The 243,793-nt window shown below is 40.6% G+C and overlaps 2 protein-coding genes and 1 long non-coding RNA gene across 7 annotated transcripts; 2 read left to right on the top strand and 1 right to left on the bottom strand.

Annotated features, from left to right (window-relative positions):
• The first annotated feature begins 448 nt into the window (after positions 1–448).
• Positions 449–173,484, top strand: CEP112 (centrosomal protein 112). Of its 3 annotated transcripts, none has more exons than XM_062591590.1 (27): positions 449–545; positions 1,573–1,693; positions 3,429–3,619; positions 4,429–4,595; positions 9,242–9,338; positions 11,658–11,732; positions 21,065–21,112; positions 21,261–21,338; positions 32,965–33,051; positions 35,571–35,670; positions 36,882–37,000; positions 39,405–39,548; positions 41,409–41,563; positions 41,885–42,014; positions 42,946–43,038; positions 43,770–43,829; positions 47,965–48,044; positions 66,191–66,326; positions 70,970–71,077; positions 82,663–82,845; positions 109,535–109,762; positions 125,012–125,074; positions 128,815–128,964; positions 154,446–154,535; positions 169,261–169,362; positions 171,755–171,819; positions 173,085–173,484. In XM_062591590.1, exons 2-27 carry the CDS (start codon positions 1,594–1,596, stop codon positions 173,086–173,088), a joined length of 2,853 nt encoding a protein of 950 aa, XP_062447574.1. In that variant the 5' UTR covers positions 449–545; positions 1,573–1,593; the 3' UTR covers positions 173,089–173,484. The 3 variants fall into 3 exon arrangements, with proteins under 3 accessions (XP_062447574.1, XP_062447576.1, XP_062447575.1); XM_062591591.1 differs by lacking the exon at positions 449–545 and adding an exon at positions 1,968–2,011 and having other exon boundaries at positions 1,616–1,693; XM_062591592.1 differs by lacking the exon at positions 449–545 and having other exon boundaries at positions 1,608–1,688.
• Positions 173,485–183,700: 10,216 nt separating this feature from the next.
• On the bottom strand, positions 183,701–188,845 carry LOC134148953 (uncharacterized). 2 transcript variants are annotated; one of them, XR_009960316.1, is made up of 3 exons: positions 188,653–188,845; positions 185,710–186,756; positions 183,701–183,908 (listed from the first exon to the last, which is right to left on the bottom strand). It is a non-coding gene; the product is annotated as an uncharacterized LOC134148953 (long non-coding RNA). The 2 variants fall into 2 exon arrangements; XR_009960315.1 differs by lacking the exon at positions 183,701–183,908 and having other exon boundaries at positions 184,506–186,756.
• Positions 188,846–199,801: 10,956 nt separating this feature from the next.
• On the top strand, positions 199,802–224,658 carry AXIN2 (axin 2). Of its 2 annotated transcripts, none has more exons than XM_062591787.1 (11): positions 199,802–199,876; positions 200,984–201,889; positions 207,897–208,037; positions 213,065–213,167; positions 215,150–215,290; positions 215,502–216,001; positions 216,184–216,363; positions 216,648–216,878; positions 217,737–217,832; positions 219,084–219,251; positions 222,876–224,658. In XM_062591787.1, exons 2-11 carry the CDS (start codon positions 201,066–201,068, stop codon positions 223,000–223,002), a joined length of 2,511 nt encoding a protein of 836 aa, XP_062447771.1. In that variant the 5' UTR covers positions 199,802–199,876; positions 200,984–201,065; the 3' UTR covers positions 223,003–224,658. The 2 variants fall into 2 exon arrangements, with proteins under 2 accessions (XP_062447771.1, XP_062447770.1); XM_062591786.1 differs by having other exon boundaries at positions 216,181–216,363.
• Positions 224,659–243,793: the final 19,135 nt, after the last annotated feature.

Below are 243,793 nucleotides of genomic sequence, written 5' to 3'. Positions count from 1 at the left end.
AATTAAGTAACGCTGAGCATCCCAAGTATTTAAAGCGAATCCAAAAACGGATCTATTATCTACAAGGATATACCTGAACCTATTTTACTTAGAAACATTCAGAAATTGCGGTTAAAATTAGCTCTGAAAATATGCCGTCTGCACTACCAGTTTCTGTCTGTCTCTGCTCCCGTTTCCGGCATCCCCGAGGAGCCGGCAGCAACACTGCCGTGCTCCCTGCAGGGCTAACGCTGCTCTCGCCGCCCCTCCCTTTCTCACTGGCAAATGCGGTTCGCTAAGTTGGGGCCGGGCCTGGGTGTGGGGCCGGGTGTGGAGCCGGGGCCGGGCCGGGCCGGGGCCGGGCCTGGGGCCGGGCCTGGCAGGTGGGCCTCCCGCGTCGCCTAGCAACGGGCGCGGCGCGGCGGGAGGAAGCGGAAGCGGAAGCGGAAGCGCGCGCGGGGCCGCCGGGAGCCGGGTGGGGCCGGTTTGAACCGTTGGCCGCTCGGCGCGGGGCAGCGGCTGAGCGGGGCCGGCGCGGCCTCGCCGCCTCCGCCGAGGAGAGCGAGGTAACGGGGGCGGCCTCCCCCGGCCGCGGGGTGTATGTGTGCGTGCGCAAAAACGCTGTGAACTTCCCATAGCTGCGCGTTGTTGGGGGGGGGGGCAAGGGGAGCGGCAAGTTAGACAGCTGCGTAGTAAAACCGCGCGGAAGCACCTGAAGGAAAAGAAATTAGAAAACACTTGTTTCCGTCGTGCAGGAAGTGTTACTGATCGTCAGAACTGGGAGGCGGTACTGCGTGATGCTCTGGCTGGCTTCTGGCCTCTCGGGGGGAGGTGCTGGAGGCAAACGGTAGCACTGAGTGGCCTCTGTTTGGGAAAGATGTGTGCAGGGCTTCCTTGGCTTCGTTAATTTAGTTAACTTTTGCGTTGTTTGTTGACCTAAAATGGTTGCGCTTTGTTATCTGTTGTGTTGAAGTGTACGAGTGTTCGTAGGGCTGGTGCTTCTCGCAAAAGAACGTGCTAGTTGCAAGCTAAAGTACATCAAAAAAGTGCGTCTTCTGAATAGCAAGCTAATGACTTGATTTCGGAGAAACAGCTCTTGTTTGACTCTGTTTTCAAAACACTTTGGTTTAAAAAATGATGATGACACTATTTGTCTTGTTTGTGCCACTTTTTAACTCAGAATTGCATCTGATATTTTTCTTCCTTTATTTCCCTTGTGTAAAAGAAAAAAAAATTAATTCTGGACTAATTCTAAGGGAGAAGAACTATTGTTTTGAATGAATGCAGATACTCAAGATGGGATACATTCGTGTAGGTGTCTTCATGTGCAAGTTGTGTGTAGCTGAATGCCTTTTTGTGCGTTTTATTTAATTTTTCCCGCTCCCTGGAACAAATGTTTCAAATCTAAACAGGCACACTGTCACAGAAAATCTATATTGAAATGCAAAAATATACTATTTTTGTGTAATTAATCATAATGAGGTACCTGTTTCTATATAATTCCAAAGCATGTTTTTGCATGGTCAAGGTGAAAAGAGACTAATGTTTACAGGTCTTCTATCTTTTCTGCTTCAAATATGAATATTTTTGCAGGTTACTTCTTGAGCTTTCAAAATGAGTGGTGAAGAGGAAGTATGGGAAAAACTAGATGCAGAGTTTGATCACTGTGTTGTAGACATGAAGCCACATGTTCTAAAACTGCAGCATAGGTCAGGTAAATATGCCAAAATATGCATGCAAATAAAAGCTAATAATATTCTAAGTTATGGTCTAGACTAATAGTTATCATCAATACTTGTAACACTTCTGTTAAACTAGGTGCTTAATGTTACTAGGCATAGTTCTGAAGGGGGTTCTGTACAACTTCTAAAATTGATTTTTGTGGGGTTTTTTTAGGTTCTTCTGTTGGTATTTGAGCTTATCTGTCTTATGGTGATGTACCTGTGCTTTGCGTAAATCTATTAATTCCTGTTTTTTCATTAATTCAGCTTCTAAAAGGCACTGTTTTTGAGATTGGACCCTTTACAAAATTGTAAGTTTTACTTAGGGACAAAGTTTTGCTCTGGAACTTGCAATAACATAAACGTTAATAAATGCTGTTTTGTAAGTCTAAGGATTAGAAACAAGCTGCATGATATTAAAGGCATGTAATTTACAAATTAAGGACCTTATTCTGTAAACATTTAATCGTGTAAATAGTGTCATCTAAAATAGTGATGCTTGTATACAAAGGTTTTTCAGGAATGAACAAAAGATTTATTATGTGATTAAAATATTAAGGGTCATGCAAACTGTATCTTGTAGTTGAAGACATCATCTTGCAGTGAGCTGACAGTGTTCAGCTCCTAATGACTTATAGGAGTTCAGAATTCTTGGTGACTTGTGGGTTCTGTAATGATTAGAAAGAGATTTTCATATAATTTCAGATCAGAACCTATAATCGGATTACTTCTAATGTAACAGTTACTTTTAAGCTTGGAAGATGAAATACAGAAATATATTCTTTGGAGGTGAATATAAGAAGAATGTTTTATTTCTATATTATTTAACTCATGTTTACATCTGGTGAATGTGAATTTATGGAAAATATTTCTGGATCACTGCAATTTGAAGTATCTAGTCTAGATATTTAACCATTTCTTTACATTGGTTCAGTCATTTAGTGTTTCTTAACACTCGTCAGCAAACATTTACTCTTTTTTAATAGACTTAGAAATCATTTTTCATAAATAGACTTTATTAATAATAACCTTAGCATATATAAGCCTTGCCATAGGTTATTGCCAATATTCTTGGGTTAGTTGCACATCTAACACCTTGTCTGGCCTCCTTGAAAGCACTGGAGATGCTTCACTTTTCTGGGAATGGATCTAGTGGCTATCTTCCCTTTACACCAGGCATACATAGAAAACATGAAGGCTGCTTTATTTCAGGGCTTCTCTCCCTTCCCCTCTTTTCTGCCAGACCTAAGTTTTGTGAAACCTGCAGATGCTATTTCCTAGAAGGCCAAACTTTCAGAAACCAGTTAGCTGTGTTGGAGTCTTTCCTTAATCACTGATTACTGGTTTTGACTTCTCAAGAAAAAATAATTCTTCTACTAAGCTACAAAGTGTCGCATAATGAAGTATGTGTTACCCTATTTGTAAGTTTACTGCAAAAGTTTTTTCAAAAAAATGACATGAGGAATTCTATATTGTATACATATAATACTTTGTTTCTATATTATCATAATTATCACAGGCAGATATTCCAAAATAATTTATTTGTTTTATACATATTTAATTATGTTGAATTAAATATGTATTTTTGTTTTTAAAAAACACCTCATCACAAAAAAAAAGAACCCAAAAAGTAATATTTTTCCCTTAAACTTCTTGGTAGAAGGGAAACATTATCTACAGAAATGATTACTTGTAGTGACTTTTTTTTGGTTTTGTTTTTTGTTTTAGAACGTCAGAGATGTGCACTGTGGATTAAAAAACTATGTGAACCTTCAGGAGCTGGTACAGGAATTGTGGGTAGGAAGAATCGGAACTTATATGCAAAACTTCTGCTGCATATGCTGAAACGAGGTGTACTGGAAGGTCCTTTTACTCATAAACCAGAACCAGGAATACTGAAAACCTTACCTTCGTACATGGTGAGTGTAACTCCTTTATAGGACAAGCTTGCTTAAATATATTCTGGAAGTACGTTTGAGTGTTTGAGATGGCATAAATGTGCGAAATTCAATTCTGAGTGAATTGAGTAGAACTGCATATGGTAAGTACTAGTGTTTACCAGTTACAAGATACATAAAACAAGATATTGGAAAACTTCTTTGCTCAAAATCTTCCATGTGAGACTGGTCTTTTTCCTCTCTTTCGAAGTTGAGATTCCAAGATGATTTATAAAATCAGGTGTTCTGTAGGAGAAAAGTAGTAGTTTTTGTCTAAATCTTTGAAAGAATATAATAAAAGAATCTTGAGGCTAAACTTTGTCTTAATCAGCAGATTATTCATATGAAAGTAAAAACAATTCACATCAGCTAAATATGTTTTAGTAGTCTGCCATTCTGGCTTTTACTACAAGCTCCAGCTATTTAAAATTCAGGAAGGAAAAGATAACAGTGTTAATCTTGTAGTTTGTTTTCTTTGTGAAATAATGTCTGAAGCTCTGAATGTGCTGTGGCAAACACACACACCAGCTTTAGTGAAATAGTACAGGGCCAGTTCTAATTTTCGCTAAGATTACCAGTGTTGAAAGAAGTAGAGGAAAACAGTTACCCTTTTGCTTGTTGTACATATTTCCATGTGTAGGCAAGGCCATATTTGCACACTTCCATTAACTTGATTGGAAAACGGACTGCAGTCATTATACTGTTGATATGCCAGGAACAAATGACACTTAATAGTATAAAGAATATATTAGTGTAAATATACTTTAGTGTTGATTCTGTATTTATTATAGTCAATTTATTTTGATGAACCAAATTCAACAAGAGTACGGAGTAGCAGCCCAGACTGTTTACCTGACTGGGTAATGGGAGAACTAGGAAAAAGTGAGTCTAAGCATGAGGAATCATGGAGGATATCTTCTAAAGAGGAATCATCTTTAGCAGCACCACTTACATATGGGTAAGATCATGTGTTTGACTTCATTTGGTTTTTGTTCTGTATTTGATTTGTTTGATAAACTATCTGTATGTTTGAGTTTGTATGTATTAGTTTATTATGCTCTTCTATGGACTCATCTTGAGTATAATATTTTTACTTTGTGTACAGAAACTTTGGTAATAGCTTCTAACTTAATAATGACTTTTTAACACAGGAATCAAGTAAGAACAGAAAAGTTATGTCTTGTCATCCTTCTTACATGTCCCATAGTTCTTTTTTCTTCCCTTTCCTCTTGCTCTCCTTCCTCTTTCAGTTAGACAGATGCTGAGCATGAAAACTTGCTAGGGCAATCTGATAGTTTGATATATGTAACAGCAGCTGAAAAGAAGGTTTAAAATGATTTGAGCTGATGATTACCATGGGGATATTCATGATTTGCACAGACTCCCTTTGCTAATAGAAGATTACTATCTGCGTTTTTAACCTCATGCTTGTCTCTCTTCGTGGTAATGCTATATCTTCTCTATACCTCAAAAGTAGATAATAGTTATTGTTCTGATACTCTAAATATCAAATAAACTGAAATACTCTTGTTATGTTCTTCAGACATTAGATGTTTATGGTGGCAAAGCACAATGGTCATAAGGCAAGAGACAATTCGTACAAAATTGCTTTGAATGGGAGAGGGAAGCACAGACGGATGCGGACAGGCAGGCAGGAAGAGATGTGGTAAAAGATTGTGTAGGTGCAGAAGGTTCTCAGGCCAGATTTTTTTTTAAAAATAGATTAAAACTGTTTAGATGTAACTGTCCTCATCGAGCTGTTGAGCAGACCTCTCTTCCCTATGCTGATGGATGGAAGCTGGAAAGTGAAACTAGCCAGTGAACCTGAGGTGGATTAGTCCTCACTGTTTCTACATGGCTCAAAATAAATTGGGTACAAAGTAAGGCAATGACAAAAACTACAGAGAGAGCAAATATATAATATGAAAAAAGTTGTAACTTTATAAAACTCTCTGTTCCATCTCTTAGTATGTGAAACACATTTTGCAACATTTTAGGTTATGTATCCAGTGTCCCAAGATACAAAAGCATGGTACCATATCTAGTCTTAGATATTTTCTGCTATTGGAACAATTGAAGGATGCCTTTGCAATGTCAGCAGAAGTAGCTGAAAATTGAAACTTGAGTGAACTCCTGTTTTTGTTCGGTTCTGTTGGGAGTTTTGATCAGACAGTGTTGGTTCCTGGGAGTAGCATCATCATGTTAAAGCGACAACCTGGGACTAATAGCAGAGAGTTGTGCTGCTACAATTTTATTGCTTCTAATACCCAGTCTAGCCTATTGAGATCTCTGCATTAAAATATACCTAATTCTTCTGAATGTACTGTCGACTGGGATGTTATTTGAATAGAACGTGAGGCAGTATTCTTTTCCCTATGTATCTGACTTGTCCTTGTCTCCTTGCATGGAGTTCAACCCATACCTGTCTTGTATTCTTTACCACTTTTTTTCTTCTCTACCTGAAATATAGTAGAGTATTGGAAACTGGACTCTTCATCGCAATTCAGGTTGGTCTGGAAAGGTTCTCTAAAGTGGCAGTGTGGGATGGAGAAACTTTATTTCATTATATTTTTGGCCCTGTGGGACTGTAGCACGTCACTGACACCAATAGGTGTTTCCCAGGGTTGTGGTAAGTTCTTCACAGACCCATGTTGCCTATACTGTCATACCAGGAGAAGCAAGTGAATGTGATAGAATGTGTTATTGGCTTAAAGAACCCTGGAAGCGAAACCTCTGAGTATGGACATGCATCTGCTAACGGGTACTCAGAGAACATAGCTATGTCTAAGCAATTTGGAATTTGTGTTTGTGATCAGAAATTCTGATAGCTCTGTGGATTGTATAAATCTGAACAGCTGGAATACTTACATTAAGTAAATTCCTGCATAATTTACAAATTTAACAGTTTTTTATTTCTGTGATGTTTCATAAATAGGTTATTAAACACATTTAAAAATGTGTCTATATTAAAGTGTTAGCTATAGTCATTAGAGAATCATAAGTTTATATTTACATTTTTGAACAAATTGTCAGTGCTTAGTAAATGTTAAAATTGAGACTTTCTGTAATTTGCAGTTTGCAGAGAGAGCCAGCAGATGGTGATATTGTTACATTATACTTGTCTATGTGCTTGAGAATGTGAACTGAGAAAGCTGCAACCGTAGACATATGATATATTTTAGTTTGAGAATTTTGAATTCTATCCATGGTTTAATCATTATGGATAGACTACAGCCTTTTCTCAAGGCAAAACAGATAATGTCAGTGAGATGTTTGAGTAATTTTTTGATGTTTATTTAACTTAAGATTTTCTTTTTAAAAAGAAACAAGCTAATGAAGAACTTTTCGCAGTTATTTTATCTTGCCATATGCATATTGCTATGTATGAAGATTTTTTTTTTCTCTCTTTCATGAGAAGATTTTTTTCCCTGGCTAAATAAAAAGCAAATATTCAAATCTTATTTACAATCTAGTTTGCAAATAAGACTGAGCAAGCTTGGTACTAGAAAAGTACATCTTTATTTTAAAACATGAGAATGGATTTTAATAGCATAGATCTGAACAGAAATCTGGCCTTTCTGTCTCTAAAGGAAAATTTGGCTGTATATTTATAGTGGTAAAGATTATGCTGTAAAAATGTTATAAAAGATTAGTGTGTGGTTGTGTTGTTCCGGGAGGAACTAGGGAGTTTCCCTTGCTTTGTTCCTAGTAGGAAATTATTTACTAATCTCCTTTATTAGCATCAAATTGCTTCCTTCTCCCATGGTAGTTTACTATTTTGTCTGAAGTAGGAGGTCATGAGCACCAGGGCTAATGTGAAGACTCTGACCATTCTCTGCACAGCTGTCATGGGATAAAATGAAATCTTATATAACGTGTGATTTCTGAGGCCTGACTCATGTTAGTGGAAGACTGGAAGAGGGAGTAAATGGGCAGTATGTGGCAACAGGAACAAGGTTGTGGCCCATTCTTAGCAGTATTTTCAGAATCTCTGTCTTCAGAATTGAATATGAGTTTCTTTTTAAAATCCTCTTCAAAATAGGAAATGTGGAACTGAAAATATGCCTGGGCTTTTCTTCCCCTCTTTTCCAACTTAAAGATGTTATTGATAACTTCTGTGGATTGAGTTTAGAGTTTACCAATATTCCTTAGACCCTTAACGATAGCACGATAGCAGCATGAATTCGGTATTTTCTTTCTTTTTTTTTTTTTTTTAGCTTGTAAAGAACTGGAACTTCATTTAGTTGTTTGATAACCTGAATGTTGTTCAGTCTGTGATGAAGTGCAGATTTGCCAGCAGGTTATAAAAGGTTAATAAAAGGAGTTGTCTCCTTTTACTAAGAATAATTTTGTGCAAAATAAAATCTTGCTGAGATATGCTCGATATGGAATGCTAGAGGCAGTCATTGAAATATTTTATTTCTTTTGATCTTTTTACCCTTTAGTTTTTGCTTATTTAAACCTTTTACTGCTTTGTAATCATTATTGTATGTCCACAGATATTGTTGCTATTTATAGGTGCTAGTATGAAAGGGATGTTCGCAGGTGGTGTGTTTCACTGTCCCCTGTGGTTTCGATGAAAGCTGGGGCAGAATGCTTCATGAAAAGTTTGTCTGTGTTTGTCTTCCTAGAAGTGACTAGTTTATATTGTACATCCAACAGTTGTCTTTCTCTTCATAAACAGTTACTTTGTCTTAGTGTCTTTTGGCTTAACTTACAGTTTAATTTTTTTGCTGAGTGGAAAGAATGCAAAGAATTTTAGTAGTCTGACTTGACTTTAATAACACACAAGTATTTTTAGGAAGGTGAATTGACCAATGAGAGATTTAATTGTGAATATGACACTGGAGAATATACTGAAGGATGTTTTGCTTCCTTTTTGTGTGTTTTGCCATATCCACCTATGTAATAAACTTTATTTTTTTGTTTTGTTTTGCTCCAGGCTGTTTTTTTTTTTTTGCTGTTTTATAGTTGAGAGGTCTGCTGACATGCAACTAATATAACCTCTATGGCTTGTTGCTTTGACATGTTTTTTTTTTTTTTTTTTTTTTTTTTTTTTTTTTGCCTTTGTCTTCAGGTTTGTATGTTACATACTCCTCTTCATCTAGCCTCACCTTTTTTTGATACTTCCCAAACTCTTTTCTCCTGTATTCTTTCCTGTATGCATATGCTTTTTTACTTTGAATCACCAGGCATTATCCTGTACTGTCTCATTAGCAATTATGCTTCAAAAATGTTCTCCCAAATCAGCCCTCTCACTTAATTAGATCTCTTCTAAATCTCTTGGGAGTTGTTGGATGATGTAGTAACAGAGAGGCAAAGGACACCTGTTGATATACTGTGATGTACATGACTTTTTGACTTTTTTTTTTTTAACAAGGCATTTAAGACTTCTATTCTCCTTTTACTAACATGCTTTAATAATAAATTTGCAGAAGCATAGTTTTTCCATTTTTCTTATTCCTGTTATTTTTGACCTTTAAAAGATCCTTTATAAAGATTCAAAAAAAAGTAATTGTCAAGATCAATTGTTTAAGATTCAATATATGCTGTAAGCTACTGAAAAATAATTTTTCTTTCTGCTTACTCTCTTTGTAATAACAGGGAAAGATTCAAGCACAATGGGACGCTAACATTAAGGTCGCATTCTATGAGTCCTCCTCACCAGAAAGATGAAGATAACCCATCCACACCACTGTCTGTAAGATGGTTCTCCTTTTTGAAATAAAATTTGTTCTAATTTCAATGAATTGTTTTCATATATCCCTGTAAAACTGTTATTTTTGATTGCATGAGTCATGATCCCTGTGTATGAATGTAGACATTTAGGAAAAAGTAATAGGAAGGACTGAAGCTCATCAAAATCTGCCCTCTGCAGATGCAGGGGAAAAGAATTTCACATAAGACACTCTCAGTTCATCTTAATGGTTGACCTTCATTTAGCGCATAGCAAAGTTAGTCTGACACATTGTTTTGCCCAGAGCTGGCAAACTGACTGTGTCGACATCATCTTGTATTTTGCAATATTTGATTAAAGAAAGCTGCATAGCTGTTTTTGGCTCTGTTTAGTGACAGTTGACTGCTGAAAGAATGAGTTTTGGGCAGTTTATCTTCTATCAAACTTTACACGATTAGGATTATGGCTGATTGAAGGAGGCCAAATAGGCTTCATATAAAACCCTTTTAGTCCAAAATGTTTAATGTTGTTGTATGTATAACTACAAGCATTTAAAACTAAAAATTATTCCCCCAAAATGTGTTACCAGCAAGGATGCTGTTTCCCTTCATGAATGTGTCTTCTAGTCTTACAGAGTACAGTCTTCAGTGCTGGAAACGCCTGTCTCCTGTAGTCCCTTCACCGTAGTTCATGCATCTGTGCTAGGTTTCACTCCTTTATGAAGCACTGAGTTTTCTGTTGTGTATGTTGCAGTTCTGCCCATCCTGTGTGTGTTGATTGCATCGGAGGAATGATTTAGAGTGCAGCTGGGAGTGGGCTGTTGACACCAGAGCGATTCACACAGACTGTTCTTACTCTTCTTTACTGGGCACAATTGAGAACTCGCCAGGAAATGAAGTGCAGATGCTTGTGCTTGGAAGCCTGTTTCTGGCCTCCAGCTTTTTGAGGAAACTTGTGTCCTGCTATACACTGGGGTAGAGAACTGCCAAGGGCAGATGATATATCATGGGAGGCTACAAATGGCCTGTGGGCAAAAGTTGAATGTTTCTGCTCTAGGGTCAAGTTGTTATACTTGTATATGATTGTACTTAAACAAATGAGATACCATAATTATAAGAAGAGGCAGACAGGCCAGCCGTATTTCTTATCTTTGCTGACTTCATTTGTTTTTTCTTAAATGTAAAGAAATATTTCATATAGAACAGTTACTGTGGAAAAAAAGGGTGTGAGTTGAAATCTGGAATTGTATCTTTATAGATTTTCTGTTTGCTTTTTTTATTTTATTTATTTATTCCTGGCTCTGCCATAGGTTTTCAGGGCAATGTTAGACAATTCATTGCACTTCACTGTTCTTCAGTTCTGTGTAGTTTATTTTACTGTGATTACAGCTTTAAAAGGGACTTGAAGTGAAACAATATTCTTCTGCTTTGCTAAACACTTTGTTGAACGCTTGGCTGGCTGAAACAAATAGTATCTTGTTCTGTTGTTAGTGACATGCAGATGTTTTGGCATAATTGAGGACCAGGTAGAGGAACAGGGAGACTTTTAAGAAACATTAAGAAGTGCCTCAACCAAGTGTTGATTAAGTGAAGTCAAAGCTCCGTTCGCTGTATATTTGTAATGAACGATCATATTAAAAAAACTAAGAGGTGCCTGTGTGCCAACACACACATTTCTTGCTAATGAAACTTAGTGGGAGAAAATAATTGATTCTTCTATGTGCTATTTTTCTAACTAATGTAGTATTTCAGTTAAATATATTAAAGAAAAATTTCTATGTCAGTTCTTGTATTTGATAGGTTAAATACAACCAGTAGCTAACGTTATACTACGAGAAATTTTTTTTGTGAAAGACGCAACACTATGCACCAGTTTTTATTGAATGTTGGAAATCTTTGATTTTGCAAAGAAACATGCTGTAAACTCTGCACTGTAATTCTCTGCCATGCTGCAGTGTATTGGCTGGTGAATTCTGGATTAGACCCCCGAGCTGCACTGCAGAGATGGCTAGGCATTACTCACTTCTGGGATAAGTACTGTCCCTGAAGAATGGTGTATTTTGATCTTGTGTGGTGAGCTTGCCCTTTTTAAAGGAGGCAACTGCTTTGATAAACTAGAAAAAGAGAAAGTGAGGTGGTGAAGTAATTTATCCTCCTCTTGCCTCCTTCCTAGCACTGTCCTAACCTAGACAGAGTTATCTAAGTAAAGGATAGCTCAGGTATCATGATGCTATTAGGAAGTGCAGTGTAAGCACAGCCCAGTTCTACAGAAAAGCTTTTTTGCACTATGCCTCTGTCAGCTCTTCTGATATTTTGTTTGACTTTTTTTTTTTTTATATTCCAGGAACATCATCATAAAAAACACATTTCTTTGGATGATAGTGACCTCGAAGCTCGTCTCAATAGTTGGAATCTTGGGGTAAAATAAACAGATGATATTTATTGACTTGAAATGAAAACTGTTTAGTAATGTAGTTTGCATTTCTGAATTTAGTCGACAATGTTTTGTGCAGGAGTCAATCTTTTAGAAATGAAATGATGAATCTTGGAAAGGTTAATTGTAAATACATGTCATCTAAAGAAGAAAATGTTAAAATGCCTGATTTTTAAGCAATAACTTTTCATGTGTTTAATACAATTACTGATAATAAAAATACCTGAAGGTCGAAATCTAGTATCTTGCTCTGGTAAAAATCCAGACTCTTTCTAATAAAATTGATAACATTACTCTGAATTTATGCAAGTATAAATGAAAGCAGTTTGGCTTACTGTATTTCGTTAGGAGTATGAAATTTGTAACCTCCCAGTGAAACTCAGCATTTTTTGCCAGACTTTGCCTCCTTTTGGAAGTGTTCAAAAGGCTTTTCAGTATGTTAACCTCTACCCTTCCCTTATAGAAGAGTGGAACCCAAGCCCCTTAGAATCTGAGAACTAAGACTAGAATCCTTAGACCAGATCTCAGCCTCTTCCATATGGAAGGAATATGATATCTTTGCAGATTGCGTGTACTGAGGAAAGAATATTCATTTGTGGAAGATTCTGTGGTGCTTTGGTGTATGTTCTTGTTTGAACTTGGCTTTAGAATATGTTTGTGAGTATACTTTTGCTATGATGCTGGATGAGGCTGAGATTTGTCCTGACCTGGATGTATCATAATTAAAATATCTGAAAGACAACCTGTGACGGGAATGGAATCTGAGGTGTTACTTTTTGGACAGTTCTACAGTTTCAAAGCTAGTATTTATTGGATCTCAGCAATAATGTGTAAGAGGCTTTCCCAGAGTTTCCTATGTTTATTGTTAGGACTTCAGTGTGTTTTAAAAATTTTAGACACTTTAACACTTTTGTAAATTCCAATCTCTATTTTTAAGCTGTCATCAATCCTTAGGGTATGAACGTATCCTCTATAGCTTTGGCATGGTGTAATGTACAGAAAGTCAGTGAATGTACTTTTGTAAGGAGAAATGAAGCTTTGCTTCCTAAGATTGACTCAAATTTGAGTCATTTTTTTCTGATGTTTGTGTGCACAAATTTAATGTGTGAGCTGTGAATTTTGTTACTTCTGAGCAATTAATCAATATTTTGGACCTATACAATTTAAATTTGATTTTAATTTAAGGCTGCTTTCACAATGAAACTACTTCCATAGTTGTATTTTCTGTGGTATTAGTCCATGGTAATTCTAAGGTTCTAGTGAAGTTGCTTCTCTTTATAGACATAGTCTACCATATTTTTCTGTTGCATTGTTGTGTTTTTTACCCTATCACCTGTGCCACCAAATCCTTATGCTATTTGATTAGGATTATTACCCTCATAAATATTCAATGTTACTACTTTTTTTTTCTCCTTATTTTGCATTTATTCTTATGAAGTCAAGCTCACTCAGCTATGTGTTTCAGAGAAAAGGGAAAAGCTCATTAGGTATATTGTAACTGTCATTAATATTTTGAAGGAAATTCTAGGCTTTGTTTGGCTTACAATGTTTTAGATTTAATACAGAAATCCATATTGTTAGCCTTATTGAAGAGTCATTTATAATTACATCCACTACTTACATGGTCAGGATTTTAGGTGACTAACCACTTTGGCAAAATTGCTAACTTTTTAAATTTTTTGTGAAGGGCCGTGGGCCCGCTCTCTGAAAATGAAGCCATTTTAAATGATCCCATACTAGGAATGGAGGAAAAGTGATATGTTGCAGATCAGTAGGGCAGTTGGAGTAAGGGATGAGAGCTAGTTTTCAATGAAATAGTTCCAGCTTTGCTTTTAAAAATTGCATATTTTCAAACAGAATTAGGAAAATGTTCTTTTAATCAGTGATCAAATAGTCCTTATTATTCCTGTACTTTAGCTAGCACAGTATTTACATATAACAGTATTTAATAGTCTTGGTTATAGCACTCAGTGTTTTGCATTGATGGCCTAGTTCCCTTCAGTAAAAACTTAAATAGGAGTGTGCGTTAACGTTTCGTGTCCTACTTGGTGTTTCTCTCAATGCTTTGGTGTTTGTTAGCATTCTTAGTGCAAATCTGCACACTTGTTTTTCTTCTGAGAGAGGAGTTGTCTTGACCTTGGGACAATTCAGAAGCTGCCTGACTGCTTTCTGCAAACCGGAAGCAGAGTTCAGTGAAAATACTAGTCTCAATGTATTTGAGCACTTCTCGGAGCTGTTTATACAGTAATTTCTCACCCTTTCAGACTTTAAGAATAATGTGTTTTTCAGGATTTTTGATTTTGTTAACTGAAGAAAACGTACTAACAAAGTTTTTGAGGGACAGTCAACTGCAGTTCATGAAAGTTGTGCAAGTGACTAATAGGTGTATAAGCAGTCATTTGCAGATTTTGGATATTTGGGTTGTGTGAATACCTAGATTGTATGAGCAGATAGCTATAACACGTTGAACCTTTAAAGCTTTACTTCAAGGGGAAACTTGCTTATGGCCATTTTACAAATTGTTCCAATTGATGTTGACAAAGAATCTCTTTATATCCAGGATTTTTATATCAATATTGATCTACCTTCTTCCTTTTCTCTTTAATTTTATTTGCGTTTTATTTGTTTTTCTAGTTGAAATTCCAGATTGCAATCATGTTGGGTTAATAATGGAGGGTTGTTATACTACGGTGATTCTCTACTGATATGGGAGTTCTCTTCGATAACAAATTGGTTACTGTGACAAGTAAATCAGTTCTTCGAGTCTCCTCTCCAGAACGGTAATTAACCAAGTCACTGGTGAGAGACTTTGATCATCTGATAAGGCCTGTTAGGGGTTACCTGACAAAGAGGATTTGAAGTTGTAAAAAAGAAGTTTTCAAATGCTTTGCTGTTGAACAGTGTTTCCCTGCTATGGTTTGTGGCCTTCAATGGGTTCTTATTTTTTTTTATTCAAAAATTTTACTGACTAAATGGTGGCAGCACTTCGTACTCTATAAGGCTGGAGTGTGAAATGTGACTGCTGTTGTAAGTATTTACATTAGCATAGGAACATCTAACTATCTTTAATTACTGTCCACATTTGCAGGCAGTTTGAGAAGCTTTATTTACATGAGATCCCACCTCAGGAGTCAGGGGAGACTTTATCTTTGAAAGGAGATGGTACATTTGAGAAGGAGGTGAGGCAGAAGATCCTTAGCTAAAAAAAAATACTTCAGTAGTGGTGGAAAGTTAGGAAAGGAAATACACAATGTCTTATGCACTTTGAACTGCCTAATATAAAGAATAGTTGTTTATAAATGCTTTTCAGATCTTTCTTCTTGAGTTGTGACTGCTGTCTCAAGGAGTAAATGGTGACTCAGAGTTGGTGGTCTGGCAAAGAATGTGTGCTTCTGCAGGTTTATCTTGCTGGGATGGGTACAGAATGAGTCCTGGGAATTTAGGATGTGTGTATTGTGGGATCCTACATCCCTGCAGGAGAAATAGGTTCTATGCAAATCTACTAATGGAAGGGGACATAGACTTTATTAATAGAGATTATGGAGACTGAGAAAAAAATATTACTGGTGTGCAGGATAAGGTCTTCTGTTGGAAAATACATTGTGCCAGCAAATAGGAGGAAGAAAAAAAGCTTGAAAATCACTGGGGTGGGAGTCAGATGTAGTTCCAGAATATTTTATGTAGACTTTAGAGTAATTTAAAAACTATCCTTGATTAAGTGCTCATGCCTTGAAGTTGCATTTGTAATGTAGAAAAGAACAAATCCTTTTATACAGCTTTTTGAAGGGAAGTGTTTCCCAGTCATGAGTTTAGACAAATTCAAATAGTCTTTGGTTATGTTGTAGTTAGTTTGAACTTTGTCATTCTTTAGCTATTTTAGAATATGTTCTAAATCTTTCAGTTATCTTTTTTTAACAACTGTCAATAACCTTCTGTATGTTGTTGCAGATTTAGTACACTTTGTGAATGGGACACCCTCTAGTAGCTGCTTAACACACATAAATTTTCAGATATGAAATTGAAGTTATGTGGAGGAGTAACAGTGAATTAATCCTCTGCATCTTTTTACTTGAACTGCCTGTATTATTTCCATAGTGCTTCTGATGGGCTATTTTATGTGTCACTGAATTGTAGCCAATTTCATTTGTAACAGAGAAACTCTTTTAAGATCTCAGGAAGTTCAGCACTACAGTTTAGGTACAAAGCATACAAAAATTAGGAAATGGAAGAGGGTTTTTTAATCAGGGAGAATGTAACTTTTCTGTATCGGAATCGAGCCAGGATGAGAGAGTTACTCCTTCAAGTTTTACCGGAAGTGATGTGGTATCGTCATTACTGAAGAACTTGGACATTTCATATCTTACCCAGAAAAATTTATCATGGGAAAGGTTATCCCCTAAAGAAAAGACTTGAGAAGACTTATGCCAAAGAAATTCTCTGGTCTTATATTGAATTTCCCTTATTTGGAGAAATTATATATAATACAGAGTTAAAGTAGATGGAAGTGCAGACAACTCTTGGGTGGCTGCAGCAGCAGCGTTCCATATGCTTGTTTGGTGTACTTGGCTCACCTCTTCCTGTGTATTTCCAGCCTTGTTAAGCTCAATCATTCTGTACAAACCATTTGATTATCTTTTGTCTACTTTCTTAGTCTGTCTGCTTACTGTAAACATACCTACTGTATATGTTGTGGTGTTGAAGGGCAGCAGCACTGTAAAAACTTTCCCACAGTGAAATCCAAGTGGTGTTGTGAGTTCAAAAAAATAAATTCAACTTCCATACTGACAAACAATATTCCTCTGCTTTCAAGTTCTTCCACTCAAGACTGCAGAAGCAGCATTAAAGTGAACTTCCCTACAAATTATAATGTTAGATAAGAATGTCCTTACTCAAATTTCCTGAAGCTACTCAGCAGTTATTTCTGCAGGGAACATGCTGGCTGGCTGGTTTGTTAGATTAAAGTAAGAACTTAGGGCAAGGTTCAGTTTAATTGTTTACCATTTCAAAATCTTAAGTGGTCTTAACTCTTTCATGTGTGTTTTTCCATCCTTGTTTTGAAAACAATCACGTTTTGTCTTTGAAGAAGCTTACAGGGGGAATGTGCGAAAAGCCTGCTGATCCAAATGTTTTTTTCCTGAGTCTTAGTATATACAACATACCTTCTGACTCAGTTTCTGAACTGTTGTAAGCTACAGTTGCGTATTATTGAAGTGAAGTCTACCTTGATAAACCTCTTCTGAAGAATAAAACGTGACTTTGGAAGGAGTAGAACGAGATCACGACACTAACATAGCTATTGTTGTGATATCTACTGTGTCGGAAGAGTAGAACCTTTGGTCTAATGTTCTGCTTTGTAGCTGATGTAAAGCCTGTATACTGGTTTCAGCCTGTGGGTGAAAGATAGCTGACATACTGAGGATGAGTCTTGTGGAAGTATTCAGTGCTCAAAATTGCACTTTTATTGCATTGTCCTGGCTTTTGGGGGAAAACATTTCAGAGCAGGTTTCCTGTAATGCCTGGTGTATGACTTACTGTCATACTTGCATAAGGAGAAAACCCAGGCGCTTCTCGCATTCATGGTAGCATCGAATGTGTGTTGCATCGGTTAAAGATTTGCCTTACAGCCCAGGTTTTAATAGCTTCCTGTTGTGCTTAGGGGAGATCTTCTGATAAAGAAATAGGCTTGTAGGTAGTATAATCTAGTGTATTAAGATCTGTAGAAATATTTTTATATGTGATGGTGCATGAGTTACTTGTGTGTAGCAAATATGAGGTGTTTTCTATGGATTGTAGACAAACAGGCTGTACATACTTTCTTACTGATTGACAAAGGCTACCCATATTATGTAATTTCTGGGATCAAAATGTTCATTTCGATGCTTTTCTCATTGCTTGCGGTAGCTGTTTTGTATACCCAATTTTGTCCATTGTAAGTGGTGGTAAAGCAAATAGATATGAAAATGTTAAAATTATGGCTAATTTAACTCAAATGAAGATTTCGTGTGTGCTGTATTTTCATACTTGATTTTTGTCTTCCCTTTTTGAGTTCATGAGAAATAGGCGTATTTTTCATAAAGAAGATTATTTCTATTCAGTATTTATTTTCCCTTTGTGGGGATCTGATTCTCCATAGCTTTCCCACCACCAAGATTTATTAGTTTATGAGGACTCAAGTGATAGAAGGTGACTGTGACAGCCCTCACAAATCAAAACATGATTTGTTGTCTGTTTGACTAACAAGTAGAACAGGAGACTCCAAAATCTTTTCTATAAAAATCTGAAATGTCATTTTTATTAAGAAGTGGTATTTATAAATTAGAGTTCAATTCTAGCTTAAATAAAGATGTCTTTTTCATGATGACATTTATTTGGTTCATAGTCTTAAAAAAACATCATGTGACTTGCTGTTCTTGTGGCACTACTTCAGTTTCATACATATGTATTTTGATTCATCTTTGACCTTTTGCTTATTATTTTTAAATTTGCATGTTTCTCATAAATAAAGCTTTTTTCTTTTTTGGGGCATACTTTACTGTGATATTGCATCTTTAATGTGGTATAATTTTGAGAACAAGAAGTTTTGCAGAAGACCAGCATGAAAAGAATGAATGTTGAGACATTAAATGTTTACAGATCAGTTTAAGTGGATCTAATCCACAACAAGTAACAAAGTGGGAACATTTAACTTCAAAGCACATATGGCTGCTGTTACAAAATCAAAAAATGCAAGACTTAGTAGACCATACAAACTATTAGAGCCACATTTTGCTGCTTTTTTTTCCTGAACAAGAAGGATATACCTTAGCTATTTAGATCAGTTTTGAAATGAAGACTGTAAACAGCAAAAGTATTTGAATTGTAAATATTCAGAATAATTTTTCTTTAAAAAGCAACAGTTAAAAGATTTAATTTTGAATGAGAGAGAAGGATTTTGGAAAATAATTTTGCCTTTGAAATTTGGTCCTGCAGCTTTAGCTTTCTCGAAATTCCACTTGGTATTGATGAAAGCCAAAAATTCCAGTATTTGAGGTTCGTTTGCTGTTCAGTATTGTAGGGAGCCAGGTTATAGATTTAACCTACAACTAGACTTTTGGAAAACCATTCCTTTCAATGCTGGATGTCTGTTTAGGTGATGGTTTGGTGTGTGTGTAGGGATGGGAAAGTAAGCAAAGTAAATCAGAAGAAAGAATGGCATACTACTAAAGGTAGAGAATTTCAGATATAAAATACTATGATAGGTATGAATATTTGACAGGCAAAACCTAATTTTCCTAAGTTTTCTGTTTTAGAATTTCTGTACTTATTTCCATCTCTCCCTTGATTCTTTCACTGTTCACTTTCTTCTGTGGAATTTGCACTTCATGATGTTCTCAGTTTTGTATGTCTCATTCTTCACCAATTTCTTCTTGTTTTCTGTGTCCAGAATATCTCTCTTTCTCTCTTTTTTTTTTTTTTTTTTTTTTTTTTACAGCAGGGGCATATGTGATTCCTTTATTGATGTGTCTCCAGTCATCCAACTAGGATGCTTTATATGGAAGAAAGTTTAATGTGTCTACTTCAGTAAATTTGTTGAGGATGAATGGAAATAGCTTATTCCTGAAATCAATGTTCATCTTGGCCATTTAACTACACTGTTAAAAATATTAGATAATACCATTCATTCTAACTGCATTTATGTGTTTAAACACATAATGGTAATATCTATGACCACTTTTGGGTGAAGTAGATGACTCTTCAAGAGCACATAGAAATCTTATATGACCTTTTAGGACAGGAAATGAATATACTGTATCAAATTGAAATTTCAGAGAGATTAGACCTTGCTTTCAAAACACACGTGTGCGTGCATGCACACACATTGTAAGATGTGTGTTGCAATTTTGTTCTTATTCTAAATCTCACTGCCACATTTTAGATACCCTTGAAAGCTTTTCTTGGGTATTATGCATTCTGAGTAATGTGATGTTCAAATCACATAGTCCGAGAAAATTAAAATGATGTAGCTGCCTGATAGAGGAAGTGGGTTATGAACAATGTTTTGCATTCAGCTCTTAAAAACAGAGACTGAAAGAGCTGCTTTAATTATACAGTGCTGTTTAATAAATTATTTTCTTATGCATTTTCTCTGAGTTACAAATGTGGATATAATTTCAGTACACTCACACACAACTTTTCAAAAACAGTTGGTGAGAACCATTGTAATCAATAAATTTATTATTTTAGCTTTACACTGATTTAAATTAAATAATTCTGGTATTTTTTGTATAAGCTATACACTTACCTGCTTGATTCTTATAAAACATACATAGTTTGAATTTGTGCAACCATAAAGGTTGGAAAAACCTGCAAATGTTTTGTCTGTAATTTGCACCACACTGCGGGTAGTTTAAAAAAAAAAAAAAATCAATGAAGTGAATTCTACCTTAACTGCTGTTTTGTAGACAATAGTTTGAGCAATCTGAAAGTCATTGTTATATTTTGATAATAAGATAAACCATTTAAAAATATCAGGACTTCAGCTAAAAATGTTGGCTTTTTTCCGGCCTTAAAATATTTATTGCAAAATTTTAACACATTCTTTGAGGGAAGAAAGTTCAAGAGTTTTTCTTGAACTTGTTATTTTGAATTTCATTTTGAAGTTGCTTCTGAAGGCTGTGATTTTTTTTTTAGTTTTGAAGTTTATTTCCAGGGTTCAGGTATTTTCTGTACAAGTACGTTTTTTTGATGCATTTATATCAAAAATAGCTTTCATAATTTTGTACCTTGCTGAGTAGGTCATATCCAACAAAATCTATTTTAAAGATTTTCTATTCTTATAACTTGTAAAAGATTGCAGTATGTTACTAGAGTTTGAATTCTGACAAATATTTCTGTTAATGATCATTGAAATATTTTAAAGGAGAGAGAATTACGTCCATGGAAATTCATTGGCTTTTTTTCTTCTAGGCTAGAGCCATGGTAGACTTCGTATCTAGAGACAGTACTGTGTTGATTACTTGCAGATTAAGTATGTTTAATAGACTATCAAATTTTCTAGCGAGAAGCAGTTGTAGAACTGGGGTGTGCATCTGAATGCATATTAAGTCTGTTCTACTGTTGTCCTTTTTAATCTGTTTCAGGGAGGGTGTATTAACATAAACACTGCATCATGTGCATCATAAACACATGCCACACGTGTTCACACCCAAAATCATTATTGCAAACACTTTTAAATATTTGGAGATAGACACTTTTTTTAACAAAAAATAAAAGCTACTGATGTCATGATTATTGATACCATGATTATTGATGTTTTCTTGTAACATCTTATTTTTCAGCTAGAAAATCCAAGATATTTGCGGGAAAAACCTGTGCCAGTGTCTTTGGTAGGTATTTGTATTCCCTTGATATCTTAGAAGGGCAAACAATGTGATTCATTTGTGCATGCGTATATATATGTGTGTGTTTGTTTAAGAATGGTTTTACTTAAAGATGCTGCTTTGAACTTAAAATCTGTTTTTTCTCATTCAACAGACGACGCCCAAAATGGGCTTAGGAAAAAATAGCAGTTTTCGTGATGAGCAGACATTATTTCGAATGCATGAAAAAGAGGTAAGATGTTACTCAGTGCTTTAAAGAAGAAACAATTTACAGCCAAGATATTAAATTAGGGTGGTTATAAGAGGCAGTTGGTTATTCACAAAACAAATTGTTGTAGCAGAAAATCTCATGTAAGAGAATTTTCCCTGAAGTGATAGTTTTTTCCATTAAATACTTTAATGTCTTTCCAATTAATTAGGAAATAAAAAAAGATATTCTGAATGTATTGACTGTTCTTTTGTAGGAATATTTAGTGTAGAAGAGTTTGAAATCAAATAATATTCCAAACTACCTTTTAATAGGAACAATGGAACCCTTGATTTAGCAAGGGTTTTGTTTACTTTCTTAAATATCCTTTAAAAAATGCAAATTTAGATTTTATTTTTATTAATACTAACAGTATTTCTAACATGTTTGTCTTATCCACCTCCAATTCTTTTATTCATTTGTGTTTTTGTATTATTTATCAACATTAATATGTGAGATTATCACCAAAGCTTGCTGAACTCTCTTTTAACACATTCAAAACAGATTAACATGGTAAAACTATGATACTTTCATTAAATGTGCTGTTTCTTTAAATATTATTAAATTTTATACCTATATGATACTTCTGTGATAAACTTTTCATTTAAAACATCAATCATGAAATAAAGTTGAAATATATTACTGTCTGACATTCATAGACCCTTCTGAAATCACATAGGCTTTACATAATTTTTGGTAAGTCAATGAATTGCGAGTCTGGTGGACTAGACTTCAGGAAAGCAAACTCTACTTATATTGTGGTGGATGGATTGAGGTATTGAAAAAATACCAGCAAAAAGCCCAGACCCTTCCTTTCCCTCTTTTCCCGTCAAAACTGTTTTTGATCCTATGCTCTTGTAAAATCAAAATGTACGTAGGTAATTTGCTAATCTACCAATACTTAGATCTATATGGAACTTCAAATATATTACAGTTGGACCATCATCTGCAGACTGTGAAATTGTGCATCCTTTTATATGGTGTGTCATAAGGACACTTACAATAATAAATAGACGTGTCCTAAAGTTACTTTCAAAGATGCTTCTGAAGACATCTTTAATTGAGATAGAAGGATGGATAGATTTGGTTTGCGGATAGTTTTAATGAGGGAATGCTTTATGTTGATAACTGGCAGTGTAACTTGATACTTAAGCAGCAGTTGCACAATACATGTGCATTTTACTTTTTCTGCCTTGTTCTAGTATTGACTGTTTCTTTGTATTGTCTATACTCAAACCACCAATGCCTCGGGATGAGGCGAGGCAGTGTTTCATGAGATGTGAAAATAGACCAAAAACAAATAAATTACAAACACAATGTTGTCATTTAAATAATATTTTGAAATTAAACAAACAGGAATGCATGCCAAGGAGCAACATAAAATGGTTCTCTAGTTCTGTGGAAAAATCCTGTAAACCACACAGTAAAAGTTCAGTGCTTTTTGCTCATGGTACTGTACTGTGGACTAGTTTAAACTTGAAAAGTTATAGAAAATATTTCACAATCACCATGTGCGTGCTATTAACTGGAAAAATTAAATGCATTTTCATCTTTTTGTGTGTGAAGCTCAGTTAAGAGTAAGGTCTTATACATTTTCATTCTATAAATAAAAAGTGAGAAGTAGTGCTGTGCAGAAGAGGTTTTTCTGAATACTTAACTGTTTTCAGCTTCTTTGTAGTAAAACAGGAATAACATAAAATAGGATAACTGTGGTTTTTTTGCTTTTAACCTTTAGCCTTTTGTTCATGAACCATTCCTGCACCTGTTTTGCCTCTGTAATGCTAAACACGTGGCCATTTGCAATGCATCTCAGATTTATGAAAATGTGAGTATCATCAGGCAGTGGCTTTTTGTCATATTTTCCCCAAATTCATCTGACCTGGATTAAACCATTTGGGAAACTGTCATTACCAAAATATTCTGGGCTCAAATAAGAACATTGCAACAAACAGGAATATATCTGTTTTCAGCGTTACAGAAAAACAGGACAGATGGCAGAAATGGCATATCTGGGTAAACAGAAAAAAGCCTCCCTTTGAACTTCACCTTGGGTCGTTTGGAGTGCCACCAATATGCTATGGAGTGGAGAAGAGGGGAAAGGTGAAGTTCTTATTTGTAATTTTTCAAAAACAAACAAACCAACACTACTGCTAAGATATGTTTTTCAATTTTTTTGAGTAGAAAACAAATTTAGCTATTAAATGTCAGTAATACGTGTGTGTCTATTTTAGACAACTAGTTTACATGATACGTCACTTTAGAAGTTTTGATATTTAAGGGATCTGTTTTTTAAATTTTCATTTTGCAATTCTTTGTAAAGATTTTTTTTTAGAATGGTTATCAATTTTAGGTTCCTAGGATTTTTATCAATTTTCCCTTTAGTTTTATTTCTGTAAATAAAGATACTACTGTATCTAGACTCGAAGTATAAATCTGAAGCAAGAATATATGAAGATGTTCTCTGTATCTTTGAATTTAAAGGTTATAATAGCGCCAAGAGTAAATCAGTTCTGATCTAGATACCAACTTTATATGTTTGTACCGACTATATACTGAAAAGGATATTGAAGTGCCGGTGTCTTTCTAGCCTCTTCTGTGCTAAAGCAGTCTGGCCGAAACTCTCATCTGTCTTAAATCAACTGGAGTAGTATTTAGTGCAGTGTAACTAGGCGGAGAGAGGTAATCCTGGAGAATGCAATGGATGATGTTCAAGAGGATATAGAATACCTGCAGGAAGATCTGTCCGGTGGAATCACAACTGATGATGACAAAGTAGATGCTGAGGGAAGAAGAGAGATAAGCTGAATAGTGGAAGATTGCTTAGAATATAGACAATTGAAAAAAAGACATCTTTTTTTTTTTCTTGTTTCTCTCCCTTTTTAAACCTATTTGGAGCATTTATCTTCATAATCATCTTTTTGTTGTTGAATGGTCACTCCCATTTGTTGCATGACACAAATCTTGTTTGTAAGCTCACTAAGCCATGTGTATAGTTTTACTGCACTAAAATGTGTTGGAATCTAGTGATATGTTTGCATCCAGATAAAATCAGCATACTGCAGTGATAGTGTTACCATTATGTCTTGGGCTGGCTACAAGTGCCTTGAATTTGAGGTGTTGAAAGCAGCAGATTTATGTGGTGGAAGATTATGACTTGGTAATGGAGAGAATTGCATGAGGGTTGTGATACAGATCTCTAGTATGGCCTATGCATAGGATGTAGAGCAAAGAATGGAGAGAGAGAGAGAGAGAGAGAGAGAGAGAAAAGAAAGTTGCAGACACTGGGAGCTTGAGTGAATAATGTTGGTTATCACAGAAAAGAGGGGTTTTAGAAAGGAAGAAACGAGAGAACATTTGAAGATAAAACATGTAAAGCTGCAATTAGGAGACAGACATACTGAGCAGGAATGGAGCAAAATGGATCAGATTATGGAAGGTGGTTAATTTAATGGCAGTGAGACTGTGGCTGTAATCTCAACAGCAGTCTAACTTCATTTTCTATTTTCAGTAGGTTTATGAAGAGGTCGATGAGCACCATCTTTTTTTTATGCTTTTGTTTTTTTTTTTTTTCCCTCGTAATTCCTTTCTTCTATGGGAAAGTATTTAACTATATGAATTAGGCACTTAATGCATACCAGATTAAGAACAATAAATAAAACTAATATGGAGAGAGTATTCTAAAAGAAAGACTTTTGCAATTATCTTTGACTTTTGACAATATAAAATTAACGTTATTGTACTTTGAGCCACATCATGGATTTGATATTTTCTGCTCATTGAAAACAGATACTTTGGTCATTTTTTCCACGAATGGTAACAAAATCTATCAGTATTGTTTTTCTGAATATTGTAAAGAAACAAAGGGTGTGAATGTGTTCATGTGCATATGTGTCACTAGATTTTAAATATACACAGTAGATAGGTATAGATATGTATGTATGTGGTGTTGAGGGAATACAGCTGAAGAAGGAACCTGAAATGTACTGAGTCTATCAGAATGTTTGGGATGAATATCGTTAAATAATTGATTTTGGTAATAAAACTAAGCCTCAGAAAGGGTTGAACTTCTGTAATATGTTTGAGGGTAGATTTTTGGAAAAGTATCAACTATGTGATATGCAAGATCTACTACTGTTCAAAAGTTGAAAGAAACGATGGATTGGAGATCATAGTCCCAGTCATAGTTTTATTCAAGATATTTCCATTAACATTTTCCTCCAAGAAAGTCAATAAGACTTGCCACTTAAACTGGTGTGAAGACTGAGCTTTCATCATAAATTAGAGGAGTTTATTATGAGTTCATGTTAATGTGCATTTGTTTCTAAAGAAACCTCGCTAATATCAAAGGTCAGTGCAGAGGATTAAATTAGGTAGGTGTATGTAAGTAGTACAAAGAACTGTATCACACAATGCAGGACAATTATAATCATGTATCATCATGACTGATTCCAAAAAAATAGACTTAAGCAGTGAACTTATCTGCTTTTCTTGTAAGTGCTTGCAGTGCTAAGCATTTCTTACTCAAATAGTTCCACTGATACAGCTTTCATTTTTTTTTTTATTTGCAAGTTGCTTTAAATTTTTTCATTGATACTTATACTGACTTGAATAAAAATGAAGATTTCTGAGTTTTTTTTCTGTCTAACAAACAAACAGTGAAAATTCAAAGATCTATTCTGACTAAGTAGTTCAGATTGGTTCAGTAGAGTAGCTTAACTAAAAGGGTATACATTTTGCAAGGAGGAGGCCCAAACTGCAATCGGAGTTTATGGATAATTGCACTGGAGGCCCTGAAAAGGAACAGAGAAACAGTTTGGACTTGGACCAAGGTTTGTAGATGGTCATCCTTTTTAGCATTTCTGTAGTTTGTTCCCCTTCAGGCTGTTATGGACAAGTGATCCTAGTTATGCTTTTCAAACGCAGTGATGTTTACTAATAGTAGGAAGCAGCTGTTTTTATGGACTCTCTGAACACTTCTGAGTTGCAAAGGTATCCATAGGCAACCTTGAATGTTACAGTAATTGGAGGTTCGTGGAGGTCCATAGTCAGTCAGAGTATCACGTGAAGAAATTATCTTTTCTTGTTCCCTGTGCTTTTTACTTGCATTTCTCTTGCTTTAATGTTCCCCTTCTTTCATCTTAGGCATTCCTGTTCATCCAGAACTGTCCAAGTTCCGTTGCTGTTCATAAGCTGCTTGCTGTTTTCAAAGTGATAAGTCGTTAGTTTTTAATTCTGGTGGATATTCTTCTTAAAATTTAAGAATGCATGTTGACTTCTGTTCACACAAGTGAAGGCCATAAGATCATAATAAATCTGACCTGTGATTTATCTAATATTCTATCTCCCATAGTGACTGGCTTCAGAGGAAAATGCAGAAAGGCAGATGTTAAAGATGTAATGAAAAAGGCATAATTATACCCTTCATCCTGTTTTTCATTTTTTCTGTAACTTTTGGCTGTTCTTATGATACCTAGGTTCTGAAAATACTATTTTCCATAAAGATACTGCAACCAGTGAGTGTTCTGATTTTTGGATTTTTTTTTCTGGTTCATGTGATTTTTCTTCATTATTCACAAACTTGATGTGTCTATTTTGAATGCATTTTCTGATTTATACTGGGAATTCAGTTTTAAACTGTGACTCTCACCAGCTAGTTATCCATTCTGAATACTGATTTGTTAGTTCATGTTTAAAAATGCAGCAGTCCTGACTTCTGTTAACATGATTCCTGACTGATTAAAGTCCTGTTCCTGAGAACATATGCAAGTTGTCCATTGTCCTCAGTATGAGGAAATCTCATCCTGTCGTCTTTGATAACCATTCAGGATGTAATGTGATAAAACCAAACCCTTACTTTACTGGTAGACTGATGTGAGACCGTGTGTGTGCCAGGACAAACCATGTTTTCAAACTGACTTGTGACTTATAATTGCTGATACTAATTGTTCTAGTCATGAGGTATATGTATATATGTATATTTATTTTTTTAACCAATAGTTTGTGACCTATGTCTTTAATTATTGCACATATGTGCTGGAGACACTGAGCAAGATCAAAGAGGTAGGTTAGCAATTCAGACTGCTATTTTAACCAACAGAATGTCCAGATGGTTGTCAAGCAGCTGGGAATTAATCTTTTGCAGCATGATTAATCTGTACCTCAAAGTGTGTGTGCGTGCGTGTGTCTCTTGTTGTTATTTCTTTAATTTTATTTTATGTATATAGATTCTGCTCTTAATGGAGAAAAAACATTGAACAGAAAAAGGTATTATGCACTATTATTGTCACATTTTATAATTGTGAAATAAAAGTAGAGGTAGTTTTAATGACTATTTTAGATACTGAAATTAATAAATTAATAAAATATTGGCTTGGGAGCTGACAATGTGTAACGTACTAGAAAAATAAGTAGTAACACTGGAAAAAAAAACTAAGTTTTGTCTGCCTTTGTTTCAGTGTATACTGACTTATTTCACTGGTCTCAGCACTATGCAAATCAAACTAAGAACTTTTCAGGAAGTGTATAGTATTTTATTATGCTCTGCTCTTTACTAACTCCCTTTGAAATCAGTATGATTCCACTTGTTCACAGGGTTCAACTGGGTTCAGTTTCCAGTGCTGGCAATTGAAGATGGTTTGTTGCATTTGTTGGTCTCTTTTATGTAACTATGTCTAATAAGTTAAGTTACTACTATATATGACCTTTGACAATTTCTAGTAAGCCTTTAAGCTTTTTTGGTACTTTACTAATGTCAGCGAGTCTCTATTGCAAGTGGCAGATTGATGAATGGAAGTGGGACAGTTACCGCTCCAAATAAAGCTGTTAAGTAGAATGATGTGCTGTGAGGCTGATATGCATGTTATATTAGCTATATAAAAAATACCAATTAGAATAAAAACATCGTTTCAAGTTTGATTGAGATACAAAACTCCATGCTATTTTTTGCGTGCCTACTACTTTCAGCTTAGAAATCTGTGAAAAACATGTTCTCTTTTGAAAGAGGCTAATGATAATTACAAGTAAGAACAATTACCCATTCAATTATTTTTCTATATACAAAAAATATGGGTTAATATTTGGTGCTATCTAAAAACATGTCAGATGCTTTCTTGGGGGAAAGACAGACATGCTTTGATTTAGGAAAAAGCCTTTCATTTTTAGTGGCTGTCAAAGTGTGGCAATTTACTTAAGTGGATATCTAGGTTCTCTCTTAAAAATGCCCTGTAAAAATACTATAAATGGATGTAGTTGTGGTAGGTTTTCTTAGTATAAAGATATGGACCAGGTTAGGTTTTAAATGTACAGGTGTGTGTGTATTATATTTGTTTATAAGTATATATACTTAAGCCTATTAAAAATATTTGTGATGATTAGAAAAAAGGATTTTTTTTTTTAACAGGAGTACTTCAATAGAAATTTCTCCCCCCCCACCTTTGCCCCCAAATAATAACAGTCTTTTCCTGTAGAATCATGAAAAAAGGTTTTCCGTAATATCTGAAATACAAGTGCTTCTGGAATGCATGTACTTTTCAACCTACAAAGCTTTAAAACTTTTTAAACTGTGACATAATAGAAAGCTAGGAGAGTCTGATTCCTGGTCGGACTTTCTGGAGAGAGGATTCAGACACAGTTTTAATTTATCCATAGTTTAAAGCCATACTTCCCAGTTATTTATAACCATAATGATGTGTTGGGTAGAAAAATGGAATTTTCAAATGCCCTGAATCATAACAATGTTAATATGTTATAGCTAATCTTAAAAATATTTGAGGGTATAATATAAGGTACAAAAATTACGTAGTAAAAAAAGAGGTATTGTGCTAGTTACAATGCGAGATACATGATTACAAATTACTTCTGTCTGAAGTTGGCAAGGCTGTCTATAATAAATCCTGAATGTTTTACAAGTACAGTATCTCCTACCTTGGCCTAAGAAATATATAGATTAAAGCATCACAAAGTATTCATATGTATGTTTTTAACCCCTATGGTAGAAAGAGTAAACATGATTCAGTAAAAAGGTTTAGGGGTTTTTTGTTTTTTGCTTTTTTTTTTTAAGAAATATTTTTCTTCCATGAAAATACAAAGCACAGTGAACTGATTTTTTTGGCAGCTGCATAACACCAAGACAAATAAGTTTTGTCGTGCATTATAAGATGTACAAGTTATTGTTCTACATTGTTAGTTCTTACTTTGAAGTTCTCGTTTATTGTTTACATCCTTTTCCCTCCTTCCTCCTTCCCTCCCCCATATATTCATAGACTTAAAAAAAAATCTGGCAAGCAAACGTGTACCATGTTGTCAATATCCAAATAAAAAAAAAAATATCTTGGACAGATGTTGAACCTTCAGGATGGCACCCCTGGCCTGAGGGGGATCACTGAAATGAAGGCAAGTGAGCAGTGCTCAGTGGTTCAAAGTTACCTCTGAACTACAGCCTCAGATTACTAGTGTGAGTTTGCTTACTGATTTACTTTTAAATCAAGTATGTAAATAGATCAAATAGCTGGTACTCTTTCTTCAAATTTCTGTAGTGACAAAATGAATAGTTGTTTTTTTGAGGGGAAGAAATGTACTACCACCTTTGGTTTTATTTTGACAGTTATTTAAATTTTGTACCAAACATGTGCTATTAAAGTATAGGACAGTGGTATGATGAAAATCTATTTTTGAGGTAACAGTTGTCCCCTCGCCCTTTCCTTTTTTAATTAGGAAGAAAGTGTGACCAGGCAGTTAAGCTGCTCTATTGATACCACCCTCCATGGCTTTAAATAACAGGGACAGCACAGATGTTTGACATCAGTAATGTTTACATGGCCTTAGGGTTTAATTGCCTCATATTCTTTGTAAGGAGGATAAACAATGACAGAAATCCAAAGGAATGATGGTCAGGCTACAGCAATGGCTGCATTTCATGCATAGTTGCAAACTTTTTAGCTATAGCTAAATATCTTTTTTTTGTTTGTTTTGTTTTGATGACATGACAGACTTTCTCAGCTGCTTGGTAATAAAAGGCATATTGATCATAAAAAGATACAAAGGTACTGATAATAAAGTATTACAATTAATGAGCATCAGGACAATTAATTGCTGCTTCTAACAAGTTGAATGAGTACTTTAGGATTTTGTCATATCGGAGAAGTTTTTTAGCATTAAAAAAATCTGTCTTGTTATTACAGTGCTGCTTTAAGAAATGACTTAAGTATCTTGGACACAATTTTCAAATTTTATTTTGTTTACAACTAATTCTCCTGAGACAAAGCTGACAATCCTTTTTGGAATGTAGTCCCCAAATCTGTGAAATTTTGAAGGAGATTGTATTGGGACCAATGCAATGACTATAAAGTGAACTAAAATTGATGGAACCTAGTACAAGTGGAAGAATGTTTTTAAGTGAAAGATTAATGACAAGAAGTGGGAGCCAACTCAAACTACAGAGACTTCTGCTGTCAACCAGTGAGAAAACAGCTGTGTGGCTGAGAACAACCAACATCCCTTTAAAAATCTGTGTCCAAATTTAATACAAGACAAGTTTGAGTTTGATTTATTTTCCTGTTCTTTCAACCTACAGAATAATAAAAGCCTAGCCTAGATCTCAGTTGATGCAAAATGCCAGGGATTAATTTACATCAGCTTAGACTTCCTCACTTAGTTAATGACTAAACTGTAATATGTTTGTATGGATCTAATGGCTATGCTATACAATGGCTGTGCATCAGTGATTCATCCACTTTTAATGCAATTCAAGTAGATAGGAGTCTCTTTCATGTTTGGTTTCTAGTAATTGCGTTTCTGTAAGAACTTCGTATTTACTTAGAAAGTGTTCGGAGACTGTCTATCTAGAAGTGGATTACTGTGCTGTTTTTAAATCTGCATTTTTTTTTTTATTACATGGTAGTAAGATTTTCTTCTCTAATGTCACTTTGCTGGATGGACATAAGCGTATATTTTCTTATATACATTTGCATATATTTTATGTACAGAACGTGCATTTTTATCATTATGCTTATTTTAAAACTGTGGAAGAGCTGTAAGATGAGAACATGTTCCTTTTCCTTTGGATTAATCACAAGTCTAACTGGTTTTTTGCATGGTTGTTTACAGGAGGCTGTATGCCTTCCCTAATCTGGAGAAGTAGCTAGCCTCTTTATAAGTGGTATAATGAAGAGGCATATTTTAGGGGTATCGGTGGATATGGAGGCCAGAAGTTGAAAGCATATGCTGCTCTTGCTTCTTGTCTTCATAGCTGTTGAGTCTTCTAAACTTACTGCACTGAGTTTTGTGTTATACTTGTTCTGTTTTTGTAGCTCATGTTTTTAAAAGTTGTATAATTCTGCAAGTTACAGTGAACTGATATATAGCATAAATTAATCATGCAATAGAATTAATCACTTGACATGTTTATTCTTTATTTTAGTTAAATATTAGTGTTTGACTGCATTTGATAAATCAAAAGAGTAAAAATAAATATGCAATGAATAATGCTTTTTAGTTCATTTAAAATTCATCTATTAAAGATGAGAAGTCAGGTTTTAGTTGAGGTAAAATTTGGAAAACTGAAAATAGCTGAATGATGCCTGGTGTTGACTGTCCAGCTACGAGGAGATGGATCTCAGCACCACTGGCTCTTAGAACATCCTGAAAGCAAATTTTCCCTCCTTTTCCCAATCAGCAACAGAACACTGAAGGACATCTTCTGTTGGGATGTTGGTACTCTGGCTTGAATGATTTTGGCCTGTCCTCTCTATAGTAAAGGGGGAGTGTTATTAAGATCAGTCATTAAGATGTTTGGGAAGCTTTTTTGTCTACTTTGCTTTCTGAACAGGAGAAATGTAAGAAGTGCAGTAGCCTAAGTCTGAAGGCAACATCTTTGCTTTTCAGAAAACTGGGAAACAGAAAATACCTTTTGTATTTGGAGAGTCTTGAAAACACTCTTTAAAGGTATAATAAAACTATAGAAGAGATTTAAAAACACTTTCAAGATGACAAATGGGACTGTGAGTAAGAAATGGCAATGTGTTGCTGTGTTAAGGAAATGTGTTTTAAGTTCACTACCTTCAACAAAAACAGGCAGAAGCAGGAAATGTATTTCAGCAATATAATTCAGCAGTTATGTCCTTAATCCCATTATAAGGAACCTTCAAAAGAAAATATGCTTATTATGTGAAATCTCTGAATAACAGAAAACAAAAATAAACACTGATGTGGACTACAGGATGTTCTTTGTATAAATGTAACACCTGCCTAATGAATAAAAGCATGCTTACCATTCTTGGTATATTAACATAAATATTAACAATTTAATTTGTAAGTGTTTATTTAAATAAGAGTATATATATTTTTTCTGCGCAGTAGCAGTTCTTTTTATTGACAGCTAATGCCCCTTACTAATTTATTTTCTGACTAAATATTTTAGATTGAGGTCTTTTGTAATGGTTTTATCAACTAAATATTAAAACACTGAGAAACAGGATATGGTTTTTTTAATAGAAATTATGTGTTAGTGGCTTCCCATTGCCTTCTCAAAGACGTAAACGAAAACTTATTTAAAGAACACTATTGTAACTTAGTCTTTAACTTACATGTTGGTTTGATTTTTTTGCTTTTAAAGCTGGACATGAAAATAAAAATAGTGGAAGCTAAATTTCATGAGGAAAAGCTTAAATTACAACAGAAGCATGATACTGATGTTCAAAAGGTAAGAACTGTTGTAATTTTTTCCCTCTAAGGGAAAGACAGTATATAAAATGAAATAATAGAGAATTAGATTATAACAAATACAACTTTGAATTATTTAATACTTTAAAGAAACATTAATTTAAAATTGTGAAGTTGAAGTAAGATTAGAGGTAACATTTTGCATTAGCAAATAAGAATGTGGAATTTAGTGATTACATGAATTTAGGAAGGGGAAAAATGTTTGGAAAATCTAGTGAAAATACAAGATGATTTCTGCTTGTGTTCTAACAAGACCACCTATTTTGCAGCCTAAATACTTAAATGAATTCATTTGATAATGGAATTGTATATCTGTTTTTTCAACTGTTACTCTTTGCATTTTCTCCATAAAAAGTTTATTATTTTTGTGCACATTTATCTATAATTGTCTTTAAAAGAGTCCGTGAGTTAATCACATGCTTTTTTACTAATACACCAATAATACTTGTTCTCCTGCCCCTCTTTTTGACCCTGTAGCTTAAAGCATAGTCTGTTTTTTTTAAGCAGTTGTTATTGTATTTTTAAAGCTTTATATTACTTGTAATTCTTCACAGCAATAAAATGACATCAGATATACTTGCTTTGGGCTAAGTTGCGTTTGTTCTTACTGTATTGCAAAACATCATTTTTGTGAAGATTACAAAAAGACTGTTGAAGACCATACTATTTCTTGTAATACTGGATTTAAAAATGTGGGATCAAATTCTGTAAGGTACTAAGTCTTATGAAATGTCCTAACTGGCTTTAATTTCCATTAATATAATGGAGGTTAAATGCTCAGTGCTGGGGTCGTGGTGATTTAGCCTACTATAAGCTTTACATTGCTGAATGTCTTGGTTTTGTTTCTTAAAACTGAGTCAGAGACCTGGAGGAAGTTAGTTGATACAACACCATGACACATCAAAGCCTCCCAGAGAGGATGTTGGTATTTGGTCAGGTGCGTATTTGGCTCATCTGTTCTCACAGCCTGCAAACAAAGCTAGTGAGCAAAGATGAGTCTAACGGAAACAGCTTTATGAGAATAAGGAATAGTTTAAATGCTTTCTCATCTCTTTAGGCGTCATCCTTTTCTAACTGATGGTAGACGTCCATCTTTTGAAGTCGTTTTATGACGTGAGATATTTTAGAAAAGGTTAAACGGTGTCATATTAATCTTTAAAGACAAAAACCATTTAATGCAAACAGAGTAGTATTGTTTTAGAAGCTTCTGTTTGAGAGATTTGGGTCATTGCCATAAAATTTCTGTGAACTTAATGTTTATCTTAATAAAATTTTAATTAATGTCTCAGTGTGGAACTATTCAAATGTTTGATTTTTTTTCCAAAATCATTGTGTACAGTTATGTAAATGTAGTTATACCTACTATTTCAACCAATCGTTTCCTGGAATACCTACAAAGAATTGTAACTGGTGGAGTAAATGAAAGTGAAATGAAACTCACCAAGGATTTAAGCATTTCTTAATTTTCCTAAAAATTTAGATGATTTTAAATGACATTAGGCAGTGTAAATATGATGAGAGTGTAAATACGTATAAAATATCAGTATGAAAATCACTATCATTTGCAGTATTCTAGGGGACTAGCTTAACTTTTTGGTGTTGGGCAGAGCCTTTGCTGCGTTAACAAGTTTAAAAGAAAACAAAAATAACCCCTCTCCCCTAAGCTGAAATTCCATTTCAATCTTTTAAAAAGATCTAAGGCTAACAGTGTAAGTAACATCACTCAATTGGGGGAATGTGAAAGGGAGAAAAGAGTATTGTTCTAGTTTCATGGATTTTTATTAACAATCTCATGATTTGAATAGACAAAGTGCAATTAAATTCCTTTATTCTGTAATAGCTGCTGTGGCTATGCTTTGGCACCATTTTATGTCTTCCATTCCCAAATATTAATTGGAAGAGTATTACTATTATTGAAAGAGAGGACCAGAATCAAAATCTAGACTATTGGTTCTGTCTGAGTTGCACAGAAGATTCTTGGCAGGGATATTCAGAATGCTTTTTTGTGGAAGGTATACTTCCTAAGTACTTGCATTTGAAAGTGTGGGTTTCATGTGTGTCTCAGCAAAGAAACTGTAAATTTCCTTCGCCCTTTTAGTAGACTTTCCTCTTTTGTTTTCTGAAATCCCACGAGATTAACTGAACATTTAACATCTAGATCATCTTTCAAAAATTTTGCATATCTAAATACTGTTACCAGTAAAGAAATATTGAGGGCTTCTGAAGATTGTTCTTCAGATTCACTTTTTTTTCTGTTGTAATAAGAATGTTGCATTAAACTGACTCTGAATGGTAGAAATTCCATATACTACTACCTACTTTGGTTTATTTGCTACTATCTTCTCTTTGGCTGTGAAACTTTTATATTTCATCATTTAGTCCTGTGAGATCTAAGTACTTCTTGAAGGCAGCTCCTTTGAGAGATACCAGTTTGTATTTTATGCACTTGTAGTTTTTTTTGGGGGGGGTTTGTTAAAGTATTTTGAATTTTCACTACAGATTTTAGATAGAAAGAATAATGAAATAGAAGTATTGAAGACCCTCTACAAAACCAAGCAAAATGAAGCTGAGGAAACTATTAGAAAACTGGAGAAAAAAGGTGAATTTTATCTTCATGATTGTTTTTTCTGCATGGTAATATTGTAGTACATCATGCTTGTGACTGAGCTGTTTTTTTTTTTTTTTTTTTTTTTTTTTTTCCTCTAGGTGCGTGTGTACCTTTTCTTGTGTTTTCAAGTTGCATCTAATGTCTTGCCCCTAACTTCCTATAGATATTAGAGGCTTATCTGGTTGTCTTTGCTCTCTGATGTCTAAACCAAATTTTCCAAGAGAGGGTACAATCTTATAAAATTTAATACTAATATTTTTTGAGAGCCACAAAAAAATTATTGGTGTCAAAGTGTTTTAACCACTTCAAAGTTTTTTGGAATCTCTGTTTCAGATTTAATTTATTTATACATTCAGTACATTTTGATTAAATCTTAATGTATTATTTATTTAGGGCTGTTGGGGCAAGAGATTTCAAACATGAGTAGTAGTCTTGAAAGCATAAGTACAAAACTAGGCATATCTGGGTGTGGCTTGTCAGTAGCTTTTGAACATTAATTTCTTTCAGAATTTCTTGGATTGTATTTACTCCACAGACGGAACCACAAGCTTGGTAACATGGATACTAAAAAAGAGAGAGTTGCAGTTAAAGTAATGTTTCCAGCTCCTTGGTGAAGTAAATTATCCTGTAAGGAATGCCATGCTTCTGTTGGTAGGCTGGTGGCTGGGCTCACCTGTAGCAGATAGATTTTGTAGAAAACAAAGCAAGAATATATTCACTTTTCAAAAGTGACTGATGATTTCCAGCATCTGCTGGCCGTGACAGTGACCAGAATACAAAGCTATCAGCCTCAATTCTTGATACTTTCAGTTGTAATTCAAATTGGGGCATTTAATTTTCTTGAATATTTGAGGGTATTGAGCCCTAAGGAGAACTTTCAGAGATGCACACCAAATCATGTTAAAAATGCCTATTTTCTTTAGGCTTTGTGTAATTCTGCAGGTATGTACTTATTGTGAAAATAAAACCATGAAACATTATAGAAATTAGAGAGAGAATGCCTTGTGCTAGCTTAATGGCACAGAATTTAAGCATTAATTTTTAAAGAAGTGTTTACACTAGGTATTTTTGAGAGTGGTAAAACATGCCAAAACAGAGCCATTCGAAAAAACCTAATGTAATCGAATTGCATCTGTTGCCAACGCTGAAAAACCCCCGGTACTGCCTCTGGAATAAATGTTTGTTTTCCCATTTTATGACAGTTCAGACCCTTGTTCGTGAGTCACAAGTTGTCAGAGAAGCAAAGGAAAAGCAGATTGTGGAGTTAAAGAAGATGTGTGAGCAAAGCGCTGATTCTTTGAACAACGAGTGGGAGAAAAGGGTAATGAATAGTACTTGTTTGAAAGGCTACTATAGTGTGTATCTAGGATAATGCATTTTGTCATTTAAAAAAAAAATAAAAGGAATGTTACTTTAATGCTATTTTTTTGTATTGGTTTTACTTATTTCTAGAGTAATCCTGCCAGGTTCCTTTTGCTAACTGTTGTGTACACAGACACCACTGTTCACTCGAGAAGCTATTCCTAGGGTTCATCTGATCCTCTTGGCAAGTCTCTCCATTTATTAGGGAAGTGTTTATTTCTGGTTGACCTGACATGGAATTTTAATCTAAGTAAACCTGGTGCTACCTGCTGCCACAGTGTTTTCTTTGAACTAGTATTTTTGGATTGGCCCGGAAATTTTTCAGTGTATTTTTATTCATTGTTAGACTCAAGGCAGCATCAGAGTAGAGTGGAGCACGTTTCTTGCAATATAGCTTTGGCTTTGCCCAGCGTGTTGGTCAGTATTTGCACCTTTACTGCTCGGGAGATGGAGGGTCATAAAAAGGGCAAAACACTCATGTCAAAGTATGCTGTTTAGATTTTTTTATTATTATTTAATTTATTTTAATTTTTGCTGTGCTGCATCTAGAAGTGATGTTATGCTTCCTCCTTTTCTTATAAGGAGAGAAATCATAAATCTCTTTGTACAGAAGACCTTGCGGCTTTAGGGATAGCTTTTTGATTAGAAAAGCGTTATTTTCAGTGAGGTCCTCCCACTTGTTCTGCGTAGTTACGTAGCAAGTGCTGTTCCTACAGCTGTTGTTATTGGTGATGCCAGTATGCAAACAAGAAGACAAATAAAGATACTAATATTAATTTAAATTTAGTGAAATTAGAACTTTATTTTATGGAAAAAAGAAGGATAGTCAGAAGTATAAAGGAAATATAAGTTGACAGTAAAATACTTTTATGATTTTGTATATCATTTTCTTTTGAGTGTTTTTTTTCTTTAAATAGTTGTTGATTTGTTTTAATAGATACTGCTAATGGTCATGCTAATATTATTATAGTCTGTGGTGAAGGTGGAGACATTCACAGAATTTCCAGTTTATTTTGATGTACAATGCGAGATACTGTCACCTAAGTGGTCTGAATCCAAGCAGTTGTGTGATATGAGTTGCAATGAGATTTTAAAATATGAAACACTTAGGTTTTCTTTTATGACTCTTTCCCCCTGTCTATACCTATAGAAACAGAAATTATTTTCTCTTTTTTTGTTTTTAATTGGGAAAGCCTCCAGACTGCTATGTAATTATTCTCTAATTTACCTCTAGTAATGAAACTTGAGTGAGTGATAATATATTAGCAGCCTTCAGCACTATGGCATTCCATGCATTTAGATATTAAGCTTTTGATAAGTACTACAAAGACCATTGTATAATAGTTATCCATAGATCATGTGTACTTGCAGATTAAAAAAAAAAATCCAGATTATTTTTTAAATACACCTCAAATTCAGCAAAGCTTCCAAATTTAGAAGTATATACACAATACTTAAATTTTGTTTTCATTCTTGCAGTTCTGATGAAAACTCTTACATTAAGTTGCTGTATGCTGCTGAATTCTATGAAATAATTGTCCAGATTCACAGACAGCTCCATATATTTGTATTATAGAAAATATTTGGTCAGGCAGTAGGCAGAGTAAGTAGTAACTTTCTCCTAATCTTAAGGTGGAGAGAGAATCTGTATTTGCCTAAATTAGCCTATTTTAACAGTATGCTTGGAATGATGCTTTCAATTTGTCCATTGCAGCCTTCTCCCTCAGCTGTTACTCTAAACAAAATGCATTTGTTTGAAATTTGAGCGATAGGCGAGAGCTGTTGTGTAGCTAACACACCATGCAAGTTTAGTATGCTAGTTTAATGTAACACTAGTGTGTGTGTATTGTGTAAAGCCTAGATTTGTATCTACTTAACTAGGAGGTGATACCACTGCTGTTGAGAATTGAAATAAAGGGCTAGTAATGAGGCAAACAATCCTCTAATTATCTAATTAGATAAATAGATAGTCAAGGTTCTCCAGCATTTTATAAATTGAGATGCTGGTGAGCTGGTAACATAGGTGTCTTGAGAGTGTTAGTGTTTCTATAATAGAAATTCATTAATTTTTATATGATAATCATTGATGGTCAGTTTAAATATATAAACAATATCAGAGAATGGCAAAAATTGACTTTGTTAGCCTGCGGTTAGGTAGAAGGATAAGTAATGCTCTCTGTTTCTGAAATTTACACTTTTTATAGTCGGAGCAAACTTATTGAATAAGAAAATGGTATGTTTTTGTTCTAGAGCACAGAACATGGCCTGCATTTGTCAGTTATTTTAGGTAAAATATGTATTAAAAATACTTATAAATGCTAGTTTTATGCTATTTAGTATTTTGTAATATTTTTGTGATGCAGCTTCACAATGCTGTGGCTGAAATGGAAAAGGAGAAGTTTAATATTCAGAAGAAACACACAGAAAATATTCAAGAACTGCTTGAGGACACCAATGTTCGTCTTAACAAAATGGAGGAAGAATATCTGGAGCAGATAAAGTCAACTGTATGTTTTTTTGATGACCATTTAATTCCCTTTATCTCTTAGATTCCCTTTCTAGTGTTTCAGTATGTTGAACGTCAAATTGAAGTTGGGTGTACCTAAACTCCTAATGTTTTTTCATTCCCACTCTTTGTCCTGTGTTTGAGTGATGGTCTCATAAGCAAAACTCACTTGTGATGGCACTGATTTGACAAACAAAAACAAATTCTTCACTGATCAGAATTGCGTGGAAAGCCTCACATCAAGTAGAAGCCATTGTGTTGCAAAGAGGCACAAAATCTCAGGAGTAGGTATAGTGTTAGAGATGAAGTAGTTTATTGTGTAAATTGTAAAAAAGCAAATAAGTGTTAGTAAAAATGAAAAAGTCTCCTCAATAAAACATTCCATTCTTTTTATCAGTGTGAGACATGAAGAGAACTGAATGAGTGAAAGGACAATGTCAAACAAACTTTATTCTCTTATTAACGAATATTGAATTTAAAAATTAGCATTCTGATCATGTCATAGGTACCGGTAAATACAGAGAAAAATGGACACACTCTGTCAGCAAGATTGAATTTAAGAACCATCAAAACTAGACAGATCTTGCTGAGCAGCTTCTGATTTAATAATTAAACAAGGTAGAGTTCAAGACAGGGCTTAAGATAAAAGACTAGGCTGTCACTGAAAATTAGGTTTTTTTTCTTCCTTTCTCTCTCTCTCTCTCTCTCTCTCTCTCCTCCTCCCTCCCTCCCTCCTTTTTTTGTTGTTGTTTTTGGTATTTCAGAGTTCTTTCCTTGCTCAAAGTTTTGCACTGTCAAGAGTGCCATTGTTGTTAGCAAATAAAATTCACTGAATGATTTAATTAGCATTGTAGAACTGATAAGTAGAGAGGGAAAAATTGGGATATGTAGGGCTAGTTACGAAACTGGCATGATTTGCCATTAATACTTACAAAATGTGAAAGCAACAGTGTATTGCTAAATTGAAAAACATGCTGTAATATATTAAAGCATTGTGAGATCTCAGTAGTAAGTAGCATTAGAAGCATAGTCCATCTGTCCTCTCCCATGTTCAGCCATCTCTGATCTCTGTCCCAGTAGCATTTCAGCTTCAGGTGAAAGAGTATCCAAGGGCAGAGATAGGAGGGGGTGTGGATCCTCTGTCCTAACGATTGCTTGGATTTGAACTATTGGCTCCTACTTTGGTTAGACAAATTATTCCAAGTGTAGATGAGGTCTACTAAGAGCAGTGTACAGTAGGTAGTATGAGTTTATCAGATATTGTAAAATTATCCCGAAGTCCTGCAAAGCAACTCTCAAAATGGCTTTTTCAATGAAACCCCTCATCTCAAAGTTAACCATCATCTTACTTTCTTCCTACCCAGTTCCCTTGCAGAATTTTCCTGTTGTATGTTTTGCAAGACTGACTGACTACAGTAAAACATATTTTCATGTTTTTGATATTTTGGAATTTTTGATGGTTTTGGAATTTTGATGTTACCAAAAAAAAAAAAAAAAAAAGTGTTCTACATCCGAACAGCATTTTCTGTATTTTATTTGTCTGTATTTTATGATACTGATGCTTCATAGCTATCCTTCCTACTTTAAAAGATTTATACTTTAGAAATCAGTTGCAAATACTGTTTCACTTGTGGAGAAGGCATGCTGCTTCTTGGAAGGGGAGGTTTAGATACGCATATTCTGAAGGGTTTTTTTTTATATACAACATAGAATCTACTGTCATGACTGATCACAGCTTTGCTATTGTAACTCTTGTATCTCCAGACCGCCAAAGAGCCTTACTGCTCTAGGCTACTGAATAGCTACAGAGGTGTATACTAATTTATTCTGGTGGTTTCTTAACAATGACCTATTCTTTTAGAACCAGATGGTCAAAGAACTGGAGGCTCGTGTCCAGCAGTTGACTGTTGAGGCTGAAAATAGTAATTTACAGCGTCAAAAGTTATCTCAAGAAAAGATTGATGCAGAACAGTGTTACCAGGCAGTATGCTCTGAACTTCAGGAAGTGAAAGCAAGGTAATTAAGTAGTGTTTGCTGCTTTTAACTTTGAAGAATATGGAATTCCCAAAACCAAACACTAGTCATTTTATTTTAAGAACCCAGGGGATGGTAATTGGCATTAGCAAATTGTCATGAGAATAAGTTAAATGCAAAAACTGATTTTGGAACTGACCAATATGTTGTAAGCATGCTATCTTTCCTTTGTTTAAATACATTTCATTCCATTACAATGAGCACATGGAACAGATCGACTTGCCCACTATAGAATTGATACAAAACAGGTAAAATGCCAAATATGAAAGCAATTTCTGCATTCTGTTTGCTTACTACTTGTAGGCACAGCTCACTTCAGAAAGACAGGGACCGTATTATGCAAGAATATGAAGAGAACATTCAGCAACTACAAAATAAATATGATGTTGATATAAATTTTATAAAACAAGAACATGCTCTCTCTGCCGCTAAGGTATGTTTCTATGTATAATAAGCATAAAAATGCTTGCTTGTTAGTTGTTTATTTCTGAACTAATCTCTTTGATGTTATCAATGTAATACATCTGAATAAATCCAGGGAATTATTCAGTTGCCTAAATTGTTTGTGTGCATAACTTTAAAAAAATTGTGATTTAAGTTTTCATTTCCAAAGTTGACTGAAAAATTGACTGAAGTTGACTGAGAGTTTAGGGGAGAGATTATTATATATGTACATACAGATGGTATTTTCATGGCTAGTTCAGCTAAGGCTCAATTAATTTTGGATTAACAATGTTTGTGTTGCTGTAGAAGTTCAAGATGCAGAGGAACCTCAGCATGCTTAAAGACTTATTGCTTTCATAAGACATCCTCAACAGATTATTTCTGGAAAAAATATCTTCCATTATGCGTTTGAAGATGAATTTTCTTGTCCGTCTTTCGTATGGTACACTGTGTCAAATATTTATATATTTATAGAATTTAAAATAACTGTTTAAATACAAGTTTCCCCAAAATACAGTAGATCCATTTTTCTGTACAAATATCTGTGTTGATATGTTGTGCGTGCTTTGGCAGATACATCTATGTTACATATCTCGTATCTTTTTCAAGTTAACTAACTGTAGAAAACGTTCATGTTTTAAATACTCTGCTAAACCTTAGAGCCCTGAATAAATGGAACCTTTTGCATTTATTTAGTGAAATTCTGGGAGCTATTGTTTTGTTTGCATCTTTAAGTTGAACAAAGTAACAGAAGTAGAATAGCTAGAGCTGGGGACTCATCAATTTTCTTTCCCAAATTGATTATTTTTTCCAATTTCTAGTCAACTTTGGAAGGTAAACTTAAGAAGTTAATGTTATAACTGTAGAAGTAATGCAGAGGATGTAAGACAAAAATTCCTCCTCCTATTAAAACCCTACAGGCATCTAATGTGATTGAAGAATTAGAACATAATGTGTCTCTGTTAAAACAACAGTTACAAGAATCAGAACATCAAAGGCAGCAGCAGCTGAGGGTAAGTTCTATTTTTTAAAAAAACTTTTTCCAATGTTTAGGTAGCCAAACTTGTGTACACTTAGATACATATTGTATCTAAGGTTGAAAAAAGGAGTATGATCAAAAGAGGTCACTTTATGGATAAGAACAGAATTTTTACAAGAACTTTTTGACCGTTTATCTTAAATGATACGTTAAATCAGGAGAAGCATGTTTCAATGGGTTATAGAGAATCACATTAAAGAATTGAAAAGGTCATTTTACTTTCTTAAGGCAGCATATAATTTTAAGTAAGCTTCAATATTGTATTTATTTCTGTTACTTTTTAACAGTTCAGTATTTCATCTTCTCATAGACATGTAGGTTAATCATTCTGTCTTGGGATAATGACTTCCATTTCTTCATGTATCAATCCTGTTTGAGTTTTAGCATCCGCTTGTCCTCCCTTCTCTTTCAATATACAGTTTACATAGTATAGAATTGCACTTTAATAGCTCAGGAAAGCTAGTGCTCTTACTTTTTAGAAGTGTTGAACAATGCAATTTGGGCTGTTTTTTGTTATGCGTGGATATTTTTCTTTTGGTTGATTTTTTTCAATATAAAAATAATTGCTTAATGATGACACAAAGTGGATTTTTAACTTTTATGGACTGTGTGTTACGGCAAAACAAGTGGATGCATTTAATGACTGCTTTGAAATGAAAAGAGAAATGTGATTTGTCTGTTTAAAATATACATCTCTATTTGCAGGATCAAGACTACAAGTTTCAACAGGACAAATTTCACTTGGAGCGTGTGTATGAAAAACAGGTACTGTTTTAATGTAAAATGTTATTCACATTTCCAAATTTGTTGTATGCAGCCACTAGGTTGTTTAAGTTCTGAAGCAGTTACCCCTTCCCCTCTTGCCTCCAATAATTTTCAAGAAGGCTGAGAATATGCAAATAATGAAACCTAATACCACTATGAAAATAATCAGCTTTTAAACAAGGATAAAGATGTTAAAATGTTTAACGTAAGTGTAGTATCAGTGGCTTGAAATGTGGTAATGCGTGCTCTTTAACCCACGTTGAGTGGGATTTGTTCCAGCTACGAAGATGCGGTACTTCCAATGCTCTTACTGTATTTTTTTTTTCCATTATTTTGGCTCTTTTTTAGGCAGCTATTGAGGTTGTAAAAGAAAAACTGCAGTGACAAAGGCTGGATGTGGAACAACTGTTCATTGTTTGTCAGTGTGAGAAGTGGGAGGTCTTAAGTGAAACTCTAGCAGGTGGCAGTTTCAAAATAAACTTTTTCACACAATATATAGTGAATCTGTGGAGGTCTGCCATAGGATACTGTGAAATCTAAACATTTCACATGGGTTAGAAAAATAATTGGACAAATTCAAGGAAAATTGGCTTAGACTATCTCTATACTTAGACCAAATATAGAGATAATGCCTCTGATTTCTAGGTAATTACAGTTCCAAATTGTGGAGGTTGGGAGAGCGTAACAACGAGGCATTGCTGTGTGCTTGTCCTCTTTTGCTGGCATCTGATATTAACTGCTATTACAGTAAAGATACTGTTGAAAAAGATAAATTGAACTTAGCCTAGACCTGTTGCCACAGTTCATATGTTCTTCCATACTTCTTTTTCCCAATATATCTTTATTCTATGCTCTTCTGGGATTTGAATATATGTTCTCTATATATTGCTGGCATGCATTGTTTTCACATCAGAAACTTAAATTAAAAAATGTAGTTCTTAGCAAAAGCAGTTTATTGTAGAGCACTTATCAAATACTGCCTATTCCTTTAAACCTTATGCATCAATAGGTTTCAAATAAAAGTTAATTTTTAATGGCATATGTTCAGCTCAGGCAATATTTAATAAGAGTATGTGCTACTTAATGGAAAGAATGTGTTTTTCAAACATATCGTTTTCAAATATGGCAACTTTATAACATAAAGTGATGAACTGCAATCATAGCTACTAGTCATTTACTAGAACATGAATTTTAGTGGGTTTTTTATTTTAGTTAGTTCCTTCTGCTGACTTGAGTTTAAATACATTTTTATTTATTTTTACAAGATATGTTTTGGTCTAAACCTAGATTTCATTTGTGTTTTTGCCAGACTGAGTTAGTTTCTGTGAATGTTGTCCTCAAGAAAGACTGGAATTGGAATAGTACTGCAGATCAGAATAAAAACATATTAGCAAAATTTGAATGTCTTCTGGCTACTGAGCTGCAGTGAATGGAACGCTGTTGGAACAAAATAACTCTTCTGAGAGCCAGTTTGCCCAAATGTGTCTGGTAATGATCCCAGGCACTAAGTCAGAATGGTGTGGAATGGCCCACATCTGCACTGGCAGAATTTCTTATTCTGCCTAGCAAGGGGCTTGTATCCATGTTGCCTTCTTGAAGGGGTGCCCGTCCTGTGCTAATCTTGAACAACTTTTGAGAAATGCTGCTTTGCCTTGGCTAAAGGATGTCAGCAATCACTCTACATAGCATACATAGACATTTGAGTTCCAGTGCTCAGAAACTAATCTGGATGTCTGAACAGAAGAAAGCTCTAAAAGTATATTACCTTTATATAAATAGCTCAAGATGAGTAATTATGTTTGAGTAGACTGCAAAACTGACCTAAAAAGCCAAACAGGTTGCAAAAACCTTAGAACATCTTTGAGAGAGGAACTGCTGAGTACCTTTCTGATCTTCTCTGCGTAGTTTAGATCTACTTTAGTTCAATGATTCTGTTACTCTAAAGACATGGCAAAGAGCTTAGAAAGATGATAATGTTGCATATTGTATAGTGAAAATTGATCGTCTCAAGTGAGAGGAGACTCCAGAGGGCTGTTAGTTCTTTGGCCAAGCGTGATGTTGGATCTGTAGTGTGGATTGTCTGCAGACTGGGGAGAAATTGTGCTGTGTGAAGAACTATTTTCTCCAAGTAAAACTCTTCTGCATAAATATTTTATGTTCTACACAATGCTATTCAAAAATTTTGGAAGTAATTTATGACCTCTGTCTTGTTGACAATGCCTAATGATAGTTTAATTTCAGAGAGTGGTTTTCTGATGTCTTGCGTTGCCTCTGGTTTTAGTTTAGAGATTTTGTTAAAGGGATGAGTTTGGCATACTCCATAAAATTCTGCATGGATGTTTTGGACTACATCACGTCTCTCCTTTTTACAAGGGGTAAAACTTTTTTTAAATTAACAGTACAATTCAGATCTTAAGTGATGCAGAAGATGATCAACAAATGTGTTTAAGTTCTTTACTGTAATAATTTGATTTTAACAGTGCATCTATTTGGAATCACTATTATGCTGTTCAAATTTTTAACTCTCATTTTTTCTGATATTTCAAGATTTTGTCACTACAACATCAAGCTAAAAAGAGAGAATGCAATTATTGAGAGAATGTCATTTGACTCCTATATTAGATAACATGAAGCTTATTTTGGCAGGCATGTAACTGTGTATCAGTTCAAAAAGAAAAACTTATTTTTGATAGATAACTAGCAATTTGCACATTCAGAAATTTTGATTTAACTATGTGCTTTGAAAATAAAACCTTTGAGGGCAGAGGAGTAAATACATGTGAATGATCTATTGCTATAAATCCATAAAGTAGTAGGATTGGCCCATAAAATACTAAAAACGAGCTTGCCTTCAAGTGAGGGAATAATAAATTCTGTGGTGCAATCTGTTCACTTAAGTACCTTCCCATTATCTAATAATCTTTATTGGTCTACAGTGGCTATACCCTACTAGGATATTTAAACATCAAACAAACAATAGGTAGTAACCCTAAATGTCACTACTTGATTAAATGTGCTTATCTGCTGAATCAGGAACCAGTTAGGCTAAATGATTTTACAAGCAAAGGAAACACCTGCTTTTTACAAATAATCTACTGCTTGTTTTCCAAACATTTCAGCTAAGCCTAAGAACAGTGACGGTTTATTACTGAGAGCTGTTTCTGAGCCAGCTGCTAAATACATTTTACTTTATCAGGATTGGTAATACCATCTTTATATGCTGATGGACAGTCCTTCAGTTCTGAGGCTCTTTCAAACTAACTCGTTAATCATGCTACCATATAGTTAGCAGCTATATGGAACTGTTTACACATGAGAATCTCTGAATTGCTTTTTCATTGGAGATATAAATATCTTGTGCTGTATTTGGTTAGTTATAAAATAACCAAGATGCTGTTTCATTTTAGACCTCTGAGTGTTCTTTTTCTGACTGTAAGTTAGTTGTACACATGTTCAAGGGTGTCATACCCTAACTTTTACAAACAATGTGTTTAATATCTACATGCAAAATGGAAAAATGAAAGGCTTTCGTATAATGATTCAACCACTTTATTTTTATCTGAGTAGGCAGAGAGTTCTTTGGTTGTAATTCACTTTTTCTCAGAAAATCTGCTTTTCTTAGGAGTATTCACCCTCAGTTGGTTAATGTCTGAGTATGTATTATTCTCAAGTAATCTTATTCATTATCATTATATTTGGTAATTTTTTTGTTAAGTGATAAAAAGTAGTTATCTCTGAATTTGTATTCACAGATTGTTAAGTAGGAATTCTGCATCATAAAACAATAAGTGCCATTATTTTAAGCATATTTCTGTATTTGTCCTTATTCTAGAGAAAAATGTAGTTCCTTTTAATGTAATTGTTCTCTGCAATAAAGAAATATCAATAATATTCATTTTGAGAAGAAGCAAATAGCTCTATTGACCATATTTGCGTACTTCATCTTTCCATTAATGTTTGTTCATGCATTTTTTTTCTTACATTCTGTATGGCTTTAGAAACATCATATACGTTGTTGTTTGTATTAATGCAAAATAAATACTTTAAATAGCCTTTATAATTCAAAATAACAGTAATTCGTTCCATTAGACTTTGTTTTAGCTATAATGTAGTATTTTTTTCCTTCAAATGGTAGATTCATGGCATCCGGAATGATCTTGATAAAGAAAGAGGGGATGCTCAAAAGAAAATTCGCAAACTGGAAGAGACTTTGAAGTAAGTGCAAATGCAGTAGTTGTTGAAGCATCCCCAGGTTTTTAGCCAAACTTATTAAGTGTTGTCTAGCAATGCTCCTATAGATTGTCTGGGTAACCTTTCAGTTATGAAGACATTTTCAGGGGTTTATTCAGCCAAAAAACTGAAAAAACAAAGCAAAAACCACGCTACCAAAGTTGATCAGCTTTTAAGTGACAGGAATTTAAGGGAATGGAAGCTAGTGATTTTTCAAGTGGTGGTTTTTTTTCTTTCTTTTTTTTTTTTTTTTTTAATACTGTTAAGTAAACTAAGCCAGCTCCAGTTTGGAGTGGATATGTAGTACACAAATAGTCAAGACTAGTTGCTTTGGAGTATTTAAAGCAACAGATAAAACTGAAAGATCTAATCTAAGGATCTAATACAGTGGTATGTTGTGCTATATACTGTACAAACTCCTGTTCTGTACTTAGGATATTAATTTAGGATTCAGGAGAAGCCAGGAGAGAGGCAAGTCTTATTTTAAAAATAAATAATTTTACCTTTCAAGCTTGATTTTGGTCTCAGAAATTGTTTGAATTGATTTAGTCTATCATATGATGTTTGTGAATTTGTTAAATCTCTTGTCCATAAATTAAGGTGGACTTTTTCCTTCTTTGCTATCCTACTTTCTTTTACGCATATTTTCCATGGTGTAAGTGGCTAAAACAGCTGTAAGCCTTTGCAGTACAAAGGAGGGAAAGCATATAGGTGTGCTATGAAAATTCAGTATCATGCAAATATTTCAGTGCATTTTTGGGAGTAAATGATGATATTATGCTCTTGGATAGAAATTCTGGAATTTCATTTCTCAGAACTGTGTCCCATTAAGAGCTCTTCTTAGTCACTAACTGGACCCTTACATCAGTGTCTGAAGAACATAAACTGTGTTTTATTTTGACAGTAAAGTTGGTTAATGCATAGATACAGTATACTTGGAGGAAATAAATTATTGGGAGGGTACTTCTCTCCCTCACTGCTTATGCAGTTCTGTTCAGGAACTGAAAGGGAGTCATGTAGGACTTCACTGAGTCTTGATGAGCAGCATCTGTTTACTTGAGGGTATTGCTGCTGATTTAGAATGCTTTCTTTTCTTAGAATTCTGCTTTCCAGAAGACTTTGGGATTTAAACGGAAGAAATGGACAATAGGGAATGATATATTCCCCGAGAATCTCATCTCCAAACACTTGGTTCTGCAAAGTAGTGCTTTTATAAATTTCAGCAGCAGGACTGCTTTGTTAGACCATACCGGTGACAGATACTTAACAATACAAAGTAAATTTATCTTATATGAAGTGTGCAGAGACTGGTTAATTTTATGACATATTATGAGCCATTATTAAAGCGTCTTAAACTGTTTCCCGTTGCTGGTTAACCTCATTAATAGCTGTCTTAGTGATATAAGCAGGAGACGGATAAATCTGACTACTTATTAAATTGGGCGCCTAAAACCCCTTAAGTTTTGTAAAAGTGCAATTTTTCCAATATAGGTGGAGTTCAGAGAATTGGTATGCAGCAGATATGAGACACTTAATTAATTTGAAACAACTTTTTTTTTTTTACCAAGCTTGTACTTGAAAAAAATAATCAAGATGCATCAAGTTTGATACTTTCTGAGCAAAGAGGTTTACATGCAGCAGATACACATGTGACAAGATCAACTCTCTCCTTTTGTTTTCTGCCTTCCATTTTTGATTATGTTAAATATTTCCATATGTTTACCCAGTTTAAATTCAAAGCTATAGAAATAATTTCCAAGAAAAACAGATTATTCTGAAACAAACCAGAAGTTATTTGCTAAAACGACTCAGTTAAATGTTACAATATATATTATCTGAACTGAGAGAGGCATTGTGAAGGTGCTTTTAGTTAATAAAAATCACAGGACTGGAGTCTGTATTCCTTTATTTCTAAAATCTCCTAGGTGTTTGGCATCAACAGAGGCTGTTTTATATCACTACAGGTATTAATAAGCTATAGCTTTTAGTCTTCAGATTTTTTTTTATGCTGTATAACTTTTTGTACTTTTAGAGAGATTGCATTCCCTAAGTATTATCAGCTGAACTTAATCTTTTAGTACTGTAACATCTAATTCACTGGCAGTGTAGTTCCTTTATCTTCCATGACTTTCAAATGAGGTGTCAGTTTGCGATTACTTTACGTTAAGGATGCTTCATAAAATAAGTCTGAATTTATTTCAGATATTCCCTGGCTGGAATTATACATAAGTTTAATGTTAGGGTGCAGTAAGGGTTTGAAAGATAAATTTCAAGAGCCTACTTTTATTGCTAGGTGCTTCAGGGCCTACAAAGCTAAGATGATGTTGGAAGAGGCCAATGCCAGCCTTCTGTTTTGGATGAATAGGTCCTTTGGCTTAAACTGAAGATGGGTCAACCTCTGGGGATCGAGGAGCCCTGTAGATTATTTATTACTGATTCCACAAGCTTAAGGAGTTGTTCATAAAGGCTAACAGTAACTGAGGATTTTTATTTTATTTTTATTTTAAGAATAGTCTCTATTTAATATAGTTAAATTAGACTTGACATTTGAGAGTCTAAAGATTTGGGAATCTGATTCGAGCCCCTCATTGTTTGCTGGATGCTGCAGGTTTAGGGCAAGGCTAGCACTGATGGAGGCAAGTGCGCGCTTAATCTTATACTGCTGGGCCTGGACAGACAGTTGTAATTAGGGTTGGCATTAGGGTTAGTGCATGACAATTTAAAGGTTTGTGTAGACCATTTCCACTACAGGAAGTGATTTATACTTATTCCATGTTTTGCAAAGTGTCTTAAATTGGGGCTTGTCTTCTGATGCAAGCTGTTCATATTGCAAAGTACTTTTCCCAGGTCACCTTTATATGTGTCCTATGTCACATTGAGTGTCTAGGCAATTTTGGGGGGGAAGGGGAATTGTGGGTTTTATTTGGGGTGTCTGAAATAACATGGAGACTGTGCTAAAGACACAAAGAATGAGACATCGTAACATAATAGAGATACATAGTGCATGTCCTTGACTATTCATGACGTGAGGATATTTGGGAGACTGTCTGGCCAGGTGTTGCAGGATTGCATAGGATGGAGGAAGCCACCCTTTCTTATGATTTCCATCATAGTACCTGTGTGGTAGTGCTGTGGGGTGCCCTATTTGCATAACTGCACCCAATTTTTTTCAAGAAGAGCTTGCGGGTTCTCAGAAGGAAACATGGGAGCAAATTAATTTACATATAATACTGAATTAGACCTTGCAAATCTGTAGTATAGATTCATCTTTACTGTTGAATCAACATGAAGCAAGTCACTTAATTCTCAGTCAAATGTTAGCACAGAGTACTTAGCATGTTGTAAATTCTTTGTTAACTTTGAAATTGATGTCTTTTGAGAAGCTGTACTCATAAATTAAAACTTTGTCATAGCTATTTATAATATTAATTCATTTGCACACTGCTACAGATAATGGCATTTCATACACTACTAATTTAAAATGAAAAATATATTTTAATTTTTGAAATTATTTACTATTTAATAATGGTTATGTACTGCAGTACTTTCAGTTGTTTTATAGCTGTGATTTGGGTTTAATTTTAAGATGTACAGTAATTATTTTGTCATTCAATAGAAATAGAAATTGACTTTCATTCTTATTCTTGTCTGAATGGATGCAGAAATGCTTCTATAGATTCAGAAATACTTTACTGGCAGAAATATAGTACCCTAGTCAAAGACTAGTATATATTCTGCAGACCTGTTCTTTCAGATTTCAATGCTGGTACAAAACCTCTGATCTGTTAACTCACATGACTGACTGTCCATAAGCTTTGTCCTTTGAAAGTGAATAAACCTCTAAAAATCATTCATAAGAACATATTTTCGATATGAGAAGAAGTAATGTTCCTGATGATCATCAGCCTTTATTAAAAGAGGAAGTGATAGCAGATACAGAACATACAAATTGGAGATCTAAATGGCTTATTACATATATTGTGGCAGATTCACGGCTTTGGCATCAGTATATTTCTGATCAAAAATGTGTCAGTGCATAGGAGTGATAAGAGCAGACTCACTGCATAGCCAGTATAGAAGAACTGCTAATCCTGCAAGGCTTACTTTCTGGAAGCCAAGCTGTTTACTCACTGCCAGTGTATCTGGACAGTATTAAGATTTTTATATGTATGTGTTTGTATATATGTTTGTGTGCAAACAGTAAGGAAAAAGCAGTAACAGTTCAGTACGTTTTGGAGAAATGGATGTCTTCCTTCTGTTTGTTTTCCATTATTGCAAAAATGAGCCCTTTGGCAGTTTCTGGTTATTGATAGGAATTAGCCACCTTTTATGTGAAATGCTTTATTTTTGTCACATTTCTTTGACTTTTTGCAGAATAAAATTAAGTAACTACAAGCTAAGCCAGGCAGACGCAGTAAATCTTTTTAAAACAACCTTATTTTCCTTGACATGGCTGAAAATGCAGTTCACCAACTTCAGATAAAAACTATGCCTTGTGGAATTGTAGCTCAGAACTCAGTAGGAACATCAGTGATTTCTCGTAAACCACTTTGATCTGAATGCACTTTGATTCTGCAATGGCCACAGGATTATGTCTTGAGTAGCGAGTCAGCTGCAAACACATAGGAAGGGAAGTGGTTAGGCATTTCAGTGATTTCCTCCCCCCCCTCCACCCCCGCAGGGGTGTGACAGAACCCTGTTATTGCCGTTTCAGACATACCCACATAGATGCATAATAAAATGGATTTGAGACAGCATGTGGAATGGTAAAATGCACATTTCTAAAAGTGTAATTCACTTCAAATAAATAGATACTATTGCTGGACTTTCAACACTGAGTAGAAGTTTATATAGCAAGTTCCTTTTTTCTGAAGTTTATGATGGAAATCTTTTTCAGAAATAAATCTTTTGAAAAAGAATTGCTGTAATATTCATGACTATTGTTAGTGACTTGTACATAAAAAAAAATTATATTTAGCTTAGGCAATACATGTCACAGCTATTGTGTAATATCAAAAAAAAGACTGCAAGAAGTGCTTGAAGGATTTTTCTAGAACATCGTTTACTGCATTTGTAAAACAGCAATCTACTCTGTAAAAGCTTCTGTGTAATTACTTGGGGGAAGGGTTGTTTCTGTAATCCCTGTAGTTCGCATTAAATATATCATGAGAGTGGGTTACATACAGACTATCTCTGTGTTTCTTACTCCTTTTATTTTAAGTAGAAGAGTAGGAAATAAAGAGGTGTAGTTATCATATGATTTGTCGTATTCCAGAGTCACTTGAATAGAACAAAGGGGGGGGGGGGAGAGAAAAAAAAACTCTATATCCACTTGTTGCTAAAGAAATTATTTGGGGGGGGGGGAGAAGGTCTTATGCTCTGCGAAATATGGACACCTATTTATTAATAGTGATGAAATAGTCAGATGTTAATGTACCAGCAGAGGCAAGGTAAGTATTTTTACTTATTAGACTATGGGGAGGTATTGCCCATTTTATTGAAGAATGGGAGTGAGCAAGCCTAGAGAAATTTAGAGGTGAAAACGACATGATCTTGATGTGATTCAGAAATAAAACCAGAACTTAGATGTTAAAGGCTAGTAGCCTATCTTTTTCTCTATTTACTCTTATTTCTAGTCTAGTGATTGTCTTTAAAGCAACTTTACTTAGTTGACCTGCATTTGAATAATATTCCCAGTAGTAATACTGCAGGTAGGAGACTTATGAACTTTTCTGAAGACTTAACTTTTTCCACCCATGATAAATAATTGTATAAATTTTTTTTTAAATTACAATGAAAATGTTCAGATTGGGCTGTACTATTTATCATTTGCAGATAATTATATCAAGTTTGAAGTGTTAAATATTTATGCTCCCTTCAGTTTGAAGCTGCTGTGCACATTCTCTGGCTGTGAAGACTCTTGCTGTGTCTTAAGTAGCAGATAATAGTAAATAGCTGTCTCAGTTAGTAAACAAAAACCCTGAAGTTATATCCAATTTGCTTGTATAAAAAGATGTAGCATTCTGAACTGTTAATGCTTTTGTCTGATGCATCAATCATAAGTATTAAATTATTTCTTTTCAACGGAAGGTATAGTAAATCATGACCTCTGACATTGGCTGTCAAAATTAAGAACAAGATGAGCTCTAGCCTTCTGTAAAATTATTTGAGCACATATTGAAGGTAGTTGTGTCTTAAAAATATATCTTTTCATTTTATTGTTTCTCTTGATTCTGAAATAGCATTGTAACTACAGACAACTACCATCCTAGCCATTGCAGATATTTCCGAAATAATTATGGCAGTAATTTCACGAAGCAGTAGGGGAAGTATTTTCCAGTATGGGTATTGCAGGCAATAAGAATATATTACATTAATGTCTTAAATATTTTTCAATTTAATGTTAGAGCAGTAGTTTTAGCAATGATCTTGAAGGCTTCATGTAAGTAGTATTTTATTTATGTACTTGTTATTATTTACAGTCGGTCGAAGTGTATATAGTCTAAGATTGTCATCAGTTATTTACTCATAAACAGGAACTTAGACCGTTGTTGCTTAAGACCAGGGATAAGTCCAATAGAAAGAGTAGAACAGCCATGTGCATTATTATTGGTATCTATATACTCCATCAGTGTAGGAGGTATAACTGCCAGCTCAGTCTTTGTCAAGGTGGGTATCAGGTGTATAATGGGGAACGTCTGCTTTTACAAAATTTACCTTGAAGCCCATTTATATATAATTAGTAATAATATATTTTTAAGTAAAAATGGCAGTAAATAATAGGGTAGGTTTGACTGCTTAAGTAAATGGAATTGTTTTCAGATACAGTTTTTTAAAAATGTGAACACAGCATATACTTAGACCATCTCAATGTTAATGTAATCTTTGGTTTTGCCACTTTTGTTCTGGAATCTATAATACCTTTATGTCTGGAATCCATAATACCTTTATGTCTGCATAGATATGTAAAGTTTGTCCATCTTGGGAAGGTGTTTGTTTATAAATTATAAGCATATGTAAGAGAGGAGATTGTTAGCTTTTTTTCATCTTTCTTCCTAACTTCTCAGTATCTGTCACCTGCATGGAAATGTGAAACTTCTTGCTGCTGATAGTTTCCCAGAGTGATGATGATGATTCTTGTATATTGGAAATAATTATGGGATCTCATTTAAAGCTTTTCAGTTGTGCAGTCTCATGCACGAATTAATATTTTCATTGTGCTACTAAAACACGGTTTTCCTGAATTCTTACTCATCTAACTTGTAGTATGACTGAAGAAAACAAGTTTACTTAAGAAATGGAATGAAATGTTACAATTACAGGTGCAGGCAGACATGGTAATTTAACATTGAACTGTCAAGGAATACGTGCACAAAAGCTGCAGTTAAATGCTTCATAATATTTTTCTTCTCAATCTTTGACATTTTTTTTAAACTGCTTAGGAGGCCAAATCTCAGCACTTTGCAAGTGGTGATGATACAGAGCAAATGTTTAGCAGCTGGTTTATTGAAATTCACTCAATAAAATTGTTTGTTTACATAAGAAACTAGCATCACCTCTTTTCCCCATTGCTTCTCTACTTCTCATTTGAACTTGTTTAAAACTATTCTGGGAAGGAGAATGGCATTCAAGTTTCCAGAAACTAACAAAGCCATTCCTATCTATTAGTAGATCTATATTTTTACAATAATTTCTAAAACACATGCATACAGCTTTCACAATATTTTGTAATCTGTTTTTAGATGGTAGACTAAAATTTTTCAGGCAAAATCTTTTCAGACGAAGACATGGTATGAAGAAGGAGCACCGGTATATAAGTTGAATAAAAATTGCCAATGTTGAAAGCTCAAAAACTTTTCCAATCAAATAGTTCCAGGACTTTGCTATCTTCACTGTTAGAAAAGCTTTTTTTTAATGTAAATCTGCAGATTTTGTACTCCAATTTATTACTTTCTGTTCTGCAGATTGTGGAAAACTGTGTTCCTTCCTTTCTTGAGCAACTTTTAAAGTATTTTAAGATTACTTTACTTTACTTTACCAAATCCTCTCTCAGTGCGTTTTCTTTGTGGACCAACCAACCTGATTTGTTCGGCTTTTCATTGTAGGTTATGTTTGGTAGACCAGAGAAAGCCTAGAAGTCTACGTTTTCTTTTTGTAAAGATGTACTCAAATTTGGACGCAGTATTTCAGCTAGGGCTTCATCTGTCTTGAGTTAGAAGGATTATTTCAACTGTTCTGAAGGTTACATGTCCCACTGCAGCATATGTATTTTCATATGGTGGATCTGATTCATTTAAATTGTAGCACAAATTCTCAGTTTTTCTCTGAGCGAAAAGGAGTGAGCACAGTCTGATCACATTCCTCTTGATCACATTTGTCTTGATTTCCTTATCTTTTTTATGCATTTTACTCACTCTTTGTTGATCCAAAATCTGATTAAGAAGAGTGACCGTAATACGGGTATAATTTCAAAGGGTTGCTCTCACCATTGATGGATGGTATTTCTATGCAGACCTCCATCCAGTGACATTGGAGTCCTTCTCTATGCAAGCTCCTGCTGTCCTGGAGATGGCAAGCTTTCTGCAGGATGTTTTATCACATGATGATAACTCTGTTCTGATATGTTTATGAAGAGCAAATTATTCTTCCGAAGTCTTAAAGTTAGTTTGCACATGTATTTACAAAGCAGATGGGGGGTAGGGGGAAGCTCTTTTGGAAAGGAAATAATTTTCCTATAGCCTGAAATTTCCATTTTTTCCCCCTATGCTTGCAATTGTGGTCATTTCTTCTATTCACAAGGATTTTAGTTGTCATCCCAAGTATTGTTTTTCAGTCATTTGGTAACTGAATTCCATGTCTGACATTGTCACAAGGTGTGTGTAGGAGTGGAGTTGGTGGTCGTCTCAGGCATGTCCTGAGGTGAGATATAGAGTATTAGTACTGATACTTGAAAAGGCTTGAGTGAATGGCCTTTATGCCACTGTTTCTCAAAAGTGTAACTTTGTTTCCTATAGGAAGAGAAGTCCAACATGTTCTTTGGTTTGAAAGTTTCCTTTTGCTTTGATCAGGATACACAAAAGTGTATCACCTTTTAATACCAGAAGTTTTATGTATGGGTCTCTTAGCCCTTGAGATTACTGAACTCCTGCAAAACTCCACTGTGTTTACACATTTTTTCTTCTTTTTGGACTATCCTAACAGGGACATTGTCAAAGAAATAAAGGTACGTAAATCTTAGAGAAATAGATGGCATACATAATGCTTCTAAGCTAAAAAAAAAAGGAGGAGGCAGATGAAAGCAAGGATAAATTAAAACATGTGAAGACAAATGACAGAAGAAAATAGAATAAATATCAGTGAATATAATTTCATCTGGTTATGTAGGCTGCAGTTGAATAATTTTGCATGTACTGTGATGTTGAAGCCTAGCATTTAAAAAAAAGTTAAAATTGAACTTTCAAAATATACACAGATTATAATTTAATTATGAACGACTGTGGATGTTGAGAATTTGATGACACCAACAACTTTGAGAACTTTATTTCTGAATAGTTTCTTTTTCAAAACACTCTTATATAGGTATTTCATCTCCTGTAGTGGTGAAAGCCATTTCATACAGAAAAATACAACCTCATTATAATCATCAATAAGTTGATAAATAAGTACATGGAGCTGTAACTTTAACCTCAAGTTGTTGTTTTTCTTCCTGTTGCTGTAAGTTGAATCCAGATTCAGAATAATTACTTATTTTTAGGATAGTTGCCTAAGTGTAGCTGCTTTCCTGTAGTTAATTCCATTTTCCCTTGAAAATGAAGTATTTGTGTTTGTTTAGAGGAGTTCTTGTAGGAATGGAAAAGCTATTACTATTTTTAAAGTAGGAAATAATTAAAGAAATATGAGAAGGCATTGTCTATAATTCCAAATGTTGCAATAAAGAACATTGTTAAGAGTCAATACTCATGTTTGTTGTGTTCATTGTTCCCTTTTAATATTTAGTTTTGTCTTCTTGCTACAGTTGCAATATGATGGAATAAAAGAAAACCTTTTGATTTAAAGCAGTGGTAATGTTAAGTGGCTGAAGAGTTTGGATATAATTTTACTCCGTAAGATTTTTTTTTTTTCTTTTTTCCCCTTTAAGAATTGGTGGAAAACCAGCCAGCTGCTCTCCACTTGGTGCTCTGTTTGAGCATCTGAAACCTTTTAGAGCAGAAGCAGTCAAAGTTTCCAGCATATTGTAAACATTCCTTTAACTCTAGTGATCATGCTGACATAACCCTCGCTCTAGGGGGCACAATGTAAGGTATGAACAGAGGCCAAAAAAATGTGGTAGCTTTATTTAATGGTCTCACTTTAAAATAAAAAATAAAGTGTTCTATTAACTATTTACAGCCTTTCATTTTCTTTCACCAGTTTCTCTGGAGACCTACTGACAATAATTAAGTATGTATTTAAAGAAAAGCTTCAGTTGTACCAAAAACAAATTAACTGTCGATGTTTAGTCCTTATCTATATACAGCAGTTTGTCTCTAAACATGGTTATAGGTCTATTATGTGGCAGCTTTTTAATGATATTAATTACAAAATTATATCAATATTTACTGATATGAAATGAAAAGCATTGCCTTGTGATGGGAACGGTTTCAGTGTATGATATGCTATAACACTTATTAACTGCTGCTGCAATAATTAAGGTGGTTAAGTGCTATAGATTCTGACCTCACTTAATGAAAATACAAATAATTAACACAAATATCAGAATCATTCCCTTAATGTTCGGAAAGGCTTACCTCTGTATTAACATATCTTTTAAATTTTAAAGATTTTGAAAATCTTTAAAGTTGTAAGACCACAACAAAAGAGCATCCAGAACATTGGAATGAGAAGAGCCTTCAGTTGGCCAAAGAAAAGTCTTCCGTAGGATTTAATGCCATTACTGATTTTTAATAAGCATAAAATGCTTCAGGCTATCGCTTTTTGGGGTCACTAAAAAACAAAAGTAGTGCAGAGAAGACTTTGGCTCCTTGTCTTTTTGTTGGTGTTGTCACTATGTGATGGTTAGACTTTAATGACACAAAGAAGGAAGAATCTGAACTAGATAAGACACTTACCATTGCTTAGTATTGAAGTATCCATTACAATACCAATATTATTATTTCAAATCCTCAAGTACAGTGATTTTAACCACAAAAATAATTTCCAAAAATGTGTAATGAATGAATACTGTATTCTTGCACTTCCTTGTGCATGTGCTTGCATTTTGGATTCTTTTTTTCTTCATTCAAAACTAGTATTTGGTGGTGTAGCCATGATTGATTGTCTAAGGGTATAAAAGAAACAAGATTTACGGGAAATGTTAATTAGGTCAAGTAGCATGTAAGGGAGAAGGGGAAAAAAGAATTTTTGATCGAGGGCATTTTTGTCAGTGCAGACGCCTTTGAAATGGTAAACCTGGCATACTTTAAGCTGAAAGGAGTTGGTTTAGATGTTTCATTTAGAATTGTGTATTGGAAAAATAATGTTTCAAAAAAAAGGAAAAATGAAGCTATCACTAACATCTTTGACTTGCCAGCCACCCTTGGCACTGTCACTCATTACACCTTGGACTTTTTTATATGTTAATGACTCCATTTGCCTGGTTCTCCTCCTCAGTAGTTTCTTCTATAGTTGGTCATTCAGAGGATTTATTTCATTCACTCCCCAAGTTTCTGCAGCACACCACTCTTCTTTATTTCCTCTCTTTTCCTTCTCCATGCATTTTTCTAGGTAATTTCTTGAATCTATTTACTATCTGTGCTGCTGACTCTGTTCCACCTTTTAATTCCTGCCTTATCTCCTTTCATCTGAACCATTATTAACACCTGTTTCTCTAATTCTGCACTCCCTCTTTTCCCTCTTGAAGTTTAGAGGTCACCTCAGCATGTAAAAGCTATGACCATTTATCTGTGTTCTTATTCTTTTTTTTTTTTTGATAACTGAGTGTTGACTGTCATCTATGTGATATAGCTAAAACTTGTAGATAATTTTTTGCAAAATTTAGCTAAATTATTCTTCTGCATTTTCCTTTCCTATCACATTTACACTTATCCAGGATTTAACTAACATCTTGCCCATCACGTTATGGTTGCTCTTCTTACTCTGTTTGCATAGCACCTAGCACAACAGTACCATGAGATTATAATAATGAGAAATAGTCATAATACTTATTATTGTGTTTAACCAATGTCTGGTTAATTTGTGAGCCATTCGTATTGAATATAATGTGTTGTTACTCTTACTTAAGTGTGAGATTACGCACATGGAATATTCACTCCAAATTCATTAATGCCTTAAGTAAAGGTTTAGTTTGTTAATGTTATCTCATGATTTATTTAAAACATAAGGATATAGTTTAACATAATAGTTGTATTGTAAATATCGTTCATTCTAGCAGCTTGCTTGAAGGAATGCAGACCGGCTTTTTGATGTTAACATCTCAAATTATGCAAACTGTAAACAATTAAGTGGATTCCTGCTTTTTCTCATACAGACAAGCTCATCTTTTACTTAAAATCAGGGAATAAAAGATAAAATTGTTCTCTACTTTATATTTTTGGGTTTATTTCTGTGAAATGATGAAACAAGTTAGAATGCTTTCTAACAACTTCGAAATATTAAAGTGCCCAGGGACAGCATAGGGATGATGTTTTGAAGGCAATAAATATTTCAGCTTCACATTTCAGTCTTTCTTCTTCATTCCTTTGATCTGGCTTTGGTTTAGTTATCATTCCGCTTGAATGACTTCACACTGTCTTTCTTCCTCTCTGCACCAAAAAGAAGTGTTCTGCACATATTCCATATGTTGGGCTCACTCATTGTAAGGGGAGCCGTAGTTTTTCCTCATTGTTTGCTAGTAATAACTGCCTTTCAGTAAAATACTTTAACCACAGCTAAGCTAGATGCATTTAGGCCTGATATGTAATTTTCACAAAAAGCTGTAAAGTAACTATCATGTTTATTTAAAATAGTAGAGCATGAGAAGTAAAATTGCTTTTGTATATTTCAGAGAAATGTAGCATTTTTTTCCTTAAAATAAACTGTAAAATGGTAACACCTTCTTTCTACAAATATATGGTTCTTCAGGCCTTAATGTTTATGTAGCTGAAAAAGTGTTCATTCTAAAAATGAAATTAGGAAGACTGGTCTGTAGAGTATTTTTCGTGGTTTCCCACCCAACTGTGAAATAGTGACAATCGTAGACCTTGCTGTTGACTATAAATCAATAAACTGCCGTGTCCGTATGGAGCCCTATTAATGCCAAAGGAATTCCACAGGAGATGCTCTCTCTCAGAGACTGGGCATTAAGATCATGGATTCAAATGTAATATGAAAGATTTATATATGAAAATATAAATATCCTTATACTGGGTGCATACTCGTTATATCTTGTAGACAAGATATCGAGGCAGATTTTCCCTGAGGTTTTTCTTTTGAATGAGATGATTGCATATGCTTTTTGTTGAAGGTAACCTTTTAGCTATGTAGTACGCTTTGTTTTATGTTGTCTAGCTGATTGTCTTTTGTGAACTTGTTTTAACACCGTTCTTTATTTTTTTAATCTAAATGCACTTTATGAGCCATAATAGCTGATCTTGTTTTAACACAGACTGATAAAATACTAGGCTTTTTATTTCTTGTTTCAACACAAAAAGCAAAGTTGTTAGAAACAAATCTAGCAGGACCCTTCTTCAGTCACCTCCGTGAAAGTGTAGTGATTACCAATTTGGTGGATAGTGAAACAATTTTTCTTCCTAAGAATTAATATTTTGGGGGTGAGGGAGAAGGAACGGGAAAAGAGGTATGTGCAAGATGTACACAGAATTTAAATACCTAGGGACAGTGTATATGTCACGCAGGATCATCAGGATAATGAGTTGGAGGAGAGACTGCCTTTTCAGAGCAGATCACCGTGCCAAAAGATGTCAGCTTCGGCAGGGAACCTGAATGCCCTACCATTACTCTGCTTTTCCATGTCTCAGCCTTGACTGACCTGACTGGTTTGGATTCAGTGAGGAAAATGATGACAGTGATGAAAAGGTAATTCTTAAAAAGGAGCAGTATCCCAAAGCCCTGCCATTTAGATAACCTTTTAATGCTTTTCAGTGCTAGATGAGAAATAGTGAAATTGAAACAAAACAAGAGGTTGATTCCAAACTATTTTTGCTGTAGGAAAGCTCTAGGAATGAGGCATGTTTTATATGCAGCTTTTTAAATATTCTTAAGTGTGAACTGTTAAATATTTAATTGTGAAATATAGTTGTTAAATATTTACCATGAAACTGAAGTTTACTTTAGTCTTTTAATAGGAGAGATACTTTAAACTTGCAAGATTAATTGTAACAAAGAGAACAGCATGTTGTTGTGTGACTTTGTTGTGATTCTGTAGTGTTATAAATTATATTTTTCTCCTGGGTGAGTCTTGCTTTAATTTTTTTTTTTTTTTAACTTCTCTTAAAACTTCAATTTAATGCTGGCATGTGAAACTTATATTATCTTTCCTCCACCCCAAGAAACAACCAGTGGTGGAGTGTGCCTGTCAGCAGATAATGTGTAGCTGTGTAGTAGCTGGTGTTTGAGAACTAGTTTGTAGGTTTTAACACAGTGTGAAGAAGGGCATAATGCCTATGATTCTCTGCCCCAGATGTAGTGCCTCCAAAATGTTACTCAGAGGCATGATAAAAGAGTTGTAGTGCCTCACCAAATCTTCCTATTTCCTGGGAAAACTAATTAGTGATGTCGGATGTCGTCATACCATCAGTAATTGTTACACCAAGAATTCTCTGGGCCATTTTAACCATGGATTAGATGTTCCCTTTCTAATCTCCAACTATTCTGCTCCAAAGTCATGGGAAATAGGTAAGTACCATTGTGTTGCTTTTTTCTGTTTGTTTTTTTTTTTTGTTTTGTTTTTTGTTTTTTTTTTGTTTTGTTTTTTTATCCACGGCATAAACCTAGAATCATGTTAACTTTTGCTGGATTTAGTTCATCAGAATCAAACCTCAGGGTGCTGCTATAGCAGGCATGATACAGCACATAGAGAAATGTGCTTGTCGCTTTCTGGAAAGCAGAGAAAGAACATTTAGCCCTAATATAAAACCATCTTAATATTGATATTTTCTGTTCTTTGTTATACTTGCCACTAAGTTTCAGAAACTTGCTTGGTGATAAAAGTGCATCCTTATCAAAGAAATTCCTTGCTGCCCTTCTCAGGCTTCACTGAACTGTAGCAACACTGATCTGTTTGGATACTGTAAGTGGATTTTCACTGCTGCCAGAAGCATTTGAAAACCTGGCAAAGAATTTGCATGTTAATAAAGACTGGTATTATTTTTATAAGAAAACAATCAGGATTTTCATGATCTAGTAATTTTCCATATTGCTAAAAACCCCTCTAAACGATGCACAGCGTGCTTGTGTTGGGATATGGTAACGGGGTGTGAAACTAATTGTTTGCAGAAGCCGAACATGTGTACCTCCTGGAGGTACATGCTTTGTGCACGTGCGTGTTAATACATGTTCTAAAATGTTCAATTTTTGAAGAGTCTGTGTGCCAAGCTGGGTGCATTTCCCAGTCTTGCTTGCGGTTAGTCACCTGTTGCTTTCCCCCAAAGTGTGGGGAGAACCTTCTGGCCTTGAGAGCCCTACGAAAAATATGCTACTTCATTCTACATTTGGGGGAACATCTTGAGTTTATTTAACCTCTTCTGTAAATCACTTTGTTGCCCTGTGTTTCATTAACTTGACTAGCAATGCTGTAGCGTCTTGCTGTGTTTAGTTCTTACCTCTTGGAAGATGTTTTGGGCTGTAAGGAAAATATTTATGATTAAGCATGGAGAAGAAATATTTAAGATGTTTGTATTTTTCCATTTATCAGTACACTTCAGAGTGCTGCTTTCTGAAATTGCAATTCTGGACTTCACAGTCAACTATCCCTGAGATGGTTTGTGCTGTGCAAGATTGTTAATTCTCTGGCTGTATCCTTTAGAAACTGAAACAAGAGGAATTTGCAGCTTTTTAAATTGGGACTAAAGAGTAAATTCACCCTATTTTTATATTCATGCCGGCTCAGCTTTAGGGGATTTAAGTGATGTAATTGTATTGTATTCGGCCCCACAACTAGTCCGACTGAAAAAAAATAATCTTCAAAGTGAATATTTTAGTGTTTCATGCAAGGCACATTACTCAGTGTCTTGGGGGGGAAAAAAAGGAAAGCTTTTCTTATATTTGTGAACCACAGTCCATTGTTGTACGTGTTTTCTAAGCTTCTGTATAAATCTCAAATGCATAAAAAGTAGCCGGAGCCAGCTCCCACATCCACACATGAAGTCTTATTCCTGGTATAATGAGATGTTGTATCTATTCATAGGATTAAGTCTTTTAAAGACTTAAAGATGCATAAAATCAGATTCCTGAAAGTCTGCCTCGTAATATTCCTCCCCCCCCCAAAAAAAAAACCCCAAAAAATAACAAAAAAAACCCAACAACCCGCGGGAAGAAGGATGTGTCCGTTGGGAAGGTCCGTCGCAGCCCTCGGACTGCCCTCGTGTCCTCTTCGTTGTGTTGCGATTTGTTGTGTTTCCATCTGACTAGACAGAAAATGGTGTTCAGGGCCCCCTGACGCTTCTCAGCGCGGATACGTTGGGATGAGCTTTGGGTTTCGCTTTAGTTTATAATCCGGAGTGGAAGTATGAAATCTCTCCTGCGGGGAGGGAGAATCGTCACCGCGCGCCCAGGGCTGGACGAGGGCCGCTGGGGGCCGAGGCTCCTCGGAGGCCGGCGCGAGCGGAGGTCCGAGTTACCGCAGGAGATGTGCGTAGGGTACTAAAATCGAATAGTGCTTTTTTTTTTTCTAAATATCCATGAAGAGAAAAATGTAAAAGTAAACAGCAGCGTTGCTTAGTTGGGCCCGTGGCGTCTCTTCGCTGTCTTTGCTGTCAGAAACGCCCTTTCCTCAGCGGCCGCGTTGCGGTGGTGCCAAACCTGCCGGAGAGGACGCGGCGTGCGGTGGCTGCAGGAGGTGGCCTCTTCCATCTCCTGCGTGTCAGACGTTGGTTTATATGGAAAAACTTTCCGTCAAAATGGAAAGTTTACCGTGAGGTGCTTCCTCTGCCTATAGGACAAAAGCGTCGGCCGCGGGTCCGTGTAAATCTGCGCCTTCCGTGACAGCTGGAGCCAACTTTGCCTGTTGATGTTGCCGTCGTGTTCCCTCGGGTTTTAACGCGAAGTCACGTAACTCCGCTTCTGCAAACTGACCCCCCGATAACAGAAACGTGGAGTAGAGAGTTTATAGCATTTTCTAATTGTCTTCTGTGCGAAAAATGGCATCAGAATTTCTTAAATATTTACAAGTTATCAGAACTTTTGTCTGATTTTTGTCAATAAGGTTTCAGTTCTTCCGTCTGTGTGTGTGAATGCATGTACGTGTTATTTATGTATTCCTAGTGATACTATGATGTGTTAAGAAACCAAAAGCAATTTTGATGGACTTCAATATGTCACAAGTTACAGGTTTTTAACGTGCGCTGTTTTTTTGCATAGACGCTTGAAAACTTAACGTACGCCATTACTTTAAAGGCTGAAAGGATATTACAGCATTACGGGTTTCTAACAGATGAGGAAGGTACCACATGTCACGCATTACGCTACTTTGCGTTGAAATGTACGTTAAGTGGTGAATAATTCTGCTTCTTGTCTGAGTAAAGATGGCACTGGGATAATTTTTGTGTTTTAATGGAACAGTATCATTGTAATAAAGAGAATTCTTCATTTAAATTTTAGTGGGACAATATGCTTTTATAGGTGAGATTAAAAAAGGGGATTAAAAGTCATTGCAGACTTTGAAGATGGAGCTTTTGCCGCAAGATGTGGATACTATGTTTAGGCTTGCTGAATTCAATAAGAGAAAGTGAAAATAAGTCGAGACTTCTATTCCCCTCTTCAAAGTATTGCTAAGGGAAGTTTGGCAGAAGCTGGGACAGGAAATTGAAATCTGAATACTATTTTAAACTGATAGGGTTAAAGGCCTTTCTTTTACGCTGGCACACTTGTTCTTTTATTTGATACTTGAACTCTGAAAATTTTCTGTGACTTTCTAGGGAGAAGGAGGAGCAGCTGACACGGGTGACAGAGGTACAGAGGCTGCAGGCCCAGCAGGCAGATGCTGCCCTGGAGGAGTTTAAGCGGCAGGTGGAGCTGAACTCAGAAAAAGTCTATGCTGAAATGAAACAGCAGGTGAGAAGGTCACAATGCCAGCCTTTCGCAGACTCTGTCGCAGTGGGGTAGCATATTCTGATCTTATAATGCCAGAAACATGCTTCACTTGCCAGTGCTACATCAAAATCTTTCACAATGTAGTGTCTTTTGCTCGCAAGTCAAAAAGGGATGTTAGCGGCTGTTTCATCTTTCTAACAAAGGCAGGATTGTCATTGTTATAGAGATCTGCAGTTATCTTCCTGATTAGGGATTTTTCAGGAGTGAGAGTCTAAAGTGTTAGTTTATACGCCCCAATGGAACAATGTTGATAATTTTCCACTTCGATGTGTGTCTCCCTACTCTTTTTGGAACAACTCTGCCTCCCGCTAATGAGGTTGGTAATCAGTGTGAGCGTAAACAGGGGCAGACCGTTGTGGCTGCTGCCGTTCATGTTCCAGTGACAGTAAAGTCCATTTTTCTTCCCCTGAAAATTAGTAACAATAATTAGGAATAAAGATTTTAGTGTGTTATACTCCTTATGGAAGAAACAATAGTTAAAACATTGTCCAAGGGGTTTTACAAATACAGCCTGATGACTGAAATGAGGAACACGAGGCAGACATGATCAAAAAGAAGGATAGAGAAGGGAATATTTTCTTAACTTGTTCATGAGGTCAAAATCTCTATCCCAAGCTAGTAATTCTACCTGACAATTCACTCAGTTTTATACTCGCCTTTTGTAACCAAATCTAGTTGTTGCCAGTAGGATGCTATAATCTGATATTGTAATGAACATCTAGTGATGCTGATAATATGGTGCTATTAAAAAAAAAAAAGAAAAAACCTGCAGTCACAAAGCTTCTCTCTACCCCTTACTGAAGGGTTGGGAGTGGAAAAAACAGCAGATGTGGTCTTGTCCCATTTGCTACTACTGAACATCAATAGAGTTCTCTGAAACAGTGTTTGTGTTTTAATATCCTTTGGAATGAAAAAGGTTGTGTCATATGGAGGATATATTTTATGGGCACAATAGCGGAAAATGAATTTAATAATTTAAAATACTGACAGGTATTTGGAATGCAAACATGAGATGGTTAAAACAGTTTTTCTTTTGAAATTATTAACTTTAAGTTTGTATTAGTGATGAAACACAAACCAGAAGTTAGTGGGAAACAAAGCTATTGTGCTTGAAATAATTTTAGAAGAATAAAATATGTTCATAATTAACCAAATTCTTTTTTCTTTCTTGAAGTTTTGCTTTTTTCCAAATTCTTCAGCAAAATGAGGAATGTAGGGCATTGCTGATATTTTTAAGACCTGTGCATACAGCAAATAATAGAATTTGGAAATAACAAAGCAAGAACAAGCTTGCAAAGCAACATTTGTCTTGCAAACTAGACCCATGAGGATAATAGAATAAATTCTACTAGTTTAGAATCATTTTCCTACATCCTATACTGTGAGACTCTTCTCCAGGTTCCTCAAGTTGACTTAAAATAATATTTTATTTCTGTTCCAAAAGGCATATGATCTTGCTCTTGGAAGATTGACAAAAAAATGCACAAAGGAATTTGGAAAAATTATAAGCTCAATTGTCATTTAAAAATTACTGTAAACTTCATTTGAGAATATTACTGTGTTCTGGGAAATTCTGAAGATAAATTTTGCTGTACTCTGCTTGAGGACAAGGTGGAGCAGAAGGCCAAGGGTGGCCTTACAGGACATATCAAGGGCATCTTTGGATTGAACAACATGAAGTTGTTTTGTATGGAGTTGTACGCTAAAAAATCAAAATAGTAAATAATATGTGATTGAACATTGTTCATGCTTCATACTTTATTGATCTCTCAATGCAGTTTAATACTGCATATGAGGATGGAAGTGACATTAAACAATGAGAAAAGAGATTGCTTTGTGACTATTAAAAAAAAAAAAAAAAAAACCCAAAACATATCTCAAGGAACAAAATAGATGGTATAACAGAATTTCTGTTAATATGTAACTTAACTCTGATTTTCCTGATAATACTTTGGGAATGCACGTCTGTGATCTGATCATTCTTTGTTGATAGTTGATCCCTCTTGCCTTGTTGTTTTCCTGGGGGCTTTTGGAATTAGAAGCTTTGATGCTAGGAGATGCCCCGAGCTCCTGAAGAACTGGGTGTGGAGAAGGGTTGAAAATAGCTCATAGGCTCCTCTTATGTAAGATCTGGCACATGGACCTCTGTGGTCCCTTGGAGAGAATAATGCCTCCTCACAAAGGACTGACAAATAATTCCCCTCTCCTGGCACTTTGTGTGTAGTAGTAGTACTTAATCTATTATCATGCAAAAGCAATCTACCTGTGAAAATCTAGTAGAATTTTACCTGTGACTCATATCAAATCTACTTATAGTGATGAATAGTTTTCAATATAGCTAGTCTGAGTATAGTACTATCTAATATAAGTCTAAAAATTAGATCTTTAAAAGATCTAATTAAAAAATTTAAAAGACTGAGTGAAGTAAAACTGTGTCAAACTGACTCATACCTTTGCTAATATTAAGAATATTTCACAATTTAAACTATAAAGATAATTTTGATATTATCAGCTAAGGTACTCTGAATCCATGGAAAATGTTTAGCCTGTAGTTTTTAACCCATGAGTTCCAAGTGCTCCTATGGAGAAATTCAGAACAGAAGTCTTAGTCCCACATGGTATTGCCACTTTTGATGCCTTCTGATTTCTGGCAGCTGTGTCGCATCAAAAAAAAAAAAAAAAAAAAAAAAAATTTTGTAGGACATAGCAGGCTACTGTTCTACAGTAAACAAATTTCAAGGAAGCGCATCAAAGGAATGACACTGAAACAGTTTTCATTGCTTTGTCTTTTTTCATTCTTCTTTATACACATAGTCTTTTTAGGTAATTTACTTATTACATAAGATAATAAAGTACTGGAAAATTCTGTGTTTTTTTGTAGTTAGAGGGAATGTTCTATTTATAATGCAGAATACTGTAGTAGCTTTAGCAACACTGTGTTCTGAACTACACTATAAATACTAGGCTTCTGGAACCATCTCTTTGTGATTAACGTAATTATGGAAATAAATAGAATGGAATTTTGTGTTTTCAGTTCTTGTAATCAATATTTGATTCATCAGTTTGGCTCTGTGATATTTTGTGCTATCTGCTTCTTATGTTGTCAGACTTCTTATTAAAAGTCACCTGATGCCCATTGATGGATAACTAGTACATTTTCAACTGTAAGAGCTGTTTAATTTTGCAATAGTAACTAGCAAAAAGAGAAATAATAAGTAGAAAATATCATGGTACTTAGGCTGTAGTGTTTCTTGGTCTGACAAATAATAACCAGGAACCTTCATTGCATTTATAGGAAAAATATGAATTTGATCTAATGATTAAAGCACTAAACCTGTGGAGTTAAAGCATATTTGCGTGTTTTTTCCATTCCACTTTTTAGAATGCTTTCATTCTCTTAAAAAAGAAAAGTTTAATAAATAATAAAATCTTTTATTGTGCTTTGAGCTAAGAAAAATGCGGCTATGGAGCTGCAACTAACATAGGCTTGGAGCTGGGAGAAATTATTCATAAAAAACATTCATAGAATTCTGTTTTTTTTAACAGATAGTAAACATGAAGTTCATGATCTACTGGAAGGTCATTGACTTGTTGCCCTCTGTCCTCCAATTTTCCCCTCTTTCTCCCTGGATAATAACTTCTAGTCTTGCATCTTTCTCTCTTCCTGCAGCATTTTCCAATAAAATGCTTTTCCCACCGTGAGTACTGTCTTTTCTCCTTGTTATCTGGCTTGGAAGTGAAGTCCAGGCCAATTGGCAGAGACATCTGTAGAAGAGAGCACTCCCTTAGGCCAAATAGAATTTTGGCTTGTGGTTCAGGAATTGATTGTTTCTTCTTTTGGTACAGCAGATGGACTTGCAGCAGCAATGATGCTCTGGACAGCTACATCCTTTTTCCTCTTCTATCTTTTCAGTGGTAGTTTATTTGCTACTTGTTTTGGGACCTAGATCGATGAGTCAGTTGTCGATGAGTGTGCAGTGCAGCCCAGTACTGCATATACCTTCTTCTGCAAACACTCCTCGTGCAGCTAACAGTTGTGCTTTTGATACAAAAGCCTTTGTTAATTGGGTTATGAAATTGCTTCCTTGGTGGTGTATACTGGAATCTGTGGGATTCATTATTCATGGGCAATGACTGTTTTCAGAGAACTTTACTTACAGCCAAATAATTTTCTTTTCAGTTATTTTACTGATTGAATGTAAACTTATTTTAAATGTGTTGTTTGTGCATTGATTCATGCATTGCTTTCTTCAAATTTCCACAGGAAATGTGTTTTTAAATAAAATAGATTTGAGTCTTTAAGTATGTCTAGAAAAAAACGATCAGTTAATTTTGATGCTCACTGCTGTCAAGTGAAAATCTAAGCCAATGCTTTGTAATGAGCAGGATGAGAGAGGTGATAAGTATATCTGTAAGTAACTAATGATCTTGCATTTACTGAATATTCATTTTCAAACCATATAAATAATAGTTAATGATTATTATTCTTGGTGAGTTCATGTTCAGGTCTTTGATGGTTAGCAAACAACTGTAAAAATGTCAGCATGTTTGAAGCTATGCATTTTTTTAAAAAAAATTAAGTATTCTCTTTCTTTTACCGGTAGATGGAAAAGGTAGAAGCAGATCTAAGCAGATCAAAATCTCTCCGGGAAAAGCAATCCAAAGAGTTCTCCTGGCAATTGGAAGAGCTCAAGCAAAGATATGAGCAACAGGTCAGTTTGCTGTTTTGGGTTGAAAGGAGGAGTGACCTTTTTTCGTGCAGATGTAGGTCATTTCCTGTAGCATTTTTAATCCTGTTCTCCTTCTATGTATTACTGCTTTTCTCTTTCTGTAAAGACCAAGTTTATAGATACAAAATTATATGCATAGTTGGGGACCAAGATAGGAGGTGGGGGTCCAAAAAGGAAATGTTTTTGTTTTCTTCCCTGCAATCTGTTGTACGTCTGACTCTTTCAAATTGTTTCCCAGGCTTACAGGTGACAACACCTATTTTTACAATGACTAGATAAAAACATTTAGCGACATTATTATTATTTTTTTTTTTTGTTAAGAGACAGTGTTTTATTCTTTTTATCATTTTTAAACACGGGGAGTGTTTCTATGTATGCTTGTTTTGGCCCACTGATACTGATTTTTTTTTTTTTTTAATTGCAGTTGCAGGCTTGGGAAATGTTCAGGAAACATTTGGGTGGAAACGAGACTTTAATTCGGTAGTGTTGCTAAGTGTATGTGTGGGGAGGAACAGAAATAGAAGTAGGCAAATTATTGCATGATATAGGCAGGAGAGCTGTGCAGCTGAAACAGCCCATCAAATCCTTGCCTTATGGTACTGCTTTCTTGTGGAAACTTAAAACAGTGTCTTTTTGGTAACACTTGTTAAAGGGTTGAAAATTTTTCTTGATCACTTTCTGAAGGACAGCAATGATATGGTTAGTTTGTAAGCTTAAAGTTAACTCTTGTCAGTGTTTTTGAGTCTGATAAAGTTTACATTTCCATGAGGGAAATGTGATTTCATTTCCTGTCCAAGTTTATCTTCCATGCTGGTAAGAAGATGAAATGCTGCAGACATTTTATGGTACAAGACATGCACTTTGCTCTGTATGGAAGCATCTTTCTAAGTAATTAAGGAACGGGATCACAAGATGCTGAGAGAGATCGTATCCTGTGCTTAGGAGGAACAACAGTGTGTTTTGTGCATGGAGCTCAAGTTAAGTTGGGGTTGAAGATTATATTGGTTCAGATCAGCATTATCCTTATCCTCCCTCAGAATTGTCCCCATAGCTAGTTGCGATGTCACCTGACAATCTGTGGAAAGCTGTCCCATGTAGTAGTGAGGTACATCTACATGGGCACTCTGTTCTCTTGGGGGATGGTTTGTTCTTGTGATGATTCAGGAACAGTCCAAGTTGCAAAGTTGTGGGGGATTTTGTTTTGTGCTGCATATAAACTAATTTCTCAAAAGAACAGGAAAAACTCTACTACTTTGCCGTAACTTAGTAGAATCTCTGGAATAAAAGGTAGAAATTACAAATACTCACTGCTGTAGAATCATGGGAATGTGTTTTCTTCAAATTATTTATTCATGTAAAAGGCATTGCAATAATTCCTTGTGCATTAAAGACCAGAATCCTGGATGTGTCAATGTAAGGACATACAAGAAGAAGGAAGGAAGGAAAATAAATGTCAGGATTAGTTGGGTGTCTACATTAATGTGGAACTTTTTAATGTAATCTTATATTCACATCACTGTAGTGTTAAAGTTTTTTCACTTTTTTTCTTTACAGTTCTTATGATATGTGATTATCTTTAAAGTCTCAAGTAAGCAAGCATTTATTCAAAGATTTTGTTCCTAGTTCTAGGAACATGATCTGTAGTGATAAAAACTAATCTGCAGTTTGTCAGAAATTAAATGGATGTTATAACACTTCTTTTTCTGGCTACAAATCATTTTTTTTTCCAATGTAACCTGGTAAGAAATATAAAGGCATAAATATACTCTTGGCCAAATGGCCATCTTATTTTGTGCATTAAAAAAAAATGATGATGATTAATGGTATAATGATTTGTGTTTTATTTTTATTGTTTTTCCCCAGTATCATTATGCCTCTTCAACAGAAATATCCTGTTTGTCTTATTATCTTATTGTTATTTCTGTTTGTATTTCATTTAGACTGTTCTTTAAAAGCTTGCAAACACGAAAAATCTGTGACCCTTACTACAGACTTTAATGGATTATCATTGGAAACTATTCTTTTTTGCATTGTCCTTCCTGCAGTGTAAGGCTACCTCAGTACAACCACGAAGTGGAGTGGTCTCTGTTCTTCCACTCTCACAATTTCCCTTTAATTGGAACAGAATTTTCAGCTTGTGTGTGTCTGTGTTATGTTGTTTTTGCTTCAGAAATTTTACACTATTTTTAAGGGAGACTTTTCCTTGCCTTGTTTTACCATGTGTTTTTTTGGTTAATACATTGGGATTAATAGGCTGATTTAAACAAACTGTTCAACTAAGCAGTAAATTAGAAGAGGTGGTGTGTTTCAGCACAGGCCTGGCAGACTTCTAGTTGGGAAAGACGCATGCAGCTCTAAGTGGATACTGTGGTTAGCTTAGAAGTGTAATAATTGCTTTGCAATGTTCTGTCTCCATGTGTCTGGATGTTATTATGAAATGGAATTCATATATGAAGAGAAGAAAAATTGATCTTCAAATATGTTTGCATGGATGGGAGTGATGAGTGGCTGAGGTATCACTGACAACCTACTGGAGACTTTGGTCGTCCATAGATTTAGTCAAGTTGAAAATGAAGAGCCAGACAAAGTGGTATGTTACCTGGTCTGAACTCCAGGAGCATTTTGAAGGCATAGGAACTTGAGGGCTATGGGCTTATACATGTGCTTTGTATGAATGGTTGTCTGTGCTTCGCAGGTGTTCTCAGAGATGGCTAATGTGAGCACTGGTTATAGGTCTGAAAGACTGATGTGCCTGTAGATTAGGTACAGTGATACAATCTGACATTGTCATATTTTGTGTTTCCTTTAAAAAGATATAACCCCCTCCCAAAACCATGGCAGTTCCTATTATGTTAACTTTTCAACTTCATTTGAACTTATTAGTAAAGCAAAAAAGAAATTTTGTGATCTTGCAGTATTTGGTTTCATCTGTCACATGTCACTCTGGATTTCAGCTTCATCTGATTCAGTGTCACTTTCTTTTGAAGTATCCACTGAGAACACTCTTAGAAACTCGTGCTTTTTTTTCCTTTAAAAATACTTTAACTCAACTTTGTTCTACTTGCAGCTGTTAGATTTGAAAGTATATTTTGAAGGGAAAAAAAATAACTCCAACAGCCCCACAGTCCCTATCTGCTGGGAGCAGCTGCTTTCGGCACTTCAAAGCCGGTGGACACCACAGTGAAGGCCTCAGCCTTTCCTGCCTTTGAAATGGTCGCAGGATCTATAGGCAGGCTTTATGGCACCATCAGCACAGGAAAAAATGTTTGGCTTTTTTGTTCCCTTCTCTTTCCCCCTCCTTTATTTATTTTTTTTAACATTCCAATTATATTCTCTGTTTAGTTCAAAATACCTGGAAAGTGTTTCTGCTGAAATCATTTTCCATAAGCCCCCAATATTTGAAAGGATGCATGCCCGAACTTTACAGTAACAGATTTCAGGCAGGCATCCTTTAAGCAAAGTTAATGAATTTGCTTTTTCTCCATATCCAAATTGATTGAGTGCTTTCTGAGAAGATACTACGCTGGAAAACATGCTGCAGTGTTGAAACTCTCCAAACTGGCTGTGGCACAAAGGAGGCTTCGAGACAGCAAAGGGCTTCGGACAAGGGGGTTTCACAGTGGAGGGCATGAGAAAGCCCTTCAGAGCCTGGGCAAGTAATTTCAGCCTCCTGTTATTTAGACGATCTTTGGAGTTTTGCATAGAAACCTGTTTCCATCCATTTCATATGTACATATTTATTTAGATTCAAGACTAGTAAGAGAGTCAGTCTATGACCTTTCTGCTGTGAAAACGTTGGTGCAGGATGGTGTTATTTGTGGAGTTACAGACATGCTTTTTAATTTATAAATCTTTTGTTTTTTTTCTTTTAACTGTGTTTGTCCCATTCTAAATAATGATTATTCATGCTTACCTAGCAAAATGCAAAGCTAGGAAAAGTATTACCTGATAGCTGAAGAATCTCCCCATACCTCAGGAAATCCTTTCATGCGACATTTATTGTTAGGTCTTGACTTCTGCAGAACTTGTGAAGGAATAATTAGGGTTGTCGTCCTGTTGTGTTTAGTCAAACAGGAAAGAAACAGGACACCTTCAGCATGTTTTACTGGATATTTAACAAGAAAGTCACTTTGAAATTATGTTAAAGATGATAGAAATAGTCCAGACTTTCAAGTCTGGAGCAAGGCAAAAGTATGGCTGATCTTAAATTGTGTCTTTCATTTAAACAAAATGTAGGCAGATAAGTACAGAATCAGTTGGGTAAAAGTGGAAAAAAGGCATGGCTGTAGTCTTACCTGCTGGTAGTAAGGGCAGTTATTTAAGGTAGTGTAGGGAAATTATTTTTATTTCAGTAGCATGCTGGAGGAGAGACACATTGTTAGGAGGGAAGGAAAAAGAATGTTCTTTTATGTCTTTCTGTATACATTTTAATTTATAACTTTTTAGTGAGATTAAAGAAAAACGTAGAGTTACGGCAAAGATGAAATATGATTTTGGTAATCACAATCTTGTTTTTATACGTAGATGCATCTATTTAGAAATAAAATCTATACACAGTGCTAGCAGCACTGTTTGTTATTAAGGTTCCAAACACTTAATCTTGTGTGTGCTTTCTTAAAAATAGTCTAAAGAATAGTTAGTGTTCTGAATCTTTAAAGATTGGACACTTCCCCTGCTAATTTTCAGTTGTTTAACCTTATGCCAAAAGATTTCAGCAATGTTTAGGTCTGAGATGATGTCATTTTGCTTTTGCTTAGAATTTTTGCTTTGCTTTTGCTTTTGATTCTTTCTTGAAATGCTGGAAGTATGGTATTTTTGACCTGGTTGTGTTTTTTGTTTTTTGCTTGAAGATCTACTCAACTGTAATTTAGGTAATTAACTTTGTTTAGTCCAAATTACGCAAGTGTGTTTAGGTAATCAATATCGCTTAACTCAGATTTACTAGAGTTCAGCCATTAAATGTTCTGAAGGTTGGATCCTCATTGAGAATTTTTCTGTATTCTGTAGGAAATGGAGCCAGAAAAGATTATGTATGAAAGGATGGTGTAAAGGCTGTGACCTAGTGAGAGAGAGGAAAAACATAGCTTAGCTGAGGAATAGAGAGTAGGTGTGAAATGTGGGGGGGAACTGAGGAGCTGCTATGGATGGATCTGGGCGGAGGAGCACTGGCTATGGAAAAAACTTGTGAGCAACTGGGAAAAGCCAGTGGGATGTGCTGAGCCATGGGATTCAGTGGATCAGGAGGGCTAGAGAGGCAAGTACTGCAGCACAGGCCACGTGGAAGGGGTCAGCTGGCAAGATGGAGAGCGCAGGAAAGTCTATTGCTCTTCGAGAGCTCAAGTTCCTTTGTACCCTCTGCTCTAACAGTGCTCACTCTGCCTTCCAAAGGAGGAGAGAGGAGAAGACACTTCCCCTACACTGGAGGTGTTGAGCTCACAGTCCTGCCACCACACTTACATACTCTAGCATTTCCTCTTCTTTTCTTCTTTTTCTGTTTCTTCTAGCTTCTTTTTGACTGTTACCCACTCATGAGTGGGGAAAGCATTTGCAAAGACCTGCTTCAAATGTGGTATTCTTCAAATAGGCTAGTGTTGCAATCATTTTTAAGTTGTACTTTAAACACACCAGGTGTATTCAGAGGCTTATAATCCATTTTTTAGTGCTGGTTTAGTCCTAAGGATACTGTCTGTAAAAAGCTTTGTTCCTCTTCTCTTTGTTTTTAGTCTAAGATAATTGAAATACTGTCTGTTCTTGTATGGAGGCCAAATGAGCACGTTAGCAGAGGCTCTAAATTTTTCATGTCATCAGCAACAAGCTTGCATAAATTTCATTTAATGAATTAATCCAGGATGCATAAATATTTTCTTTGAACCATCCTAACACACAGATGAATGCCATTTGCTCAGAATATCTGAGCAAATACTTTCTTCAATCATCAACATTGACTTTTTGTTTCATTATACAGCTAAAACTGACAAATGGGAAGAGGATGTAAATTTAACCTTCTATTAAAGAACAGGTGAAAATCTAGGTGTGCCATGCCTGTTTGCAGAACTGTTAACCAGACAGATGGATATTTATACTGTTCCTTCAGGCATTGAACTAACATGTGATTCGGAGTTAAAAGCCCAAGTTCCCTATATAGACAACAGAAGCAGCATTGAGAGAGAAGGGAGAAAAGCGATGTGAATCTGGGAATGGGAACTGATGCATGAAGTAAAGAGCAAGTCAGCCTGCGAATTTCTGTGAAGTCAATTCTCATTGGATAAACTCTGCATCCCTGAAAAAAGCAGATGTACAGTAAATTTTGTACCGAGCCTGCTACAAACAGACATTTGCCAATATTACTTTGAAAGAGCTATTTCTATTTGCAGACCACATGGGCTTTCTCAGGGTGGTCAGGTTGGAGAGAGGGGTGTGTGACCTCTTGACTTTCACCGCAGCACTAAGTGCAATTTAATCAAGGGGGTGTGCAGCTTCAGTTCCAATATGTTGGTGATTTAAAAACAGCTTTAGCAAATTTATTCATACCAGAATGATTGGGAAAATGGAGGGGACTGATGTGATGTTTGCACTGCCCATACTTTAAAATTATCAAAATTTTGGAAGGTCTTTGTAAATCAAAATTTGTAGATTAGATATATCCTTTTAAAAGATCACTCAGGTGTATTGTTGTAGAGAGGAGGATAAATCAAATCACAGTTTGGCCAAAGACCAGCTTCTTGCAGGTTTTGGTTTGCTGTTGAAGTAGTTACTGCAAGTTGATTAGGAGGTAAAGTAGGACAGAAAACATAGTCATGCCAATTAAAATATTGCAGCCTGCAGTGAAACATAAAGTAAAATGCATTCACCGTGCATGTATGTTACCATCAAGGCAACAAACACATATAGGGCAATATGTGATTCTGCTGTGATGTTTTGATGACTGTCCCATTTGCCCTCGGCTTGTTAAAGTCTTTTTATCTTGGGAGTTCTTTGTGTTCCAAATTACACGGAAATCTCAAGGTATATTTTAAAACTTTTTTTTTTTTTTTAAATAATAATACTGCAAAATAGTTTGGATATGCTCCATTGCTTTGCACTGAAGAGTTCTCTTTTCTGCCCAAAGTTATACTGAGCCAGAGATGAGCACGATTAATACTCAATCTCAGGTCTGTGATATCAGATTACCTCTAGAAGGAATGTGTTTGCAGAGATGAGTCATCCCTATATCCTCATGAAACGCACACATATATTTATAGGCTTAGGAGACAGAAAATGCTAGATTTTGCCAGGGTTGCCATTGGGGGATAGTGCAGCTCAGAGAGTACAGCCATTTTTGAGTGGAGTAATGATGATGAAGACACCTGCTTTACAAACTGAGGAATGGAAAATAAAATCTCTGGTCACATGTTTGACAGCATGCCTAAATGTTTATAGCACTTCTCTTTTGCAGGTGTTCTGTTTTGTATGCATGCTATGTGAGCAAGCTGTAGTTCAGTTCTTTGGCCATGACATGTATAACTTACTGGTGGCTTCTCTAGCCCTACGAAATTCAGACAAGACCAAAAAAGTGCCAATAAACTCATCCTACCATACAAGACAGTATTTCATATGGGTGTTGCTTATAATACTTCTGGGTTGTAGACATAAATTTACATGAATTTTCATACTGTGATGTCAAATATTTATTGTAGCAGCTACATTTTTCAAAGAGGTAGTGAGCTAACTAATTTCCTTTCCCTCCTTTAGGGACCATAAAAAGATTTTCAGAGGCATACTTGTTCTTGAGAACAAGTCTAAATTGTTCTAAAATTGAAAAGCCTAAACCTAGGGTGTGATGTAAAAGCAAAAATATATAATAGAAGGTCTTGTCTATATTAGGGACTTTGCAAAGGTATTTGCAAATGTTGATTATACTACAAATATTTAGCTTTTGAAAATATCTTCTGCAGTCAGCAGATTATTTGTGGTAGATCTTTGTTCTTCAGATATACAAACTGGACCTGTGCTAACTACGATAAGACTTTGGTTTAAGTCCTTATTAGATTAACTCTCATTTTAACAGGTTGTTCTGAAGTACCTCTGGATTTAGGGTAATTAAGTCTGCCAGTATTTGAAGGCTGCCTTTGATAAGTAGCTGTTATTGCCAGTGTCCTGTATTGATACGTAAATAGTCACGAACTACATTGCCCAATTTTGCATGGCAGTTTGCGTGTGTGTGTGTATTTATCCTAGTGAACAGCAAAAGATTGTTACTTGTCTCAGATTGATCTTTTTAAGTGTTTTCCCAAGATTTTTTCCCTTCACTCTTTCCCTTCTATTCTCTGTAAAAGTAAGGAAAGATTGTTACATTTCAGTTTAAAGCAGACACATAAAATAAAGGGCAAAAATCTGGCGAGACTGTAGTGAGGCAACTGTTGGCCATTGCCTTGAATATGGTTCTATAATACTGGGAAGGGGGGATTAAAAATTGAAGAACTCAAGTAAGTGGAGGTCGTAAATTTAGAACAGTTGTGTTACATGGTAATAACAGTGCGTGACAGTATGTCAAGGCTGACTGACCTTGGCTAGTATCGTATCTCCAGGCATGGCCTGCAATGGGTGACCGGCAAAGAGAATAAGAGAATTCCATCTTTGGGAGAGAAAACGAGGAGACATTTAAGCCACGATGAATATGATCCATTTATGGTAACAGGCACACACTATTATTTAATGAATATCTTCTCAGTGTTGCCTCTAGTTCCCTTTGTGAAGATCTTGTTGCTTGTCTGTTTGAAATGTATCACCTAAAACTGTCTTGTAGACACACATGTGCAGTAGTTGAGTGGGGATTTTAACGTAATCTTACGAAGTACTAAGTATATAGTGTTAGATGTAGAAAGATCTCAACGCTGATACATTTTTTAAAGGAGGTGATTTTGTTGCATCTTTTATAGAGCCATTTTCTGCCTCAAAAGAGACAGAAAAACATATTGGTTTATGACAAGTTAATATAGCTTTCATGCAGCTTAATATGATGAAGAAATCAGATTGTTGCTGCAAAACAGCATGGTGTTTCTCTGTTGTGTTGACATAGATTAAATTAAAAAAAAATAAAAGAATGAGAGAGGGAGGAGCGGAAGCGAATGCAGTTGTGCTTGGCAGCAAGTTGTAGGAGAGCAGCAGGTTCAACGACTGTTCACCAATGTACTCAAATAGTTATTCAGTCTCTTCACATTGTAGTGAAGTGTACAGGAAAGTACATTTTGTTGCTTACAAATATGTAGAGATTGTTAATGTTTGTAATGGGTGGATGGGTTTTCTAGGAGCTTGAACTGTAGGGAAGAAAACAGCTTAGTCCCCCTCAGTTCTAGCCTCTCTTGTCTCTCCACCTCTATTCCCTGCCAGAAATCTCTAAAAAGCAAACCAAAAACATTATGATGGGAAATAGTTTGCTTTAAGTGGTTATTTTTTCCCCTCATTGATTTTGCCTTTTATAAATTATCGCACTTTGTTTCCATCATTTTGTTACTATGTCATAGCACATCATGAGATGGCCCTGGTGCACAAGTTGGGAACATACTCTTTTAGCTCTTCCTCCTTTTAAATTCAAAGACTTAATGTTTGTAGTATAAATACTGTAAATGAAGAGCTTACTAAATAATTTTTAATTACTTTGCATAAATTGAGGTATATGTGTATCCTGTAATAGGTGGAAGAAGTGGGATCTGTCCCTTGCCCCTTTCCAGCACACATCCTCTGACTGTTAACATTTCTTTTCTTCAATTAAAAGAAAGTAAAAGCCTTAAATATTTGAAGTTTCCTGCAATGAACAGTCATGCTCCAGAGTTTGCTGTGCATCTGTGGTTCAGCAGTAAATTCAGTAATGATTAGGGGAAAAAAGTTTGACTAAAAAGGCCTCTCTTGCTAGCATGATTTCTTTTTAATCTAGTGTGATTTATGTAAAACTGCAAAATATTTTTCGAGAATTCAAGCAAGGCTCTTATAATTATTTTAGGGAGCAAGAAAACTTTCATTAAGATGCACCAAGGACACTGATAGCATTTGAAAAGAAGCTAGTATGTACCAAAACCTTGGGCAAAAGCCTGACTTAAAGAACTTTGTGTAAACATACCAGATCCAGTATAGATAAAATATGCATACTTGGGGGTTTAACTCCTTCAGAAATTTCACACCCTGTGTTAATGAGCTCTTTAGTATTATTAAATTATGTAGGTATGTTAAACGGGAGAGTATTGCTCCCGTTCGGCTTGTTTCCGTTCCGGAAGTGTGCTCTGGGACCTATCACAGGACTGTAGAGCAGGAGATGTATTTCAATTTTAAATTCAGAGTGTAGGAATCAGTAGTTTAAGTGAATGTGGTAGTGGTGGGTTTTTTTTAATTTTTACCTCAATTTTTAAACTAAAAATCACGAAACAGCTAATGTAAATGCAGAGGGCATGTTTTCAGAATCGACTGCTACAGCTTTAAGATAAGGTGCCCGGGCGCCCTCCTCGCACACACCCGGTCGACGTGGAGCAGGCTCCTACCGTTAGCTTTTTTTTTTTTTTTTTTTTTGAAGACAGATTCTCACGCTGAAAATAACCCACCATATTCTCGATAACGGCGGGGTGTGTGTGTGTGTTTTTTTTTTTTTTTTTTCCTTCCTCCCCTCCCCGAAATCCACCAAAACTGAAGAAAAATCCAAGTGACTGTTGCTAGCAGCTGTGTGGCCTGGCGTTCAGTGGGGAAGCTGGCTTCCTGCAGTCCCTATTCATCACCTGCTTCAAAGGCAGCCGGCCGCCTATAGAGCGCGGGCCAGGTAGGGTGCCATTGTGCGCAGCCTGGGAGGATTAGTATCAAAGCTGCGGCGCCCAGGCCCTTGGTCTCGGGCTGCCATTCAGGCTGGCGGGGAGAGGCTCAGGCTGGCCAAGGTCACAGCATCCAGTGTGGTGTGCACTGGGAAAGGACCCGGAGAATAGAGCGCTTTTTATGAAATCGTGGCGCAAGCTTGCGGCACAGCAGGTGCCCTTCTGGAGCACATACATCTGTTTATGTTGGGATACCGTAGCTGACAACGGGATAATGCAGCTTTGTTTTTTATATATATATATATATTTTTTTAAAAAGCAACTGTATATGCGATAACGTTGATGAATATTGAAGTAAGAGCTTTTATTTGGGAAATCATAAAGAAATCTTTAAAAGATTTGATTGCTGCTGGGGGGTTGTGTGTGTATACTTAAGCGAAGAGGAGAGCAGACTGACTATTAACCATTTAGAAACCTTAACACTGCTGATTAGCAACAGCAGGGTACGTGGGGAGCGTACGCAGAATGCGACAATGCAATTTTTCTTATCGCTCTGACGTTTGTTCCAACAATTTGGTTAAGGATGCGCTGGATTTGCTTAAGTCGTCTTTGCCGTTGAAATTGTCCAAAGGAATTCTGTCATGCCAAAGGTAGCTTTTTGAGAGGTGAGGTAAGAGTGACGTAAAAATAAAATTGCCAACTTGATGAAATTAAGGGGAAAATTAAGCTGTAGACGAGTTGTCATGACGACAAGGATGTTCTATTGATGAACTGTACTCCTCGCTGCCCAATCAGATGGTGGAGCTGAAGCTGGAGCATGAACAGGAGAAGACGCACCTATTCCAGCAGCACAACACAGAGAAGGATTGCCTGGTCCGAGATCACGAACGGGAAATTGAAAAACTGGAAAAGCAGCTTCGTGCTGCCATGACAGAGCACGAGAATAAAACTCAAGAATGCCGGAAACGCGATGCCCAGGTAATAATCAATGATGTTTGGAAAGCGTATGCTTATTAAAAAACGGGGACAATTAGTGTTTCCTGGTTTCCAGCCTGGTTGATAATGCACGCTGTTTGATCATTTGCGCAAGTGACATATAAACGTGATTTTGTTTTTTGTTTGTTCTTTTTTTCTTTTCCACTTCCCCCCCTCCTTCTCCACTGCTGAATAGGGCTTTAACTGCAAAAACCACAGGTAGCCAGATTAAAAATCCCATGGTGCGCTGTAACTCGGCCTATTTATAATCTTGTCTCATTTTCTTTCATGATGGATTTGTTTAAGAAAAAAAGGTATCTGTTCCTCTCCCCCTCCCAGCCCTCTCTCTCACTCCCTCCTTTTCTCTTTCCTGGATAAATCCATATGAATTATATCTGCTTAATTCGTATGCTTTTTTTTTTTGATTTAAATGTCTGCAGGTAACTCGCAGATGGCTTTATTTCATTTTTTTAATGTCCTTCTGTTTCAATTTTATATTCTAGATTTGTATTGTGTGTTTGACTCATGTATGTCAGATATGTAATAAGATGATTTGGGTTTGGGGTTGTTTACCATCAGGTTTATTTTCCTGCACACATGCACCCCTCCCATCCTCCATCTCTGTGGTCACTGTTGGAAGCCATTTGGCAGAATAACCCCCAGCTGGGGTAGCATTTGACTCTTCAAACTTCTGGATGAAATGTGCACTGTCAGCATGGAGAATGATCTTTATTAGTTTTCAGTTCCCCCCCAAAAAAAATCTTACTGCATTTTTGCAATTACTTTGTAAGGACGGCATGGTGTATTTTCCTAAGAGCCTATGTTAAAAAGGCCTACAATAGCAACACTAAATTTAAGATGGTTTCATAGTTTAAAGAGTATTCAGCAAATAATTTTTACTAATCAGTATTAGAATTACGTATCATACATGGACATCCCAAAACTGGACGTTTTGGTAAGGTGTCTTTAACTACATTTGTTTTCCGCGTACCACCACCTTCCCTACATGATGCAAGACTCTAGTATTACGGCATTTTCACTTTACTTCCCTGTAGACTAGATAGCTTGCATCTTTTACCAAGAACTATAATGTAGCTAAGTGGAATTGAAGGTTTAATTTTTTTTTATTATTTTTTTTGTTTGCCTTTGGAAAACTAAGACTCTATCAAAATCTACCCTTAAGAAAATCTATTGGAAAACAAACCGCTCGCTGGGGGAGGATGGGGGCTATATTGCAGAACCAAGACGTATTTCTTCATTTCTACTGTTACGGTTTTCCAAGAAAAAAGAGAGAGACTTTTGTGAGAACATTTGGGAAGAGGATATTCAGGTGGCTTCTGAAGAATTAAACCTTGCCCCTTGTAAAAATGAACAGTGACTTAAAGGGACTGTTTTTTATCTTTGGCTTTTGTTTTTCCTTTGGCTTAAGAAAGATGTACCTTAACTACAGAGCTGTTTGCAAGCATCTTTTCAAAGCTCTATCTTCCTCTCGCCTACATGCCAGATGTTGTGTTTTTCTGCATACAAAAGGAGATAAGCGTTTGTAGCATTTGGGATAAAATTTTAATTACACAAAATTATTCTGTGTACGCACTATCATTCATTACAGTTATTGTTTTGTATAACACTGAATGTAGACGTAACGGGAATATCTTAGGAAGATTCTGAGGATATTGGTCCTGTAAGTTTAGCTGTGTGCTTAATTCTGTTGTGTGCCATTTCTGGCAAAGCTTGGAGCGCAAAGTTTGGGAGTGCTTTCTATTTACAGCGTTGGGATATGTGGTGCTACTACAGCTGCTGTGTAAAGCACTGGAAGTTATCCCAGCTATTATGAAAATCTGAATAGCAAAAACTTTGGCCTTTTACAGGCTTTTCATTCTACTTTGAAAATCCCTGTACAGTCATTTGAGTATTGCTGCCATGAGAACGACATGTAAATCAGGGAAGAAAATACGTTTGCCGCTGACTAGAAGAGCTCTTGTTAATTTAATTTTTAACAAGACTCTATCTGCTTTCAAGGATACTTTTCCCCCCTCCCCCTTTGGACAATAAATCATTCTTAGTTCCTTTAGAATTCATTTTTGAATTCTTTGCAGTGAGCTTAGTAGGTAATACCAGTGTCTCCTACGGAATTGTGGCACACTTTTATTAATATTTTTGAGCTTTGTGTATGCTTTCCAAAACGCACGCTTTTATCTAATCTAATGGGACTAAAGGCCAATGTCTCTGCTTATGTAGACATAGCTTTTTAAAAAACTGTTAAAATTGAATCACATTTGATAATAGTAATTTTTAGGATGACTTTGTATTACAGTGAAGAGGCTTTGAGACCACAGAAGAGGCCATTTTGCTTTGCTAAATGAAAAATAGAATTGCCGGGTATTTCATATAATTTAAAAAATAATCATCATTAATCACATGCACGTAGTTCATTTTGGTGTAAAGTACCTATCTGTTCAGTGTTTGGATGATATGGTAGCACTGATATTATGTATATTTACTGCTATTCTTTTTAAAATTGTTTTCCATACAAAAAGAGTAGTGAATGTTTTAAATACGTCTTTTTACTATATCACTAAAGATGGCTGTGACTAAGTACTACAGATCAATTTATTATGCTTTTAATGGAGAGGTGGGTGTGTGTTTTCTCTAATTGCATATCCAAGGTCTCTACATGCATGTTGGTCTTCAGCTACTGTAAAAGATAGTATACAAAACCATTACACGCTTTTCAAATATGAGTGTATTCATTAACACTTTACTCAGAGCTGAAGTATAAACTTGAAGGTATCAGTATATTGCTGGATTTTAAATAAGGATAAAATAATGTTACTGTTTCTTTGCAATGTAAGCTGAATATATTTTTAGTGAAAGGAACTTGATTTAAGTGGATCACCTTTTCTGTTGCTGATCAATTTGAGGATAACTGTTGTATTTCACTTTAGCTCTTGGACTTATCTATTTCTAGGAGGCTTGCTTTGATTTTTCTTTCCTTTTTTTTTTTTTCTTTCCCCTCTTCCCCCTCCACCTAGGGTTGTAATGCTTGGGGAGGAGTAAATTGACATGTAGGTCAATAAAAGTCAAAGCAGTACAAAGGCTTTTATACCATGCTGTGTTCTTACAGTCTTCTAAATGCTATACATTTTCTATGAACTGCCATAATATTATTATTTAAACAATAGTTAATAATACAGGAGTTGTTTTAAATCACTACTTCTGTTTTAATTTAATTTTTAGGTATTATCTGGATGTTCTTTAAGAACATTTTTAAGCTATAGCTTGACTGGTCTTTCTTTCCCCATCTCCCTGAACAACTTCAGTGCATATATTATTTCACCAAACAGTGAATTCATTGTGTGATAGAGAACTTCCTTTTGTTTTAATGAAAACAGGCAAGGTCCTGCATTTCAGATTTTTTCTAAAACAAGACTTCTGATTACTAAGAATAATATATCTGGTTTGTTTCTGTGAAATAAGATAGCAAGGTTAGGAAATTTGAGTAACTGCAGCCAGCGAGGCTGTGGTAGGTGTGCCAGTTGTGCCCTTGTGCTCTATCCTGGGAATGTCGCTCCATCCTCAGCAGCTGACGTGTGCCCTGGACCAGCTCAAGGATTGTGGTGCTCCAGCTGCTCTATAAAGCTAGCTCGTTTTCACGCTTGTTGTTTGACCGTTGACCTTTGGGCAAGACGAGGAGAAGTGTATCTCTCTCACGTCAAATGTAGTGCTTTGCACTAAAGCACGAGGAAACAGAATTTTTTTTGCCAGGTTGTGTTACAAGGTAATTGGCAAGCCCACTCTTTTCATCTGTTCACAATTGGGTCAAGAATAACTGAAACACTGAGGCACAGTTTGTCAGTTTTTGTCACTGATGTCACGGTATTTAATGTTAACATAGCCTACTGTTTGAGAGCACAAACAGTATGCTTTAAGAAAAGGTTGCAAATGTTGAGAGGTGTCCTAAGGGTTTAGATAATCCATTACCAGTTGGAAAAAGAAAACCTCAATCAGTTCTAAAGCTGGGCAGAGGCACACTTTGGGAATGAAAGCAATCATAAAAAAGGGAATGGGCCGGAGCTGGTGAGAACAGTTAATAAGATATTTTCCCTTGGCCTGAGTATCCGTTTCCATTTTTCCTCTCTTTTTGCACTTCGTCTAATCATTTGTGCCCTTGCCATCCCATTTTGTTTTAGCTTCTCACATACAAATTTGCAGCCCTTCCCTGGGGCCTGCGGTGTGGAGCATCCTCTCACTTTTTCCTGGGACTCTCTTCAAAAATGTGCTGCTTTGCACTTGTATCCAATGATCTTTCTGCAACTGATGCTTTGTACTTTTTGTCTGAATTAATTACAAGCCTGTTGAGTTAATGGAAAGTAATTATTTCCATTACAGCCAATCTCTGGTACATTTATGGTTCTGTATAGATAATGATCGTATCAACCCAGTGGGGGGAACAGAAGAGCTGTATCTTGCTCCACATACATAGTCAGTCTGTACCGAACTGATGTGTTTCTCTGGAGATCTTGTATCAACTATGAACAAGAAACAATACAGAAAATATCTTAAATAGAAACATTTTATGCTTGTTTAGTAAGGATCATTAAAATACCCCAACACATGCACATTTTCTATCTATGTGTATAAATAGCATTGCTGTAACTGTACCTCCTCAGTATTGTACTAATTCAGGAGCTATGTGAGAGCATTTGTTTTACAGTAGAAACTTTCTCAAACTTTGATTTGCGAAGCACCTATTATACAAATAAATCACTGGTCTCCTCTTCTACTTCACATGGTTGTGCTAATATACCCCATACCAGCTTCCACAGAGATTTCTTCCAGGGGTCAGGGTGACTGGTTTGCCTGACTGTGTCTGGAGGGTAAGGCACATGTAGCCTGTGCAACAGTCAAATGTTGACCATGCTACTGGAAAGCCTATGTACTATTTTGAGTGAATAAGTTCTATGACTCATTTTTTCTTTGACTTCTCTTTTTTTCTCTCAAGAGTTGATGTCTTTGAAATGAAACAAAAATGTATTGTTTACTATGCAGACTTTGCAGACAGTCTAAATCATGGAGTTGCAATTGAAATGTTTATTATATTTCTCTTGAAGAGTAGCTTTTGGGCTGACAGTCAGATTTTTGTAGACAGACAGCACTTCCCTTTTAGCCTTTCTTAAACAAAGGCTTCTGGCTATATTGCAGTATGTTTGTTTGCCACCAATTAATCCAGAATAATGAACAGGACTTATTTGACAATTTAAATATTTTACATTATTTGTTGTAGCATTGTATGTTTTCTCTTGGTTCTTACTCAGGGTTGGGATGAATCCCACTGAGAATCCCACTGATGAGGAATATTTACTAAAATGAAGGATGTGATGATGGGTCCTGTAGAAATATCCGAACTGAGCTCTAAACTAATAGCAATGGAGCTGTGAAGTTTTGGGTTCACTGAAACTGCCAAGCCCACAAGTATCCTGGTAAAATGCTTAAATAATATCCTCTACTAGACTCCTGCAATCAGCAGGGCTAGTTTTAGCTATATTTAAGTAAATGTAGAAGAGCTGTGGAAAGGATTTGGGTGGCAGAATAGATATAATCATAGAGATAAGAGAAATAATGAGCCTCTGCTCCAAAGCTTAAGTTTACAGAGCTCTGATTCAGGGATTAAATATTCCTGTCAAAGCGAGGGTGTTGGTCTTCTGTGTGTCCTTCCTGTCCTTGGCTCAGATGAAGACACCTTGCCACATATGTTGTTCTGCATCAACCACTCTGCTATGGTCCATACTTCTAAGCTGCTGCTTCTGTTTGAGATGCCTTTCAAAAGACTGTTCAACAAGCTATAAACATCTGCTGCTTCCTCATTTAATGGAACCATCAAAGTGTTCTTGTGCTTTAATGGGTGATCATCTGTGATCTCATCCACATTTTTGCTTGACTTTTTTATTTTTTTATTTTTTTTAACAATATGACTGAAACTAGCTAATGAGGAATTCGGCGTAGGAGCGGAGAGGTTACTTCTGTATCATTTTATACATCAGGCTGTTCAGTGCTGAAATATTTTCTAAAGACATTTTTGGAAGCCATAAAAATGGTGTATAAATTATCATTTGCTGATTAAAAATGTTAAGTTAGCTTGGTACAGAACTGACATTTTGTGTTCAGTCTACAGTGTATGTGAAAGAGAAAGCAGTTGCCATAGAAACTAGCTCATCACATAAAATGTACTCTAGTCTGAGATGGAGTTCTCTTCAGCAAAATGGACTTTCTGTTTAGACAATCTGGAATCAAATATATGTGGTAGTTATTAGGCTGTAATCAACATTTCATATTATTTGGGGGGTTTACATTTAAATATTGGCAGCTGAAAAGGTAGCGTATACAATTTCAGTTGAGAGAGGGCAGAATGTACACCATGTGGCAATAGTTTTATATTATAACAGTATTTCCTGTTTAGGAAAAAGTGATTGTTTTCTGCATTAATTTAAAAAAGTTAATTTAATATAGAATAACCTCTCTGAAAAAGGAGTTCAGTCTTATTCATGGCTGAGGAAAGGATGTGTATACCAGTATTTAGTACAGCCACACCAGATGTGGCTTCACATACAAGATTTGTGTGTGTCAGAATGAATGATTAACAACAATAGAATATAAGCTATACATGGCATGAAATGATATAGAAGTTATATAAAGAAATACTAAGGTAATGGTCAAGGACACCAGTAAGCACAAAACAGATGACAATAATTGCAGTATCTGAGATGGTTTTATAATGTGATTCTAAGTGGAGAAGCAAAAACATTGTGTTACTATGCAGAAACTATCAAACTATGATAAAAGCTCTTGATTTTGGTATAAAAGGAGCACTTGCTATTTGAAGTTCAGTTTATGGCAAGGTCGGACAATCACTTCTGGATAATATTTGCAAATGCATGACTCTTCTCTTTTGAATGGAGTTTCTTTGATATTATATTGTTCCAAATATTATCGCTAAACTTAATGTTTGGTAAGTATTTGCTGTAGAGAGAAGGGGTTGCTTTCTCAAAGCTAGTTTTTTAAATCCTTCATTAGCTTTTTCTAGTTCTCTTGAAAACTGCTTTTTAGAGTTAGCTTTTGATTTGCTTAAGGGAGATGTTGGGTAGAAGGAATTTGACATCTCATCCACGGAACAAGTACAGCAGTATGGGAAGCAGCAGTGAAAATCTCCTTCAGAAATCTCACTGAGTGGATGAAGGGACTTCCTTTTAGTGAGATCATGATTCTCATTGAATTCTTTTCACAGCACCATAGAATAATTTAGGTTGGAAGGACTTCTAGACGTCTGATCCAACCTCCTGCTCAAAGCAGATCTAACTTCAAAATTAATCAGGTTGCTCAGAGCCTGGTCTAGTTGGATTTTGAAAACCTGCAAGGATGGAGATTTTTCAGCCTTTCTAGGCAACCTGTTCCATTGCTTAATTACTCCATTGTGAATTTTCTTTTCCTATATATGTAACTAGAATTTCTGTTGCAAGTTGTCCTATCACTGCCTACCTTCAGGAAAAGTCCGTCTCCACCTTCTCTGTAATTCCTCTTTATCACAGCTGAAGACAGCATTTACACCCCTCCTTAGCCTTCTGTTCTCCAGGCTGAGCTGACTTAGGTTGTTGAATTTCATGAAGATTCTGGTGGCACATTCCTCCAGTTTGCTGAGTTTGAGGTCCCAGTGAATGATAACTCTGCTCTCAACATACCGACCATTTGCTCCCAAAAGACAACATCCGCAATATTGCTAAGAATTTGTCATGTCCTATTACGCAGTTTATTGATGGAGATGTTAAGCAGTATCAGCCTCAGCACTAACCCTTCAGAAATGCCACTTCTAACTCATTACCTCTTAGACTTCGAGCTGTTGGCTCCTGCTTTTTGAACCTCGTGGTCCAGTGAGTTCTTCACTTACTTTGTAGTCTACACGTTCATTTCTTTTCAGTTTGGCTGTGCAGATGCTGTAAGAGCCTGTGTCAAAACCCCTGCTAAAGTCAAGGTAACAGACATTAACTGTTCTCCTCTTGTCCACTGAGTCAGTCATTTCTTTACAGAAGACAATCAGATTGGTCAAGCATGATTTGCCCTGGGTATATTCATGTCTGCTGTTTTCAGTGACCTTTTTATCCCTTGAGTGTCTGAAAATTACTTCTGTGGGGTCTTGCTCCATAATTTTTCCAGCAACTGAGGTTAGGCTGTCTCGTCTCTGGCTGCCAGCTGAGGAGTGACTTAACACAGATTAAGCAGTTAAATTTTTTAGGATGTGCTTTTTCTCTTGTCTGTTAGGACCTGGACAAAGATTATCCAAAGTCTATTTAGTGTCTCGTCCTTAGGTCAGCAGATGTTAATTCCATTCGCTCATTGCCACCATAAATCAAGTTTTGATGATAGTCTAGCCATTAAATGATTTATTTGATAGGAGGGATTTTATGATCCATTCAGTTCCTCAATTCAAAGGTATTATAAATACCAAATGAAAGAATGAAACGCCAGGAGAGAAATTGTGACAATCTGTAGTCTGGAATGTTAACACCACTTGTTTTTGGCAGTATTACTGGCCTTAAAACAATAAGATCCACATGAATGCTAATTTTCCCTATTTTGAGTAATAAATACAGCGTCTTTATGGTTTAAGTAATAATATTACTCAATGCCACTGCAGGGTCCAGCAGACAGTTTCATGATGAGGTAATAAATAGCAATTTTAGAGATATGATTATTTGTATTTTTGTTTCATGTGGTTTGTGATGGGGGAAGGAGGAATGGCAAAGCCAATGAAACGCCTTGCCCTCCCCTGTAACTGACATAGTTTGGCTGAAGATATGTCAGCTGAGAAATATGAGACCATCCATAAAGCTCCGCACACTCCCACATTAAAGTATTACAGAGAAACCTTCAAGTGGAAAACCAGTAACAAATTGCAGCTGAAATGCTTATGGTATTCTCTGCTGTCTTGGGCTCCCTGCTGTTCATCTGCTTATTCCTCGGTATATTGCTTTATTCAGGAACAAAAATGGAAGAACTTCCGTTTTTTTTTCCTTCTCTTTCCTGGACTGGACTTGTGGTAGGGGGGCCCCAAATCCCTTAATCGGTTATCTATGTGTCTGAAGATGACATTACTGGCACAGATACCAGTCTGAGTTGATCGTGAATCATCTTTGCAGCTGTATCTGCATCTGCAGCACCGCTTCTAGTCTCAGAGCCCGCTCCAGATGCTAGGAGGCCTCCTAAGCCAGCGGCTGCAGGACAGCCCGAGCTCCATCCCTGGAGCGCCCTCCTCGCCGTGGTGGGTAGCCACGGGCCTCTGCCTCCCCGCACCCTTCCCAGCCCTAGGGGCAGGCTGTCCGCTACCGGAGCTCGAGCTGGAGGCGCACGACACCGTTCACGGCGGAGGCTGGCTGTTGTCCCCCACCGATTCCCAGCAGTGGGCATCAAACATGTGCCCACAGATTGACAGAACGGGTGAGGTTGGAAGGGACCTCTGGAGATCCTAGTCCAGCCGCCTGCTCGTTTGCTGCCAGGTTGTGTTTCAGCTTTCCCTCGCGCTTCAGGCAGGGTTTGGGGTTCAGCGGGGGGAACTGCAGGCAGGGGACGCTTCGCGTGTCCTCGGCCAGGGGTCTTTGGGCTAGGTAGGTGTGTTCAAGCTTACAGAATTGTATATACCCTTTTTGCAAGATTTTTTAAATCCTGGAAGCCTTTCCTTTTTTAAAAATAACAAATTTTATTGAAAAAAATGCAATATTTTAAAATACTGTGGATAATTCCAACATGAAGTCAGACAGCAGGGCTGTGCCTTGGCCCAGTCACCTTTGAAGAAATGATTGTCATCTTAGTAAATACTGTTTTTTTTATTTTGAAAGAGTAGCACAGACTCTGACAGTGATTTAAGGTCTTTAGTGTTGATTTCATGAGAAAAAATATTCTTCACAGTATGACTTTAAAGTAACTTTTTCCCCCCCAATTACTGTACATGTTGGCAGCAAATTAGTTTTGAGGGAATATCATGCACATCAGAGCACTGTTGATGTATTGAGGAATCATTTTTGGATCTGTTAGCTCAGTCAGACCCGTGACTGACGTTGTGCATGTCTTCAGTTGCTGTAGATTTGAAAGACTTTTTTTGACGGGGAAGGTGATGTGGAAAAAAAGAAAAGCCCAAAGTACAAGAAATGATTGGCAAAGTGATGATATCATCAAATGTTCAAAGGCTTTGCAAATTGAAGCTTATTAGGCTGACATTTTGTCTTCTATTCAGCGCTAATTGGACTCATACCTGGTTGCATGATGCTGGAGATATTTAATACCTGAGTGTTTACCATGACAAAATGACAGAAATCGATGTCAAGGATACCGTGGATTTCTGTTTAATGGAGAAAACAATATATTTCAAACTAAAATTACATATCTCATAGTAATTTGTATTCATATGTATGAAAGCCCTCCTGAAATACTGCAAATAAGAAAACTTTTATTTTTGGAACCTAAAATATTGGCCTGGTTGCAAATATTCCATTTTAAGCTTTTAAATGAGTTTTTCAGAATTTATAAAAACAACACTGATTTAGTTAAATGAGGAGGAAAAAAAAAAGCCCAAACGTACCCCTCCGACACAGTGTTTTTACTTGAAACAGATCTGAAAATGTCATGAAGAATGAACTCCAGTCTTTTGTACTGGTGATAGAATTCTTTTAAAGTTGTTTCTGACAGCTTGAATTCTTTTGTACTCTGTGCTTTCTGGTGTATTGGCATCTGTAAAATGAATTAAGGAAACAGAGAGGAAAGAGTGATTTTGGAAAAGCAGCCCCTGCAAATGTGCAGTATGTCAGAATACTTGGAAATAGATATATGTTTTTCTGCTTTATTTGAGATTGTTATGGATTTCCAAGCATTAGCTGCCTGTCCTTTTCAAAGGGACATATACATGCTGTCTAGGATAGCGTATTACCAGCACGCTAGTTCATGTCTTCATCTTGGACCTTACAAAGTTGAATATATCTTCAATTAAACCTCTAGTATGAAATAAAAATGATATTTCTTCAGCAGATGTAATGGAAATGACCAGCTGTTCATTTAAATCATTGGCCAAATTGCCTTTTGCACTGATCAGTGCAAAGTAATATTAAAAAACAAACAAAACAAAACAAAACAAAAAAAAACCAAGCCAGTCTAGATGCTTATAGGGAATCGCTGGTCATAGGTGACTGATAGAGCATCCTGTTTGTTACTGTGATCTGCAGCGATCCTGTGACCAATAAAATGTTGACAACCAGTAGCTTCAGGACTAGGGGTAATTATTTGTATTGCTGGAATCTTCTTAGGGATCTGAGTCTCCACTGTGTTAGTAAAAATATAACAACAGACAATTCCTGGTAAGCTTATACTATAAATGTGCTTCTAGAGTATTAGAAGTGGATGCAACCAGCAGCTGGTTGAGGACCCATGATAAACAAGGAAAAGTTAATCAGTAGATTGGCATGGTCTGAGTAATAAAGTGCTAGACATAGCACACGAACTGCTTCCCTCAAGTGGCTCAACTAATGACATAGTAAAAATGCCTTTCACGATGTCTGTAGCGTGCAAAGACACCTGAAGTACATTGGATATTTGCCATGTAGCTGCAGTTGCTGCTGTTATCAGCTTCTTATGTGACTAAATAAAAAAGGGAATGTTTTTAATTTTAGATCGGAGATAAACATAAAAAGAACATACGGTCTCTTAAAAGTTTGAGATCCCTTATAATAACTTATATTTATATAAATGCTAGCTGTTTGATCTAATCAAAATAGATTTAATAATAGCTAACTGTAATTCTTCTAAAACTGTGCATTATTGACCTGCAGAAAAAGCATTCTTACAGAATAATTTGTTATTGTAACTTGTACGGAATTGTACAGCTACTGATGCGTTGGGTTACTGGTGCTGGGGGGAAGGATAGAGCAGGAACAGGATCGAAGCCATAAATTTGCCATTGGCATTAGAGAAAATGCTAGTTTTCCTTTTAAGTCGGTTAGGTGGGGTGTGTGTGTGTATGTGTATATGTGTATTATTGCCCTCTAATGGATAGAATCTGAATGGCTGCTATCGTAGCTAATGTCTTTAATTTTCTAGGCTGGGCGGTGAAAGTGTATAATGTAAGGTTTGTAGATTCAGGTTTCAGATCTTGATGAGATTCATGATAAAGTGTTCTAGTGATGCATAATAGATTATTTTATTTAAACAGTAAAACTAAGCCTAATCCTTAACTTTAAAATACCTGTATGAGAGGGTAGGCTACAATTTAATTGGAAATTAGTTTTACAATTGCCTGTACTTTTTAATCATTCACTTCTGCATGTTCTTTAGAGCAGAGTCCTAACTCCGGTTGTATTTTTTTCTACAAAGAATCTGTTTTCATTCAATAAGTAGCTTTGAGAGAATTAAATTTTAGAATTCTTCCCAGTTTCTTCTCTCTGCAGCTGTAGACTTTTCTTTTCCAGTATTTCCAGTACTTGCTTTTGTAATTAGATAACTGTATATTGTTTTGACCATATAGAACATATGTGTCTAACAGCTTTCCTCGTTTCAGTTGTAGATGCATGTAACTTCAGAGTAGCAGTGAGTATCCAACTGTTATCCTCCTTCCCTCTAGGAGGTTCGTGACGGTAGTGGTAGGCAGCATGGCTGTTATGAAGAGGTTTCTGATCTATACAGATTGTTATGATGCAAACATTCATATTTATGAAATAGTCTAAATGTTCTGGTAAAACCCGTGACTGATTTGACAAGTATCACTGAGCTCTGCTGAGGTACCTGAAATACCTCTGTACATTAAATTCTAGCTGAATCCATCATAGTACTTTAAGATCTAATTAATAAGCTGAATCTGGACTGGAAGAGCAGAAGGAAGAGTACACTAATCGAATTCCCCTGTAATGACTGTATTTTCCTATTGAATGACTCCTAAGTTGTGATATGATGCAATGCATGCAGTACTGGCTTTTCCTGTCCTTCCTGAGGGCTGCGCTGAAGCCAGGTGCTCACACCCACTCAGCTTCGCAGCCATGCTCTTGAAAGACTGTTGTAGTGACCTGACAGTGATTGTTCCTGGGAGCAAAATAAATTGTTCCCGGGTTTTGTGCTACTATAGTTCATGTTCACAGTGAAAATAGATAACTTTATGTAAGTTAACAAAGATGAAGGATGCTGCAGTAGCATCTTCTCAATCCAAAATGGAGACTTTATCTACATTCTTAAATATATGCGTTCTTCTGAACGTGATGTTTCCTAGCAATATGTTTGTTTTTCCCCCCGGAAAACTTATTTTCCACTGGCAGTACTTTGGCAGCTGTTGTTTGCATTGTTTAGGATAAATTAAGGAATTTTTCAAAATGTTATTTTGATTTGATGCGACTTTGTTCATCGGTTAATTATGAAAGCTCTGATTGTTTAGTGCACGGGGGAGTATAATGCATTTGCAGTCACATGCTCGCTTAATGCATGCAGATTGTGATGGCAGTAGTAATAGCACCTTTAAAGAACAAAAGGTAGCAACACATAGTAACTCTGTATCTGGCCAATCCCTTCAAATTACCATAAATATTTGAGCAATCTGAATAGTTTTGGACTCTGCAGTAAAGCTTTCCTGTTCTTATCTGGCACTGAAGGAATGTGGAATAAAGTATTCATTTAACCAAGTATAAAAATATGTATGCTATGCAGTTATAATCATGTGTCATTAATCAGAAAATACTGCAGAAACTCTGACAAATTAAAAACACAAGGATGTGTCTGCAAGGGCTTTTTCAGTCATTAAAAAGCTGCTTCACCTCTCAGGCAAACTATTTAATGGCAACTTCTTGCTCAGTGTACTGACATCTTCAAAGGCTCTGACATCTGTCGGCCTTTGAACTACCATTAAAAAATATTATCCCATTTCCATTCTTTTATGCCCATTTTTTTAATTATAGCCCTTCTTTCAAGTTAGGAACATGGTTGGTTTAAATGATGCTGTCCTTTCGTTTTCAGCCACCCAGCTGCGGTTTGAATAAATTGATGTAGAATCAAAGGCGGGACTTTAAAGGGAAAAGGTTTGATGGACTTGGACTCCGAACCAGATGAGGTTTTATGATGAAAAGGGTTTAATCCCAGCACAGGCATCGCTTCTATCAGTCGAGCAGTACAAAGCGATTCGTATATATAGGTTCACGAGAAATGATCTATTTTTTTTTCTTTTTTTTTTTTTAACAGCACAGATCTCTTCAGGACTTGCAAATGTGGCATTAGCTAATATTCAGAGAGCTGATTTCCTTTCATCCACCAGAAGCTTATGATTATAGTACAGTTCTCGAATTGGAAATGAGAGCTGCAACACAGATTTAAAGCTATGCTGTCTGATTTGTATTCAATATACATGTCACTGCGGGACAAGCTAGTCTAGGCCGAGCTGGTTCAATAAAGGGAAAAACAGTTTCTGCATCTGAAATTCTGAGAGAGGGGGAGGAAAAAGGTACCGATTAATTATTATCTACCCTACCTGAGTATTGTGTTGGATAGTTATCAGATTAGTATCATTTCTAAAATAGTGCAAACAAAACCTTGTGATAACATTTCTTGGCATCCTTTGCATCAGAGATTGAGAGAAAATATGTTGCATTAATCAGTAATGGCTTTCAATTTAGTCATTTATATGGAAGGCAATGTATTTTTTTTTTTTCTGTACATGAGTTTCAAGGAAGTTTAGCTGAGATGATCTTACTATTCCTTTATAGTGGTGGCCTTCATTAATGTACTAATTATGCATGCATATGGAGAAGTCTCTAAGCATCAGATGCTATTTGCCAAAAATACCACCTCATGGTATCGAAGAAATCTCTCTCTAATAGTTCCCAGTCTTCACGCTTCATGTCAATAGAAATGTGAGGTATAGTTGTGATTTTTTTTCCTACTTTGGAATACTCAGATTGGTAGTGTTCTTCATAATACTTTCTGGAAGAGCAAAAGCAGCAGATTTCAAAGGTCTGCAAATGATGTCTTCTTAACAGTGTGTATTTCAGTGTTATACAGAAAAGTTCCATTTGCATTTCTGCTCCCAGTCAACAGTTTCTCACTGAAGCTCATGCTCATTTCTTAATGCAATTTTGAGCCTTTTTTTTTTTAGGGTTATTAAATATACACCTGGACTTTCATAAATGGATATATTTATTGGATTGTTTTTTTTACTATCATTTCATAGAATTTGCACATTTAATATGTATTTATTTAAAATAAAAACTATATGTTTCATATTTCTTAAAAGTACAGTAGATTAGAAAAAGTTTCATAGATAAATCTATACTATAAGAAAATCCCGCTCCAGGATATGTGACCTATTTGTGATTCAGAAATGAAAATGGCATCAACTGAATTGAAGGACAAACTAAGAAGGATGAAATGGATAAAGATCAATGTAAAGGTGCCAGAGAAAGATACTAAGCAAAAAAATACTCTTGATTCCAAGGAAAAAAATGTTATGCGCACAGTTTTCACTTATGTTTGTACAGATTATCCTGTGATTGATCTTGTCTTTCTGAACTAATAGTTGTAGCATGGTGCTTCCAAAAGGACTCTGAACTTGGAGAAGTCAGTGTTGAGCTGATGGGAGAAGTGTAGCTAACACTTGAGGTTGAAGGGCCAGAGAGGGAGGCTAGAAAGGATTTCAGCTCTTTGTGCATGCAAAAAGCACTTTTGAGGTATCATCAGCTGAAGCCTTTTCCCTAATGTCTAGGTAGGAGTGAAGACTTCCTTGACTGGGATATTCATCCTCAGATGGATGTGACAAATTTAGCTGCTTGAGATAAAGATTGACATTGAAAGTAGGGAGCTAGGATGTTTCTTCAAATTATGGCTTGATTTTGAAAAAGAGAGAGTCAAAAGCTGCTCATGCACATACAATTTTGCATCTTACATGTGTGAGCAGCTATCATAAATATGAATTTATTAAAACTTGGTGTTTAACAGAAATATTGCAGCTGTTTTTGCTACCTTACAGAAATGAGGTTTTTTTGAAAGTTAGAAGCTGATTATTTCTTTTAAGTTTAAACCTTACGCAATTCTTATTTCTGAAGCTGCTGTATTTCAAGATTTCTGCCCACATGTATTGCCATTCATGAGACCCAGAATGAGGACTTCATGCTTGATTAAAGACTGTCATCTTCAATATAGCAGCATGACATCAGTAAACAGTGAGTTTCCTAGTGTATTAGGTTCTTTAGTAGAGCAGAATAGTACACACAGGGCAGTGCACTTAAGTCATCTTCAGTCATCAACCAAGGGAGTCTCTGCATTACACTCCTTAGCTGGCTGCCTGTAATTATACTGGAGTTTCAAAAAATTCATCTTTTTCCAATCTATTAACAGTCCAAGTGGAACTTGGACAGTATCAGAAGCTGTAGTTCAAGTCAATGCTTAGCTATTGGGTTTTAAAGTCTTCAGTCCTTCTAGTCTTTCTCAAGTCCTTCAACTGTCTGTTGAGATGGTTATGGAAGATGACTTGAACAGGAATTAGTGTCCAAATTTTGCATTTCTACAAGTATTAACTTCAGAAATTGAAAATAGGAGATAACTTAGGTAGTCTTTTTAGATGAGGAAGGGGAAGTATTTCTTTCAGAAACCTTTACTGCCAAGGAGAGAGAAATAAAGGGTATCTAAGCCTGACTAATACTTTCTCTTTGAGTTGATGTTAAGAATTTTGTTATATCTGACTTCTCTTGCCTCTTCTCCAGCAGCTCTTTGGTTTTTACTCTTACAGCCTCAATCAAGTTGCTTGTTTTAACGTAGCTACCAAATTCTGATTGTGGGAATTTAATGTTAAGAGCAAAAAGAAAATTTTGAAGGGCCTTTATGAATTTTCACTTACACATGGGCCTCTTTCTGCTGGGGAAGTGGAATCTGTGCTAGGCTGGGGGAGATACTATCCGAGTTTGTAGTAACTGCACACAGAAGTACGTTTTGGGGGTTACTTATTCATCAGGATGATTTTAAAGATGATGAAAGCAGTTAGGAGAGTATATAAAATGGAAGTCTTTGCAATAAACAGCGTATTACTTATGCTTTGTACCTGATTAGGGAACTGGAATGTCTCTTCTAGGAGAAAAGGCTGCGAGAGCTGGGCCTGTTTTGCCTGGAGAAGGGGAGACTGAGAGGGGATCTTGTCAATGTATACAAATATCTGAAGGGAGGGTGTAAAGAGGATGGGGCCAGACTGTTTTCAGTGGTGCCCAGCGACAGGACAAGAGGCAACGGACACAAGCTGAAACGCAGGAAGCTCCACCTGGAAATGAGGAAAAATTTCTTCCCTGTGAGGGTGACGTAGCACTGGCACAGGTTGCCCAGAGAGGCTGTGGAGTCTCTTTCTCTGGAGATAATCAGAGCCTGCTTGGACGTGACCCTGTGCAACATGGTGACCCTGCTTGAGCAGGGGGTTTGGACTAGATGATCTCCACAGGTCCCTTCCAACCTCAACCATTCTGTGTATTGTGTCTTATGTTTGTCTTGTCAGGCTTTGCACTCAGTGCCATTTCTGTTGGATTTACCATAAAACTCCTGTGAGATATGTGGAGTAATATCTGTGGAATGCTCTGAGCACATGTGTGTTTAAAGCAGTGATTTAAACAAACGCATCTGAAAGAGATGTCAGTGGTGCTTTTCTGTTTTTGTTTACTTTCAGTAATGCTTTTTCATTAGTTGACAAGGAGAAGACAGATTTCTCATAGACAATACAGCTTGTACCTCTTTTGGGAATGAAACATCATATTTATTGTATGTTTAATTTTGCTGCCTCATAGAGATGAATGTCTGTAGTAATCCTTAAATCTATAATACATCATATGTTTATTTAAATCAGAATTACATGTTGTTCAGGAAATGCTGAATGCTTTCAGATTTAATACATGGAAATTTGAATGCAAATATTTTTCAAAAGTTTTGATTTAGAGTATTTCTGTGTCCAGCTTCCCCTGTCAAATTGATGGGTAGTTCTTTCCGGTCTGCTGCAAAGATGTCTAGTCTCTGTTCCTGTATTCTGTTGCAAGAATGTCCTATCTTTCCTTAAATGTCAGTAGCTTTTCTTCACTTTCAGCACAAGCTTTGCTCCAATATTATTTCTGAACTGATCGTCAACATTCTTCTTTAGAAAGAATTAATTTCCTTTCATATCCTGACATACAGAAAATAAAGCTTTATTTTTTTCCTAAAGGAAAACCAGAAAGACTAAGCATGCAGATATTTGGTGGAATTTTCTTTAGTTATCATTTTGGGATAAGTTATTACAGTTTCTATGATATACCAAACTTGGTATCAGATATAGTGTTTTTAATCTACTTTGTATTTTATCTATATTCTGTTCTCAAAAATCTTTTCAGAAAGACGTAAGGAAGCGTCTTCCATCTACTCATTTCCATTTAAGTCTACTGGTAGAGTCTTAATCAAATCATTTTGTACAAAAAGAGTAAACATTACTTTCAACAGTTAAAAGAGAAAGGAGAAAGTACTGTGTATTTTCATTGCTGAAGCACATATCTGTTTTAAAGGCAATAAAGAAAATCCAGTCAAATAATATGAAAGTGAACTGGAAGTTGTCTTCCAGGCAAGAGGGCCATGTTTTTTCTAGATTTTAGAATTGTTAAATGTACAATTTAATTGCATTTATCTCTGTTTCAACTTGATAAGTAATCCCTTCCTTTGCAACTGCACCTTTTTATTTAGTTCCAGTCTAATCTTTTCCCCATGTAGGCTTGATGTTCATCCTTTTGACAAAAAAAAAAAAAAAATCTTATTAGGAAGGCAATGACAATAGCAAACCTATATGAAGTTCTGCTTTCTAGCTACTGTTAACTAAATTATAATCAAGTGCACTTATGTAAATTAAGAAGTCAAAATAAGCTCTGCTAATTTTAAGGTCTTTGTGGAGTTGTTCAAATGGATGTCTAATTTTCTTTCTCTCATTCTCTTCCTTCTTTTTAAAAACTCAGTTTTTAAACTACTCAGAATTTTACAGAGAAAGTTTGATGTTTAAAAGCAGCTTAATGCTGTTAATAGAAGAAATACGTAAGTTAGCAGTTCAGCACCTTACTTTTGCAAGTCCTAGTGGAAGTTTTCAGAAGAGATGTCAGAGGTACATTTGCAAAGGTGAGAAAAGCCAGGATGGCGCTGAGATGTAGTTATACCTTTGCATTAGCCTTGTAATACAGGAATTCAGATTTTACACAGCTGAACAGCAAACCCTTTACAGTTAGTATCATGGTAGCCTGTGCTACTCTTACCCATGTTATTTGACACCCAACATTCATCTCTCTGAGTCTAGAGAACAGTTACTCTTTTTAAGCTGTGCTGGGAAGTGAATACAGCTTTGGTTTATGAATATATTAATAACTTCATCCAATCCCATCTTATCTACGTGCTCATATATAAGATAAAGATGTCCTCTATCTAACAAATTGTGCAATAGCACCAACATTATGAGCAGACTTTTTCACAAAAATGAGGACACTTAAGTATACCTTTTATTGAATATTTATGTAACATTTCATATGTCTTTCTGTTTTGGAGTTTTACCTTTGCTGATACTTTAGTGTTCCAGGAAGCCTTAGACTAGTGACCAGGGCTGATTACACCATCGTTAGTGGCACTATTAGCAGAGCTTCTCTGCTTCCCTGACTGGCTCCTGAGGAATCAGTCTCATAGTAGCTTCTGATTTTTGAGAATGCTCTCCGCAGAAACCTGTCTGCTGCTCATTGAACTGTTGCTCATTTTTACTTCATTTCACACCCTCTTATTTATCTGCTCCCTTAATTAGCATTTTTATGGGCCTGTGTGTTCTTACCCAAAGGCATTTAAACTTGACAGTGTAATAGATTGTGCTGTGAAAGTAAATAGCTGTTTATTACTTATCCTTGTTAATTTGTGCTCTGCCACATCATTACCCATGTGATAATGTGCATGACATTTGCAGGGCAGTTTTTCTTGCAGATAGATGCGTTTCTCACTTTGCATTTGACATTACTTCTTGAAGGAAAAGAAAAGACAGCAAAAATATTTTAAAACTTTCACTAATAGTAAAAAAATAACTGCAGAAAATTTACTAACATTAGCCAAGCATTATTCTGTAGGTACAAGTTAATATCTTGCATATTTTGCCTTGAAATTGCCATCTTGATTCTGTTTTTCTCTCCCATCCTGCTCACTCCTATCAGTTACTCCCCAAATACAGTTTTCTTTATTCCTTGCAGTTTTGATCATTGCCTGGGGTTGATATTCGGAGATGTCCCCTAAAAACACAGCTCTTTATACCTTGTGATAGGATCCCTCTGAAGCATCTTGCTTGTTACTGCTTGGTAGGATATTTTAAAAATAGTTTCTCATATACTTTCATGTTCTCAAGCTTTTTTTCTAACTATGTATCTAAGGATTCCTAATATTGACAAATTAGTGATTTTAACAGTCACAGGAAGAAGTAGATAAGAAGTTCTTAGCATATTTTAATTGAAGTTGCCATAGTATTGAAAATCTTTTTAATATAGTTGATTAAAATGGAGTTAAATGAGTCAATTATAAAACTGTATTTAGAAGATGGCATTAAGACTACTTAAGTTACTAAATGTTAATGACTACTAATTCAAAATTGTTTTGAAGTGTCATTTGGATTTGCTATCATTGCTGCAGCTGTAGAAAGTAGCTCCAGCAGCAAGGTTCCTGCTCGCAGCGCTGCTGCGGACCTTTTGTGTCACTGCCGTGTTCCAAAGTGGCCCCAGATTTAGCTGCGGAACCGGCCGATGGAAATGCCGCTGGCAGGGAGATGAGCAAATACCCTGCAAACAGCCCGGCCGACTCGGCACGGCGCGTTGGGGCAGAAAATGCTGTTAACTGCCAGTCGAATCCGAGCAACAAAGATCAGCTCTTAGATACTGCTCTTAGTCACCTGACTCTTATCCCTTAAAGGTGAAAATCAGGGCGCTAGCTCCTTAAAACCAGAAATCAAGTGCAAGACCGGCAGTTGTGACTTACTGAAAATGCAGTAATAAGACTCGTTAATGTAAACCAATTTTGTTTTAAACACAAACCAACATCACGAGTCTTTGGAGTTCTTACAGCTTTACTTTTTTTCTTAGCTTAGAGCTGCAGAAAAACAGTATTCGTTTACTTTTTTAGCGTTCTTTTATGTTAGAAACATTGCTTATTTTTGTGATAGTGGAGAAACTTGTCTTATCTGTTTCTCAGCACTTTATAAAGCTGTGCTTATTAGTAAGAAAGTTCAAGTCCTGTGGACTCCCATTTTCAGCTGATGCTCTGTTCTCAGGTTTTAGTGATAAATATGTCAGCAGCTGCTGTGCTGACTGGGAGAGGGCATTTTGCTTGCCTCTTCTGCCACGCCGGACTGAGCTTGTGCAATAAGAGTGTCATTGGCACCACTGAATCATTTTTTTACTTTGTTCCTTGTTTTCCTTTTAGTTGTTCTTCACCATCAAAGTTAGTTTGTTTTTTGTTGCAGACTTCCTTTCCCTGCACGGGGCTGATCTCCTTTCATAAATAAGCCACTGTCTAATAACAAACACTCTATATACCTCAGCTATCTCTCTCCCATCAAGTCAGCATGAACAAGAAACAAATCTCTTCTAGAAGAGTACAGCTGGTGATTTAGCACAGTGTCCTGTTGCAGTAAATTTATTAACTTTAATGTTCTTCCAGGTGAGAAAATGCTGAGCAGGTATTGGCATGCAGAGGCAGAAGCTGCATGTTGGTGGTTCAAATAGGGTAGTAGCTTATGGTCTAACGCTTTAGGTTATAATTCTAGAAGGGATCATTGTGATCCTGTAACCTGAGTTCATGTGGGAAGCAAGTCAGTGGAACTTCTGAGAAGTTTTTAATGTTGCATACAAGCAAAGTTAAACACAGTGAGTTGCGAGCTAGGCAGTAGTCTCCAGCTGAAGGTGAGTTAGCCCAATGCAAAGTACTTTTGAAACCCTTGATCTGAAGGGTTATCACGATCCACTCAAGAAATGCAGTAGTTTCTAAAAGTGATGTATTAGTCCAGTGGCTTGAGTGTAGAGCAATGAAGTCTTATTACAACTTCATCTGTTGGGAGATATTAGTCACTCACTTACTGTAAATGCGAGTGAAACACCACCTAAATCACTTTAAATCTGAGCCTCTGGGAATACTTTAAGAGTGGATTTTATCTTAACTCTGCATTTCCTTGTTTTTGTGGGTTTAAAATGCTCTCAATACTATTTGGAATTAAATATGGGGATAGAGTGGATGTGGTTTAGTGTGAATATATTGAGAGAGAATGGAATATATGAATTCCATCCCTGGGAATATAAAATAGTCATGATCCAATCTCTTCCTTAGAGATGGATCCAAATAAATGCTTCATGTGGTTGCAGTAGGAGCTCCTGAAGAATGAAGGGAATATACTTTTTCTAGTTGGACTGTTAGTCACTCAGTCCATTTTTCATCTCTATTGCATGTCACTGTGGCAGTTTGAGACTTCAGCAATGGATTTCAGTTTAAACTCTTTGCCAGCTTTATATCTTGTTATGCAATTTACTTCTTAAAATTAAAGGCACATGTTTTCCTTCTAAATAACATGCAGTACATTTTATTGGTGTTTTAAATAGGCCAAAGTGAGTGAACAACCTTCTTTCTTTTTTTCTTTCAAGTCTGTTTTTCCCCTACAGGCAAATTGCTGTGGGCTTACGACCCGCCCTTTTTATGACACTATTTCAGCACAGATATTCTTAGTTATTCAAAGTTACTGTGTTGAAACAGAAACAGAAATCTCCATGTTGGTTAGCTGTTTTTTCAGCTGTATGACTGTCATGCATACATACAAGTATACCATGTAAATCCATATGAAATCTCTAAATCTCTACTGTATCACACACTTCATGTATTTGTGTTTTTGTTCCATCTAGGATATTCTCTAGAGTTTTCCTACTGTTTGTTTTACTCATAGCCATTTAACTGAAATGAAGAGTGTAGTATTTTGATCTAAAAATGACAGCAAGTGGCAATAACATTGTGAACCTATTATATGCTGTGAAGTTATCATTTTTTTAATGTTTAAACCTCATGTTTAGCAGAGGAATAACTAGTTCAGGTGGAGTGTCTAAGACTTGTATTTCTCACAGTAGTTCTGTGCAGGTTATTGCTGGGACCATGCAAACAGTTTAATAGGAGTGGTTCAAAAACCTAGGTCTGAGCAACTAGAAAAAGAACCCAAAAAATTAATACTGATAAACAGGATTCAGTTTTACAGACAGGAAAAGAAAACATAGTGCTTTCAGATTTCAGGCATTCAGGCATTAGGAGTGAGACATTATAGCTCTTTTTTTTTTTTTTTTTTTTTTTTTTTTTTTTTTTAAGCTAAGGAAGGCCAGTTGCTCTTAAGTTTTATATTTCGTGGACTTTTCAGAACTGAGAAGTATGTCATCTTAGGCATTTTCTCTAATACTAATATGCTCACTTTTACGTCTAATAGTAGTTTAAACCTGGCATCTGGAATAGCAGAATCTTCGTGATGGGAATTTTGGGATTCATTTTCTTCAATAGTTTTAGGATATCCATGTCACAAAGTTGTCTTATCCAGCAAGTTGTTCGCTTGTAAGCTACTTTTGCCAGTGACTTTGTTTATGGGAAAAAAAAAATCTGGCTGTGAGAACTAGACTTATTTTAAAGTAATTGGGGATCACAGACGCAGTTCATGTCAGTGTAAGCTTTTTTCAGTCAGTTTGGAGAGATTAGATGTCTCTTAACATCATCTTACTAGCAGTGAAGTTGCTCCAAAAGGACTCCTTTAATCATATTAGTTTCGCTGCCATCACCCCGTCTTCAGTCTTTCTTCTTTGCTAATGGAACCAAATCGTTTTTTGCCATCTATTAGGTCCAACGTTAATACTCCTTTGCATATTAATTACTGCTACTTTACTGGTACCATTCAGCCTACTGTCTTTTGGTTCCCCTGTTTAGAATCTGAATCTTTAGAATCACTGTGTGCCACTAAAAAATGTTATATTGTGCTATTAAATTTTCTAATGCTCTTGTATCAGAATTACTGAATATAGAATGAAGCAAAGCGGGAAGAAACACTTGACTCAGGATTTCACTGAGTCTCCATTTTGGCTTGTGATAGGATTTATGAATGAATTTTCTTTGCATTCTTTGCATTCTAAGAGATTGTCTTGATTCCTAATCCTAAATATGTTGTCAAACCTTTTGTGAAACTTTTGAGGAATGTGATGCCTTAAACTTTCACTTCACTTCAGGGGTGAGGGGGAGGAAGTTCAAGACTTTTTTTCAGTAGTGATAGAGGGGGATTTGGCTTTCAAAATAGCTCTTGCCCATTGCAAGATAATTGTTATATTGCAGACAGGACTTGCATTGGAAGGATTATTATAGAAACACATGCTGCAAGTATCCCTTTAGAACTTGGAGCACGTCACCCCAGCATTGGCAGAGATCTAAGATGATGTACTTCTCAGTTGTGAAAAGTCCACGAAATATAAAACTTAAAATATACTGCATAATGTTTGGAAATTGTTGCCATTATCTTCATCAACGTAATATTTCCTTCGTTAAATAAAAACCAGTTAGTCTAACACTAGGTTATGACCTTGAAGTAAAGCTGTTTCCAGAAGAATTCTAAAAGTATATTGTAGATGATGATTATATACTAACATGTACTTTACCTTTTAGCCTGTATACGTGCACTTAATTTTTAAATAGACTTGTGGAGAAAGGAACAGGAAAGGAAGAAAAGGGTGTAGTGCAGATAACGCTGTATAGAATACATGTTTGAAATAATGCTGATACAGCTAAAGTATGTGGCCTGTGGTATACAAATGACGTGGTCATCTCCGCACGTACACACACAGAAGTTTACCTTTGTCATGCTGGAGAGTAATGCCAATGAGTAATTAAGAAAGTGTGGAAACATAGAGCCAGTCAGATAAGTTGCTGAAATAGTTAATATTTTATTATTTATTACGTGCTTTAGCTGTGATAGTCTAAGGACACAACTGAAGGTTTGAAGGGAGACATCATTATGGCTCTTAGAACACCATTAGTTCAAAGAGTTTAAAAAAATAGGCAAGCTTTCAACCCTCAATTTTCTCTCTCAGATCACAGCATTTATCATAACAATCTCTCTTGGTATATTAATGTACTAGGCAATATTTCTGATGTAATCATCCACTTCCCAACTTTGGTCAGAAGTAAATATTTCATTTTTCAAAGATATGTCATAATGTGATTCTCAGACATGGCAAATAAATAGTTTAGCTTAATACAGATGCTATAGTAAACATATCTAGAGAAGAAAAATCGGAGTTAGAGAGATTAGCTCAGAGATCTAGAAGCAATAACTGGCACTCAATGCCAGTGGGATTTTTAAAAATACAGTAATTTTAAAACAGAGCTTCTTGTGAAACCTTTAGTAAACTTAAGCTGAATCCACTACTGTGTGTGGTAGGGCATCAATTTGTCACCTCACTGTTATCACATCCTTTATGAAAGAATTCCAGAGAACCGCCAAATTACTTGGGAGACAGGGAAGAAAAAGGGAAAGGAAAGAAATTATAGAAGTATTGTATTGTAGAAATGCAGTTAGAAATATATTGCAAGTGTATGTGAGTGTAAATCTGAAGTAATGCATGCTTTACTGCTACTGTAAAGTAACAGTGTATGTTCTGTGTACTTCCAGGATAACACATTTTCCTTTAGCAAACTTAAAGCATGTAACTTCCACTCTTTCCACTTTTAAATCACTTCTGGTTTCCCACGTGACAGGAAGATGTCTCTGCTGTTGGTGCATTGGCACTGTTGTCCATGCACCTGAGGCCACTGCTGTGCAGCACAAAGTATTTTGCTCCCAAGAATTGAAGGGTGATCTGTAAGCAATTAAGAGACCTGTGAATTCTGCAGTCTGTGTCATTATCTATGATGAATTCACAAAGTCTGAAGAGTTCTCTGCATCCACCTATGTCCTTTCTTGAAGTGCTCTACTTTTTTCACCTGACGGACTTTATTTGGTATATTCTGTGTGCACACTAGCCTTACGAGGAAGCATGGTATATAATCTGTAACAATGAGTGATGACTGATTGATGATATACTGATATCTCCATTAAAAGGTGGCAAATCATTTCTTGAAGGAGGAAAAAAAAAGCTGTGAGCATTGTATGTAGTTTGTAGTATGTGTTGTATAAATACATGTAATATTTGCTTGCTTGTGTGCTGCATCCAAGGTCATTGTGGAGGTGGTGAAGAGGAGGTGAATTTCTGGCTTCTCTCCCCTTCACTGAGATCCCTCCTGCATAACTGAGGGAGTTCCATGAGTATGGAAGAAAACGCAAAGGCAGGAAATCGGGGAAGGAACAAAGAGGTATTACAAAATGGAGGTGATTACAGGTGCAAACCTAAATTTCTTCACCTGCTGCCCCTTTCAGAAAAAGTAAAACTCCTTACTCTGTCCACTTTGGGCAGGAGTGAGCCTCGTTTATCTGCATGTAGGAAGAGGAGGGTAAGGGAAAGAAAAGAGGCAAAGGAGAAGGATAGGGAATCCTCTTTCTACCCTGACTAAAAGCCTTTCTGAGGAAATCAAGTGGGGTTTTTTTGTTTTGTTTTGTTTTTTAACCCTTGTTTGTTCTTTATTTCAGGTTATCTGTGATATGGAGACCCAAATCCACAAGCTGAGGGAAGAGCTTATGCAGGTAAATGCTCAGCGGAAGCAGCAGCTGGTTGAGCTGAGCCTTCTGCGAGAAGAAAAGCAGAGGGCAGCTCGAGAGCATGAGACAACAGTGAATAAGCTTAAAGCAGAAGCAGAAAAAATGACATTAGACCTGAAGAAGGTGCATGCTGCAGAAACAGAGAAGGCCTTGGAAAAGGTAAGGGATGTACCTGGTGTGCTTCTCATGGCATAGCAAAAGGGGAGCAATCATCTCATTAGTTGCATAAATAAAGTTTTATTAAGGAAAAATGTTTAGGGATCACTTGAGTTTAAACAACAAAGTAGTATGCTAGAGGTCTGACATTGGATGCCACAATCACTGCATGAGTATGGAAAATGTTGTGGTCCTATGATGAAAGACTGCTGCTGTGTGAATGTGTAATGGTAGTGATTGCTGGTGTAGCTGGTTTGAGAGCTACTGTGGCAGCACCCTTGAGCAGTTGTAAGAGCAGAACAGAGCTGAACAAACGTGGAGTACTCGGTAGTGGGGGTGATTTAAAAAAAAATCCAGATGATTTCAAAGGCAAACTCGGCCAAGAACTAGGCTAATCACTTTTTTTGTTTTTTTTTCTTTTTTTTTGGAATGAGTATAACAGGAAGGGGAGGTTCTACCTAAATCAGCTTTTTTACCCCCCTCTGTCAAAAAGAGGAAAAGTCCTTTATGGGGGAAAAAGTTCAGACTAAAACCCTAAGCAAAATAAGTCTAGTTGATATACTTTTGCTTGTTTGTGTATATTGGTCAAAGCACTATGTGAAATATTTGAAAATAAAATTTGTGATTCGGATGCCTCAGGGCCTCCATCCCTGTTCTGTTCAGTCAGATCTGTGCCAGCATGTTGTGGCACTGACACTGCCTCCTCAAACAGGCTGCTAAGAATTGCCCTTTACGGGCTTCAGGAGTTCAAGGGTTTTGCCACACTAGGGATAATGGAAACTAAAACATATTTCAAAACCTAAGCTTAAAAAACATCTTTAATATTTATGGTAAACTCTGCATTTATGTAAGCATATACTTGTTTAAGAATCTTTTGCATGTGTTAATGTAATAGAGGATGCATTTAATTGCCAAGTGATGTATAGTGGCACAAATTAACACTCTGCGTGTGCTGTTTGAGTGCCTTTGTGGAACTGACATTTCATTTACCTGCATCAGGTTCTTGGTCTGTAATTTTAAACAGCATTTGGAGGATTATGTTGGAAATCAGCCAGCCTGAAGCCATTAAAATGACTGTGATCAACAATTCAGAATCTTTTCTGAATGTAAGGAAAGCTCTGCTTGGCATAATTATTTAAAGCCAAGGTCACAGAAAGTATTTAAACCTTTGAAATTCATCATTAAAGGATTAATTTTAACTCAGGAAGACATTGTCATTTTTGCTTAAAAATGGAATTTGAATCTCAATTCTTTTCTTTCTTTGATCTTTTTTTTACATGTGTAGTATAGCAAAAGAAAAGTTAACTTCTTTACATCCTCAAATTAAAGTTACAAATAATCCTTCATAGGAGAATATCTTTAATAGTCTTGAATTGTCATTTCTGTCAGGAATATTCTTCTTAAATTTGTTATTTTTTTCTATTTTTCCAAATAAAAATACTGATTTTAGGCAATATTAACTGGTATTGAAAATTATAATTGTGTTTAGCCTCCTTTATTTTTATCTCTAATCAGAAGAGCACGTGTTGAGTAAAGAGCAAGTTCTTAAGAAATTTCTGTATTGGAAAGTCTTTCACAGACATGTGGAAGGATCTTGCTTTAGCATCAATCTCCCTATACCATTCCTCACTTCTGTCTTCCAAAAGAAGAGCTATGGAAAGTGGCCACAGAGTCCAGAAGTCAAAATAGTTTAAAGGGCAAACTCCATCTGAAGCTCAAAAATAACAGTCTAAGCTAAATTAGTTGAAATCCTGATCCTATTAAAGTCAACAGAACTTTGATGGAGATTTTACCTGAGGAAAGAAAAAGCAACTTAATTGCAGCATGAATCTTGAAACTTGTTTTTAAAAGTTTTTTTTTTTCTAGTAAATTTTGTCACCTTGAAATTTAAGGTAAATGGCAAAAAATGTCTTCATTTAAGATCGTTCTTTTTCCCACCTCTATAAGGATTGCTTAAAAATCCAGTGGGAAGCTGAATTTTGGTGTTTAGTTGTAATCACATGACTCCAGATTCCCTGACAGTCAGTCCATTCCCAAGCGAGGGATCTTGCTCCTCTGCAGCTTCTTTTTGAATAGCATTGATTTTTGTGAGTGTTGCCTCCTGTGATTATGGATTGTTGTTCACTTGAACGTGACCAACCAGAAAAGATTGGCTAAAACTTTTGAAAAGAAAAGATTGAAATAGAATTTAATAGGAAGAGACACAGGCTCTGAGCAGTTTCCTCTTCCCTCGACCCTGCTGCAGCGGGATGGGAGGGATGAGAGCGAGGGGAGGAGACGAAGGGAAGGAGTTGCGTTGGAAGCGGGTGGGATGCTCCGCTATAAAGCGTGGGGGCCCTGTGGGGAGAAGCTGAGCCGACACTTTTGCTCTTTTTTTAAGCATATTACAAATTTCTTTGACTCTTCACACAAGATGTCATCTTTTCTTTACTTTACTCATTTCTTCAGGTCAATTCTATGCCTGATTGTGAAAATATTTATATAAATATAGAAGAGCTGACTGAAAAAACCCAATAAACATAACCTATTTCACTGGAGTCTTTATTTTTCTGTTGCTTAAAATCTTGTATGCTTTCAACTTTTAAGATAGCACATTGGTTATCATCATACTGTTTTATCTGATTCGTTCAGTTTATGATTACAGTATGTTATATGTAATGCCAGCAGGTTACTCAATAAAAGTAGTGCGGTAATGTTTTTGAAGCTGTGATTCTAAAAGCATGCGTCTCTTGACAGCTATTGCACCCCACAATTGGTAGCGAATGATAAATGGGAAAGTGTTCAGCAGGTTGCCACATGACGCTGTGTAACACACTATAGGAAAAATAAACATATCTGTTGTGGTGGAAACAAAAATAAAGGGAAATGTTTTTAATTTTCCAGTGACCCCCTCTCTTGCAGGCATTATTTTCACTTAAACTTTACTTCCTTAAAAAAATGAGCTGCAGCTGACCAAAATACATTATTATGACTAGCATAGGACCTTTTGCGGGCAAATTGATGGTGGCTCCGAGATGTCTTTGTGCTGGCGGAGGGGAAGAAGGGGCTCTCCTGGCCTGGGAGCGGCACCTGGCAAACCTGGGGCTCCTCCCCAGAGCTCCTGCCTGGGTGGGCTCTGGAGACAGGGTGCACCCTTGCCTTCTCCACGCTTCTAACTTGTCTCCGTACTTGGCCAGTGTTGCAAGTTTTGTGAGAGACTTGCATCTTCAGCCTTGCGTTTGGCTGGATCAGGGGCCATCACCTGATCACACGTGATCGCCTTGTTGCTCACCTTGTACGACGTAGGGTGGCAGTTGGATTAGAACTCACAACCACCCTAACGGTTAAGGACAGCAAACATTAATATCCTTATGGTCAGAGAAGCCATGCTGGACACAGGTCAGACAAGAACCTCAGGACTGTGGCACAGAGAATTTGAAACAGTGCTTATACTATAAAAGTACTGAAGTCATAAGAACATATGTTATCAGTCTCTAACACAAAAATTACTTGAAAAATTCTCCAAATTATTTCTTTTGTATTAAGGAGTCTTAAATATCATTTCAGAGGAACAATTACATTCAGTCATAGGGATTTTGATTTTCTTCTAAAGCTTTTATAGATTTAATTTGCTTGCACTTCTTTATATTGAATGATTGTAGTATTTTTCTGATATGCTGGTAACTTTTTATTCCGAGTTGTACCTCATTATAATGAAATGAAACATACACTATTTAAGAACATACACTATGTAAGAACAGACATATTACGCATGCTGCTGTATTTAGGCTCTGCTAATGACTAATTGCCACAGCAGGGTGACAGCTGTGTTACAGGTTGCATCAACAGCACATAGGGCCTGGATGCCCATCAGCCAGGTGTAACGTACTGCACAAAGCTTATGCGTATTTTCAGGTTTGCCAGACACTTCTGAAAGAAAGAGATGAACCGCATTTCTAAGTGCGTGCAGATGTGAAGCTTGGCTAACGCTAACTGTTTGTAATGTTCATCCGTGGTATTTTCCTGGCAAAGAAAGCGCGTGTTCGGAAAGCCTAACCCTCGCAGATCAGTAGACATGCTAACAACGCTCAGAGGAAGCAACCTTGGAGCGCTGCAGCCAGCTCCTAAGAAAGCGCTGTCTTTGAGCCATGTGCAGGGCTCTGCTGGAGTGAGAGAAAAAGGATTTTTCTCTATCTGAATAATTTTCAACATTTAGCTTTTTTTTATTGACGACTTTTCTATATTTAAATAGAGGTTTTTGACTCATCCTGTTAAATCTTCCTGCAGGTTCCAAGAACATCTAATTCTTTTTCAGTACTGCTTTTCTTGTGGAGAAGTAATTTACATTTTTGTGTACTTAACGCATACGTTTGCTTACAGGATGGAATTGTAGTCAAAAAGAGGAGAGCCAAACGTTTAGTTGTTAGACTGCAATTCTTCTGATTCCTATAGCGTTGTGGAACAATTCACTTTGGAGAGATGAGAGTCCAAGGCAGCGTGCAACCTGGACAGGATAGTGCAAATTGCTCGTGGAGGTGTTAAGGACATAGCAGTTAGTGGTACTCTAAGATTTCTGTTATTTTAAACAAAATTTGGCAGTTGCAATGTTTTGCAGTCTATAGCTGTTAAAATCACTCCACCTACATCTGGTAGGAATTCCACATAAAAGTAAAATGGCCAGGAAACTCAAAGTTAAGGCTAAAATTTGAAAGAATGTGACTCTAATAGTGCTGTACTCTGTCTCTGTAAGTGACCAATTCCCTAATTAACAGTAACTATTCTATTGTAATTATTCTGTAATACAATGTTTCTATAACAAGGGTTTTTTAACGCTGGGCATACTTTCCTATTGCTGATGCAGAAAGGTATGATGCAGAAACTCATATTAGATATTCAGATAATATTTTGCTCATCACTAGCAGAGAAATAGAAGATGAAGGGAAAGAATATGACATCTTCAAAGATTCAAGAGCTACTATAAGAGGCTGTTAAAAGTATTCGGTTTCTTCTAAGTAGTTACGTTGCTTCCGCTCATAAAGAATGAGCGTTCTTCATTGCGTGCTTTGCGTTAGCTTACGCTGTTGCGTGCAGTCTCTCGAGCTGTTACTCTCTGACAACTTTGTTTCATTATCTACCAAAAATGGTTCTGTCTTTGTATCTGAGATGTTTTGGGACCTGGACATCTCTGCAGCAACTCTGTTAGTTCCTACCTAGGCTTTTTAGCATGATGGAGTCTTTGATCTGGTTGACACCTTTTGCTTCATTAACTTGAACACTAATAGCCAAAATATTGATAGCTTCATTTATATGGGTGCCCAGATGAACTATTTTCACACTCTTTTCACCTGACTATTTACAGGAGGGCAAATAGGTCGACTCTGAAATGTGTGTGTGCGCACTTCCCAAGTACAATGATATCGTTACGTTATAGTTAGATACCTATTTAGGCTTATGTTTTTCTACAGGCTGAAGATATTCAAGATCTCTGCTAGTTTTCAGATATGTGCCATTTTTGAGGCTGAAATTTTAAAATGTTTATGTATTATGTAGGTGCTTTTGCTTAGGCCTGTCCTGTTTTGTCATAGCTATGAATAATCTGAAGATTTTCTACTTCTTACCAAGAGGAGTTGGATATTTCTCTAGTCTCTTGACTATTTTTTCACTATTATCTTACAACCATTACGTCTGTTACAGGACCTCTGCTCTACTGTTCCCAAATAGTAATTGTTTTTTTAATATATATAATTCTGTTGCAGAGTCTGTATATATTTGCTTACAATTGGCTTTTGAGTAATTCTAACACATTGTGTTAGTAATCTGTCAGTTAATATTACTCAAAATTATCATAGTGTTTTGGCTTTGTTGGAGAAAATCTACTAGAAGCATAAAAGACCAAGAAAAAAAGAAATTTATTTCAAAAAGGAAAAAGATCTGCATAACAAAATTAGTCTGGCACAAGAAGTGCCAATTATTTAATCTGCCTTTATATAGCACAAAAGACAACAACCCTTGCAATGAAATTTTCCTCACAGATGAGGGAGAAAACCAATTTCCTCTCTAGTGTGTCCCCCTTTGCCCCGCTCCCTTCTCTTCCCAAAGAAAAGAAAAGAGAAAAGATGATAGTGGACCAGGAATGCAGTCACAGGAATTGCATCATCCCATAGGGGAGCTATTTGAAGGAGTCTTCAATCAGCAGAGCTAAACATGAAGAAAAACATTGTAGAATAATCTCCCAGAGATACTTCACTCAAATGAGACTAAATAAAATGCGTGTCCCTTTCCCGACGGGGGTGCTTCAAAGCATTAGTCTGTTATTCATGCAGAATTACTAAACTTCTACCTCCTTTAGACAACAAAGCAAAACAAACTCAGAAAACCAAACGGAGAACTTTTCTGCTTGTCGATCATGTATATAAACCTAATTCAAGAGGTAACCAAGAATAATTGATATAAATGTTGCTGTAGAAAAAAATATGCACCCATGAAAATTAGGCTCAGTAATCTTCATTAATAATTTGAAGATGAGATCAGGTAGCATTTTATTTGCATTCACATGAGAATTGTGCTAAGAGATATTCACAGTTTCTTTTGTCTCCTTTTTTTTTTTGCCAAGTGAGTCAAACACCATTTGTAATTTAGGTTATACATGTGAAATCTGTTCCACCTGGGAGCTCTCTACTTTTACTTCTGTAGCTTCCATGCTTGCAGATTTTAGTGAGACAGTGACTGATTACAGCCTTTATTATATGTTCATAAGATCAAGGCTTACAAAGTCAGTGAAGGTGGTGGATAAGGTGAATGCAGGACTGTAACTTACTGGACAAGACCTGGAGGATTAGGTGTTGGAACCAACAGGAGGTTGGTTGAAGATGGTACTTCCTCACGCCGCGGATAAATGCGAGTGCATGCGCTATTTCCTTTGGAGTTGTGGAGGCAGCTAGTACCAGCAGGTTCAAAAAAGAATTAAACAGTTCTGTTTATGGAGAGCATGTCCATAAACAGTTCCTAAAGGGGCTAGGCAGGGATTATTACTATTTTTGTTAACTGTTATTCATCTAATTTACCTATTTTACTTATCTTCTCTTCCAGGATATATTAGCCCCTTTGTAACAGGGAAAGCGTTGGCCTTTCTCCACTGAATTAGCTGATTGTAATGAAAGCTTGCTTTTTGTTTTATTATATTAAAATGCACACACACACCCCACCTCAGCCAGTTCATTCTTAAACTCTTCCCAAATTCTGGAAGCAATACCATCTGGTCTGGGTGCCTGGGTGGAGTTGAGACACCAGATCCTGTAAGCGGTGCCCTGCTGCTGGAGTCCTGCACCCGCTGCAATCACTGCTAGTTTCACTCCATGGTTGCATTTATGCAATCAGGCTGGAGATAATCGACCGTCTTCTGGATGTGACAACAGTAACTTGCGTTTATGACCTGGAATTAATAAACACCGAGTGGAAATTTCTTCTGTGTCCCATGCCAAGAGCTCCATCCTCTTACTCTTCTTGCAAGTGTCTTTGGTAATGCATTGCTTGCACAATGACTTTCACAAGTCCTTCACACCTGGGAGCTGGCACAAGCAAAGCAAAATCCTCCGATGGAATGTGTCCATGGTATTCCTGCTGGCGTCACTATTCCTTTAGAAAGCTATCTTTTTGCTATAGTTTTATTTTAGAAAAAGTGTTTATTAATGCCACAAACTAATATAAAATGTCTTTGCTGAATGTTTAAAATTAGGCATAATTTGAAGCCATTGTTTACACTTACTTACTTAATTTCTTCATATCTTTATAATACAGAAATATTGCAGGTGGCTTTTTTCTTTATTACTTTTTTTTTTTTCTTTTTTTCCTTTTTTTTTTTTTTTTTGAAGGGGAAGGAGTGTTTGGGAAATAGGAAAGGGGTAAAATGATGTTGTTAGTTCTTCAGAGTCTCTAATGTGAAAAAACAAAAGTATTCCAGAATGACTTGCTTACAGCTGCAGAACATGTCATGGAATAAAACCCACCTTCATTAAATGGGTGAAAAAGAATTATAATTGTTTTGAAGTTCTTATGATCAGTCTGCATATGCTTCATTGTAATGTGATACTAAAGTGCCTCAATTATGATTTGTATATTTTGGTGCCAGAAGGTTTTTTTTCTTATGCTAAATTACTAAGTTCTGTCAGCTGCTGGGCTGTCATATAGAGATACAGTAAATCACATTATATTTTGTCATGGATTACACAGAGCAATAAATTTGGGAATAGAGATCAAAGTAGTTTCACAATCACATCTGAGTGTAGGAGGGGTGCTTAACTTGTAGAAAATCTGATTTAGGTGAAACTGTTGCAGTTCTTGTGTGAATTTGAAATGAATTTGGGTGTTCAGTTGAAAATGAATAAGGTACAAATCCCTGAAAGAGTTCTCCAGTGTTTAGTCAGAGGAGTTAATTCTGACCTAGAGCTGCAGAACAGAGAACAGATAAATAATTAAACATTGAGAATGTGAAGAGTCTCCCAACGTCCTATTTGAGTGTCTAATTGCTTTCATGATTGAGCAATATATTCCATTCTGTGTTTAACTAGGACTTTGCTGGACTCGTACGCAGTTAGACAGAGGCACTGTAATGCTTTCTGGCTCTGTGAAGTTGTAGTGCTCTTCTTTGGAAGCTTTGTTGTATTTAAAACTACAGAAAGTAATCCAGCATAATCTTCCTGAGGAACACTGATTACTTCAGATCGTAGATTGGTTGGAGGTTTTGTCCCATTTAGTATATTTGTCTGTCCAATTGTAGGAGCTTAGCTGTTGATGGGCTCTCATCTTGTGATGCAGCTTGCCAGTACCGGGTCTGTGCTTTGGTTTTCAGTTTCCTATTTAAAAAAGAATTTCTCTCAAAATGATGTGTGCTCAGGGTTTTTTAATGATTATCTTCCTAATGTTTGTTGTAGCTGCGAAATTCAGCTTAAAAAAGAAACGGAGAACCTAAAAAAAAAAAATAAAAATTGCAGTCTGATCTCTCTTTAGTCATTTCAGGAGTCTGTGTAGTCTCGCCTTGGCAAAAATCAAGGAGCGTGAACTTAGCAGAAATAAAATGATAGAACAAACGGGTCTCTGACTTCCTGATCAAAGTGTATGTTGTAAAGCTTATGTGCTTCAGCTAAGCCGAATCGTAGATCAGTGTCACCTCTTTGATACTATTTCCTTCTGGTTTTTGTCGTGAGTTGCAAAATTAGTGTCATACAAAAATATTACTGCACCTAAAACTTTTATATTTTAGGTCAAATCATGCAGCTTTTGAATGAGGTGCTTGGCTCTCTGCAGCATTGAATATAAGTCACTGTTAGCGAAGCTGGGAAATTAACTTCTTAAAAGCCATGATTAATGTCATTGGTGGGTAATGTTTTGAACCATATGATTGCATTTCACACTGGAGAAAGAAGTTCCTCCTCCATTCTCTTTTGTTCCATGGTGCTTTAGAAGAAAGCAGATGATCCTAAAGATACTCAGTAATTCCATTGGAATTACGTACTAGTGTAAGGATTTATAACTTTGTCATCAGATACCACATGCAGTTGGGCTCTTGTAGAGGAATTACTGAAAGAGTTAAATGGCAGTACTTAATTGCTTAAGAATTCTATTAATTTTTAGAATGATTAGAAATACTTAGTTGGTTCAAATAATTTCTTCAGATAAAAAAGGACTGGAAGTAAGGCACAAATTGCTCTAGCAATTTTTCACTAGGTTCCCATTAAGTATAAAATTGTAATACACTGCAAAAAGGTAATTCTCTGTATAGGTAGAGTGTCAAATTCATTTCTATTCATTCTTGTTTTTTCCCCAATGAAAAATACTTAACACATGAATGAAGGTTTTTTTTTCTTCCCTAAAGATGTATTTTTTTTTTTTTTTAAGGATTTGTAGACCTACAGAAGTGGAATGTAAAGTAGAATATTAATAGGATTTGTGGGTATGACAGATTGGGATTTCTATCATTCATTTTCAAAGCCCTTGAAGTCGTTTGGTACTTGACTAATTATTCTGTTAACATCATTTTGGGTATTGAACAATTTTTAATAGCCTTTTGGTGGCTCAAATTACATATTTGAACTGGTGTGCTATTTTCACTTTTACACAGACATTCGGCTTTCTGTATGTTATCTGATTGGTGGAGAGAGTGGTAGAAAGAACGAGGGTATTGGCATAGAAAGTCCTCTGCTATCTTTCTTAGAGGCACATAAGGAAAATATGTTTCAGACTTTGAGGTTGAAATAAAGTTTTTGTACAATCAGATGAACTTAAAAGGTGATCTATTAATCTCTGAAGCTTAAACAGATACTGTACAGAGTTTTTTAACATACTTAATAGCAAAAATTGCTACAGTTAGCCATTCTTAAGGTCATTTTTTTGACATCTGTCAAATTACACAATCTTGTATTTTGGTACAAAGCATAACGCTGTCAAACTCAAATAGAAATATACCAGAATGCAGAGTGGTGTGTTGTTTTTTAAGGTAAATGGGCCCCATTTACATTAGTTCTTTGATGTTAAATTCTTTGCTGCACATCAGAGAACAGTTGCTTCTTCCCTGGAGCAAGTTTTCTTTCTTCTCCTTCCCCCACCCTTTGATTTTTTTTCTCTTTTTTCTTTTTTTTTTTTTTTTTTTAGTTTGCGTACACTTTTATCTAACTAATTATGGAGGATCAGCTTATATATGGCCATAATTTAGCTAGTTGCAGGCATTTTGAAAAATGATTATTTCATGGCTAGTACCCTAAATAGATTTCTTAAAGCTGCTTCTCTGTTAGTGAGTATGGATGTATATATGCCTCTGTAGTAAATGAGTTGTGCTTCTGAGTCATCTGTATTGTTGAGATTGCAATCAAATTAAAATGCCACTGAAATCAGTCACCAAACTGATTCATATATAGAGGAACAAGATTTCACCATGCATCCTTAAATACCACAGAACTATTTATATTTGGGTTACAGAGTTAGTTTTCATATTAATTTTGTAGCGTAATTAAAATCATATTGAGAATTACCATTCCAAAGCAGAAAGATTTGCACTGATTCATACTCTTCTAAGATTAGCAGCGGCATTTTCGATAAACATCCAAGATGCTCAAAAAAGAGCAGAAAAGCTGCATGTCCTTCACTGATGTCAGTGAAAGATGTTCACGTGCCTGCAAACCTCGTGCTGCATCTGGAGAGCCGGTGGCAGGGCTGGAGATGTTGTCCGTGCAGGCAGTGAGCCCACGAGGGAGGCGCCAGCACGAGTGGTGGCCGAGCGCCTGGCCAGGCTTCCCGTGGCCGCCCAGGATGCTGCTGTCTGGCAGAGGCGTTGCGAGCACACTGTGTGCACAGTCGCGTTTGGGCTCTCTCTGCTACTTCAGTGTAGACCTAGCTATGGATTTGCCAAATTAAGTGTGCAGCAACTGGAAAGATGTCATTGTACCATACTCTCCCTTGAGAGCAGAGGGAGTTTTCCCGAGGTACAAGCAGTTTGGGCTTTCTCAATGGAAATTTTCATTTGCACATGCATCTTGCTACTTGAATCATTCACAGAAATCCTTTAAGTCATTTTTTTATCAGGTCAGACTTTGGCATCGGGTTGTTGACTGCCACTAGCAAGCAAAACATTCTAGTTCCATTGACTGGAACTCAGTGGAACTAAATGTTAGTCTTCTCTTGTGCCTTATACTGTTTACCTTAAAAATAGCCCATGCAACTTTGTAATTTGGGCATAACATGGTGTGTTTTTTGGAGTATGGGCCCGTTGTGGTTGATCCTTTTTTCTTCTTTATTTTTAATAACACTGTTCTATTTCATTAAAGGAAAAAATGAAAATCAGGTTGTGTTAGAATAACATCCATTAGTTCGGATACCACATCTTTAGTGCTAATACTGTTTTATGTTTTGCACGAAATGTTTTGTTGAAGTCGGTGTAGTTTTGCTCAGCAACCACAATGTGATGCTTTAAGGCGTATTACAGTCGTCGCTGCTTTTTAAAACGAATTAACTGTTACAAGGACATAATCTCTTTCTTAATGCAGAAGTTGTCACTCTAATAATATAACAGCAAGTAAAAATTGTCATAATCAAATAATTTTAGCTAAAATTTATGTTAACTATGTGAAACCAAAGAGAAGTTAATTCTTGATTCAGTGGGATTCCTCTGTGGCTTATCCAATTTAAACCTTTTATTTTAAAAATGGATATTACGGCTGATACTTCTGTCAAGTTTTTGCTGATGTGAGTTTCCACAGTTACCTACTGCACACAGAAAACTAGCTGAAGACCATTAACTCCATTTGCAGTGCTGCCTGTTGCTGTAAAAAGAGTTAGACTTTAATGAATGCTGTCTGGCCCTCCAAATGTTCATCTTCCAGTTGGCTTCTCGTTCCTTATTGTTTCGGAAATAGCATGTAACCTGAAAGCGAGGGAATACCCTCAAAGTAATACAGAAGCAGCTTGTGCTTCATACAGCGCGAGATGTGAGCTGCCTGTTACAAAAGGTTCACTTGGTTGTGAAAGAAGCCAGGGAAGTGATGCTTGGGTACACCAGTCCAGTTTTAACCTTCTCGTTTGTCAAGATGGATGTAATATAAATCCTCAGCTACGTTCCCTGTATGCAGCTATGCGTATTTACTTTGCAGTAAGTCTTTCCTAGAAAAAGAATGAAGAAAAAGGCTTTTCTTGTGTAGCAGTGTTCCATGTGCTCCAGGGGTTTATGCCTCCCTAGGCTGCAAAGCAACAGCCTCCAGTGAAGAGGTGTTATATTAGCTGAGTTGCATGTTTTGAGAAGAGAGAAGTTTTGTATTTCTGTGGTAAAAGGAGATAATGGAAGAGAGGTCCTGTGCCTTAGCGTGAATGAGAACTTTTCTGCTGACCGCCACGATGTAACTTGTCGTTAGAAGTTGCCTTCTGCTGAGTGTCGTGAGTGCAATCTGTGCACTTTGTGCTGATGCAAGACCTGCACGGTGTCGTGGGTCTAAAGAGAAAAGACCAAGTCAGGAGATGTCCATAGTTTTTAGTGCCACAGCTTTAGGCACCCACTTTTAGGCAGCTCTGAATGTGTGTTTGCCCTCTCCAGAGGGAGTTTTGGAACACTGGTGCTTCTGAAAATTGGACCCCTCCCGTAAGGATGTGGCTTGGAAACAACTTATAAATATTTTGCTAATTGTAGTTTGTTAAAGGGGGTTATAAAATAAAATACAGTTATTGCCTTTAAATAAACCCTGAGAATATACTTTGTTTGCCTTCAGTTAGGAATAAAACATTGAAATTGAGCAGATATTTATTTAGAATCACCTCTGTTGTATCTAGCAGAGGTTGCCCTGGTTCTCCTCAGTGTGAATTAACAAGTTCTAATTTGTTTATGAAAGTTATGGGTGTGTTTTTATTATTTATTGAGATTTCTTCTATGGGTTCAAGAGGTTATAAAGCTGCTTCTGTGAAAGATGAAGACTTTTACCCCAGGCAAGTTGAGTGAAAGCAGCTGTAATGTGATCTTCTTTGCAGTGCCTTGCTAACTAGTATCTCTCCCTTTCTGGGAGTAGCAGTAATTTAATCTATTACTGTAATGTATTTTTTACTTTTTTTCTGAAGATAAACAATCATTTCAATCACTTTATGATAAGCAGTGTTGATGAAAAGTAATCTGAAATCATGGCAATACAGTGGGAAGAGTGTTAATATGGGGCAGCCAGAGAATAAAAAACTATACCATGCACAGAGCTGTCTGACATAAATACTTCTGTGTTACTGCTCCTTTTTTATTTATGCAGTCAGTCAGTATGCCCTTGTAGTGTCTGTGGCTCACTTTTTAAGACAGATGTAGGTAAAGTGGAATTTAATTTATCTAGTGCTCCAGAATTATTGTATATGCTGTTTTTAAGCAATATTTTAGTGCCATTATCTCTATTTATAATAAAAAATCACATATACTTGAAAATCAGGAACATATTTGGTAATTGGTTTTAACTTTTTTTAGAATTCTTGATACCAGCAAACGTGGGAAATGCAGGCTCCTTGGTATGCTTCATAATCTTGGAATTTGAAGGGATTCAAGATTGTAAACTTGCAGTATCATGTAAACTTCAAGATTATTTTTAACATGCTATAATATATTAAGCTGCACCATATATAACTGCAAGGATTGTATGTGATGATCGTAGTTCCATCATGCTTTTTAGTGGTGCTTTGCAAACACTGTCTGCAGCTCTAAACTCGTCTGAAGGCGAGTGTGTTTGAGTGCTGGGTTCTGTTGCATAAAACTAAGGAGGACAGATCAAAGATTTTAGCATGAGGTCAGATAGATTTTAAAAACCTAATAAGCTTAAATTTGCTTCAGGACTCAGCGTCAGAATATTCTGTCCCTCTGAGACAAATATTTTTCTTAGGCACCTGTCCTCAAATTCTAGACCGAAGAGCATGAGACCGCTTAGCAGTTCATCTGAGGACAGTGATTTGAAGCAGGTCTATCAAGATGATACAGCGGCACTTGAAAAAAATACAAGCCAGGATTGTGTCCAGAATTTAAATTAAAAATAGTATTAGAGGGGAAGAACCTTAAGAGCTATTTCTTCCCAGAATTGCAGATATATTATCTCACTAATATCACTATGACAAAGCAGCCTTGTTTTCCATTGGTTTTATTCCTTGTCTTTGAGTTATGAAAAAACGTTAGAAGGAAAGAGCTGTAAGTCAAGGAGAATGCAGTTGCTTCGGCAGCATGTTGGGTTCGATTATCACTTTAATAGCAGCAGTCTTGCAGAAAACCCTGAAACTAGACAAAAGGGGGTTGCAGACTGCCGGCCGACATGTGAAATGCTGTCGTTTGTGTCGTGTTGCACCTTTCCAGCCTGGGCTGACGCTTGGGACTTATTTTCGTTCCTTTTTCCTTCTTTTAGAAATGCAGTTGCCCTGATAAACTTGTGTATGTGTTTTCCCCCTGCAACTCTCACACTCACTCCCTTTCTCTCTCTCTCTTTCTCTTTCTCTCTCTCTCTTTTTTTTTAATCCGCAGAAGTCTTTATGTTTTTCTAATAATTGGCAGCAGAGGTACAATTTCTCCCCTCTTTTAAGTGATGAATAGTTGGCCCCAGATCAAAGGCAAGCCCTTGTGGTTTCTTGGCCGCCGCAGAAGGGCGTTGGGACTGGCGGGGAGCCCAGCTGCACGGCGATAGGCATGTAGATGAGGTGCCAAGCAGAGGGCTCGGTGGCAAAGTGTCTGTACACGTTCCTCATCTGCGCTAATCGGGTTTCCTTTTGTGCATGCATGTCTTTCAGGCGAGCGGCCGGCTGAAGCAGATGGAGAAGGACTACAGTCAGAAGCTGGCAAAGTCCTCGCAGGTAGGCAAGCAGGCAGCAACCCTGCGCCGGCTCGTTGGCTTTGGAAACCTAATGACAAGTGTAATTGCTTCTGCTCTTGAGTGTGTTTTTTGATGGGCAAGGGAAGCCACAACCATTTCTGAAACCAAATACACAGCATTCCTTACAGATTTTAACCATTAAAGCATTTGAGGACGTTAAACGGACTGGAAAAAAACGGTCAAACTTCCTCTGCTGAGAACTGAGGAGAGAGGAGCCCTACATCGCGCGGTGGGAAGCGTCTCGGCGAGCGCGGAGCCGCCGCGCGGTCCTCGCCCGCGGCGCCGGCAGGGCTGCGCGCCCGCCTGCGCCGGCCCGGGGCTCGTCCTCGACCCCAGCCGACGCGGCGCTTCGCTTCTCCTTCCTCCAAACGCCGTTTTTAAGCACGTCAGCGGCCTGAAAGGGTTTTTAACTTGAGTGTTTGCTCATTGGGGTAGTCTTTCGAACATGGAAGAGGAAAATGTGGGTTGAATGTACATTTATGGTTACAAGTGATAAGACAGGGTGGTTTTTAAGTATTTCAGCTTCCATTTTGATTGGCGTATAGTACTGAAATGTGGAAAGTGATGGGGATGCAATCAGTAATTAAGCTTTTAAGAATAAGAAAGTTGCCACAGGGTTTTTTGTGGCGGTATCATTCTTCCCATTCCTCCTAACCACAACATAATACCTCCCATTTGCCTGCAAAATGTGTTTTCAGCAGGAGTATTAGTAGTTTGACACTCTTAAAATCAATTAAAATTTTATATAAAGGATGTTTTTAGAGGCCTGCAGACTAGGTGGTGTGTTCAGTGACATGTGACCACAAACATTACAAACACATGAAATATTTTAAATCTCTTGATTTCAGCTTTGGAGAAATATTTTTTCACACCTCAGAGTCTCATTCTCTGTGAAATTGTCCAATATTATGACTCTACTTAATTCATTGGGTATCAAATTTTTCATAGTACGTTTTCTGAGACTGCATTTATTGAAAACATTAGTAAATAAGTTTTTGCATTATATTCCTAATAATTAACACATGTTCTCTGTGCATTTGCTTGCATACAGTGAGGCTGTGGAATCTCCATCCTTGGAGATCCAAACCCACCTGGACACAGCCCTGAGCCACTTGCTGTAGGTGACCCTGCTTGAGCTGGTCCCTTCCAACCTCAGCGTTCCCTGTTTCTGTGGTGCATCAAGGATAATGCTGTCCTCAGTGCCCTCTTAGTTGGTCGTTGAGAGCTGTTGTTGAACCTCTTTTTTGATTAAAAAGTTATTTAGAAAAACCCAAAACTATTCTGTGTCTTGCCATCTGAATCCTGAATAGGGAAAAATTAGTAAAATCCCCAAAGTAACATTTAATGCATGTCAGACCTTAAGGCTGAAATTGTTTTCATTGCTATTTGATTTTTTTTTTGTCATTGTCATTTTATACTGTTTACGTGCTAGTAACTCTAATCAAAAGTCCAGCTCCGTATGCCTTACATAGTTTACTACTGGAACAAAAGTGGGTCTTGGTCCTTTCGGTAAGACAGGTGGAGCAACTGAAGCAATTCTGAATTTGTAAACAGCGAGATGAGGGAAATTGCTTTAATTGTAACAGTGGGAACACCTAGGTAATACAATACAAGGTAATAAACATTTAACCTGAATGTCATAATAAACTTTGTCAGACTGAATTTTATTGGCCTGTGGAACAGTCTCAAAATGGAAAATTTTTTAGACATTTTTTTTAAAACTAGACATTGCCCTAGCTAATTTACTGTTCTCTTTTTTGAGGAGAGATGGACCGAATGACCCACACTGGCATTCCTCCGTGCTTTCTGTGGCAGGCACAACACACACATCGTATGTCATGGTTATTTGGCGCAATGAGAGTGTTTCACCCTGAAGTCTGAATTTCTTTACTTTTGTGGATTTGAATCAAATCCCTAATGTTACTTGAATGTAGTTTTTTTTTGTTTGTTTTTTGTAGCATAGTATTAATAATAGGTCATTTGCAACTTTTCTTGTGGTCATGTTGCTGACAACGTCAGTCTAATCTTACTCTGTGGCCTCCTGGAACATTCACTTTTAACACCCACACAGAGAAGATATTTCAAGAAATTTTCTCTGAAGTTTATACAAAGTAAACAATTTATTTCTCCAAGAAGTGCTGCACAAAGCAGATCTTTCTCCATCAATGCGTGTTAAAATTTCCTTAAATGTGTTTCAGAACTTCTGTGCTAGTCCAGGGTCGTAACTCTGTAAAAGCCATGTGTGATATTAGCGGTTTTCTTATTTTTGTTATCTTTAAAAAAACTGACAAAATAGAGCATACACAAAGTAGTATAGACTTGCATGGGTTCAGATTGCTTTCTTATCTTAATGAGTATAATTTATGTGATCCATCACATTCTCCCACCTTCTCACTGTATGTTACCATCATTTTACACACTCAGCAGGGCCTGGTTTGTGCAGTTGTGTCATGTAAACGATCTGAATTGCAAAGCAGGTGATACAGCTGAATTCAGCCTACAGTTACACCTCTTCAGCTAATCTCTAAATTTTGGCCCATGAATCTCATTGGGAACAGATAGTAGAATTCCTTTCCATTGGTATATTACCTTTTTTTAATATGTATTTGTTTTTAGTAAAGAAATGCAGGAATTTCGATTTACCACAGATCATAATCTGTGTTACTTTTTGGTTTTCAGGACTAGTGAAATATAGGGAAATAAATGTACACTGAAGAGTTTTAATCAGTCATCTTCCCTTCCCCAGCGATTCTAATACTTTCACTTTTAAAATAGTTTGTATAATGTTAGTCCTATCTTTATTTTTTTTTTCCTAAATAACTGTGGCCTCAGTATAGTTAAATTTTTCTCTGATAGTGAGGAGGCCTTGCAAATATAAAGGTCTGAGCACTCTGGGAGTCTCTCTCTGGACTGCCAATGTGCTTAAGTGTTTCAGAATTAGACTATATTATCCTGCTACAGCAGCTTAACCTTAAACTTGAATATATACATTAAAGTCGGTATGTCTCCCTTCTTACCTCACTTTAAGCACATGTTTTTAAGTGCTTTGCTGGATGATGACTTACATGTCAGCATAAAATTTTATAAATATGCCTGAAGGATCTGGTTTAGTTATGACTTTTTTCCGATGATAAAAAAGGTGAAATGAGTAGATTTCAACAACCATGAGTGACTCATGTAAAAGGTCTAGTTTAAGGGCACTGGCCATTGAATCAGGTCCCCACTGTATTGCTAAGTGGAACACACTCTTTTCAGTGACTTGGGCATTTTGGTATCAAGGTTAGCATTTCAGCTATGTATGCAAATTTGGGCTTTTTCTTATCTGCAGTATCAAGATGTAGTGTGTCATGCTAAAAATCAAATACCACAGTCACTGTATGTTGTTTCTAGAATATATTTGCAATAGTTATTTTACTGCAGTGGAAAACTGGAAACATCCTATATTCTGAAGATCACAGATGTGCTTTGTTCTCAAGAGTAAATATTTTGGAATGTTATAGTGGAAACCTCTTCCAAATATTTTGTGCTCAGCAGTTTTTGCCATTTGCAGCCTTCCTATATCCCTTTGCTCTATGTGGAATTTCATGCTTGCTAGTGTGTAATATGTTAATTTAAAATATTTAGTTTGCACAGCCAACTCCATCCTTGTACCAAGCATAAAAACATGCAAAATACATGCCACTTACTGAAGAGAGATTTAGCATGCTGTTTTCTTTTTAGATCATAGCTGAACTTAAGACAACCATTTCCTCTCTGACAGAGGAGAACAGCCGGCAGCAGCTTGCCGCAGAACAGCGGCTCCAGGAAGTTGTACAAAAGTTTGAAGATAAGAAGCAGCAGCTGATTAGAGATAATGACAGAGCAATCAAGGTAATCTGGGGATTTAAAGTCATTGATGCTACTACCTGTTTTAGTGTAATTAAAAGTTTTGCAGCGGGCAGATGAATGCAGGTAGCGTTCGTGTTTGCACAGCCCTCACTAATTCCAGCTGCTGGACCTCGGCTTTGATGTCTCCGATGACTCAGTCTGACTTTCCTCTAGCTGATTGTATGCCCGCATAAGAAAAGTTAGGTTTTTGGCAAGTCTTAATATGTTCACTTTAGTCAAATCTGTGAAACTTTATCTCTTTTAATATTAACTCAGGTATTCTAACGTATTTTTGACACCTTTATATAGTGCCTTCAAATACTTGGATAAAAAGGTGAAAAACAGGTAATCAGAGTTGCACCACCAGTCAGCAGTGTCCCACCAACTCTGGTCTGGCTTTCACAAGGAGAGCTCAACTTTCACTGTGGCCTTAAACATGAAACAAAGTAGGTTCTTAAGTTCCACTGAAAACTATGTGCAAAGTCTCTCCTAAATATGCATGCAATACAGTATTTGTTCTCTCTAACTTCTTTCATTATACTTTTACTTATTTTATTATCATAGTTACATTCTCTGGCCCTTTTTTAAAGGAAGCTTTAAGAAGTGGCTAGTTTTGAATGCATGGAGACTAAGTGCTCCATACTGCTCTGGCACCTTGCATCAAAGGGCCTACAGAGAATCTTGCTTGCAGAAGGAAGCAAAATTTTTATTTTCTAAACATTTTTCCTTTCAGAGAAGTAAAGAGCAATGTCAGACTTTTGAAACTATATAGTCTGTTAGGTTTGACAACCAAAACACTTAATTGAAAGTTGTGTAGAAGAAGGAAGTTCCTTTTTTCTTGGTAAAGACATTTGCTAGTGCAAAACAAAGAATTGCATTGTTAAATCTAGAAACAAATGAAAAAAGGAATTCCTTCCATGTTTATAACTTCATGCTGAGAAGAAACTATGGGTGTTCTTACAGGTTGGAACTAGCTAATGTTCAGTTACAGTACAGTTAATATTGTCCTCTATATTTGAATGATTTGCATAATGAAATTAGGTTGACATTAGTATTTTGCCTGCAGAGTGTTCTTTTCCCTTTTTTTCTTAATTCATTTAATGATATTTTTGCTAAAGGAAAATGTCTGTCTTTACTTGCATGTGTTTACTGAAGAACAGAATTTTCTTTCTGATCATTCTTCTATCAAAGATATAAGCACGTAAATCTTGGCTATAATCTGTTATCCAAATTCAATCATTAGAGGCATTTTTTGTTACCTCTTGGATCTTCATATAAAACATAGTTAAATTACATTACTTAGGAGCACAGGAGTTTTTTTGGCCACTTAATAAAATGTACTTCTGGTAGTTCTCCAGTGGTTGTTTAGTTATACAGAAACCTATGACTGTGCAATAGTCTTTCCTGTAGTCAGGAATATGTTAACATTCAACAGTTAATATGCATTAACTTCTTGAGTTACATATTTGAAAAACCTTTGTCAGACTGTTTAGCAGCATTTTTCTTAGGACCTGGTGTGTGTGCTACTGTTGAATTTATGGATTCACTGAACTTAACTGCATTCAGTGGAAGTAATTCAACTGTTGGTAACAACAGTTTTTGAACACTGTTTTTCTAAGATTTTTTTGAGCTTCAAAATATAATGAAACAAATGTAAACTGAAGGGAAGTTCTGCACAATGTTTCTGAGCAGTATCCCAGCAAGATTTTTAGCAACTCGTGCTGCGAGTGTTTTGTAAGACTCAGATTGGGAAAGAAATTCCAGCAGATGTTATGCTTGGAGTTCTTGAATGTTGTTTAGTATTGTTAACATTGTGCTTTACAAAACCTCCCTTTGAAACTACTGAATTAATGGAAATGTACTGAAAACCAGATATCTAAACAGAAAATTCTTGCAGGGAAAACTGCTCTATATATTTCTGGAAGGAGGAAGAGATTTTTAATTATTGATCACTTATTATTTAAAAACCACACATACTTCTAGACAAGCATATGCATAAATACTTTGCTCTTCATTAGCCTGGAGCAAAAATTTGTTCTTGCTGAAAATGGAGTCCTTGATGTCCTAGAGATGGGTAACAATATCTAACCCAAGGTAAGGTGAAGACCTTGTGGGGTGATTAAAGAAACATTCTAAAGACAAAGTAATTATTATATTAAGCCTTCTCAAAAGCTTACATTATAAGCCTTTGAAAAGCCTGTTGTCACAAATTGCTAAATATAACATTGATTTACACTAACATTGAGGAACAGATTGCAATTTCCTTTGTATTGCATTGGGTGACTTCCTGTAAGAGACCTTCCAATTACTATTTCCTTTCAAAGGCAAAATACATTTTTACAGAAGCCAACTGGCTCTCAGAGAAGTTTCATGTTTAGTCAATAAAGTGATATCCAGATGTGAATGCCATAATGCATGATTTTGATATTAATTCAAATTCCTGACTTTCTTTTATAGCTTAGAAGCTTTTAAGTTCTTATTATTTCATAATTGTATCTATCCTCATAATCTTGATTTTTTTTAATTAAGTCTTAAGCATTAGTGAAAAATAAATAAATGAAACTTTTAAGAATGTTTTGTGTCTTATGACAACCATAAAAACAATACAACCAACCCTTTTTGATTCCAGATGGCCTGAGTTTGGGTCAGTTTGAGATGAATGCCTAAAGTACTTGGCATTCTGCATTCCACTGAGAATTGTCTGGCCTAAGGCCAAATTGAGACTTGTGCAGTCAGAGTCACAGAATCAAGATAAAATCTTTGATCGTCAGATTCCTTTCTTGTGACTTGCAAGGTAACCGTTTTGATTCCATCACATTAGTGCCTGGTACCAAATATCTAAGTAGGAGGAATCTGGCAAGGTGTTGAACGACTACATGACTGCTGTCACTGCCTTTTTGCTGCCATGAAGTTTGACTCTGTTAGGACCGTGCAGACATTGGGAGCCATCCTGTCGGCACAACTTGCTCTTCAGTACCATATAGATATCTTTGCTTTGAACTGACCCAGACCTCTGCTTTTTGGAGCATGGTGCAAGGACAGTGCTTGGGGCAAATCCAGCAAGAGCCGCCTGGTCTCTGTGCTGTGCGTCTCCTGTAATGTGCTTATGCGTCAAAGATTAGGACCCATTGGTTTAGCCTGTAGGATTAAAAGTTGAGAGTATAATTATATTAATGCCCTACAGATGCTTAGAAAAGCCACTTAAATCGCCATATGTGTTAACCCATTTGAGATGCTTTCGGCTGAGGTTTCAGAAGGCGTCTTTTGAAGGGTGCTGGGTGCTGAAAGCTTGAGAATGTCTGTGCAGAAGCTACACATAGAAGTGTGGTGTAAACTAGGCTAAATTTAACTAGCTAAATTTAAACTAACTGTCTTGCATCCTGATAACAATCTAGCCACAACATCCCAGAGCTCCGTGTGATCAAATGGTCAGAGAATTCTCCTAGCTTTTCTGATGCTTTTGGGCAGTGGTTACTGAATCTGGATTCCAATGGCTGGATGCAGCACTAGCATAAAGTTGATTGCATTGTAGAAATATCTTAAGGCTATTTATGAAATCCCAGCCTCAGTCTTTTATGAAATCCTTTAGCCTCCTTGGATCAAAAGTGTTGTAGAACTGTGAAACGTTTTCAGAGCATTTTAGTGTAGAAGTTGATGGGTAAGTAAGAACTACACATCAAAAAGTAGACGGAGATGGAGAGCCCATAGTGACAAACACACAACAGAAAAAGGAGGAAATAATGCTTTTTTTTGCAAGAGGAACCCCCTTTGTTGTTTCATATTACTGATTCTGGGATTCTGTTATATTCCCCATTAACACCAAAATTTCATTAGCAAGACATGATTTGAAGATGACATACTTCAACTCTTTGTGAGTCAGACAGGTTATGCCCAGATTAATTCTGTTAATAAATGGGAATTAAAAGATTTCTAGGAAAGAATGTCGTACAATAATGTTTCCCTTGATGAGAAAAATTTTGAAACAGTTGTTTTTGTTATGTTTAAAAATGTTAGAAGGGAATCCAAAGAGTATTTTTTAAGCCAGAATAAGGGAGAACAACTTCTCATTTTAAAGTTGTATAGATCAACGTGCACATTGAATATTCCCAAACATCATATATTTCCCCATAGAGAGGGTGTGTGGTCACTTGGACTTGGCACTTGGTGATCCAATCTTGACGGAGCCCGTAGCTCCGGGACTGCTTGCATCGTCTTCCCAAGGATTGCATGCTTGGCTGCGTGCCCTTCTTTTTTATTTGCATAATCCCCCTTCCCTTCCCTTTTCATGTATGGTTCCTGCTAAAAGTAAAACAAATTATTTAAAACCTTGAGATATTTAAAGCATTCAGAATATTTCTTTAAGGGCACCTGATAGCTTTGCAGAAAGTAGTTGTCAAAATATACTGATGGTATTTACAAACCTCTCTAAAATGCAGTGTATCAGAAAAACTGTGTTTTCAAAATTTTGTGAACAAGCCAATTTTGATTTCAGTTATTTTATTATCAGCCATGTTTATTAGCAAATTCCACTTGTAATTACAAAAAATATTTTGTATTGAAAGAAAAAGCATGGCAGAGATGTGGAAGCGTTAACTGAGTTACTGTTGTCTTGCAGAACTATTTAGTTTATTGTCCTTAAAATACCTTTTGGACTGCCACCACTGTACTCTGCAGTAGCTGATGTCATTTTTATTAGTAGACAAATGATGAAAATTTGCTGGCTTAAAGTCCCAACCCAAGCTAGCTCTCAGTGTGTTAGCTGTCTTATTAATGATTATGAAGGGAAGTGTGCTGCTTCAGAGAGCATACAGCCTAAACTGCCCTGATGAAGAGCAGTTTTGGTCCCTTCTTACGTGACAGGATAGTGGAGCACAGAGACTTGACTTTGCCCAAGGTCTGTGACAAAGCTGAAGATCTGAGTACTCCTGAGCTCCAGCTCAATGTGTCTGCTGCCAGTGTGTCGGTCTTTCCTGGGAGAACAGCTTCAGGATCCAAACAGTGCTGAAACATGCTGTATTGTTGGAGTGATTTTGGATAGGAGATGGCCCACTGTTAGTGCTGCACCTACCGAGGAGACTTGCAGACTTGCCAGACCCTTTTGAGAAAGGTGGTTCTTCATCCATTTCAGTTCTTCACCTTTTGTTAAGCTGGCTGACAGGGTTCCAAGCTATGGCAGGTAAGGTGGGAAAAATTTACCTTTTCAGCGTCCTTTGAAGTCGTACGTATTTAAAGCAGCAAGACTATAATTACTAGCTGTTCAGAAGACTGAGACCATGCATCACCAACAGCACTGAGAGTGTTAATTAAGAAAAAAACCCTGAAAGCTTAGCATAAACCAAAAGCTAAAACCTAAAAGTTAGTGCAACTAAAGTGTAATGAAGGCATGAGGTTTTTTTTGGTCAGATTAATTTTGAGTTGCTCTGTTCTGCAACATACACTGATGCAGTAGGGTTAATCTAGATTAACTAGACTGCTGTTGGATATCTGCATGATGAATCTTGTGAATTTGGGCCAATAAAACTCTTATTATTTATAGGCATTTTTATTTGTAAGTTTTATTTTATTTTAGTTGAACTTTTTTTTTTTTAACATTATCCTTTAAAAAGAAGGTCAACATTTCACTGTTGAAGTTGACACTGACTCATGTCTTATGACACCTGATGGGAACATGTTTACTGTTTGGAATGGGTCTTCGGCTGCGGACATGCTGAGTTTGGTCAGTCCCTGAAGATCTTCTGAGATGTCTGTGTCACAGAAGTCTCTAGAAGCACCTCAAATCCATCTGATTGCTTTTGTGGCTAAACATTACCATGGTAAACCATTTGGGATGGTCAAATACAGAATTATAGGGAACTACCTTGATGACAAATACATGTAGTCATTTTTCAAGGAACTCTTTCCTTGTTTCTGACTTAGTCTGTAGTAATACTAATAACTGTAATGTCTCCTTTTAGTGGGAAATTACAAGGCACCAACATAAAAAATTTTGTAGGTTAGCATTGTAAAATAGTCATAAAAATTTACCAGGCAAATTATGTTATCTTACTCATTACTTTCTGTAATCTGTCTGATCAGCAAAGAAAGTTGTGTGTTTCCAAAGGGTTAGGTGAATGATATTTGCAAGGCTTTTATGGTTTTACTTTCTCTTTTATCTGCAGACCAAATTCTGAGGTACCTGTTTTTCACAATCTTTGTTTATATGAATACTAATTTCATCCAAATTCCACTTATAAGAGAAACTGAGGATTTAGCTCCAAGCTTATTAACTGCTGCACATAGTGTGTCCTCTTGATTCCGTGACCTGGGAATCTTTACATGGCTGTATTCGTACAGTCATTATGGATGATGATAAAAATAAACTTGCTTTTATGTTAATGTTAATTTGTTAAAACACAATTATTAATAGCAACCAAAATTGATTTTAAAAAGTTCTCTCTCTTTTTCATGATCATATCTCTTTTTCTGTTGCTACAGAAATTATTTCATTGTATGAAGCATAGTACCTTCACTTCAAAATTACAGGGTTTCAGATGTTTAGCTAATCAGGCAGGCTGAGTGGCTGAGCATCTGTAAGTACTTTATAATATCTTTGACATGCTTTGTGAGACAAAGAATTGAGTCATCTTTTTTTCCTGCAGCAAGCTTTGCACTCTGGCATTTTTCTTGACTTTTCATGTCTCAACACATTGAAGAACTTACCATGGCCACCAGCAAAATCATACTTACAAGTTCTATAAAAGACTAGAACTGGTGCTCACATAGTCTCTAAACTGCAGACCAGCTTTATCTGGCAGATTTAAAAGTCTGTATTTTTACATTTTCCTACATAATCATTGTTGCTTGTTGTTGGAATTAAAGATTCCATAAATGCAAGACAAAATACAAAATCTTACAGAGTTAATCCAGCAGTTTCTCTTAATGTGTTGTATTACAGTAATTTTGCACTGGAAAAATGGCAAAAGAGAATTAAAAACAAGCCCTAAACTTCACTGCTTTTAACTGACAAAACTAAAATAATAATAGTGAATGGGATCCTAAGCTATTAGAAGTATATAGAAAAGACTGCCTGCTAATGACTGTTAAATAATACTGTCATAAGCCTACCCAGCTAATAAAGGCAGACAATGTTTGTAATTGTGTTTTAAGAAAATGGAAATGAGCTTTTTAAAGGCTGCTGTGATGGTGATAGTTTACCATACTGCTGCATATCAAAGACACGTTACTCTCCGGAAGAGCACAAGGACTTTTATGAGGAGGAGAAAGTTGTGTTTGGAAAGACAGAATTGGGCAGATACCCCGAAGTTACGAGACAGACTGCCTGGGAGGAAGAGCCTGTGCTCAGAAGTCTGGGACTTTAATGGGGGGGGGGGGGGGAGATAAAGATAAAAACAAGTGTCTAATGTCCTCCAAACACAGGGCATCTGTAAAACAGTCCGTGCATGGGACTCTGTAGGCTTTCCAAGGGTTGTGCTTTGTTCCGGCTCCAATAACTTCCTGGAACCCAGCCTTCCTCCTGCTCGCGCTGGAACAGCCTTGACTTCAGGGCTTCACCAGCGGTGTAGGTGGAAACACAGTATGTGTGAACTATACGTTCAGCCAACAAAAGATTCCCAGAGCAAATGACGTTTTCAAAGCAAACCTTCCGTAGTCCGCAGACATTTATTACTCTATAGTAAAGATTTTAAATCCTGGCACAGTAACACAAGTTACAGGGTTTGGCAGATAAGGATTGGGGATGTGAACTTGCTCTATTTATCAAAATATATTTCCCTCAAACATCTTTCTTATGGTGGGGCTGGTCCCAGGGGTGAGAAGAAATAGCAGCAGATTACATAGGCTTATTCCAGCTTGCCAGCACAATTTTCAGTATTTGTGTAAACATTTTTTTGCAAAACTGTATTTTCTAATACAAGTTGTTGTCCTTTCTGTACTAGTCATGGTGTTGACTGCTCCAAGGATACCAGCAGGGGAGTCACCTACAATTTCAGCTTTATAAAGTGCTCCTGCCAAAATTAGTATTGACTTTAGAAACCCTGAAAATCCAATAGATCTAGCATGAAGAGCAGGAAATGTAAAGCTAATATCAGAGCAGGCATTTTTGTGTGTGTGACGGTCTCATGAATTTTGTCAGAATATTTTAAAAAAATGACTAGCAAACACTTTTGAATGGCAGATTACAGTGATATAGAAATAGCTTTGTTAGTATTTTTTTTCATAACACTAGGCTCTTTTTTTAAGAGTAGTAGTAAAAAAAAATGGTGGGTCTGATACCTCTACAGAGTAGCAAGTTACTAATATTTAAAGACAGGGTAGCAGTAGAATCAGGTGGTCTGTAGCATTCTTTATGCCTTTATTTTTTGTAAATATAGTGCTATTTTCTATACAAAATGAAAATACTATTGCTTCCTTAGTATTAAAGGATGAGTTACAAAGAAATACTGAAGGAAAGTAGCCAAAGCTGCCATATTTCTGCCACTTTCTTGCATCAGTGGAGTTGAGAATAAAGGAACTTTCCAAGCTACAGTTCTGTACTTGAAAAGCAAAAAAGTATGCGGGGACTTTTATCTGTGTATTCAGTAGATCAGATGGCAAACTCCCTCAGACAGCCTAGCAGGGGAGCCAGCTTCTGCTTTTCTGAGTAAGCCCTGGGCGGCGTGCAACAGCACCAAGTACAACATCAAAAGGTACGAGTATGTTTTGAATGTGAAGTTTGGGGTTTTAAGAACGTCTTCCTAATTAGTGCAAATGAAATGTTTGCAAGTTCTGGCGCTGACTTTCGCGCAGTTTTGTGCTCTGTGGAAGTGATGTTTTCACCTCTCTGTGTAAGAGGTGAGAGGGACAAACACTGCCAGCAGAATGTGACGACTCTTTGCTTGAGATAAATGTATCCCGTTTCCGCCTGTCGTCAATCACTCTGCTCTGCCCAGTTAGAAAATGCGAGAGATAGCATTTAGCCAATTTTTTCTGGAAGAACCAGATGATTTTAATTGAGCGTTGTTATCAGCCAGTTTTTGTGGTTTGGGATGGTTTCAGAATGAAGCAGTTCGTCTACTTAAAGAATGTATAAGCACTAGTATAATAATCCTAGTAAATTTTAGAATACCTCCATCCTAACGGAAAATGATTTGACTTGCCTTTCAATGGAGATTTCTTTTATAAGCAGCTAAATTAACACTAAAGTCCAGAAATGGGAAAAATTCTGTTCCTGTATGTTATATTTTGCCTGTTTTCCGTGAAAACTTGTATTATAAATACTTTCATTTAGGCCTGGTATCCCTTTATACCTTGCAATTTAACAAAACTTTTTCTATGTGTTCATATAGTAGAAGGATATAGAAGAAGATCAAAAACTAAATTAGTTCTATAAATAGAATTATTCTTCAAGCCTTTTGCATATGGATTTTGCAGTTAATGTTCGTATTCCATCTTGCATTGGAGTTTGGGATGCTTTCACTGGAAATGGCTTATCATTACTGATTCGTGCTCCATCGAGGCTGTGATGATTCTCTTACATGGTAAACAGGATTAAATTTATTTTTCAGAGGAGGCCTTGTTTTCAAGTATTCAGTTTTTTGATCCTTTAAAACATGTGTAGAGAAGGCTGGGGACTCAAAGCTGAAGCTTTTTCTTAAACTCTTTCTTCTGTGCGGGCATCAATAGATTTCTATTTTGACCTCCTCAAAAAGCCTGAGGTCCTCCATTGGGAGAGTGTTTCATGGAGTGAAAAGTGCTCATGTGTTTTCTTCTTCAGGGGTCTATCACTGCTAGATGTATTCTTAGGACACTAAAATAAGTGTTGTATGCAGGACAAAATTTAGGACTCTAAATGAGTTTCTTTACAGCAGTCTCCTTCACAGCTTCCATATGAGAAGAGCAGTGAAGCAGAGGTCGGTCAAACCACAAAAGGTTTATCCTCTGATACAAACTTTTTTTTTAATGCTTCTGTTACTAAAGCTGTCTCAGCTTATTTTTAATGCAGGCTTTCACAGCACTGAAATCAGGAACTTCAGCTAAGTCAGTATGTTACTGAATGTGAAGCCAGATCTTTCTGCACTGATGCATGTTCATATGTGCATCTATTCCACTAATACAATAAAAACAGTTATCTGCAGAAGTAGTGGTGAATGTACCTGTCAGAACAGCTTTCACCAGCTTGGCCAACCAATCATGAGACTCAAAATTTGTACTTCTAATGTTGAGTATGTCTCCTACATTTGGCACCTCAAAAGAAATTTATCTTCAGTGAAAAGCCCAGGTTGCCAGTTACAAAGAATTCATTAAGATCTGCTGAAGTTCAAAGCAAAGAGACCAGTTCCTCACAGGTCAGGGCAACTCTTTGTATGGTTCCTCCTTTGCCTCCAGCAGAAGCTCATCTCCAGAACCTGTTTATTTTTCTGCCAGGATTGTTGGCAGGTGAAGAGAGTCACATCAGATCACCTCATGAGTATTTTTATGCTGGAAATCCATGCCCTGAACATGCTGTTTCCCTGGCCCAGCATATCATAAGATCATGGGTTTCAAACCTGTCCATGTGGGCCTTAGAACATAAAACATTCAACGCACCTTTCATTTTCTTTCTTGAGACCTGTCATAAGGTAACCAGCTCAGTTTCGCACTGGTTTTGCTCTCCTGTGCTTTAGAACCTCTCAAATGATTAATGCCTGTTGCCGGAGTGGAAGAGGAGCATCATGTCCTGATCACATTCTGGAAAAACTGTGATTGTCAGATCATTTGTGAATCAAAACCAAATAACTTGAAGTCCTTCTAGAACCAGTTTAGGATAAAACAAAACAATCTCATTTCCTGGGAAAGAAAAAATTAGAACACATCAGTACCTAAGCTTTCATGCAACTACACGGTGGTTTCAGGAAGCATAAAGTGGATGTCTCATCAAATGGGCAGCAGTTCTAGTCCAGATTCATCCAGTCTCCTGAGATTCACTGTCTCAGGAGTGCAACATTGTAGTTTTCATTAAAAAGATATATTATCTGTATCGGAATCATGGAAAAGGTGTTAAAATCTGAAGCACGATAATGTTTCTCTGTGCATTTTCTACGTGACTGATGAGGGACTTGTATATGGGTCTACCATGCTCCAACTTGGCCCCTTTTCTTCCCGTGGCCAATCTGACTCCCTTTGTTATGCAGCATCCACTCTTCTACCAACAGAATCCCTAAACTTGAAGAGATGTGCTTATTTAGAGAGGGGTGATGCCCGTAGGTGACTGTCCTATCCGCTGCACACATGCCAAAAGCCTCCAGGCGCTCTGTGCTGGTGCCATGTTCCAAGTTCATTATGTAAGAGAGGGTGAAAGTACAAGCAAGAGAAAAATAAACATGAAAAGTGAGTTTGTTTGCTTTCTGATAGGCTTGGGAGTGGCAGAGTGAAACTATATAAATAAAAATCCAGGCTAACAAATGTTAGAAACCTGCGGGAACACCTGCATAGTTTGGACCAAGCCAGATTCTGCAGCTGACTTGAAGGAGAAATCTAGGTTTTACCTGGCTGCAAAAAAAGTGTTATCTTTTTTTTTTGTAGAGGGATGTGTTTAAATTATATTGTTGTTTCTAATGTTAATGTAATTCATATCCCTTACAGTTTTGTACTTGTAGTTCAGCAAGGTAAAACTGAAGACTATGTAAAAATTTGAATCCTATCAGTGGGCTGTGATGTCTGCGTAGCTGGAAACACCTTTGACCGCAGCTGTATTCTAAGCAGCAGTGGGCACCTCATGTATGCTATGATTCCTTACTCCTGCCAGAATAACGCTTACCTTTGTGTAAATGTTGAAAACAAGAAGAGTATGGAAAAACACGAAGTGATTGATGGGCAAAGAATACAGTGAGGTGTGAGTTGTTGCTGTTAATGTTTACACTTCCCTTAAGTGTTGTCTTCAGTCTGCTTTATGTGCTGTTTTTTCCTTTCCACTCTCCTCTGCTAAGTCTCTTCTTCTTCCTAAATTACACAAAACGTGCATTTAAAGGTTGAGTTTGGCACTGTTGTGAACTCATTTGCCAGCACGCATCTCTAATGATCCAACATTTCATGGCTTCTGTGCCTTCTCCTTCTTTAACTTGCTGCTTGTGAAGCCTGCCTCTGCAGAGGACAAGCTCATTTGTGCTTCCTTATCAGATCCTAAAACTAGATCAAGATTTATGCTGCTTTAACAATACTAGAGTTCTTAGGTCTTTTGCACTGCACTGTACATTGTTTTTTGTGCAGTTTATGCCTCATTTATGATGAGGGGAATTTTTCTGGTGTGCAGGAAGTAGTGGGAAAGCCCTGCTCTTTGTGCTGTGGAGGTCTAATGAGAGAAGGTTAGTGTGGAGCTGCACAAATGAGAAACCGGTGGGGCCTTGGAACTTGATCTGTTTTCTGTTACTTTTAATGGTTTTGCATTTAAAAAATGTCATCTATATAAAAATATTTGGAACTACTTATTAAAAAAAGAGAGAGAGAGAAAACGAAAAGAGCCTGCCATCCTTTTAGACGTGCCAAACAGGTTTGGCAGTCATTCACTTAACATTGATCAAGTGTTGCTTAGATATCCTAACTCTTGTAGCATTTTTTTTACCTGCATAAAAATGATCTAGGCAAGCATTTCTGAAACCAGAAAACATTGATCTGAGACGTTTTTCTTGTTCAGAGCATTTTGAGTGATGATTTCAGTATGTTGGAAGTATTGGAATTTGACACTAATCCTTCAGAGGCTTGGAAATCCTGTAGGAGATAAACTGCAAAGATTGTCTTAGGACTTCAGGTAAACAGAATTGGCTGTGCTGGCTCAAACCAAAGGTCCATCTGGCTCAGTTTTCGGGAACATGGTATCTGATAACAGATCCTCAGGAAGAAGTGTAAGAACAGCCTGAAGATTTAATTACATTACCTCAGTACACTGCCCCATCCTCCAGCAAGTTACAGTTAGGGGAGTCCCTGAGCCAGAGGTGATATCTTTATTTAATAGTGTTTGATGGGCTTGGTCACTTTTTGAGCCCTTGCAGCCTTAGCAGCCACAGTGCTCTGAGGCCACAGCTGCTCTGTGTGTCGTCATACTCCTAGTTTCATGTCATATTCCTAGTTTTGTAAAAAAGCAGCCATTCCTTGTTCATTTTCTGTGAAATGCTTACACTTGTATAATCTCCTTCCTCAGGACTCTTCAGCCTAGATAAGAGGTTTCTTCTGTGTTCAGTCTTTGATGTGGAAGTTGTTCCCTGTTGCTCTTGCTGTACTGATTCTGGGTCTGCTGTATCTTTTTCAGATGATGAGAGCTGGAAATACATACAGTGCTCAGGGTGAAAGCACTACGGTGGCTTAACGTTTTCCTTTAGTCCGATATAGTTACTGTTGAGAATATTTTAATATTATACTGATACGTTTTTCAAATTCAGCTCCCTTTTACGTTGTCTAAATCTGTCTTCTCTGAAAGACTAGTGTCCAGAAGTAGTTTTCATACATTTGTAGTCTTCTCTTCTTTTCAATATTTCTATTGTTTTTATTTTGTAATATCAGACAGTCTCCTTCTGCATACCTAGGAGCAGTTAAATTATACTTGACAATACGTAGAGATATTGTGGCAGAGTTTAGAAGATCAGGTAGATGGAGGCATTGTATATCGCAACCAGACTGGATCTTTGTTTTATATGTTATCTATACATTTATAATTACTGATTAGTTCATTTTTATAGGGGAAAAATAGCTCTACTAATATTTAAAAGAAATGGAACTTGGTCTTAAAAAAATGGAAGATATGTAGAATTAAAAATGGCTAGAGTAAATCCAGATCTGCTTCTTGCTACTTGAAGAATAAAGGCTAGTAGGGGCTCCAGAAATGCCTGTAGAGAGCAAGGGAGTGATGTGGAAAGGTACCACTTCTGACATACCTTTGGGCTTTCTTCATCCTTTCATCTTTTATCCTTTCATCTTTGTTTTCTCTGTAAATTGCATTTCAGCCAGGCACTAGGGCGACAGTTAGACCATACAGTCTTTAGCCCAATGCAACATAATGCAAGCCACATTCCTACCAGTAAGTGGCATTGATGCTAAAGCTACTTGCGCTGTTACTGGGAGGGAACAAAATGGACCTTTGGGAGTATTTTAACTGCCTTGTCATGAGGCTTGGGGAATTCCTTGAAAGGAAAAACAGAGGGATATATTGTGGATGCTCGTGAGGTTCACAAGTAGGTCAACAAAACCTGCTTAGTGGCACTAAAGTCTCCCCTCATGTCTGCATATCTCCACACAGGAGTTTTCTGCAACTACAGAAGGATCAGCTAACTGAACTAGCATAGTTTGTCAGCCATTGCTGAGCTCAAAAACAGCTCAAAGAATTACCAAAAAAAAGCAAAACTCCACTGAAATCAGATCTGTTTTGTCACAACTGTGATAAGAGCTCTCAACATCCTCAGAAAGAAAGAATATATTTGAGATACAGCAATACCTTTGGCAAGTGTTCTTTCCCCACTCTCATCTCTTCCTAGTTTTCCTGCATATAAATTACACCTAATTTGTTATCTATATTTATGAAATTATCAGTGTCAAAAGATCAAATGTAGAGTTTCTGTTTTAAGTACAGCCAAGCAATTGCTTATTGCAGTGATCCTTGCATCAGTGATCTCTACTAACTGAGCCTGTCAGCTTGATCTTACCCAAGCTAGTTTTAAGGGGGCACAGAGCTAGCTGAAAATTTGGAGGCCAAAATTCTTCCAAAACATGTTGGACCTCAGCGGCGTGAGCAGCCCGGTGTGGGTCTGACCAGTCTGGCTTCTGACATGTGCGAGGACATGCTTTACCCTTGGGAAAATGCGGATCTGCTTCAGCTGCCTCTTTAAAAGCTTTACAGCTTCTGCACTGATAGTCCATTAAAGTGTTTAATAGATACAGCAGTTCAAGTTATGGAGAACTGGTATTGGACGAGCCATTAAAATACAAGATACAGATGACCTCCTTTTTATATGTATGGAATACAAACCAAATGTCTATTTTAGACAGCTGCTTTTAAGGGCAGCATGGCCAGTAAATTTAAGCCACACAAGTTCACAATATTTAATTAATGGTTCCAGTTCAGCAAAAAGATAACTTTAGGCCTAAAGGAATGGAATGGCAGATATTCCCAGAACTGAGTTGTGCAGGAATTAGCTTTTTATTCAAAATATAGCTATACTCTATCAGAGAGGTTTATAAAAGTTGTGGATCTTTACACTATTCTTTGCTGTGCATGTATCTATGTATCTATCTAAAATATTTTGAAGTAGTATTCTAGAGCACTAAAATGTGAGGAAAAATTTCTAAACAAGCTGAAATAGATCTTTCCCATGTCTGATCTTTAAAAATTTTGAATTTAACAAGATTTTAGAAACATTGGCATTATGACAGCATGCATCTCTGCCATGACATCATATGATTAACTAGGGCAGAAAAATTCTCAGGTGAAGTTTTGATCAGTCATGTTAGTATAGCTTTAAAAAAGTGTTAAGTCTATACTCTGTAAAATAGAAACTTGAAAACAGTTTTGGTTTTCCTCAGGCTACTGAGATTAGAGTCTCGTAATCTGTTTGACCAGCTGCAGAGGGTGTTCTTTTTCTTTTTTTCTTTTTAAGTAAGTGCGCTTCATCTCAACATGATTTAAAAAGAATCAAACTTCAAAAATGCTCAGTTTTCACACGTTTATTTAAATAGGAGCAATTGTATTATCATGTCTTGTTGCAAATGTAATTGGGTTGGAAGTCATTAAAGACTTTAAATGAAAGAATTTCTAAGTTTCCAAGTGTGCATCCTTCACTGTCAAGAATCATCCCATTTTTGGCTTACAGACATACTTTTAGAAGATACTACTTTGCTGCCTCTCACATCTTGCATGCACCAAATGTACAGGCGCTGTTGAGTCAAGCTAGCTCTTGTTCAGTTCAAAAAGTAGTGGTTTGTCTTGTGAGTTCAGATTGTTGATTAAGGTTACTTTGAAAAAGTGTAAAGCCATTAGATTTCTTCCTTTGTGTGAGAAAATGTGTTATTTTATCCAATAAGGACTACTACTGCTGCAAGGGGGTGAATTCAAGCATTTTTTCAAGCAATACTTCAGAGTCTGCCAGTGCATTGCACAACATACATCGTTTTATTTTATTCATACTGGGAATCAGATTAACCTATCAACTGGAAATATCTGAGTCTTTAGTATTTACTTTTAAAAGGGAGCATAGCAAAATAAGATATTTCGCAAAGCCTATTAGAAATGTTTATATTACCAGGTCTTCATGCGTCTGTGACAAGGAATGTGTTTTAAAAAGACATTCGTAGGGCAGCGCGGGTCCACTGAAGCTGCTGACTGCTGTCTCCAGGTGTAAAGTTTCAGCACACCCACTTAAAGTGGCAGTTTGGTGATAAACTTATTTTGGAATGAAGCCCCCGGCAGAGAAGACGGTCTTGCTCAGCAAGCGATTGATAAATATGCTTTATCGTGAGTCGGATGCTCTTGAAAGTGTTGCGGGAAATCCTGATGGAGCCCCTGATGTTTGTTTTTGCAGAACTGTTAGCAAGTGTGCAGCAGGTAGCAAAACAGATGTTTTACTAGTTAATTTGTGTTCCCAATAGCAGTTTCTTACGAGCACAGCATATCCAGCATTGTAGATGTTCTTACTAGATAGCATCAAAAATTCAAGAAGTTGTCTGAATCCTGAAGCTGACTTCAGGTCTTCACAGAAACCTACTATGAGGATGGCAGACTCCTTGCGGTTTCCATTGCTTGTGAAGTGTTTAATAAAAAGCAAATTAGGCAATGAAAATTGTCTCGCAGATCCATCGGGTGTAACAGTTATGCCTGTTCAACATTATCATTCAGCGTGTCAGACATTAACCTGATTGGGAATGTTTTATTTTGTATAATAGTCTTGAAATCAGACTGAAAGGTTGACTTAAAATACCTAACGTGTGTGTGCTTTGAGGCTGATAACAAACTCTGCAGTTCAAGTTTTAATAACTCAGGGGGAGCTAAGAAACTTCAAAAGGTTGTGTGATAAATGTTTTTGACAATGCGTCAGCTGAACGTTAGACAGAATCGTGGTAAATCCTCTCCTTCTAAGTGGTTTAAAATGGAAGTTTTGAACTTTTCCTTCATATGCCTATGCTTCAAATGTCATGGTATCTTTGGGTTTAAAAGATTCGTTTTATCTAGAATACGAGACATTGATGTTTCTGTCTACACCTTGGAGAGTGAAAGGAGGAGACAGTTCAGTAGTTCTCTCCTTTCAGGAACCTCTGCCCTCTGCTTTCCCACGGGCGTCCTTGACCATGAAACCCATGGAGGCTGGAAGAAAGGAAAAGCTAGTTTTAAAGCATATTACTGAAATATGCTAGGTAAATATTAGAGTAAATCTTCTAAGTTGACAAGCTTTCAGAATGACTTCATCCTCATGACCCTAAAACTTTCTGGTATTAGTGAAAACAATGCTTCCACATGGCAACTGCTTGTTGCTTTTTGTAGTTCACTGAGAAAAATAGATGAAAGCAAGTTTATTACTACTCTTTGAACTTTGCCTCCCTCCCCCTCCCCTATCACCTGTGCCACTACAAAAACAAAGGGAAAACAGTTCCTTCCTTTTCTCCTTCTGAAAAAATGCTTAGCTTTACAATGTATATTGCTGTTTTGTTTGGATTTTTATCTTTTCAGGACTTATGCTACTTTACTGCACCCTTTGCATTTCAAATAGATTCAGTTTATAGTGCAGTGCTGTGAAGCTCCAGCTCAGCAAAATGCTTAGGCCCTTGGCTTCTTTCAAGTCCATGAATAACTCTGCTGGTACTGTCAGTATGTTTTCCTGAATATATGGCTATGTACTTTGCAGAAAATGGGCCAAAAGCTTTGGTCAGCTAAACCAGAGACTTACAGAAAATGCCCAAAACGCTCCCATTGATATCTTAGAAGAATATCAGGAAGAAAGGAGAAAAAAATATGCATATGGGCAGTCTTCACAGCCCTCAACAAATCTCTTGAAGACACTAATTCTTCACGTTTCCAGGTGAAGTCTGATGAACTAGCAGTAATGGACTGTTCAGCAACTAATGCTGATCTACTCAGGAGCCAAAGTATCTAGTACACTGCTGATCAGTCTCTTGCATGTGGTTTGTGAAAATAGTGTAGCATTAGCTCCTACATCATTGAGAAAAGATGTTTGAATATATGTTTCTTTTCTGTCAAGTGACCTGCTTGCAAAATTTTTCACTGCTGCTAGAGAGACTTAGTATTGGTCTTTGACTCAAATTATCCCCTTCCTTCCTGAGCCTTTCCTCTGTTCCCATGCTGCCTGGAGGACAGAAGTTCTTGTATTTCCCCATGGCATCTCCTGCTGGCATGTTTTAGAAGCAATATAGATCGTCTCGAAGGAGTCCTGCTTGAACTTACTTAGGTGTGCAAAATCCAGAGTTTGGGCTTGCTTTACAAGATCTCCACTCCCATTTTGAAATAGCAGCAAAGCGGGCCAGATTTCCAAATTTAGTCAGTGTATGGGATTTCATATTATTCTAAGAGGGCGTTGAGGAATTTTTTGCTTTCTTGAAAGTTACCCCTTTTATCTGATTCCTGACCGAAGAATTTTTTTTTTTTTTTTTTTGGATAATGGTAACAGAAAATGGGGAGCTAACTCTTTTAGTGACATGTTTAAAGAGATATTAAAACTTGCATTTTCATGTTGTAATTAGTGTTCACCATTCATGAAATATTCCTAGACGTTATCATCATATATTAGGTTGGAAGATTCCTAGATTCTTTCTGCAGTTTTGTCATTGCCTAGTAGGACACTGGACAAATCAGACTTCCTCTCCCCACCCATATATAGTTGTTATCAACTTCATGCAGGTAATGAGGTTTAAATGATGGTAAAAGGCTAGGAGGTCACTGGAAGGAAAGTGTTCAAGAAATGTAAAATATTGCTTAAGGCACTTTAATTTCTATTCCTCAGGAGCAATAAAACAGAGATTTTCTACAGAGTTGTAATAGTAATTGTAGTGTTACCTATAAGATGGAAAAATAATTTCAATTACTGAACATCATACCTATTTTTGGTAGAAAATAGTAGAGGTATTTTGTTTTTCTGTTGCAGTAACGTTGGCCCCTGCATATAGGTTATGGAAAACTTTGTTTGCAAAAAACAAAGCTATTGTTTTAACAAAAACCACAGAAATTTTGCCTTTCATATTGAATCAGTAGCATAATGAGTAGTGGAGCAATAGTTCAACTTCAAAGGAGACTTTTTGGATATGTAGTGTGTTGCAACAACAGTCGAAAAGTTCCCACCAGAAAGGAATTTTGCCATATGTGAGCAGTAAACATATGTATTAGGTTAAAACCATAAGATTTCCTTTGCTTTACACCAAAAACAAGAGGGAACTTAAGTACAGAGGTTCTCGGAGAGTCGTGCGTTGGAACGTAGAGCAGAGGACGACCAGTGTCCAAGGTATGGTGGTGGTGCCGGTGGGCAAGACCAGAAAGCGTGGATCATGCACCAGCAATTTAGCTCAAACATTAGCATGTTGCTTCCAAAAAAAATCCACTTTCATTTTGCTCTTTCTAGTGGAGTTACATCAGTGATCTTTGTAGATATATTTTCCCAATTTATTTTTAGTAATAAACCTAGACGTATTTACTGATCCTCATAAAACATTTTAACAAAAATAACGCTTCTAAAAAATGCGAGTAGAGAATAGTCAGAGAATAAAAACTTGTGATTAATTTTGATGGGATACTTGGCCTGCTGTTTGTAAATAAGAGTTGCATTTGATTCTGTGAATTGTGAAACCATCTCCTGTAAAAGCTAAGTTTGTGTCGTGTCCTCAGACATCCTCTACTTACTGCTTCCTGGAGAGATAAAGGTACTTAAGACTGAATGTTTCTTTACATAATATTAAAGCATTCTCCAGTTATATTTGTGGAATAAAAGTTGTTTTAGTTTTTGTTAATGTTCACACAGATTTACTTCAAACTTCCAGAGCAGGGTTTTCTTCACATGATGGGGGAAGAGAAAACACATCAATGGATGTAATTTGAATTTAGGAGACTCTTGAAGAGGGGCCTGTATTCAGAATTATTGTTGGCACATGTTTTGAGGAGTGTAAAGTGTTTTTCTGTGGGCATTAGTAAGGAGATAATTAAAACTATAGTAGGTAATTATGGTAGCTTTTATTGCTGCATCTTTCATTAACTGATTATATTAATTTGGGAACGTTTGAAAAATTCTTTGAAGATGAAAAGTGCTAGCTGTTATAACCTTTTATTAGTAGTATTACTCTGCGCTGGTCGTAAATATTGAGAGCTCTTCTTAATACTGATGCACATCTGTATGCAGGGTCGGTCTTACAGGCAATAAGAATTACACATGTATATCAAAAAAACCCCCGCCATTATGTGGCATAGTCTAATCATTATAAGTAATGACTTTCCTGCTGCCACTTCTTGTTCCAAAGTGAAAAATACATAAGAGTTTTAGCATTTTTAGAAGACTTTCCTTTCCCTGTGTGTGCTTTCGCAATTCTCAGTAGCCCGGAGCTAAACACACGGGGTTCGCGGTGATCCCAGAGGTGCCCTTGCTTCGGATGGGGCAGGAAGCCAGCCCCGGCTGCGCTCGGGAGCTCACCGAGAGCAGGAAATTATTTGAGTTTGAAGAAGAGGAGATATCACAAGTTTGGAAATACAGTGTTTTCACATAGTGATCAGTATCAAGTATTTCAAAACAATAATAATTCCTATTTATTTAGCTCTTCCAGAACTGAAATTTCTTTCAGGGAATCTGACACTTTTTAAAAAACATCCTGTGGTTAAAGGATAATCAAATCAGTTTTCATATATTAGAGACTAAATCCTTCATATATTCCCATTTCATACTTGTTCATGTGCTTCTTAAAATCCTTTTCTTACCAGCTTTTATTTGGTTTAAATTAAGCCATGTAACTAATGCAAAACATTTATTCCTGCCCTGAAATGGATTTTGTAATACTGGCATCGTACCTTTTCGTCTCGCTGTGGCTCCTTGTCAAAACTATACTCTCGACAAGTTAAGGAAAAATAAAAAATAAAAAACAGAAAGCCCCTTTGGAGCCTCAGGCCGGCCCCCAGAAGTCGAGCTGAACTGCTCTGGTTTCGTGCCTCATGCCAGCGCCTCCGAGCGCTCCGTAGGCCACATCCTGCACTGCTGCCCCACGTGCTGCTCTGCTGTCTCCAAGGTGCTCTTAGATACCACCAGCAGAGCTGGACTCGAAACACAACTTAAATAAACGCTTCGCTGGTGGTAATTGAGCCACAATGGAATAATCCACCCCCCCGCCCCCCCCCCAAAAAAAAAAAAAAAAAAAAAAAAAAAAAGGTGCCTACCTGGCGACGAAGTTGGGCTTCTCCTCTCTCCTTCCACGTCGCACCATGGTGGCCCCGCGGTCCACGAGTGCCCGGCCGCAGCCACGCGGGCTCCAAGCCGCTGCACTTCTCTTCCATCGGCTCCTGTCTCTCAGTGTCAGATACAACCAAAACATTTACAATATGATTTAATTTTAGGAGCTTTTCCATTTTTATAAATAAATCACATGAATGTTCTTTTTATACAGCTGTAATTCACCCACATTGTTGCAGTAGAGCTTATTATCTCATTTACATTTTTAAGTGCTTTTCAAAGTGTAGGATATCTGGGCTGGAAAGCAAAACATTTCATTTCTTTGTTCTCAGGCCAACACAAAGCACTTCCAAGGTCAGGTATGGTGTAGACTTTCAACAGCAAACATGTTTACATGCCATTTGAAAGCTGGTTTAACTGAAAAAAAATACTGTCTTTATAACAGTGATGTAAGTCAGCTTAGCAAAGCTGAGAGAAGGGGATTAATTTTGTACTTTGAAAAATTTAACTTAGTAAGTTTGACTTTGTTTTCTGTTTGGGGAAAAAAACAGACTCTGACAGCCAATAGTTGGCCTGCATTTTTTTTTTAACTCTCCTTTTAGCTTTTTCTTTTTTTACTATCCTTTTTTTTTCATCCCAGCAGTTATTAAACAGACGTGTTGTTATTCTGTGCTGTGAGTAAAATCTGACACTTTGAAGCTGTAGAAGAACTTGTAGAAGGGAAAAAAAAAGGAAGAACTTGCTTAATTTTACAAAAGAGCTGTTCTGTGGTGTACCTAGTATAAGTTTTCTACTGACATTAAGAGTATTCTGTGTGACAAAAGCTTATCTGCCAGATACAGAAAAAGATACGATGGTTTTGGGTACCCAGAGAAACAGATGTCAGAGCATTCAGGCTTTGACTGCTGAATATGAAGTTTTTATGACAATAGCGAAGATTTTCAGTGTGACCTTCAGAAGGGTGCGTTGCTCATGACATCTTTCATGACTCCTCCTAGAACACTGAAATCATGGGCAACAAAATTGCGTACTTCTAATTGCTGCTGTCAGAATGCACAAATCTGCAACAACCATGAGATTTTTGTGTTACTTTTCTGGCATGGCATTGAACAAACACTGACCTTTTTATTTTTTGTCCACATGGCGATAGGAAAGCTGAAATACCCACAAGAATCTTTGAATCTCTGAGTTACTCATAGGATGTCCTTTACACCCAAACTTTGATTCTACGAAGTGATGAGAGTTGGTTTGCCCTCTACTCATCTAGGTTTGTCATCAATAGTCACAAAAAATTGTGAAGTCAAAGAAGTTACTGTTATTTCTGCCATCCTAATAGAAAATGTACCAACAACCAGTTATGGTGTGGTTGGAAAAGTCTGTAAACTCATACAGTATGTTCTATTTTGAATGATTGATGAATGGATAATTGTAAGATTTAGTGGTTTGTTACAGTTATACACTATCACAAAATAATTGTTTGTAAACTGTATTAGTTCAAGACATTGCATTTTAATAAAACAAAATATGTGTGCTGCACACTGGTGAACGCTGTCTGGAGTAGATGGACCTAGCAAAGACTGTGTGTCATCCGAGCTTCCCAAATTAAGTTACTTGAAGAAGCATCACAAATCCTCAGATTTAGGAGAACCTCTCGTTTTATGTTGTGCCAAATACACTTGCCTGTTGTAGAAGAGTCAAAATGGAGAAATTAGGGAAGACAATATCAGCAGACCAGTTCTGTCTGTCACCAAGTGGTTGCTCATTTACCACGAGCTCTTGGAGATCCCATTTTGTGTTCAGTACTTGCAGAGTTTCATGATGGAATGTGATTTAAGTATATTCTCTGAGTTAAAAGTATACATATGGACCCATAAATACATATGTATTTATTCTTACTCTTGATCATCTTCAGGATCATGTGAAGGAGTGAAACTTGCTCTTGAGAAAAAATGTTAAGGCCCTGCAGGAAGGAATCCACTTTGGACGTGGGGATGTCGGTGTAGCGAGGGTTTCTCCCTCCTCATTTTTCACTGTGCCAAGCTATTTTGACTATATAAACTGATCACGTGGATATAGCTGGAGAAGACGGATCATGCTTTGTAGTTTATTTGAAGTGTGCTCTGTGGATGTTCCTGAGAGTTGTTCTGTAGCGGTCATGCCTGTACACTTTGAAGTTGGGGGCAAGACTGTTTTCAAATTAATTGGGTCTTCCGTGACCTTTGTGATGTGTGGAAAAGCCCTGTTCACTCCGTATCACGTTTCTGCAATTGAATGACCTGATCATTTTAGGTTTTAAATCAAGATAGGCTTGTTTGTGTTTTAAGTTACCATATTAAATGTACAAAAAGGAAACAAAAAGCCTACAATTTACACGTTTCATTGTATTAATGCTAATCAAAGGTACTGCAAGACTTGTTGAGTGTATAAGACTGGATATATGTTCAAAGGCTGGATTTCAGCATTTCTTAGCAGCGGTGAGAGCATAAAAGTCCCTGGGCAGATCTGAAGTTCATGGTTGGGTCTGGTTAAATTTTTTGGCATCAGAACATGTAATGGTCTTATAGCTAAAAGACTTTAAAGTTAATGCCTGGCATCACTTCAAAACAATGTGCAAGATCTATCATAAGTAGTCCTCTTATCTTATCTCCATAGCAATTTTCCCCTGTAAATGATTTGAGAGTACAGTATTTCAGTGCTGTGGAAAAGAGCAACTTTTTTTTTTCTGTTAAATCTTTGTACTGTGAGTACTTTTAATGATCCTGATTTATGTATGAGTATTCTACTTTGAGGAAGCAAATGATAACCGTATCACATGTTCTGAAAAATGCATTAAGAGAATATGGGCTTGCTGGTCTCTCCTTTGCAGCAAGCTCTGCACAAGTTCTCTGTGCAGCTCAATTTTTTAAAAAGCTGCACTGAGGCACCTTCTAGGTCATTCATAGCATATATCTAGTCTAAGTCTCTACTCTGGCCTAGTGCTGACTCTGCTCCACACTTTTCAGCTGATGGGTAGCTATGCCTTAATTTCCTGGCATATGAAATATAACTGAAAATACTCCCTCCATGCTGTCCCGGCTGCCTCCGTCTTGGTGTCAGTCCAACTTACTCATTGTGCACTTTGCTTCAAGTCTTTACTTGCAGTTAACAATGCCTTTATTCAAGCTGACAACATAACTAAGCTTTCAGTAAGTGTGTAAGTGAATGTCAAGCGTGTATTCAAACATTCAACAATGCCTAGGAAACTTAAAAAAAAAAATCTTTGAAACCTTGTATTGTTTGTTTGGTGTGTATCTGTTAGGAATAACATAGACTATCAGCTCCTTGGAGCATGACTGTTCTTTTGTTAAGCGTATAACAAAAAGATCAAGGCTCTGAGGGGCAGCCGTAATAAGAATAAATATACAAGAGGAACAATAACGACAAAATAAATTTGTCAGTGCGTTTTATGAGCTTGGTTTAAAAGTGATTATTGCTGAACTAAATAAAGAATGGATCGTTGCGGTAAGGTTACATGATCATAATATCCCTTTTATTTATTGCCATTTTCGCTTCATTTATACGTCACATGCTAGATGTTACTACAGGGAAGGAAGGGAGCTCCTCATCTAGGAGAGCTTCCCGTTTAAATAACAGCGCCTACGTTGTCACTGCAAACTCCAGGCATGGTTTTCCAGAGGATCCTTCCGCTGCTTTAGAGGAAAAGCTATTGGTATACTGCAAAACTGCTCCTAAGAAGCACAGATTGTACAAATAAGCAGATAACAAAAATCCAAGACAGAACCTGCAAGGTTTCCATTTCACTTTCAGTCTTTGAGGGTATTTATTACACTTTTAGTATGAATACGTGTAAGCTAAGGTAGAATAAAACTCAACATTTAACTATACTATTTCAAGCAATTTAACTAGTCCTGTTTAATCAATGATCCCTCCTGTGTAGAATCCTATGTTTATCAATGAGGGTGGCAAAATCGGGCCTGTTGCTAAAATCCGCTATAGCTAAAGAGCTGGGCTGATATTGCACGACTTTGTTACTCAGCCTATTGAGCCACATCAGCTGTGAGTTTTTCTGTCGTCCTGTGTTTCTCATTATGTGTTTTGCATCCATTGATATTGTTTCAGGCCTTACAAGATGAGATGGAAAGTTATCGCAGTCAGGTGCGGTCTGCAGAAAAGAAGCTGCAACACAGAGAGCTGGAGACCCAGGAGCAGGTACCTGGCACTGGCCCCCTACTTCTCTTCCCTTGGGCAAGGGGGAGGTCTATCTTTAAAAATAATATCTTGCTTCAAAGCAGAATCACATAGTTTCCTCCAAAATTTTCAGCTAGCTTTCTTTTCTGTTTTTCTTAATAAAAGAGAATTAAACTGTCTGAACCCTACGGGTAAATACTTGTCTCTTGCTCTGTATTTTGGGTTGGTATTTCAACTATTCTAGCTGTTAAATGATGCATTTATTTTCAAGCAACTCTACTACTGTTTTAATAGAGGGTTTGGGTACTACTCCAACTTGTCCTTTAACGGCTTGTATTAAGAGAATTACAATTGGACAATAACTGAGCTAAACTTAATCTTTACTGCTGATCTTATGCATTCATTGTCCTAGCATATTTTCCATAAAGAGTTCCATATGATTAATATTGCTAAAATTATTCTGGACACTTTCAGTGAAATCAGAGATTCAGTTTGCTTCCAGCAAATTCATGCAGGTAATTTACAGACTGATATTGAAATGAAAAGTGAACGATCTACATTTAAGCCAAATTTAAATTGAAACATTCAGGAAAATACAGAGGTTGTGAATGTCTGAATCACATGCAGATTTACAGATCCCCAGTACGAATGAATTTGTGCACCACTTCAGAACTTCATTTGGTGTTGATTGACCAGTATCCACAACCATTTTCTTAACCCAAACTTGAAGAAATAGTAATATGGGGTGGTTGTAGACAAGTAATAATCATGAATTTTAAATATGTTTTCCCAGTTGTTGCTATCCTGCTTGCAAATGGGAAATCTCATTGACCTTCAGTGTTTACTTTCGTATATTTCCTCCCTGTAAAGTCAATAATTTGCTATTCTTCTCTTTTTCCCCCCTCTGTTTCTCAGATCTAGAGGTTGAGTTGGGCTCTTCCAGGGCTGCAATGCTCTGTCATTTGAGAAGTTTGCTGTAATCACTGCCTGGCCTACAAGCATTGCATTGCAGCTTCAATCTCCCAGAAAAGTTCAGGAAGGTTAGATACCTAGTGGCATGCTTGTCCCACGCAGGGAACAGCACTGGGCTGCACACTAGGACAGTCCTTTTCTAAATCTCTTATTTCTGTTATTTTTTTTCTTTACTCTCTGCCATTGCTATTCTGCTGTTATTTTCTGATCCTTTTTGAAAGGGGGTCCTGAAGGAAGAACAAAAAATAGCTGACTGAAATACAAAAGAGAAGGGCAAGAGCTCTAGGGAGGACAGGATGATCCCCCTTTTCTGCCTCAAAGCTCTCGCCTTATGTTAATACCCTGTCCATGTTGAATTACTGAAGGTCTAGCTCAGCTGAGGTTCTCCAGTATATGTGGATCCAAAATATTATTTAAATCATGCTACACCAGCCAGCTTAGAGCTTTTCTGGCAAGGTAGAAATACGTTAGCAGATCTATGGTAATGCTGATATCATTAAACAACTGTCTTGTGTCTTCCATTCATATACTGAGAATTTCTGAATAGGCTGAATCCATTGAGGATATTTGTGCTTTGGTGGTTTTGTTTTTTTGCACAGAAAAACATTTTTGAAAGTTGTTAGCGAGTTTTCTCTGTGACTGGTTAATCCATTAGTTATGCTTTTCTCTCCAGAATAAAAATACAAAAATGGCTACTTTGACATACTTCCAGATATAACATCTTGGCCAGACTACCTGCAAATATGTTCATCAAGCATTAAGAGTAGCTAGTGTCTAATCAGCTGATTAGGGAGCTGGAATATTTAAGGCATCTACTTAGAACTTACTTTCTGCTTTTACCAAATATTGTCTGATAGAGAATTGCATAAAACATCAAAATTTGTGTTGGCACAATTACAAAGGCCACTTTTCTGAGCTTTTACATGTCTATAAATAAGGAGGAGAGAGGGTTAAACAGCTTCTGTTTTTCATTAAAAGGAAAAATCTTGTGTTTTGATTCTATAACAACAACAAACAAATGAATGAGACATGAAAAAACATTTTGTTGTGCTTTTAATTAAAAATAAAAAGCTGTTTCTCGTTACGGCTTGTTGGGTGGTATCGTAGTGCTCCATGTTTGTCTCTTTTCAGTGCAATGTCTTTATAACTCTTCAGTCTCCGAGAGTGACTGGCAGATTTGTGAAGCTTAACTCTTTGTTAGTAATAAGCCTCTGGTGACTGTGTAGAATTAACCTCTCTCTATTATAATTATCCAGACAGAGTCTACTTACTGACGCAAACCATCCCATAAGTAAAAGGGAGGGGGAAAAGTATGTTAGGAGGACTGTGAAGCCAAAGCAGTGAGATGTCTAGAGCTGAGTGTGGCCTTCCAGTTCAACTGGTGCTTCTGTGAAGCTTTTTTGTTCCAATTTTTCGTGCTGTTGTATGGGCTTGTTTTTACTTCTGTTAACCTTTTTGGTCGTCTTTACAGTGTGAGCAGATAGAATGACCTTATATCCTTGTTGTATTTTCCATGATAGAGGTCGTTAATACTGCGGTACGGCAAAGTTACCCGAATGACATGTTCCAGTCTAGATTAACATACATTTGTCAAAAGCAATTTTCTTTCGTTATGTTTCCAATACCTTTATCTTAAAATCCCCAGGAACTTCTTCCTCTTTAACTAACCTAACTAATTTTATTTTTTCCATAAATGTTATCCTGTTTCTGCTCAGCTGGTTTTCTAGGGCATTACAATATGTGCTCAGTAATACTACTCCCAGACTGGAATTTCAGAAATGTGTGTATAAATACTGAATGTTTCTTTCAAAAATGAGGCATTTGACTTCTTCAGAGGTGTAATTGTATTCATGGAAAATGGCAAATTAGAAATAGATAGAGCATAACTCACACTAGGTTGTCTGATAGATAGTCCAAGACAGTTAAAGCAGACTCTGGAGGTTCCTAGGAAGTCTAGGCACATCCAAACTATTTCCTTGCAAATCAATGCTAAAGTTTCTTGTATCTCGGTAGTATGTAAATCTGGGAACTGGCTTCCAATGAACTAACCCAGTTTTGATTATGTTCTTGTATTTTATACTCTTACATTGTAGCATTTGGTTGCCTCCAGTAAATGTGTGGGTCTAAGACAAAACAAGATTTCTGAGGGAGAAATATTTCATTCCACTAGAAATGCTTCCTGTTTTTGAACCATATGGCTTCTTGCAGTTGTCACTCTTAATTAAAAAATCTAAGCTGGTAATGCAACAGACCTTAGATCCTATGATGTGTATGTGTGTGTGTAATTAAATAGTACGTGTCTAAGTTAAGCATATGCCTTAATGAATATGTGAATTTAGGCACGTGCATGAAATTTGGCTGAAGTGGAACCTGTTTAAAAATTAATGATAGCTATCTTGTTCTTGCTTAATTACCTAAATTTCTTTAGCATATGTTATTTCATTTTAAATTCCTTTTCATAAGCGTAATCAGCACAATTCAAAATATTAAAAAAGCTCCAAGAATCTCTATTTGATAATCACATGCAAGATTTTTTTCAGAATGTGGATTGACTAGCTTTTTAATCCATGATTCTGATGTTTTTAAATATAGGGGCGGATTGAATATTATGTAAAATTTATAATTGGGAATACTAGAAGAAAAAAAGTCCCTCTTATGTTCACAAACAATGGAAGTAACATCACTAAAGGCATTTAAACCATAAGAATACTCCTCCGAGCAGTCATGTCACAAATAGAGCCTTAAAGGAGGGAGATTTTGTGAAGACAGAAAATCAATTATGTTCAATTCATGAATATTACTGAGGAAATGAAGGAGACTACCAATATAGATTTCCAACCCTTTAATTTCTTTTTTCTCAAATAGATTATAAAAAAGGAGACAGGACTTATCTGAGTAAGGATGTTGGAATAAAATGGAGCAGCTTATTGTGTTAAGTGGATTTCGCTCCAGTGTTCAAATGAAAACAGGAGCGATAATTGCAAGAGAGCTATGATTCAATAGCATTCAGTGAGTTTTCTCTTTTTTATGTTTATTATTCTGACTTGCTCAATTTTTTATGACTGCTGGATATTTACCACATTCAAGCTAACTTGCTGTTTCCATGCCAACTAAATATATTTGTTCTCAGAAGACTGCTGTGATGCATCATTCTGAAATTTTAGTTGCTATGTAGCATAGCAAACTTTTAACATTTGCCACACCTTAGTCTTCATGGGAATAGTGCTACTGTCTGCAGATTTGTGGAGCTATGAGTAAAGAATCAGAAAGGCTGAGGTGATCAAAATATGCCTGTGTCTAGAGCATGCACCCCAAATCGTTCTTCATGCAATGAAGGCTGGAAGGCTTGAGTAATATTGTCGCTTTTGTTTAGGGCATCTGGTCCATAGTTCTTCTCAGACTCATTTTTAAAGATATCCGGACTTTTGAAGGTAAATATAGTCAGATAAATTCACATAAAATCTTTGCCTTAACTTCCATTATTCTGGACTGCTTTTGTAATTGCACCATGGCTGCTATCACAAGTTTGATGAATGGCTATATGTGCTCTAGAAAATTGCATAGAAGCAGAAGGATTTCCATCATCTAGACATTGGTGAACCGATGCAGGAAGTTTGCTTCCAAACCAGACTCTTTCTTGTTACAGGAGGACTTTTAGCTCAGGTATCTCAGATAATTGCAAAAGCTGTGAGACACTTGCAAAAGCCGTGCTGTGCTTCTGGGACCTATGCTTTGAATTCTCTTGGTCAAAACTTGACCCTGGAATTTGAAGGCTTTCTCAGAGGGTTATCTTTCTCAAAACATGTCAAAGTCATCTAAAACCAGGATAATAAGTTCTAGCTTAGGTATTTAAAAATGAAAGCTTTGCTTTCTGGCCAGCGGCAGGTGAGGATCACTCTAGACGGTCTTTGTTTTCCAGAGCTGACAAGCACTTTGGAAACTGTGAGCATCCGCTGGAGGTAGTGACGAAACTCTGCCATTTGCTCTGCTTGCTTCAACCCACTCCACTGAACCTCTTCCAAAATTTTCCCCTAGAGACCCATTTCTGCTCCCACAGAAATGGGAAGCTTAGTCTAGATTTGAATGATCTTAACCACAGAAGTGATTCATAGTGAGAAAGCCTTGCGTTGTTGCTGGCTACAAACCAGCCAATTAACCACTTGGGCAAGCTGCCCTGTGATCAGGACCTTGCAGGCTCTGTTGCAATGATGAAGAAAGTGAGAATCGTGCAGAAGTTTCCTTTGTGACTTTCAAGGATAGCAACACCAAAGGCTGTTGCATTAAAATTGTGCCTGCAGTTTCTGTATGTGAGCAGCACATAATGGAGAGGTTGGATTTAAAGAGCACTTGCTTTTCTTCAGCTCTGCATGGCTCGGAGGAAGGAGGAGGGTGGCTCCCTGCCACGCTGGTGTGCATGCTTTCCATCCAGTGCTCTGCCGACAGCCCGAACCCTGGGGCCAGGAGGCTACTGCATGCTTCAGCCATTTTCCTTCCATAAAGCATTTCAAACCTTATAATCAAGAAATTTGTAAATCCAGTGAAAAGTGTAAGAGAAAGCAGCCAGAATAGCATAGCTCCCCCCCTCCCCAGGCTAACATCTAAAAATCTGCCAATTTAATGTCTAAAGAGTGCACAACAGAAAAATTATTTTCTGACTACTTATAGTGAACAAATTCAAGGTTTAAAATATTTTTATTGAAAAGAAGATAAAAAATTGGAGGACCCCGTACAGGCAGTGAAGATGCGTGTAACACGTGAGAGCACACTAGTCTGTATGTTTGACATACGCAGAGCAAGCCATGCCTGGCTTGTCTTTCTACTTTGGGACTTCCAGCTAGAGGCTGTTGAGGAGAGAACCTGGCTGGTATCTTTGTAAGGGACCTTTCATGTACAAACAGACAGATAAATAAGCCTATATGTGGATGAAAATGTTGACTGACATGAAATGGGTGCTGGCATTATTTGGAGCTCAATTCTGCCACTTTTAGGTTGGTTAGTGTCTTACTGCGCAGGTAATTCCAGTGATACACTCATGAATCACTTTGATGCAGTAATGCCCCCCAATTTTTAATTAAAACAAGATTGTTACAATAGTAACAATATAACTTTGTGTTCAAGATGTTCTATAATATATTTCGTATAGTATCTTCTTTAACAGCCTGTCTTGAAAAGAATGCAGAATTGAGTAAATTATACTGCATAAAATGAAGTAGCAGAAAGAGGAAGAAGCTGAGATTCAAGCACAGAAGAACAGATTTTCAGGTGGGATTTGAAAGGAGCTGGAAATCAATGGAGTTGAAAGTTACTGGAGCTCCATATGGCAGGAACTGCGGGAGAGAAGGTTCTTGCGCCAACTGCGAAACCGTCAAAGGGAACAGAGAGACGATGCCGTACGTGTGGAAGTCAATGATCAAATGTTAACTTTGGTAATCAGACACAACTGGAGAATGCACAAATAAGTATGTACTTCATAGAGCTGAAAGAATTACTGTAACGAAGTAACCAGCTGGAGAAAGAAAGGAAGACAGAAATCAGAGTGCAAATACTTGAAAGGAAGAAGGGGATTTTTACTGAAAAAAAGAGTTGAAGCGTATGCTGGCATGCAGGAATTAGAGAGGATTTTAAAATGTCAGTTTTTTACCTCTACTACTTAAGTGTTAGTGAATGAGAAAGAAAGCTTTTAAGAGGGCAGTGCATCATTTTGGAGTGTCCGTGGTTTGTTTGCATACTGTCAATTAAGGGAGTTTTGTTCTTTCAGAAGTGTGCATGGACTAGTTTAAACTAGGGCTACAGGGGACAACGGTGCTGATATTTAATGCAGGGAACTGAAAAAGGAGAAATGGCAATGTGTGCAGGAACCAGCTGAATGACAGAAGAGAAGAGAAGAGCAGAGACGCCTCATCTACAGGCAGGATCTCAGTGAGGCAAGGCCAATTAGTGACTCGTCCCATTCATTTTTCTTCAGGTGATGAGGTGCCTGGATGGAGCTAAAAAGGACAAAAAAGCCAACTTTATGCTGTTCTTTAGCATCATTTGTTCTAAAGCATTATTTTGTTTGTAATTTAATAAGCACCAAATGCTTTCTGTAAGAAGCACATAGAGGAGGTATAGCAGTGGCTGTTGCCTGCACTAACTGGGCTCCAAATTTAGAGGACTCCAGACTTCGCAGTTACGAAGCTCTGTAAATCTGGCAGCTTCTTTTCCAGTTTAAATGCTGGTTAAATTTTTGTTCCTGAAAGAGAGGAATTGGCAATAATAGAAGTAGCATCTGATTATCGTCTACAAAGATTTGCTTTTTCACACAGACAGTGGGAACACATTGAGCTTAATCTTGCGTGTTGCTGAGCGTTGTCAATGCTCGTGGCTTGGTGCGCACTCAGCACCTCTGAGGATCAGATGCTGAGACCTTAACATGCTGAACTGTTTCATCGTGGAAGGGATTGTGGAGAAGGTAGCACACGCTGGAATATAAAACTGAAATACAGAAATGCATTACAGTGGTGGTGTCAAAAGATGCTTGTAGCTTGATTTTAGACTTAATTTTCTTGATAGCCTATTAACATTTCTCTGCCATCGACAGAACCATAAATTAATACCACGTGTTTTTAGATTTGGCCCACCAGTGCTGGTAGATTACTGGGCTGGTTTATGTTTCTATTCTTACGCTGCAGGTCAGCATGTGCAAAGTTGTTTGGAGACCCTTTCCTCCCAGCCTGAGGAGCAGAGCACTGCTTACTGTGTAGTGACAACCTCTCAGGCCAACGAAGGGACGGCGCCGACAAGAGCCAAGGGAAAAGCTGCTCTGGGACGAAGATGGCATCAGCGACGAGTCCCTCGGAAAGAGGGATGAAGAAATCAAGGATCCCCAGAATCCCGGCCAGAGCACTAGCGGAGCCTCCGAGGGGGAGGTTGAGAGAACAGTGAGAACTTGCTAGCTGCAGCATTCCTCGTTGTACGATGGCGTTGACAGTGAAAGCTTTTGTTCCTCTCTAACTCGTGTAATCCCAGGAATGCTGTTTTTGCCATATGCAACCCACTGTTTTTTTTTTTCTTTTAAGTTTTGCCTGATTTCCCTTCCTTCGCAGTTACGAATTATATGGACTCTTATTGCTTACCTACAAACAGAGGATTTTCCACATGGGAGATCTTGGTTAAGAGAAAAAAAGATACCACAATACAAACCACTGAAGTATAAAGGTCTCTTGGATGCACGTTGAAAAAAGCTGACTTTAAGCAGAAAGCTCAGATTGCGTTGTGAGCAGCTCCGCGTAACTGCAGGTCCCCAGGGGTTTGTGATACAACAAGGCAAAAATGTTTCGGATGCTCGGCTGGTTTACTAGCTAAACACAGAAAACCGAAGGGGACAGCTGTGCCACCAGTTTGTGTTTCCTTGGGACTGACAGAACAGGGTAGGTTCTGCAGCGGTGTTTTCTCAGTGGAGAGCAACACAGCGTACACTTGACAAAATAACTCGCTCAGCTGATCTTGCTCAGTTACTCTTTTCAGCTGAGCCAAATTCATGCAATTTATAGTGCTCGTTACATTTTTAAGAACTTGAGAACATTTGTATCAGATTGCATTTCATTTCTTTAAATCTGTAATGACCGTATTTCAACACGCGTTTCGCAATAAGAGTAGAAACTCCCACTCCCTGGAAGACGAGCGGATGTGGACTGAAAAGCAGTGAGTGCTTGTGCTGGAGTATGTTGTGAAAAAATAAATGATCAAGTCTTGTTCTTCACTGGAAAGGTTTCCTACATCAGTTGATTATTCCTTAAAAATATGAATCAGCAGATTTCAAGCTTCCGTCCAATATTTTGGATAGTCCGTTGCTGTTAAAGAGACCCGCACCGTAAGGAAATTGTGGGTTTGCCCTGGTGGGAGCGGCTTGCTCAGCGCGCCCACGGCCGGCCCGCTGGCGGGGAGGGGGCCCGGTGGGCTTGGCCGCGCAGTGGGAGCGGAGCGGTCGCCGCTTAGCGCTCGGGAATGCTGCCGAGCCGAGGAGGAGTCGCTGCGATTAGGGAGGACGAAGACAAGCTGAGACTGATCATCCGTTCGACATCCTCTGGGTTGGCGTTTGGATTTTCCGTTTTGTTTTGGTTTAATTGGGGTGGCATCGTAGTGATTTGTCCTTTGCTTGCCCTCTTCAAAGCGCATACAAAACCTTCCTTCAGCAGTCTCCCCATCCCCTGAGTGAAGCTGACCTGTGCAGTATTATCATCATCCTCATTTAGAGAGGATGAGACTTTAGTGTGAGATTATGTTTTGCCTAAGGCTGCAGGAGTTATTTTTACCTTTCTGGTACCCTGACCTGTCTTTGGATTTATCACAACAGTTTTCACGTCTTCTCTCGGAGATGTTCTGAGATGTTCTCACGTGTTCTCTCAGATGCAGAACAGCTGCATGCCATCTTTTAAGAGACTTTGCTTTTAAGCAGCATCATAACATCTTTTTAAGCCATATAATATCGTTCAAATAATTCAGGAAAGGGTTTGAGAGAGACAGGAAATTACTTATCTCATCTTACTCTCTTGAAATATGGAAAAAATTCAACAATAAATAAAAGATCTTAGTTATGCCTTTTGGTCACTATCCTAGTATTTTATGGCACACTTATAACTATTGTGCTTCACAAGTATTACAGGCAGAAATTAAGATACTAAAAAACCCACAAAACCTTAGTTAAGTGAACTGCCTTTTGATTCTTATCTGACATAAACAAAATGTTAACTTCATGCCCTCCAAGAAAAGTTTTCTTTTTTTTTTTCTTTTCTTTTTCTTTTTTTTAGGAACTGCAACAGCTCTTCTGTGGTCACTTCGTTTACTTTGGTATTGCATACCTCAGTTTTATTTGCATTTTCCTCATGCTCCTCTAGTTTAAGTCAAGTAATTTGCAGTTGGAAGATCTTGTGAAGATTGCATTTGTCTTTGTGCAGCCAGGTGCTGCTGGGACTGGTGTTCCTGGTCCATCCTATGTCCCTGTCTGCTTCCACCTCTAACCCATCCCACACAAACGTAGTTCTGACGCTTTTATAGAAAAGCAGAAGCACAGTATCTCTGCAACCCTCTGTCAGCTGGGTTCACTCTACTTGAGGGCTTCTTGAAGTAATAAAATAGAAATTTGCCTGACGACTTGGCGTGGAAAGCTCAGTTTTGGACATCTCTCTGCTGAGTGTCCAAAGAAAACTTTTACCTCTTTTGAGATTGACTGATGACCGACGACGACAGGACCTCATTATAGACTGTGCCATTATAACTTTCCTGCTTTTTGTGAGGTTAGTGAATAGTTTGTCTCTTCTGTTTCTAACTCACCATGCAACTAACCCTCGTGTGGCAACTTCAGCTTTCAGTTGTTTCTACTGACATCAAAGATGATTAATGGTAAAACTATAAACCTCTATGCTAGCCACCAACCTGAATAAACAAAGACCAATGTGGCAGCTTAATATTAAAACCTATAAAACCTTCCTAGGGGTTCTTGAATTAAATCAACTCACCGAAATGAAAAAAAAAAAGGAAGGAAAAAAAACTTTCTCAGGACTGAACAAAAACGAACTCAACAGTAAATGAAATAGAGCTATCCTCATCTAGCAGACTAAAGCCCTCCTGAGGGCTGAAGAATTGCAATTTTAAACATCTCTCAAGGATGCAAGAGGAGACTCAGTATTTGTGAATCCTAGGGAGGCTGTTTGAGGCTACAAAAGAACAAAAACGCCTTTAAGGGGGAAGAAAAAACCCTGCAGACGTACCTTTCATTGCCCAAAAATAAATGTTAAAAAATAAAAACCTTTCCCCATTAAAATTAGTATATATTAGCCCACTATATGTTATTTTTTAATTATAAGGAGTACTTTAGATTTTTACTGTGAACTATTTTCATCTCCTGGGTCAATAAACCTTGATAGTAAGTTCAGCCAAAAATATCCTCATGTTGTTTATCATAATATGACAGGAAACAGCTGGGACTTTATTTTCATCTTATTGTGATACAATTATTAATGAGCACAGTTGAAAGTAGCGTATTTTCAATAAGTTATCTTAGCAAACAAACAAACTGCAGTTGTATCCCAAAGATCAGTTTTCACTACAAGAAAGTGCGTATGTCTTCTCTCTGAAATCGAGTAAGAAATCAGCCCCAAGCAATGCTTCGGCTACCTGGGGTTGTTTCTCATTTTCTCTCTCTTCTTCCAGCCTGCACAGTAATAAGTATCTGTACTCTAAAGCACAGTGTGTATTTCTTCCTGACTTTCCAAGAAGCACCTTCATTAAAAGGGAACAATCTTCTTGCTGGTTCGCAGAATTAATAGCAAATGTAACAGCATTGCGAAAGCACATATTTAGAGGACGCTTGCAGATTAAACTAGAAGAAACAGTGACCAGGTTGAAAGAAGACTGTTGCACAATTGGAACGTATTTATTGCACTCACCGAGTTGTATTAAAGTTATTGGTTAATTTAGAATGAGACTTACTTGACTTTCCTCTAGGAAAAATTATAATGAGGTGCTCTCTTGCTGTGTGCCCAGCACCGAAGGAAGCCCAAGGGCTCTGCAGTCATGGTGCGGTTGCGACGTGTTAGTTATGCTGGAGGTCGAGCATGCATCCTCCCGTCTGCGGAGCTTCTACGTGGCAAGCTTGGGAGCAAGCCCGACCCCCATGCCAGGGTTTCCTTGGGTCTCTCCAACATGTTGTCAAAGCAGTGGCAAGTGTTGGACTCAAGCATGGCCTTGGAACTTGAGCTAACATGACCCATAGGAAACTTGAGTAATATAAAGTGATATTTGTCTATCTGGGAGCTTGCGCAGAACCAGTCACAAAACTAGGCATCACTGGTAGGTCACTGCAGTGGGATCGGTCTATAAGCTAAACATATCTGCCATAAAAAGGGAGTTTCTGTCTTGACTTTAAATGCAGTTATGGACTGGAGAGAAACCTGAGTATTTGGAAACTCCCAAAACCCGGTGAGATGTGGCAGCCGGTATGTGTCACGTGTGAGCGGAGACGGGCCAACCTCCTGCTGTGCGGTGGCATTGGCCCGGAGGGACTGCTGCATCCCTGTCTGCCGCCCGTGTCGGCAAGTGCTGATCCCTCTGCAGCCTTCTGGAGGAGCACACCGTCACACCTTCACATGCGCGGGTGAATTTCTCTGCCAAATCATTATCTTTTACTGGGGGGTTAGATATGTATTCGTATCATCCAGATCCTCTTATTTGTGAAGTACCTCTTTATTTTTCAAAGTTGAGAAAATAAAAACGTTTTGCTGTTCTAGCTGCCTGCTTCTGCTCCTACCTCACCAAGAACAAATGTAACACGTTGAATATGTTTCTTTTGCATCAAGGTCTTCACCCAAATAAGCTGTTGGCTTAAAAAATATTTGTGCTGGCAAAGTACCTATGCATAACTTTGTAAGCCTTTATATAAATAGTAGCAGAAATTTATCAGAGTAACTTTAAAAAAAAATAAATTTTGATCCCTGATGCGTATGTAGGCAGAGTTCAAACAAGGTTTCCTTTCTCACCATTTTTTCCCTGTTATTTCTTTGCATGTGCATAGTGGCATCACTCGCAGCTCGCAAAGAAAGCCTCTAATTGCCTGTTTGCATAGAGGTTTGGAGATTTCTTGTGCATGTTGGAATGACTTATAGACAGAATTTTTCTAAAGTTTCATCAGATTGTTTTATTCCTTTTGTACTGATTATTGTATTATGCATAATGCATATCTTGGCATGACCTGCTCTTTGCAAAAGATGGTAATTGGCACATCTTTCCGTGAACTTTGTGTTGTTTTGCCACATGTTGCTATGTGTTTTGTTGCACGTGCGTACCTTGCAGGCTGGAAGCTGGAACTTAGGGCTGTTGCTTCTTCAAATGTGGGCCTGAGTTTTTGAATTGTAGTCACAATGGTAGATTTAAGCAATTTTGTAGCTGAAATATAACTAGCACAAAATGGTGCTGGTGTGTAAATGCACTGGAAAGACGACTCCATTTGAAGGTTTAATGTTATTTTATAAGTTAATCTGATATTGAGTCCCTTTTATATTTTATTTACATATTCAACTACTAATCCAGAAAAACACCTACGTGCTTGCTTAGTTTGAATTACACAGTTAATCCTATTCCAACAGGATTGGTTAAGTCCAATAGGAATTGTTAAGTACCTATGTAAGGCCGTGATTCACTAAAGTCATAAAGTGTCCAAGTAGTCCTATGAGATTCAGTGAACGAAGCTGAACGAGAATCTCAGTACTTTTTCTGGGTCAAGATTCCGTAAATACAGTCACACTGGGGAGATATGAACCACAAACCTACTTCCAGTATCCTGACATAACACCACTTTGTAACAGTCCTATTTACTCAACGTCCGTTGAATAAGATTATGGACTAAAAAGTCCTTTAGAACTTCTCATTTTTGTGTGAACAACAGACCTTGTAACATGCCTAAAATACCCAAACCTATTTGTTGGAAGTCCCATAGCTGTAACAAAAAATAAACTAACATGCTGTCTACTTTTTACTTGCAAGTTACAAATACATGATGCTGCATGTGATATTTCAATTTGGAATGCAGTAACGTTCAAATATTTTGTTTAGTCTGTCTGTTTGTCCACTTCCTCAGCTGCAAACAGGAATGTGTTCTAGATCTCTGAGGTCTGGTTTCCTAGCTGCTGAAACTGGAGTGAGCTTGTGCTTTGCCTGATATTGATTCCTCCGTATTCCTATGTATTTTAAATCAGAAGACAGGCATTAGATCCCTCCTTAGCCTTCCCTATGGGCCTATGTCCATGCAGAAGGCTGGAGGTTTTTAGATATTTGTTTTCTAGGATCATTAAAATGTAGTCCTATGATTGACAAGGAGTTCCTACTGTGTTTCTGAGATGCGAGCCTAGAATTTGGATATTCCTTATGACTTACTGCAGCTTGGGGGAAGGTACAATGGGCCAGTCTAGGCATGAAGGTCTCAGAGTGATTTTAGTCTCTCGTTGGTGGGTTGTTTAAGTAATTAGTAAGGTGGAAAAGTTAAGTATGCAAATAATTAGAAAATGATTACTATAGTTGATAAACTTTAAGAAGTATAATTAACTTCAAAGTACATAGAGTTAATTGTCTGATGACAATTCAGAACTTCAGAATGAAGTTCAAGACACAAAATGTAATGAAAAGTAGTTGCACCATGAATTAAAGAAAGCCTTAAAAGCACCTTGACATTGAAAAATTTTGTAAAGATCTTAGGGAACAGTAATTCACCTTGTTTAATGGAGTAAGGGGCAAACATCAGTCTTCCAACCTGGTTCAGATCAAGTCAAAGATCACCAAAGTCAAAAGAAAAATTTTATTAGCTAGGAGAGCAGATGAATAGCAAGTTGCAAAGTTTATGTCTCTGTAAATGCTCTATTAAGATAGATTTATGAATGATAGCATTATCGCTTCCTCAGACCATGTCCTGAAAAATGTCTTGGTGTTCCCTATTCCTGATTTTTTCCCTCTTACCTATTCTACATTCTTGTGTTTTCTCTTTTCCTCTTTTGTACCTCTTTTGCTCTTTACAGGCTTTTGCTGATCTCTCTCCTCCTTCCTTACCTTTCCCTTCATACCACAAATTACTTTGTTACCAACCAGAAACTTGTGTGATTATAGGTCTTCCTTTCTGTATGCCATTACATAATCTTACCCAAATTTGTGTTTTCTTGAGACTCTGAATTGGGAAAAAGATGCAATAAGGTTACTCTCTTGCCTCTAAGACTAGCCACCTGTATTTAGTTTTCTTGTTCTGTTTCAGATGACCCATATACGCCAAGAATATGAGACCAAACTGAAAGGTTTGATGCCAGCATCTATGAGACAGGAACTTGAAGACACCATTGTATCTTTAAAATCGCAGGTAAATTTTGATTATTTATCTCCATTTTTTTGGACTGAGTTAAAAACATTTCTTATAGGCAAGAAAGTACAACTGTCTAAAATTTGGCCAAAATACTGAATTGGTCTCAAAAATAAATCATGGCAGCACTCTTATGCTTCTCAGTCATCTTTCACTGGGATTTTTTCCCCCCATTCCCTCATCATGAGAGCTACCATATTAAATCTTTTGAACTCAAGTTTTGCTTCAGTTGCCTGTTGAATGTAGAAAATAATGCTGTATTCAATACAAATCCTTTTCATAACCTTTCCAAGATAGCATACAGTTAACTCTCATCTACATTACTCTGTTTTTCCAGAAGAAATGAAAGGATACATGTAAGAGGTTCACAAGAGAGTGAGAAATCATTTTGTTTTCTTTGCAGCCTATGTAATGAAGCAAATGGGATATTTCTTTAAAGGTAGTAGTCCAAATTACCATTATATTTCTTCCAGGTTTTCCTATATAAAGAGAATAATGTGGATTTAATAGACATCTATAAAGCTTTTTATTTAATATTGCAAAACACAGCTCATCTAGAATAATGGAGAATCAATATTACCTGTATGACATAGACTACAAAACTGGCTAATAGAAATATCAAAATGCCACTGTAAATAGGGAACTATTAATGAATCAGGTGTTTCTAATATGTGATCGCAAAAGAAGTTACTTGACACTGCCCTACTCAATATATTGGGAGCTCAAAGAATACAATGTCATCATCTGAACTTGCAGAGACATGAAGGTATGAGGAAGGGTAAATAACAGTAAATAGGAGTGACCACAGATGTGGAATAATCTGTAGATTATGATAAATTATTCCAAAAAAAACCATTGTGAGTGCTCAAAATGGCCTGATGCAGGACTGTGCATTTAAACATGTTAAGAAGAACTCGGACTCTGTCTTGGGAAGAAGGGAAGAAGCAAGAACAAGATGTGGGAATCCCAGTGGCTTAATAGCTGGCCATGAGCTCTGAGAAAAGCAGCTGAGGACACAGCATGCTGGTTTAAGCTTGATACCAACACACAGGCTAAACAAATTTTCAGGACTGTTTTTAGGCTATTATAGATCTATATACTCTCCATTTTTCTTTTTTATGCAATCTCTCTCTATAGAGAAGGTTTGAATTTAATGTATTTGCTGTTTTTTTGTTGATACTTTTTACAATGCATAGAGTTGTTCTCTAGTGTTTTTGCTATGCATGAGAAATGTCCACTAGCAAAATTTGCCTTGAAAAGAAATAGGAAATTTCCATAAGAGAAAGTTTTGTATTGCCATGTGCTAATAGTGACACAATTTAAATGTTATGGTTATAGACACTCTGCTTTCCATGTCAAGGAGTCTCTAATAGAAGTGATGCTCTTTCTTATTTAAATAGTTGTGGGAAATAAGGAGTTAAGGATCTACGGGGGAAATCTATTTCCAGTTGATAGCAAAAAGCTATTTTTAAAGTGTGGTTGACTGCTAACACTGTCGGGTAGGAAGCATTCCACTGGAGCTAATACAAGGATACCACACCTTTGAACGAGTTAAAAAAAAAATAGACTCTGATATCTACCTGCAGGGCTTCTCTGAGCATCAACAGCATTTCAAAAGAGTAAAAGTAACTACACACACTAAAAACTGGGTGTTATCCCAGAAATGCATAGCTGCTGGCAGTATTTCCAGCAATACACTGTAGTCAAAGGCCATTCACTAAGCAGAGCTCTGCTCTGCAGCACAGGTGTCCTTGGCTTCGAAAATTGTTGAAATTCCTGTTTGCAAACATCAGACAACAAGGGCGCTGGAATCTGTGCACCTGTCAGGGTTATTTATTGTCGGAGGAGGATGAAGCGAATAGGCTGGATAAAAGTGCCAAGCAGTGGTAAAAATAAACAAAAAGGAAAATACTTGATACTTGGGCAAAGTTTTCTGAAACATTACTAAGTATAAAGTGTGCTGCCCAATTGTTTACTCTTAGTGAGCTGTCCACAAGTGTCTGCGCTGTATTAATAAACACTAGTTCTCCTGTGCTTCAAGGACAGGTGAGTATGTCCGTCACAAAAGTGACAGGAACAAAGAACTGTCTTTATATTGGATTTGAGAGTAGAGATTGGGTTCACAAACTGTTACATAATCCATATGTTAGCACAAGTTGAAGTTAAAAACCTACACCCTTAGAGGAGTAGATGGTGTGCAGCTGGATGCGCTGACCGGGGAAGCCACGCTAGCGATGGTCCGTCAAGCACTCTGTTTAGTTCTAGTAAGCAGCCAAGGTGATACTCCGTTTAATGTAGGCAGCACAGACAAAAAAAGGTACCTGTTATGAAATCAGTACAAAATTACTAATCAGGATTTTGTACACTGCTCTCTTGTGGGATTGTTTTTTAGGTAACTATTCTGCAGAAGAGAGCATCTGTCCTACAGGAAGAACTAAATGCCTACCGTACCAGAAGGTACGTGAGTATCTTTGATCAGTTTGTACCATTTCACACCTGTGGATCCCAGTCATTGAAGTTTTACAGCTTAATTAAAATACTCAAATATGGATGCAGTTTTAGAAGATCCTTTTTTTCCAGTAAACAAGCGTCTGAGAATTTTCCCAGTGCTTAGTCAGTACTATGGGAGCAAGATTAGAGAACTCACAGGTGCATTACAAGTCTGGGCTTTGCCTCCGTGCTCATGATGAGGCAGTGGCTCAGTGCACAGCTGCAGCTCTGCGGTGATGCCACCTCCTTTTAAGACAGAAAACAATGATGCAATGCATAATATTCCAGATCACATCTTCAAAGTACCGGATCTTCATGAGCCTGAGCTTTTTTTCAAATGATTACACCCTCCAATATAAATTATGGCAAGTGCTGCAGCAATAAAAAAAACTTGCCATGCCTTTAGAATAAGTGATTCACATGGATGGGTGAGTAAAAGGAAACTTCCTAGTAAAGTCACTCAGTCTTTTTATATTTATACATTTCATTGATGCTTTTATATCTCGCAGGAGGAATTCTGCAAATGATAATATGTCCTTGTAGAAATAATGTAAAAATTTGTAAACATATATATATATATATATGTATATATATATATATATATAAATTTGTAAAAATATTAACAGTGTGAAAGTTGCCTGCAAATACTTATCTTAAAATTTTTGTTAACAACAATTAGCTAAAGCTAATAGGAAGATGAAACTGTAACAGATTCTCATGCCGTAGCCTTTTGCCAGATAAATACAAAGCTTGAACCTGGACTCCAGAACCTCTCCATTAACAGCAGTGTTGTTACCAAGGGATGCATTTTGTCTCAGAGTTCTCTGACTTAGTGCCTTCACAATTAGAAAAATAGATATTTAAGTAATAGTGTGCCATTCAACCAGGCCCAGGGGGTGGGTGACCGAAAGCTGAGCATGGGATGAGTTGCACACGTGTCCCGACGGAGGGGACGGGCCAAGGACAGAGCAAGTGTGGAAGATCCCCAACATCTCTGTTGATGATGCTGCAAAGGTGTGACCTTGCAGACCTGGAGTAGGTTTTGTGCTGCTTCTGTCCAAAGAAAAATTCTCTTAGACCAAATTTTTTCCCAAGACTTGCCCCTGGGCCACGTGTTTCTCTTGAGCATGTGACCTGGGAGCAGCCCACCAGGCCCAACCCTGATATCTGCCTGTTGCATTTTTTTCTAGGAAGAGTAATAGGACATAACTAATGAGACTCTTCATTTTCAGGTAGCTGCTGGAGCTGCTGGATTTCTTCAGTCGTCAAATGGACTGCTTTGAATAGGTTTGAAGATTTGGCTCTTGTAAATTAAAATATAAAGATCAGGGGCTGTTTTGTTAGCACATAAAATGTAATTAAGTTCATGAAAACACGTCCATTACTCATACCAGCACTTTTTTAGTTGTATCTTCCTTCCATTATTTTTTATCATTATCTTATTACAGACTTACACTTTTGATATATTGTGTGTTTGACTCTGTGCTGAGTTTGCTTACTGAAAGAAAAAATTTCCTCTGCTAGTATTTTTGTCATTACTTCCTCGTGCTATTCTATTCACTTTTATACATGAAAAATCACATTTTTATATTATTATTGTCTAAGATATTTTAACATATTTTGACATTGTTTTGTGTCCACATGTTTACATAATATTAAAATATTATTTTGTACTATTTTGTTTTGACATTGTTTTACCGCTTGGGCATTTCACTCACTTGAACAGCTACAGATATGAGAGTTTTGTATGGCTTTTATTTGTTAACTTGGAAAATATTTGATGCTGTATTTCAGGGAGAAATCTTGTAGTGAGAATGAAAGCACCATAATGACAATTGCAGCCACCGTTTCCAGTTAAGAGCGTATAAATCTACCAGTCGGGTTATATGCAGCAGTCACAGGAAAGAGTCCTTCGTCATTTACTGATAACGCAGTTATGTGTGTTACTGGAAAAGAGTCAGAACTGATACGGCCATGGTTCTGCACGCGCTCACGCACATGTGCACAAACTCTCTTGACGTGAACAATCCTAAGCAGATTCTAAGCAGATTCCTAACGTTTTGCAGACGACGAGGTACAAAAAAACCATTGAAAGCTGAAGGACCTGGATGGGGCATGTTCCTCTTAGCTCCTGTTGCCTCGCAGGCCTGAGGCTGACTTGTCTCTTGGCCGTCCACGAACAGGAGTGTTCGTTCGTGCTTTTGTAATCTGTACGTTTAGGTAGGCAGAACACAAGAATAGCTTTTTTCTCCTAAGCACCGTCCTGACGGCCGCGCTCATATCGCGGCACGGTTAACGGCCTGAGCGCTTGAGAGGGGGCCACGAATTTTGCGTCTTCGGCATCCGGCTGCAGCACCGACGGCAGGAGCGACGCCACGAGGACCGCCGTGTGTCCGTCCGGGGGGCCACGCTCCTGCCCCAGCGGGACCTGGGAGGACAGGCGTGCTGCCGGGGGTGAGTACCAGCGCCCGCTCGAGGGGCAGGGTGGCCCCCGCGGCTCCGGGCGCCAGTCGCACTCCGGGCACCCGCTCGGCGCGAACACCGTGCCGGGAGCTCTGGGACGAGCTGGGTTCGATCCCCCCGCAGCTCCGGGCGGCTGCAGGAGGACGCTCCGTGCCAAACAGCGTGCTCCAGCTTCTCTCCGCGAGTCGTGTGTCCTCAGTCTGGCCTGGGCCTGGGCAGGTTTCCCACCTTCCTTGGATCAACAAGTGACTCTTCTAATTATAGATAAGGGTTTGTCGCAGCTCTGATAAGCAAGGAGGTGCTGCAGCAGGTGCCACAAAGCCTTGCCTGGGGCACCAAGGAGTTGTAGGAGGAGGAATTTGTTAGGATACGTTTGGTTAATTGTAGGCAGTAAAATTAAATATATTTGCTCAGAGAGGTGCACAGCAACAGTGGTTCAGATCTTCAGAAGAAGCACGAAGAGCACACCGAGTTGCAGGTGCTGCGCGCTGTGATTTACCTGGCAGACATTGCCATGCGTCTAAGTGACAGACGTTGCTGCCGTGAAATCTGTCTTCTCGTGTACAAATGAAATAAGGCGTTTCTGATTCTTGCGTTCTGCTGACGTTTCTGCATGCTGTCCTGCTGGTTTTAGGGCTTTTGAAAGGGATGGTGGGGGGTGTACATCCAAAAACTAGCCCACACAGCCTCTTCTGGACGCAGCTTCTCAAGTAGACTTGTTGAATTCGGGCTCGAATTTCATTTGGTTTGATCGAAGTGGGTTGCTGATGCCGCTGATGATCAAAAGGCAGATTGAGAAAAGTGGATCTTTGCCAGTCTGGGAATTTTAAAAGCCGGGAAGCTCTCTCCAATATTAAATACAGCATGAGGCCCATTTTGAAGGCTCTATTAACCTGATAAAATAAATTCTTGATTCATCGGGGGGTGATATTTGTATTGGTTTTTAACATTTCTTTGATCAGTCCTTGTAACGAGTGGGAGTTCAAGTCTTAATTGCAAGGTTAGAAGTGTTTTCGTGTATGTAACTTGCTCCCTACCTCTGCTCTCCCTTGCTGGGTAGAGAATTGTTGGCTCCCAGTAGTTGCTTTCACGGCCTATAAAGCAAGCGCTAGCAAAACTGGCTTGAATATGGTTAGAGCTGTGTATGTGTGCTCTTGTATAACATTATTTTACTGATATTTTTGCTATGTGAAAGATGCTTGTTCAACTCTGTGTAAAGCACACAAGAAAGAGGAATCATGACATAACATTTTTCACCAGTATCAAAGGAAGTTACCCTTATCAAGGTGAAACTTGGTTTCACTGCCACTCACAGTTCTTGTGTTACATGTAACAAACGCTTATTTCTCTGGCAGTCGGAAGAAAAAGGATCCAACCTCCCTGCTTCTTCCAGCCCTTCGCTTTGTGCTGCAACAGTGCTTTAATTGTAGTGGTGGTGGGGGCGGCACGGCGGCTGCTCCTGTTACTTGCCACTACCTCTGCAACTGAGGCTTCACCCCGAGAGAGGGTTTTGCTGCACAGAAAAGGTTTTATTGCAACCAGAAGAAAATATTTGCAATCGCTATAATATTCTATAGTGTCAAACATTTATTGAATTTTCAGAAAAACGTACAGAGCTTTGATTCTAATGACAAGCAGGCTTGACAGCAAGTGTATATGGGATCTGATTTTTTTTTAATTATCCTATTGTGCTGCAAGTCCTTCCCAAATCACAAAATATACTGGAGGCACCGCACAGTACTAAATAATACTTGCTCTTACTCTGCAGATACAAAGGAAAAGTAAGACATCAGATATTGTATGAAAAACTTTCAGAACACAAGGTCATTTTAATTCAGACTTTTTTTTCAAGGAACTATCTTTTCTCAGCTTTGATATTTTGCTTAGAAAGGTCATTTCTTTTAAGCCTTTGTCATTAAAGAAGGCTTGTTCTTTAAAGTGCATTATCAAAGATTGCAGAAATTGCAAGTTACTGAAACTAAAATGCATGATCAATTTTAAGTCTGCCAACTAAAGCCCACTTAAAATTAGATGTGCTCTTGTGCTGGTGGCTTCTTTGATAAAGCCAGTAGAAGATATGCAGTTGGTCGACTCAAACCAAGAAAGGAGGATAATTAAATAAAACTTTTCCTCCCCAAATTAGAAATTATTTTTGTGGAAAAGCATTGAAAGAACTAAATAATGATCTGATCCTGCAAAATCTGTCTTGTGAGAAAGAAAGAGAGTGAGTGAGTGAGAGAGAGAGAGTGTGTGGGTTGTGTTTGGGAACATTTTGTAACACTTTTTCATAGCAATTATGCAGCTCTCTTTCATGTTATTTGAGATCTTTGTAAAAATGTAAGTCAAGCCCCTGGCCAAAATATTGTTTATCTATCATTTGCTACCGTGATCTCTCCTTCAGAGACAAACACTTGAACAGAAAGAAAATGAAGAGCTTGTACAGTGCTCTGCGATTCATGTGTGGAGCACCTTCCTTATTTCTGCTCATGCAGGCTTTGTGCCATAAACCTGTACCGCTGGTTACTGGCGGTGAAGTGCTTTCCTTGCTTCCAGGGGTCATTTGGAGAAGAGATGCTTTCTTTCCTTTCCTGATGGCTTTCCTCGTGCTGTTGCTAGCAACGTTGAACTTCAAATTTCATTTTAACCAAAATCTTTGGTGTAAGTGAAGAGAAGCTGAAGTGGAGAGAAGAGCTGGCAGAAAGCCTCTGCTCTTCCTATGTACAACCATTATCATACCAGTCTCCACCAGTGCCACTGATGCAGTGCTGGGCACATCCTGATCACTGCTAGTGGCCCGAAAGGCGCGCTGCCCAGCTCTTATCACTGCTGCTCGGCTGGAAACCATCAGGAACTAAGCCAACGGAGGAAGGGATTTGTTCACCGCCAGCACTAGCGCCTTCTTTAGAGAAACCCAAGAAGCTGAGGGGCTTGGTGCAGCTCAGGCATCGCTCAGCTCCCTGTGCCTCAGAATTGCACTGCTGGTTGTCCTGGTGTTTGGGTTCTCACAAGCCAGCGTACGGCTAATATGAAAGGCGGTATTTGCAGAAGAGCCTTGGAAAGGTGGGTATCCAGGGTTTAGAGCTGAGATCTCCTCTGAGAATCTCTCTCTAAAGCAAGTTTATGTGCAGAGCTGGGGCCCGTCTGTAACTCAGCTTTTTTTTTTTTTTTTTTTTTCCCCCACATGCTCCAGAAACCTGTAGCTCGGTGGGAAAGGAGACGCATGCATTATAAGTGTCAGCATGTGCATCAAACTTAGTATTTAGGACTGAAAACAGGCAAATATGTGCGTGTGCTTGTAGAAAGAGTGAAGTAAAGGGATACTTTTATCTCATCTTGGCAGCTGAGTTAGGACACGGTGCTTCCACATTAATAATGTCCATTCAGCAGATCTGTGCTCAAGGGGTTTTGCACCTCTCCCAAGTCCAGCCTCATAGCAAGGTTTAATAACAGTCAGATCTAGCCACCCTTTCAAAAGAAGGCCTAATTCTGTGGTTGTCTTGCTCAAGTCAAAGTAACGCGGCAGTTAACTTCGTCTAATTGTGCCCAGAGAAGGGCCTCAAGGACTTTAATGAAAGTCTGGCCCTTGCGTCCGTAAGAAGTCCCTCAGTCAGCCTGATGCTGTGCGGAGGCACTACATAACGCTGTCTTTGTCCCTCCACCGAGGACCAGTGCAGTGGTGGCTAGAGCTCCTGGAGGGAGCAAGATGTGCTTAATGAGATTTAGTTAATTTATCCGTTAAAAAGAAAAAGACAAGGAGTTTTGAAGAACAGAGGCTGTTAAAGTAATCCCTACTCTTTCTTTTGGACGATTACTTTTTCTTGCCTCTCCACCACTCGTTTAACAGTGTGGTTATATTATTGTAATAATATAACGACATGTTATACGCAAGGGTATCCTAGGTATGTGCTAACACACATGATGAGCATCTCCATGCGTTGGGGTACCCAGGAGCCTCCAGTGAGGCAGACACCGGGTACTGCAGTTCCAGTGACATGGCTAGGCAGTTTAGGGAGTTTGTGTCTTTCTGGAGCAAGTATTTTTAGAAAGGAATTGCTTAGAAACTGCTCTTTCTCTTTAAATTCAAGCCCTACCTAAAGCTCTGTAAATGTTTATACAGTCAAGCTCTCATTCTGTGTCTAAGGGTGATGGAAAAACAGGCCTAAGAAAGCGAGCGACTCCATATGGCTCTCATGAAGAGTCGGAGCCCAATTGCTTGCGAGGCTGCGTTTAATTGTGCTCAGGAATGATGTTACGTCTTCCGAGACTTATCGACACTTGCTTGTCATCTTCATGTTTGTTCATCGCTCTTGGATGAGGTCATTGGCTGACTGACTAATTTCAGGATAGATCTGAATCTGAAAAGAAAACTCTGAATGAAAACTCTGATTTTAATCAGTTCTTCCTCCTGTCTCTCTCATCTTCCCTGGGCTGCAGAAGATGAGCTGTTGCTTTTGGAGGGCGCCTTTGGAGGAAATGCAGCCAGTGCTGCGTTTGGGGGACAGGGGCTGACCCTGGGAGACAGCGCTGTGCTGTACCGCACCGTGATGCCCGTGCTACACGGTGTAAACCACTACTGACGGTGTTGCCAGGCTTTCTTTGGAAGATGCAGCGAAGCTAATGTTTGTAGAGCTCGGCTGGATGAAACCTCGAAGTGCCGACTCAGCAGCGTACGTAGTGGATGCTCCCAGTCCGTAGAGGATATCTCAAATGCTTTGTGCAGTATTTCCACTGGAGCTCACTGACAACATGAAAGCAGTTGTTGAGCCCACAGAGCCTTTCCCAGCTCGTGCCAGCCCGCCACCCCTCCTGGAAAGGTGTGGGTGCTTTTACCCGTTTGCTTTCTTCAAGAGAAATTCAGAGCTGAAATAGCAAAGCAGAAGGGACTGGGGGAAGATGCCGAGATAAAATGGAGCGAGAAAACGTGAATTGCATTTCTTTAGTCTTCTGCTTGATCAGTAATTTTAGCCTACTGCATAAGATTCATGTATCTATCAGGGTGCCTGCCTTGGACTCGGAGAAACCTATCTTCAGCTTGCTGTCCTGCTGCAAAGCTCATAACGCTGGCTATAACACAAAACTCCTAAGGCATTCAGATACCTGAAACATTATTTTCATAAATTCCAGACTGGCACCATATGAAATTTAAACACCTCTCAGCTGTAAATGTGTTAAAACTAACACCTGTAGCTGCATATTGCAGCAAAATGCCCCTTTAGGACGGCCGGAGCCCCGGGAAGGGCAGGTCTCCCGAACCCTTCTTTATGGAGGGCATGGGGTAGTTGCAGCCCCGCAAACCTGGTTAGCCTCGAGTTAGCCACTGGGCCTCCAAACTTCACTGAGGGCATAGGTCTCCAGCAGACCAAACATTTAAAGGCTGCATTTACTGTTAATTACTGCTCCAAATATATCTACCTGTTAGAGCCGAAATTGTGAATGCAGAGGGGATGCACAGGCCTCCATAGTCTGAAAGATTTTTTTTTTTAACACTTTTATAAGAAGTAGCATGGGTACCACAGTTAAAAGCACTTATGGAAACAATTCTAGTCCTAAAATGAGGTGTGTGAATTTATCCACACTCCATACATATTTCAAATCTAAGTGGAAATAACACAAAATCATGTGCTTTGCACTAGGAATTGGAAAAACATCTTCTGTTTATTAGATATTAGGTTAGTAAAGGCAATTTGCTCTGACAGAGCAAAATCACTCACCAGACTGTAATTCTTCTTAAAGTCTGTGTGGGGGAAACCTACCACCGATGCAGAGACAAGGAGTCCTGCAGAGCTAATGATTTAATGGGAAACTGAAGTTGCCAAAATATTAGATGAAAAGCTCCACCCAGATTTCAAGGTAACGAGGTGATAAAACCATCAACAAAGGGGATGCGATGCTGGCTCCAGAAGAGAGATACTAGCTCATTAGCGGGTAATTCTCTCCCTTTTCTTGAAATCCTGTTTTTTAAAGTGCATGTTGCAAGGCTGCGAGCTCCTGGGAAGGTGGACTGCTTCTGGTACAGCCTGGTGCTGCTGTCGGTAGCTTTGTGAAACCCCCAAAAAAAGTGATTTTGAAGTTTCAGCCTTTCTTCTGGTTGTGGAGTAGCAAAAACACCTGGAGAAACCAAATGAAGCCACCACATTTTCTAATGTAGGATTCTCACCTTAGCAGAGAGGAGTGCAAAGATGTTTCTAATGCAACCATCTTATGGCTAAAGGGATCCAGTTTTGTCACAGTATTTGCTGTCCTCTTGTTTAAACTTTTCCTGCCTTTACAACTGCAAAGCTGGGCCTAATCCAAACCCTTTAAACTTAAGGAGAAACTTGCAGTAGATTGAGGTTGGCTCTGGATCAAGCCCTGCACGTCAGCTCGTTCTGGAGGACCACCTAGGTCACTGCCAGCTCCCACTCCTTGATGGTTATAGCAAGCAGGGGATGTAGCAGCTGCTCTGCTTAGGAAATCCAGTGCCTGCTGGGAGCAGGGGGCTAGTGGAGTCACCTGAGATTTCCAGACATGGCCGGGGAGCCCGCGTGGCGCAGGTTCTCGGACTGCAGAGCTGGGATAGTTTTCCACTCTGCTCCTGTGCGCTCTCGCTCACTGCTCTTTGGGTTTCTCTTCTCGTGGTACATGGAAAATCTTACCTTATGAAAGAGTTAAATACTCAGTGTGTGGGGTGAACACGTCCTTCAGATACAGAAGCATGGGGACCCGTTTTGCTGCCCTGGGCACGCAGAAAGGCTGCCCATTAGCGGCTCCATCAAAGCAAGTAACGAGAAAGACCTGCCATGAAATCACACACAGCAAGTCCTCCCCGGCCTGCTGTCTGCCTGGTCAGTCCCGTTCCTCGCCCTGGTGTAACAGAACCAGGGCTGCAGCTGGTCCCAGCGCACCTTGCCGGCGCTGAAGCAGTTAGCGTAGAGAAAGGGGAGTTGCAGCTCCCGCCGTCTCGGGCGCAGCGGCAGGTGTGGGACGTCTGCGTTTCCCCCGGTGCCACCACCCTGGGACCGACAGTCCTTTCGGCGGCGGCGGCAAAAGCCCGGAGCAGCCGGCTGGAGGAGCGCCTCTTGGCAGCCCCGTTCCCACAATTTGCGGCTTCCACAACCTGTGCAGAGGCTCTGGGGACACCTTAATGCTTCTTTTCAGACCATCAGCATGGCTCTTCCTGCAGGCCTCTAAAGGTATCACAAACCATTCCATTAGCTGGTTATTTTACAGTTTAAAATATAAATACTGGGTTCAGTGAATAAAAAGAAGATACCTGGGCACCTGCAGGCCGGCTCTAGTTGCAGTGACGGTGGCGGGGCTGCAGCCCACACCCTGCCGCAGCACGGCCGAGTGCTTGCACATTAGAGGCCAAAAGTAGCAGGACAAACTAGTCAGCTCCCAACGGGGCACTTCCCACCTGAACCTTTGGCCCTAATTCAATAAGGAACATGTGCAAATACTTAACCTTAAGCCTGTGCTTAAGCCCAGGCCCATCTACATGATTAAGCGCTCTGACGAATAGGAACCTTTTGGGGGTTTCAAAGCTACATCCAGATTCAATGGCTGGCTGCTGCCTCTAGCACAGATTAAGCCTGAGGGTGGTTTATGCCCTCAAAACATCTTCCTCAAAGTTGAGGAAATCCTTCTCTAAATAACAGTGTTCTTCCTATCTGCACCTCCTTCCTGCCTGAAAACTCCTCTACTGCCGACTGGCCGCAGGAAGGCTCACGTGAACATCTGGGCTGCCCAGGATGGCTGAAGGTTGTCTTCTGCAGTAGGTCAGGGGAATTTACACGGAATAGTAGTTTCTCATGGGATGGACTTACGCTTTGGTAGTATGTTGTTGTAGCCCTGTGCTTTGCTTTTAGCTTCTCAGGAGCTCCTTTGCAGGGGAAGTGGAGCTTTTTAGCCTAGAATATGTGTATTTTTGACAATTAAACCCCTAGACAAAGGGGATGGTAGCGGCTTGGTGGAGGAGACACTGAAGGCCGCCTGCCTCCGAGCACAGTTATTACAGGCGGCACTGCAGTTTTGGCCAGATAGTCCCCATAAGGAACGGGGTAAGAAATGCCAAGCTTAGGCTGAAATCTTATTTTGAAATTCATGTGCCTGCTGGGAGCCTTCGGGCTGATATGTGCAGAGCTGCACGGATCTGCAGAGCTTTGTTCCACTTTTTTTGTGGCGGTCGTCTCTGAGTAAATCCACACGTGTTCACGGGCGTGCTAAGCTGTGAAATAGCTGTGTGGGGGCTAGAAACTTGTATTTAGAGATTTAAGACCAAAAGGGGCACAGTAATGGCCTAAGGACACCATTCCTAGAACTTCCCTGAGTTAATTTTCTGCTTCAAATCTACTGGGTTTGTTTGAAATAGAACGTTTCTTAAAAAAACAAAAAACAAACAAAAACCCTACTTAGAAAAATAAATTCTACTTCGGTATTACCAGAATTCTCCTTTACATTCCTACTGACTGTGATCAGATTCTCTATGATGAAACTTTTTGTTTGATAAGCAGAACAGAACAAGCTCCTTCAGTCTCTCACAACAGGTTGTAAATTCCTACCTTTTAGTCATTTCCATTTTTTTTTCTAAAAATCTCATGAAAAATAACTTCAGGTTCATTTGTTAGGACAGTATTAAATAGACTGGCATTAATTATAATGCATTCTTTTAATTCCTTACGTATTGAATATCAGTCTGTCTTTCATCTCTGGGAGATAAACTGAAGTCCTAGGTCAGTAATAACGTGGAACGTGTCACGTTTCTTTAAAAATTGACAAAACTCAACTCTCTTCCATGGTCCTCCAGACCCCCTGACCAGGACGCTCTACCAAGTACGACACTGCATGGCCAACGTCTCAAAAAGTCAAAGTGGCTTTGCTGATATTAATATATTTTACCCTAGGATTTTTAATTGCTTAATATATTCTTCTGTTATCTTTTGCGATAGGAAGTTTTTGTCTTCATTTTGATAGATTATCAGGCTTCCCCCCAAATACAGAATAGAAATACTAGGTTAACATGTTCGACTTCTCACCGTTACTCTGTTTTGAAAAGATAGAAGCTGTAAGGGAAAGGAAGTTCGGAGCACGTGGCTTCACCCTGCAATGCCATTTCCACGTGCTGCAGCGCGACGGCAGCACCACCCGTGCGGCTCCAGCGCATCTGGGGACCAATCCTGCCCACCCCGAATCCCTCGGCAAGCTCAGAGGCTGCCGGCTGACTCCCCCCGGCCAGGTTTCCAACCCACGGCTGGCAAAATCGCTCCCGCTTTGGTGCAGCGAAGGCTTTCGCCTGGTGCGATCCCAGCACCGGGGTCCTTCAGCCTTGAGCACAAACCTCCTTGGTGCTGGGGCAGGACAAGCGCTAACCAGGCCCTTTCCAGCAAGAAGCATGGTGACTTGCAACTTATCTATTTATCTGTTTATTTCCCAATCTCCGCTCCAGGTCCCCAGGGTTGAGGGTCGGGCGCGAGTGGTCGGGATGGCCCGGGCGGGCGCGCGGGGCCGGCGCGGTTCTCCCGCGGGCAGGAGCTGCAAGGTGGGCTGCACTCCTGCTCTGGCCCCGCATCTCTTAGGAGGTTTTTCACTTTTGGAGGAGGATGTCGCCCACTGAGCTATTCATAGGAGTTAAATGAGAAAAGGGGTTAATAAAATACATGCTGGAAAAAAGAAAATAAGATTAGAGGGACTGATGTTTTGGCTGTGAGGCCTTCTGTGGGCTGTGGAGGTGGGAGGGGAAAGGAACAAGATTATTATTTTCTTTTCTCTAGCTCAAAGAACTTCATGGCTAGAATGGCACCACTAATCCAATTTTCTTTTTAATAAGTTTTTATCACCACCTTTTCTTTATTTTCCCCCCTCCCCTCTCTTCTCCTTCCCCCAGTCTCTGCCCTGCCGTATCGTTAGCTGCGTTCTTAAAATTGAGTTTCAGCTCTTTGGTGCCTGGGGACCGCGGAAGCGTTAGCAAGGGCCACGTGCAAGTACAGAGACCCCCTGAAAGTCTGTACGCGTGTCTGCCTCTCGCTCGCGTACGGGCGCTCAAACCGCGCGAACCTGCGGAGTGGCCACGTTTTGGGGCACCTGGTTTCTCTCGCCAACCCCAGGAAAGTAACTTTTACAGCGAGTTTAGCACTGCTTGGCAGAGGATCAGACAGCAGCTCCCCGGAAAGCAAACAGCCGGCTTTCCGAGGGAGTAAATATTTCGCAACGTGTTACTTCAGTGTTATTTATTAGGAACATATTTTCCCTTTTATCCAGGGATTTGCCGGCTCTTCGGAGTCTCCAAGCCTCACCACAGCCTTGCTGTGCCTTTCCTCTCCCCCATCCCTGCTGCAGGAGAAGTCAGCCGTCCTTCCAGCGTGCCCGGGGGTTTATCCTGTCCCTGTTTTCCTGCCCGATTTTTCCCGGAGCCTGGGATTACCCGCTGCCCTTTGGAGGACAGGGACACCCAAGAAGGGCCATTTAGTTCAAGCGTTTTGCCAGAGCGGCAGCGTCTTGCATCAGAGCAGGAGCAGGCCGAAACAGGGACGGTCCGATGGGTGCGCAGATGACACACAAATAAAGACTGAGGGAACCTGACTGATCCCCGTTAGCCTCTCTGGCTGGCTCCGGGGCCGTGAGAAGCCTCGTGCGGGAGCTGGCAGCGAGGAGGCGCAGGCTTTCCCGGAGAGGGAGGAGCAGCTTCCCCATGAAAGCAGAGGGATGAGGCTCCCAAGATGGGAATTTTGCACTTGGGTCAGGGAATTGCCAGTTGCAGCCTCTAATTTTGGACCTCAAACTTCAGAAGTGCTCACAGTAAACCAGAAAGCCTGCTACGACATAGAAAATGTGATGAGCCTGGGAGGAGGTGAGGAGCAGTGAGGCTGCTTGGGAAGAGGCAGAAGAGGCCAGAATCACCTAAGAGCGGTGACTTTTTTGTATTGGTACTGAAACTCCATTTGGAAACACGCGGTTCCCAACCCAGGAGAGGTGCCTGCTCCCTCACTGCTGGTCTTGGGGCCATGGGGGAGCAGAAACGCTGGAGCAGAAGTAAAGGCAGCAAGGAACATCACTGATATCTCTGGGAATTTCCTCCTGCAAAACGGAGAAGGAAGCAAGGCGAGGTGCAGCTCTGCCTTGGGAGCAAAGACCTGGGAGGGAGCTTGAAGGTCTTTCCTTCTTCTTTCATTACTTTCTTGGGTTGCCTGTGTCTTGTCAGAGTATTCAGGTGTTGGTAATTGGCCAAACACCAGAGCAGCTGGAGCCAGGCTGAGCGTGGCTCAAACCCAGGTGTCTGCTCAAACCCATGGCCAACGTAGCCTGCATGGCCTCACTGCCTCTTGTCAGGAGTTTGCTTAGCTTTTAATTAGGGTAGAAGTCCTCTTGGGCCTTCTGGGTTTGTGCATGAAAGGACTGTGAAGGTAGAGGAGCAATTACCCATGGTGGTTCTCCAGGGTTGGTGCAAGAGGAAGCCATCTCGGGGTGTTCCCATTCATTCCTAATGCTGCTTGGCATTTGCCTTCACTAGAAAATCAGACTGTGTTAGAACATGACTTTGCTTCAGCATATTAATTATGGGGATGATTAAGATAGGTCAGCAGTTAAGTGTAGGCAGGCACAGTCATGTTTTGCACGATGTCAGAGGATCAGATTTAATCCTGTGATTCCAGTAAGATTGACTTAGGACCAGATCGAATAATTATGACCAACTGATTTTTTTTAATCAAATTAATATTTTGGTGGAAAAATTGAGCTTTCTATGGAGCAAGAGTTCCAAATTCCTGCATTTATTTTCCTCATTGCAAAGTTGAAGCTCTAAGCTAAGCACTTTTGTGGGAGATGCAGTTCAAGCAGAGAGCCTGGCTTAGGGAAGAGAGTGGAGCATGAGATGCAGAGACTACAGCTCCTGTTAGAGGCTATGTTGTATTGCAATTAGGAAAAAGTATATAATTTGGTTGCAATGTTGTGTTTCAGGACTTTTTTTTTTAAAAAAAAGTAAGCTTCATTTTCTGTGGAAATCCCTTCTTGCCACTCATTTTTCAACTGACTTGAAGCACAAATTAAGACTGAACATCTCTGCTTCTCTGTGCAGACCAGCAGGACGTTTAACCAGCGAACACCCATGGGCCAGCTTGTGCCCAAGCACCACCGCGTAGCCCTGCAACTCGCCCCCGCCCTCGGCGGGGATCTCCGGGGCATTGGAGCCCCGCGCGCCCGGGAGCCTCCAACCGGCCCCTCTGCCACGCTCATGGAGGCCACGCTCCCACCTGATTTTTATTTTTTTTTTCTTTTTTTTTCCCCCCAGAGGGGCTCTCTGGAGCCTTCTGCCCTGCAGAGCCGCCCCGGAGCTTGCGCAGTCTCACTCCTTCGCATCCCACGGAGGTTGTCGTTAGCGTTTCTCAAGCCGCGAACCCTTATTAGTGACGATGGGGACGAGTGGGCGCTTTGAATGAACGTGGAACCCAGCCAGGAAAAGTTCCTCTCCTGGAAAAAATATAATGAAAGCAATAATGGCTTTCATGGAGCTCCTTGAGCAACGCCTGCCCGGGACAATCGGTGTCTTTAGGCTACCTTAATTACGAAACAGCGTTCCCAGCCTGAGGCTTCGCGGCCTCCCTGCCTTTACTCTCTTGAGCAACATTTTGCTGCTATTGTCCTGAACCCATTTCCCATTAAGGTAAGCGCCTCAGCAAGTTATGTGAAAGGTCTGCTTGTTTTCTAGTAGATTTGCACCGATTTATCGTATTGTCTGCTTTTTTTTTTTTTTTTTTAATCAATATCTCAAAGCCTAAAACTGGGATTATCTGAAGGATTATGGGAGAATTAGGCAACCGAAGCCAATCTATTTGTACTGTGATTTAGCCAAGCGAATTTGGGGAGGTGGAGATTTCGCTCCACGTTCAGACGGCTTCAGGTCCACCTCTCTCCTGGTACCTCCTCAGCATCTCCGAGACCTTTCAAAAGGTGCTAGAAAAGGAGCTGGAAAGAGGCAGAGGTGGCCCTGAGACACAGAACTGCCACCGTGCCTTGGAAAATCTCCGCTGGACCCTCTTAGGCACTCAAAAATGCCACTAGAAGTTATCATCAATTTTGATAATTAAGCCCTGATTTACCCTTAGAGTAACAATAATTGTCAACGTGTTTCCAACCCAAGTGCCTTAAAACAGAGACGCGGATCGCAGCGGCTCAGATCGGAGTGGGCGGCTCGCGGCCTGTGCCAAGCCGCCTGCTCGGAGCGGCTGAGAATTGTAATAATAAATGTGTATATATTGGGCACAGGTGTTACAACGATTTTCCTCTGACGGAGCAAAAGCAGAGGTTGTCCCCGTGCTCTCCCAGCCCCACCTCAAATTGCTCAAATTGCTTTTGCTTTATTTTCACCAGTGATTTGGAAACTTCCGGGGCTCTTCCCCCTCCTCTGCCTTTTATTCCCTTTCTTCCCATCTTTTTTCTTTCTTTCCTTTTCCAACAGATCATATCGCAGAGCGCAGGGTCCCTCGCAGCCCCTCCAAGCCCCCAGCCAGCCGTTAAGGGAATGTTCACACCTATTTTCCTGCCTTGTCTCCCCTTTATTCTTATGAAGCTCTCATTGATTATTGCCCTGAAATTCCTCAGTCCGGTCATAGATAAAAGGATAACCACTTCAAAGCGAAGTGTTAAGAGTTTAACCTCAAGCTAAAAGAGTGGACAACAAGGTAATTGAGGGTAATAACTGATCACAGACCTACTTTCAAAGGCACATGCAAGCCTCACTTTCAGATGGCTTTAATTTTATTAACATTTGTAGCAGCTCTAGATGCTTTTGAATCATTACAAACTTCAAAGCTTGAAGGTAACACTCCAAATGGAGAACCTGACACCAGTTTTTTTGTTCAGACCCACATCATATTGATAGGCTCTGTTGCAAGCATGTAACGTCTCTTCTCAAACTCTAAAAACCTAGATGAAAAAAATATTGCCAATAGAGAAGATCAAAGCCTGAAACGTCTTTTGAATAATCCAAAAGAAGTCAAAACAGAAAACAACATGGAAAAAAAAAGTACCTAGATTATTCCAACTATCTTTATCCATATTTAAACTTTTCTACTGAGGTAGATAATTCTCCTGGAGTTTTAGCACTGTTTGGCTAATCATTCGCTGCTCTTGGGGCATTTGGAGCTGGCCTTTTCGCTCTCCTTGTAAAAGACATTTAAAACTTGGGCTGGCCTAAGAATTTGGAAATAGCATCTAGAGGAGCAGCCCTGCCTCGGCTGGGAGGTGAGCCACGCGAGGTAGGCGCAAGGAAGCACGTTTCTAAACGGAGACCGTATGGGGCGGCAACAAAATATCTATATATAAAGAGAAAAAAAAAAAAAAACAGAGAATCCTCCCATCTCTAACCTGTTATTTACAGGAAAAAAGAGTCGTCTGTAGAAGTTGAGGCATTTTTGCAGGTGGACTTGGTGTCGGTGTGCCCATGCCGGAGGGGGAGGTGGCTGCGGTGGCCCCGGCTGCACGGGGTGTCGGGTCCGGCATCGCTCCTCGGGCGCCTCCTCGCTTGCGCCCGCGCGGCTGTGCACGGGCTGAATCAGCCCGAGGAACTGATCCGGGTTAAAAATAGCCTTTTGCTTTGTCTATTTTTTTTTTTGATGGGGGGGGGTTATTTTTAACCGGGTGCATTCCCTGATCTAATGCTGCAGGCATCCGCCAGGAAGGGGGTGGCCCGGGGAACAGGCAGTGGCTGCTGCCGCCGAAACGCGGCCCAGCCACCCGCTCTGGAGGGGCCGCAGCCGCCTGGGGCCGGCGGCGCGGCTCCTTGCAGCTCGAGGAGGTCGGGGAAGACCTTCCGAGGTGCTGCAGCCTCACTGAGGTCAGCAGCAGTTTAAAATATATATATAGGTTTTTTCCTACTGGTTGATACTGGTGTCACCTGAACCCTCCGTGGGCTGGAAGCGCGGTGGCTTTATTAGACTTGTCGGAGCGAAGGGCTCGGTGCTGGGTGACCTGGGACCCGGCCCGTGGGGTTTTACCCAGGGCCCCGCGTTACAGATAGCTGCTTTCCGGGGTGTCTGCGGCCAGGTGCATCGCGTGCGGGTCTCGTTATCTGTGCTCAGCTCAACAGCAGATGTGAACGCGTGTAAGCTGGTGCAAACACACTCGAGGTATACTTTCAAATACCTCGAGTAGCTTGGTTTTCGGCTTGCACTGGCGTTACGTTCTGTACGAACTGGAACCAGTTTACCGTGAGCAGCTCCCCGGGTTCTCGCATTAGGTGCCAGCTTGCGCGATGACAGGACCGCAGCATATCGGCTGAATCTGCGGAATTTGCGTTGTCTAAAGCTCTGTCCGGAATCATAAGCGGTTATTTTAGCATTTCTGTTGTGCCTTTAACGAGCCTATTATCAGTTGCACAGATGGGGTGGATGAATGGGCCCCAGCGCTAAAACACACGTTACAAACGCCCCAGGCTCGCCCTGGCTTGCAGACCTAGATCTGCGCGAAACGTGTTCGGCAGCCGCGGCGGCCGTAGCGCGGGTTTCCCGGCCTGAGCGCAGCGCGGGAGCGCGAGGGTTTCCCCAGAGCCGGCTGCCGGCGCGGGTCACTCGAACGGAAGAGACGTTTCATGGCATTGCTCTCTTGTAACGTAAGCCCAAAGACCAAACATATGGGGCGTAAGTGGCACGTGCGTGGGGGGCCTGGGTCTTCCCTGTTGTTGCAAAGTTGCATTTCCATAATGCCATTTCCAAGCAGAACTTCTCATGCATGAGTAAGGTCTCCTTTCAGTTTGCAAGGGACTCGCGTGCCTCGTGCGGAAACTCTCGCTTACGTTAATGAGAGTTACATATTCAGACAGATGAAAACAGACCCATAAATGGATCACTACGAAAGTCCTCAGAACCATTCTTCTTGTAGATTTGCAACGCTGCAGCACTGTAGTTGTCCTGTGATCCTCATGACCCGTCTGCGCGTCACCTCTATGAGGATTTCAGCTCTTGCTGCTTGCTAGGAGCTTATGGAAGTTCCCCCAGGCAGAAACATTCATTTTTGCAAAGTAAACTTATCTTGAGAAACAGCAGCTGGGTCTTTGGAGATCACAGCAACCTTCTGCTCCCCTCAGTGCGTCCTGCCATGGCCATTACCCACGGAGCCACGGCTGCCGAGCTGATCTGCGTGTTTCATGAGAAGACTTTGCAGGGGGGTGTGGGGTGTGTGGGAGGACTGTGTTGGCTTTTTCCAGTGTAAGAATAGCATGCTAGGAACTACTTTGGTGTCCACAGGCCCCTCTTGGGAAGGGGACCCTCATGCAACCCCTTCCCGTGAACCAGAAGGGCTCTTGGAGGAGCATTTGCAAGGTTGGAGGGGAGGATTCTGTCAAACAGCGGCAACTCCTAAGATCCATAGATTTTGTTCCAAAGAGCTTCTTCTCCAGGCTCATCCAGACAGACATAGGTGCTAAAAAAATTGCGAGTGTTGTCAGTGCTGATGCAAAAGGGTTAGGATTATGCTTTCAAGGTAACAGGAGACTTGGGTTAGATTTGCTTTCAAAGGGGGGAAAAAGGTGTATTAATTCCTGTTGCATTGAGAAGAGGGAGAGAAACCCCAACCCCGATTTGTGAGTAGGGCAGGGTGCACCGTGCTCCGGGCGGCTGGAGTCCCCCTGCCCTCGCCCACTGCGGCGGGGGGGATGTGGCCATCTCTTATCGGTTCTGTTTCTCCTAATTTTCAGTAACGTAATGAGACTCCTGGTTTCTTATGGTGAAAAAGAACTGCATAAACGATTTCCAGGCTTCTGCTAAAGCACTAGAAATCATAACTATCAAAAGGAGGAGAGATTAAAATAATATTTTTAATGGTCTCTCTCACAGCATGACAATTTCTACTAAAAAGAAAAATCAATAATGACTCTAAACCAAAGACACGTCCAAAAAGCCATTTTTGGGTCCCGTCTGGAGAGAGCTTGACCTCACACTTACTGAGCTTCCCCCACGTTTAATGAAAAGGTGAAACAAAGATGCCAATATTAATTATTTAACCTCTCTTGAAAGGCTTATAGTGGAGGTTCCCCCAGCTGAAGAAAACACCTTTTCATATAATCGATAGGGCTTTGACAGGGAAGATACTATCCGCTTAAAAAATTAATGCAGAAATTAGATAAATGGGGGAAGAGAGGGTGAAGGGGGCAGTGCAACCTAACACTGGATGAAACAGTACCAAGAATTTGCATTTTGTTTTCCTTGGGCAGAGAGGGACGGACGGGCCCAGTGCCGCGATGTCCAGGCAAAGCTCCCCCACGTCCCGCATTTAGCCGGGAGCAGGTCGGCCCCAGGCGAACGGTTACGTTGCTGGATGTTGCTGCCCCTCCAAAGGCCAAGGGCTGGCAGCTGGATGTGTCATGCCGTACAGGTATAAAGGATTTTTTCTGGTCCCAGGTCCAGAAATTTCTGAAAGAAAGAAAAAGAAAAATATTACGGTGCCAGCGCCCTGCTTGTGCTCCGCGGCGGGGCAGCCCCAGGGCAGGCAGCCCCGTCCCGTCCTGTCCCAGCCTTTCTAACTCAGCCTGCCCACGCAAATCCTTGATATTTGCAAACTCCACAGCGGCTTGATTTTGAGAGGTGCTGAGAGCCCGGGGTTTCTCCTTACAGAAGGCTAAACGGGATCCTCAGCGTACGCCCAGTGCCAAGGTCGGGCTCACGCAGTGTCTTATATAGCCTCTTTCAGCCGTGCAGTATCTTTTTGTATAAGGAAACTTGTCTTCTGGAAACACGGTTCTCCCTTATTCATATTTATTTACCAGTTCTTCATTTTTGTTTTTAGAGCGGGCCGTCTATGATTTCTTCTTTTAAACCACAAGCCTGCCGAGGTTATCGCCCCTCCGCCTGACAGCTCCTGGGGGTGTTCTCCTCAGCGGCATTCCCAGCCCTCGAGCCCCCCACACCAGGGACTTGGTTGCACGCTGATTTGTGCACAGGGAACTCCGGAGACCTTGGTGGCCAGGTCTGCCCCCGAGGACCCAGGCGATCCCCAGCTGTGTGGGCATGAGACTTCCCTCCAGTCTGGTCTTCGCATGTGGAAATACAACCACTTCAAAAAAGAAAAGAAAAGAAAAGAACAGGGTTTCTTTTGCTGTCTCAGCACTGGTCCTGTTTGAGAGAGGCAGGGTGGAGGGATCGTGCAGACTGCAGCCCCTGAAAGCCCAGCGAGGGAGGGAGTCTTAGACCTTTCATATCCTCCCTGATAATAAGAATTGAATCGACAGGCAGAAACAAACCAAGTTAGGTGTAATTTTAGGGTGTTCAGCTTTGACAATGCACCTAAAAGTAACTGTGCGTGAAGAGTTTTTTTTTTCTTTTTTTTTTTTTGTGGAAGCGAGGACTTTTATTTGACTTAGCGATCCAAAGTTTTCTACCAGCCAGGAAAGCCCGTTCACACTTCACCGTTGCCTCCCCTCTCCTGCTTTTTCCGTTAGCACCTCCCTTTAGGGGTCGTGTGGATCGGGATGCTCGAGGTCCCGCTGCCGGCGCGGGGTGACCAGTAGCAGGTCCAGCCGTGCCGAGGGCCAGCTGAGCAAGCACCTTGCCGCGTGGGAAGGGTTAAACCTCATCCCGCAGCTGCAAAGCCCAATTTCTTTATTTCCTGTTAATGACATTATTGCCTACATAAAACTATTGAAACATGTTTCTTTCATTTGTTTAATTTCAAATTCTGAGCACACTAGCTGGAAACTATGTTTAATAGTTAAACTCAAAACATTTGGATTTCCTTTCCTCGCTGAGATTTCGGTGAGTACACTTCATACTTAGTTGAGTTTTTAAGAAACCATTTTTACATAGCTATAGAAGCCAGCCAGAAAACAAAAAGGATTATATTGCAGAACCAAATCACATCAGTTCAGCCTAGTAACACATCATATATTTCACTTCCTCCGTAGTCGTGCCAAGATACCATCAGACCCTACTCGTTACCAAGCTGGCCATGTTCTCGAGGAGCATCCAGCCTTTGCAGAGTGAGAGCCAGCGAGCTCAGCTTTCTCCATGCGCACGTAAGAATGACTGCCCTTAATGTGCATGGAAAATATGTTCCTGATTCCATGACCAAATAGGATGGAATCCACCTTTGTCCGCCCTGCCCCTCGCCGGCCCACTGTCCCCAGGACCTCCCGGGCCTCCTCCTGCGTCCTCCTGCAAGGACTCCTTGGCCAAGTTGTTGCTGCCGGTCCAGGGCTTGGCTACGTCAGGCAAAGAGGGAGCGCAGACTAGGCAGGGGCAGCTGAGAAAGCCTGCGTGCCCCGTTCGCACGTGGAGGGAGCTGAAACGTCTTGATTTGGAAGGGAACTCCCTGAATCTGAACCCGTTTGGCAGACCATAGAAATGCAGACTTCCAGAGAATCATCTGTTGGCGCTTGCTAGAAGAAACTCTGCAAGAAGCGGGGGCATTTAGCCCTCTCCGGGTGACGAGCCGTAACTGCGTGAAGCTTCGCTGCTTGCCAGGTGGACTTCTGAGCGTCGCTCCGTGAGCACTCGTGGGATGAGCAGATGGGGAACGGAGCAGAAAGCTGAGCTCTTGCATCGGGCTTCTCTTGCATCGGATGCTGCGTTGCCCGTGGAGAGCTCCGTGTGCAACGGTCCGAGGGTTCGCACCCTGCCTTCCCGTCGCGGTGGTAGATGCCCAGGCGAGTCGCGGCTCACCAAAAGTGTTGCAGAGCTGGGCTCCCACCGGGCCCGTGAACAACAAGAAGCTAGCAGACAAAGCGATGTCGAAGTGCCTGAGTGACGAAGGCATGCGTGGAAAAAAATAAGTCTTGAAAAGTTCATTATAAATGTCCCCTATTTCACCCACCCACTTTTCAATCACTGTTCCATGTAGGTGAAGGAAGCAGTTCAAAAATGTTAATAGGTAGCAAAGTGCTTATGTGTGTTTTATCAGCTCTCATAGAACGTTTAATGCCGATACGGTGCCCCTTTTAAGTCTGGAAAATCTGGCCAAGCGCGTGCAGATAGCAGGGAGTGCACTGAACAAAACATCAAGGAAAGAAGTCTGTAGGGGGGAATGGAAATGTTAAAAGGATTATAGGAAGAGAAAATGTACCCGACTTATCTGGCAAGACTCGGTAACAAAAGTACACTGGTTTATGAAATGAATTTCTAATCCCATAAAACTAATTGTGTGTTTTCTCGTCTTGTTTTTGAGCATCTCCGGCAGTGTTTGTCCCTCCACTGCGAAAGCAGGTCTGCGTGTGGACAATGTTCTGTGCCTAGTGTATGCAGAGAGATTATCCAAACGATCAGTTTTATACCTCTTAAACTAATGATGATAACTAGTTTATTAAAAAAAAAAAAAAAAAAGAAAGAAAGGAAGAACTTCAAAGGTCCACATGTGGGTTGCAAACCTCTCGTGTCTTCTGTACACAGGGCCTTCCCCTCATTTTGATCAAGACTGTTCCCAGCGCTTCTGCTGAAATCCTTGCGAGCCTTTGATCTACTTATCAGCGCGGCCACCAGTGCGCTGCCGCCGCAGCTCTCGCGTTGGGCTGGCTGGGGTCACCAGGGAGGACGCCGGGGACCCCAAGGCGCCCGCCCGTGCTCCTCTCCACCGGCGCGGCGGGCACCCGGGAGGGCAGCGCCCGCAGCGGCCTCGGGATGGAGATGAGGGAGCTCCAGGGACTCCCTTATCTTTCCTCCTTACTCTCCACCTACGTCTTCACGACCTGCGTTTTCACAGGAGGAGCACTGCTGAGTTGCATTAGTATGATCGGCATTAACGGACTCGACGCTAGGGCTGGCGGGGGCCCGGGTGGCATTTCTTGGCCGTGCCGCTGGTTTGGTTTCCGTCCGCGAGGAGGCACCTCCCCGTCGCTCAGTGTCTCCCCGTGTGCCCTGAAGGATGCGGACTTGGATCTCCTTCTAAAGGACTTGCAGCTCCTGAACAGCGCGGTGGCGAATGGGCTGCTAGTACTCCTGTTTTTACCCGCTGTTCTTTCCTGAGGCTGGTGATGGGCTTGGGCAGCAGAGCTCCTAAAGCACGGAGTCTGCGGGAGGACTTGGCCTCGGAGAGCGGCGCTCGGGAGGCCGGCTCCTCCGCTTTCTTCCATGCAACCCGGCCTGGATCTGAAGCCACTCGGTACCGCTGGGATGGAGCCACACCAGCTTGCACCCAACTTTTGAGGAAATCAGCAGCTGGCGAGCGTCTCGGCAAGGTGCTGAGAACACGTTGCCCGTCCTCTCCCACCAGGCCCGCGCCACACCAGGAGGCGACGGGATTGCCCAAGTTGTCCTGGTGCAGGTGGACCCATCAGCAAGGTGGCTCAAGAGCTTTGCTTGGGCATGCTGGAGGACTCTTCCAAGGTGAAATGTCAAGGTTTAGGTCTCCCAGCTTGACTGTGCCTGTAAATAACTGTAGCTGGGAGAGCAGTTAGAGCAGCCCTGGCATCGCCTCCAGAGCCTTAATGTTGCCGGCACTCGGCCGAGCTTTCTGCAGGGGTACAGTGACCTGGAGACATCTCTTCTGGAGCAAGACACCAGTGAAGTAATGGCCTTGAGGGCCCTTTTTACATCTTTTTTCTCCACCTGCTCCAAAAAAGCTCTCACAAAAAGAAAAAAAAAACTTTTCTCTTTGTAATATTGCTTCACTGTGCACTGATTCTTTTCATCTAAAATTATTCCTTTTTGGTGCTGCAATCTGACTTTGAGCCTCTTTGCACTGGCTGTAGATGTCATACGCAGCAGTACTCAGCAACGAGAGGACATGTTTGACCTTTGCTGTGGCATCATGAAGGGCATTAGCATGGCTTGTGACACTGCTTTAAAGAGCATTTTGCTGTCATTTGCTGATGCCTTTACTCAATTATTATCTAAACCACAGAAGGGCTAAAAAATCAAATACAAATAGTTAATTTTCCTTCTCTTCAGCATGGGAATTCAGATTCAAGCTTAGACTGGAAAATCAGAAGAAAATTCAAAGATACTCCACTTTCTTGATGACTGTAGCTGCCACCTGAACACAGAAGTTCCCTGCAGATCTACGAACAGGGACTTCCAGAAGCTGATAAAGATGAAGGAAACCGTGGAAGACCTTCTCGTGCCTGCCATGCCCGCTTAGTTCATCGGCTTCCTTCCAAAACATCCCGACGTACAGCAGCGCGCGAATCTACCCCCCTGACAGAAGGAGAAGAGAGTTGCCCTGGTGGGATGTGCTGAGAATGAGCTGGGGCCACTGCAGCTTTTGGGAGGCCAGAGTGCTCTACGCACGCTTACCAACAAAGGTAGGTCCCCGGGGCTTGGCCTCCTCTAACCCCGTCCCCTGGGCATCCTGCTTTTGGTGACCACCCAACAGCACGGTGCTCTGCTCCTAGGCCTGTGGCATCCCAGGTTGTCCAGTAAAATGGGGGGTCGGTGGGTCGCCCGGCGCGCTGCCGAGGGCAGCGTAGCTGCACGGCAGGGCTTTGAGGAAACTAGTTGATTAAATGATGTTTTTATGCCTTTGTAAAAGGTCTTTGTAAAATATGACGAAATGATGCTTAAAGCGACTTTCTTCCAAAGTGGAAGAGTTCAAGGATTGCAGCCTCCGTTATATGGGGTGATTTTCTGCGCGAGTGTAGCAGGCGGGAGAGTGAGTGAGCTTCTCATGCCGGCAGCTCTGCTGCAAAGCAAGTGGAAGACGTGAGTGCCGGGAAGCGATCGGTCCAGCTCTGGTGGCAGTTGGTGGCAGTCCTGGCTGGAGGTGTCCACGCCAAGCCCCAGGGCCATGGTCGTTCTCCCTGGAAAGGGTTGTTGTCTGGGATTCAGGAGCATCTGGCATAGTGGCATAGAGGTTTATGAGCACGATGGGCTCCGATCGCCGTGCTCAGGAGATCGTGGTCCTGATCTGGATGCTGTCCTGCCCCCGCCACATCCCTGGCCTGTTTCCATCTGCCCGGCCCTGCACAGTGGCTGTGCCCAGGCAGCGCCAGGCTCCGTGCCGGCAGCACCGGGTGCTGTGGGTGCCTCTGCGCCCTGGGGAAGTCTGGGGGCTCGCGGGCTGGGGGAGAAGGGCTGGCCGCGGAGGCTGATGACGGGCTGTGCGTGGCGTTTGCGTTTTCCCGGGAGTGCTGTAGATGATGTCTGGGCGCCGAACCATGGAAGGTGTCATGCGAGAGGCGTTGCCATGCGTGCTGCCTGCACTGCCCAGGCCTGCCTGCACTGCACTGCCCTGCCCGCATTGCACTGCCTGCACTGCCCAGGCCTGCCTGCACTGCACTGCCCTGCCCGCACTGCACTGCCTGCACAGCCCAGCCCTGCCTGCACTGCACTGCCCTGCCTGCACTGCCCAGCCCTGCCCGCATTGCACTGCCTGCACTGCCCAGCCCTGCCTGCACTGCCTGCACAGCCCAGCCCTGCCTGCACTGCACTGCCCTGCCTGCACTGCCCAGCCCTGTCTGCATTGCACTGCCTGCACTGCCCAGCCCTGCCTGCACTGCCTGCACAGCCCAGCCCTGTCTGCATTGCACTGCCTGCACTGCCCAGCCCTGCCTGCACTGCCTGCACAGCCCAGCCCTGCCTGCACTGCACTGCTCAGCCCTGCCTGCACAGCCCAGCCCAGCCCTGTCTGCATTGCACTGCCTGCACTGCTCAGCCCTGCCTGCACTGCACTGCCCAGCCCTGCCTGCACTGCACTGCTCAGCCCTGCCTGCACTGCCTGGCCTGCACTGCCCTGCAGTGCCCAGCCCAGCCGGCACCCCTGCTCCCGCCCCACTGCCCTGTACACACGCGCGTGGCATGGGGCTCCGATGGGGAATGGGCTCGTTTGCTATAGCTTTTCCTTGGGAACAAAGAGGATCCTTGGGTGCTAGGCAGGGCCAAAGCCTGGGTGCAGGGAGGCTCGTGGACACGGGCGCTCGCTGGGTGGCAGGGTGGCCTGGCGCGCGGGACATCACACAATCACGCGCTGCACGCGGGACGTCGCGTGCTCATGCCTGGCACCTGGGACTAGTGCTCACATGGGGCCCACGGGTCTCCTGCTGCCAGGCTCAAGAGCTCACATGATTGGGGCCTCATCCCAAAATGTTGGCTCAGGCGCTTCACGTCGGGGAAGGAGCCCGCTGGGGCTCTAGGAGGACTGGAATCAGGAACAGCAGCAATCATGATAGAACAGAGTGGATTTCAGGAGCTCGTCCTGTTACGGCATTGCCCCTACCTCCTGCCGCCCCGTTTTCGGCCCTGCGCGGGCGCATCCAACTCGGGATTTTCTGCATTCCCCTAAAATGGCAACAGGGCCACGATGGCTGGCGAGGGGCAGCGCCGAGCCAGAGCCTGGCCGCTCCAGCTGCATGGGCTCATGCCAGCCCGCGGCAGTGCCCGGGCTCTGGCACCAGCCTCGGGGCAGGACGGGGAGGAGGGCAGGAGGCGCCTTGGATTTGGAATACAGGTTTGGGGGCCAATCTCTAATTAAAACCTTTTGGACAAGGTTAAAAAAAAAAAAAAGAAAAAGCATTCCGTGTCTGTTTAATATTTAACAGATGGGGGGGGGGGAGATGTGAACACAACTGCAGACGGAGTTTTGCTGATGTGCCAGCTATATTGCCATCAGATACTGTTTAATTAATATGCAGAGTGAAAACATGTCTTCGGTTTATTTATTAAAAAAGGGGGAAAAAAAAGAAAACAGGAGGAGGTTGGCAGGGGGGAAGCCGGCCCCCGTTTTCTCCTTGGCACGAAAACTTTTCGCCAAGTTTTCCTACCCGGGAGTGCCCTGGCCGCCGTGCTGTTCCGCGGGCGGCCGGGGGCCGGGGCGCGGAGCGGCGCGGAGCGGCGCGCGGGCGGCGGCGCCTTTAAGCGGCGGCGGCGGCGGCGCGGCCGCCGGGGCGGCGGATCAGTGGCTCCCGCCGAGCCCCCGCCCGGGGGCGGCGGCTCCCATCGCTTCCCTTTGATAAGGTCCTGGCAACTCCGTAGAGCCACTCCGGGATGCCAAGGGGGGGGGGGATTAAAAATAATAATAATAAAAAAAATCCTCCGAGTCTTTAAAGCGCTAAAGGTTTTTTTAAGAAAGATTTTTTTTTCCCTTTTTCCTCCCCAATCGTGGGAACGCTCCGTGCACCGGCGCCCCGCCGCTCAGGGCGCCCCGGAGAGCTCGGTGGGGCGGTGCTGCGGGGAGGGCAGCGGTGCTCTCCAGCCCCCTCCCCTTTGCATTATTTTTCCCCTTTTTATTATTATTTTTTTATTATTATTATTATTATTTTTTTTTGTGCAGGCGCCGGCGCTACCGCCCTTGCAGGACCGCTGCGCCGGGCCCCGCTTTGATGCGCGCAGCGCTAGCGGGGAGAGCCCGGGGCGCGGGGGGCGGGGAGGGGATGGAGGAGGAGGAGGAGGGACCAGCGCTTTTGTATTTAAAATAAATAAAATAAATAACTAGGGGAGGGAGAGGAGGGAGGCGCGGATCGCAGTGGGCTCCTTCCCTTGCAGTCTCTCTCTCCCCCCCTCCCTCCCCGATGCTCTCCGATGCGGTTGCACCGCCGGGGAGGAGGAGGAGGAGGAGGAGGAGGAGGAGGAGGAGGAAGGACAGCTAGGGGCGCGGGGGGAGCGGTGCCAGCCTGCGCGCTGCCGGCGGCGGGGAGCGGCGGGGCCGCGGGCGCGCAGCGAGCTCCGGCTCCGCGGTGAGTGGCAACTTCGAGGGCAGCGGGCCGCGCTCCCGGTGGGGATTTTGATTTTTTTTTTCTCTATTTTTTCTTCTCTTTTTTGTAATTTTTTTTTCGCGTGTCGGGGCGCGGGCTGCGCGGGGCCCGGCGCCCTCCGCGGGCGCGGGCGGCCCGCCGCGGCCGGGGGTCAGTTGTTGCACGGGAGTCGCCGGAGCCAAGTCGCTCCGGACTTTTTTCTCCCCCTTCCTCTCTCCCAGATCCATCTCCGACCTCTCTTCTCTCAGCCCGTCGCCATTTCTGGAGCAGGTTTATTATTATTATTATTATTATTATTTATTTTTGTGTTTCCCCTGGAATTCGGAAGGATTAGCGCGGGGCTCGGTGCCGCGCGGATCTTGCCCTCCTCCCTTCCGCTCCCTTTTTAATTATTATTATAATAATATATATTTTTGAGCTGGGTTTTGATGCCTCCGCGGAGGAGGCGGGCGCAGGGGGGCCCGGCCCGGGATGCCCTCCGCGGCCAGGTACAGCGCGGCCCCGGCTGCGCTGCGCGCCGCGGAGCACTGCGCGGCCCCGGGGCGGCGGGGGCCGCGCCAAAGCCCCCCCTCTCCCCCCCCCGGGCTGCGCGGCGCCCTCGCTTTTGGCGGTTTTGGCCCCCAAAAGGCGGCGGGCGCTGCCCCGCCGCGGGCGCGGGGGGCCCGGCCGCGACCTGCGGGCGCTGCCCGCGCAGCGGCCGCGCAGCCGGCGCGGGGTGGGGGGGGGGGGGGGGCGCGGTGCCGGCTCCGCGGGCTGCGGGGGCTCCTCGTGGCGGCTCGCGAGGGGCAGCGCGTGGGAAGCAGCCGCGCAGGCAGGGGGCGGCGGGGGGGGTGCGCGGAAAGTGCGCGGGGAGTTCGGCGGCGCGGAGCCGCCGCTCGCGAGGAGCGCCGCAGATAGAGGCGCGCTCCCCTCCTTTCTCCTCCTTTTTTCTCCCCCCCCCCCCCTTTTTTTTGACTGTGAAGAGTTGAAAAGCCTGTTTACTTTTTGCCTTTGATGTTGGGAGGATCTGGTTTTGATTAGATCAATACTCCTTTTTTCTCCCCCCTCCCTCTTTTCCCTTTTTTTTCCCTTTTCCCCCCTTTCTCCCAGAGCGGAGGCTCCCAGGGTCCCCTGCTGACTCGAGCGGCGGCGAGCAGAGGCGCGCCCGCAGCTGCCCCGGCGGCTCGCAGCCATGAGCAGCGCCGCGGTCCTCGCCCACCTCCCGGACCCCAGCAGCAGCTTCAGGGAAGACGCCCCTCGCCCGCCGGTGCCGGGGGAGGAAGGGGAGACACCATGTCCGCAGCCCTCCAGCTCGTTTCTCCTGAAAAGCCAAAGCTTCAAGGCCACGCCGGTGCCTCCTGCCCCGAGGAGGAATGAGAACGGACTCGGGGAGCCGGAGGGTAGCGCGTCTCCAGACTCCCCTCTGGCCAGATGGACCAAATCCTTGCATTCCTTGTTGGGAGATCAAGATGGTGCCTATCTTTTTCGGACCTTCCTGGAAAGGGAAAAATGTGTGGATACCTTAGACTTCTGGTTTGCCTGCAATGGCTTCAGGCAGATGGACCTTAAGGATACCAAAACTTTAAGAGTAGCCAAAGCTATATATAAAAGGTACATTGAGAACAACAGCATTGTCTCCAAGCAGCTCAAGCCTGCGACCAAGACCTACATAAGGGATAGCATCAAGAAGCAGCAGATAGATTCTATAATGTTTGACCAGGCACAGACTGAGATTCAGACTGTGATGGAGGAAAATGCTTACCAGATGTTTTTAACTTCTGATATATACCTCGAATATGTAAGGAGTGGAGGAGAGAATCCCGCTTACATCAACAGCAACGGACTGGGGAGCTTAAAAGTTGTCTGTGGCTATCTCCCAACCTTGAATGAAGAAGAGGAATGGAGCTGCGCGGACTTTAAGAACAAAATCTTGCCTTCAGTGGTTGGACTATCCAGCAAGACGTTGAGGGTTACAGCAAATGTCAGAGCCACGGAAGCAATAGAGAGTGGGTACAGGTAAGGGAACTGGCGGAAACTGTGCTTGGTTTTAACTTGGAGGGCTTTGGGACTGTTTTGGAAAGGCTGGTTGAGTGGCATGCTGTTAAACTAGGAAGCTAGCAGCAGATGCAAGGAAGTCTAAGGTGGTTTCGACATAGCTAACCTGGACCCTTCCCTGAGCCTTGAAACAATGTGGCATTTGGGGGTGTTGGCTGCTTTTTTCCTCCTCTGTACAGAGGAAAACAAGATTCTGTGCTCTTAAGCTCTATTGGCCCTTTCAGTTCTCTTGTACATCAAAAACTTCATAGCAACTGTGTCCTCCGGACATACGTTAATTATTGGTTCAACTTTCAAAGCTATTAACTACAGTAGTAGAGTGGATCGTACAGGCGTATGAATAATGTAACCTACCAGTTCACCAACTTCACCATCAACTAGCGTTTAAATAAGTTGGTTATGTGGGAAGCAATTGTGTGGTCACGGAACAGGAAATGTATGCACTTATTGCATTAAATTATGCGACTTGCACAAAATCTGCTTGTATTTTGACTGTGTTTATGTAATACACAACCTCGCTCATCACAGTCACTACGGGTATCATGTCAAAGCCGTTTAGGATGGCTTTGAGCCAATGTGTACAGGAGCATGCTTAAAATGAAGTGCTTAAGGCAATACAGGCGTTACAGGTATAAAGTAATGGTCAATCTTTGGTGTTCTCCTGGTGGCCATGTACTCAAAGTTAAGCTTACTGAGATGTGCTTCTGTGTCCGAAGCCAGGCTGAGTGTGCAGTGTTTGCTCTGTGATAGTGGAGCCAGAGTTTGCGTTTTGGTCTTGGCTGGGGAGATCTGTGTTCCTGCACCCTTCCCTTTTGTTGCGGAGGTTGATGGAAAGGTGGGATGAGGATGAAGAAAGTAAGAGCCCTCTCGATATGAAAGGGGGATGGGGAAAGAGTCTGATGAGCGAATGATGAGTTGTATAATCCTCTGAAAATGTATTCTTTCCTCTCCCCACCCTTGCCATAAATGTGGATTGTTGGATCAGGGTTGAGAGGAGAGGGCTCTACTGGCAGTTGTATGCTCTTGTCTGCCAGAAGAGGAGTTTGGTTTTTGGTATGGTAAGTGTTTGACATCTAGTTTACAAGAATTTTGAGAGCATGTCTGTGATTCATGGACATCAAAGGGTATCAGACTCCTCTCTAGGTTGCACCCTGTCTCTCGGAGGAGGGTTTGCTGGAGTGCATCTCTTCTTTCCTGCCCTGCGGAGAGGTTCCAGCTGTGCAGGGCTTCCCAGTGGCAAGCAGTGGTGGTAGGGACCGAGGGACTAATCCTCCCCCTGTTTACATAAAATTGGGAGTGCTCTTCTTAACTGCAAGGGTATTTATTGCTGTGAGTCTTAGTGGGATGAGCTTGGTCTGTTCCTTCTGCTTTGTGAGTGGTGGGGGAAAGCGGTGAGCGTGGGTGCAGGGGACAGGACAAGGGGCCGGTTTCATCCTAGCTCCACTGTGGCCTCTGGTGCTCTCCCACTGGGGGAGTCTGCAGGACGGAGGTGCTAATTGGCAGCTGGTTTGTGGCGGACTTGGGTTTTGTGATCCTCATCTCGTGCATGAATGTTGTTACTGTCTCTGCATCTGCTGTTCTCCAGAACCTGACTTGAACTGCTGCCCTTCACTTGCTTTCCAGGAGGGGAATGTTTGATGCTTTTATCTTTTAGTCTTTGTTGGTATTCAGTGCTGGAAGGGCTTGGCTGTAATGTTCTACCAGTGCTTCAGGCCCTTCTAAAAACCCACATGCTCCTTGTCCATAAGAGCTCCCACAGAACTGTGGCTGCTTGCCTGATTAGTGTTCTCTTTTTGTTGTTCGTTTTTTTTCCCCTTTCTCTCTCTCTCTCCCTCTCTTTCCCCCCCCCCCTTTTTTTTTTTTTTTTGTCTGGGGATTAATGCAGCTTGTTCCTCTACCCTCCCAGGACATTAGGTGGTGCATTTTGCTTTGATCACCTTCTCTTGAATTTCCAGGAGCTTTTGCACTGAGATCTCTTGGCCCCATGGAGAGAAAAAGAGAAGGAAGTCAAGTTGAGAGTCTTCTCAGCCTTTCCCTGAGCTATCCATTTTTGAAGCCACTTGTGCGTGCATGTGTTAGAAGCTGATGAGCATATGGCTGGGTTCTCTCATCACTGAGCATTTAGGATTGCGTTTAGGATTGGAGCTGAAGCTTGACACAAAGTCTTTCCTGGTGAATGGCCAAACCACACCTCCATCCTAGTATGTTTGATGGAGTTTTTTTGGAGAATTTTTGCCCTTACTCAGTGCTTTATGTTTTTGAAGCACTGTGCAGGCTGTTTGCATTTGCTTCACTAGGTTGCAATTTGATTATAATAGCAAAAGTTGGGAGCACTGGGCTGAGTGCACCTGATCTGGGAAGCTGAGCAATCTCAGGCCAGCCCAGTGTTTGGATGGGAGACCACCTGGAAATCCCAGGACATGGAGTCACGGCCAGAAGCTTGGCAAACTGGAGACCACAGAAACCATACAAGTTGAAAGACTTCGTTTGGCCCCAGCACCAGTAATGGACAGGAACAGTCAAATGAAAATAGTGTTTGAGCCTAGCTGAAAAAAAGGCATATGCATACAAATTGGTAGTTATATATTTGAAGTCCTAATGCAAGAAATATTTTGAATTTCAGCTTCTCCCTTGTCCTTCCAAGCTACTCCCCTCCCTGTATGGTGCAGTGTGGTAAAACTGGCCGCCCCAAACTGCTGAGTGCGTTGGACCTGGCCTCATTGTCCTGGAATCCCAACTATTATTTATATGCAGTTCTAAATTTATCATGCACAAGTTTGTGTACACAGAGCCGCGCTCCTTCCTTTGCAGTGCCGCCGCAGAGTATGTTTTTGTTCAATCCAAGGTGGACTCATCTGCCTCCCATTAAGTCCTCTGTTCTAACATCAGTGGGACTGGCCTTGCTTTGAGAGGGCTGGGGCTTGCAGATGGCCTTCTGCCGGCTCCAAGTGCTTCCTGGCCTTTGAAACAACCCGCTGATGGAGCTCGTTTTGTGTCAAGTTATTGGAACCAAGTTTGGCTTCAATTATCAAAGTAAATGATGCCATTGTAAAGCTATGCTTGAAGCAGTGTTCTACAATTAGAGCATGGAAGCGGTGATTAACATAGTTCTGTTAAAATACACTTTTTCTTCAGGTTTGTGCATGTGTCTTTTTCTTTATTTTGGTCATTAAACTAGTGATTGCCCAGTGATGTTTGTCCCAAGAAAATATTTAATGAGATTCGGTTTTTGCCTCAAAATGCTCCTTGCAGATTTTCTTTCCCCTTTGTATAGATCTGTGGTTTGAACTGCCAGAGAGCTTTTATTTCAAAGAAGTGGAGTTTGACAATAAAATAAATAAAAGCTCTGGCATTGCAGTGCTATAATAGGGGGTACAAACAAGAGCCCCCTGAAATTTTCATGGCATTATAATACCTCTGATATGCCCATTGCCTAACATAGCATGTAGGGAGCTACATGCTGTGTGTCATCGCATCAAGATAAGAATAGGCTGAGAAACATCAGACATTCTCCTTGAAGCTCCAGAGCAACTGCTACCTGACAGCTGAAAACACTTTGCATATTGAGTTTGAAGATTTTCTCTGTGTGTGTGTGCGTGTGCGTGTGTTTGTGTGCCTGTGTGCAGGAGCTGTGGCAGCAGACCACCTCTTTCCGCTGGAATTTAAAACCCTTGCAGGCAACTTGATGCATCTGGGTACAATTATTGGAGTAAGGTGGTCAGATTAGAACATGGTGAAGCAGCCCCCAACACATTTCTTAAAATATGTGAGGACTTGTGGGTGGTGTTGTCTTGAAGATGAGGTCGGGGGCTTATTTTAAAAATATATAAACATTTTCTCGCTCAGTGAAGTTTTAGAGAGTAAGGCAGTGCTGCAGCCCGGTATCTGACAGGGCAGATGAGTGAGTTCTGGCCACTTTCTCTGATGACGTAGGGTGGAAGGCTGGATCTGGACACACCTCTCCCTCCAGCCTTGGAGGGACCTGCTGCCTCCGCCCCCGCCTGCCCAGCGGTCCCTGCTGCTGCCACCACCCCACCGAAGAGCAGGCCTGCCTGCCAGGACAGGCAAAACCCCCCACCCCGGTCCCCTGGGAGCAGGGCGGTGCTGCTGGAGCATCCTGCACCAAGGGGACCTGCACCAAGCAGCACCTCCTGGTCTTGGGCTTTGCTCTTGAGGCCTGAGGCAGTTTCAGATGAAATGACTGGAGGAGCTGCCTCCCTTCCCCAGTCTGCCCCAAATCCAACCAAAACCGGAGAAGTGCCGCTTGGACCTTGCATCCCTCTGATTAAGATTAGAAGAGTGCATGTTCTTTGGGGGGAGGAGGGGGGACACTTTTTTTTTTTCTCCTAGCAGGATAACTTAGCTTTCACCCACATGTGGAATTAATTTATCTTCTAAAGATTTAACTTCTTTCCTGTGGCATTCTTGGCTATCCTTTTCTTTTTCTTTTTTTTCTTTTTTTCTTTTTTTTTTTTCATCAATCTCTATTTTTTAACCTCTTGATCTTCCCGGCCGAAGCGCCTCGGCCTGCCTTGGGACAGCCCCTCGTCTGAGCTGCGCCGAAATACCCGCTCCGGCCCGGCTGCTTTTGCATTCGGCCTCTCCCGCCGGAGAGGCCCATCTTCTCCTCCAGTGCTTCCCCTTCCTTTTCTTTTTCTTTTTTCTATTTTTTTTCTTTTTTCCCCCCACTTAAGCCCTTGTAAAGACCAGTGTTTTTTCCCCTTGCGGGCAGAAGGGGGACGTGCGCTGCGGCGGGGCAGCCGGCGCGGTCCCCCGGCCCCCGGCTTGGGGGGAAGCAGCCCTAATTATTGGAGGAATCGGCAGCTCTTATCAGATGACGGAAGAGGCCGTTGGCTTTGATATACAAACCGGGAGGCTTAAGTAGCCCCCGGCTTCCCCTCGCCTGGGAACCAAACCTGCCCCTTCTGCGTAATCCCCTTATCACGCCCCCGAGATTTGTGTATTGGTTCTGGCTGTGATTTCCCGCGGCCTCGGAGGGGCCGGGGACGCCCGCGGTCCCCTCTCCCTGCCTGCTGACCCCTGCCATGTTGCCCCCCCCCCAGCTTTCGGGGTTGCCCTGGGGATTTTTCCTGCATCCGCTCTTGGGTTCGCTTCCCCAGGGGAAGTCGAGGCCGGCGGTGCTGGGAGCCCGTGTGCCCCTTGATGCCCCTTCTGCCATCGCCCCCTCGCAGTGCCACCCGCAGCACGTCACGCTGCTCCTGCCTTCGCATCCCCCGTCCTCCCTTCCCCCATCCTAACTCGAAAGCTAAAAAAAAAAAAGAAAAAGAAAAGAAAAAAACCACAGGTGGAACAGCTAGTAGGCTCTCCTGAAAAGCAGACCTCTTGAGTTTTGGTAAAACTAGAAAAATGGCACCCACCTTTGGGAAGCCAAGCCTGAAACAGCCGATTTAAGCTTTGCCAGTGCTCACTCGCACGCTTGGTGGTCCTACTCCAGTAGTTTCAGGCAGTTCTCTTGTTTCAGGCAATACAGATACAGTAACTTTTATTTTTTTTTTCCCAAGGGAGCCCTAGCTCCTGTCTTCAGAGTAGACTTAAGCATTTATTAGCTGGTGCCTTGATGGCTCTCAGTGGGACTTGAGCTATGAACTTCTTGATCCTGTACCTGCTGATATCAACAGTAAAGCTCCTGCTGGCCTCAAGCTTAAAGGACCAAGTTTTCAAAGGTATCAAAGCACCTGGAGGTGGTTTCTGGGATTTTCTGGAGCATGCGTCCAAAGTCAAAAGCACTGTCTTTCAAGTTGGACTTAGGGAGCTTTTAGACAGAATATGGTCTGGTCACCACAAGCTTCTTGTGGGCTCCTGGATTTTGGCAATGGATGGAGGCTTTTGCAGGGTCTGAGCAGCCAGTTCATGTTTCTCCTAAGGAAAGTGCTACCATTAAACCTGTATGCTTTTTCTCTAGCTCAAGAATGACTGATAACTAGATTGCTGTTTTGCTTATCCCCAGGTCCTTCAAGAGGAATGATCCTGTTAACCCGTACCATGTGAACTCTGGCTATGTTTTCGCCCCAGCAACTAGTGCAAATGATAGTGAAATATCTAGCGATGCCCTGACTGATGATTCCATGTCGATGACGGACAGCAGTGTGTAAGTATTGGGTGTTCGCCTAGTCCTTTCGAAATGTGCCATCTGCAAATTAACTGGGCTGATGAATGGTGGAGTGATGGCTCCTGGGTTGTCACTCTACTTCTGCTCTCCTCTCACTAGTGGTCTGCTGAAAATGAGGTGTGAACCTGAACTGAGAGGTGTATCATGGTCTTTGAGGACTGCTGGTAGCCTTGCTGTTCATGGAGATGTGGGGTGGAATAAGGTGGTGAATCCCTCTGTTGCCATCTGAGCTAACATGTTTTCCCCTGTGCTGATAGCGATGCCTGACTGTCCCAAGGAGTGCATCTCTCTGTGCCTTTTGTCTTAAGGCCAGGCTTCCTTAGCTATTTATCGGTCATCAAAGAGGAGGAGATTACTTCCTGTAGGAAGTGCTTTCTGTAATTAAGGTTCATCATTAATGTCAGAATGTACATTGAAAGGGCTAGTGACCTGGAGAAGCAAATAGCTGCTCATCTCATGTGGCTGGGGCCGTCTTCAAAGGATTGTTTGAGTGGCACTGTGCGGAGCAGGTCCAAGTGTTTTCAGAGCCTAGGGATGAGGGATGGTTTTGTGGCTTTGTCTAGGACTTGCAGGATCTGCTTTTTCCTCCTGACTCTGCTGAAGAGTGTGCAAGTTTGGATAAGCCGTTTGACCGTTCTTCCTCGGTTTCCTTACCTCTAGCAGGAGAGAACCAGTACTTTTATGTCTGGGTATTGAAGGGATAGTAGGACTCACTTTGTACTCTTAAGGATCATTTTCTTCAGCTGAATAGAAGGCAGATGTTTCTGTTTCCATGTCATGATCTTCACTTGGAATATGAGTCCTCCAGAAAAGCCAACCTGTCTGTTAGACAGCATGCTGTATCCAAGATCTCAGTCTCACAAGTGAAACTTCTTTGGAGTCTCTGCCAGCTGTGTGTAGTGATTACTGTACACTCTCCAAAAGATTTGTGTTCTGGATTTTTATAGTCAACGCTGCTGCATGATGATGCACAATGGAAAACAGGATTTTAAGAAAAAATCCTTGATACATTAACAAAAGCTTTTTTTTTTTTTTTTTTTTTTTTTATACACATGTGTGTTTTGAACTGATATTACAGAAAGAAAAAATAGTTTGTTGTCCCACCAGATTCCCTTATTGAACAATATTGGCATTAAATAAAAGAGCTGAATCATAGGGTGACTTCTTTATTTCTCCTTACTGGCTCTGGTTGTATGTGATCATGTGTCAACAGAGCATTCATTGGGTTAGTCATTTCTGGACCAGTGTAGGGTCACTTGGGATTCACAGGGCTAGGATTATACCCTCTCTTCACAGCAATGCCAATTGTAGGCCTTATACAGATGAGAGCACTGAGTGAGAAATAAAGTGCATGGTGGATGAAAGGCTTAACTGAATCGCTTTCAGCCTATTGTTAGTCTAGGGGAGCTTAGAGGGGATAAGAGGGTAGCAGGCCGCTTTGAAATTTGCTTGAACAAGTGAATAGGAGCTCCCCATAAAGCAGCGCATGAAAGGAGCCTGCCTGTTTTTTCCTGCCGGAACAATAGCCCGTGCGGGCTGCGCGGGTTTGGGGAAGCTTGGCTGATTAAACCGCCGGGAGCCGCGGGCCGGCGCGGCGCGGAGGGGGCGCGGGGGGCTGCCGCGGCACGCAGCGGGGTCGCGCCTCGCGGCCGCGGCGGCGCAGCGGTTCCTGCGGCAGGACGAGCCGGTTGCTCCCCCTCCGGCCCCCCGCGCGCACGGCTCCGGGCTGCCCGCGAGCCGGGCCGCTCCGGGCTCGATGTGTTTTGAAAGCGGGAGAGGTGAATTGGCACTTCTCGAGGGCTCGGCTAAAGTTAAGGCTGATGTAAAACTTCCTTCACAGAAACGAGGAGCCGGTGCCAAGATTGCAGTGAAACGTTTGGGATTAGCATCCTTTTGGGGAACCTGACTCTGCCGGTCTCTGAAGGCCCTGGAAACGCGCTGGGGCACGGGCCCTCGCCGCTTCCGCAGACCGGGCCGGGGTGCGCTTCTGCCTGCAAATCCTCACCACTCTTTTAACAGGACCCATTTTTTCCCCCCCTCTTTCTTCCGTGCAAATGCAAATCAGTTCTTTTGGCTTAAACTGGTATGAACTGAAGAGGAAAAACTCGTTCTGGAAAGTCTGTCAGACAGAGCAGTGAAGTGATTCCTTTTTTTTTTTTTTTTTTTTTAATAAACCTAAGTCTGAACTGTGCTGGAGTTATGAGAAGTCTCCAAATAGTGCACAATCTGCCCTTTTTTATTATAAATGCTAGGTTCAGTTTGTGTATATATATTTTATAATAGCCACCAAGCATCATGCAAATTTATATATCCATTTCTTGATTGGGGGGGGGGGGGAAAGAGGAAAGGGGCTTTTTTTTATTATTTGCTTATATCTTATTTATGGATTTACTTTGGACACAGGGGAATGCTGCTGAGCAAACTTCAAATATTACCTTATCTTACAAACCAGGCTTTTGATGTTGGCAAGATCAGAGGCTTGTTTCAGAGCCGTTGCCAAATGAAGATGGGAGTGAATGCATATGCGCATGAGTCTGATATTTCAAAGCAGCAGTAAAACTACATTCAGGTTAGGTCAGGCACATCTGAGTCAAAAGGCTAAGATAATTGGCTCAGCTTAAATGGCAGCTGACTGGAGAGAAGACTTCAAACTCGTGTTTCCCCCCAGAAACAGATTGGCTTAGCACCAGCCTGGTTAGCTGAAATGTTTATAATTAAACTCTACTATTTAGTGCCTAAACTCTGAAGCTCTTCAGCCCACAGCTTTTAGTAGCCAAGAAAGTGAGCGCCAGCGTTTGCCGCGGGAGAAAGGGGAGAGGTTGGGCTGAAGCACCCAACCCGCTCCTCCGCCGCGGCCCTGGGCCCGGCGCTGGAGGCGCTGGCCGGCCTCGACCGTTTTATTCCAAATGTGCTTTCTCTTAGCCTATTTTAGCATTTTTTTTTTCTTTTTTTTTTTAATTTCCTCCCTAATATCTCCTCCTTGTTGTGCGGCACTTGGCGGGAAACCCCAGCCCCGTCCGTCTGTCCCGCCGCTTTTCACCCCTTCCCGCTGCTTGCAGCCTGGCGTCGACCCGTTTCCCTCGTTCTGCAGCGATTTAGAGAGCGGGCAGCAAACTGGCTGTCACGTTCCCTCCTCGCTCTCTAGACCGACTTTCCCAAGCTGCTCCGTAACCTTCCCATCACTGGGAAATGGCTTCTTGTTTCCCTTTCTCCTTTTTTGTTTAATTCTGCAAACTTTGTTACTAGCTGTAAAAGCCGACCGACAAGGCAGGGTCGTGAGAGACGCGGTTTGATGGAGGACGGGCAGAAGCAGGTCCGCTTCTCGCTGTCGGGCGCTGGTGCCTCGGGCTCCCCTTCCCGGGGACGGGCCGCGGGGGCTCTTGGTCTGCAGTCGCTCTTGCCGCCGTCCCCAGACCTCCAGCTACCTCCGATCGCCGAATTCCGCGTGTTGCGCGGGACGGGAGCGCCGGCGGCCGGGCGCCGCGGCCCGCGGGGACGTGCGGGGTGGTCGTCCACCCGCATAGCGCCGGTGGCCCAGCGCGGGCTCGGGGTCCCACGGCGGGATGCGCGCAGAGTGGCCTCGAGCACTTTTTCTGTAGTCCTGGGTTTTCACCTTGGACTTTGGGCTTTGCAACTCGGTTTGGCTTATTAAAGCAATTGCTCTTTAATGGCAGCTGAAAGCTAGGCCAGGATCTTCACCGGGGCCCGAGGCAGGACTTGGAGCGCCCAGCGGAGGCGTCTGCCCTTCGGCCTCGAGAGGAAGGACCATGCACCTCCTGGGGGTCATTTTCTTGCGGGTTGTCTCCAACTGCACATCCGAAAGTTGGGCACGCGTGCGTCCACGTGGCCACAGGACGTGCCATGTCGGCATGCTGTGGGATATTGTCCTCTCTGGCACTAGCCCTGGGTGAGCAGTCAGCCTTTGCTGGCGTCCTCCTGCCCGGAAAGGATGGGAGCTGCTTTCTCCACTCGGGAGATGAGTAAGATGTGGGGGCAGACACATAAAAGGGACTAGACCGGAGATCAAGGTTATTCAGCCAGTTATTCAGACAAGGAGTGGAATTAGACATTCAGGATTTCCGGGCATGCTCTTCTGGTTGTCCCCACTGTCTGTAGAAGGCCCTTTAATCCTAGTGAAGCTAATTTTTTGGCCTGGCTGGATGAAAACAGGCCATGTTGCCTCAAGCGAGCGGCGCCGTGTGCTTTTCCTCACCTGTGCTCCGTACCTGGTTTGTTCTCCTGGCTTCCTTGCGAGGAGCTGATGTGGCCGAGGGGAGAAACGTCATACCCAGGAGGGCATGGCCCGGGTTTTCTCGCCCCTCGCAGCAGCCTGCCTGTGCTTGCCAGTCTTGGGCAGGAGAAACCTCTCAGCCCTTGAGCAGTGCTAGCGTGTAGCCATCCGTCTTCAGCCTCTTCCTTCTTGTGTCCACACTGCTGGCACCCCAGGCAGTGTTTTAGAAGAAAGTTGCTGCCATAAAGAGCTTCATTCAGCAGTTACGAGCACAAGTGTGCAGGGCTGATGCTGAAACCTCGCCTTGGAAGGTCCTTTCTGCAAGACACTTCAGAAGTCTGGAACAGGTTGCCCAGAGAGGTTGTGGAGCCTCCTTCTCTGGAGATACTCAAAACCTGCCTGGACACAATCCTGTCTAACATATTCTAGGTGACCCTGCTCGAGCAGGAGTTTGGACTAGATGATCTCCAGAGGTCCCTTCCAACCTCAACCATTCTGTGATTCTGTGATTTTGTGATTCTGTAATTGAGGCTAATGGGACCTTCTGGGTGTCTTCCCATGGTGGCATTGCCTTCGGTTTGCTTTTCAGCCTGTACTTAGCTACTGCTCATCCATTCGTTGGTGGGCTTGTGGAGTGCTCAGGTTACTTTAGAGAAGAGGCTTGATTAGAACCTGAGGTGATTGTAAACAAACTAATGAGCTGGACTCCGCAGCGCTGTGGTTTGCGCTCAGAGAGCCCACACGTCCTGCTGACGGTGCCTCTCTCTCATGCCAGGGATGGGATCCCTCCGTACAGACTCGGGAGCAAGAAGCAGCTCCAGAGGGAAATGCATCGGAGCGTTAAGGCCAACGGTCAAGTTTCTCTACCTCATTTTCCGGTAAGTACCTGCACTAGCCAGCTGCAGGGTTGGGGTTTGGCCGTAGGGGAGGGCCTGTGCTGGGCCCTGAGGCGGTGAGAGATGTATGGGACATGCTGACCTGGGCAACCGTGCAGGTGGAAGGAAGGGAACGGGAGGAAGGTGTTTGCGGCGTTCGCCGCACCCACGAGCGCACCGCTTGCGCTTGCCTCCTTGCAAAAGCCTCCTTACGCGGAGTCAGGCTCGGCCATTCCCTGCAAGTTGGGTGCTAATCAGGGGTTTTCCGAGGCACCGGATTTGGCTTCTGGCTTGGCATTCGAGGCAGGGCTGCCCCAGTTGGCTGCCCATGGGGCGGAAGGCCGTGGCTGCCCGTGCCGGAGCCGGGTCCCCGGGAGCTGGACATCACCTCGACGTGTCTCCTGCGCCCAGAGGCGCGGGCTTTGCCGAGTGCGCCTTGCTCCAGGGCTTCGAAAGCACGCTGTTCGGAAGTTGGCAGGAAATAGGATCTGCTGGCTTCCCACAAGAGGAACGTTTGTGGGAAGTAGGTGCCTTCCAAACTTTCTGTGCCCTGCTCTGAGGGGGCCCGAGTCGTGGAGCCGCCTTGCTCGTGAAAATTAACTCGCTAATGCCGTTCCCTTGCAAACTCCCGATTCCTGCAGCAAATAAACTGTTTACACAGACAAGTATAAACTTATCTTGTCTTGAGATTAATATGCTAAAATTCCTCTTTCTGCTGTCTTAAGCAGCAAGAAATCGTAGATGATATTTCTGGTGGGGAGGGCGTTGGTTTGTGTGGTTTTTCTTTTCTTTTTTTTCCCCCCTTCTCTTCCATAAAGAAAGTTCTATAGCCTGAGCTTGTAAATTAGATTATTTTGTCCCAGGGCGTGCAAATCGACTTTCTCTGTAAGGCAGTGCTTTGATCAGGGACTGAATAGAGCCAGCTTGTGTAAGAGTGACAATTTCCAGCAGAGTGGCCTTTTTCTACCCTCACATCATTTCTGGAGCTAAGTGGTTGCCGGAGAGAGGCCCCACCTCATCTGGTGGGTAGTATGTGAAAGAGTTGGCAGTTCAGCTTTCTGCTTTCAGAAAAAAAAAAAAATAAAATAAAATAAAAAAGGGAGGGAGAGCGAAAGTAAGGGTGAGGGCGAGAGGAGTGAGGTGTGTTGGGGGGAGATGGCAGGAAGCAGGGGAGGATGCTGGTGGGTGGGTTCTTTTTCCTTCTGCTTTCTCCCCCCCCACCCCCTTTTCCCTACCATTTTTGCTGCTTTTGGCAGAAATTCTCGTTTTGCCTTTTTATATTCTGCACTTGATTTGGAGATGTTCCCTTTTTCCCTTGATAGATCTGCTCGAGGCAGCCAAGCTCAGCAGTGCACCACTGCTAGCCTGCAGCAGCTTTCTTCATTTTCTGTACAAAGAGACTGGGGGGGGGGAGATCTAGGACACTGTTGAGACAACACTACCTCAAAGGTGCCCAGTGTGTAGCCAGGAAATAAATTACCAGCACTTCTCTGATCTGCAACCGTTTGACTTCTTCTTCTTTTTTTTTCCTCCCTTTCCCTTTTTCTCCCCCATCTTATTTTTTTTAATTTCCAACTCCTTTCTGTTTATACTCACTTTATTCCTTGAGTTAAAGTCTCTCCCTCCCACCTCAGAGTTTTTTTTTTTTTTTTTTTGATGTTTGACAACAGTCTTTGAAGATTTTCTACTTCAGAGTAGCTACTGATGGGCTGGTTGTACTACAGAGAGAACAAGCGGGGTTCCTCAGAGTGCGACCAACTGCTCCTGCCGAAGGCAAACGCTAGTGGGGAGGATGTCACTCCATGAGGCCGCGGCGCTAGCTCATAAAAATCCAGAGCAGACCATGCCTGGTCGCGGTCGGCTTTTCATCCAAACATGGAGACACAACAAGTGTAGCGGGGCCAGAAACGCCGCTCCAGCTCAGCGCCGGCATCTTGCCCTGCCCGCTAAGCATGGCTTGTCCCTTTTGTCCCTGCTCTGTGTAGAGAACCCACCGTCTCCCCAAGGAGATGACCCCGGTGGAGCCGGCCACCTTCGCTGCCGAACTCATTTCCCGATTGGAAAAGCTGAAACAGGAGCAAGAAACCATGGACAGCCTGGAGGAGAGGTTGCAGCAAATCAAAGAGGTAGGAGGCTTAAGCCGCGCGGTGCCGGGGCCGGGGGGCTGCCGAGGTGGCCAAGGGCTGCTGGCAGGGACGTGTTTTCCATTCTGGAAGGCGAGGGTCTTGCCTGCAACCTCGGGATGGCTCCTGCTGCAAGGCAAGAGGGATGTTTGGGAGCCCCTGGGAGAGGTCCGGCGCTCTGGTGGGTATTCCACATTGGTGCTTCCCCCCCAAGGATGAAGAGAAGGAGGGACCGGAGCTGCCGGCCAGCGTGCAGGCCGGCCGGGAGGCGGCGAACCCCCAGCACCAGCAGCACCCGCTCTCGCTTCTGCCCGCTGGCAGCTACGAGGAGGACCCGCAGGCCATCCTGGACGAGCACCTCTCCCGCGTGTTGAAGACCCCCGGCTGCCAGTCCCCCGGCGTGGGCCGGCACAGCCCTCGCGCCCGCTCCCCTGACCGCTTGCCCGGGGGCAAGCTCCTGCCTGGCGCTCCCTCGCCGGCCGCCGGCGCCCTCCTCGGCAAGGGGTTCGTCACCAAGCAGATGACCAAGCACGTGCACCACCACTACATCCACCATCACACCGTGCCCAAGACGAAGGAGCAGATCGAGGCGGAGGCGGCGCAGCGGGCGCAGTGCTGCTGCCCGGCCGGCGGCGACTACTACTGCTATTCGAAATGCAAGAGCCACGCGAAGGGCGCGGACCCCGCTGTGCCTCCGCCGGAGCCGTTGTTCGGGTAGGTCGCAGGCGTTTCTCCGCCGGGCCCGCCCGAAGCTGCTCGTGCTTCCTCCCTCGGCGGCATTAACGGGGAGGGGAAAACCGCGGGGCGATGCGGGACTGGCGGGCGGTGGCGGTGCGAGGCGTTAACCGTGCCCGTGTGCATGCCCCCTTCTCTCTTCCCCCCCCCACCCCCAGCAGGACGGGCACGCTGGCCAAGCGCGGCGGCAGAGGAGCCGAGAGCGGGGCCCCGCCGGCGGGCGAAGGAGGGCTGCCCGGCGCCCCGGGGCTGCAGCTGCCCGCCGGCGAGGCGGACCGGGCGCAGAACGTCTGGCAGTGGATGCTGGAGAGCGAGAGACAAAATAAGCACAAGCCCCATAGGTAAATACGCAGCTGTCTACAGCAATATCGCTCCCGGTAAATATTTATATATTACATGGGCTGTCTATTTTTACAATCGCTAAAAACAAATGAGACTCTTTGCTCCTCCGGTTTAATATAAAAGCTGTTCCGCAGAACCAGAAAAACCACAAAAATGTCATGTTTTTGGCAATAAACCTCCTTTCATGTTATGACAGACTTTTGAGAGGGAGCGAGCAGAATAGGAGCTGCTATTAAAGTCATATTTTCCAGCTTTTCTAACCCGGCTTCTTCCCCTCCCCAAGCACACAAAGCACAAAGAAGTTCTACAGCTCCGACTTCGCCAAAGGGGCCCCCAGCGAGCGCCCCAGCCGCCACCACCTGTGGGGGACCAGCAGCCACCCGCGCGGGGTGCAGCCCGCCCACCCCTTCGTCCAGGACCCGGCCATGCCCCCGCTCACCCCTCCCAACACCCTCGCCCAGCTGGAGGAAGCCTGTCGCCGGCTAGCAGAAGTCTCCAAGCCTCAGAAACAACGGTAATGACAAAAAATAGAAAAAAAGAAAGAAAAAAAAAAAAGAAAAAAGAAAAAAAAAAGAGGAATGGCAGGGTGGGGATGGGGCAGCGGCTGCGGCTCCCTGTTGACGGGCCAGGCTCTGGTCGCCTCCATCCTCTGCTGGGATCGGGGTGCCGTTAGCAGCATGGGAGGTCCGCATCTGCTGCAGCGCGGGTTTCTGCGTCTGCAGCCCTGCAGGTTTCTGCAGCGACGCAGGTTTCTGCATCTGCTGCAATGTGGGTTTCTGCATCTGCAGCAACGCGGGTTTCTGCAGCAGCCTTCAGCGAGGCCGCTTGCAGGTGTAGCTTGTGCGCTTGGTCTCCCAGAGCGCGTGCTGGCGGCCTGGCAGATAACTTAGCAAGGTTTTAGCAGGCAAAGGTGAACGTGTGGATATTGTCCTGCTCTCCAGTGTAGGAAGAGGTCCGGATCAGTGATGGGACTGGACGGTAGGGATGAATGACAGCACAGCTTGGTGGAGCCCCACGGATGAACTTCCTTATTCCAACCCCACCCTACCCCGGCACAAATAGTTTGAATCCTAGACTATTACTTCCACTCTTTTGATGGCTGTAATTTGCCCACTTTTTTCCTCTGGGACTAACTCCAGCTACATACCAAGTGGAGAGTTGAACTGGTTATCTTTCATTTGGGTATGGAAGGATAAATTAGCCCACAGCATTTTTAATTCTTCCTTTGATTGTTTACAACATGTGAGAGTTGATACAAAGAGTGAACTTAATGACCCACAGGAGACTTCAATTAAGAAGATTGTATTTCAACAATTTAAAAAAAAAAAACTTTTTTTTTTCTTCCCTACTTGCCCCCTCCTCCTGACTTCAGATGTTCAACCTCAAATCAGCAGAGGGATCGAAACCACTCCACTGCTGTTCAGGGGGGAAACATCCCTTTCTGCAGTGCAAGTCTAATGATAGAAGAGTAAGTATTGCATACGCATAAAAGGATTGGGAAACATATATTATAATTGTATTTTCATTAAATGGATTGTGCTTTGAAAAGAGAGGAAATTTTTATATCTGAAGTTTAGTCTTTCAAACATTCTTCTTAAAGACAGGAACAAAACATTTTCAAATCTTGTCTCTGGTTCTTTTTAACTTGCATTCCTGTAAAGTGGACAAAGATTGGATTAGTCTAATTACAGGATGGTTCTTTTAACAAGAAATCTGCTACAGAGAGGTCTAAAATGGCCTAAATAATTAAAGTTTTCTTTCTTACCCTCTTCATCTTAAGCAATGAGTAATGTTTGAAGTCCAGACTGAGCCACCTGACTAGAGCCTTTCATTTTTAATTGGTTGACCTTAAGTCCACCAGCTGTCTTTGCTAGCAGCTTTTTTTCTGAAGCCACTCTACAAAGACTTAGAACAAATTAGGAAGACTAAATTACTGCGGACTAACACTTTGTGACCTTTTGACATGCCAAGTGTACATTGCCTCAGAAGTAGATGTAGGTTTGGCTGCATGGCATTCACTAGAGCTTTGCCATTTTGCTGCGTAATATTGTTTTAATTATTCTTGCAGAAGCGTTCCTTATTTTGAATGACAAGAGCCAGGCAATTTTATCCTCATTGCTCGCAAGTAAAAATAATGCTACCTGTGTACTTTACGTGAAGAGCTTTGCAGTGGTTTTGCTTTCTTAGTTGTTGCTAGGTGCAGGTAGTTTGGGGGCATGAGAAGGAATTAAGCTTGTCATCTCGTAGGAAGGTTTGTGCGAAGGCAGATGAAATGAGTCGTAAAATCAGCCACGTGCACCACGCTGGCTTGGCCCGCAGCGCGCCCGCCGTGCGCGTCTCCGTTCTGCCATCGCCTTGCTGCCCAGTTTTTCAGCGATTTTCCTACCCTCCGTTCTCCCAGCCGTAAAAGGGGGAGAATTTGCTCCTGCCCACGTGCACCCCGAGGCTTTGTCATGCTGGTACTGCTACCATCAAAGTGTCCCGGAGTGGTTGTCCTAGCCCAGCGTCCCACTGGGCTGAGTGCTGCACGAGCACAGAGTGACAGATTCCCTTCGAGTACGGGACTGTGACGCTCAGGTCACACCCGCGGTGTTTCTGACTAGCGTTGTACGTGGCGGAAGCGCTGTTCGATTGCGTGCTGTGAAACTGCTTGTTTTCAAATGCAAACATAGCATTTTTGTATGTGTGATTTGTTTTGTTTTTTTTTTTTTGGTTTCAGTCATAAAGAGCCAAAGAAACTCCCAGTTGTTCACACCTCTCAGTCTAGTGAGTTGGTTGTCACCTATTTTTTTTGTGGAGAAGAAATTCCCTACCGGAGGATGTTAAAGGCCCAGAGCCTGACACTTGGGCACTTTAAAGAACAGCTGAGCAAAAAGGGAAATTACAGGTACGAATCTTTGTGCTTTGTTTATTTCTTTTTCTTATGTTTTGAAATAAGACAAAAGAGTCAACAGGTATTTCTGCAGATCTACCCACAGGAATACATACACATTGCATTTTAGGGATTGGCTGTAATATTTTTATTCTAGTCCCACTCAAACCAAGAGCAACTTGGAGATGGACAAGGGGGATTAAGCTGCTCTCATGGGGTGATGAGCTTAGCTGATGGGTTGTCTCCTCTCCCCTGCTGCCTCCTCCTCTTCCTCTTCCTCCCCAGAGCATGCAGACTGGGGGACTTTGTGTTACAACTGCTGTCTGAAAAGCTGGGGTGGCCTTGTGACTGCATGGAGCGGTGGGATGAGTTACGAGGTTCAGGTCCCAAACTGGTGTCAGCGTCCATACTGGTACTGGCTTCCGACTAGTCTTTGACTAGGCCTTAAATATCTTTGTGTTTGTAAAATGGGCATAGTGATGCTTTTGTCTCAACAAGTGCCAGGTGTTTGAATAATGTTGCCATAAACGTGGTAAGTGAAAGGTTGGGATGTTTCATTTGAGTGTAGACGTAGCTGAGGTGCAGCAAGTTCACTTCTAGCTCTTCAAAAGCCTTTTCTTTTTGTTAGGGGAAAAACTCTGCCCTGCAGGGAATATTCCACCAAATGGTGTTAGGTTCCTCTTTAGAAACACCAACAAATCTTGCGTATCTGGTTTCCAGGGCCCAGCTCCCAGTTTAGCCAGTTTGCTACTTCCTTGTTGCTCCTGTTCCCGTGGCAGTACCATCTTCCTCGTTGGTTGTTTCTGCTGTGCTTCCCTGCCGGGGTTGGGCGCTGGTGGAGTTGCAGTGCATGCAAGTCGTAAAGATCTGTCTGCCATTTCTCTCTCCAGGGTTGGCGGTGGGGGGATATCCAGCTTTAAGCTTTGACTTTGCACCGACTCTGGTGCTCCTTCGGAGCCAGCAGGCATGCCTTGTAGCTGGCAGCCTCGGATTTAACCTCCAAACGACTGTTTTGCTGGTATTAATGTGACTTTCCAGCTGTTGCTCCATCACTGAGGTGTCACTAGTTTTGGCAAGTCCACCTGTGCAGAGGGGAAGAAAGTCACCTAAGGAAGCTTTCAGGCTGGGGGAGGCTGAGCCGGTGCCTACCAGCGCTGTTGCACGGTGGGGCTGGGGCTGAGACACTGCCATGCGTCGCCAGACCTGCTTTGCAGCCCGCCCAGCTGCCATCAGATGGCAGCAACCTGCAAGGACCCCCCCCCAACCTGGAGGCCCTCCAGCAGAGGGTCCTGTGCTGCTTGCACCGTTGGGCCGTTTTTTCAGCTTGTAAAGCCTTTCCCAGACCACCACGCACCTCCTCAGACTGCAGACTGAAAGTGCTGCCTGATGGCAGGCTCCTGACCCAACTGCAGACCAGTTTCCTCGGCCTCAATACGGTTTGGAAACCACCGGTCTGATGTTGCTCAGTTCCCCCCTTGCTATTTAGTACCTGTTCTCCCCCCATATCATTTTTCCCCCATTTAATTTCTAAGATGTTTTTCATGTGATGCCTGGGTGCCAGACTAGGATACTAAAACCTCTGTGGCCTGAAAGCCCCTCCAGGTGCAAGTATTTGTGCCTCGTCAGACTGTAATTACTTTAGAAAATGTTTTTAAGTGACTGACAAGGATGAAACAATGTTTTGCTTAGATCTCACCCCTTTACACCTGGGTAAAGACAATACAGAAATTTATAAAAGAAACTTGGGTATGTGCCCAGTATTTTATCTTGCGCAGACACAAGGTGAAACTAATTACACAAATGTGTGTACCTCCAGGGAATCATTTTGATCTAAGCTTTGACTTTTGGCTGGACTTTGAGTGAAACTGCGGGTGACCTTCAGGGAAGAGGGCTGCGGTGCCCGGAGTAGCGTGTGTGTTACGGGGAGGCACTAACTAGGCTGCTTTGGTCACATCTGGCATTGATTTCTTTTTAAGGCACATTTAATAAGCATGGCTTTGAAGCCTTTGCCTTTCATTTAGTGCACAAAGACATGCATAAATGCTCGACTCTCCAAATTCTTCATTGATTGGATCAGTTTGTACCGCGGGTACCTCGGGCTCTGCTCTTGCTCCTTTCCAACGCCCAAGTCACGCGTCCGGCCAGGCAGTGGGGCAGTTGCTGAGACAGTCGTGGGATTTCCCCCCACCTCCTCCCCTCCCTAAAAAAGAGGGAATTAAGCAATGATTTAATACTGATGGCGTTAACAAAACACACATATATATACATACATACACACATACACACACACACACACACACAAAAACTGGGTGGTGTCGGGTAATCGTACCATGGCAGTAGTTCAAAACAGAGCTGCAACACCAGCCTGCTCCTCTCTATTGGTGCCAGATGTCCCAAAAAAAAAGCGCGCAAAGCTTGCCACATAAAATATGTTTCAATGGAAAGCCCGTTTCTGAGCAAATAAGAGCAGAGTGACTTGTTTGAAGATGTTGTGCGGGAAGATTTTTGCTTTTGCCTCCTTATTTTTTTTTTTCCTTTTTTTTTTTCTCCCTTTTCGCTGTGAAATAAGGTTGCAATTATGTAAAAGGTCATAGCGTGTTTGCTCAAATAAAAATTTGGTGAGCGCAGCCAGCGCTTGGGCTGGCGGAGGAAGCCGCCGGGCAGAGCGGGCGCTCGCTGGCGCGGGGCGGGCGGAAGGGGCGCGAAAGCCCTTTGCAAACCGCTCGGCCCCGCCGGCGCGTTTCTCGCGGCCGGGGGGGCTCGTGGCCTCGACCTGCGGCCGTGAAGCCGGTGGGAGCTGGGCCGGTGGCTTCGCTGGGCGCAGGCTCCTGGGAACATCTTAAATGAGAGTTTTTTTCTTTTCCCTTCCCTAAGCCATTAAACAACATGTGTCAGTTCAGCTAGGAAGGGCTTTGCAAAAATAAATGCTAAACATACCTTGCCTAAATGTAGCTGCTGCATGCTCTTTGATTTTTTTTTTTTTTTAAAGCCAGCTTTTATTCTCCTCCCACCCAATAATTTTAACTTACCTGAAAAATAAATAGGTTCGAAGCCCATCCTTAGTGGATGTTTTAAAAATATGTAAGAAGAAAGTCACCACTTACTTAAAAAACCTGAAGTTCTAAGAAGACTCTGCCATGGATTTTTTTTTCTTTCTTTTTTTTTTTTTTTTAAGTTTTAGTGGTAATACTGAGGGTGTCATTTGCTCTCCTTATGCGTCCTGGTAAAAACCACAACCCCCTTTTCACCTAGCAAACAGCCGCCAGCCCCCAGGGTCCAGAACTACGGAGGGGGCGTGAGGGAGGAGTGTGGGGGGTTTTGGGTGTGTGGTTTTTTTTTTTTTTTTTTGTGGTCCCGGTGCTCGGCCGGCGGGTGTCCAGCACCAGGCGCTGCCGGCCGGAGCGCGGTTGCCCTTTGCACGTGGCCGGTCCCGTGAGCTTTAAAACGTGGGTGTTTTTTAGGTAAGCTATTTGACCAAAATCACCGTGCTTGCTGATTTTCCCTGCTGCTGAGGATACCCCGTGGCGCGGGACCGGCCGAGGAGCTGCCTCCTGGCAGAGACACCTTGCAGACGCCGTGGGCTGCAGCCTCCCCTTCGCCTTCGGATTTTAACCCATGTCTGACTTCTCCTTCCCGCAGATACTACTTCAAAAAAGCAAGCGATGAGTTTGACTGTGGCGCAGTGTTTGAAGAAATCTGGGAAGACGAAACAATCCTGCCCATGTACGAAGGAAGGATTCTTGGGAAAGTGGAAAGGATTGATTGATGGCGTCGGCGTTACTTAAGAAAATTTAAGCCAGACAAGTCTGTGGACACACAACAGTAGTGATAACAAGATAAAAAAAAAAAAAAAAAAAGAAAGAAAAACTCTGAAGGAAAGTTTTGAACCAATGAAGAAAAAAGAAAAGTGAAGTCTATGAAGACTTTGCTGAATTAGCCTTAGAGGAAAAAAATGGCATTTATTATTCATGAGTTGGATACTGAGATGATAAAAACCCTGAACTATTTATTAAATAACATGACCACTGTTGGCTATTGGAGATGCAGACCGTGTTTGAGAGACTTCCATACATAATATATGATTTCCTGGGGATCTGAAATCTATGGACTAAGAGAAACTGTGTATAGCTTACCTTAACAGTAATCCTTATTGATATTTATTGAACACTCTGTTTTCCCCTAAGTCCAGTTTTTGGATATGCTGCTTTAACAATGGAGAATAGAGAGGGGCTGGGAGGTGGGGTGACGGGAGGAAGGAGTATTTTATTTTTTTATATTGTTCCCACTAGCTAAAATTGAGCGGTTTGGCTCTGAGTGCATTCACGGTTCTTTTCGAGGGGGAGGAGGGAGGGAAGGACGGTGCGCCCAGTATTTCTCCGAGCCAAGAGAAGACTTTTCTAAAGAAATAATGATAAAAACCGAAATAAAAATACTGTCCTGCCATTCATCTAGAGACCGGTGCATTTTAATCTCTGCTGCTCTAATTTGAAATAAAGGTCTTAAGTGTTAAATACATTAGACGCAATATACCTACAGCAACTCGTCGTCCTGCCCGGGGCTTTCTGGGGCGCGAGGTGGCTGCGGCGCCGCCGCCGCGTCCCGCGCCGAGCTCGGCCGAGGCAGACCACAGCAAATCCCAGGCGCGGGGCGGCTGTAAACGAAGCCATCTCGTTCCCGTTTCCACCTTCGACACACCAAAAGGACGCGTTGCAAAAGCCAGGTTAAAAACCCGTATGTACGACACGCAGCTAGCTAAATTTTCTTTTTTTAGCCGTTCAACGTTAGCACAACTTATATTTAAATGACATTTTTAACTTTGATGGCGCATAGTTGTGGAGCACGTGGTTCTTCTTGTGTGTGTGTGTGGTTTTTTTTGTTATTATTTTTATTTTTTTTATTTTTTTTTGCCGTACCCTCACGACAGCCACGGGGGCCCGCGGGAGGCGTCAGCGAAGGCTCTTGGCGGCGCTTTGGAAAGCTGCGCGAGCACGTGCTAGGGCAGAGCAACCCTTTCCCCAGCAAGACCTTGCATTTCTACAGTTGGGTTTCGTGTTGATTAAGTTAATCTGTGCATTCTGTTTGCCATCGCTACTTTGTACAAGTCTGTATATATTGTAGAAAATGTATGGTGGAAAAAAAAATATTAATACACTATCTCTAGTGTTTTTAAAATTTAATCAGTACAGTACCTGTGCCTGCATGGTGTTACTAGGCCATGCGTCGCCCTATATTCAGGGTTCAAGCTTTCCCTTGTTTGTTTAAGGGGTTTATGTATAAATATATTTTATGCCTTTTATTACAAGTCCTGTACTCATGACTTTTGCCATGGCATTTTGTTCTACTTATACTGTAAATTATGCATTATAAAGAGTTTCATTTAAAAAAAAAATTACTTGGTACAATAATTATTGTAATTAAGAGATGTAGCCTTTATTAAAATTTTATATTTTTCAAATTAATATTGTCTGACTTTTTTTCCTTCTCTCCCCCACCATGACTTACACCGCTTCTCCCCGGGGGCTGGGGGCTCACCCTGGACGCGGCAGCCGAGCGCTGCCTTCCCCTACCAGGCGGGAGCTGGTCCTGCTCGGAGCAGCTTGCACTTAAAGCAGGGGAGCCCAAGGCTGCCGCTGTGCTTCGGTGCAGTAATAATATGGCCATTATAGCTCATGCAGGTAACTCTCAGGTGCAGGTTTAGTGTGGACTTTCTGCCCAGACCACAGCACAGCGCTTACCTGAGGGTGAAAAAGGGCTGGTAGAGCATTCTGGACTTTTACTGTAGCTGTAAAATAGGATAATAAATCCAGAATATAATTTTTCAGTGTGACCTGGTGGTCTACGTACCGGAGCTCTGCTGAAGGTGGTGGTGGAGCTTCTGTGCCATCACTGTTGGCTGTGAGGAGTCTGGGGTCATCAGACCCTCATCCAGGTGCAGCTGCGTTTGCTAGAGGCATGACTGCTTCCAGCTGCCCCACATCGCCCTTGATAGCCCACATCACCTGTTTGCTTAAAACATCAACTTTTTAAAGCCTTGGCTAGTCTGGCTGCCTTTGAGGGACATGAATTTGGGAGAGGGTTGATGCAAGCAGGTCTGGGGAGCATCTCCATGGGCCTTTCCTCTCTTTTGGACTTACTTAAGGTACAAAACCTATTTTATAGCTGAACGAGCTTAATTTGTTCCTGAGGGAAGTTGCCCATTCCAGGGCTGGATTTGTCTCCCAGCTGTTGCCCAGACCTTCCCTGTCTCCAGCAAGCAACCCTGGGAAAGCAATTGTGGAAATGCTTTTGGTCTCGCACGCTGGTAACTAAAGCCAGCCTCTTTTGCTAGACCGATGACACCGACTTTTTTTTTTTTTTTTTTTTTCTCCCTCCACCCTATTTTTTTTTCTATGAGGTTTTAAATTATCTGGGTTATTTTGCGTGTATGAGAAGACTTCATTTAAAACATCAGTAAAACTTCTATCAAAGGGCTCAACTTCACACCGAGTACATAGAGCGCAGAACTGAATCCTTCGGTTCAAAAAAGGAAGAAAAAAAAAATTGCAGGCAGTTTTACACATTTAAATGGATGGTGTCTTGTTTTAAAAACCATCTGAAGTTCATGGGGTTCATCTTAATTGATAAGCTGGACATAACGGATGGGTGTAGGGGGACTTCAACAACATAAGCGAAGAAAAAAATTTTTTTTCCTTTTTTTTCTTTTCTTTTTTTTTCTTTCTTTTTTCTTTTCTTTTTTTTTTTTTTTTTTTTTTTTTTTTAAGTCTACCATCAAAGGTTAGGAACTTAGCACTACATAGTAGTATTATTTTTCTTCTGCTATTAAAATGAATCACACTGTGCTTAATTCTTCTTGGGAAGATGAACGTGCTTGCGGCAGCTTGAAGCCATTCAGGGCCTCCTGCGCCTTTGCATCTCTCTATCAATGCTCCAAAATACTCACCTCTGTTTTTTTGGATGTCTGTAGAAACAAAATATAAAATGGCTTCAAATACATGGCAGGCTGTTTAGCGGAGATGAAAGGGTATTTGAATAGTCTTTTAAAAATGAATGAAAAGTGAATACTCTCTTCTGTTTCAATTATAAGTGGGACATGGAGCTCGTTAGATGCCACCTTAACACGACGCTTTGAAGGTGTGCGGCTACCTTCCGCGTTTCAGAAACATTTTGTTTTTACCCTATCGTGGGATAAAGGTCTTGATTACCGCTCGGTCCTGTTAGCTATCAAATGGAAAGGCAGCGTGAGGAAAATTGTGCTGGTACAACTTAAAAAGCGTATTTTCAAACCATTTTTTTTTTTTGGCTTTTTGAAGATTGGGGAGTGAGAAAGTCTCATTTTGACACAAGCAGCTCTGGTTTTGGTGTAGCTTGAGTTTCCTGGGAGCCAGTTTGAATTGAGCCCTCCTTGCCCTGGGGCGGCAGGGGCTGGGGGCCCGGTGGCCGGGCCACCTTGGGGCCTGGAAGAACCTGCCCCGTTGGAGTCCGAAAACGCGTGAGACTGACCCCATAATCATGATCTAAAGAAAAGAACCCCCCCAAACCAAGAGTCCTGGCTCGATGGCGGACGTTATGCCATCGTTAACCTGCAGGCAGCACTGGACCCGTTGCGGGGAGGGTAATTTTGGCCATCAGATGGAGGCGATGGCCTAATTTGAGACAATTTCGGCCAACCTCCCTAGGCCCTTCTCCTCTTTCAGGAGAGGAGCTGCTTTGGGGGGAAGAAAGCCCATTACGTCCTGCCTGCCTTAATTCAGTGCTTCACCCGGTAAGATTTGACAAATAGGATTTTTTTTATTATTATTTTTTTAAAATGACAACAGCTAGACCCTCCTGGCTTTCAGCACTGGCCTGTCCTCTGCAGCCAGGTGACCTCTTGGTCTCGTCAGTCCCAAAAGCACAAACAGGTTGGGGCAAAATCCGCACCCTTTGGAAAACGCGGGATTTTTTACAAGGAGCTGCGACAACCAGCCGGAGCCGGGAGCAGAAGTCGGCACCTCTCCTAAAGCTCGTGCCCTCCAATCCCTACGTGCCGCCAGGCTTTCTGCAGCCCTGCGAACGCGACGCGAGCCGAGACATCGCCGAGAACGGCGGCGCGCGGAGCTGGGATGCCGGGAAACGGGCCGGTCCGCGGGGAGCAGCCGGCGAGGGATTGCAAGGCGCGGAGGGAGCCCCGCGGCCAGGCGGGGGTTAAAGCCGGCACCGGGGTTGTTGCCATGCAAAACCACGCAAAACACTGCAGTTTTGCATTGAGATTCAAATGCCCGGATCAAAGCGGAGCAGCAGGAAGGAAAGGGCAATTTAGGTTGGAACCGGAGGAAACTTTCTCAGCTAGCTTCTGGGAAGGCAAACAAGCCGGGTTCGGAGGGCTCGAACCGGAGCGGGGCCCGGCGGGCGCGCGGGAGGCGACCCCCTCGCTCCCGCTGCGCGGCCCCAGCGCCGCCCGGCCAGCGCCCCGCGCGCCTCCGGCCAGCGCCCGGGCCCGGCTCCGCGCTCCGCCGCCTCTCGGGACGGCCTCTGGCCCCGAACTCGCCGTTTGATGAAGGGGCCAAAACGCCGTTTCCAACCTTTTCATCCTCGCTGTTTATTCCAACGCAAACAAACAAATGCAAAAAAAAAAAAAAAAAAAAAAAAGTCATAAATTAGCAAAGCTACACGCTAACGCTATCTGCTGCGTCCCTCCTCGTTAAGGATTCGCCGCCCTGGACCTGGCTGCGCTGGGAAGAGGAGGGAGAAGCCCTGTGGCACTGGCCTCCCCGGTGCAGCAGGTTGCCACCCAGGGCAGGACGGGCCTCCTCGCTCGTGCCAGCAGCGCTTTTGTGTTTCGAGGCTTTGTAGGTTTGCAAAGCCTTTAAAAACCCTCGCAACTGTCCAACATGGGATGTTTAATTACCAGGTAAAAGACTTTTTTTTTTTTTTTTTTTTTTTAGACTCCATTTAATTATTTGATTGCACAGTAACCAAAGAGTGTAAGAGGGCTGTAGCCAGGAGGCACTTTAAAGCGCTGCCTTGATGTTTCTTAGTGGGCATTAATGGTTTCTGAAGGCAGGAGATTGTTTAAAAAAAAATATTAAAACCCTCCTCATGATCCCGCCAGCAATCTCAAAAAAATGCATAAACACTGGAATCCTCTGCCAGGGAGGGAAAAAAAAAGAGTTCAAAGGGATCTGAGAGTTTTCATGTAAAGTTTAGAGTTTAAGGCGTGACTGTTGGCTGCGGAGCCCCACTGTTTGAACTCTTGTTTATTAAAAACAGTTTCCCAGCATTTCACAGGGTTCGGAAAGACAACAGCAAAGCGCAGCCTTTTCCACCAGCGCTGTTTCAAGCCTCCGCTGATTCCTGCCTCCGCGTTTCATCTTTTCGCCTTCCCTCTCCCTTCCGGATCGCCTCGGAGGGGAGGCTGCGCCGGGCGCGGGGAGCAGCCCGAGCCCCGCGGCCCCGCGCCGACGGCACGGGCTGGGCGCTGCGCCTCTCGCTCCCGAGCCTGCCCCGCTGCCGTCCCCGCTCGCAGCAAAAATATCCTCTTTCCAAACTCCGGGGACTGATGGAAAATATGAACTTAATTTCGGGTTCTGTTTTCCTTAAATCGGCGCAGTTCCAGTAAAATCAGATTAAAATACCTCCAGTTCCTGATGTTTGGGGATATTTAAAGTCAGATCAAAGCGCTGTTAACCAGTCCTTTTGGTAGCACGTTTGATGAGAAACACAGGTGCACTAATATATTAAGCTAGCAGCCAGGCTGACTTAAATGCTGCCTTGCACTTGGGCTTCTCATCCCCTTAAATATCAGCTGGGCAGGAGGGAGGGAACGGACGGATGATGTTTTAATACAAGATGACTTTTTTTTTTCCTAGATGCAATTTGAGCCGATTCATTTTCTGCATTAAAACTTAAAAAAGAAAGCAAGTTACTTTTTTTTTTTTCTTTTTTTTTTTTTTCTATAATAGCCACAAGGAGAAAGAGGCTGTCAGATCACGGAGATCCACGGAAAGCGCTTCGCAGGCCCAGATCTTCCAAGCGCGGGACGTTGGCCGCCCTCCCGCTGGCGCAGGACCGGCCGTGGGCGCAGCGACCGGCCGCGCCGCCCCAGACCCGCCGGCGGGTTTTTTCCACCCTTTGCCCGGATGCTTGCAGAAGCGCCCGGCGAGGTTAAATCCTGCCGTGCAGGTGCAGGACGGGGCTCAGGGCGGGTTTTTTCCCACGCCTGAGAGCCCGGCGGGACAGGAAGGGGGTGAAATTTTCAAGTGTTACCACGTGCAATTAAAACGCACGTGAGTAACGCAGTAAAATAATAAAAACTGCTTTATAAAAGTGCCTTGATGAAGCAGAACTGTCAAAACAGCGCCTACGTCGGTCCGAGTCCCTCCTTCCAGCGCTCCAAAGCGCCCGCTTATGGCGGAGCCTTCTCCGGAGTCGGGGATCTCCGTATCGCGATTTACGAGGTTTTTCCCCTAATTACTCAACCCCCCGCTTCGATCCGACCGCCTCGGATCGCGGCCGGCCCTGCAGAGGGGCAGGAGACGGATGCGAGCGACCGCGGCTCCGCCGGGCCCCTTCTCGGCAGAATCCCGCCCCGCGGAGGGCGCTTCCGAGGCCGGACGCCCACGCGGCTCCGGGTGGGGTGATGGGCGCCCGGGAGCCCCCCGGCCCGAGGATTGCAAAGGGGCTTCCTGCAAAAACCGCGGCTGCAGGAGATTGCGGCGGAAAAAGGCTATTTTCAGTGCTGCTCCGATTTTTTGCCCTCTGTTGCCTTCCATAAAGGATACCGTGAAGTTAACGATCCAGCCGTGGAATTTTAAATAGCTGCTTCATGACTAACAACATGTGCTCCGGATCAGCGCGAGCCTGTATTTACATATTTCCCATGATAAGTCAACATATGGTTCTTGTTTGTAATGCAGAGTCGCCCTCTTCATATTAATACTGTTATTCCCCCCCTCCCTCCTTTTCACTATTATGGTGGAAAAACCTTTTCTCGTAATTATCGTTAGCAAAAGCGTGGCGCAGGTGAGAGGCTGGTAGGGCACCCAGAGCCCTGCGGGCTGCCGTGTTCGGGTTCCCGCGGTGCCGGGAGCCGCGCGAGACGCCCCGGGTCGGTCCCGCCAGCGCGCTCCCGGGGCGCCGCGCGGGATTTCCTTGGGCAGCCGCGCGGGTCGATGCTATTTCTGCCCCCTTGGGTCTGTAGTTTTTAGCATGCAGATAATTCATTAAATTAGCTTTTTTTTTTCCCCTCCCCCTTTTCTCCCCCCAGCGCCCAAGCACGGGTTGGCGAGGGGATACGAACACCCGCGTCTGCAACCGCAGGAATCAGCGTTTTCCGAGCTCCTGCCCCGTATTCCCCGCCGCGGTGCCCTCTCTCACCGTTCAATCCCGGCACATCAGCTATTTCCCTTGGGAGATTATCCCACGCGGAATTGGCTCCTAACGGCCACAAGCCTTTTCCTTCCACCCCGTCACAAAGATTATTTCCCTTATTTAATCTTACTATTCCCTCCCGACCGGGCCGGAATACTCGCCGCCCTGCCCCCGCGCGCGTTTCCCTTTGCGTGCCGGTTTGGACCCGTATGAAATTCTGGGTTAGTTTCCTTCGAAGAAGGTGGGAAAGCAGCGTGGCAGCGAGCCCGGGCAGGCGGCGAGTCCCTTTCTGTAATTCGTATTTTCCCTCTAACGAGAGGCTCGCGAGTGAGACCCGGGGGTGGCTTGGACCAGCTCCCAGCGCGCGAGCGCTCCGGGACTTAAGAGTACTCGGATCCAAACCCGGAGCCGCGCTTCGTGGCTGACCATTTATCCCACTTCTCCCCCGCGTTAGGTGTGCATATTTATATATATATATTTTAACAATGACTCCAATCAAAATATGAGATGTTAACAGCCTTCAACTGCAAGGCAAGCATCGGCAGCTCGACTTTCTGACTTACATTTGTAAAAATGAGAGGGTTTATACAGACGTGTTTAGCCTATCAGTTCTAGCATTTTCCAGAAAATATGACTCCATTTTGCAGGTTATCCCCGTTCAAACACAGTTATAAAATAAAATAAAAGTGCAGGAATATGGTAGGAGCACGTGGTACAACAGCTTGTGTGATTCCTGTTTCAGGGCATCCCAGCGGATCCCTTTTCCTCCCAACACCTGCGACTTCCTCCACCGAGAGACTGGAGACAAGACCAAAACCCCGAACAATCACACGGCTCTCTGACATTAGCTTGATACCTTGCTGGGAAAATCAGAATTTCATTGACTTTATCAAGAGGTTTTTGGGCCGGTAGGGAGCATAATGAAGATACAGTCAGACTCCAAGCCAAAGAGATTCCCCAAATGCAGGCCAATAACTTGCAATTCTCAAATGAGAGCAATTCTTCTAATCTTCTTCTAATCTAAACAGCATTTCAAATTTAAGGCTCTACGAAGCAGTTGCAGACGCCGTGGCTAGGTGCTGCCTGCTTTGCTGCTCTTGGCCGTGCTGGCTGCGTGGCGCGTTTCTGCTCCTCGGCTGAACAAGCTTGCAAATATTTTGCCCTGAAAATTTATTTGAATTAAAACAATTAGTTCCCATGAATTCATCATGGATGCAACTTTGAAGTTTTCTTTTTGTGAGCACTGGGGTCATTAGAAGACATCCGTTGCCGTAACTGCGGCAAGGGAGTCAGGATTTAGAAGTGCAAGTACAACCAAAAAGCAAAGGTGCAATTTGTAAACCTGACAGTCAGCTTCGAGGAAACCGTCCCACAGCATCACGTGTGACGTTTTCGAGAGCACAGAGTAGATGATGACATTGTTAAAGTCTTATCTCGAAAATTACATCTGCAATAAGCTTTGAAAAATACATGACCTTATGCTTGTTTTCTCTCTCGACAGGAGAGGCACCCATGAAACTAAGAGCTCTGCTTGGCCCTCGAGCCAAGTTTGGTGGCTCTTGCAACCTGGAAAGTCTACGCTGTATTAACAGAGAGAAAAAAAAATCTTGGAAGGAGAACTTTTCCTTCTTTTGAAGTCAGAATGGATTTGCAAGGGTCTTATGTGATGAGGGGACAGTTTTAAGTGGAGGAGATATATGTATAATTTTAGCCATGTAAATAGTCCTTTGCAGCCTGGGAATCTTCACACTTTCCAAGGCTTTAAGAAGTTGGCGCTGCATACTTGTTAAAATCAGTTTAACCACTTGCCAAGAGGTTTAAAGAAAGATGACACCTATTTTGCATGAATAGTAATATTACTCTGATGAATTTAGTTATACTAATGGGAGAGCTTAAAGAATATTCTCCTGCCCATGGTGAATTTTTTAAGGCAAATAATAAGGTTCTGGAGGGTGTAACCTAAAATAGACATTTCATAAAAGATTCATCCTTGAACAAAAATGTCATGAAAGCATGAAATGAAAAATAGACGACAATCAGAATTCTTCTTGAAGTGCTTTGTAGTAATTATTTTTAAAAATCCTCACAAAAGACTCTTTTCAATTGCAGAATAGCAAGTGAGGTCTGTATGGTTCAAGGCCAAATAATTTCCGCAATGGAAAAAACAGCTTCAGTTCTTCTGTTCTGATGTAAGGTATTTTAAATGGGCACGAGTTTCCATTATTGCTTTCTTTTCCCCAGCTTCCACAGGACATGAATTATCCACAGACAAACCCTCTGCTCCTCAAAGTGATGGCCGACATCATTTACTTCTGTAATGCCACTGATTGCATGGTGACACCAAGTACGGCATTTGTAGAAGGGGTCAGTGGGTTTGTAGATGAGGTGGGAGACTTCTCCTTGCTGCTCCCCGGTTGCTCTGATTCTGCTGTTGGACAGAGCTTGCTCCTGGGTGACCTATGATGACTTGTATTGGGAGTGCTGGATTCTTTCCTCTCATCTACCTCCTCTGCGTCCCTCATGATCCACAGACCCTGCAACCAGTTCTTTACTCTTCCAACATGTGAGAAAGGGACACGGAGAAGTGGAAGTGCTCCACTTCTAGCTCTCATCCTCCTTGTGGAGGAAGCTGTGAAGGTGGCACCTCCCCAGCTCTGGACAGGGATGTGACAGAGAAAGTCAGGACCAGCAGAGATGGTTCAGAGCAAGGAACAGGTTGCTAGACACCACTATGGCATCCAGCAGTTGCTACCAATCAGTATCTAATAACAGCACGAGTGGTTGATACCATCTTTACAAAGCACCTTAAATACAGCTGCCATAGTGTGAGCACATCGCCACCATCACCGTCACCCCATTGCAGATCTGCTCTAGACAGAGATATTTTCCTACAATGGAGCTGCACTTCTGAGTCAGTCAAGTTGTAGATAAAGTCTGGAAGGCATCAGCAGTTTGAGTAACAGCAGGGATTCATCCCGCACAGGAGTGATAAGGCTGATCTGCAGCCCCCAAGAGGCAGGACCTCAAGTCCTAGGGACGGCCCACATGGAAGCTGATGGGAGCGATACACGTGCAAGATAACGCGCAAGTTGTTCAGCAAGCATGACTGCTGACTGATCCCGTTGCTCTTCCTCTTGGAAATAGGCCCGTTGCTGCCTGCTAGGGTTTTTGTAATGATGCCCAAAAAGCACAAGTAGATGAGGATCAGGCAGTAGGCTGCTGGCATGCGGGCAAGTGCTCGCTGGTACCTCGACATGCGAGGTCCTGCTCAGTGGAGAATGACCTAAAGGGTGAGAACAAGCCAGGCCAAGCTGCTGATAGATCTTCCACCCAATCCCTTCTTATAACCTCAGGCTGTTTCACACTGTCTGAGCTCACGTTGTTTTCATGCCTTCATTTTCCCTTCTTACATCTCGTCCAGGAAGAGGCATTTCCCAAGTTGCCAAAATCCAGCTCTGCTCAGCTCTTGGGTGCTGGCTGAGGCCTCTCCACCGAGGTGGGTTAGTTTAACTGCCCCGGGCACAGCGGCAGGCTGGAGGAGCTGGTCGAGGTCCCTCTGCTTCCAAAGCAAGCCTGGAGTAGCTTTGCCATGCCTGCTTGTGCCAGAGTCCATGCAACCACAGTAGTTCCTTCAGAGCAGCACTTCCTCCTTACTTTTTAGGTCATCTGGAGGGTGGGCACCAGGTCAGCCGTGGAAACGTTATGCTCCAGGCTGCCGGAAGCTGCCGTAGCGCCTCCCACAGCCAACTTAGCCGCACAGCCGAGTCCTTCCCGTGGTCCCTGGGGCGGACCGTCGCCTTCGCACGCACCCTCCCTCCCTCGGCCACCGGCCTCACCAGCGCCCTCCCGCGCTCCTCGGTTCTGGCACAAGCGATGCCCGTGTCACGTTTCTGCTCTTCAGGGTGGCTTTGCCCCAGCCATACTTTCCCAGCTCTTCGGGGACCGAAGAGACCCCCGCTCTCCTGTCCCCCGACGCGTTTCCTCCCACTGTTCTCCCTTATGCCATTTGCCCCTTTCGGCAATTCTCATTTCGCACTGAAAATCCTCCTGGTCCTTCTTAAATCTAGCGCTGACCCGTGTTTAAGACCGCCGTGTTTGAAGCAGAACCTATTCCCCACCCTGTAGCCCCACCAGAAGATTTTAATTTTATCCTAACTGCTGTGCTTTGTTTCCAAATGCTTTATTTAAAATTGCTTCAATGTGTAGCTTTCCAAAACATTATTTTGCTTTTTTCTGAGGCTTTTCTAGCTTTGGATTTTTCCCTCCTGATTTTTAAAATATCTCTTTCTTCTTTTTCTGAGGAAATACTACCCTCAAACCCAGATCTCCTGCATACCACCTCCAGACTCTGCTCGGATGTGCAACCTCACTCTGCCTCAGTTTACATAGGTGTATAAAACCCATGGAATCTCCTTTCCCTGCCTCAAAGAAGTATAGCGACACTTAATTAAATTAACTAATGTCTACAAAGGGATCTGCTATCCTCAGGTGGACAATCTACATGGAAAATGCATCACAGGAGCTTCAGGCCGAGGAGCAGAAGGGAGCACTGATTTTTTGTTTTTCTCCCCACGAAGCTCCCGCTGGAGCCACTTGCTTCGTCCCCGCAGAAGCGGCCGGGGCTGACCAAAGTTGGCCGAGTCGGAGAAGCTGCCTCGCGCCTGCACCCCGCGCGCAGGGTCACGGCCGCATCTCGGCACGCAGGAAACCGCCGCCGTGCGGTCGTCACCGCTTCTCTAAGAGCCTGCAGGAGTTTGATTTGCTCTCTGGGCACCCAGCCACCGGGTTTCCCACGCTGGCGCTCTGCTCCGCGGGGGCCCCTCCGAGCGACGCCTGCTCCCCTCGCCGACGGGCAGCAGAAGGCCTTGTGGCCGCAGGCCACCGCAGCTCGGCTCGCCGGGAGCGGCGGCGGCCGCAAGCGTTTGCCGCTGCGGTAGTTGCGTGTCCTTTGCGCGCTGGTGTTTTCTTTCCTGCTCCCTCCATCTGTGATGATTTAAGCACGGTCTGGGCCGGCGCGTGATAACAGAGCTGACCCCGGCAGCAGCAGCGTGGCTCTGCCACCGCGCTCTGGGCTTGCACGCCGGCGAGCCGCGCGGGAGAGCCCGGGAAAGCCCCGCTTCTCCGAGCCAGACAAGCACGACCCCGGCGACTTGGGACCACGCTTAACCGCAAGTATCCGAGGGGCGCTGCTTATCGCTACGTGCCGCAGGTGCATCGCAAAGCGTTGCTACAGCATTCATGGAATGGTTTGCGTGCCTGTACGAGACTGACACATTTGGAGAAGTCGTGAACAAATTACCTTTTCAAGTGGAATTTGGAGAACGCAGCACTGCAAAACAGCTTTAACAGCCCCACTGCTTGTAAGGCAGAAACATCCGAAGTTCAAGTCCTGCAAGTGCATTTACTACTCTAGTGCTACCGTCAGCAGCAGCATCTTCTCAGCTGAGACAGATCTAGGTACCTCATCATCACCAGTACTATGTCCCTCCCTCCTTTTCATAAGCTCTGGTTTCAAATCCACTTGTATTTCTCCCGAGTGGCTCTCTTTGGAAAGCTGTTTTGGGACCTCGCTCCTCTAAAGGCTGCGGATACCTTCTACCTTTCACTCTGCATCTGCAAAACGCACGCACAGATTTTCCCTCCCAATTACCCAGCGATCACGGGGGTGTTTTACGGCAATGAAAGTCAGCGCGCTAACGCCTGGGATGAGCTGCACTCTCCAGACACATCCTAACCTCTCCCTATTGGTTTTCACTCTGTCTACTCTTCTAGCCCGCCTTTTCCTCATTTTACTGTTCTGCCCCCAACTCTGCTCTTCCCTTTGGTCCCTGCTGAGCCCCGTGTGGACCTAGGGATGCTTTGCTGATTTGCAGCCAGCTCCAAACCTTGAGTTATGAGCTCCATGGATGGGCTCAAGTGCCAACAAGCAATCTCAGCACGGAGCTCCAAATATAAGATGAGCCTTGCTGGGAAGTTAGAGCTAGCAAGAAGCTCTTAAAAGGCACTTAAAAGGTATAATGCAAACTTCAAACAGTCGCCATGGGGATAAAATTTTCAAGTGGCAGTTTAAACTGTCAAATGTTAACATATGATACTATTTATTGGCTTCCATTGGCTACCTTCAGCACGTCACCCATCATACTAATGGCTAGCCTGTTATTAACCATGCATTTCATGGTCATTAACTTGAGTTCAGCAAGTCACAGATGATTTTATTAGGCGTGACTTTGATAATCACCATTTTAATTGCACAAGCTGTCCTCTATGCCCACCCTGAATGCAAGCTATTTTAAGTCAAAGTAACATTTTCCTGTCTTTGGGCAGCTCAGCGTGCCGTCACATGGGGCACTTTGCCGGCAAAGGAAACTAAGTAAAATAAGGTTAAGAGCTTGCCTGTTTCTGTGCTTCTCTGAGGTACAAGCCACATCTGATAAGTAACTTGGCAGAAGCGAGACCATGAGAACCGTGTTCTGCCCAAGGTTTTAAAGCCAGAGCCCAGTGCTGCTGGCTTTAACAAAACAGGAAAAAGGCTTTTCCCCAAGCAATTACATAGCAGGTGGCTGCGCTGGCCCTGCAGAAGCCATGCAGGCAGCTTGCACCAGGACCGGATGCCACAGCAGCCTTGCCAAAGCATAAGTGATCCTTAATAACCATGCACGAGGGCTTCAGCGTTAGAGCTGGATGTCCCAGATGTAAAGCATCACGTCCCTGTGTTAGCTTCATCGATGGAGCAGGGCTGGTCCCATAACACGCTGCAAGAGGGTCCCTCCCCGTAGTCCATGCACTCGTCAGCCACCGACCTTTACTGAGCTGGCTTTCGGTGCAAAAGGGTGAGCGTGTAGCAAAAACCACCCCAGCACCTCACCCTCCCTCCTTTGCATTTCAAAGATACAAACCGAACAAAAAACTCTTGGAAAAAAAGTAGTTCAGAGAGTTCGTATTTTTTACTATAACACTGTGACCAGCCACACAACGTGATTTTTGTGAAACTTCATATTTTGAAGTGTAAGAGAAAGTGGATAAGTATCAGCCCAACAGGATTGCACATCAAGGTCAGCTGTGCGACCAGCATGGGCAAATTTGTTTCTGCAGGAACCGCATAAAAGCACATTCACACCCTCAGGGCATGCAAATGCAAGGTTACCACGCTGCAGCTGACACAAGCCCCTGATACTATTGCTTGCAAAAAACTCCCCAAACTAAAGCACAACCTTCCCAGGGCAACAGATCTTTGCACAGGTACAAGGAGTTTTCATAGACATACTGTAAGACTGCTGGCTTGGATCCCTCGTTCAAAGACATACCATTTTTGCATTTTATGCATACACTCTTTCTGATTACTTATATTGCACAGTTAAAAGCATAATAGAGCATATGATAAATAATTGCATTTGTTCCACACACATGAAGGGCTTTAACTCGCAGCTTATGTAACAGTAATGACTGTCAGATTATGTGTTAATAAAAAAATGCAATCACCGTAGCATGGTGTCAGGATACATATTTTTGTAACCTAATGCTCTTTCAGTTTTCACGTCATGTGAGCTGTAATATTCAGTAGCAATGAACAGCCGTTCCTATTCCCCCTGGATTGTACAGATGTTTTGTGCTCCCAAAGAATATCCTGAAAGAGATGTACACTCATACTATGTATTTATTATAACATTATTAGCCACACTCCTAATTAATCCTCAGGAATTCCAGGAATTTTTCATTTAGTTCTTAGCAAAGGAAAGGGGAGGGGGTTGGAAAGTGCCTTAACAACTATTTGCTTCATAGAGTTCATAAATGAGCCCATCACCCTATACCAGAACTGCTATAATTTTATCGGAATGAAAACCATTCTCTTTGATCTCCTCCAGTTCTTAAATCCAGCAGTTGTGTATTCAAACATCAATGGAAATGTGGTTTCAAGCTTCCTCTTTCATTATCTTTCTCAAAGATAAAAAAGAGCAAAAGAAAAAAAGTTCTGAGCTTTAGAGATGAGGCAATATTTTTACAGTAATTTCTTTATCTGATTTCATCCTGTTTACAGAAGCTGCTGTTTGGAAGATTTCCCTCCCTCCCCACTATTTTCAATACGGCTTTTCTTTAAATAAACGTATATTAGAAAAATAGAACAGACAACAGAGTCAGCTTCCTGCTTGCTCTTTATTGTAAAGGAGATAAGGTTGCTAAATGCCATAATATCTGACTTTCGTTCCGTGCGTGACCTACATGGATCAAGATGGAGATTTAATGATTAAACTTAACTCCTTTATCTTTGGCAGGGGAGGGGGAAGGAAAGAGTATCCAAACAAGCTACTTACGTTCTGGCATGAGAGAATTACGGTTCAACACAATAATTAACTCTCCGACACATTCCTGCAAGGCTGCAGATGCTGTTAGGGGCCCTGAAACGCCCCCTCCGTGTCACAACCCGGAGCTCGTTGCAGCAGCCAAAACACACGCGCGTGCTCCGGGGAGGATCGGGGTTGGCACAACCCGGTTCAGCCCTCCTCAGCCGATTCATGCAGACCGCAGGTGCGTTTCAGGGCTCGTATGCCACTGAGAGATAAGTTTAGGAGCAAATTCAATTAAAACAAAACAGGTCCTTGATCTATCAAACCTGCAAAAGCATTTTAATCTCTTCCGTCCGAGACCCTGGACTCCAGCCTTCCTGCTAACTTCTTGCTATACACAGAGCAGCTCTTGAAATCTTGATCTCTCACACCCAGATAACATAGTCCACTTAACTGTGTGTTTCATATCCAGCCTTTCCAAACAAACTAGGAAGAGACATAGCTCTCTAGACAGTTTCCAGGCCAGTCTTCCTGCATCCTATCTAACCCACTGCATGTGGAACCTAAAAATCTTGAATTAATCTTCTCCAATACAAACTTCAAAAGGTCTAGCGCTTCAGTTTTGACGGGTAGTAAAAGCTACGCATACTTATGCACATGATCCTTGTGCAAAAACACCAGCAATATCTCCTAAAACCGCACAAACTTAAAGTCCAACCTGAGCTCACCATAGGGCCTGCCGAGCTTTGTAAGCACATAGAGCAAACTTCAGAGCTGGCATCGAGTGGACACTGGCAAAGGTTTACAGCTTTTCATGAAAGCCATATGACACACAACAAGCTTAATGAAGCTCATTCTTAGCATTTTTTCAAATCTCCAGGGCTGCTGTCACCCCGGGGATCAAAACAGCAGGGTGTATTTGCACAGACTCCCACTGGAAACAAGAGCACCAACCATCTGCTCCAGCTTCTGCAACATCCAGAAAACCAGCAAGCTCCCAGGTACTTGCAACACTCGCAATCTCAGGACTGCATCAGGAGCAGAATTCACTCTCCACTCTGACAGCAACAAGATTCCTTAAAGAAAACAGAAGAAATTCAGAACCTTACCTCCCAAAATCATGGCTGAGCTGCAGGACCAACTATTTCAGGTGCCAGAGGAGTATCCATGCTGGGACTAGAAGAGCCCCAACAACACTACACCACCTGCCCAGCTGGGAGCACTTGCCTTAATTAACGATCCCATATGGAGCTGAGAGAAGTGTCTCTGCCCTCTCCTCCTTGCAAAGCGTTGGCAGAAAAATGTGGCTGCCCTTAGTGCAAAGAGGTAGCTCAATACTGAGAGGGTCACAAGAAAGCTGGTTTTGTCCTGTCACCTCCTCTTCCATCAGAGTATGGTGGGAAGCAGCTGGACTTGCTACATACTCTTAGATGGTTCTTCTGTTTGCAGACAAGCAGTTTGGATGAAGACTGAAGTCAATTTTATCACTTTACAGAACCTTTTTTCCCATCTTAATGGCCTTCCTATGTTCCTCTTCTGCCCTTTGACCACAAAATAGCGTAATATCCATGAAGTCTGATTATAAAACTGAATCTAGCTGAACGATCTAGGCCATTTCTGGTTAAAAGTGCAGCAAGAAATCAGCCTACAAAGGCAAGGCTCTCCCTCCTGTCAGGAAAGAGGAATTTCTGCTGGGAATTCAATGAATGCTCATCACAGTCAAGAGCTGAGCTGCTTCCAAAAGACGCTTTAGTACGAGCAGAGATCCTGCAGTGGCAGCTCTCAGTCACTTCTTCAATGACGTTATGTTGGCCTCTGCATTACTTGGCATTAGATCATTGTCTTGCTTGTTAATCAAGTACTGGAAAGTTTGTAGGTTTAGATTCCTATGGACAACAATCACAGCATGACATTTCAGGGCTAAGGAATCAATTAGCTAGTGATGGGAAATTTCTGAGTTCAGTAAAAATAAAAAATAAAAAGAATGGAGGGTACACAAACTTGCTGATTAGCCTTATTGACCCTACCTTTTTCTAAAGAACCGTGAGGAGGAAAGGACGATGTAGGTGGATAGGCTGGATGGAGAGATGCTCCAAGAAGTTAACGCTGTCTTGGGCTGAGGGATGGGAAGTTATGAGGGTGCCCAAGTGAAAATTCAGGGACGTCTAGTTGTAGAGTCATATATGAAGTAGCACGAAGTATCTTGATGTTTGGGGACATTTGCTCTTGAAGTTGGTTCCATTTCTAAACTTTCTTATTCAGGTTCTCAAAAACTGAAGAGTGAAGCATTTAACAGAGAAGATCCAGAACAATGTCAATTTTTCCAGCCTCATGGAAAGAAAATCGGAAAAGCAGCCATGTTGCCACATGCACTGTGTTGCTTGTCACACTGATAGATTGGGGACATTGCATGAAATAAAATAGAAAACAATTAAACTACACATGACTCAGGAAGGAGGTAGGTTTACTTTGCAGGGTTTTGCATCAACATTTTCTTTGGCTTCACTCCAGGCAGCTCAGCACCCCTTTGAGTCACTTAAACAAACCCAACTTTGAAAGCAAAACTCTGTCAGAATGGAGTTTCCCCAGCTTCACGTTAGCACCATGGGAATGGTAAATCGTACACGAGCTGGCTGCGAAGGTCACCAGTCTTCTCTGAGGCTCTGTGCTCCTTGCACACACATGAAAAAGTACATAGCAATCATGTGGCTTTTAAGCTTTGTGATGAAGATTCAACACAGCCCTGTGCAATTGAATCCAAGCTCTCTGGACAGGGCTGTAACGGAGCAATAAAGCTCAGCTCCATCTTCACATTTTTGCTATTTAAAGGATATAGTCAGAGCAGGGATTTGGTTCAGCACATTCTAGGAAAAGGGTGTAGGAGGGTGCTGGGTCCAGATGTAACCCCCTTTGCCTGACACTGAGCAGTCTATGGATGATCTAGGATCTGACTTCAGCCTCACTGGTGACACAAGTTTTGGTGCACAGATAATAGCAACCGGGTGCATATTAAAAAACAGCTACAGGCTTGTTCCAGCAGATAGTTATGATTTCTCCATTTTATGGCAAGGTTTGCAAGTGTAGAGCAAGCTTTTTGTTCTGTGAAGTTCAGCGCAAGCTGCTAGCTTTCACAAATAACAATATTTTGGGCCTTCTGATTATTTTATTTAGAGCTATTTTGCAATTAACCTCAGCCCTAAAACATTTCTGTTTTGATGAGGTTATTTTCATATGGGGCAAGTTGGAAGGGGTCTGTGACAGCTATGCGTATGTATTATAATCATATCTAAGCCATTTTTGTTCCTCATCTGTTTAATGTCATCTGCACTGCCAAAGTAGCTGAGCTCCTTTAGGGCGAAACTGTGTAATGGGAACTGACTTTCCTGATTTACTGTCTTTGTACGCAACTATGCAAGTCAGGCACTGCTGGAGCTGAGAGCTCTCCTGTCCTCGTTACTCAATTACTATTACTTTTATAACTGAATGTTAACCTTGGGATAACCATTAACTGCTATCAGTTGTTGCACATACACAACAGTCTCTATAACTGTTAGAGACTGAACTAAATTGGAATTTTCCAATTAAAATCCAGACTTGGATTTACCCAGTGCTTTGGAAGGGCTATAAGGCCGTAAGATGGGCTATAAGGCCATAAACATTAAGGTCTCAGATGGTAAGTAGCGGGGATGAAGAAGTGTTTGCACGGCGGCAGATCCTTCCTCGCTGTCCCTTTCCTCGGGACAGACGGGCTGCCGGCGCGGAGAGCGCGGCACTAGACGGACGCCGCTCTCTGAAGCTGCTGCTCCGAGCTGAGCTGTGCTAGTTTGGATCCCTTTCCCACATATGTGATCAAGCTGTGGATGCGGATTCAGCTCCAATCTCCTGGAAAAAATGTATGGGGGGTGTATGTGTGTGTGGGTGTGCGCGGAGGGGGAGTTTGCGTCATGTGTCTGCTTTAGCCTTTTTGCTTGTCAATTAATAAACAAATGTAAAAGTCTGTCTCCAGAAGTGCCTACGCCCGAAGTCACAAGCAGTGGACAGCAAGAGGCCGGAGTTACAGGATGCTGGTGTCTTGCAACAGATGTGTCTCCTCTTGCTTTTCTGGTTCTTGCAACCATTCCAGAAACTTGCTACATCCTGAAGCTGCTTGGGGGAAAAAAGCTCTGGAGTAGAGTTGGGGATATTTTAATTCTGTCTCCTGCCCGGTTTGGAAGAGCTGCCTCAGCCACCACGAGCCCTGCGAGCTCCTGCCCGGTCACCTCTGCGTTCCCAGCCCTCCTTTGCTGCTGAGAGGCCATTGCCAATATGCCATCATGCTTCAAAACCATGTCATGGAAATCCATTCCTTAGGTCTTTCTCATTTCCCTTCACGTTCCCCGAGTATACAAACATGTAATGAACTAGAACTGTAATTGAAGCAATTATGCTAACACAGAGGCATATGCAGGTTTTAGCACCCTTGCAGAAAGGCTCTTAGTGCTTTTGCTTAATGCTTTGAATTAGAGCAGTTAATATGACAGATTGATAAGACATTTGACAGCTGCTGTTTAGGTAGGGATGTTTGGTACCCAGCAAATGAGCCTAAGATGCGCGGAAGAAGCAGCCTGAACAGGAAGCAGCATTACTGAGTCAAAACTATATCCCAGGGCATTGTATCAAATTAAAATGATTTTATTTTTTCTCTTTTCAATAGGGAGTACTTCCTCCTTCACCTCCCAGTGTGAATGTGGATGTATGAGTAATGAAGAGCAATGGGAAAGGAAATGCAGGCAAACCACACAACGATTTACTGGGGCTTTAGCAAAATATTATCATTCTTAATGTTTGTCGGCATGTGGCAATTTTCTTTGAACCAGGGATAGTTTAAATTCCTTCTTGCTTTGAAGACTTAATTTTCTCCCATAAAGATTATGGAGACTGCCTTGG

This window comes from Rhea pennata, chromosome 19, assembly GCF_028389875.1.
Source record: "Rhea pennata isolate bPtePen1 chromosome 19, bPtePen1.pri, whole genome shotgun sequence".
Classification (NCBI taxonomy): Eukaryota; Metazoa; Chordata; class Aves; order Rheiformes; family Rheidae; genus Rhea; species Rhea pennata.
Note: the sequence above shows the minus strand (reverse complement) of the source record. Positions and strands in the feature narration are given on the sequence as shown.

Excerpts from the sequence above, each read along its gene's own strand:
- AXIN2 (XM_062591786.1), top strand. The coding sequence starts at position 201,066 with ATGAGCAGCGCCGCGGTCCTCGCCCACCTCCCGGACCCCAGCAGCAGC. Across the intron at positions 216,364-216,647 it reads AATAAGCACAAGCCCCATAG|CACACAAAGCACAAAGAAGT; the intron begins GTAAATACGCAG and ends CCCCTCCCCAAG. Across the intron at positions 219,252-222,875 it reads AGCAAAAAGGGAAATTACAG|ATACTACTTCAAAAAAGCAA; the intron begins GTACGAATCTTT and ends TCCTTCCCGCAG.
- CEP112 (XM_062591590.1), top strand. The coding sequence starts at position 1,594 with ATGAGTGGTGAAGAGGAAGTATGGGAAAAACTAGATGCAGAGTTTGAT. Across the intron at positions 11,733-21,064 it reads TCAATAGTTGGAATCTTGGG|CTAGAAAATCCAAGATATTT; the intron begins GTAAAATAAACA and ends CTTATTTTTCAG. Across the intron at positions 125,075-128,814 it reads AGCTGGCAAAGTCCTCGCAG|ATCATAGCTGAACTTAAGAC; the intron begins GTAGGCAAGCAG and ends TTTTCTTTTTAG.